Here is a 243793-nt window from a genome sequence, read left to right as displayed (position 1 = left end):
TGTCACTCCTGACCCCCGCGACTCGGAAGTGATTCAGAGGGGAACCGGGCTGGCGCGAGCGACAGGCAGGCAGAAGTTGCTTGCGCTAGCGAAGATCTACAGAGGCACGGGGTGAGGGAGTATGGATGGCGCAAGCTTGGCGTGGCAGAGAGGTGCCAGTGTCCCCGCCGACGTGGCATCCGGGGTGGTCCGCCCCCGCTTCCTCTTACTACGCCGCTGCCCAAACATGAAAGCTGACCCTGCAAATAGACCCATCGTCCACTCACCTGTGGTATTTGGAAACGGCCTGCAAGATCTGAAAATCCCAAATTTTGCACGTATCAGGTGTGATATGGCCATGGCACGAGCAAATGAACAGAAAGCAGTTCGTTGCCATGTAAAGGAATGTCTATGAGTGTTGGAGCATTTACCTCACAGGCCCACAGTAGAAACCTCTAGCACTCGATTTAATAAAAGCCAGTGTCAGTTTGATTGTAATTTATAATATGAGACGACTGAGGGTTTGTCTGCTTGTAGGACTTTTAAACTGAGTTGTCTGTTTTCCATGATTATTGATTTTGGTTGCGGTTATTTCTCCTGGTGTTTATTGTTCACTTATGTCTGTTTTATTTTGTGAGTGTTTGATTGTAAACTGCATTGATAGGCATTAATCAGTTCTGTAGAATATAAATGCATGAAAATAAATCACTAAAATATGTTGGGTTTTGTTTTTTTTTTCAAATAGTGTACCCTCTTAATGACATTGCTCCCGTAACAACAAAATGGCCAAGAAAACCAGAAGAAATTAAAATTCCCATACAGGACACAGGAAATGACACAAATTGAACATTTTCCAGCTGTCCATCTGCAGTGCACACAAGCCTGATACAAAATGTTAGCATCCCAATATAGCAACCAAATAGTTTGGCAAATGGACCCCGCCGAAAAAAGTATGCTCTGGCATGAGAGAGCACACCAGACCCGTGCAATAGTGGAAGCTACAGCTTGCATATGGGTTTGAACCCCATCAAATTGTATGGGCACCTGGAGTTGCAGGTTCCGCGTGCAAGTGCTTGAGGCCAGTCGATATTTCTTCTGAGTGTGCGGCCATGTACACGCCGCCAAGGAGAGGCGTCATCTCATTGACGCTGAGTCCACAGGAGCAAGGCGGCTACAACAGCATGAGCTGGCGGAGGCGCTCTTGTCGGAGGACTTGGAAGCCGCTGTCACGGTTACAGCGTCCGTAGTGTGGTTCTCCTTCTCTTTGCTTTCCTGGCTGTCCCAGCTATGCTTTTCCTTTTCAACCTGGGAGAACATTTGAAAGTTGTCCCCTGAAGAAGGCAACTAAGGTTTCCGAAACCCGGATCCTGGTTGGGACTTTCTTAGGATCCCATTCATTTGGGGCTGTGATTGGTCTTTTTCAAGACCTAGGACTTTTGTACATTTTATATGTACCGTTTATGTGCAGTGCTTTGAATAAATGAAACTACCGGTTGGTTTAGACCTCTCTCTTGTCTCTTTCTTTTCAGCCCCCTTCTTTTCCCTCGTTCCATGTTGACAATTTTGCATAATCTAGTACAGTGGTTCCCAACCCTGTCCTGGAGGACCACCAGGCCATTTGGGTTTTCAGGCTAGCCCTAATGAATATGCATGAGAGAGATTTGCATATAATGGAAGTGACAGGCATGCAAATCTGCTCCATGCATATTCATTAGGGCTAGCCTGAAAACCCGATTGGCCTGGTGGTCCTCCAGGACAGGGTTGGGAACCACTGATCTAGTACATGCACAGTGGTTCCCAAACCTGTCCTGGGGGACCCCCAGCCAGTCAGGTTTTCAAGATATCCCTAATGAATATGCATGAGAGAGATTTGCATATAATGGAAGTGACAGGTATGCAAATCTCTCTCATGCATATTCATTAGGGATATCTTGAAAACCTGACTGGCTGGGGGTCCCCCAGGATAGGTTTGGGAACCACTGACATATGCCAATACCGTTGTGCTCAGATCTGTGGGTGTATGCAGTCCAGTTCTTCCAGAATATCAGTTGTCTTTTTTTTTTTTTAACCCGGGCTCTTTGTGGAACCATGAAAAAAGTTGCCAGTCTTATACGCTGACAGTAAAGAGAAGACACAGGCATGAAATCTCCCCTAACTTGACCTCAGAACAATGGGCTAACCTTTTAAGTCTTCTCAGACTTGGCATTAAAACCGCAGCCTTGCTCTCTCAGTTCATTGGTCTTCTGCATACTTCTCTGGACCTGCACAAAATAGTTATAGACTTTTTTTTTTTTTACCATGGAATTAAATATTCTGTGTGCTGATGCCTTTGCGGCCGGGGCTTTGCATAGAGTTAGCTTGTGCACAAACTCCTCACCCCCTCTGCTTTTGGTCTTTGCACTGCAAAGGAGGAGAGGAAGCCCTGTCTGCCTGTAGACCTATAAGAGGGATCAGGCAAATAAATAGGTATGGTGGATTAGAAGGGCAGGAAAGGGTTACAAAAGAAATGATCTATACATCATTTATCCTTTATTGGGCAATAAACTTTTGTGGATAAGGAAAGAGATAGTTTTGGAATCTTATTATGATTTATGGGCTTGTTTTCTGCTTTCATGATGCTCACTGAAAATAACATATTTTAATCTCTCTGACCTAACAGAATAGAAACTGAAAGCAAAACCCAAAAGCTCAAAAGAAAATGTAGATGCAAGCTTGGGTGTGTGTGTGTGTGTGTGGGGGGGGGGGGGGGGGTTAAAGAAACTGGAAGTCATGCATTTAAAAAAAAAAATATACATATATATATATTTTTTTAATGCATATATGTATATATATATGTATATTTTTTTTGTCGTTTTCCAGTGTGGATTTCACTGCTCTGAGGAGCTGCCATCATTCAGTTTTCTTAATTTTCATCCTACAAAATTACAGCCTACGCAATGCCTGAATCCCACCTCCCTCTTTTCATCTCCTAATCCCTCACTTGAAAACTTTCCACTGGTATCATGCATAGGGCTTGTCTCTTTCCACTGCATGGTGGCCAGTGGAATTTGCCTATCACGCAAAAAAAAAAAAAAAAGAATTGTGGCCTGGGAAGCAACGTTTACGTTGCCTTTGAGGGGAAAAAGAAATCCGTCTCGGAGCGCGCCTGACTTTTCTTTTTCAGGCGCTGCTGATGTGGAGTTTCCGCAATGAAAGTGAAATGCGCGTCACCCCCCCCCCCCCCCGCGCGCAAATCCTTACCCCACGGGCCCTCAGTCCAGCTGCTGGTGCGCGCGAGCGAAGCCAAGGGGGGGAGGGAGTCGAAGTCTGGCCCCGCCCCCGGGCTTTCCCCTTTTTCGTCCGCGATCCGCTAGGACATGAAGGGGGATCGGGGCTTGGGCCAGAGCGAGACAGCGTCCCGCGAGCGTACGCCGCGCGCCTCCGACGAGCCGCAGGTCCGCCGAAAGGGAACATGAGGAGCTCGGGCGGTTCGCGCCGTCCCCTCGCGGGAGACTAGCGGCCGGAGAACGATTGCGAGGGAAAAAAATAAAAAAAAAATCCCCAAACCAACAGCAGCGGCCGCCGGGCTGAGACAACCCCCACCTCCGAGGCCGAACCAAATAGAGCTCGGCAAAGTGGGGGCTCAGCACGCGCCGCGCGTGATCCCGGGCGCGCACGGTCATGCTTTAGAGATATCTGGTTTTCGCGCCCGCCCCGTTGCTGCACAAAAGAGCCCAGACGGCAGCATGAAGGCGTTGTCGCCGGCACGGGGGTGACTGCTCCGGCCAGCATCTGCTTAGTTGCTGCCGTCTCACCTGTTTCGCTGCCTGGGCCCCTCCGCGATCCCCGGTGGGGTGGGGGGCTTTCTTGTGTGCTTTGCCGGGGCTGAGGGGGGGAGGGAAATGGTGACCGTGTGCTCCCTGTCCTGAAGGCGGCGGCGGCGGCTGCTGCTCCGCCTGCGAGTGCCCGCTTGGCAGCCTGCCATGGACGGCGGTGCTGCCGCCGGGGCGGGCTCCGGGACCTGCGCTGCTGCCGGCACTTCGCCGGGGTCGGACCCGGGCGAGAGGGAATCGGTGCCTATGCTGGAGCAGGAAGAGGGGTCTCCGTCCCCCGCCCCGTCTCCCCCGACCCCGCCGCTGTCCCCCTCTCCTGGGTCGAGGAAGCAGCACGGGGTGAAGAGGCATCACCACAAGCACAACCTGAAGCACAGATACGAGTTGCAGGAGACCTTGGGCAAAGGGACCTACGGCAAAGTGAAGCGAGCCATTGAAAGGTTTTCGGGCCGAGTGGTAAGCAAACATTGATCCGTTGGTTGCAAAGATCTTTGAACTAGGGACACGTAAGAATAGCCTTGCTGGGTCAGACCAATGGTCCATCAAGCCCAGAAGCCCGTTCTCACGGGGGCCAATCCAGGTCCCTATTACCGGCCAAAACCCAAAGAGTAGCAACATTCCATTCAGAATCCTAAAGAATAATAAGATTCTGGAATCCCAAAGAACAACATAAGATTCCGGAACACCAAAGAATAGCAACATTCCATTTAGAACCCTAAAGAATAGCAAGATTATGGAATCCCAGAGAGTAACAAAAGATTCCGGAACCCCAAAGAGTAGCAAGATTCCATTCAGAATCCTAAAGAATAGTAAGATTCTGGAATCCCAAAGAGCAACATAAGATTCCAAAACACCAAAGAATAGCAACATTCCATTTAGAACCCTAAAGAATAGCAAGATTATGGAATCCCAGAGAGTAACAAAAGATTCCGGAACCCCAAAGAGTAGCAAGATTCCATTCAGAATCCTAAAGAATAGTAAGATTCTGGAATCCCAAAGAGCAACATAAGATTCCAAAACACCAAAGAATAGCAACATTCCATTTAGAATCCTAAAGAATAGCAAGATTCTGGAATCCCAAAGAGCAACATAAGATTCCAGAACACCAAAGGGTAGAAAGATTCCATTCAGAATCCTAAAGAATAGCAAGATTCTGGAATCCCAAAGAGCAACATAAGATTCTGGAACCCCAAACGGTAGCAACATTCCCTGCTACCGATCCAGGGCAAGCAGTGGCTTCCTCCATGTCTTAATAACAGACTATGGACTTTTCCTCCAGGAATTTGTCCAAACCTTTCTTTAAAACCAGCTTTTCATAGTTACCACTCATTATAATACTGTTGCTGGACTTGGTTGGATTTGGAGTTACTTCTCGGAATAGAATGGTGTTGTATATACTGATTATATGTCAACATTTGCTTCTTTCTGATCTGAAGAAGGGTTATTACCTTCCAAAAGCTAATCAAAAAATGCATTTAGTGCAATAAAATAAGGTTTCACCTTATTTCCTTTAGTTTTTTGTTGTTTTAAATGCGTCTGAAATCGGCAAACTGCTCTCTCATCGGTTAAATAATTGATCTGCTCTACTTTGCAGCGTATGTATTTCGATCCGTTCCTAGGCCAAATGGGTTTTGATTGTAAATGCATTAAGTAATTAGCCCAAGATATCGGAATATTTGCTGCAGAGGGAGCAGACCTGCTGCTAGTTTACCCATAACGTTTATTGGCGCTTGGCCGACCTTAAAGGTTCACCGCTTTGGCTTTCAGAGTGAGCTTGGGTCTAAAAGCATCCTGAAAATGCCCTGAAATTCTCGAGGTCAGCGTTTCCTGGAGCCGCTGCTTAGCTATATAGCAATTATCTCAATTTTAAAACATGCAGGCGTGTGTGTGTGCGGTTTTGATAGCCTATTTTGTACGGTTTGCTGCTTCGTAAAGTTTTACAGATGCATCGACTGGATGGAGTTTTATTTAAAGCAATCGTATTGTGTGTGGTGGCAGCTAGTTTGGTGCTGGGTTTGGTTAATTGTACATGGTTCTAACAACTGGGTCTACAGTATGCGCGGATCAAAGTTCTTAATAATAATAATAACTTTATTTTTCTATACCGCCATAATCTTGCGACTTCTAGGCGGTTCACAGTGAAGATAAGCTGTACAGTCGGCGAATTACAGTGTACAAATAAAGAAGAGATCACTGGGCGGTCAGTGATTACATGGTGCAAATTGGCAAGAGGAAAGATATACAGAGGTTACTATATAATTTTTGACAAGTTACATTGAAATGGTTGAAGAAAAACCAGCGAAAAGCTGGATACAAATTGTGAAGAGGACATTGAACAGTCAGTGAGTACAGGATGCCATTCATGAGGAAAAAAGGATTCAGTAAAATACCCTGTAGCTTTGAAAAGGGGGGAGGAAGTCTGGCTAGGAAATTAATTGATTGAATAGTGTGGTCAGTAAAGCTCTTCCAAAGAGCAGGGGGCATTAAATCTTCTGGGTGAACGGAGGCGTGGGAGGGGGGAAAGCAGTTTATTCGGACCTGCTGGGTCTTTCCACTTGACTCTCGGTTGTTAAAGTGTCCAGCAGCGGTGAACAGGAGGGGAGGCGGGGGTCGTATCTTGGTTAATGCATTCTTATTAATTTCATTCATGTTTCAAGTGCATATCGGAATCCCCGACAATAAAATCAACACAATGTGATCAGTTGTAGCTCAAAATGAGTTACATTCAGACACACTAGGAAATTTCCCTGTCCTTGGAAGGCTTAAAATCTAAGGGGTCCTTTTACAAAGCTGTGGGAGGAGTGGCTTTAGCAATCTCTTATGTGGGTCTTTCCTGCACCCTAAGACCATTTTTATCATGGCTGTAACCTCCCCCCCCCCATTCCCTTATTTTCCATTAATTTAGTTTATGACTGTGCCATAATATTACTTAGAGCAGTATTCTGCAACCTTTTTACACGTATAGACCGGCAGAAATAAAATAATTATTTTGTGGACCGGCATCGGTCCGCGGACCGGCGGTTGAAGAACACTGGGCTAAGTCATGGGCCAGACCCTGCCCATCTCTACCCAATCTCCACCCCAGACCCTGCCCCCATAGTCCTAATTGTAATACTATTTTTTTCCATTCATTTTTCATATATACACACAATATAATCTTATTAACAATGCATTGATCGCACCGCGGGCCGGCAGTTGAAGAACACAGTTTTGGGCCTGATGCACATGCCGGCCCTGTGGACCAGCAGGAAGTTTCTGTGGACCGGCACTGGTCCGTGGACCGGTGGTTGAAGAACACTGCATTAGAGTGCAACCATTTTAAAAAGTTGCCCTGTGAACACTTACTGCTATCTATTTAGGGGGTGGGTAAGGGCTTTTGCATTAACCAGGTGCTATCCAGTTAGCAATGTAGCATAGTAACAGAGGGTGGAGGTGGGGGTCTGCCCCAGGCACCATCTTGGTTGGGACGTCTGCGCCCCCATGCCACGCTCACGCCCTCCCCCCTCATACCTTTTTAAAATCATCATCAGTGCGAGCAACTGTTCTGGCCAGCTGCTCGCGCCAGCCTGGCTCACTTCTGAAATCGCTTCCGGGTTGCGGGGCCAGGAAGTGACATCAGAGGAACAGCCAGGCTGGAGAAGCTGCTCACGCTGGTGAAGATTTAAAGAGGTCTGGGAGGGGATGGGAGTGCGTGAGTGTGATGGGGGAGGGGAAGGAGCAGGGACACGGAAGTAGTGGGGGGAGGTGGATGTGTGTGGGTGTGGGGGGGGGGCGCCTCCTACCCTCACTATGTCATTGCATAGATGTACTAACGCAGGAACGCCTACTCTCTGCCCCTGTCATGCCCCTCAGAAAATTAGTAAAAAATAATTTGCACGCAGCTAGCGTGTGCACATGCCTAAGCTAACACAGGGCATGTTAGTGTGTCCTGTTAAGCACATGGTAGTGCCTAAGGTTGCTTAGTGGAATGTTAAGTGACTTGTCCAAGGTCACAGGGAACCACAGTGGGATTTGGACAGGGCTTCTCTGGGTCTAAGCTTGCTGCTGTAACCATTACTCCTCCAGTAAAGGCTAGCTTGCACCTTAGCACACCCTCTGTTCAGAATCCACGATTGCTAGAAAATACTGCCTCCCCCCCCCCTTCCAAGGACTTAAGAAAAGACAAATTTTCTTATATTTAGGAAATAGCTTAAAGCCTGTTTATTTAGGAAGGCTTGTTGGAGATATGCAAGGAGAAGGAATGATGCTTGGGGTTGACTGGGGGGAGTGGCACCTGATAAAGTACGGGCAGGGATTTCATTCTGAAATCCCTCAAACAAGTGCACCTGCAAACAGGATTAGCTTTTTATGTGCAGTGCCTATGGGATTGCAGTATGCCATGCACAAGGTGGCACCACCTTGTGGGCATCATGGTCATGGCGATAATATAGTCCTGGTATAGGGTTAAGGAGTGCAGACAACGGGGGCCGCTGGAAGGACAGAGAAAGGAGGAAACTGTACTAGTCACCATCACTACTAAAAGAAAGTGCTGTGCTGAAGTTGCCACCATTGAAGTGGAGGGGGCATGAATTTCAGGGTTCATACAGGGTGCAAGTTAGCTTAGAGTTAGCCCTGCCTGCAAAGTACGCAGGGTTAAAAAAAAAAAAATCCCCTATTACCAGTCAGTTCCAGAATTCTCACAGGGAAACTCCGCAGGGAATTTCTCTTTGTAAGTTGGCTCCTAGGTCCAGTAGACTGAAAATTGCCCTCGTGTGATTTATGTACTCGCAATTGAGTCTTGCCGAGCAATTTTCTCTGTTTTTCTAGCATCTAAATGATCTTAAGACACCTGCTTATTTAACAGTTCAGTGTGGTCTAATTTTTAGCTTTGATTTGGCTTCTGAACTTTGGCTAGTTGTTAACTAAAGGGTTAGTCTTCAGCTAGCAGCGGTGACCGGTTACTTATCCACTGCCAGCATTTTTCCCCCAGGTATTCAATGTCGGGCCATGTCTGGGCACCAGCATTACATATATGGGTTTATGCGGCCAGCTATCTTTTATGCGATTACGGTAGGTGCGATATCCAGCACTTAACTGCTGAAGCAACACCATATAAAGCTAGTACCATGCTTTATGCGGTCCAGTATGGCTGCTTAACTGAGGTGGTTAAGTGCTGAATATTGTCACTTAACCACATAAGTGCCAACTCTGCCCCCAGACCAGTCACAAATAGCTGACTTTGCATTTAGGGGTCTGTGGTGAAATTCAGTAGCACTGACTGGTTAAATACTGCTGAGTATTGGCGAATGACCTCATACAAGTGATTTAACTGGCCAGGAGCCATTTCTGGTCAGGGAGTATGTGGTGCAGTGGTTAGAGCTAAGGTTTTGCCACCCTGAGGTTGTGGGTTCAAAAACCCTGTGCTGACCCTTGTGACCTTGGGCAAGTCACTTAATCCCCCATTGTCCCAGGTCAATTAGATAGAGAGTCCACCAGGACAGATAGGGAAAAATGATTTGCATACCTGAATTTAAACCACTTAGGCTATAAGTGGTATATGAATACTAAAATAAATGAATTGCTTTGAATATTGACCTCAAAGTTTTCATAAGCATCAGGATTTACAAAGACTAGGGGATACTAGATGAAATATTTTTTTCACTCGGAGAATAGTTAAGCTCCGGAACGTGTTGCCAGAGGATGTGGTAAAAGCAGTTAATGTAGATGGGTTTTTTTTTGTTTTTTTAATTTATTTATGCAATTTTCAAAATGCATTTCCAAGCATAAACATCTTGAACAGAAAGAAACAGAAATAAAATCGCCAATTTACGAAGAACAACAAATCATATTTCAAAAATTCAATTAATTCTGTCATTCTCAAGTCCTCAACATCTAGAGATACCAAGATTCATTAAGTGACTAAACATAATATAGGAAGCAAGGAAAGAAGAAAAAGACAGCCTATAATGGTAGGAGATTGATTCTTCATTTAGAGGTTGTCATATCTATTCTTTATCAAGGCGTTTTGGAGACAAAAACCCAGTCAGCTGGGATGGATCAAAGAAAACATATTTAAAGGATTTATATCTAATTATGCATTTACATGGATAGCGTAAGAAAAACACACCACCAATAGAAGTAACTGCTGGTCTCATCAACAGAAATTCTCTCCTTCTTCTCTCTGAGTCAGGATAAGCCTTTGGATGTTTCCGAATTATTGGAAACTTCTGAGGAAACTCTTGTGAAACCAGCAACGTTACTAGTAACAGTGGCGTTAGCGCCTGATAAGGACTGGATAATGAGATTATTTTTTTAAGAATAAGTCAAAAAAAATTTTGGGGACAAAAAATATTAATGTTTCCTGATGTTTCCAAGGACACTCAGAGAAGAAGGAGAGAATGTAGATGGTTTTAAAAAAGATTTGGACAAGTTCTTGGAGGAAACGTCCATAAGTCTGTCATTGAGACAGACATGGGACGGTAGCATGAAATGCTGCCACTATTTGGGTTTTTGCCAGGTACTTGTGACTTGGATTGGGATGCTGGGATAGATAGACCATTGTTCTGACCCAGTAAGGCTATTCTCATGTTCTTATGAATATACCGCAAGTCAGTTTTCCTTAACTGAGATTTCACCATTTTAACCAATTGTGGTGTTACTTATTTATTTACTAAAATTTTTAGCCTGTGCTCCCAAAGGAGCTCGGAACATCAGGTGCTCGGTCATTTTCCTTGTCTGTCCTGGTGGGCTCATAATGCAATGTAGCTGGGGCTGTGAAGGATTAAGTGACTTGCACAGGATTTGAACCCATAACCTTGGAGTATTGAGACTGCAGCTCTAACCACTATGCCATTCTCCTCAGCTCCAGTTGCCCACAAGGGAGAGGAATTGGTCACGATCGCAAAACACCTGGTCTTATGTCACTTAATTACAAAGGACTTCCTTTTCAAATAGATATAATTAAAAGAGATGTGTGTGTGTGGTAGGGGGGAGATTCATTTGATTAAGGCATCCATGTATATCCTACCATGAGTTTGATAGCAACCTACTCATCTGGTTAATGGTTGTCTTTTAGACAAAAGAAACGTATTAACATAACTTACTACAAAGTGGTTTTGTTGATTTGCAATAGAATCGGCAGCAAAGCAGTACAATGCCTTTAATGACATGCAGATTAGCTAAATTTGCCATTGTTTGTGATTGACGGCCTTCTCAGCGGGTATTTGGAAACCAAAGTGACAGTTTCACAAGATTTGTTACCAATGCTGCAGTGGTTTTTTTTTTTTCATGGGCTCCTAGATGAAACCCGCCCAGACATGTCAGCGCACTGGATTTGAACACTATTTGAAAGCGCTGTGAAGGGGGAGGGATGGAACCCCGCCACTTTAGTTATAAATGTTGGTGCTCCCTTTGGGGGTGGGCGTGGGGGGGGGGAACCCCCGTTACAGAGAAGACAGCCTTTTCCCCTGTTTTTTTAGGGCAAAAAATTACTGTTTGCTCTGTAGTGGGGGGTTCCCCCACCCCCCAATGGAAGTGCCAACATTTTTAAGTAAAGTGGGGGGTTCCCCCCCTGAACATTTTAAAATAGTGTTGAAATCTAGTACACTGACATCCTGCGCACGATTGTCTGAGCGGGTTTGTCTGGACACCGTTTTCGTGTGTGTTCAGTGGCATAGAAAGGGGGGGCTGCCCTGGGTGCAGTCTTGGTGGGGGGGGGGCACTGGCTCCCATCTTTCCTCTCCACCTCCCCACTACTGTGGGTGTGCATGCTCCTTCCCTCGTAGCTCTTTGATGTTCGCAGCGCAAGCAGCAAACCTAACATGCACGCGCCAGCGTCGGCTCTTCCTCCAACGTCACTTCCTGGATCCTTGCCTAGGAAGTTGTGTCAAAGGGCAAGCCGACAGCAACGTGGGCATGCTGCTCATGCCGGAGAATTTAAAAAGGTATGGGGAAAGGGGAGGGGCGGGTATGAAGATGGGGGAGGGGCACCTTTCACCCTTACTACGCCACTGAGTAGTTGGAAGGAAAGACTCCTGGTAGGTTAAACTTGGGGCGCCCTGGGACTAGGAAAGAAAAGTATTTTGGATTTATCTCGCATCTTTTTAGTAGTAGCTCAAGGCAAATTATATTCAGATACCCCAGATGTTTCCCTGTCTACTACTACTACTACTATTAATTATTTCTAAAATGCTACCAGATGCATGCAGCGCCGTACAGAGTCACAAAGAGTAAGAAAACAGTCCCTGCTCGAAAGAGCTTACAGTCTAAACAGGCAAAACAAACAAACAGGATGTCATGGATACAGTTAAGGGAAATGGTTAATCTGCTGGCTGGGTTGGAGGGCAGAGGGGAGTTCAGGACAATCAAGCCATTGTGACATCACTGATGAGGTTGTCTCTTATTGGTGGAATGAGGCATTATGACATCACAATCTCAGCTCTGCTTCCCAAAGACAAACAGGATGTCATGGATACAGTTAAGGGGAACGGTTAATCAGCGGGCTGGGTTGGAGGGCAGAGGAGTAGGGTTAAGGATTGAAGGCTATATCAAAAAGGTGGGTTTCAGTCTGCCTTTGTACCCGAGCATTAAGCAGCTGATTCTATAAGTAGTGCCCAGAAAATGGGCACCCGCAGCCCGCCAGTCATGGACAGATGCTGCTTACAGAATCGATGCTGCCAAGGATCCTAGGCACTGGCCATGTAGGCCAGAGTTTTACAGGCCTGCATGTCCAGTGCCTAGGGTCCTTGCAGAATTTCAGCCATCTAGTGACGCTGATGCCTGGCACCACCCCAAACACACCCAGTTCTGGGCTTCAGCACAGCTGGGCACCATGAACTCAGGCGCCGGTCCCAGAGACCACCTAGTGCCACCTAATTTATTTAAAAATGAGATTTTAATTGTTTTTTAATGATGTGACCAATTATCGCGACACTTAAAAAGCAATTAAAACACTTCAGGTAGGCACCAGTAGGTGCGATCTAGGCAAATGCTGGCACCTAACCTTCGGTGTAAGCGACTTCCCCACGGTCACAAGTGGTAGCAGAGGGATTTGAATTTTGATTTCTCTGAAATTTCAGTCTCGTGCAAACTTTTTCGAGCCGGGGTGCACTAAACCTAGTGACCCAGGCTCAAGACACCCGGAAGTGTGCTGGCGTTGACACGATGATGTCATGCGCATGCGTGATGTCTGCGCGCCGCCATTGGTGCATGCGCAAAGGCCCTTCAAACGGGCCTTGCGTCGAGAGAAAGACCGGCAGAGAGAAGAGGTGCCGGCAGCACGGGACAGTCAGCCGGTACCTCTCCTCTTCCCCAGTGTACCGCGGTTGCGTCAGAGGAGAAGCTTCCACCCACACATGCACGCAATGCACGTAGGCTCCGGCGCCTTTCAACAAGTACTCTGAAACCTTAAAACGTGCCGAGAAGGTAAGGGGGAGGGAGGGAGATGCACGGACCACGTGAGGAGTGCCGAAGGGCAGTGAGGTGGCGGGAGGGAAGGGTGGATGTTATGGAGACAGGGACAGGGGGACAGACGGTGACGGGGACAGATTTTTTCCCCGTGTCATTCTCTAGTACCACTGGTATTCAGTGTTGGTACCTAGATAGTTCTCTGGGCGCGGGTTCTACTTGCTCGGATGGTTATCCGGGCATTGGCATTGAATATTGGCCTTGCAGATTCTAGACTACCTCAGTGGAGGATTAGTCCGGTCCAGGGGTAGGCAATTCCGGTCCTCGAGAGCCACAGGCAGGTCAGGTTTTGAGGATATCTACAAGAGATAGATTTGCATCTCAAGGAGGCAGTGCATGCAAATCCATCTCATACATATATCTTGAAAACCTAACCTGTGACTCGCGAGGATCAGAATTGCCTACCCCTGGTCTAGTTGGTTAGTACAGTGGGCTAAGAACCAGGGGAACTGGGGTTGATTCCTGCTGTACCATCTTGTTGAATTGGGCAAGCTACTTAGGGGCCCTTTTGCTAAGAAGGGCTGAAAAAGGAGTTTAGTACTCTTCTGTGTGGGCTCTTCTGCTTGTTAAGCCTGTTTCTAGCACTTCACTAAAATAGGTCCTGCGCTAATTTTTCCATTAACATGCGAGACCTGCCAAAAATATTAATGCGGGAGAACTTACTGCCTCTTATTTAGGAGGCACTAAACGCCAGATTCTGTATAAGGTCACCTGAAATATTGGTGTTGACTAGTGCAGTTCTAAGTGAGATTCTATGACGGATGCGCTGTAGAGAATCGCGCTTGGCGTTTCCTGAGTGTCGTTAGATGTCACTTGGCATCCTAACTTTTAGGTTTTCCGCATTTATGCCGGGGTTTTCTTGGCCTAAATACCTAGGCCTAAATTAGGCGCACAGTGTTGCCTATGTCATAAACGGGCGCCTAACTGCAAAACACGCCCACGATCCGTCCCTAACCTTGCCCGCTTTTAGGTAAGTGCTATGGACAAGATGCCTAACGTTTAGAGCAGGGGTGTCCAACCTGTGGCCCGAGGGCCGCATGCGGCCCCATGAAGTATTTTGTGTGGCCCCGGTCGAGGGCGATGTAGTGTTTTCCTCTGCTGCCCCCTGGTGTTTACCGTCTTGCCGGCTCCCTCTTGCTGCAGCGTTTGCGCGGCCCCAGAAACATTTTTTTCGACCAATGTGGCTCAGGGAAGTCAAAAGGTTGGACACCCCCTGGTTTAGAGAATCATGCCTGCCGAGTCAGGCACCTGTCAATTAATTCAAATTAATATCAATTATGAGGTGTTGAGTGCCTGTTATTGGAACTGATTTAGGGCCAAGTTCTCTAAAGGATGCCTAACTAAATTGACAAAAAATCCTTAATAGGCTCAATAATTGCTTAAAAAAATTAATTTGATGATAGGCGCCTATCTGATTCTATAAAAGCTTATCGCAAACACCTAAGTGGGCGTTTCTATGGGCGGAGCGTGACTTAGGCGCTGCTAAGGGCGATTCTCCAAAAACTTAGACGTCTGAAATGTGTTATTCTAAAACCCTCGTCTACCTTTCAGGCGCCTAATTTTTTACATAGGTGCCACTAGCTGCGAATCTTTAAACGGCGCCTAAGTGCGATCGACACACAGTAGGCACCATTTTTGTAGGCACCATTTGTCTAAGGTCTGATGGAGCCTCAGGATTTGCACCCTGGCTTCCCTCTTTCTCAGCCTGCTGCATTAGCCATTCTGCTATTTCTGAACTGTGTTCTGGGATTTCTGATGTTAAACAGGGCCTCAGCGGTAGAAAGTCTTACACTTTAACTGTGGAATTTCAGGCAAACCACAACAGCTGGATTTAGCCCAGATATTCTGAGCTGGTTTCTACACTAGAAGACTTTCCCCCACCATTTTCTGTACAGTATTTGAAAACAACATGTGGCATTCCAATTCAAAACCTTGGGGAAGGGGGTTTCTATCATTCTTAGGTTGAAGAGAAAAGGGTAGTGGCTGAACATGAGAACATAAGAAAAGCCATACTGGGTCAGGCCAGTGGTCCATCTAGTTCTGTTTCCAACAGAGGCCAATCCAGGCCATAGTATCTGGCAGAAATCCAAGTACACTTCCCCCTCCCTATTCACGGTTTTAACATTTGTGGTATCGATATTCGTGATTTTTTCCCCCCAGCCCCCCCCCCTCGAGAATCGCTTAGGCAGCCCGCATCGAAAAAAAACGGCCCTGGGACTTGGATTGGGGTGAGGAGGGAGGCGATCGGAGGCAGAGGGGGGGCGATTGGAGGAGGAGGAGGCGGAGGAGGTGAGCAGCTGCCCCAGGAGCAAGAAGGACTTTACCTGGTGGTCTAGCAGTGACGTGGGGCAGGAGCGATCTTCTTACACTCCTGCCCCATGCAGAGCCATGCTGTGAGTTCCTGTGGTCTCGTGAGACTACAATGGGAGTTCTTGTTGTAGTTTTGTGAGACCACGGGAACTTGCCGCACGGTCCTGCACGGAGTAGGAGTGTAGGAAGATCGCTCCTTCCCTGCATCACCGCTAGACCACCAGGTAAGATCCGGGAGTGAGTCAGAGCCGGCCCAAAAGTTATTCGCAAATTTTCCCTATTCGCGGGCCAGCTCTGCACCTAACCCCCTGCGAATAGGGAGGGAGAAGTGTTGTAGCAATTTGACAATGTATAAGTGGGAACCTGCTGAATTTACAGAGAACCTGCTGATTTCCAAAGCAGAATTAACCCGATTTTACGAAGCCAAGTTAGGCTTTTTTTTTATTGCTGGCTGCGACAGTTTTAGCTCTGACGCTCATAGAATTTCTATGAACGTCGGAGCTAAGGCTGCCGTGGCTGGCAATTAAAAAAGCCTAACATGGCTTGTAAAAGGGGGTTAAATGGCACAGTTGAATTTTTTTTTAAAGAGGAATACAGTACATGTACTCCCCCGTGAACTCGTGGTTCAGTGTTCGCGGCCCCAGTCTTTCGTGGGGTTTTTTTCCCTCAAAAATATACTGGTTTTCATATTACCCCGCACACTTCTGTTCTGTGCTGCGAACACCCAGCACTCTGTGCAGCCGCTTTCTCCAGCACCCAAGGTTGTTCTGTTGCACTTTTCACTTCCTGGGGTTCTGCGGTAAAGAGGAGAGGGGTGAGCCCAAAACAAAGCGCATCACCGAAGTCGGGCAACCTACACGGCGCGAAGATACAGAGAAAGCCGGCCCTGTGGCCTTCTCCCGCCTCCCCTAAAACTGCATCCAATTATTGCGGTTTTTAAAAAAAAATTTGTCGGTGCTCATGGAACGGAACCCCTGCGAATTTCGGGGGGAGTACTGTATGCATAAGTTAAAGAATGTTCGTTTCACGCCACAGACTGGCGACTACTTCCTGATAATTGCTGAACATTCAACATTTGCTTACATCAGATTATGTCATCATCTAACGTAAAATCCTTAAAACAAGAAGCAGTAGTCTCAAATTTGTGGAACCTTGCATTCATGTACAGTAAGAGAGGGCATAGGATGACGTCAAGAGGTGATAGGCTCCGGAGTAATCTGAGGAAATACTTTTTTACGGAAAATGTGGTAGATGTGTGGAACAGACTCCCGGAAGACAGAGACTGTGTCTGAATTCAAGAGGGCCTGGGATAGGCACGTGGGATCTCTCGGAGAGAGAAAGAGGTAATGGTTACTGTGGATGGGCAGCTCTATGACCTCACAATGCAGGTGCACAGAGCCTTAGCCTATAGGAAGAGGAGATGCAAATGTTAAGAACATTAGCCAATAGGGAGAGGAGGAGATAATGGTTACTGCAGTTGGGCCATTTGACCTTTATCTGCCATCATGTTTCTATTTCTCTGTCCTCATAGGGCTACCCATCTAAATTGTATGATTGAAGAAGATGGGATTAATGGAATGAGGAGGAGGCAGTAGCCAGAGTTAGAATGAGTGCAGAGAGTTTTCCATGTTCACTGTGTAGTCTCAGATGTTTTCTGGCAGCTGTGGACCATGTGACAGCCACTGACAGCGTCCCATCCCGGGGATGCTTGGATGCATGTCAGCGCCACTGTTGCTCTGCCTTCCTCCTGTACTCCGCCTTTGCCAGGACCTTTGAGAAGCAGCGGTAGACTGAGCAGACTTTTCATGTCATTGTCTGTGGTACTGAGGACTTCCCAGTCACATAAACATTTATTAGGTATACTTGACAGGGCTGTCTTCCCCCCCTCCCCCCTCGCTCGATTTGGGTCAGGGGAGACTTTTTCTCTTTTTTTTTGCCTATGTTCAGTACTCCTCTATTGGGTTCTTTGTTGATAAAAGAACATTTTCAGGAGCATATCAGCCATGGACCTTAGCTAGAATTTCAACAAGCACTAATCCAATTTTATTTTAATATTGGCTTCAGATTCAGTCACGAGTTGTTCTGTGCTTTTTATATTCAGCACATGCTGAGGTCTCTTAATAGTTCTCCAGGTTTCTATGAATTAATGCTTTCTACGCCCGGTGCAAGAGAAGATTCTGCGACTATTGAAACAGCGCATTGGATATGACTAATTGCAGACACGCTGGCTATGTGGAGGCGTCTCTGAAATGAACAACTCTCTCTCAAAAGCTATTAATTGCATCTTTCGACACCTCTTAAGTACGGATGCCTTCTGATCTCTGAAGCGAAAGCTATTTTGCCTTCAGGTGAGCTGACAGATGAAAGGGTGATGCGGATTTCTGGGGGGAGGGAATCAATCAAGCAGCATAGACACTGCATCTACTGTTCTATCTTCCAGCTGTCCTGCTAGACATCTTTTGAAACGTGCCGGGAAGGGGGGGGGGGAATAAAACAACTAACCTGATTGTCTGCGAGAGCTGTGATCTTTTGCAGTAGCCGAGTGCGGTCGGTGATCTGATGCGAACCGAACATCAGAACAACTGGAAGCGAAGACTCTTGCTTGCATTCGTAAGGTGATGGAACTGCGATAATGCTTTATGACGAGGGGCAGGAATTTGGGCCCAGATTCTATAAACGGCGCTTCAAGTTAGGCACCTAGATTGGCGCACTTAGCCGATCTCGGTGCCTGACTTAGGGCTCCTTTTACGAAGCCGCGTTGGCGGTGTAGCGTGCACTAAACTGCCGGCTGCGCTGGACACTAGTGCCAGCATTGAGCTGGCGTTGGGTTTAGCGTGCGCTAAAAAAGCTGCGTGCGCTTAAACCCGCTAACGCGGCTTCGTAAAAGGAGCCCTTAACTTTTTAATTAGCTTAATTGGCGCTGTTAATGAGCAGTAATGAGATCATAATTGGCAAAAAAATAAAATTATTTGGGTGGTAGGTACCTAACTTGGTAGTTGCCTGCCAGAAAGTGGGTGTGGTTAAGGGCAGATATGGGCGTATCTTGGAAATGTTTTCCATTTAGGTGCCTAAATTGGACTTGTGTGCTGATATTTAGGCCATAAAAACCCTGGCATCGATAGGGGGCGCCCAAGGCCAATTTAGAGGCTGCTTAGGTGGGATTCTGTAAATGGTGCCTAACTGATGATTGACAGTTCTGTAAATGGTGCCTATCTTTAGGCACCATTTATAGGATCAGTGCGGCTGGAAAGAGGAGGGAGCCGGCCAGAAGAGGGAGGCACGGACTTGGGGTACAGAATGGAGGGAGGGAGAGAGAGGGACGGGTTGGGACATGGAGGGAGAGGGGTGCGTTGGGACACCAAAAGTAGAACGAGGACCCCCGTTCGTAAGTATAAGTCCGACGTAAGTCGTATGATCGTAAAACAGGGACTGCTTGTATATAATAAACGGCCCCTTTTATCCAACTGTGCTGGAGGTTTTTAGTGCAGATGGGTACAGTAAATGCTCTGACACTCATAGAATTCCTATGAGCGTCGGAGCACTTACCTTGCTGACTTGCGCTAAAAAATCCTAAAACAGCTTGATAAAAGGGGGGGTAATGTCTTTAATAAACACCTAAAATGAAGATGAGATGTAGAAGTTTTCATCAGGGAACACAATTCAGGCTCCCATTTACCATACTGTAATGCGTTATGCAAAGGTATTACACAAAAGGAAATCAGACGTTTGCAAATAATACAGACCACAGCAATCAAAATAATAGGAAAAGCAAGGCAGTTCGACCCCCATGACCCCGTTATTGATTAAGGCACAATGGCTTCCTATAACTCATCGAATTGCATATAAAATACCCTTCCTAAAACTTCCCCGAATTCAGGGACAGACTCCTTATCCCATATGTGCAAGAAAGATCTCAGCATTTGTGATCAATACCTTCTTTACGATACATAAACACAAGACGTTCGGCAATCTTTTCCGTTACTGCTCCCCAAACCTGGAATGCTACGTGGCAGAATGAGATCCCCGACGGAGAAGGCCAAGGACCCTGTTTAGAGTGCTGCCGTCCCGACGCTGCTTCGGTTGAAGATAGGGCTCGCTTGCGGTCGGCGGGGAGGGCAGGATGGAGAGTCAGCAGGGGTTCGGCTGCGTGGTGGGGGGGGGGGGGGCGGGTCGGGTTGAAGAGTTGCTGGCGAATTCCGAGACTAGGGCTTATTTTTGGGGAAACACGGTAGTATAGGTGTGATATCTAAGAAATGGCCATTTTCGAAAGAAATAGATAGATGTCTGCTACTGGATTTTTGAATATTTTCCACAAAATGTCCAAACTCGGATTTAGATGTCATATTGAAAATGCCCCTCCACATCATCCACACTTTTATATTTTAAATTTTATAGTACAACTCAAAAGGGATGTAGCTAAGGGAGGAGTATAGTTGGATTGGAGGGCATTCCCAGAAGTTAAGCATGATTACAGTACTCCCCTGATATTCGAGAGTTCCGAAAAACTGCAAATACGGTTTTTCGCCTGTTAAAGGAATGAAGGTCCCGCTGCTGCAACACGTGGCACGGAACCGGAGCAGCAAGACAGGCGCGAGACGCGACCTCCCGAGCCCCCAGGTAGGCTGAGGAGAAGCCTCCTAATAGGAAAAGTTACTCCCCCTCCCCCCCCATCTCCCTTGGCAGTCCAGTAGTGGCACCCGAGTCCACGCCAGCAGTTCTCAACCGCCGGTCCGCAAAACAATTCCTCCATTTCTGCCGGTCCATAGGTACATAAAGGTTGAAAAACACTGATCTAATGTACCTGGGGCAATGGGGGGATTAAGTGACTTGCCCAGGGTCACAAGGAGCAGCGTGGGTTTGAACCCACAACCTCAGGGTGCGGAGGCTGTAGCTTTAACCACTGCGCCGGAATCTAGAGTTGTTGTTCTTCCTTACACGAACAGGGAATTGAGAACTGTTGCCTAACCGACGTAGCTAAGACATTTTTTTAATGAATTAGTCGTGGGGGGAGGGGGAGGGGGGAACAGGGAATGGCTAGGAAGGGAGTGCAAAGCTGCGAGGTGGGCTCTGAGTTCATAGTGGAACATTTTTGATGGAAAAAAAAAATAATAAACATGTGGAGTTTGGTATAAGGAAAATTGGCAGCACCCTACTCAGTAGGGGAGGCCTGCTGCTCTGACAACCAGAGCCCCTGGGGCTGTGGAATAGTTTTGTTCTGCATGCCAGTCCAAAATATAAATGCCAAGCATCAAATGTTAGCACCTGGCCTGGAAAAAAAAAACCCCAGGAAAGTGTGGTGCAGTGGTTAGAGGTACGGCCTCAGCACCCTGAAGTTTTGGGCTCACCCTGGGCAAGTCACTTAGGGGCAAATTCTGTATGAAGCTGCCCAAAAGTTAGGCGCCGAACTAGGCACCGTTCATCACGATTCAAGTAAAATTGTGTGCTCTAGGCACAATGAAAATTTAGGCGGCCACGCGAGCGCTTAAGCACACTTAAGAGCAGCGATTCTGTAACAAGGCGCCTAACACGAAGCCATGCCTATTATTTGGAAGGTGCCTTGTTACAGATAGGCGCCTAAGTTTCAATTATGGCTGATTAAAAAAAGCTTAATTGAACCTGTCGTTCAGTTTAGATAGGCGCTTATCTAGTTGGGCGCCTCCGAAATAGGTGCCTGGCATTAGGCGCCAGTTACAGAATTTGGGCCTAAATCCTCCACTACCCCAGGTACGTTAGCTAGGCTGTGAGCCCACTGGGACAGAGAGGGAAAATGCTTGAGTATCTATATGTGAACTGCTTTGAATGTGGTTGTGTATCTGGAAAAAAAAAAGGTGGCATATGTCCCTATCCCTCCCCCCTTAATATACACTTGTGTAACATATTTGAGCATGGGGTTATTAATTTTCTGCTGTCCTAGATAAAAATGGTCCATCCAGTTTGCCCATCCGCAGCATACATTATCTCCTCCTCTCCCTAGATCCATATGTTTAAATATGCATCATTTCCTGTACCAGGAATAGCCAAAAAAAAAAAAAAGGTTTTGTTTATCATATGGGTATACAGTGGTTTAGCGAGGATAGGAGGTGCCCGGGGAGGTAATGCCCCTGCCACGCCCTCTTTGTCTCCCTGCTCCTTCCTGACCCCCCCCCCCCGACCCCTGCTGCATGCGCACCTCCTTCCCTTCCCCCGTACCTTTTACTATTGTAAAACGCTTAGGATTCATGATGGGCGTTTCAACAAATTTTAATAAAACTTGGAAACTCGGTAATAAAACTTTTTTTAAAAAAAAATTTTCCAAGCGAGAGCAACAGCGTAAACTTAACGTTCTGCATCATGCCGGCTAGCCCTCTGACGTCACTTTCTAGGCCAGCGGTGGGCAACGAAGGCCGGAATCCAGTCGGGTTTTCAGGATTTCCCCAATGAATGTGCACGAGATCTGTTTGCATGCACTTGCCTCCCTTTGTATGCAAATGGATCTCCTACATATTCATTGGGGAAATCCTATAAACCCGACTGGATTCCGGCCCTCGTTGCCCACCCCTGGTCTAGGCGCAAGGCCCGGAAGTAACGTCGGAGAGAGGCAACACCGACGAGGGCGGCAAGTTCATAATGCTGCTTGCGCAGGAAAAAACCAAACAAGTGTGAAGGAAGGGAAGGGGTACTCGCGCGTGGGAGGGGGATCGGAATGGGGGGGGGGGCAGAGAGGAAGACGGGTGCTTGCGCCCTTTTCAGAGGCCATGCCTGGGATGGACTGCACTTCCCTACCCGCCCCTTCCATACCTGCTTATCAAGCCAAAGAAGGATTGTTCAATTATTTACGCTCCAGATGTAGTCGAGTAAGAATTGGGTTGGAGTTAATTGTCTCCTCTTTTACAGGAATGCGCTTCTAGAAAGTTTTAGAGAGATCCTTTTCTTTTCAAGCAGTTTCCTTTTGGAATACTCTTCCATTAGATAAGACGGCAACCTTATCTTTCTTTTTGAAAACATTTAAAAATCTATTTGATAAATATCTGATTAATAAGTGATTTAATTGATATTTTCTTTATTTAATTATTGCATTTTTTTTTCTGTATCAATCTGTTGTTTACACCGCTTTTGAACCTTTTGAGGAATTAAGTGGGTTTTGAGAGTCAAGATTTGATTAGACGGGAAACCGTGCTGTTCTTTGAACAATACCCAGGAAGATGGTTTTAAGAGGCATCTTCAACTTGACTGATTTATTAACTGGCTGGTAGAAATATTCCTTGTAGCTATACAGTAGTGCTACATTCTTGCAAAATTACTTTCTCTGTAGTTAATGGATTATTTCTGGATGTGTTATGGAACCCAACAATTTTATCCAAGCTACTCAAGCGTGCTGTCATCTGTCGAATGAAAAGAAGTCGAGGTAGCGACAGACTCTTGATCCTCTATAGTCAGACTTTCGCTCCACAGAGACTACCCTCACTTGTTCCTGGCCAGATCTAAGGGCCTTTATTCAATCCTCATCCTTCTTGACCTGTCTGCTGCTCAAAAGGAGGACATGTTTGGGGAAATCCAGACATCCGGTCACCCTACCATGAAACGCAACACAAATCTTTCCTTAGCCCTTGCGAGCTACAAGCTGTAAATGGAATCTAAACATGGTTCTATCACAAAGTAACGAAGAACGGGCAATTTCTCCCTGACTTTGCTTACGAGGTCTCTTATCTAGTCTTCTTATTTTATTGTATCCTGAACAAATTTTTAAGAACATAAGAATTGCTGCTGCTGGGTCAGACCAGAGGTCCATCATGCCCAGCAGTCAACTCACGCGGTGACCCCCGGGTCAAAGACCAGTGCCCTAAAATGAATCAAGCTTTACCTGTGTACGTCCCAGTTTAGCAGGAACTTGTCCAGCTTAGTCTTGAAAACCCTGGAAGAGTGTTCCAGCTCTCCATCACTTTCTGGGTGAAGAACTTTCTTACGTTTGTTTGTAATCTATCCCCTTTTAACTTTAGAGAGTGCCCGTTCGTTCTCCCTACCTTGGAGAGTGTGAACAGTCTGTCTTTATCTACTAAGTCTATTCCCTTCAGTATTTTGAATGTTTCGATCATGTCTCCTCTTTTCAAGGGAGAAGAGGCACAGTTTTCTCTAATCTCTCACTGTACGGCAACTCCTCCAGACCCTTAACCATTTTAGTCATTCTTCTCTGGACCCTTTCGAATAATACCGTGTCTTTCTTCATGTACGGCGACCAGTGCTGGACGCAGTGCTCAAGGTGAGGACGCACCATGGCCCGGTCAAACGGCATGATAACCTTCTCCGATCTGTTCGTTTTGCTCTTTTAGTATTCTTCCCAGTTGCACGAGGTCTTCCTGACTTATTTTGATTCGTACTTCTTCAGAATTACGGCTCTGTATTCAAAGGAAGTTCATCAAAAGGACGCTGAAACTATAATGGAAATAATGGATCAGAAACTTTAGGGACTTCCAAAACACTTCAGACGAGCAGAAAATTGTAATAGTGGGAAGCAACATTGACGCCATCGATAGTGTAGGGTCGGTATTCATGCAGCAGAAAATGAGTAGGACGGAATTAAGGGTATTGGATGAGTTCAAGTTGTAATGCAGAGGTTGAGTCCTAGTTTTTATCCTGATGGATATTCAGCCTCTGAGAAACCTTTACCTCCTACACAAGCCTTTGTTTAGTGAGGGAAAGCTTGAAAGCAATTTGTGCCGTTCTCGCCACCGCTCCACCTCCATTTTATGAACTGTCTCGCAACACAAACGTATTCTCAGTTTGGTTTTTAAAATCTTACGACAGATGGGACATTTGCTGTAGACTCCTAGTCGGATATCCGCTCGAGGATGTTTTTTATGTTCTGGACCACACCGCTAAGTTGCAATGGATTTTTGGAACAAGAAAAGTGTTATGTATTTCAAACCAAATATATATAAAGAACATCTGGGCGAAACTGGTGCTTGTTTACACAATACCTCAAAAAGCTGCCTCCCTGAACTCATTGTGATGTTGCCTGGGATGTGGTTGTGAAGAGACAGTTTCTTTGGACATGTTTACTGCGAAGTACTGCACAGTCCTCCATCCAAATCTGTCCCATTTTCTGAGCAGTGCTTGTTTAACCCATAGCTTTTAGGAAATCTTGGGAAAAAAATCCCAAGCCTGGTTGTCTACAGTGCCATTAAACGATGGAGTCAGATCTTATAAATAAGTTTGCTTTACGGTGACCTATTATTCTGTGGTGTCATGGCATTTTTGCTTTAATTTTACCATGAATGGTTTCTTACAGTTTTATTTATTGTTTGAAGCATAATGTGGTTTGGGTTTCTTTCTGGATTCTTTTATGTGGATTCATTTATGTTTTCATATTGTACCATCCTTGTTCGACCCAGGGGAAGCAGCAGCTCTACTTGGAGCCCCAAGAGGGGGAAACCCTCCCTCCAAATGGATATCCATCTCCTGACCCCTGTCTTCATCTCTCAGGGGCAAAATAAGAATAATAATAATAATAACTTTATTTTTCTATACCGCCATAGTCAAACTGACTTCTAGGCGGTTCACATAGAAAGAAGGCTGGATAATCAGCGAATTACACAATGCAAGAAGAAGGAGGTTACATAATAAATTTGGGAAGCATGGGGAAGGAATACATGAGAGGAGAAAGAAGTTGCATAATACATTGGGGTTATAAGGGGAAAGAATATCTGAGAGAGGTCAACTGATTAGGCAAGGAATTTGTCAAATAGAGCGGTTTTAATTAATTTTCGGAATGGTTTTGTAGGTCTGTCTGGCTTTATTTATGTGGTTTCCCAGCCAGGATTGCTGTCTGTTTGCTTGGAACATGAAAGTTCTGTCTAGGAAGGATTTGTATTTGCAGCCTGTGATCTTTGAGTATACAAAGATGTTTTTGTTTCTGGTTGTACGTGTGGGGTTGTGTAGAGTGAAGTGTGTTTGCAGCTAGGAAGGTGCTAGGCCCCAGACTTGTTTGAAGCAGATACATGCAAATTTGAACAGTATTCGCGCCTCCATTGGTAGCCAGTGTAATTTTTTGTAATAGGGGCTGATGTGGTCTTTTTTCCTCAGTCCGAAGATCAAGCGAACTGCAGTGTTTTGCACTAATCTTAATTTTTGTACTATTTTTTGGGGATACCCAGGTAGGTGATGTTGCAGTAATCTAGGGTAGATAGGATCAGCAATTGCACCAGTAGTCTAAAGCAGTAATTCCCAACCCTGTCCTGGAGGAACACCAGGCCAATCGGGTTTTCAGGCTAGCCCTAATGAATATGCATGAGAGAGATTTGCATATGATGGAAGTGATAGGCATGCAAATTTGCTTCATGCATATTCATTAGGGCTAGCCTGAAAACCCAATTGGCCTGGTGTTCCTCCAGGACAGGGTTGGGAACCACTGGTCTAAAGGATGTTGTGTCAAAGTATTTTTTGATAGTTCTTAGCTTCCAGATCGTGTAAAAGCATTTCTTCACCAGTAGGTTTGTGTGGTCAGCCATGGTTAGGTGAGTATCTAGAGTGATACCCAGTATTTTTATGGTTTTGGAGATTGGGTATTCATGGTCGTTTATTTTTAACGATGTTTTCGTTATTTTGTTGTTGGGGCTTGCCAAGAAGATTTTTGTTTTCTCTGGGTTTAGTTTTAGTTTGAAGCTGGTGGTCCATTTTTCGATTTCTATCATAGTATGTGAGAGTTTATCTATAGTTTCATTTGTGATGTCAGTTATGGGGATTAGGATGGTTATATCGTCTGCGTATATGTAGTGCTTTAGGTTTAATTTTTTTAGTAGGTGACCTAAGGATGCGAGGTAGATGTTGAATAATGTGGGTGATAGAGGGGAGCCTTGAGGCACCCCTGATGGGTTTTTCCATGAGTTGGAGTAATTTCCGTTGCTGGTTACTCGGTAGGATCTGTTTGCTAGGAATTCTTGGAACCATTTCACTACCTTTCCCGAGATTCCTATTGCGTCAAGGCACAGTAGCATGATTTTGTGGTCTACTAGGTCGAACGCACTGCTAAGGTCTAGTTGCAGAATCAATGCGCTTTTGCCTTTGCTGAAAAGATCATAGAGGTGGTTTAGTATGGAAGCTATGACAGTTTCTGTACTGTATCCTTTCCTGAAGCCTGATTGGTGTTCACTGAGAGTGTTAAATTTGTCTAGGTCAGTGGTCTCAAACTCGCGGCCCGGGGGCCACATGCGGCTCGCCAGGTACTATTTTGAGGCCCTCGGTATGTTTATCATAATCACAAAAGTAAAATAAAACAGTTTCTTGATCATGTGACTCTTTAGCTATAAATTACAACATTATTATTAAGACTTAGAGAAAAGGAAAGATTTATAAACTATAAAGAGTTTAACCTCATGCAAAACTGTCATTTATTTAATAAGATGTTAACTATTTTTTCTGCGGCCCTTCAAGTACCTACAAATCCAACATGTGGCCCTGCAAAGGGTTTGAGTTTGAGACCACTGGCTTAACTATAACCATGACATCCTGTTTGTCTTTGGGAAGCAGAGCTGAGATTGTGATGTCATAATGCCTCATTCCACCAATAATAGCAAACCTCATCAGTGATGTCACAATGGCTTGATTGTCCTGTTCTCCCCTCTGCCCTCCAACAGATCCAGGAGATTAACTGTTCCCCTTAATTCAGTGGTCTCAATCTCACGGCCTGCCAGGTATTATTTTGAGGCCCTCGGTATCTTTATCATAATCACAAAGGTAAAATAAAACAGTTTCTTGATCATGTATCTCTTTAGCTATAAATTACAACATTATTATTAAGACTTAGAGAAAAGGAAAGATTTATAAACCATAAAGAGTTTAACCTCATGCAAAATTGTCATTTATTTAATAAGATGTTAACTATTTTTTCTGCGGCCCTTCAAGGATCTACAAATCCAACATGTGGCCCTGCAAAGGGTTTGAGCTTGAGACCACTGTTTTAGATGCAATTAATAAATGGACAGCCATTGAGGATCCCAGTTGTGTTCCATTAGGCTAGCTCTAGTTTTCCAAAACTCACTTGCTAATTTATGGAAGAACGTTGCGGGGAACAATTGCTTTGCGAGCCTTCATGTGAATTTAATCATCTTTGTTATTACCGCAGTCAAATATGGCTGAGGTGAGATGGGTTCGCTGAGAGGGGAGGCATTTTTAATCCACATCCAGTCTAGGCCCGGGATGGCGTTCGCCCGCTCAGACTTTAAAGTTAGTTTTGCAAAAAGAAACAACAGTTGCTGTGCTCTTTTTGTAATCATGAGCCGCAATAAAATGCGTAGCTACTTTGGCTTAATGTGGGACATTGTCCGCCTCTTTTACTAAGATGCGCTATACTTTTTAGCGCGCGGTAAGTATTAGCGTGCGCTAATCGCGTGCTAAACGCTAACACGTGCATGTTGTCCTATGGACGCATTAGCACATGCGTTGATTTAGCACGCGCCGAATATGCACTAAAACACTAAGCGCACCTTTTGTAAAAGAGGGCCTCTATGCGGTAGCTTCAGATCTATCAGAACCATTGGGGAGGTTACCCGATGTCCAGATTTACCCGGACATGACCTGTTTTTAGAGGACGTGTCCGGGCGTCCAGGCAGCTTTTCAAAACCCGGCACTTTGTCCGGGTTTTTAAAAGCTTCCATCTCGGGAACGCGTCGGGGCGGGGGGGGGGGGGCATCTGCACATGTGCAGATGCAACGCCGTGACATCGCGTGCATGTGCGCATGCATGCGACATCATCGCGTCACACCTGCGCATGCACAGATGCCCTCCCAACTCGGGGTCGGGGCTGGGGCGGAACGGGGCGTGCCTTGGCCAGAATTGGGTGGGGCCTGGGGGCAGGGCCATAGGTCCCTAATTATAGGTGCTGCGTTACATTTGTAGGTAGTGCTCAGTACTCTGCTTGGAGGTAGCATGAAAGCACTTCACCTCCATTTAGGAGGTGGTACGAGGTCCTGCCCTGTGCAAAAGTGCTATTTCCAGCAAGTTAATTGCAAGACGTCTTCCACACCCGTTCTCTGCCTGTGACATGGCCTCGCAGAAGGCGTCTGATTCTAATAATGGCGCGTAAGTTAGGCAACAGTAGGTGCCCTACCACTGCCTAACTTAATTGGTTCAATTAACGCAGTAATTGACTATGCCGATTAAAAACCAAATAAAATGCTGTTTAATGACCTGTTTAATCTGCTGTTAAAAAAAAATATAGGCACTCGATGAAGTTACAGGGAAATACTTTTAAAACCAATAAGAGGATTTTTTTTTTTTTCACTCGGAGAATAGTAAAGCTCTGGAACGTGTTGCCAGAGGATGTGGTAAGAGCGGATAGTGTAGCTGGTTTTTTAAGAAAGGTTTGGACAAGTTCCTGGAGGAAAAGTCCATAGTCTTGTTGTTGAGAAAGACATGGGGGAAGCCACTGCTTGCCCTGGATCGGTAGCATGGAATGTTGCTACTCTTTGGGGTTCCGGAATCTTATGTTTCTCTTGGGGATTCCAGAATCTTGCTATTCTTTAGGATTCTGAATGGAATGTTGCTATTCCTTGGGTTTTGGCCAGGTACTAGTGACCTAGATTGGCCACCGTGAGAATGGACTACTGGGCTTGATAGACCATTGGTCTGTCCCAGTATTCTTATGCCTTCACAAACAGCTCTGTTGTCTAGAATAAGGAGGCAAGGTTAACCCCAGAAGTGACCTTAGGCATGGCAGAAGGGGGTCCCAACACCCAGCTAGGGAAGTACCAATTTACAAGGCGTTCAAAACATATAAACTCCAGGTATGAAGAAAATATTTTTTCTGGCGGAAGGATCCTCGCCCCCGACTTCTCTCTAAATAGTGGATTTAAAACAAACCAGAGGAAATATTTTTTATCTCAATATGTAATTAAAATCCGGAATTCCTTATCAGAGAAATAAGGTTTGGATAATTTCCTAAAAGAAAAGTCAATGAGCCATTATTAATCTGGCTTTTGGGAAATCCACCTCTTATTCCTCGGATAAGCATTATGAGATCTGTTTTTCTCCTTGGGATTACCAGGTGCTTGTGACCTGGGTTGACCAGTGTTGGAAACAGGATTTCGGGCTTGATGGGCCTGCGGTCTGTCCCAGTGTGGCAGCTCTTACTTTCTTATGCACTTAAGAGCTCATAGTTAGCTGCGTAAGTGCTCACGCCCGTTAAGCGCAAAACTGTGAACTTGCGTTGGTATTTTATAATGGTAGTTCTGTGCAGAGCTAGAGTTCACACTTCATCCGGCATCTAAATTTCAGCACCATTTATTGAATTTACATTATTGCAGAAAATACCAAACAAAATGAGATTTTTTTTTTTTTTCCATTTTCTCCTAAATCAACCAGAATGGACTTTTTTTTTTTTTTTCTGCCGTTGCCTGGCAGAATATGCCACGTTTGCACAGAGCTCCATCTGTGGTTACCCTTGTTTCTTTTCTAAGGAGTTTTATAAAGAATTAACGAGGCAAAAGGTTTTATTTCTTATTCAAACGTCAGCATTCTAATGGATGCAAAAAGGAATTTTGCAATGAGTAGGAGATCTTGCAGCTTAAAAAAAGGTCTTAAGAGGAACCGGGTCTAGTTTTTTTTCCCTTTTTTAAAAAAAAATTTATTTATTTATAGAATTTTATAATATTACCAAGCATATACATCTTGTACAGCAAAGTGCGGTCAAAGACATAATAAACTAAGTTCTCAAAATATACAGTAATAGACAGTTAGATTTGAAAATAAAAGTACATAAATAAAATAAAGATAAACTGATTTGATCGCACACTAGTCCTCAATAATTGGATTCAAGATTTAAAGAGTAGAACAAAATAAGTCAAATAAGTTGACAGGAAAACCATGTTTACTACAGTACAGGGAGCATCGGAGCAGTTAGCGCTGCTGCTGGCACTAAAACCCGCGCTACGTGTTAGTTATGGACGGGGGTTAGTGAAGTTCAGCAAATGAGGATTTTAAAAAGCGGATTTTATTGAAAAGTCTCGGGGCTGGCAGGCTGACGAATTCTCAACGCGATGTCATGCAAATGGGGGCGATCGTTGGCATGCCCCCCCCCCCCTCGCTGGAGAGTGATCCTTGAACATGTGCAGACCATCTTCCTTGACTGATTTTTTTTTTTTTTTTTTTTACTTCGAGCCTCGGGTTAAAATCACGAGCTCGCACTGCGGAGAAGGGCAAACGAGTCGGGGCAGGAAGCATGGCAGCAGAGAGCAAGGCAGTCGGAAAGGACCTGGGCGACTGGTCCCCAGCAGACGCTTATTTTTTGATCGGGCAGCCCAGTTGGTGTTCCTTAAATTTTTTTTTGTGAATCGCGTCCTTCCCACTTTTGGATGCCCTTCCCCCTCATTTGCATGCACGGATTGGGATCGGATTGGTGGATGATCGGCACAAAGGTTAGTGTATCGGGCCGGAGGAAAAACGGGTCGCAAAGGGGTCGTAAACTGATCGGTACCTGATCGGTTTGCTTAGTGAATCTAGCCCTTAGTTCAACGTGTTAAGGAAACTCGACTCAGCCAACCAGAGTCACTCTTAATATAGCTAAGGCTCTGTTCCTCTACCAGGAGCTCCAATTGCTGATTCTATATTATTACCAGCCCCAGACAACATAGGGAGCAGAAGGTTTGATCTGGGACTTGAACCTGTGCTTTAGACATGAAACAGCACAACACCTGCACTGGGTGGCCAAAACATCAGTTTTATGATTCTACTTCTCTGCAAATTATGAGACTTTTTTTTTTTTTGCTTTTGGGTTTGTTCCAAAATGCTTGCTTGTAAGCTGGAAGGAAGGCAGCCATGCTTTGTATGGTCTGGTTTGGAGATTGTATTTGGCCGCAGTAGAAGAGGAAACCAAATGTAAACAGTTTTTTGGCAAAAGCATTGGAGACTAAAGTGATAGTGATATTTCTCCCTTCACTTGGCTGTCTGCTTGTGAGTTACTGCATGAGCAGTTTGCCAGTAAGCTTTTCTACCTCTCCTTAGTTTGGCTCTTTCCACCTGATAATAGATTTAAAGCAGGGAAAGCAGAGCACCCAACCCCAAATCGGACCACTTGATTTGTTCCTATCTGGCATTGCAGTGTGAGGACTCGTGGACGGATGTTTTCAAATACTCTGCTACATCTGCTAACCTACGGTGCCAAATCAAATCAGTAAATATTTTCTTTCCAAAAGTACATCCACCGTGAGACGGCTTTTGCAAAGATGCTAGTGGATGAGCCCCAGGGCATATTTATTTTTGGAACTGCTATATCTCTCGATAAGGGTTGTGGGATTACAAGGGAAGAAAACATCATTGATTGGTTAACCTGAAAAATGTTGAGTAGATGAAACCATAAGGATAAAGTTTTATCAGAATGTCTAACTGGAGGACTTCCGGCTTGCATAAACCCAGCTGATCGGACAGCCTGTTGTGTAGCTAGAAGTGTGCATTTGCACTTATCCCGGGATTCTGTGTAGGTCGCCAGAATCTGTGTGCCCAAATTTGAGTGTACAGCAGGGGTTTCAAAGTCCCTCCTCGAGGGCCACAATCCAGTCAGGTTTTCAAGATTTCTCCAATGAAAACAGTGCATGCAAATAGATCTCATGCATAGTCATTGGGGAAATCCTGAAAAACTCGACTGGATTGCAGCGCTCGAGGAGGGACTTTGACATCCCTGGTGTACAGGGAAGATGTATGTGCAAATTAATTAATGAACAAGGCTTTAACAATTATTGGAACTAATCGGCAAGGATTTGGATTTGCGCCTGCATCGGCCCTAGTTGCTATTATGTGACCTCGGCGCCTAAATTTTCTAGCGTGTGGCTCAAAATGGGTGTGGCTGTGAGAGGGGTCTGGGCGGATCGGGGGGGGGGGCGTTCTTAGAAGTTAGGCACAATGTTATAGCATACTGCAATAGTTTAGCGCGGATCTTTCTGCTGTCTATCCTTGGGCGTCATTTACTGTATTCCCTCCTATATGGAGGGTAATTTTATAACGGTGCTTCTGGTTTAATAAGATAAGTAGAGGTACCTATAAAGGCACTATTTTGTAAAGAGGGGGAAAAAAAGAGAAAACCCCCTCTATGATTAATTCAACTCAACAAAGGCTGAAGTAGGGGGAGATACACCGACCTTTCAAGAACAAAAGGAAAGCGCCAGAAGGTCAAGAGAGAGAAATTTATTGGAAAGTCACAAATGTTGGAGCCAAAAAGGCATGATAAAAACAGTATATCGCCAGGAGATGTATAAGCGATTCTATATAAAAGTTAGGCGCACTTTATAGAATCGTGCGTACTGGAGCCTAAAGTGGGCTTAGGCGTGGATAGGTGTCCTAACCTTAGGCACACTGTATTTATGCTAGGGTTTTCTTGGCCTAAATGAGTGTGCCTAAGTCCAAAACAGGCGCCTATCTGCCCACAATCCACCCCCTAACCATGCCAACTTTCTGGTCGGTGTTTACCATCCAATTAACTGCAATTAATGTCAGTTATGAGTTGTTAATTGCCAATTAAGCCTGACATCATTTATAGCAGGGGCCTCAAAGTCCCTCCTTGAGGGCTGCAATCCAGTCGGGTTTTCAGGATTTCCCCAATGACTATGCATTGAAAGCAGTGCATGCACATAGATCTCGTGCATACTCATTGGGGAAATCCTGAAAACCCGACTGGATTGCGGCCCTCAAGGAGGGACTTTGAGATCCCTGATTTATAGAATCTGGGCCTCAGTGTTTACACTTTCTCTGTAGAGGCTATGTTACACATACAAGCTACTCGGTGGCTTAAGGGGGAGGCGGACAGCCCCAAGCATTGGCACCTCTCCGCCACACTCCATGCAGTGCTCACGCTCTCCCTTCCACACCCCCGCATACCTTTTAAAAATCTTCACCAGCATGAGCAACTTCTCTGATCTGCTGCATGCGCCGGCCTGGCTCCCCTCTGAAATCACTTCCGGGTCGTGGGGCGAGGAAGTGACATCGGAGGGAACGCCAACGCTGGCACAAGAAGCAGGCCGGAGTAGCTGCTTGAGCTGGTGAGGATTTAAAGAGGTATGGGGGTGAAGGGAGGGCACGAGTGTGGGGAGGGGGCGGGGAAGGAGGAGGGCGCAACCTACCCTCTACGCCGCTGAAGCTAGGCACTCCAGTGTACTAGATTTTCTGATCATTCAGCTACTGAACTTTGGATGAGCTACATAGAATTCCCTGGATAGTTTTCAAATACACCTCTTTTCTGTGTTTAAACTACTACTAACCATTTCTATAGTGCTATGAGACATCTGCAGTGCTGTACACATTATATACAGATGCTTTCTCTGTCCCTAGTAGCTCATAATCTAGACTTTTTGTACCTGGGACAACGGCTTAATAAACCGATACCTACCTCTAGGACGCCTAATGAGATTCTATAAGCTGCGCCTAGCGGTTGATTGACAACTGCGCCTACCAATGCCTACAAGTTAGACACGGTTAGGCGCCATTTATAGAATAAGGCCCAGGGTGCCTCATCCTTAATGTTACTAGATGATTCCAAGTTGTAAGGACCAGACTGAGTAGTCCTGGGTCTTTCCTATTGCATCCATGGGCGTGCAGTTCTAGTTTCGTGAAGCAAAGTGGTACTACAAGTGCACAGATACAGTTATATAAATTAACAGTATTTGAATGAGTAGGGTTACCAGATTTTACATGAGTAAATTCCAGCTACATGGCCCCGCCCCTCAGCCCAGCCCAGTTCTACCTAGCCCCACCCAAGTCCCGCCCCAAACTTCTTGAGCTCGGAGCCACGTTTGGAGGACTTCTGAGCATGTGCGGATGTGACATGGTGATGTCACATGCATGTGTGTGACATCACCGCATCACATCTGCGCAGATGCTCTCCAGACGCGGCTCTGAGCTCAAAGCTTTTCAGAACCCGACAAAGTCCGGCTTTTGAAAAGCCATCAGGATACCTGGACAGTCTTCTAGAGGACATGTCTGGGTAAATCCAGACATCTGGTGACCCTATGGAACCAATTACCTACTCAGATCAGATCACTGGACTCACTGATGGCCTTCTGAAAAGCAGTGAAGACCTTCCTCTTCCTGGTGGTCCAGGGGTACTCAGTATTGGAGATATCTGCTAGGGGTCATGGTGGCCATTTTGAATGTTGGTTCAGCTGTTGCTTGGGCATCACTGGACCACTAGGGAGACCCCCCCAGTAGGTCCTGAGGGGGATCAGGGGCGGTGAGAAGTATGGGCTGTCAAGGGATAGAGCTGGCTTAGGGGGCTGAGAGTTTGGAGGGGGGATTGGAAGGCTTTGCGACTGTTGGGGATGGGGGGGAAATCAGGAATTTTCAACGTGTTGGGGAGGGAAGGGGATCAGTGATGTTCAGAGCTGTGGTGGGCGTCGGAAGAGGAATCAAATGTGGCACAGGAGGGAATGGAGCTGTGTGTGGGGGGAGGGGTTAAACACTACTGTGACAATGGCACATTTATAGCGCAAAACTTCATTGACATGCCAAAAAATTAGGTGAGCACATTTAATGACAGGTCAATGGCTGATATAAGTTGGTGCAGCTAAGTGCATTATGCATGCAACTGATAGGATTCTACAAGTTGCATGTATTACGTGGTCATGTGCCCTGGACACGCCTATTCTCTGCCTACATTACGTCCCTCTTACCGCCACATGCTAAGTTATTTAGGTGTATAGTTTATAGAATTATGCCTAGCAATTACACACATTAGCTGTCAGTTATGGGCCTCAATTATGCAAATAGGTGCTGTTCTTCTATAAACTAGGCACCAGCTTACAGAATTTATATGGCTTTCACCATTGGCCTACTGCATATTGAAATTAACACGCACACATTGATAACAAATTAAGTTACACGAATAGTCTTGTCTTCTGTATTCATTCCTGCTTGCCTGTGCTGCTTGTTGCAGTTGTCAGCTAATATGCATGTGTTAAAAATAAACAACCCCTCCCACACACACACATCCCCCAAGGTTTAGATTGGCACAGTTAACAAATGCACTGTTGGTTGCTTGAAAGAAAGCCTTTAAGTAGCTTCTCAGATGATTACAAGGAGTCTGACAGTTCTTCAGACAATGGTGCGGAGTCCTTAATGAATAATTGATGAAGGCTTCGTGGCATTGGTTGTCTCGGCATCCATAGGTTACCATGGTGACAATCCAACCTGCGATTCCTTGCCAGCGAGCAGACCCAAGAACAATTCCAGTGTTGGCGTCCGTCATCGTCCATTGAAAGAGAAAAAGGTCATGATCCCTATCAATCCCAATCCGAAGAAGGGCCTGCGTCGACACGTTGTCTGCTGACCTGCCCCTGACCTTCTTCTGGGCCTTGCACCGTTAGGCTCTCTCTCCATCCTAGGTGACCCGGTTGCAGGAGGGAGACTTTTTTTTGGCCAGTTCTTTTCCGGCACCTACATTCCAAAAGTGATTCTACCCAATGAAATCCGTGCTGCAGGCCCCACAATGCATCAGGATAGGGTTGCCTGAAATCCAGGACTGGCTCAAAATCTCCATTTTAGAACTGAGTAAGTTGGCAGATCTGATCCTTCTCTTCACCTTGTGAAATTTGTTTGCGGTTTGTGTTGAACGTGCGTTGGTGGGGGTGCGAGATCGTGCTTTAGTTTTGCTAGATAGTTCGTGGTGTTTGTGTCCCATGATGGAAGAGGTGTGGTTGAGTGGATAAGGCCACCAACTATGAGTTGGGAGAACTTTTTAATTTTTGACTCGTCATTTTTCTGCTGCCCAGTCAGAACCAGGCTGGAATATAGTGTCATGAACTAATTTGCACTACTCAGAAATGGTTTTCCACATTATATATTCCCTCCCCTCAAAAAAAATATATTACAGTGACTATCTTGTGCCAGGGGCCATGTAGCCTGGCTCCTTTTAGAAACTTACAAGCAGCCATGCACTGATTATTAACTTCCATCCATTCCCTAGCCACTGGTGATCTGGGGAATGAGAGTCCAGACTTGGGAATGGAACCAAGAACTTCCTATACAGTAGGCCCAAATTCGGTAACCAGCGCCTAATGGTAGGCACCTATTTCAGAGGCGCCCAACTAGATTGGCACCTATCTAAATTGAATAGCAAGCCCAATTAAGCTTCTTAATCGGCAATAATTGAAACTTTAGGCACCTATCAAGAAAGAGCGATTCTAGGCGGCCTTCAAAAAAATTGAGCACCTTGTTACAGAATCGCTGATCTTAAGTGTGCTTAAGTCCCCGCATGGGCGCCTAAGTTTTAGTTGTGCCTAGAGCTGGCCTGTTTATTGGGCGCCTCCGAAATAGGTGCCGCTCAGCGTGATTCACTAAACAGCACCCAGTGTTACTTGCATCGCGCTGAACGGTGCCTAATTCGATGCCTAACTTTTGGGCACTTTTTATAGAATTTGCCCTTTAACCCTCTTAACATGCTCTGCCCAGACCTTACCTGTACGTATGTCCATCTGCAAATTACGAGCTATCGAAGATACACATGTAGTTACAGCATAGCTTGTAGACACATGTTTGACATTTATTCAGTTTCCTTAACGTCCTCCTAGGTACGCTTTACATGAATTTATTCAGGTACTCAAGCATTTTTCCTTCTCTGTCCCGGCAGGTTCACAATCTATCTAATGTATCTGAGGCAAAGAGGGATTAAGTAACTTATCCAGGGTCACAAGGGGCAGCGTGGGTTTGAACCCACAACCTCAGGGTTTCTAAGGCTGCACCACACTCTCCTCACGCCGCACTGGTATTCTAATCATTTACATGCATAATTGGCATGTAAATGTCAGCACCTGTTTAATAAAATTACCCCTCTCATTGTACAGTGACTGAAATACATGTATAGTGGCATGATATGTTCACCAGTCACTGTTGAATATATTCCTTCTTTTGAACATAGGGACTAAAGAATTTGTATGAAATAAGCCTGGATATGCTGAAGTTCCAATATATGGAACCCAAAACAAATCTTCAGGGAAATGTACAGGAATTTATTATAATAGCAAAATTCTTAAAACAAACACATAAAATACATCCTAATATTCATGTGGACCGGACCCGACACGATCTGTGTTTCGAAGAAACACTTCTTCCTCAGGGGGTCCCGAACGTTGGTGACTAAAGTATCAGAAAGCCAGATTGGATGAAATAAAATCGAAAAGTAAACAGGCGTAAAAGAAACTCCTGTGTAGGATACTGCACAATGAACCGCAAAGTGTGGGGTCCCAATATATGTAATTTTTTTTGTAATCATTTTTATTAGAAAGGGTACAACCAGGTAACAGGAACAACCATAATATCAAAAGCGCAGATATATATCTCATGCATGCAGTATTCATTGTGGATATCCTCAGAATCTGATTGGCTGGGAAGGGGGGAGGTTTCCAAAGGCAAGTTTGAGGAATCCTTAGGTGCTGTTCTAAGAGCCTTCTTATTTTGGCCTCTAGACATTTGGGTGTTTTAAGCTACAGTGCTTTCAGTAGCTCAGTCTGATCACAATGTCCAAGGAGAATGATATTCCTAGAGAGTGAGGGCAAAGGCCAAAAAAAATACTTCTTGCAAATATTCTATTGGGATGTCTTAAATGAGAAGGAATATTGCACTACCCATTGTCTCTATATTTTTTTTATATAGTATAGGATGTGCTTCAGTAAACATTCTTTTTTATTTTAGATTTCAATATGCAACCTCATGTTTTTAAACATTTTAAGTGTTCAGTACCGTTCCAACTGCATGCGACCGCTGCTGGTTGTTACTGGGGATCATCATGACACTTCCAAGTCCCTTTAACCCCAAATAAACAGTGAGCATAACATAATGCACTTACTTGCTTAGTTGCAGGCACTACAGTATCCCAGCTAAACTTCTTGGATCTTATATAATTTTTCAGCTGCTCTGCAGGTAGGCAAATTCGTGTGAAGCACCCTGGGTAACTTATGTGATATTAAAAAAACAAAAACGTGGAAAATACAATTTACCAAAAATGACACTAGATCCACACAAGGTACATTAATGAAGATCTTCTTATATGAGGGTCATTTCATAAATAATGCACACTTTTTTTTTTTTTTAAATGTAATGTAATGTAATGTAATTTATTTCTTATATACCGTTACATCCGTTAGGTTCTAAGCGGTTTACAGAAAATATACATTAAGATTAGAAATAAGAAAGGTACTTGAAAAATTCCCTTACTGTCCCGAAGGCTCACAATCTAACTAAAGTACCTGGAGGGTAATAGAGAAGTGAAAAGTAGAGTTAGAGGAAAAATAAAATAAACATTTTAACAAGACAGCATTGATCTAAATACTTTGGAAGGTAGAAGAGAGGAGAGAAAGGAATAGAAGCGTGATGAAGTGGAGCAAGTAAGTGTAGGAAGAGCGATTGATGTTTCCAGAAAGGGCTTCTTCAGGGAAGAGACTTGGCCGACAGTCCCATGATGCCTATGTCTCCTCCCCTGAGATGTTCTCCCATCCATGCATTCCCTCCCAGACACACTGCCCGTGCCCCAGCCGCTCCAAGGAGGCTGCCCTAGATGAGGCCCACGGTGAATGCAGGATTCTCTCCTCTGCGGGAAAGCCGCCCGGAGCCGACAGTCGATCTTCTTAGCGGATTGCATGGGGGGAAGAGTTCACACTCTTGGTAGGATCGGGTCTGTGTGCTCTCGGTGGTTGTGGCTGGTCTCGTTGCTGCTTAGGTGTAAAAGCAGTTGATCTCCACTGCTGCTGATATTTAAAAGCAGGCAGATTGATCTCTCCAATGGACTGCAGGGGGAGGAGTTCACACTCTTGGTAGGATCGGGTCTGTGGACTCTCGGTGGTTGTGGCTAGTCTCGTTGCTGCTTAGGTGTAAAAGCAGTTGATCTCCTACTTCTGATGATATTTAAAAGCAAGCATATTGATTTTTCCAACGGAATGCTGGGGGAAGAGCTTACTTGTCTGGCTGGATCAGGGCAAAGGGCTCTCGGTAGTGGTGGCTGATCCTGTTGCTGCTTAGGTGTAAAAAACAGTTGATCTTCCTAGTGGACTGCAGGGGGAGGTGGAGCTCACACTCTTGGCTGGATCGGGTCTGTGGGCTCTTGGTAGTTGCGGATAGTTCCGCTGCTGCTGAGGTGTAAAAGCAGTTGATTTCCCACTGTTGCTGATATTTAAAAGCAGGCAGATTGATCTCTCCAACAAATTGTATGGTGAAGAGCATACACGTCTGGCTGGATTGGGACAAAAGCTCTCGATAGTGGCGGCTGGTCTTGGTGCTGCTTAGGTGTAAAAGCAGTCGATCTCCTACTTCTCATGATATTTAAAAGCAAGCATATTGATTTTTCCAACAGAATGCTAGGGGAAGAGCTTACTAGTCTGGCTGGATCAGGGCAAAGGGCTCTCGGTAGTGGTGGCTGATCCTGTTGCTGCTTAGGTGTAAAAAACAGTTGATCTTCCTAGTGGACTGCAGGGGGAGGTGGAGCTCACACTCTTGGCTGGATCGGGTCTGTGGGCTCTTGGTAGTTGCGGATAGTTCCGCTGCTGCTGAGGTGTAAAAGCAGTTGATTTCCCACTGTTGCTGATATACATATTTTATTTTTTTCCAGGTATTTCTTTACAATCCTTCAATATAGTCTCCCTGATTTGCAATGGCAGAGTCCCAACATCCAGGAAGCTTCATTATTCCATCCAAGACACTGTTTTAGTTCTGTTGCCGAATGGCTCGGGTACCGGCAGAAGAAAACTCTTTCAGAGATGCAAAATGATGTCCACGCATAGGTTGTTTCAACTTTGGAAAAAGGTCAAAGTCTGATGGTCTCATGTCTGGGCTGTAGGGAGCATGAGGTAACACCTCCCAGCCGTATTCATGTAGTTTTTCAATGATGACGTTCCCTATGTGCGGGTGAGCATTGTCGTGAAGAATGAGTGGCCCAGCCAAGAGCAACTGAAGTCAGGTTTTGTGCATTTTTTGCAAAAAATCGCGATAATACACTGCTGTGACACTTCTTCCACATGGAACTTTGTCTGTGATGATGATGCCTTCATGATCATAAGCAAAAATCATCATTTGTTTGGCTTTTGATTGAGCTTGTCAAAATTTTTTTGGTCAGGGGGAAGATTGCGCTCTCTACTCATCATTGAAAAACTATACAAATACGGCTGGGAGGTGTTACCTCATGCTCTCTACAGTCCAGACATGAGCCACCAGACTTTGACCTTTTTCCATAGTTGAAACAACCTATGAGTGAACATTGTTTTGCATCTCTGGAAGAGCTTTCTTCTGCCGGTACCTGAGCCATTTGGTAACTGAACAAAAACGGTGTCTTGGATGGAATAATGAAGCTTTCCGGACGTTGGGACTCTGTCATTGCAAAGCAGGGAGACTATATTGAAGGATTGTAAAGAAATACTTGAAAAAAACCATAAATTAAAAAAAATTAAAAATTAAAAAAATAAATTAAAAAATAAATTAAAAATAAATTAAAAAAAATAAAAAATAAAATAAATAGTGTGCATTATTTATGAAATGACCCTCATATATATGAAGGAAAGTGTCTCAGAGCACCACTTAAGGGATCATATAGGCTTTCACCCATACCTATTGTGATGATGGATTTCTTTCATTGACCAAACCTTCACCTATACTTTCCTACCTTGTTCTAACTTTTAATCTTATTTTATAATCTGATTGTAAAACTTATTTTTATTGAGTTTTTTCAGGATTATTTTTTTTCTTTTTTCACAATATACATGTCTCTTCGGCATTTCTGGTAGGTAGTGATCTCGCTCCCCAAAGTTTTCTTTTCAAAATCAGTTGAACTCTGAGGAGCGTTCCTCAGCACTTCCAGCGTGCGGCCATTTTGGATCGCTGAATTTTGAATTTAATTGTAATGAATATTTATTGTATTATTTTATATCTATTTAATTCCTTCAATAAAATGTTTTAAACTAAAAATAGGATAGAAAAGAATAAAAGCAAAAGTTAAAATTTTATTTTTTTTGCTAAAATACTAAACAGTTAATTAACATCTCCATAATAATAATTCTAATAGCAATTCTTATAAAAAAAAAAAACAACCAAACAATCAAATCTCAGGAAACTATAATTAGTACATACAATTACAAATTTTCCATATCAAAAATTAATCATATAAATACAGATTACAGTCTCAGACTTAATTATTCACTTTGAGAAAGCTAGTTGAAAAAAATGTGCTTTTAGGTGTCTTAAAATTTATATATGATTCTTCTTTTCTCAAATTTGTGGGCAAATTATTTTATAACTGCGGAACTAAATAAAAGAACGCACAATATAGAGACTTTGGGCTCCTTTTACTAAGCTGCGTTAGGGCATTAGCGCGCGGTATAGCACATGCTGAATTGCCACGCACGCTAGACCTTAACACCAGCATTGAGCTGGCATTAGTTCTTGCCGCATAACGCGCGGTAATATCCTGCGTGTTCTAAAAATGCTAGCGCACCTTAGTGAAAGAAGCCCTTTGAGTGAGAGTATAGGATTCATTAAAATGTGACTCCTATTGTTTGGAATAGTTACACTACCCCGTTGTACCTTGAGTTAAATGACACGGGGAAAAAATTTATCACTGTTCCTGCCCCATCCCCACTAGCTCAGTCCTCGTCCCTGCCCCGTCCCCGTGAGCTCAGACTCCGTCCCGCAAGCTCAGTCCCCGTCCTGCAAACTGTCAGATCCCTTCTGCACAAGCCTCAAATAGTTATGATTTTATATTGAACTTATTTTATTAAAGTATAAAAAGAGACAATATTCTGTACAATTGTCATTTTATAAACACAAATAATACCGAGCAAGGATCAACAAAACCCCTTGTCTCCCCTCCCTTTCACAAATATCCCCTCCACTATTGTGAAAACTGAACAAATCAAATTACTACAGAATGCTACATAGAAAAATCAAGCTAACAGAATACTTCAGTCACACATGGCAGGAATAGTGTTAGGGGAGTGCGACTAGGGCAACTGTTCCTTGGTCAGAGAAAGAGAGCCCTAAGCCAGCTGGAAGCTAAAGATGCACAGCCTGGGCTTTGCAGTCCCCAATTATGTCTAATACCAGCTCTAGTAGGATACATATTTCAAATCTGAAATATTCTAATCACAAAATATAAAAATTTTATTTTTTTCTACCTTTTGTCTGGTAATTTTATTCTTCAAATCACATTGGGCTCAGGCTTTGGTTTTGGTTCCTTCTGTCTTCATCGTGGCATGGCTGGCTCCTGAAGATAAAATAGGTGCAAGAGGAGTTGGGGAGGAGATGCCGAGTCTGACACGGGCGCAATTTTTTTACCACAGGAGCAAGACTTTTCACCGCTTCCACGGGGCAGTGAAAGGTCTTGTTCTCATTCCTACGGTAAACCAGTTGCAAATGTCCCCATTACTGCGGATTTACTGCAGTAACCATGGTTTACCGCGGTAAACGGTCCCCCGTGTCATTCTCTGCCTTGAGTCTTTTCCAGACTGAATCTCATGATGATAAAATGTGCTTTTATTGAAGGAAACCAACATCGAGGCTCAATTAATAGAAATGTTGCAAAAGTCCCAAATAAAGCATGACCACATGCTTATTTTTCCACATTTTTTGAAAGCCTTCCTGGACAAGCATTCATGAACACTTACTTTAAAGCTTTGTTCACTGCCACTGGAGAGCTCTGAATCGGGAAATGTTACATTCATTGTAGTGGAGCGCAGCTGAAATACTACCCCAGTGAATTTAAATCGCAGTGTGTCCACAGTCAAATTTGGTAGATTTCAGTCAGGGTTGAGTTTCACCCAAAATTATGCATTTTTTCAAATTTTCTGGGAATATTTTTTTTTTTTTTCCCTTACTGATCTGGGAAAAACCCAAAGGAGATTTGTAAGAGCCAAATTGAATTTTGCTGTCAATGTGGAATTTTCTTTCTTAAAAAATAGTGTGGTGAATCATCAGAATTTTTTTTTTTCCCAGGTTTGATAAATTTTGGCTGGGAGAGAAAGGAGCAAACTTTTATTTTAAACAGAATTGCATAGCTCTGGTTTCAACTTCACATTTGGAATCGCAGAAGATTCAATTACTGTAGAAGATAGCTGTTTCTCCTATTCAGAGAGCAGCTAAACAGCGTGAAGCCTTAACCAACCATAGAACAAAGGACTGAGTAGAGACTAATGAGAAAAACATCACCGACTTTCTCTCAGTATGTTTTATACATAAGTATGCAAAACTACAGAAATAAATAATAGGAAATCCCAGACACAAGCAGATAAGGTTAGGGCTCTTCAGCTTGGAAAAGAGACGGCTGAGATGAGATATGATTGAACTCTGCAAAATCATGAGTGGAGTAGAACGGGTACAAGTGGATCGATTTTTCACTCCGTCAAAAATTACAAAGACTGGGAGACGCTCGATGAAGGTACAGGGAAATACTTTTAAAACCAATAGGAGGAAATATTATTTTTTTTCACTCAGAGAATAGTTAAGCTCTGGAACGCATTGCCAGAGGTTGTGGTAAGAGCGGATAGCGTAGCTGGTTTTAAGAAAGGTCTGGACAAGTTCCTGGAGGAAAAGTCCATAGTCTGTTATTGAGAAGGACGTAGGGGAAGCCACTGCTTGGCCTGGATTGGTAGCATGCAATGTTGATACTCTTTGGTGTTCCGGAATCTTTTGTTGTTCTTTGGGATTCCAGAATCTTGCTATTCTTTAGGATTCTGAATGGAATGTTGCTACTCCTTGGGTTTTGGCCAGGTACTAGGGACCTGGATTGGCCACCGTAAGAACGGGCTATTGGGCTTGATGGACCTTTGGTCTGTCTCAGTAAAGGCTATTCTTATGTTCTTAAGCTTTAGGAACCAGGCAAGATGTTGGCTCTTTGTTTTTTAGTTCTGAAGTTTTAATTAACTCTTATTGAAATGTGATAGAAATGAGAAGTTATCCCCTAGATTTTACATTTGTGCTCAGATTTGGGTGCACCGCCAAGATGCGAGTGCATCTTAATTGGCTAATGAGTCGATGCTAACAACCAATTATTGACGTTAATTGGTGCAAACAGTGCCATTATTGGTGGCTGCCAACAAAAGTGGCGCCGTTTACGCGTCAGTCACGCTACAACGCCATTTGAAGAATTGCAGCCATGTCCAAAGTAGGTGCCGGAAATGTAGGCCAGGGATTTACAGACCTACATTTATGGCTCCTACCTGTGACGAGAATTGCATCTTATAGAAGCACCTATAGGCATATGCGTCCACTTCCAATGCGAACCATGCCTACTTTGGATGTAGGCGCCTCTATAGACGGGACGTGGACGGCGTTTTTTGTAAGCGCCTGCAGGTGCCTAAATTTTTTTTTTTTAAATTCCTTTTGATAGGTTTTAAACGATGTAGTCAATTACCATGCCGTTTATCGCCAATTAAAGCAATTGAGTTAAGTGGCGGTAGGGTGACTACCGTCGCCTAACTTTTGGTGCAGTTTTAAGAATCGGGCCCATAGTGTGCAACTCAGGAGGGGTCATGGCCATAGGACGGGCACTGGAACGTCGGGGATGTTCCAAAAATTTGCGCACATTGTTACTGACTAATGGGGTCCTCATGCCCAACTTGGGCACCAGCATTTACACCAAGCTTCAGCAGGCGTACGTCTGGCACCCAAAGTTAGGGCAACAGAAAAAGAATCCAGGTGTCAGCCTAGAGCAGGGGTGGGCAACTCCGTTCCTCGAGGGCCGGAATCCAGTCGGGCTTTCAGGATTTCCCCAATGAATATGCATGCGATCTATTTGCATGCACTGCTTTCAATGCATATTCATTGGGGAAATCCTGAAAGCCCGACTGGATTCTGGCCCTCGAGGACCCAAGTTGCCCAACCCTGGCCTAGACAGTACGCTGAAACGTTCCACCCAATGTGCGACGGCAGACATAAAAGGAAATGGGAAGCTAGGAATTATTAGAAAAGGGATGATAAATAAGACTATGAATATTATAATTTATTTATTTATTGAAGCATTTATATACCACTTATAGTCTAAGTGGTTTACATTCAGGTACTCCCTATCTGTCTCAGCAGGCTCACACTCTACCTAATGTACCTGGGGTAATGGGGGATTAAGTGACTTGCCCAGGGTTACAAGGAGCAGTGTGGGATTTGATCCCACAACCTCAGGGTGACGAGGCTGTGGTTCTAACCACTGCACCACGAACATGGATCTTCAATAGCACGTGTGGGTGTACAGCTACGAATGGCATTACAAACCTCTTTCACATCTACATCATCGAAGACCTTCCGTACTCCCCACTCTGTATCACTCCATGGTGCGATCTCACCTTGAGTATACCGCGTTCAGTTTTGATTGCCGTACCTCAAAAACGACATTAAGGGGTGTTAAAGTGCCGATTTAGCCTATTACTCAAGTTAGGCGCCAACCTCAGCTCGGTGTCCTGATATAGGAGCCGATCTTTAGGCGCGCTTTACAGAATAGCACTTGGAGCTGAATTTTTTGGGGGCGCCTACGTTTCATCATTGTTTATTGAATCCAACCCTTAACTTACAAAGTTGCATATACAGTGGTGCCTCGCATAACGAACGCCTCGCACAGCGAACGCTGCGCACAACGAACTTCATGTCTTGCTTCCTACAACGAACTTCGTTTCACACAACGAAGTCGCCCGAGCTGCATCCTTCCGCGCAGGCACTGCGCTTAACTGCCCTCTCTCCGCCTGGCTCCCTGTGCAGTGGCGGACCGTCGGCTCGCAGGGGCCCGGCGCCTACTGCTGATGCGTTGGGGGGGGCGGAGCTACTCTCGCCGCTTCCCCGATGCTAGAAAAAAAAAAAAAATGAACAGTTAAGTCCCAGTTTTTGCCGCTGAGACTCTGCCCTCTCTAAAATTAGACTCTACTTAGTCTGTCTTTAAATTTAAAAAATGTGTGTTGTTTTAAAAAACAATTATGTTTTTAGATGTATCTAAATAAAAATAATAACAACAAATTTATCTTTTTTTATGTCATCTTAGCATATTTTATGCTACAGAACGAATTATTTTTTTTAACATGTATTGTTATGGGAAAACGCGTTTCACATAACGAACTTTTCGCATAACAAACTTGCTCCTGGAACCAATTAAGTTCGTTGTGTGAGGCACCACTGGTATTACAAAATAATGTCACTCGCGTGAATAACCTAATAGCATAATTAGCTAAATGGCATTAACAACCAGTTATTGGCTATGACTAGTCTTAACTAGTATTGATTGTTGCTAATTAACAGTTATGCAAGTAACTGCCATTAGACAGTATTCTGTATATTCTGCACGCAAAATACAGAATGCACAACTGCAAGAGGTCTGTGGACTTGGGAGGGATATCGGTGGATCAAGGGTTATAGAATACTAGCATTTATGCTAGAGAATGACACGGGGACAAATTGGGAAGAGTGTGGCGCAGTGGTTAAAGGTACAGCCTCAGCACCCTGAGGTTGTTGGTTCAAACCCACGCTGCTCCTTGTGACCCTGGGTAAGTCACTTAATCCCCCCATTGCTCCAGGTACATTAGATAGATTGTGAGCCCACCAGGACAGACAGGGAAAGATGCTTGAGTACCGGAATAAATTCATGTAAACCAGGGAGAACAGTATATAAATTTGAATAAATAAATTTGTCTCCTTCCCCGCAGAAACTCAATTTCCCCATCCCGTCCCCATGAGCTTTGTCGCTGTCCCTGCCCCATTCCTGTAAGTTCTGCCTTAACTGCACAAGATTTTAAAGTGTTTGATTCTTGTGCAGATGAGGACAGAGTTTAGGCATTGGTGGAATGAGGCATTATGACATCACAATCTGAGCTCTAGAATGTTGCTACTTATGGTTTTAAAGAGTTTGAGGCTTGTGCAGATGAGGATGGAGCTGAGGCATTATGACATCACAATCTGAGCTCTAAAATGTTGCTACTTATGATTTTAAAGTGTTTGAGGCTTGTGCAGATGAGGACGGAGCTTAGGCATTGGTGGAATGAGGCATTATGACATCACAATCTGAGCTCTAGAATGTTGCTACTTAGGATTTTAAAGCGTTTGAGGCTTGCGCAGATGAGGATGGAGCTTGGAGGAATGGTGGGGACGGGATGGGAAAATGAGTTCTCACGGGACGGAGAAAAATTTGTCCCCTTGTCATTCTCTAATTTATGCGCCTGTCTACAGTTAGATGCAAGTGCTTTTGCCAGCCATTGATGTGGACTTATGCTAGCACTGAGGCCCTGATTTTATAACTCGTAGGTGCCATTCGGCACAGTTGTCAATTATCAGCTAGGCGTTGATTATAGAATCACACCTCGGGGTGCTGGTAGGCATTAAAACCTTAGGTGCCCTGCCATTTAGTGTTTTCTTGTCCTAAATGAGTGTGCCTAAGGTAGGTACAGACCAGTGCCTAAGTGAAACTCGCACAAAATTTGCTCTGAATCGGCCCCTAATTATGCCTACTTACTGGTAGGCGCTTCGATGTAGGTGCCTACCGAGTTAAGCGCTTCCTGGCTAATTAATTTTTTTAATGGTTTTTTAGTTTGTTTTTTAAAAGAGCTTTCAATTATCAGCGCCGATCAAGCCAATTAAAAAAATGAAGTTAGGCGCATAGATCAAGTAGGTGAGCCAATCTAGGTGCCTAACACTGTTTATAGAATCTGGACCGTAATGCGCATCAATCTTGACGCTTCTAGAGTAGAGGTCTGCACAGGAACGGGGATCGCAGGAATCCCCCCTAACCCAAGGGACTCCCACGGGGACCCCCTTCTGGCTCACGGGATTCCCACGGGGACCCCCCTCTAGCCAACGGGACTCCCACGGGGATGGAAGGCTTTGGAAGCAGGGTTCGTCCATATAATATAATGGACACGTCAGCCTTAGTAAAAGAGGGGGTTTATAAGTTAATTACCTGAACAGAAAACAAAAAAAGGGTTCCACCAAAGAGATTCCACAAGGAAAACAGCAGCGGAAACACAAAAGAAACTGTGGAATTGATGATCCTGTCAGAAGTAATTGCTTTTATGGGGACGGGCGGGGATGGAGGTAATTCCTTGCGGGGATGGGTGGGGACAGAGAGGATCCTGGTGGGGACGGAGAGGATCCTGGCGGGGACGGGCAGGGATGGGTGGGATTTCTGTCCCCACGCAACTCTCTACTCTAGAGCACTGTTCTTCAATGCAAAGCCCAGGGGCCAATGGCAGCCCCCAGAGACCTCTGGGGTGGCCCCCATCGTCTTTCGGTTTTCTTTCTGCTATTCTGCCTCTCTACCCAAGCTCAAGACAGAAAGGGGGAAGTAGTGATCGAAGGGAAGAGCTGCGTGCTTTGAAGGACAAGACATTGCTCAATAGACATCTGGAAATGCTTTCAACCTTGAAGACACCCCCTAATAATGTTTGAAAGTGGGCTGCTGGAGATGGATTTCATTGACACACACTGGTCAGCAATGTTGTGAGCCTCCTTCGGCTCATTAGAATCCCAAATTACCTCTGATTAAAAATTAACGAAGGCCACTGCTCGAGAATTACCTCCCCTTCCCTTCCTTTCCCTCCCCCCCCCACACACACACCCGTTCTCTCCAGTATGAAATAGTAGGACAACCATTGAGTTTGCTTATGACATCATCATCTAATTTTGCTTTTAAGCTATGTGGATGACTTTACATTTACTTATGCTATAGTTAGCTGAGTCATGCAGCGCTCACAGCTGTCACACTTAGTTCTATAAAATCCTGCATTTGTCTTTACTTGCAAGCACAAATATCACTTCCTTTGTTCCCACCACTTTTCTCTGGACAAATTTCCAGTAACATGAGTTACTTCTGAAAGGTACTGGGCACAGGAAGGATGCAGGAAGGATATGGTCTTAAAGCGACTCTTTCGGCGTAGGACAAAGTTGCGTGCGACACCGACTTTCAGCGAAGCAGCAACATTCTGGAACCTTCCTTTCGGGTTGTGATTTAGAATGCCGACCACCATGTAATATCAGACGAGTCATGTGCTTTCAGAAACTTGATTGTTTTACATAAATCGAAATAAAAACTTAAAAGCATCGCTAGCATTTCACGCAACTACAGATCGATGTTTTTGTTCAAGGAAGCGCTTTGCATATGTACACATGCAAGCCAAATCGAGTGTTAATTACGAGTAGTTGTGACGTGGGGATTGAGTAGAATCATGCAGTTTTATTTGACTGTTGTATAGTTGCGTCAATGTCTCGCCTAGATCTGTCTATCTATGTGTTTATCACAGGACAGTATCTCCAGAAAAGAAGCTAAACTATTACAGATAATCACTTTATTCATTCCTTTCCCTATTTCACAAAAAATAGGCTTTACATACTCCTATCACCAAGGGCTCCTTTTACTAAGGTGCGCTAGAGTTTTTAGCGCGTGCTTTAGCGCATGCTAGCCGAAAAATTACCGCCTGCTTAAAAGGAGGCGGTAGCGGCTAGCCCGCACGGCATTTTAGCACGCCCTAAAAACGCTAGCGTGCCTTTGTAAAAGGAGCTCTAATTCTCATAGAACATTCCATAATAAAACACCATGCTTTGATTGGGGTATACACCCCTGCTGTGTGGAAAACCTGAAACATCAGTCCCTTTTTAGTGTCCAATCTCCAAAATCCAAAATCGCTGACGATTTCAAGTTTCAAGTTTATTTAAAATTTGACGAATCGCCTAATCATAATACAAATCGATGAACAAGTCTAAAAATAGTACATCTACAAATACAAGGCTACATTACAGGTAACATAGACGCAACGCTTAACATGCACAGGGCCAAAAGGTAAGGTTATAAAATCATGTCGCTCTTTGATTTGCCTCTGATGACTACAGAAAAAATAGCACTCGGCCAGCCCAACACAGTCTTGCGTTTCGCCACAAAGGCGTCCTCAGGAGCTGAAGCTGCTTCAGGTTTTCAATCCATTTGCATCTACAATATAAATACCATTTCACCATCATAAATTTTCTTTTTTCATGTGGAGTGTGGTCTCGGACTGTAAAATGTTTGTTTATTAAAATCTTTCTATACCGCCTATAAAGCCAAAAAGGATCAAAGCAGTTTACATCATAACTTAATCATATTTAAGAAAGGAACTCCATTAGAAGATAGGAGAGGAAAGAAATTAACATTTCTAAAACATATCCACTAAAACTGTTATATGAAATAAATAAATCCAAAGCAACACCAATCAGTACAAATTAAGGCAGATTGCGGTCCCCATTCCATTATTCAATTCGGGAGAACCATTTGAAAAAAATGTGCTTTTAGATGACTCTTAAAATTTTGAAATGATTCTGCCTTCCTTAACTCTACTGGTAAATTGTTCCACAATATTGGAACTTAGTAGAAAAATGCACCATTTCCGGTTGAGGCAAAGTGAGCCTTTGAGATATGGGGAACAGCTACTCTATTGTCATTTAAAGATCTCAACGAGGGAGTAGGTGTGTAGAATAACACTAGATTAGAGAGATATAATGGTTGTAACTCAATTCATGCCCTTTGTGCCAGCATCAGGATTTAAAATTTAATTCTAAATTCCATTGGTAAGCAATGGAATTTCAAATATAATGGAGTTACACGATCATAGATGTTTGCGCGACCTAAACAACCAAATTGCTGCATTTTGTACTGTTTGTAAACGTTTCAGTTGCCCAATGGCTATTCCCGCATATACCAAGTTGCCATAGTCCAATTTAGATAGAACAAAAAGCATGTATGTAACAATTTCTCATCCAGGAAATCTCGAATAGCTCTAAGTTGTCTTAATGCCCCAAATCCTTTCGCAACTGTAGTTCTTGCATTGTGCCAAAGTTATAGTAGGTTCAGTGTCTGATAAGAATAGTTATACTGGGTCAGACCAAGGGTTCATCAAGACCAGTGGCCTGCTTCTAACAGTGGCTAGCCCAGGTCACAAGTAGCTGGTAGAATCCCAAAGAGTAGCAACTTTCCACACAACCAATCTTGGGGTTAAGTAGTGGCTTCCTTCTGTCTTCATTAATAGCAGATAATGAACTTTTTGTGTGGGAAATTGCTCAGCTATAGAGCTACAGTGTGTTTTGAATCTGTGATCTCTAGATCTTTGGCTTCCAACTGTCTGCTCTAGGAACATAAGACTAGCCTTACTGGGTCAGACCAATGGTCCAGCAAGCCCGGTATCCCATCTTCACGAAGGCCAATCCAAGTCGCAAGTACCTGGCAAAAAACCCAAATATAGTGGTACCTTGGAATCCTAACTTAATCCGTTCCAGAACCCTGTTCGAGCTCCAAAACGTTTTGAGTTCCGAGACAATTTTTTCCATTGAAAATAATATAAACTGGATTAATCCGTTCCTTGGTCACACAAACTCAGATTTTCCAATGAACACTGGCATAGACAGCAAGATCGGCAACTGCAAGCGGTGCTCAGCCCAAAGATTCCCTCCCAGGCGGAAACAGGAAGCTACGTCAGAGGGGAAGCTTTGGGCTGAGCACCGCTTGCAGTTGTCGTAAATTCGGATTCCAAAGCAGCGTTCAGATTCCAGGGCAAAATTTACCGTATTTTCACCCATATACCACGCACCCGTGTAAAACGCGCACACGGGTATAGCGCACGGGGAACAGAAATTTATGTAAAAAAATTTTACTATAGCGCGCACACGCGTATACCGCGCATGCCGCCCTGACTCTCCATTCGCCCGCCCCGACTCTCCTTTCCGAAGGACCGCTCGCACCCCCACAGCCTCCCCCCCTCTCCCTCCCGCATGGAGAAGCTGCCTACCGTTGTTTCCGGATGCAGTGAGCCCAGCTGCTTCCTCTGCCGGCGGTCCTGCTCTTTCTCTGACGTCAGAGAAAGGGTGGGACCACCGGAAGAGGAAGCAGCGCAGGGCTCAGAGAAGGGGCAGGACTGCCGGCAGAGGAAGCAGCTGGGCTCATTGGCATCTGGAAACAACGGTAGGCAGCTTCTCCATGCGGGAGGGAGAGGGAGGGAGGCTGTGGGGGTGCAAGCGGTCCTTCGGGTTGGGGGTGCGAGCAGTCCTTCGGGGAGATGAATCGGACGTCGGGAGGGGGGGAACTATGTAAAAAAAAAATTTGTACAACGCGCTCACACGTATAATGCGCATGGTTATGCACGATTTGTAAAATCGTGTATAACGCATGCGTTATATGCGTGAAAATACGGTAATTTTTTAAAAAAAGTTTGGATTCCAAGTTATTCGAGTTCTGGGGCGTTCGGATTCCGGATACCACTGTAGTAGCAGCGTTCCATGCCACCGATCCAGGACAAGCAGTGGCTTTCCCCCCCATGTCTGTCTCAACAGCAGACTATGGACTTTTCCTCCAGGAACTTGTCCAAACCAGTAGATGATTCTTCTCACGTAGAGCATGTATGTGTATTAGAAAACCAACCAGGCAGGTTGGATGAACCAGCTGTTTTTTTATGAAGTTATTTTTACTTTTAGCTACATCTTATGCTCATTTAGACTGCCTAGTCCACTTGATGTGGTTGACACGAGAGAATTATTGTGCAGCAGTAACATGTGTCATCATGCCATTGAAAGTTTAGTCTTTTTACGTTCAAGTTGGACGCTAACAGAATATAAACAGCTGTTATTTTTGTGGTTTTTTTTTACTACAGCAGGGCTTCATTGGTAAACAAAATAGCTGTTTCCATGTTAGCTGGATCTTATACCGAAAGCTAACCCGGAAACTACAAGAATGAAAAACATTTCTAGCTTGATTGCACGCAGTAAAGAGAGAAATTGTTTCTCCGAAAGGCTCTTCTGAATTAGGCTCAAAATTCAGACTCCATTGGCTGCTGGTTACTCTGCGCATGTTGTTATACCTTTGTGTCTGGTTTAAAAGGCTTTCTACGTGGGATTCCCCCCCCCCCCTCTGTTTGTTGTGTAAATGAGTTAAATATATTGCTCTATGAACATTATGTTCCTCTTTTCCGTTTTTGCTTCAGCTGTCATCATTATGTAGTGTTAAATCTGTCATCAAGAGCCAAAGCATTTTGTTACACTGGTCTGTCATTATGGAATACCTTACCAAGCTCTGCATGGCATCAGCGGCTGTCTATTCTTCTGGAAAGCCCTGAATATTCAGCAGAGCTTATAGTTGATGTGGTTGAGGTGTTGTGTTGGTTTTTTTTTTTTAACCTGTTGTGTTTTATTGTTAAACAGATGAACTTTTGTGTTGCTTGTAATATGATTTTATTGTAATTGTTTAAATTAAACTTGTGTCTATAACATGACTATTGTAAATCGCTTTAATTTATTGGTTGTGATGAGCAGAAATCAAATAATGTATTTTGTTTTAAGAACAGAGTAGAAGAGTTGCCTAGGAATTACTTCAATGGCATGAAAATAAGTTTGCATTTAAATTAACTTGTGCAGGCTGAGTTGGTTTGCTTTGTGATTACTGGATTTTGGTGAGGTCTCCATTTATTGCACTATCCCCCCCCCCCACCTTTTATTAAACCGCGAGAGCGTTTTTTAGCGAAGGAAGCTGTGCCTTGCTTCTGATGCTCATAGGAACTCTATGAGCGTTGGGAGCAGCACAGAGCATTCAGTGCGGCTCCCTGCACTAAAAAATGCTGAGCTTGTGATGTCATAATGCATCATTCCACCAATGCCTAAGAGCCAAACTTATCAGTGATGTCACAGTGACTTGATTGTCCTATAGTTAAGAACATAAGAGTTGCCATATTAGGACAGCCCAAAGGTTCATCAAGCCCAGTATCCTGTTTCCAACAGTAGCCAACCCAGGTCCCAAGTACTTGGCAGAAACCCAAATAGTAGCAACATTCCAGAGCTGAGATTGTGTTGTCATATAACCTCATTCCACCATTGCCTAAGAGCCAACTTATCAATGATGTCACAATGACTTGATTGTCCTACACTTGGCTCACACAAGAATATAAGAACATCTTATATTCTTATGTGAGCCAAGTATAGGACAATCAAGAACTTAACAGCACCAACTTCATTTATGCCCTGCATTTGTGTATTCTGCCGCTACCTCTCCACCCCCTCCGTTCAGCCTCGATGGTCACGTGTATATGACATCACGGCGTTGCATTGGCTGCTCTTTTACAGTAATCATGGATCAACCTGGAGATAAAGCACGTTTTTAAGGATGTGCGGTTGCTCCGCGAGATCCGTTGAGACTGCAAGGTAAAATATTACTAATTAAAAAAGCAAATGGTCCCCCACCCCCGCTAGCATACTTACCTAACAAATCAACAGAAAAAGAAAAAAACCAACAGAGTAAAACTGTAACACCGCTTGTTCGCTTTTCCTTTACAAAAACTGCTTCCAACAGCACCAAAAGAAGGAAATCTCTAACGGCCATGTTATAAAGCGCTTTGCGACAACAGTGCTTTGTCTGACGCCTTTGATGGGCGCCAGTGATGTATACAATAATCTATACCTGGTGCTTGCGTACATTGTCGCTGAATCAACTGGACCGTTCTGCGCATATATGAGAGTCACTGTCACAGCGCTACATCAGGCAGGAGAGACGGGGATTATGGCGACCATCTGCGCAAATCTTTTTCATGCAAGCATGTTAGTGCATCAATAGCCTTTTGGAATGGGCCAAAAATTGGATCGCTGCGGACCCATTCGGTATTACCGACCCTGTTTAGTTCATCTAGCTGTGAATCATTCGTGAGGTGGGGGTGGGCAGAGTTCTTCTGCCCACTCACCTTGGGCTCAGGCCCCACCTGAAGTTGGGCATCTAACTACACCCCTGGCTTATATATGTGCAGTGGCTGATTTTCAGCATAAATGCATATGTTTCTGTCATCCCCTTAACCTTCCTTAAATCGCAACTCTTTTTCTGGCACCTGACTTTGTCCTTTTTGCAAATAATGGCAAAGTTATACATAGATCCACGGATGCTACCACTGAATACATGAATGCTGTTGATTAGCAACCTCATAAATGTATTCTGTGAGGTACTGTGTTTCCCTGAAAATTGGACAATGTCTAATATTAATTTTGGGCCCAAAAAATGCACTAGGTCTTATTTGGGGGGTATATACATGATCATCTCTCCCTTCCTCTCCTTCAACCCAGTTCTTCCTCTTTCCTTTCTCTCCCCCACATGTGCAGCATATTTCCTCCCCCCTCCCATCCCCCTGTTCAGCAGAACCCTTGCCCAGCTTCAATCCTTCCCTCCCATCCCCCTGTTCAGCAGAACCCTTGCCCAGCTTCAATCCTTCCCTCCCATCCCTTGTGCAGCAGAACCCTTGCCCAGCTTCAATCCTTCCCTCCCATCCCTTGTGCAGCAGAACCCTTGTCCAGCTTCAACCCTTCTCTCCCTCCCTCCCATCCCTTGTGCAGCAGAACCTTGCCCAGATTCAATCCTTCTCTCCCTCCCTCCCATCCCATGTGCAACAGAACCCTTGCCCAGATTCAATCCTTCTCTCCCTCCCTCCCATCCCTTGTGCAGCAGAATCCTTGCCCAGATTCAATCCTTATCTCTCTCTCCCTCCCATCCCTTGTGCAGCAGAATCCTTGCTCAGATTCAATCCTTCTCTCCCTCCCTCCCATCCCTTGTGCAACAGAATCCTTGCCCAGATTCAATCCTTCTCTCCCTTCCTCCCATCCCTTGTGCAGCAGAACCCTTGCCCAGATTCAATCCTTCTCTCCCTCCCTCCCATCCCTTGTACAGCAGAACCCTTGCCCAGATTCAATCCTTCTCTCTCTCCCTCCCTCCCATCCCTTGTGCAGCAGAACCCTTGCCCAGATTCAATCCTTCCCTCCCATCCCTTGTGCAGCAGAACCCTTGCCCAGATTCAATCCTTCCCTCCCATCCCTTGTGCAGCAGAACCCTTGCCCAACTTCAATCCTTCCCTCCCATCCCTTGTGCAGCAGAACCCTTGCCCAGCTTCAATCCTTCTCTCTCTCCCTCCCATCCCTTGTGCAGCAGAACCTTTGCCCAACTTCAATCCTTCCCTCCCATCCCTTGTGCAGCAGAATCCTTGCCCAGATTCAATCCTTCTCTCCCTCCCTCCCATCCCTTGTGCAACAGAACCCTTGCCCAGATTCAATCCTTCTCTCCCTCCCTCCCATCCCTTGTACAGCAGAACCCTTGCCCAGATTCAATCCTTCTCTCTCTCCCTCCCTCCCATCCCTTGTGCAGCAGAACCTTTGCCCAGCTTCAATCCTTCCCTCCCATCCCTTGTGCAGCAGAACCCTTGCCCAGCTTCAATCCTTCCCTCCCATCCCTTGTGCAGCAGAACCCTTGCCCAGCTTCAATCCTTCCCTCCCATCCCTTGTGCAGCAGAACCCTTGCCCAGCTTCAATCCTTCCCTCCCATCCCTTGTGCAGCAGAACCCTTGCCCAGCTTCAATCCTTCCCTCCCATCCCTTGTGCAGCAGAACCCTTGCCCAGCTTCAATCCTTCCCTCCCATCCCTTGTGCAGCAGAACCCTTGCCCAGCTTCAATCCTTCCCTCCCATCCCTTGTGCAGCAGAACCCTTGCCCAGCTTCAATCCTTCCCTCCCATCCCTTGTGCAGCAGAACCCTTGCCCAGCTTCAATCCTTCCCTCCCATCCCTTGTGCAGCAGAACCTTTGCCCAGCTTCAATCCTTCCCTCCCATCCCTTGTGCAGCAGAACCTTTGCCCAACTTCAATCCTTCCCTCCCATCCCTTGTGCAGCAGAACCTTTGCCCAACTTCAATCCTTCCCTCCCATCCCTTGTGCAGCAGAACCTTTGCCCAGCTTCAATCCTTCCCTCCCATCCCTTGTGCAGCAGAACCCTTGCCCAGCTTCAATCCTTCCCTCCCATCCCTTGTGCAGCAGAACCCTTGCCCAGCTTCAATCCTTCCCTCCCATCCCTTGTGCAGCAGAACCCTTGCCCAGCTTCAATCCTTCCCTCCCATCCCTTGTGCAGCAGAACCTTTGCCCAGCTTCAATCCTTCCCTCCCATCCCTTGTGCAGCAGAACCTTTGCCCAACTTCAATCCTTCCCTCCCATCCCTTGTGCAGCAGAACCTTTGCCCAACTTCAATCCTTCCCTCCCATCCCTTGTGCAGCAGAACCTTTGCCCAGCTTCAATCCTTCCCTCCCATCCCTTGTGCAGCAGAACCCTTGCCCAGCTTCTATCCTTCCCTCCCTCCCTCCCTCCCTCCCTCCCATCCTCCTGTGTAGCAGAAACCTTGCCCAGCTTCTATCCTTCCCTCCCATCCTCCTGTGCAGCAGAACACTTGCCCAGCTTCTATCCTTCCATCCCTTGTGCAGCAGAACCCTTGAGCACCCCCCGTCCCCACCATGCAGCCAAATCCCCACGGACCCTCCCATCCGAACCCCGCCGATCATGAGCAAGCCCTATATACCTTCATCCAAAGCAGTGTCGGGCCGGCAGCACTCTAAACAGGCTGCTTTGATCTTGTCCACTGAGGAATTCCCTTATCATCATCATCAGTAATGCAGCAGAGTGAATTCCCCAGCGGAGAAGGCCGAAGCAGCCTGTTTAGAGTGCTGCCAGCCTGACGCTGCTTTGGATGAAGGTATGTAGGGCTCGTTCATGGTCAGCGGGGTTCAGATGGGAGGGAAGGATGGAGAGTCAGCAGGGGTTCGGTTGCACGGTAGGGACGGGGGGGGGGGGGGTGTTGAAGAGTTGCTGCCGGTGAATCCCGGGTCTAGGGCTTACTTTTGGGGAAAGGTTTATATTAAGACCTACCCCGAAAATTATGCTAGGGCTTATTTTTGGGGTAGGTCTTATTTTCAGGGAAACACAGTATTAGCAAAGGAAACGCAACTATACACAGTGCTTCAGGCTTGCTAAAGGGTTTTTTGTTTTTTTTTGGGAGGGGGGATTGGCTTAAATCAAAGGAAATGGATAGTACTGTGTATAGTACTGTTGTGAATTGTGAAATCTAATTAAATGTTACTTAATAATTGCTAAAACCAAAACAAAACTACCTTCTGCCTATTGTTGACAAAAGTAGACATGACAAGCCTAATGGAATGTTTGTTCCCTTTCATTCTGAGCAGTCTTATTCGTGGAAATGCCCCGCTTCCCTGAATTTTGTTATTGGGAAAGTTCATGTTAGTTTTCTTTTTGCAAAGAAGCTATCGTGGATATTCCAACTTAAAACCCCCCTGAATATACGAACTTTGTCTTTTAATGGCATCTAAACAGAGCAGTACCATAGTCAATTTTGGGTGGCCTCACTGGCACAGTGTGAGCCTGAAATTTCCTCCCCACTCCTGCTCTCCATTTTCTGCTCCCTCCCTGCCCCCCAGCACCTCCCTCAAAATACATTTACTATGCTACTATGTTAGTTGACAGGGGTCCCCCGAGCCCCGCAAGCTGAGGACCTCCACCTTTGGCGGGCAGGACTCCCTTTTACTAAGCTTAGCACTTGGCAGCAACATCCCAGAGCTGTTTTATTCTGGCACCCTACGTACAAAAACTAAGCATGCACGGGGCACTGGCATCAGCGGCTCAGGGATGCTGTCCCTGTTGTTGAGCTTAGAACTGAGTTCTGGCCACTGGAGGAGGTGGTCTCTAGCTAGCAGGGCTTGGGGATTTCTCTCAGCTAGAGTGAGGCTGCAGCAGTACTAGGTAGGCCTGAGCCTAAAGCGGGCAGGTCCCTGACCACCTGGGCCTATCTGTGGCTATACCATGGGCACAGAATTCTAGTGTAGTACCTTGTTTTCGCTCTCATTTTGTCTGGGCAGTTCAGTGGCTTCTAGGAGCTGAAGTGTTGCTAAAGTAATATCAGTTCATATTTAACTGTTAAAATGTTATTGTTGATTTTTTTTCCAGAGCCCCTGAGAATGTCGCAGATTTTAACCCCAGTCTCACTGGATCTGATTGGGGTCATACTGGTTATAAAGTCACAGATGAAGTCACACATTTTGACCCTGATTCTCGTATCCGCACTCTAAGTGAGGCGGCGGTAGGCGAAACCTGGCCTAATATACCAGTGCCTACCTCTAGGGTTAGGGTTACCAGACGTCCAGGAAAACCCGAACATGTGCTCTTTTTAGAGGACGGTCTGGGCTCCCAGATGGACTTTTCAAAACCCAGCATTCATCCGGGTTTTGGAAAGCCTCAACGAGCTCCAGCCGCATCTGGAGGGCCCCTGAGCTTGCGCGGATGACGTCGCACACATCCGACCTTGCTCCAGGCCCTCCAGACGTGGCTGGAGCTCGTCCGGAAAAAGAGAGGAGGCTTTGTGGGGGCGGGGCTGTAGGGAGCAGAATGGGGCGGGGTTCCCGGAGAAAAATATGGTAACCGTATCTGGGATGCTTAGGTACACCGAAGTCTGCTTAGGCGCCGCTAGGCGGGATTCTACAAGTGGCACCTAGCGGTTGATTGACAACCGCACAGAGCCTACATTGTAGGCGTGCTTAGGCACCGTTTATAGAATATGGCCCTAAGGGCTTAACGGCCTTTAGTAAAAGGCTTCTAAGGTAGAAGCATATCACTGGCCACTTTCTTATAAAGAAAAAGAAAGCTTTTAATATTCTGCTCACAGTGGTACTGGCTGTTTGCCTTTGGGTTCTGGTGGTTGAGTGGGTTTTTCTTATTTTTTTCTGGGTCTTAGAGCTGGGTCATCTTTGATTTGTAGTCAGTGTTTGGGAATTCTTTTTTGGGGGGGAAGGGGAGGGGATTGGTGGTTTCCAGGGCTCATAAGAGTCAAGGGCCCTGGTGTGCTTGGTATAGTTTTCAGATATTTCTTTATTCTTCCCAGGGGGGGGAGGGGAGGGGTATTACGGTTTGGGCGGTGGTTGATGTAAAAATGTTGATGATGCATTCATTGCCTGTACTGATGTTCTTTACTCTCTGAATTCTTGGTGTTTTGTGCGTTCATTCTTGTTCAGCTTGTATTTTGGAATCTCACCAATAAAAATTGTTTTAACAATAATATTCTGCTCACAAATGAGTCCAGAACTTTCTAAGGGTCTAGTTACTAAACCATTACGGCAACAAACAACGCACATTATTTCCCAATAATATGACTTATCGTGGGATTTTTTTAAAATCACAATGCATATTAAATGATCACAAAATGCAAAACAGTTCACGATTATGCCTAATGACTGACGCAGCTTGCATTAACTGTACTACAGCACTCTCCAAAAATATTCATACCAATTGTGGTTACTTTTTCTTTTTTAATTGGAAAAAAAAAAAAATGACATTTCATCCAGTTGTACCCAGTGCCAGAGGGAGTACCATCTGTGTTTGCCTGGAGAATTTGTTTAATTCTTTATTTGCGTCTGGTTGATTCCCAAGGTAATCCTCAATTTCCTGAATTTTTTACAGGTTGCCATAAAATCAATCCGTAAGGACAAAATTCGAGAAGAGCAAGATATGGTTCACATCAGGCGGGAGATTGAAATCATGTCATCCCTCAGCCATCCCCACATCATCCGTATCTATGAAGGTTGGTAGGATTGCTCTTCCTCTATCTTTTTTTTTCCCCCTTTGACATTTGTCTGTTCAAAGTTCGGTGTGGTCTCCTGGGGTGAATGGAACTGCTGGGCCCCTGCCAATAGTGTGCCTACGATGAAATAAATTGAGCTAACCATGTTGACTATACCCAAATCAAAGTAGATAACGCAGCACATCACTTGTGATGACATTTTCTGAGTTTCTTCTGCTAAACACCAATAAATCACTTGGGGGTTTAAATGAATTACTTTGAGTTCTGTTGTTTTTCACGTTTTCTTGGTTAACCCAGCTGCGTCCTGCATCTTTCAGCTTTTAGCGCGTTCAGAACCTACGCCTCTTATGGATACGGGCATCATAAGGTGGAAGCTAGGCACTGTTCTACAAGGTTATGCCATAGGAGCTGATATTCAGACCGTGGGAGGCAGCCTGGCTAAGTCCTCCAGTCGGTGGTGAGCCCGGATATCAATGCCAGGCTGTTTCTGGTGACCGGCATCGATTAGCCCTTTTTTCTTTTTTTTTTGGCTGCTATTAACTTTAGCACTGGCCAGTTAAGTTAGTAGCGGACAGAAGGGCCTGCTGTTTATGCAGCCCGCTTTGGCCGCTGAACTTAGCCAGCCAGCGCTTGAATGGCTCCAGAAAAAAGGAGGACAGATTGAGACGTCCGGGTTTTACTTCCATTGAAACAATGGAAGTAAAACCCGGATGTCTCAATCCGTCCTCCTTTTTCTGGAGCCATATGGTAAACCTACCTGGTGGGTGACATCATTTACTGGTTTCACCTTGACAGCTCAGAAACCCTGGGGCATAAGCAATCAATTGCCATAACTGGCCTCCTCCCATGGGTTCACCTCTACCTAGGGTTACCAGACGTCTGGGGGACCAGACGGCTTTTCAAAACCCGGCACCTTGTCCAGGTTTTGAAAAGCTTCTATCAGATTACCGTCGGGCAGGAGGGCATCCGTGCATGTGAGGATGCCCTCCTGCCCGACGAGAGCAGGCAGCGGGAGGTGTGGGGATGAGTGGAACTGGGCGGGCCTGGGGGGCGGGTCTAGGGGGGTCCGGATTTTCCAGACGAAAAATCTGGTCACCCTTCCTCTACCATACATGCATCTCCCATCATGCAGTTCTTCTTTCTGAATGGAATAATTCTTAAATGTAAGCAAAAAGCAAATTGGCTTAAGCTGCCGATTCTCCCGATATATGAAGTGGCTGATCGTGGTTTGACATCAGAGCAACAAGTGACGGACTGTCTCATTGTAATGTGACAACAGGACTGTGCAGTGGCGTAGCGAGGGTGAGAGGCCCCTCCTCTGCCCCACCCATCTGCTCCTTTCCCGCCCCCTCCTACTGTGCGCCCCTTCCTCATAGCTCTTTTAACGTTCGCAACACGAACAGCAGCGGCTCTTCCTCTGACGTACTTCCTAGGCGCGGGTCCGGGAAGTGACGTTGGAGGATGAGCCGACGCTGGCATGGGAGTTGCTGCTGGGGCCGCAAATGTTAAAGAGGTATGGGGGAAGGGAATGGTCATGCGTGCGTGTGTGGTAATGGGGGGGGGGCAGGGAAGGAGCGGGGGAGGGATGAATAGGAGGACGGGTGCTGTGCTTCCACCAAGACGATGCCCACCCCCCTTACTACGCTACAGGGACTTCAATACTCTCTACAGCACAACTGCTGTAAAACTTCAGTTCCCTTTGCTAATGTGTCTACAGCCAGGAGTAGGGTTGCCATATTTGCCAATAGAAAAACCTAGACACGCTGCCCTGCCCCCAGCTCTGCCTTCTTCCACCTCCAACCCTCCCCATTCCACCTCCAGTCACGCCCTGTTCTGCCTCCAGCCCTGCCCCCCCAAAAAGCGCATCTCTTTTTTTTTCCTGACCTCCAGGTCGCGTCTGGAAGGCCTCCAGCATGCGCGGATGTGTGGAATGTTACCTGCGCATGCTTGTTGAAGGCCCCTCGGACACGGCCGTAGCTCAGGGCTTTCTAAAACCGGGACAAACTGCCAGGTTTTGGAAAGTCTGTCCGGCAACCCGGACAGTCCTCTGAAAAGAGGACATGTCCGGGTGTTCCCGGACATCTGGTAACCCTTTCCAGAGGTCTGTCCGGGTTGCCGGACAGACTTTCCAAAACCTGGCAGTTTGTCCCAGGAGGGCAATGTCAGCGTTCTAGACCACAGACTTACCAGGTCCTAACTTGTAACCCCCATTGTGAAGCATTCTGGGGTTTGCAGTCCTGCTTTATCCTCAATTGCAAGAGCTGGGTCACAAAGTTCGTATTTCTTTGGCCTGGATGAGAAAGTGCCACAGGGCCGGGCCATCCTGGCCCTGGACAGCCAAGAGCTGCAGTATGTCTGTGGTCACCTTTGCTGCCAAGAGCGAGCAAAGTGCTGCGCTAGCAGTTTGGAAAGTGAAATAAGTCACAGGAACCGCAGCCGAGGTCTCCAAGAGGGTTTGCGTTTACCCAAAAGCTGTGCTGCCTGAGGTTAACCCCTTCTCCTCTGAGGATAGGAGCAGCAGGGCAGGGGAAATGGCGATAGCAGAGGACTGGGTGTGTCCTAAGGAAAGCAGTTCTCCCAGTAATGGGTCAAAGCCACAGAAAACAGTGTGGGGGGAAATGCAACAAAAATGCTGATTAAATGGTGATCACAGGAAACATGAGCAGGGTGGTGCACACCCTTTTCCTCCAGCAGCCTTGCCAGACAGCCAAAAAGAGTAGAAACCTCTTACTGAGATTTTTCACTGCAGAGCACAGATGAAAAAACACAGTATGAATATAGTCTGCTGTTTAATACAGTAGAGAGAGTGTGTGTCAGTACATAAATGAGAGATGCAAACAGTAACTGGCGCCATGTAGCAAGGAAAGGAGACTTTAAGGCCCAATTTTCCTGGGTCATTGAGAGAGGAAATGTGATGTGCAGGCCACAGCATGTTCAGTTTCCTCCTGTATTTTATAAAAGACTCTGCTGAATGTGGAATCTTTTGTAAAATGCCTGGAAGGATGCCGACAAATACACAAGTGTTTGCTGATTTGTCTGGCAGGAGTAGTGATTTGTAAAAGACAGCGGCATTGTAGGGGAGGGGTGGACCGCCCCGGGCACCGTTTCAGTGGGGGCGCTGACACCTCTCTGCCCTGCCACGCCATGCCACGCTCGCGCTATCCTTCCCCCTAACCCCGTATCTCCATAGATTTTTTTTTTCTTTATTTTTTTTAATTTTTTCTATATTTTTTATTATTTTTCTATACCGCCATAGTCAGGCGACTTCTAGGCGGTTTACATTGTAAGAAGGCTGGACATTCAGCGAATAACAAAAGGTCTTAATACAATACAATAAGTCTACTTACAATACAGAACAATGAGTCTCAATACAATACAATACAATGAGTCTAAATATTAAACAATAATCTAAAGGGAAACTTGCGTATTAATTGGAGTTCTATGGATAGTGAGTACCTGAATGCTTTGGTACTAACATATTAAGTGGAGTTCTATGGGTAGAGAATACCTGAATACATGAAAGGAGCTTCTTGAGAGAGAGAAAGGCGTTTACAGCGGGGAAGTCCTAGTGGGGGAGGGGACAGTTTTAGTCAATGAATTTGGCGAAGAGGGCGGTTTTGATCGCTTTTCTGGGAATAATACTGGACCAAGGCCTAACCATGAAAGACCAAGTGAGCTCCCTAGTCAGAAAGGTTTTTTTTAACTCTCTGGAAGCTTAGGTCTATTAGAGCATTCTTTAACGCTTCATCATTCAGAATTCTCGTACAATCCCTAATACTAAGCCATCTCGATTATCGTAACATCGCCCATCTGGCAATCTCCCAGAAGAACATGCAGAGACTGCAACCGGTGCAGAATGCGACGATCAGGTTGATCCTTGGGTTGAAGAAGTCCGATCACATAACCCCTTCCTACCGACTCCTGCACTGGCTGCCGATGGAGGCACGTGCGAAGTTCAAGCTGGGATGCTTTTGCTTTAAGATACTAACCAGTTTAGCCCCTCAATATATAAATGACCTCTTCCACTTCTCAACCAGTAGACACAAGAGAGGTACGCATCCGAAGTTCATCTCCCCACCGGTTAGAGGATGTAAATTTAAAAGACACCATAAATATCTTCTCTCTTACCAGGCGGCATTATGGGGCAAAGACTTGGAAAAACTAATTATAAACGCAAATAACTATGGTGAATTTAGGAAACACCTGAAGACATACCTGTTCTTGAAATACCTAGGTAGCGAATCTGCACAATCTCTTCCATCACAATCTCCCACCTCAATCCCCCCCATCACAACTGTTCCCTTAAACTGCTAGCCACTATTCTTCAACTATGTAAGTTCTACTCTATTTGTAGCACCTTTCTAATCATTGTAAACCGCATAGAACTTCATGGTCCTGCGGTATATAAACTGTTATTATTATTATCAATCCTAGCTAGTTTTATTAGTAGAAATTCATTCCACCAGACCTGAAATAAAATCTCGGCCATAGAAAGTTGGAGGGGCCCATTAGAGTGTATGGAAAGCGGAAGTGGCTGCCATCTTAAAATACAAAGACTAGAGCAGTGTCATAGTAAGGGGGTGGGGGTGGGCTGCCCCGGGCATCGTCTTGCTGGGAGTGCCAGCACCTCTCTGTGCCTCCCCATGTCATGCTCGTACCCTCCTTTCCTGCCTCTTCAAATCTTCGCCAGTGTGAGCAACTTTTCCGGCCTGTTGCTTATGTTGACCTGGCCCCCCTCTGAAATCACTTCCGGGTTGTGGGGCCAGGAAGTGAAATCAGAGGGAATGCCAATTCCGGCACAAGCAGCAGGGTTGCTCATGCTGGAGCAGATTTAAAAAGGTACGGGGGGTGAAGGGAGGGCGCGAGCGTATTGGTGGGGGGATGGGAAAGGAACAGAGGAAGGAGAGAAGGGGGCTGGGGGTGGGGTGCCACTGCCCAGGGTGGCTCGTATCCTCGCTACACCACTGGACTAGGGGTCACTCGAAGTTACAGGGAAATACTTTTAAAAACCAATAGGAGGCAATGTTTTTTTCACTAAGCTCTGAAACACATTGACAGGGGATATGGTAACAGTGGTTAACATAGATGGGTTGAAAAATGGTTTAGGACAAGTTCCTGGAGGAAAATTCCATAATCTGCTACTGAGTGGGGGAAGCCACTGCTTGTCCTGTGATCAATAGCATAGAATGTTGGTATTATTTGGGATTCCGGAATCTTGTTGCTCTTTGGGATTCCGGAATCTTGCTGTTCTTTGAGAGTCTGCATGGAATGTTGCTACTATTTGGGTTTCTGCCAGGTGCTTGTGACCTGGATTGGCCACTATGGAAACAGGATACTGGGCTAGATGGACTATTGGTGTGACCCAGTACGGCTATTCTTATTAAAAGAGCAATTAGAGGGGAAGAAGAGAACTGCAAGAAATTTAAAAGGATAAGACAACGAAGTCATGAGAAGGAATCTGTTACAGTCATTAGCTGAAGTGCGGCTGAGCACGGTTTCAGTTGCAATCATTAATTAGCGTGTAGCTGAGAACTAGGTCGCAGGGTGGTAAAGGGAAGGCGGGTTCGGTGTAGGCGGAAGTTGGATTTCGTTGCTAGTGGACCACGTGGAGTCAAAAAGAAGGGTCTTTAGTTTCTTACGAAATGTGGTGCAGTTAGGTTCTGTCCTGACACGTCTGGACTGGAGGACGAAATATAAAAGGAGGAAGGAGTGGTCAGAGCAACAGCCTCGGCACCCTGAGGTTGTGGGTTCAAATCCCACACTGCTCCTTGTGACCCAGGGCAAGTCACTTAATCCCCACATTGCCCCAGGTACGCTAGATAGATTGTGAGCCCACCGGGACAGGGAGGGAAAAACGTGAACCACTTAGATCACTTTGATAAATACCTAAAATAAAGAAATAAACACAGCAAAGCAGTTTATAATAACTTTACACACAAAATAAAATATGAGACAGTACACAGTCGTAGGTAAAAACCTCTTCAAATTTCATATCACAGTTGCTGCAGGAAGTCTACAACTTCCAAACGGATACAAATTCTCTCACCTATGCATAAAAACTTGCTAAAAATGGTGAGTTTTTAAAAAATTTCTTAAACTGCAGAAGGGGATACACAACATTGCAATGGACCCGGGAGAGTAATCCTTATGGAACTGGTCATATCACCAGCCAGGAGTAATTATGCTTAAGCGGTATAGCAAATGTTAACAAAACATAAACATTGTTTGACTTGCCAGAAGCCTAAGAAACAAAATGGAGAGTTAGAATACTGTATACAGTGGTACCTTGGTTTATGAGCATAATTCGTTCCAGAAGCATGCTCTTAAACCAAAACACTCGTATATCAAAGCAACTTTTCCCATAAGAGTTAGTGTAAACTTGAAAAATTTGTTCCACATCCCCAAAAACTTAATTACCATTAGGGACGCCTCCACCGCTGCCTCTGCCACAGACCCATCCACGCGGCTCCTCCAATTCTCCTCCTCTGCTGCTGTTCGCTGCCTCTCACTGCAGGTGGTGCTGGCTAAGCAAACGCCGCCGCCACCACAGAGCCCGACTGGACACTGTTGGTCTGCCGCTCCCGGACACTGCCCCCCCCCCCCTGGATGCCACTACCCCCTCTGCTGGGACTCTCAAGTGCTGGCTCACTCCTGCCAGATGCACCCCGATTCCCATGCTCCACCCGAGGCCACCGGTGCTGCTATCGCTTCTTCCCCCCCTTCCCCGACTGGCCCTGTCCTTACCCCTGCACCGCCGGGGATAGAAAGTGCCTGAGATTCTCATGAGATCTCGAGTCTCATGAGAATCTCGGTGAGAACGAGATCCAGAAGGCCTTGAGCATGTGCAGATGCTCAAGGCTCAGCAGCAGACCGGCGGCAGGCACTTTCTAACTCCGGTGGCACACGGGTAAGGACAGGGCCGGTCGGTAGATACAGAGGAGACGATTGTGAAGGGAGGGAGCAGCGCCGGTGGCCTCGGGGGAAGCAATACCGTTGGTTCCCCCGGTCAGGTCGGGTGGGGGCTCACAAATCGAGTCAATGCTCGGTTTATGAGTCAAAAGTTTACTGAGTGTTTTGCTCGTCTTGCACCGTTTCCTTGGGTTTTTGTAGTCCAAATGCATGACCCTGCATTTTTTTAGCATTAAATCATAGGTGTGAAATTTCATATACAGTACTTTCCCGATATTCGCGGGGGTTCCGTTCCAGGAACCCCCGCGAATCTTGAAAAACCGCAAATATGGTTTTTAGCAGAGGAGATAGGAGAGGGAAGCCGGAGAGGCAAGAGAGGGCAGCTGGAGCACTAATCAGGAGTTGCTTTGACACGCAGCTCCTGATTGGTGAGGCCCGACTTTAGTGCAGGAAGAAGCGGTCGGAGTATACCACGAGTGATTTCCTTCACTCACCGGTGCTCCGACTGCTCTCTCCTGCTGCCCTCTCCTGACCGGTCATTCGCGGTCGGAAAATACCGCAAATGACTGGGACTGCGAATCGCCAACCGTGAATGACCGGGAGAGTACTGTGTATCTTTTTTTTTTAACCTGATTTTAAAAAGTAGTTATTTTTACCAATTATTGGATTGGAAAGTAGAGGCTTTAATTCTCATAAGAAATTCCATCTTCTCAGAGTGATGGTAATTGGCAAAGGGAGCCAAGCCCTTTTGAAGTGACAGCCGACTCTGAAGAGAGCTGATTTGTTTCAGTGGACGAGGCCAGAATTTCCAGGGCATAAATTTTACTCCCAGAGCAGCATGCACCTTTCATGAAAACCCCAGGTCCCCATATATTACATTTTTGAGAACAGAAAAAGAACCTTTTTATGCGTCAACCTACTGCAAAACCATCCCATCTGGAATTATTTAATTGTTGAAAAAGCTAAACTATTGGAAGAGGTTCTGTTCTTTGTGTCCATGTTTTGGTACTGGTTTTTCTCTGAGAAGCATTTACCTTTTTTTGTTTTACCCAAATAGAAAAAAAGTTATTTCCTCAGTGAAATGGAAAATTTGCCTTAACAAGCAAACAGATTTTGAGTAATTAAATCACAATTCTTCAATGCAAAGCCCAGGGGCCAATGGCGGCTCTCAAGGACCTTTGGAGTCACCCCCATTGCCTTTCTATTTTTTCCCTTAATATTCTTCCCCTCTACCCAAGCTCAGAACAGAAAGGGGGAAGTGAATGGAGGGGGGAGGGGAGAAGAGCTGCATGAAGAACAAGGCATTTTTCAGTAGACAAAAGAGAATGCATTTGGAAATGCTCAGAACCTTGAAGATACCTCCTAATGAAGTTTGAAGGTAGGCCGGTGGAGATGCATGTCATTGACATACACTGCAAATATGTTATAACTCAACATAGGTCAACTACTTCATTATCATCATTTTCTATTTTTATTTTAATAGGGAATAAAAGCCTCAGAATCGGAGCCAAATAACCCATACGGGTCACACGAGTGATGTTTCACTCAGCTCACAATGCAGTCATCGGCAAAAACCCTTTTGTACTCTTTTCCTTCTTTTTTCTCTTTTATTGCTTAAATATTTACTGTGACCCATACATATATTTAAAAAATCCCTATATTATTACCCTTTATGTTGAAGAAATAACATTTGGCCAAGGAGACAGCGTTTAAACTTCCCCAATTATGGAATGATCTCCCCCCTAATTTTGAGGTGTCCCTGTTTCTTCCAACTCTTCTGTAAACTTCTAAAATCTTTTTTATTCACTAAACATTTTGAAAACTTAACTCTCTTGTAGTTCAGTTTACTTTATTTTTTAAATTTATTGTTAACCGCGTCGAGCTTCCTTTGGTTGAAGACCCGGTATATAAGATTAAGGTTTAGTTTAGACAGCAGTTCAAGCCGATAAGTGGCTTGAAAAATAGATTCAAAGATGAATTAAGGAATTATGAGAAGTAAAGACTAAAGGAATCGTGGAAAACAAAGACTAAAGCTAAGTTACATTTTTCCTCTGATGTTAGAGACTGTTAGAGATTGAACTGCTGTCTCGTTTAAATGTTATTTCTTCAACATAAGGGGAAATCCGGATGTCTGATAACCCTATGCATGCACAACTTTTATAAAATTACCCTCTAAGGTAGGGGTGTCAAAAGTCCCTCCTCGAGGGCCGCAATCCAGTCGGGTTTTCAGGATTTCCCCAATGAATAATGCATGAGATCTATTAGCATACAATGAAAGTAGTGCATGCAAATAGATCTCATGCCATTGAGGAAATCCTGAAAACCTGACTGGATTGCGGCCCTCGAGGAGGGACTTTGACACCCCTGCTCTAAGGGGGAAAAAAACTGAAGGATAAGGAGCCATGATATGATGTTGAAGGGAGAGAGGGAGTCGGAGAGAAAAGGCAAAAAACCCCACTTTTTTGGTGGAGAAGATGGTGAGTGCTTTGCCATAAATTAATCTTCCAGTTTCATAGGAATTCTCATTTGGGTTTTCACATGCCATCGGAAGGCAGCAGGACAAGCCCCTCTAAAGGATTAAGAACAGCACTCTTGTCAGTTTTCCTTGGCAGTCCTTCACCAGTGGTTAATTCGTTTGAAACGGCACACTTTGCGGAAAAACTTGCTCAGTAGTACTGCGTGGTCAGTCATCACTAGATCATTTTCTTAAGACCAGGGCTGCAATGTCCCCTTTTCTTTTTTTTCTTTTTTTTTTTTTAGTACAATCTACCCAGTTGAGAGACCATAGAGACTTATATAGCAGCTAGCATGACCTATCACAAGGATGAGCCATAGAGGGTAATACTAAACAAATGGCATGGGAAATGAATTTCCAGTTTTCACACTGATTTGGTAGCAAACGTGAGGTTTCTATAATGAGAAGAGAAATTAACCCCCCCTCCCCTTTTACTAAACCGCACTAGCGGTTATTAGCGCAGGGAGCTGCGCTGAATGCTCTGCACTGCTTCCGACGCTTATAGGTATTCTAGCCCCCTCCTTTACTAACGCATAGCGTGGGTTTTAACGCTGGCAGTGGCGGTAACTGCACCGGGCTCATAGGAATTCTATGAGCGTCGGAGCAGTTACCGCCGCTGTCGGCGCTAAAACCCACGCTAGGCGTTAGTAAAGGAGGGGGTATGAGTGTCGGGAGCAGCGCGGCTCCCTGCGCTAATAACCGCTGTCGCGGTTTAGTAAAAAAAAGGGTGGGTGGGGAGTAAGTGATTGAATAAACTCTCAGTCGGCCCTCACAAACTTTGGTGTCCCTCGTAATCATCTGAAGAAAATCAGAGCTGCGAAATCTTGCCTGCCAGGGCCCCCTTAGACCTTAACAAATAAAACAAATATATTTCTGTGGTAACACAGCCCAGCTACGTTCCCGAGTAGTTTCCTGTTTGGCTTAACTATTTGACTTTTGAGTGAAATACATTTTTCATTGTTTTCTTATGATAACACCCAGCGTTCAACACTGTTATTCTAGAGGCTAGTTATTAGTGATAAAACAAGTCCAAACTAACTACTGCTTCCAGTTTGACACACCCCACCCATCTCGGATTTCCTTGAGTTGATTATGATTTAACACCTAAATAATCAAGCCTGTTAAATAAATCTGCGGCCTTGCAAAATTTTGTAAATCATAAATGTACTGTAGCCCCTCCCCTTTTCCCCTGGCTGTTCAGGCCATGTAAACAGTCACTTTTCAGGCAAGTATTCTTCCCTGAGGGCCGCTCAGTGTCTTTGCTGTTTCCCAGATTTAATAACCAGTTGGCACAAACATTTTGTGGTTCTCAGAGAACCTGACACTTTACTTGAGGTTTAAAAGCGGGTAATTACATCTTCCAATTATTTTAGTGTGTGTCCAGAATCTACAGTAACTTGTTATACAGTTTTAAACATTAGCATGAACTCGCCTTGAGTTTGGCCTAGGAAAAGTGTACAGCTATGCCTGAAATTTGGAACATGGTCCCACCCTTTCCCTCCTGAAGTTTATGCCTTCCTTGGCTACTCATGACCTCAGGAGGAGGCAGGCTTCTTGATCTCTCCAGCCTTTATCAGCTTCCTGCATCTTCTCTTACTCTTAGGGTTACTAGATTTTCCTTTAGGGAGAATTTGGACCCATGACTTAGCCCCCAGGTCCGCCTCTTTCACGCCCTGTTCCATATCCTAGCCCCACCCCCAGGCGGCATCTGCGCATGCAACCCACTGACGTCGCGCGCATGTGCGTGTGACATTACCGCGTTGTGTCCGCGTATGCGCAGATGCCACATCCCGACGCAATTTAGTCGGGAAGCTTTTCAAAACCCGGACAAAGTGCTGGGTTTTGAAAAGCCGTCCGGATCCCCGGACAGGCCCTCGAAAGGAGGACCTGTCCGGGGAAATCCGGACGTAACCCTACTTACTCTCTCACTCCTCAGTCATGTCAAGGAAGAAACTTTTCTTTGACTGTGGGGATTGCCATATCACCTCTTGATATGCAACTCGCATTGTAACTTCATACACTGGTCTCTCTTCCTTTCCAGGAGACACTCTGTAATGTAATTACCTGCTTTAAACCTCAAGTAAAGTGTCCGAAGATCTAAAGGCAAAGAAACTGTGTGACAAGACTGGGGCTGTTGCTAGAAGGATGCTAGGCCAAATAGAAAGAGGTCTAACCGGTAGAAGAAAGAAGGTGTTGATGCCCCTGTATAGGTCATTGGTGAGGCCCCACTTGGAGTATTGTGTTCAATTTTGGAGTTTCAAATTTATTATACCGCCCACTCGAACCTTCTAGGCCAGGGGTGTCCAATGTCGGTCCTCGAGGGCCGCAGTCCAGTCGGATTTTCAGGATTTCCCCAATGAATATACATGAGGTCTATTTGCATGCACTGCTTTCATTGTATGCTAATAGATCTCATGCATATTCATTGGGGAAATCCTGAAAACCCGACTGGATTGCGGCCCTCGAGGACCGACATTGGACACCCCTGTTCTAGGCGGTATAATCAAAAACAAACCGAAGGAAAAGACAATTTTTTAAGGACAAAGACGAACGGGAACAATAGGGAAGAAGGGATTGGAACTACAATTGATAGAAAGAAAGAGAACACTTAAGGGGAAGAACAAAAGGATGGGGAACTGACGACTTAGATTTAAGTTACATAGGTATCAAGGAAAAGGAATGTCTTTAGCTTTACCTTAAAATTGATAAGTGTTGTATTTTCACGAAAGTAGTTAGGGATACTGTTCCAGAGAAAAGGAGCGTTAACGGAAAAAATTGTAGATTTCATTGTATGTTTCAGTGAGGGAACAGTAAGGAGATTATGGTTTAGTAAAAGGGTGACATAGTGCAAATTATAGACAGCAGATATAAATTCAGACACATTTTGATCACTAAAATTTAAAATAAAATCATTTTTCCTACCTTTGCTGTCTAGTGATTTCATGAGTCTCTGGTTGCACTTCCTTCTTCTGACTGTAAAACCAATATTTCTTTCTTTCTGCCTTTCTTTTTTTTCTACCTCCTGCATGCTTCCTCTCCTCCAGACCTCATTCCATTCCCCAACTAACATCTCTCTCTGTCCCTCCATGAGTCTTAAGTTTTTTTTTAATCTCTCTCCCTGCCCCCCCCTTTCTTTTTGTCTTTTTTTCTTTCTGTTTCTCTCCCTGCCCTCCCCCCAAGCCACCGCCACTGATTTCTTACTGCTTCCCTGACGCCAGGCAAGGCGTGTACAAGCGCCGGGCCCACAAGCCTTCCCTCCCCCCCCCCCCCCCCATGTCAATTCTGATGTCAGAGAGAAAGTTGCGGGCCAGCCAGTTTCCACGATCGACTCGAGTTGCCTTTTGGGCACCCTGCTCTAAATCAGTGTTCTTCAACCTTTTGATACCTATGGACTAGCGGAAATAAAATAATTATTTTGAGGACCGGCACTGGTCTGCGGGCCGGCAGTTGAAGAACACTGGGCTAAGTCGTGCTCATCTCTACCCAATCTCTGCCCCAGATCCTGCCCCATAATAGTACTAATTGTAACACCATTTTTTCCATACATTTTTCATATTTACACACACACAATATAATTGTATTAACAACACATAATGGTTTACCACAAAATTAAGATACACAAAGCACACTGTATACTTTTTGACATTCATTCCTACCAGAAAACAGATAACCCCATGCAAATGCAGGACCAAAAACTAAAAGTACTAATATTTACAAACAAACCCTAAGATGCAAGACTCTGCAAGCAGTACAACCCCAGAGGGAAAGAAACAAATGCATTTCTTCCTGAACAGACAAATCAATCACTAAATAAAAAAAATAAAAGCATTTCCCCTACCGTTGTTGTCTCTCTCACTTCATGCTGTGCCTTGCCTTCTGGCCTGTCCCCGGTGTTATCTTCGAGCTGGTCCACGGTGCGATCAACGCAGCGTTTTCGGGCCAGCTCCCTGAGTGCTGCATTGCACAAAGTTGTGGGCAGCGGCTCCTCGTGCACATCCCATGCCTCATCTGGAAGCCTTCCCTCTGACGTTGTGGCTTCAGAGAGAAGGCTTCCGGTTCAGGCGCAGGACGCGCTTAGGAGCCTTTTCCCACGGTTTTGTGCACTGCAGCACTCAGGGAGCTGGCTCGAAGACGCTGCATTGATCGCACTGTGGCTGAAGAGCACTGTCTTGGGTCTGATGGGACGTGCTGGCCCTGTGGACTGGCAGAAAATTTCTGCGGACTGGCGGTTGAAGAACACTGCTCTAGATGAAAGAAGAGCCCCTTAATGCTGTATAGGTTCAATCCCTTTTTGTGTGCTTGTGACATGGCTAGCTACTGGCATGGGGCTCCACTTGGAAAACAGGAAGTCCCAGTCGGACATTCTCACATCCAGAGTATTTTAAGTACGGCTCTGTCAAATGCAGAGCCGTAAGTAAAATACATTTAAGGATGCTTTCAAATACATGGCACATCCTGTGGAGATGGCAACTTTACAGTGAAGTGTATAGAAAAAAGGGTGGTTATCACTCAGCAGCTTCCACCTATAAGTCTCAGCACTCAAGGGCATAGCCATGAGTCAGCCTGGGCTCGTCTGGGCCCATCAACCTTTGCTTTAGGCTCATCCAGCAGCCAGATGCACCATTATGTAGCCTGCCAGCTGAAAAAAAATCCAGAGTCCGATCTGATCTCCTAAAGCATAGCTTTTAGCAGCTCAAAGTGCTGCTGCTGACACTGGCTGGCATGGTGAGCATGCTCAGTTCTCATGCATGTTGAGTTTGCGGAGCCAGCATTGAGAAGTAGCACTTTGAGCCACTGACAGCTGTGCTTTAGGTCAGTGTTCTTCAACCACCGGTCCATGGACCAGTGCCGGTCCACAGAAATTTCCTGCCGGTCCACAGGGCCAGCAAGTGCATCAGGCCCAACACAGTGTTCTTCAACCGCCAGTCCACGGTGCGATCGATGCGGCGTTCTCTTCAAGCCAGCTCCCTCTTCCTAACTGATTCAATGCATAAAGCCAGGGGCAGTGGCTTCTACGGATATCCTGCGCCTGAACCGGAAGCCTTCTCTCTGACGTTGCAACGTCAGAGGGAAGGCTTCCAGATGAGGCACAGGACATGCAAGGTGCTGGGGACGGGGTCTGGGGTGGAGATTGGGTAGAGATGGGCGGGGTCTGGCCCATGACTTAGCCCAGTGTTCTTCAACCGCCGGTCCACAGAATAATTATTTTATTTCTGCCGGTCCATAGGGTGTAAAAAGGTTGAAAAACACTGCTTTAGATAATTGGAACTGGCTCAGGATTTTTACAGCTGATGGGCTTGGAGACCCTGCAAGTTAAGGTGGTATTAATTTAGTGGGGGAGGGAAAATAGGGAAGAAGAGCTGGGTGCTTTGGGGGGGGGGGGGGCAATATTTATTTGGCGGTGCTTTGCTGACCACCACCAGAAATTCAGTGTCAGGCCATGTCCAGGCTTCAGCATTGAATTTCTGGGTTTTCAGAGCCAGCTAAAGCATAGATGGTTAAATGCGATTTTCAGCACTTAACCAGCTACGAGGCCCCTCATACAGGTCGGACTGACTTTATGTAGTTACCTTGGCCGGTTAAGTGCTGAAAATCGGCATTTAACTAGCCAAGTGCTGATTCCGCCCCTGGAGCCGGTTTTGAGATATTGAGCATCCGCAGAGGCCTTTCTTTTACAATTGTATTTCATGCCCAGTCAAATGTTGGCTTGAATCTAACCTGAGAGGTAGAGCAAGTTTGTCATTTCCATTATGTACAGTGCATTCCTCTTAAAAGAGTCAAATCATCAATCTAATAAAACTTTAGGAGTTACTTAATGTATCTTTTTTTTTTTCTCAATTTATTACCTTTTATTTGTTTTAAATTGATGTATTTTAATTGATGTATTTATCTGTATTGTATGTATTGCCTTGACTGTTGTGAACCGCCTAGAACTTTCGGTATGGTGGTATATAAAAATAAAATTATAATTACTATATTACATAAAGTCTCAACATAAGGCGTTTACGAACAACTGTGTTTTCAACATTTTCTTAAAACTCAATCCAGCAGTGCAAAATCGCAGAGCTCCTGGCAAAGCATTCCAAAGCTTTGCGACCCCCCCCCCCCCCCCATACACACACTGATGACATAGCCTCGCCAATTCTGGAATGAGAAATTGTCATCCTACCACCCAAACCTAATTTCAAATTGTTTTCCGATCTCAAACTCCATCTGGGCTGATAGATATAAAAAACAAACAAACCTGCAGAACAGTAGGAGATGCATGGTACAATATCTTAATTATATTTCCCATAGATACTTGTTCCGATCTCACACTAAATGAGTATCAAACCATGGGAAGGTAACAGAAGGTGGGCATTGTTATTTGCAGAAGTTGGAAGCTGTACGGAAGACACGCCAGAGTGTTTCTGGATAGCATGCTATGTCTGATTATCTTCGATTCTTTTAAAAATAATAATCTTATGCTTTATTGCTTGAGCAACCTAATTGGGCTTCGAATGATTTTATTGAAAGGAAAGGTTATTTGATCCATGTGCACCTAAAATTAAACACAAACAAGGCTTGTTCTTTTGATATTTGGCTGACCTTTAATAAAGGGGCACTTTGTTAACAGTGCAAAGAGGTACTTCTGTCTGCGGCTGTTAGGAGAGCAATGAAAATAGAATTGCTTGGAAGGACAGCCGATGGAAGGAATGTCAACATACTGGAACTAATTTAGGAGACTGTGCCAGAATCAGACCTAAAGAACACGTGGATAATTTTCACTGTTCCAAAGCAGCGAACTCGGCCGTACACCTCTTAAATTAGCAGACTAAGGGGTCCTTTTACTAAACTGATGCGTACTTTCCGCAGCTCAGAAATGCCTTACTGCGGGGTGTGTTGAGACGTGCTGAGGTAATTTTTTGGGATGTATGCGTTATACTAGCGTGCTAAAAAAAATATACTCCCCACTCCCCCTTTTTATAAAACTGTAGCATGATTTTTAGTGCTGGCGGTGGCGGCAACAGCTCAGACGCTCATAGGAATTCTATGAGCATCAGAGCCAGGGCAGGATTAATTCGTCGAGAGCCCCTAGGCCAGGGGTGTCCAATGTCAGTCCTCGAGGGCCGCAGTCCAGTCGGATTTTCAGGATTTCCCCAATGAATATACATGAGGTCTATTTGCATGCACTGCTTTCATTGTATGCTAATAGATCTCATGCATATTCTTTGGGGAAATCCTGAAAACCCGACTGGATTGCGGCCCTCGAGGACCGACATTGGACACCCCTGCCCTAGGCACACAAGTACACTGGGTCCCCTGCCCCGCCCCACCCCACCATGCGCCCAGGTGGAAACAGGAAGCTGCGTCAGAGGGAAGCTTTGAGCCAGCAGCACCGCTTGCACAATTACAGTTCCCGTTGCCTTTCTTACCCGCGTTGCTTGCTTGTCTTACTATGTCGATGGGGGGGGGAGGGGGCCGCATTGCCAATCGATGCTGGAGGGGCCCATCGCCGTTTGGAAAAAAACCAATGTTGATGCTCTCCTTCATCGGGCCCCCCTGACCATTTCGGGCCCTAGGCACGTGCCTCCTTGGCCTATTGGTTAATCATGCCCTGGTCAGAGCTGTTACCGCCTTGACTAGCGCTAAAAACTGCGCTATGGTTTTGTAAAGGGGGGGGATAATTTGCTTTTTAGTGATGGGAGGGGGAGGTGGGAGCTTGGGCGCACTAATCAATTACAGGCATATTTCATATAGTCAACTTAAAGTTAAGCGCCTAGCTGCAGGCACCTAACGTATCTCCCCCCCCCCCCTTTTATGAAGTCATGTTAAGCTTTTATCGCTGACCGCGGTGGTATTAGCCCCAATGCTTAAAGGAATTCTGTGAGCGTAGCCGGTGATAAAAAAGCCTAACATGGCTTCATAAAGGGGGGGGGGGGGTTAATTGTTTAAAAGACTTAATTGGCAGCAATAATCGATAATCAGCACCTTGTAATTGAAGTAAATTGCACATAATTGGATGTTAGGCGCCTATCATAAAGTAAGCATGTTTTGCCCTGACCAGGCTGTTTCAAAGCAGGTCCCCCTGGAAAGATGAGAAAAAATCACTATTTGGAGTGCACTTACACTATACGTTCAACACATGCATTGCTCATAAAGGGCCACGCCTACATTTAGATGGCCCAAAGCCAAATTACACTAATATTCTCTAATGGAATTTAGACACCCAGATGTCATTATAGCATAGGCACTCCTCGCCTAAAGGGAGGCACCGAGTGGTGGAATTGCCCCTTGGGCGTACTGGCGGGGATAGATATTAGGGGCTGTGAGTGAAATTTTTATGGGACCAGATCCCTGCGCCAGTTTTGATTTGAACTGCTAACATAAAGGAATGGGAGAGGGGGGTGCTCTAAAAAAAAAAGAGTATAACATTGGTTCAGGCTAACTGTGGTATGTAAAGAAGAGAGAAGGTTTCAGTCCAGTGAAAATGCACCACCAGTGGTTTTACCGTATGAGTTTCAGGTCTTCATGTCTGAATAATGTACACTTCTTCCTCCGTATTCGCTGTGGTAGGGGATTAACAGACCCGCGAATACAGAAAAACCACGAATAACTTTTTCATATGTTGCTCACTGTTTTCTATTAAAAACCATCGTGAATATGGTGAAACCGCGAATAACATGGAGGGAGACCTGGCCTGTTCCTGAAGGAGAGGCAAAACACGGTGAAGAAAGTGCTGGCAATCGGCAATTTTTCTCTATGCAAGCTGATGTAATTTGGGGGGAGGAGCCAGCAAGCTATAAACTGCGAATAATCAAAAACGCAATTGCTGAAACCGCGAATATGGAGGGAACAAAACCAATAACTTTTGTTTTTAAGCTGAATTTTCGGTCCAGACTCCCCGTGTTCTCCGACAGATTCTAATATTAAAGTGCAATGATTCCATGACCTTTTCCAAGCAGGTTTTTTAAAAAAAAAGATAAGCTCATATATATCATGAGAAGTTAAATCTAGGGTTGAGCATTTAGGGGGAAATTCTAATAACAGCGCGTAGGTTAGGCGCTGGTAGGGGCCCTAATCAGGGATACCTACCCTGTGGCATCTCTTTTCTGCCCCGTCTCAGCCTTGATCTCCTGCCCTTCCCCGCACTGCGAGCCCGTGTTTTTAACCCACGGGTTTAAAGCGGGTTAAAACCAAGGCCTCGCTGGGCTGTTTAAAAGTAAAAGTTAAAAAAAAGAAAAAAGTCGCAGTTCTTAGACGCATGCGCAGACCATCTACAGATGTCTGCACATGCGTCGGGATCGCTCTCTAGCGATCCGTGCGGGGGCGGTTGGGGGGGCGTGTCTATGATCGTCCCCATTTGCATGCAGTCCTTTTGTGAATTCGTTGGCCTGCATGCAGTCAGGCACGGATCAGACACGGAATCGGGGTTTAGTGAACCTAGCTCTTTGAAAAACCAATTTAAAATATTAAAATAACAAAGTTAAGTTTCACGTGGAGTACCTAGCGGTGCCTAAATTGAGGCACCTAGCAACGCCTACCTGAAAAGTAGTTATGGTTAGGGCCAGAGAGTAAGCGTGGTTGACTTAGGTGTCACTAGGCATCTGTGTTAGGCGCCAGGAAAACCCTGGCCTAATATGCAATACTGTCACTGACCACTAGGACACCTAGTGACATCTAAGCCCGTCTAAGCTAAACTAAACCTTAAGTTTATATACCGTATCCTCTCCACGGAAGTGGAGCTCGGCACGGTTTACAAGAACTTAAAATATAAAAAGAGAAAGGAAAAGGTTTACATGAGCTTATATATGGAATAGAAGAGTAAGGGGGAAAATAGAATTACATGTTAGAGAAGAGCCAAGTTTTCAGTTGTCTAGGCACCGTTAAGCATGATTCTGTAAATGGCGCCTAGCAGTTGATTGATAACCATGCCCACCGCCACCTACAAGTTAGGCGCAGTTTATACAATTGGAACCTTAATGCGCTATTAATTTGATTAATATTTGTTAAGATTTTAACTACAATTACATTTTTTCAAACTCTTGACTAAAACTTTTAACTCTCCTCTGTTGTCTGGCATCTCTTCCCCCCTCTTCCCTGCATTTCATTCAGCTGCCCCACCCCACCCTGTTCCACCCCATGCTCAACCTACAGTACCCTACTCAGCCCCTCCCCTGCCTCCTGCTAGTCTTGCCCCTAATCTGTCCCACCTCCCAGCGCAGCCTCTCTGTCTCCAGCCCCCAATCCCCCCACCCCCACTCGAGCCACCCTGGACTCGGGTAATGCTTTTGTGACTTTCCCCATCCCCAGTACCTTCTCCAGTGCTGCTGCAATTTAAAAACTTTAGGCAGCCGGCAGCGTTAGTGACATGATCCTTCTGCTGTCGGCCTGCCCCAGAAGCGTTCCCACTGTGGCACTTCCTGTTCCCACGTAGACAGGACGCTGTAGAGTGAAGGTTGCTGGGGCAGGCCGATGGCAGAATCGCTTTGCTAACACTGCCGGCTTTCCAAAGTTTTAAATTGCAGCAGTGCCAGAGAAGGTACTGAGGACAGGGAGACTCACAAAAAAGCATTGCCTGACTCCGGGGTGGGGGGCTGGGCCTAGAGAGAGTGAGTCCAAAACCCAGACAAAACTCCCTCTGGTCCAGGAAACTGTACAGACACCCAGACAATCCTCTAAATAGAGGACATGTCCTGGTAAAATCCGGATGTTTGGTAACCCTACCCTGGCTGGCTGGTCTGGCCACGTGCCCTCTCACTGTTGAGCCAGAGAAGGTAGAAATTTTAAACTCTTGACTGATGACACAGAATGCTATTGTTCTTCCAGAAACAAAAAGCTTAATTTGTGTCTTGAGATTACAGAGAATTCACCCGTAGCTTGAAATAATAGTCTAATAGAAGTGTCAAATAGTATGATATAAGAGGGGTCTTATATTATAACCTCCCCTTCACCAACTTCTATAAACAAGATATTTGCAATTCTTTCTGGCCCTCAGAAGTGCCACCAAACGTTCAACAATTCTCATAACATTTGGCTTTATGCACCCACTCGTCACCGGGTCGTTTTTATAAAGATATGTGCATATTATATAAATAATTTATTAAATAGTTTAATTATAAGAGCACTACTTAGCTTGGGCAGTGGGTCTGGAGGGATAGAAATGCCGACATGTTTCACCCATCGGGGTTTCCTCAAGGCAGTAATCCCTACAATGCAAAACTAAGATTATTCTCTTATAGGAGATATATATAATCTCTCCTACATTACATAAAATGCTTTACACCATACATTTGCTCACCTCATATGACCTATTTCCACGACGCAGCCACCCAAAAGTAAGATCTAAAGATGGCCGCGGCGTGTTCCTAAAGCCTTTAAATATTAACCAGCTGAGAGCGGCCGCCCCCGAACGATCACGTGATCGTCGCGAAAGCCGCATCCCTGCTGGAGAGGTAAAACTATTAGAAGGCACTCTTCTATCTGCTACATAGATGGAAATAACAAAAGTGTAATACATGTCCCTAGACATGGAATTCTCCCAGTGGGTCTCATATTAAAGATTGCCATTCAAGCTCGATATTCAAGCCCCAGGGAATAACCGTATTGAGATAATAAATCCACCTTTGTTCTAAAAAATTCAGTCTAGCTTCCGTATTACCCTCTGCCACCCGTACTGTATCAATAATCCTCCATCTAATTTGATCAATTGTATGTTTTTTCGAGACCCAGTGTTGAACAAGTGGAACTGTTAGGGTCTCCGTAGTAATACGGGATTTGTGTTCATTTAGTCTCACTTGAATTGTACGTTTAGTACGACCCACATACACCAACGGGCAGGGGCATACAATGATATAAATAACCCAGCTCGATCTGCATGTGGTGTACTCTCTTGATGTGATTATACGACCAGTCTGGGGATCCTGCCAAGTGTTGCCTTCAATCGTTTTATTGCACCATTGACAGTGGGTGCATCTGGTATGGTCTCCTTTTATGGCTTCAGGGGTACCCCCTCCACTAAGGATCTGGCCAATAGTTCTGCCCTTCGTGTAGGCTATCATGGGGTACAGAGATTACAGAGAGCATTGTGGGGTGTTTTTTGGTAGCTTTGCACACGTACGGCGATAACCACGTTACTTCTCCTATTTTGTCCTCGCACAGTGTTTGAGAATAAAGACAAGATTGTGATCATCATGGAATATGCTAGCAAAGGTGAACTGTACGATTACATTAGTGAGAGGCGAAGACTCAGCGAGAGGGAAACGCGACACTTCTTCCGACAGATTGTCTCGGCGGTTCACTACTGCCATAAGGTAGGTGGGACGATAGCATTCAGCTGCTTGTTGGTAGACTGACTAAACATCTCAAAATGTTTTCGAAATTTTCTAACTGGAAGGGAAAGGCCTGCGCTCAATTCTGGGAATTATCTTAAACCTGTGGGCTTTCAAAGTTTGCACTACTTGATTAATATTGGTTAGATACACCAGGAATCTCTAGAGATTTAATAAATGGTGTCGGGTCAAAAGCGCGCCGGGACAAAGGCGCGAGCAGACAATTGAGCACAGCGCGGAGGCGCGCGCCGAAGAAAATTACTGTTTTTAGGGCTCCGATGGGGGGGGGCATGGGGGGAACCCCCCCACTTTACTTAATACAGATCGTGCCGCGTTGTGGGGGGGTTTGGGGGGTTGTAACATAAGAACATAAGCAGTGCCTCTGCTGGGTCAGACCACAGGTCCATCACGCCCAGCAGTCCGCTCCCGCGGCGGCCCAACAGGTCATGACCTGTCTGAATCACCCCTTGGTTTCTCCTCGAAGTCCTATCTTCCCATCCAATTCTTGGCCCTTTGTCCCCGCACCCCTTTCAGTACCCTACGATCCCTTTGTCCCTCAGGAATCCATCCAATTCCTGTTTGAATCCCTGTACTGTATTCTGCCTGATCACTTCCTCCGGGAGCGCATTCCATGTGTCCACGACCCTTTGGGTTAAGAAAAACTTCCTTGCATTTGTCTTGAACCTATCCCCCTTCAGTTTCTCCGAGTGCCCCCTCGTACCCGTTGTCCCTCTCAGTCTGAAGAACCTGTCCCTATCCACCCTCTCTATGCCTCTCAAGATTTTGAAGGTCTCTATCATATCTCCCCTGAGCCTCCTCTTTTCCAGAGAGAAGAGACCCAGCTTATCCAGCCTCTCGGCGTATGGGCAGTTTTCAAGCCCTCTTACCAGCTTCGTTGCTCTCCTTTGGACTTTCTCAAGTACCGCCATGTCCTTCTTGAGGTGCGGCGACCAACACTGAACGCAGTATTCCAGATGCGGGCGCACCATCGCCCGATACAGTGGCATGATGACTTCCCTGTTTTTAGGGAAAAAGCTAAGTTTACAGTAAAATGTGGGGGGTTACAACCCCCCAAGCTCCCCCCAACACCGGCGCGATTTGTATTAAGTAAACTGGGGGTGCTCCCCAACAAAAACCCCCGTCGGAGCCCCTAAAAACAGTAATTTTCTTCGGCGCGCGCCTCCATCTTGCGCTCAGTTGTCGGCGCGCGCCTTTGTCTTCCGCGTTGTTGTCTATGAACCTTAATAAATAGCTGGGGATGGCTATAAGTTCATGAGAACTTATTGGCAGAAAGTCAGAAGTTCACCAGGGCAAATCAGGCACAAAGCACCCAAGAGTGCATGCAAGGTTACCCATAAACATCATTTAAAGCCATCCACGAGCTTAAAAAATCAATTAATGTGTTAAAATTTATAATAAATATGAATTCAAATGTGCAAAGATCGAAGATAATAATAATAAAGTGCCAGGTGCAAAGTCACATCGTTCATGCAAGGACTTATCTGAGAAGCCACCAACATCCATCTAGTAAGAGGGTCTGTTGCCCGGGAGTGCCAACTGATCACCCTTCTTTCCTTCTTCAGGGGCAAACTCAGGGACGTCTCCCATGGAAAACTAAATCAAGCACTGCTCCTCGCCAGCGCAGCTCATTCTAGGGTGAAATTGCCTAACCATTTTTACTACTGTTTTTCTATAGAAAATGGGTTGTTGGCAGTGGCGTGGTAAGGGAGAGGGGGGGCTGTCTACCCCAGGTGCTGGCAGCCCTCCACCTCTTTCCACTTCTCCCCTTGCCATGCCCTACTTCCCTTCCCCCGTACCTCCAGCTGTCCACCGCCTTGAGCAACAACTTCAACGTGTTCCTCGCGACCGCGTCGGCCCTCCCGCTGACATCGCGTCCGGGTGCCGCGCATAGGAAGTGACGTCGGAGGGAGAGCCGCCCTTCGCGAGGAGCACGTTGAAGTGGTTATTCGTGGCGGTGAACAACTAGAGATACGGGGGAAGGGAAGGGGTGGGGGAGGGGCACCTCTTACCCTCGCCACGCCACTGGTTGTCGGTTGTTTAAATTTAAATACCGATAAAGGGAAAAGGCAGCACATCCGTGAAGTGGCTGCCTGGTGCAGGAGGTACATTTGGAAGCGGTAACAGACGGCTTTGCTTATTAAGCGTTTTTCTCAGCCTTCTGTATACGGAGCCTAGGTTGGGAGCTGCTAAGCGGATCGGGGATGCCTAGCCGGGTTCCGCGTGGAACTGAAAACTGTTTTAATGAGCTCAATTGGCGTGGTAATTGACCATGCCATTAAAAACTCATTAACCCCCTCTTTTACTAAGGCGCGCTAGCCGATTTAGCGCGCGCTAAATGCTAACATGTCCATAGCATTGAGCGCGCGCTAAATCGTCTCGCGTGCCATAATAAAAGGACCCCTAAAAACATTTTAAATTATTAAGAAAAAATCTGCGCAGAACTCGGCAAGGCACCTACCTGCAAAGTAGGCATGTTTAGGGGTGGAGACTAGGAGTAGTATGACTTAGGCATCTGTGTTAGGCACCGGCAGTGGCATAGCGAGTGTGAGAGGCGCCTGGGGCAGTGGAGCCCCTCCCTCTTCTCCGCCCCTCTCGTTCCTTCCCAACTCCTCCTGTTGCACGCGCACACGTCCCCTTCCCTTCCCCCTTACCACTTTAATTTTCCCGGCGTGAGCAGCATCACAAACTTACTGCCCGCGTTGTGTCAGCCCTCTCTCTCTCTGTGATGTCACTTCCTAGGTGCGGGACCCGGAAGCGACGTCGGAGAGAACTGACGTGGGCAGCAAGTTTGTGATACTGCTCGTACTGGGAGCAGGGGGCGGGAAGGAGGACGGATGCTAGTGCCCCCACCAAGATGGCGCCTGGGGGTGGACTGCTCCCCGCCTCCCTCTTACTAAGCCACTAGGCACTGGTAAATTAGGCCAGGAAAACCCTGGACTAATATACCGGCGGAGATAGGCGCCACTAGGCACGATTCTATAAATGACGCCTAGCGATCGATTGACAACCGCACTGAAGGATGCCTAGGACTTAGGTACTGTTGCATGCTGTCTATAGAATCTGGCTCATGGTGAATGAAAAGTCTTTAATAAATCACTCAGAATTCAAGAAAACTTAGAGTGAGTCAGGAGCTTAGTCATGGGGGGTGCTGGGTGGGCACCCACTTTGCAGTCAGATCCCCCCCAGTAGCATGTCTCATGAGTGGTCATCCAACAAGATGAGGCACCAGAGATGTCAAATCCAACCGAATGGTCAGAAATCCTTTATTTGCAGTTTGTATCAGAGTTTTAAAGCAAGACTTTGTCTTTTGGAACTTTGCTTGTTTTAAAACTTTGATACAAACTGCAAATAAAGGATTTCTGACCATTTGGTTGGATTTGACATCTCCAGTGCCTCTTCTTGTTGGATTTACTTTGCTTCGAGGCTTAGTACCTTCTTTCCCTTTCCTTATATGCATTTGTCATGAGTCGTAATGCCATGAGTGAACAAGGAAGCATCCTAAGCACTAGAGATTGACACGGGGACAAGTTTTTACATGTCACAGTGGGAACTTATTTTCCCATTTGTCCCTCAAGTTCTTTTCCTGTCCCTACCCCATTTCTGCAAGCTCCGTCCTCATCTGCACAAGCCTCAAATGCTTTAAAACCATAAGTAGTAACATTCTAGAGATCAGATTGTGATGTCATAACGCCTCATTCCACCAATGCCTAAGCTCTGTCCTCTGCACAAGCCTCTGCACAAGCTTTAAAATCATAAGTGTTCGAGGCTTGTGCGGTTAAAGCAGAGCTTGCAAGAATGGGGCAGGGACGGGATGGGGAAATTGAGCTCTTGAGGGGACGGAGACAAATTTGTGCCTGTGTCATTCTCTGCTCAGCACTAGAGCTCTAGTGGTATGGGCTAGTGGGAGGAGGCAGTGCAAACGCAAATCCTCAGCTAACATGAAACATGGGATCACAGATCAGTTACATGTTCAGTGACTTCTTTCTGTGCCCATGTTCAGCATCTGCTCTCTGTGTCCCTATCCTCCCCCTGTGTTCAGCATCTCTCCTATCCCACCTTTTCCAGCATTACTCCTGTGTCTCTGTCTCCCCCTTTTCCAACATTACTCCTCTGTATCCATGTCCTTATTCTGCCTTCATGCTCAGAATCTCTTTTCTATGTCTCTGTCCACCACCTCCCCTCTCTATTCCCTTCCTTCTGCACATCGCACCCTGGAACCAGAATCTATCCCTCTCTCTCCCATGCCCCCTCCCATTGTCTGCCATCTCTCTCTCTCCATGGATCCAGTGTCTCACTCCCCTCTCTAAACCCATGCCCGCTCAGACTGGATTCTCTCCTTCTCTGAACACCTCCCTCAGGTCCACAATAGTTCCTCTTTTCCCCTCCTCCAGTTTGGTTTTTCTTTTCCCCCCCACCAAGCAGATCCAGCATATCTCCCTCTCTTTTAGCAGATCCAGTAAGTACCTCCTCCCTGGACAAATCCACCATCTCTCCCTCCCCCCTCACTATCCCTGGAAAGTCCAGCATCTCCCGCAGCAGATCCAGCATCTCTCCCTCTCTTCTTCGCCTTCCACCAGCAGATCCAGCAGATCTCCTTCTTGGTCTTCCCTCTTCCCCCTTCCCACAATGAGTTCAGCATCTATTTAGCCTGTCTGTCTCCTTTCCCTGGTGTACTGGGGCCTTCCTTGGCCCTTTTCTATCTGTGCAGAAACAGGAGACAGAATGTGGCCCTACAGTTGCTGAATGTCAAGGTTCGTTTTCAGGGGTGAGGGGTGACACTGGATTGACCTGGGGGTGGAAGAGAAAAAGAGGCAACAGGGGGACATGGACCTGGAGGAAGGAGAGATGCCGGCACTTCTAGGTTGCAGTATGAGACGCGCGCACACACACACAAAAAATGGCTTTCTGTTGACTTAAGCCATTGAAATACTGGCCAGTTGGCAATCCTTTTCCTCCCTGATATTACCGTAGGCTCCGTGGTACACTAATCAAACCAACCTTTCATTAGAGCTATTCAAAATAGGCCAATAGATAAACAGGAAGAACTGAAGCTTTTTAAGGACAGCTATTGTTTTCTGCTGCCTGCAAAGAATATATTGCTTCTACACAGCGGGGGTAGGAGAAAACTTGGAATTAGGTTCCAAAAAGAATTCCCTTGCTGGTTTATAGGCTTGAGAGGAAGAAGGATTCCAGCCAGATTGCAGCTATTCTTCTCCGAGCCCCACAGCAAGCAACTGCTACATTCCCCGTTGCTAGTGTCCTAGGAACCAGTATCCAAAAATATAAGCTCCAGACAATGTTTCAGATACTTTCTTAAGCATTCAATAAAATATCTCCAGAAGTGCTCAGAGAAATTGTTGTCATTTGTGAGACCGTAAGACCAAATGCAGGCCAAAGCCCACTTAGTCAGTGGCTCAAATTATCAGTCATTGCACTTCTCTCTCTTAATTTTCTCATAAATGCAAGTAAAATAATCCCAACTCCACACTTATCTGTCAATAACCTTCTTAAATTGGATATTTCACGATCCTCTCAAAAATCTGGGTTCTGGGTAGGGTTACCAGACTTGTGGATTTCCCCGGACATGCTCTCCTTTTGAGGACATGTCCGGGGGGTCCGGACGGCTTTTCAAAGCTCGGCACTTTGTCCGGGTTTTAAAAAGCTTCTATCAAATCGCCATTGGACAGGAGGGCATGCGCGGCTGCCACGCGGTGATGGCACATGCATGCCTGTGATGTCATCGCATCTGCGCATGCGTGGATGCCCTCCTGCCCAACAAGAGCAGGCAGTGGGGCGGGGCTAGGGCGGGATTTGGGGCATGACAGGACAGGGATGGGTGGAACTGGGCGGGCCTGGGGGGCGGGTTTATTCCTAACAGAAAATCTGGTAACCCTAGTTCTGGGTTCTGATGCATTTCGCAATAAATTGCTGCTTCAGCGAACCTGTCATAAGAACATCTTTACTTCAATTTAAAGATTGGAACAATCCCTGCAAACATACAGAATACCAGACCTGAAACAGATACAGAGGCCACCATGCTGGTGTGATTCATTGAGGCTTTGTAAACAGGTGTTCTTTTTTTTTTCTTTTTCTTTTTAGAATGGCGTTGTGCATCGGGATTTGAAGTTGGAAAACATCCTTCTTGATGAGAATTGTAATATTAAGGTAGGAGGAGTGGGTTTTGGTACCCTCTGCTCTAAATGCATCTATTTTAACCACAGTAGCAGCTGTGAAATAGGAATCTGTACTACCAAAAGAGTTTAAAATAAATGTGCTTGTTTTAAAATGAATTTTCCCTTTTTTCATGCATATTTTTGTGTTCATTTGACCTGTTTGTTTCTTGATGTAAGGTTTAAACCCGCCCTGTAAACAACAACCCTACTGCACTGCCATATAGGTGCCACCTGCAGCCATAAGGGCTATTGGGATTGTAGACAGGTAGGTATAGTAGGTTTTCAGGGGCTCACCATGATCTATAAGGGAGTTCTGGTGAGATGTTTGTGTCACCTTTTTTGTGAAGTTCACAGCAGTGCCCTATAAGGTGCCCCACTGCTCTCTTGCTATGTCTGGGTGGCCAATCCATCACATTGCTGGCCCCTCCCACATCCAAAAGGTCTTGTTCTGGGCGTTTGGGCAAATATTTGGACGAGACTATAGTATAAAGATAGACGTACTGGTGGTCTGGACGGTCAAAAGCCAGGATGTACCGATCGGGCAATATATTTTTATTTTTTTTTAAATTTAGACGCAGTTTTCAAGAATGGCCATTTTGGCGCTGCCGACTGTGGGTGACTAGCGCCCTATGTCCAAATCGGGCTTAGACTTTTCTTTTGATTATGCCCCTGCACGTGTGCAGTATAGCCTGTGTACACAATAAAGAGAGCCACACACATTTTGTGCGCAGTTGCTAGGTGTGTGTACTCACTTTCTGCTCCATTTGCACCCACACCCACATGCAACTTAGAGGAAATGTTGTACACAGATTTTAAAAATCCCTCAAATTCTTAGAATAAATAGTCTTAGTAGAAAAAAATGTGCAAATGTTAAAAATATTGTATATTTTACCACTTGGAGAAAGTGGTTCTCAGCTGGGGTGTTCTCACTGGTGTGTTGCGAGGACCCAGGAGCTATGTTGTGGTCCCGTTTAAACAGAGCAGCCACTCTTGAGGGGATGGCAGCAACATGAAGCAAGGCCTGGCGGCGGGTGACGCAGTCACTGAAGCCCTGATATGCTTTATCAGTTTTTGCTGTGAATTTCACTCCTCCTTGAAGTCGCAATGGCATGGGGCACTTATTTTGATTTCTGTTCCAGTGTGCACCTGAAATGGAAAAGATTAAGCACGGCTTGCATCTGCGACCAGAGGAGGGAGCGTGGCTAACATGTATAACTGTGTCATCTGCCAGTGGGCTGTGTTTCCTGAAACTACCATCCCTCAGAGCCACTGCCCTGTTGCCACATTGGAGGGGGAAGGCATTGCACTGTTGGAAGAAGGCGGAGACACTGTTGAAGAGGAGAGAGGAGATGTTGAACTCTTAGGGGGGAAAAGAGAGGCACTATTGGGAGAAGGGGGATGCTGCGCTATTAGGGGAAAGAAGAGAGGCACTGACAGGAGAAGGGGAGAGGGGAGATGCTGCACTATTGGAGCACAGAGATACTTTTGAGGAGAGGAGACATTACACTGTTAGAAGGAAAGAGAAAATGGAGTGGAAAGAGGCACTTTTGGGGGAAAGAAGAGGCACTTTGAGGAGAAAGGGAAGATGCTGCACTGTTAGAGGGGAAGAGGATAGGAACTGATGAGGGAAGAGCAGTAGGGAGATGCTGCACTGGTAGGGAAAGGGGAGAGGGGCGGGGGTGGTGCATTATTGGGAGGTGGGGGGAAAATAGGGGACAGGGATATGCTGGCCTGCTGAGAGGGAGAGGACGTGAGAGGGACATGATTTTGCTGGACTGTGACACGGAAGGGAAGAGAGATGGGGCAGGGATATTTTGGATCATAGTGTTGGAGGGGGAGGAAGACGAAACGGAGATATTGTACCATAGGGGTGGGGGGAGAGAGATGAAGGATAAATGCCGAGTATGGTGGAACCATGGGGGAGAAGCCATGGGGGCTTTTTCAAGGAGGCAAATGAGAGGATGGTGAGTACAGAGTGTAGAAGTATGGTAATAGGGAGTGGGTGAAAGATAGAATGAGAGGTTGGGGAGATATAAGACAAGAAAAATGGGAAAGTTAGGGTTTGAAAGGAGAAGATGAAAATTTGATAGCTGAGAAAAGGAGACAGAGGGGAAACTTTGAGTGGACAAAGAGGCAGAAAAGGAAGAAAGAGGAAAAATCAAGTTGTTAGAGACAGATGTAGTGAGGGAATGGAAGAAGACAGGAGGAGAGAAGAGAAAGGCCAAATGGACAGCAGCTACTAGAAAGAGAGAAGTAGAAAAGAAACTGGGACCAACATGATTTGAAAAATACCTCGACAAAAACAGAGACAACAAAGGTAGAAAAAAGTGTTGTATTTATTAATGGGGATATGTTAGCTTTGGGAGTGTGTATTCTGGATGTCTGTGTTATGTTCAGTACAAAAGGAAATGCATTTTTGGTTTTATTTCTCCAGTGTTACACTACACGCTAAGTTTACTTCTTGAGGTTCACGGTTCAGTTTTTGTCTTCATATTTCTAATTTGTGATCCCTTATTCTGTAATTGATGAGGTTCTGTATGTGTGACTTAGGTGCAGTATTCTGTTTATATGGTTACTTTGTAGAAATCTCAGTTGCTGGAACGTACGCAGGTGAGGCTGGACTCATTTAGAGCACTGGTCTTTGACCTGGGGGCCACCGCGTGAGCGGTCTGCTGGGCACAATGGACCACTGATCTGACCCAGCAGCAGCAATTCTTATGTTATGTTATGCTCAGTTGCTCTAGTAGGTATATTGGTATTCTAGGGTCTTGCCCATAGGTAGGGTTCTTGTTGTTTGAATCATAAAAATTAGTGCTCCGGTTATATAGTATATTTGCTACATTTATATTGAGAGGACTTTTTCAAGTTTTACATTATTTCAGAATGCGCTTGGTAATGGAAAGATTTACGCTGGGTTTAACTAAGCCATCGTAGAAGTTTCTACCATTGCCTGAAGTGCTATGACGCTCATAGAATTCCTATGAATTACTAAAGTAAAATCTGGTAACCCTATCCCTAATCTCAATACAATGAGCCCCGACCCGGCTCTTGCCCCCTTACCCTTGTAGGCCCCCCCTAGGCCTACCTTTTCTAGCCCTGGTGTTTTATACATATCATTCTTGCCTGTCATGAGTCTTTCATCAAAATGGCCACCCCAACCTCTATCAGCTGTCTGTTTTGCACAGAAATTTCAAAATTTGTGTGCCAGATTCCCCCCGGAGTAATATCTTATGTTAATTATTCTGGATGTCCTGCAAGCCTAACTTGCCAAGTGGATCTCACAGGCTGAGTTGAAAATTACTGGGTTACCCTACAGGGTCTTGCCTAAGCATCACCAGGTCAATAGATTCAGAGTTGGGCAGAACATTTGACACCATCCTGCCACTTCTGAAAGAATTGTCTGCCTGGAGGGATTAAAAGAATGCTCACCATGTGACTTGATCTGAGGCACTTGGCGGACCTTACGTTTGGACCATGGGCATCGAAATGGGGGTGGCCACAGGGGCCACAGCCTCCCCAAAGATTGGCGGTTACCAGTCAGTTATGGTTCTATTCCCCCATCCACCTCCTTCCAGCGCTATACTTTTTAAATCTTTGGGGAGCTGCCGCACAGCGTCAACAAGCAGGCCTGCCCCAGAACCCTTCATTTCTACTTCCGGGGGCAGGCCTGCTCATTGACACTGCATGGCGGCTGTCTGAAGATTTAAAGTACAGTGACAGGAAGAGTCAGGAGCTGGTGAGAGGTCGTGCCGCAGGACTTCACTGGGGCCTAGGGCAGAGCCCTCCCACCCCTGCCTAAAGGCAAGCCAGTTGATGTAGTGTATCTAGATTTCCAGAAGGCTTTTGACAAAGTTCCTTATGAGAGGCTTCTGAGAAAATTAGAGTCATGGGATAGGAGGCAATGTTCAATTGTAGATTAAGAACTGGTTATCAGACAGAAAACAGAGGGTAGGGTTGAATGGCCATTTTTCTCAGTGGAGGAGGGTAAATGTGTGCCGCAGGGATCTGTGCTGGGACCGGTGCTATTTAACTTATTTATAAATGATCTAGAAATTGAAACTACGAGTGAGGTGATTAAATTTGCAGATGACACTAAACTGTTCAAAGTTGTTAAAACGCATACGGATTGTGAAAAATTGCAGGAAGACCTCAGGAAAATGGAAGACTGGGCATTCAAATGGCAGATGAAATTTAATGTGGACAAATGCAAAGAAAAATAATCCCAATCATAGTTATTGGATGCTAGGGACCACCTTGGGGGTCACCGCCCAATGTGTGGGTGCAGCCAAGAAGGCAAACAGGATGCTAGGAATTATTAGAAAAGGGATGGTCAACAAGACTAAGAATGTTATAATGCCTTTGTATCACTCAGTGGTGCAACCTCACCTTGAGTATTGTGTTCAGTTCTAGACTCCTTATCTCAAGAAAGATATAGCGGCACTAGAAAAGGTTCAAAGAAGAGCGACCAAGATGGTAAAAGGGATGGAGCTCCTCTCGTATGAGGAAAGACTAGAGAGGTTAAGGCTCTTCAGCTTGGAAAAGAGACAGCTAAGGGGAGATATGATTGAAGTCTACAAAATCCTGAGTGGTGTAGAATGGGCGCCACAAATGGATCAATTTTTTACTGCATTAAGATTTACAAAGACTAGGGGACACTCGAAGTTACAGAGTAATACTTTAAAAACCAATAGGAGGAATTAATTTTTCACTCAGAGAATAGTTAAACTCTGGAGTGTGTTGCCAGAGGATGTGGTAAGAGCGGTTAATGTAGCTAGTTTTAAAAAAGGTTTGGACAAGTTCCTGGAGGAAAAATCCATAGTCTGCTGTTGAGACAGACAAGGGACGGTAGCATGGAATACTGCTACTATTTGGATTTTTGCCAGGTACTTGTGACTTGGATTGACCTCTGCGAAGATGGAATATTGGGCTAGATGGAATATTGGGCTAGATCAGTGGTTCCCAAACCTGTCCCGGGGGACCCCCAGCCAGTCAGGTTTTCAAAATATCCCTAATGAATATGCATTATATGCAAATCTCTCTCATGCATATTCATTAGGGATATCTTGGAAACCTGACTGGCTGGGGGTCTCCCAGGACAGGTTTGGGAACCACTGGGCTAGATGAACCATTGGTCTGACCCATTAAGGCTATTCTTATGCTTATGATTTGGATAGAGCAGTGTTTTTCAACCTTTTTTGGGCAAAGGCACACTTGTTTCATGAAAAAAATCACGAGGCACACCACCATTAGAAAATGTTAAAAAATTTAACTCTGTGCCTATATTGACTATATATAAAGTAATTCTCTTGAATAGGAATCAAATAAACACAAAGAAAGTATTTTATAATTACTTTATTATGAAATATTAAGTAAACAGAATAGTGAAAAATTATAAAATATTTTATTCAGTGCGAAACCTGGGCCTGTTTGGCTGAACACAAAGCTGATATTCTGGCTGGAATCGAAGAAAGACACACACGTAGCTCTTCGTCAACAGCTCTCAGTCTCTCTCTGTATTTGGTTTTTATAGCATACAAAAATAGACAAATATACCCTCCATCCTTTTTATTAAACCACAATAGCAGTTTTTAGCGCAGGGAGCTGCGCTGAATGCCCAGCGCTGCTCTTGACGCTCATAGGCTCCCTGTGCTAAAAACCACTATTGCGGTTTAGTAAAAGGTGACCATATTGTAAAATATAGACAGCAGATATAAATTCAGAACTGTGTATAGTAAGTGAAGGGAAGTTTTCATCTCTGGGAATTTACCCAGTTAACTATTAAGTTATTTGGGCAAATTCCTTTGAAAACTGTGGTAATACTGCCTCCACTTTGCTAAATTTAAAATAAAATCATTTTTCCTACCTTGTCTGCTGATTTCTGGTTGCACTTTCTTCTTCTGACTGTGCATCCAATCTTTCTTCCCTTCTATCAGCCTGTATGCTTTCTCTCCTTCACACCTCATTCCCTCCCCCAACTTTTTCTTCCTCTCTCCCTGACCTTTCTTTCTTTTTTTCTGTTTCTCTTCTTTCCTTCTGTTTCCCTGCCTGCCCCCTTTCTTTCTTTCTCCCTGCCGTTCCCCAAGCCACTGCCACTGCCGCTGCCATCGGGGAACAGGACCCACCAATGGATAACAGGCTCCAAAGCCGACGCCGACACATGCTCTCCCTGACGTCAATTCTGCAATCGGAGAGGAAGTTCCGCCCAGCCAGGCAGCGATTGGCTGGCCCGAACTTCCTCTCCGACTGCAGAATTGACGTCGGGGAGAAGAAGACTTATTGGCTCGATAGATTAGATCGCCAAGACAAAGTGAGTCCTGGGTGATCGACTCACTTTGCCTTGGCGAGCTACGGCGCCCCTGCCTCGGGCCCCCTGTCAGCTCCGGGCCCCTGAATGCAGGACTGGTTGTACTGCCCTGATGGCGGCCCTGCGGCACACCAGGCAACATCGCGGAACAGCGGTTGAAAAACACTGGGATAGAGAATGGATTGCAATTTGAAGGAGTCGGAAGGGGAAAAAGTGAAAGTGAGAAAATGGTAAAATTCTGCAATAAAATCCAGAAGAATCCTCTGGTTACCCTGTTTTCATTCGACAGCTGTGTACAGTAGCAGCCCTTTGCTGAGACTACAAAGTACTTTCTTGGCTATGAGGCTTGGAGTGCCTACTGCAGAGCTCAATACAAATTCTTTTGATCCTGTGGGGAAAACAAAAACTTCTAAATAAACTTGTCACGCTGCATGGACCCATTAACACAGCATGGAGGTGACCAGCTATCCAAACAAGCTGAGAGCAGCCACAGGTTTTTATTCTTTTGCCCTTTGTGCTCATAAGATGGTCAAGGGGATTTCTTTGCTGGTTATGTTGAGTTTCCATTTAAATTCTTTACGAAACAGAATAAAGTGGTGTCACTTAGATTACTTCATGTTAAGTAGTTTATTGTCGGCACATGAAATGTTTTGATCTCTGAGATTGCATTATACAGAGGTGGTTGGGACAGATGTGATGATCCTGCCTCACTGTTAAGACTTGTAGACCACTTTTGGAAACAGGATACTGTGCTTGATGGACCTTTGGTCTATCCCAGTATGGCAGCTCTTATGTTCTTAGGTGAGCCAAGTATAGGACAATCAAGCCATTGTTGAGTTTGGCTCTTAGGCATTGGTGGAATGAGGCATTATGACATCACAATCTCAGCTCTGGAATGTTGCTATGAAGTGTGCTGAAAAGTTCTCAGCCCAGAAGAATTTCGTTTCTGCAAATTGGCCCTTAACAAAATATGATAAACATTTTTTTTAGCAAAACCTGAATGGCCACTGCATAAAAAAAGCAGATTATTTATATTTATGCCTTACATTCCTGACCACCCCCCACTGTGGGCCTCCCCTGCAAGTGTTGTCTGTTACCTCTCCCCCTCCCCTCGAACCTACCTGTGTACCTTGTGGTCCAACGGGATCTTCAAGGCCAGGGGCATGGCTCCCTTACGACCACAATCCAAAATTGCCATTGGTGGCAAGGGGAAGAAGGTGGGGCCTGGCTGATTTTGTTTTTGGTTTCAGTTTCTGCCAAACCGGAGCGGCTAATCTCAGTCATGGATTGAGTTTCAGTTGAAACCCAAGATCCTGATTTTGATTGCGCTAGGCATCCGTGATTAGATCAAGTTTACCTAACAGGTGGTGAGCTAAGTTTTTCGAATTAAAACCGCAAACTCCAAGAAAAATGGCAGCTGTAGCCCTTCCAAGAAAAATGGCAGTTGTAGCCCTATACAGAATAAATTATAAGTAAACCCTGTTTTACACACATTAAAGCCTCTGATAAAATTATCCCACAAATTACCCTCATAGGGGCTGAAGCAAAAGTTACCACAGCAGAAGCACCTGGCCATCGAGGGTTCTGTATGCACACCACTGGACACATGGGGTCGAAGGAGACATACATAGATGGATCAAAAATTGGTTGGCGGGTAGAAAGCAAAGGGTAGGAGTGAAGGGCCTGGACTACTCGGACAGGAGGAGGGTCACGAGTGCTGTTCCACAGGGGTTCTGCTGTTGAATGTATTTATAAATGATCTAGAAACAGGGACGAAGTGCGAAGTAATAAAATTCTCAGACGACACCAAATTATTTAGTGGAGTTAGGACTAAAGAGGACTGCGAAGATTTACAAAGGCACCTGAACAAACTAGGAGAGTGGGCGATGAGATGGCAGATGAAGTTTAATGTAGAAAAATGTAAAGTCTTGCATGTGGGAAACAGAAACCCGAAGTACAGCTATACAATGGGAGGGCTGGTAATGGGAGAAAGTAGCCTAGAGAAGGACTTAGGGGTACTGGTGGACAAAACAATGAAGCCGTCGGTACAGTGCGCAGCGGCCTCTAAGAAGGCGACCAGAATGCTACGCATTATTAAGAAGGGTATTACAACCAGGACAAAAGAAGTTATCCTGCCGTTGTATCGGTTGATGGTGCGCCCGCATCTGGAGTACTGCGTCCAATATTGGTCGCCGTACCTTAAGAAGGATATGGCGATACTCGAGAGGGTACAGGAAAGAGCGACGAGATTGATAAAAGGTATGGAAAACCTTTCATTCGCTGAAAGATTGGAGAAACTGGAGCACTATTCCCTGGAAAAGCAGAGACTTAGAGGGGACATGATAGAGACTTACAAGATCATGAAGGGCATAGAGAAAGTGGAGAGGGACAGATTCTTCAAACTTTCAAGAACTACAAGAATGAGAGGGCATTCGGAAAAATTAAGAGGGGACAGATTCAGAACCAATGCTAGAAAGTTCTTCTTCACACAAAGGGTGGTGGACATCTGGAATGCGCTTCCGGAGGGTATAATAGGACAGAGTACGGTATTGGGGTTCAAGAAGGGATTAGATAACTTCCTGAAGGAAAAGGGGATAGAAGGGTATAGATAGAGGATCACTATACAGGTCCTGGACCTGATGGGCCACCGCGTGAGCGGACTGCTGGGCATGATGGACCTCTGGTCTGACCTAGCAGATGCACTGCTTATGTTCTTGTATTAGAATCAATGTGCCAGTACTTGTAAAGCATAAAAAGAGATGAGCCAGTAACATTTTCAAAAAAATCCCCATCACATCTGAGTATTTGGTTTTCCAAATGTGTAAGGTTGACCTTTCTTGATCTTTTGACACGTACGCTATAAATCCCAAAGTCATTTAGTTTCTAATCAAAATTCCTTTCCAGAAAAAAAAGGCATATTTGAAATTTTTCTGTAGTAAAAGGGGAGGGATGAGGAAGGGGCAGCAGTGGGTTGCAGGATAATCACATGCATACCAAGGATTCTTACATGCTGTAGCAGAACGCTTGAAGGTCAGACCATTCACTGAGTCAAGCTGCTGCAGTCACTGCATGCATCCCCTTTATCCAGAGCAATTAGTAGACTGAAGTCATTGTCTTGGTATGTCAGAGCTGGACAAATCCTGCAGTGTCGTGAGTTTTCCCTTCACAGAATTCTTTAGCTTTTGGGGATGTTGTTTTCTGAAGGGAGTCATTGTCTTACAAGGTCTGAATGTGCATTTTTTTTGAAGACCCTTGCTAAAAAAAATAAAATCTAGCCACAGAAGCTTAAAGACCCTTAATCTCTGTTCTCTTTGCATTGTAACAAGTGGCAAAAAACCCCAAAATGGCCACTCTGGTTTGACCAACACGAGACTTATTTTTCTCACTGGTTTTTAACCATCTGGGGAGATGAACACACAAATTCCCATTGTCTATAACATTACTGGGGCCTGACCCCATGTCTTCTTTCTGTCCTTTCAACCTTTCCCCCACAACTTTTCCCCTTTCAACCTTTCCACCACAACTCTTGAATATATGTCACTGTAGACAACATTTATATCTGCATTTGTCTTCCTCAGTGATTCCCAATCGTGCTACTGTGGCAGAACCTCTAAAATAATTTTTTCAGACATAAAGGACCTCCCACTCCCTGAGATCAATCCAGCTTCTACTCCCCCCCCCCCAAGTTCCATCTCTTTTCCCTCTTGCCATCCCGCTTAGTCCATCATCTTGGGCATCCCTCTTCCTCCCCTCCACTCCTGTGTCTACTGTCTCTCCCTCTCTCTTTCTCTTTCCCGCTCCCATCCTCCTACTCTTGATTCAGCATCTGCTCTTCTCTCTCAGCCACTTCCCCCCCCTCCCCACTGCACCCTTAATACAGCTTCTTACCCCTTCCCCAACTACCTCGTGCTGGAGGTCTCTTTCATTTGCTATATTTTAGTCAAAGAGGTGCATGCTGGCAAATGACACGGGGACAAATTTTTCCCCGTTCCCACGGGAACTCATTTTCCCGTCCCCGCAAGTTCTTTTCCTGTCCCTGCCTCGATCCAGCAAGCTCTGTCCTCATCTGCAAAAGACTCAAATAATTTAAAACCAAAAGTGTTCAAGGCTTGTGCGGTTAAGGCACAGCTTATAGGAATGGCACAGCAACAAAACTCACAGGGACTGGGCCAAATTTGTCCCCATGTCATTCTCTAGTGCATGCTTGTGTTGCCCAAGCAATGAGGAAGTCGGTGGCATGTTTCAGCTACAAGCTCATGCTCCTGCACATGCTCAGTTCAGGCTGCTACATTGAGCATGTGCAGGAAGTGCCAGTGTCTGAGGCTGAAGCACCTTACCAATGTCCTCGCTTGGGGAACCCCTGAAAAGAGCTTGCAGAACTCTAAGTTTCCACAGAAACCTAGTTTGGGAATCACTGGTCTATCTAGTATATGTCATTTGGGGGTCTGCCTTGTCTGCCTGCTACTCTTAGGGGATTTTTGCACAAGTTTGTCAGTTTATTTGCCAAATGCAATATAATCGAGGTCTTTTGGTAATAACTCCAGTTGTAATAGAGAAAGAAATGATTTCTCATCATAATCAAGGCTGCTGGTCTTTGAGATTTTTACCGTAGCAATTTTCAAACCCCAAGCTAAGTTATAGGCATCGCTAATTGCCTGCAGCTGTCAGTACTTTAGGAAAAACAGCAGTGTCCATGGTTGTTTTTTCAAATGCCAACAGCTGAAAGATGTTGGTGCTGCTTGTAACTCCTATGGGATGTTGAGGATTAGCAAATTAAAATCCCTCCAAAACAGAAGTCCAAACTAACCCTCCCCCCTCGCCACTGCTCGGCGAAATCCCCAAAGCCCTTTAAATCCCTAAGGGCTTCAGGGCAGTTACCGCAGCAGCCCATGTTGTCAGGCTTTGTAAAAGAGGGGTAAGACAGTAAAGCAGGCTTCTTTAAAGCCAGTCGGGGTCTACAACTTATCCTGACTTTCAGGGGGTGGGTAAGCAGAGTGGGCAGACTTGATGGGCTGTAGCCCTTTTCTGCCGTCCTCTTCTATGTTTCTATGATTTCCCCAATGAATATGTAAGAACATAAGAAATGCCGCTGCTGGGTCAGACCAATGGTCCATCATGCCCAGCAGTCCGCTCACGCGATGGTCCTTTGGTCAAAGACCAGCGCCCTAACTGAGACTAGCCCTACCAGCGAATGTCATTGTTCAGCAGGAACTTGTCTAACTTTGTCTTGAATCCCTGGAGGGTGTTTTCCCCTATGACAGACTCCAGGAGAGCGTTCCAGTTTTCCACCACTCTCTGGGTGAAGAAGAACTTCCTTATGTTTGTACAGAATCTATCCCCTTTCAACTTTAGAGAGTGCCCTCTCGTTCTCCCTACCTTGGAGAGAGGGTGAACTACCTGTCCTTATCTACTAAGTCTGTCCCCTTCAGTACCTTGAATGTTTCAATCATGTCCCCTCTCAATCTTCTCTGTTCAGTGCTTCCATTGCATTCAAACATATCTCATACATATTCATTGTGGAAATCCTGAAAGCAGGGCTGGATTGAGTCCTTGAAGGACTGGATTTGAGGACCTCTGGATTAGAACATTTCCCCCTCCGAAAACAGGAGTGTCTTTATGTCAAGGCCTCCCCAGCAAGTATTCTGCATTTGATTTTCTCCTGTCATGTCATGTTATGCAAACTTCCCACATTCTGTGTGGGAGGTCAGTTCTGCCCAATTTCTGGATGACTCGGTTCCTTTGGAGAGGAAGGTGCTAGTGGTTAGAGAAATGGATTGAAAACAAGGGAAGCAAGAGGTCAGTTCATAATGTCCGCCACTGCCTTTTATTAAAGGGCATTAAGCCCTTATCACACAATTATTATTAATTAACCACCTTTTCATGAAGAGTTTCACCCAAAGTAAATTGTATAGTAATCGGGTATTCTTCTTAAGTACTATAAGACAGGGTCTTATATTAATTATAGGAAAAAAAATGCATTAGGGCTTATTTTGTGGGGATGTCATTTTTTTTCATGTACAACAATCAGGTCTCCCTTCCTCTCCTCCACCCCAGGTCTTCCTCTTTCCTTTCTCCTCCCCCCCTCCCCCCATGTGCAGCATCTTTCTATCCCTCCCTCCCTCCCTCCCATCCCCCTGTGCAGCAGAACCACACCGATCCTCCCACCGTGATACTGACATACCTCCGAGGCATCCAAAAACAGCGACAGCAGCAGCGCTCTGAATGGGCAGAGGGAAGGCTGCGGAGCGGCTCGTTCAGAGCGTTGCCGCTGCTGTTTTTGGATGCCTCGGAGGTATGTCAGTCTCATGATGGGAGGGTCGGTGGGGTTCTGCTGCACAGGGAGATGGGAGCCCAGAAATAGTGGAAGCCAGGATTTTTTATTTTTAAACTAGGGATGGGGTCGGGGAGCATCAGGGACATTCAGGGAGCACTACGAAGTCAATCTTTTTTCGGGGTAGGTCTTATTTGGGGGGAAACACATTATTTTCCCTATATATTCTAACTGTAGTACCTAGGGCAATAGAGGGTTAAGTGACTTGCCCAGAGTCACAGGGAGCACGCTGGGATCTAATTCACAACTAGTAGTTCTAACAATTAGCCCGCTCTTCGCTCCAGCGCAGTGTCATAAGAACATAAGCAGTGCCTCCGCTGGGTCAGACCACAGGTCCATCCCGCCCAGCAGTCCGCTCCCGCGGCGGCCCAAAACAGGTCAAGACCTGTCTGAATCATCAGAAGGGGCTCCCTTGCCACCTTGGTTTCCCATTTAAGTCCTGCCTTCCTATCGAAGTCCTAGCCCTCCGGTCTTGCACATGCACGACCAGGTTAGTTTATACTCATTACCTGATTTACTTCCTATACTTGTGTTACCTCCCAGCTCCTCCCTCAGTATCCCACGATCCCTTTATCCCTCAGGAATCCATCCAATCCCTGTTTGAATCCTTGTACCGTATTCTGTCTGATCACTTCCTCCGGTAGCGCATTCCAAGTGTCCACTACCCTTTGGGTGAAAAAAAACTTCCTTGCATTTGTTTTGAACCTATCTCCCTTCAGTTTCTCAGAATGTCCCCTCGTATTTGCTGTCCCCTTCAGTCTAAAGAATCTGTCCCTATCCACCTTCTCTATGCCCCTCATGATCTTGAAAGTCTCTATCATATCTCCCCTGAGCCTCCTTTTCTCCAGAGAGAAGAGCCCCAGCCTATCCAGCCTCTCGGCATATGAGCAGTGTTCCAGCCCTCTTACCAATTTCGTTGCTCTCCTTTGGACTCTCTCAAGTACCGCCATGTGCTTCCTGAGGTGCGGCGACCAATACTGAACGCAGTACTCCAGATGTGGACGTACCATCGCTCGATACAAAGGCATGATGACTTCCCGTGTTCTGGTTGCTATGCCCTTCTTTATGATGCCCAGCATCCTGTTGGCTTTTTTCGAGGCTGCCGCGCACTGTGCAGATGGCTTCAGTGATGCATCCACCAGCACACCCAAGTCTCTCTCGAGTCTGCTGTCTCCCAACAATACCCCCCCTAATTTGTAGCTGAACAACGGGTTCTTTTTCCCTATATGCATGACCTTGCATTTGTCCACGTTGAAGCGCATTTGCCATTTGTTTGCCCAGTCTTCCAGCTTGTCCAGGTCCCTTTGTAGGTCCTCACACTCCTCCCTGGTCGTAACTCTGCCGCACAGTTTGGTATCGTCTGCAAATTTTATAACCTCGCACTTTGCCTCCTTTTCCAGGTCATTGATGAATATGTTGAAGAGTAAAGGCCCCAGCACCGATCCCTGTGGCACACCGCTCGTGACTCCCCGCCAGTCAGAATATTGACCCTTTACTCCAACCCTCTGCAGTCTTCCCGACAACCAGTGCTTGATCCATCTGTGCACATCCCCTCCCACCCCGTGGTTCCACAGCTTCTTAAGTAGCCTTTCATGTGGCACCTTGTCGAAAGCCTTTTGAAAGTCGAGGTAAATGATGTCTATGGGCTCCCCATTGTCCACCCGACTGCTTATTCCCTCAAAGAAGTACAGAAGGTTCGTTAGGCACGACCTTCCCTTACAGAATCCGTGCTGGCTTGTTCTCAGTAGGCCATTTCTCTCGATGTGCTCGCAAATGCCGTCCTTGATCATAGCTTCAACAATCTTCCCTATAATTGAAGTCAGGCTCACCGGCCTGTAGTTCCCGGGGTCACCCCTCGATCCTTTCTTGAAGATGGGTGTGACATTTGCCAATTTCCAGTCCTCCGGCACCTCACCAGTTTTCAAGGATAGGTGGTGTCTCACTAGCTTTTCCTGCCGCGGCACACTAAACCCAGGGCCGCGTCTACAAGGGCCTCTGAGCATGCATGGATGTCGACCGGTGATAGCGCATGCATGTGCGTGATGTCATCACATCAATGTCCGCACATGCTTGGAGGCCCTGTAGACACGACTACATATATATATATATATATCACACTTCTGAAGAACTGCTCCATGTGGGATTTACTAAACGGTGGTAGAGGTTTCTACCGTAGGTCGGCAAGTTAAATGCTCTGACACTCTTAAAATTCTTAGGAGCGTCGGAAGATTTATCTTGCCTGCCTGTGGTAAAAACCTCTACCGCCGTTTAGTAAAAGGAGCCATAGACGCAATTTTCCTTCTGTTAAAAACATGGCGTCTTAAGAACTACCCTTCTCCCTCCGTATTCGCGGGGGATGCGGGCAGAACATAGCCGTGAATACCGAAAAGCCGCAGATAACTTTTTGCATATTATTCACAGTTTTTCAGTAAAATAGACCTGAAAAAGATAATAAACCTGAATAACCCGACCTGCGATTTGCTCCGTACAACACCGGGAGCAGTGATTTCCAATGTGAAACGCCGGGTTCAGTGACAAAAATTAGGGGGCGGAGTCAGCAGCCGAAAAATCGCGAGTCCGCAGATACGGAGGGAGAAGTTGTATTATTAAATAAATGATTGCCAATAAAAGATCCATGCTTTTCATTGGCATAGCACTCTGTGAAGGAAGTAAATGATTAACTAGTGATGTACATTTGTCATCGTTGCTATTTAATATCTCACTAGAAACGTTCTCCCTGTTTGTCTGTATCTTTACGATAAAGTTTATAATGTAAGGATAAGATTGTTATCCACCTTGAGCCACTGTGGTGGTTAAGCAGATTATAAATAAATGCTTAAATTAAATTAAATTAAAATGTAATTGAGTGGGTCTCAGCTCCACAGCCATCTTAAGTACTGCGTGCCACTCATGTGAACGGCTCTTTTCTGGTTCTAAAAAGCAAAATAAGAAATCTTATTTATAAAATAATAAATGTTAATCCAGCATGTTGTCTTCCAAATTAATCATTTATGTAGCGGCACAGTTTTTATGACATAAATTTAAACAAGCGGCAATATTATCAAACCTCATAGTCCAAATACTAACCTAACCAGCAATGAACAGAGAACACACCATTAGGAAGGATTTTGGCTCTGAATTTTATGACTTCTCTCCAGGTCCTCCAAATTTGGAACTTTTTAGAAAAAGAACTGCAGCTTCCAGCTCTCATTTAAAAGGCCAGAATGTGAAATAATCTCGACTCCTATTAATCTTGTTGCAGAGGGAATGACAGCTTTAATGAGTGAAGCCGATAACCATCAGTCTGTCAGGATGGGAGGGGACCCTAATGTAAATACTCTTTTCCTGAATGGTTTAAACGAAAACATGGCTGCCCAGTCTATGAATTTCTTTGTGTGAAAACAAATGGATTTCCCCCCCCAATACATTCTCTTACATTCCACAGCATTATTTTATTAAGGAAAATGCGCCGGGCGTGCAGCGTGAGCCTTGACCCTTAGAGAGCCCTATACTATCAGGAAAGGCGATGGAGCAGTCTCAACTTTTAACACCAGAGCCCTGCCATTCCTTTCCTTGATTGACAAGGCACACTTCTGAGGGCTTAAGTCCAACTTCCTGTGAATGGGTTTGGGTGCCTTGATAAGACTAGTGGAATTCAGGTCACTTAAACATGATCCCAGCTCTGGGAGTTAGGTTTCAGATTGTACAATCGTGTGGGTTTCAGTGTCTGCTGCATTCCGCTACTATAAAGCCAGTTCTTACAGGAGTGCTTTAGGACGGTCCTCGCCCAGACGAAGGAGCAGCCTCGGCTCTTGGCAGCTGCTAATCAAGTAGAACAAGTAGTAACCACGCTAATTAGGGTCTAGAGACTACGGAAAACCATCTACAATTACGTAACTTGCACACATGTACCTGAAATTGGTCCAGTGTTCACAGGATGTTTTACGGGCGTCTGCTCTCTCCTCTGCTATTACTAGCAATAAATCTGAATTGTAAATTGCCAAGGAGAGTCATTTTTTATAGCAGTTTACTAGAACTGGTGTCTGACACCCTAGGTCAGTGGTTCCCAAATCTGTCCCGGGGGAATCCCCAGGATAGGTTTGGGTACCACTGCCCTAGGATGGCTCAAAGCCCTATTCCCTGTAGTCCAGCATTCCCCCCTGTCCCTCAAGTTTCTAGCATTCCTCTTTCTGCTCCTTATCCTCCTCCCCCCTCAATGTGACTAGCATCACCTTGACCTACACTGCCCCCCATTCAGCATCTTTTCTCACCTTCCCAACCTCCCATCCCTGTGTGTACAGCATCTCCTCTTCCCTCCATGATCCTTTCATAGTCCAACTTCTTCCCTTCCCCTCTCAACCCTCCCCCCAATTTCCAGTATCCCTCTTTCTGCTCCCTACCCTCCTCCCCCTCAAGGTGGCTAGCATCCCCTTTTCCATGACCTACACTGCCCCCATTCAGCATCTTTTCTCACCTTCCCAACCTCCCATCCCTGTGTACAGCATTTCCTTTTTCCTCCCTGATCTTTTTATAGTCCAGCATTCTCCCTTCCCCTCTCAATCTCTCCCCCCAAGTGGCCAGCATTCCTTCTGCTCCCTACCTTCCTCTCTCCCCTCCCACAAGTGACTAACATCCTCTTTTATAATGACCTCTCCTCTCATTTTCCTTTCCTCCTCTCCCATAGCTCTGCCACCACAGTTCTTGCCCTACCTCTTCTGAGACTCAGGCCAAAGTTGAAAGGAGACTCTGCCAGTAAGGTACCTTTTAAACCAGTGTATTTAAAACTGTGTGCCTCCTGAGATTTCAGGTGTGCCGTGGTACACTGGGGAGGAGGAGAGGTGCTGGCGCCAGCTGACTGCCTACAGGACATGCCTCTTGTGGTGAGAGGCACGTCCTGTAGGCAATTGGTGGGTGCTAGCACCTATCCTTCTCTCTGGCCCTCTTCCCTTCTGGCACCCCCCACTGGCGTCCACCTGAAGGGCCTTCACACACATGCGGACATCGACATGATGATGTTATGCATGATGTCATGCGCACTTCCAGGTGCCTCGAGCCACGACCACTGCCTTTAGTGTGCTGCGGCTCAAGAAAGTTTGCTGGACACTGCTTTAAACAAAGGCCCCCATACTCATGCATTTTCATGATCCCCCCCCTCTCCAAAAAATCAAACAAACAAACCCACACACCCAGGAACTCCTTGAGGGCCGCAATCCAGTCAGGCTTTCAGGATTTCCCCAATGAATCTGCATGAGATCTATGTGCATGCACTGCTTTCAATGCATATTCATTGGGGAAATCCTGAAAATCCGACTGGATTGCGGCCCTCAAGGAGGTACTTTGCGATCCCTGTGTTAGGGGGACGGAAGGAAGAGGGCCACAAGCATAGTGAGATACTGAAATAAATGATGACAGATAAAAAGACCTTCGTGGTACATCCAGAGCCGCTAAAAGCAGTTTTACAATTATGGCTGCAGCAATAGTCATTCACTGTTAATATTTGATGTGCAAGGGCATTTTCAACATGACATCTAAATCTGATTTTAGGCGTTTTGGGGGAAATTGCCCAAAAAATCCAGTAGAGAAGATTTATCTATTTAGTGTCATATCCCATCCTCCCAGAAAGATCAGAATGGGTTACAAGTAAACATGCAAAGCATTAAACATACTGGAGGGGGTACGGTTACATGCTGGGGAAGTAATGTGACGCGTGCTGAGGGAACAATTTGGGGGATGTAGTTCAAAATTTCAGGTGGCTTCGACTTAGCTGTAGGCCGAGGCTTATGGGCTGCAGAGTCATCCGTGGGCTCATGTGGGACGAGAGTGTGGCTATTTCCTTAGTCCACAAGAATGAGCGGCGCAAGGGGCAGTGGTGCCCCTCCCCCCTTCCCTTTCCCCGTACCTTTTTAACTTCTCCGGTGTGAGCAGCAGTAACATACGTAGTAACATAGTAGATGACGGCAGATAAAGACCCGAATGGTCCATCCAGTCTGCCCAACCTGATTCAATTTAAATTTTTTAATTTTTTCTTCTTAGCTATTTCTGGGCAAGAATCCAAAGCTCTACCTGGTACTGTGCTTGGGTTCCAACTGCCGAAATCTCCGTCAAAACCTACTGCAGCCCATCTACACCCTCCCAGCCATTGAAGCCCTCCCCAGCCCATCCTCCACCAAACGGCCATATACAGACACAGACCGTGCAAGTCTGCCCAGTACTGGCCTTAGTTCACAATTAATATTATTTTCTGATTCTAGATCCTCTGTGTTCATCCCACGCTTCTTTGAACTCATGTTAGCAGGCCCATGTTAGTGTTGGCTCGCCTTTTCACATCGCTTCTGAGGCGCGGGTCCCGGAAGTAACGTCAGCGGGCAGCGACCTCGTACCGTGGAAGTAAAAAAAAGATAGGGGCACACGCGGCTATGAGAGGAGTTGCAGGGGGCAGAGAGGAGGAGGGGTGCCGCGCCCTTAGGAAGACCTGCCTGGGGCGGACCACCTCCATCCGCACTCCCCTGACTACGCCACTGTCCACGTCAGTGGGTAGGAGGGCTGTAGTTGGTACATTGGAAGAGAGAGGTTTTAACGGCTTTCCTAAAGTCCGTCGTGCTTTCCAGCGCTCTGATGTGCCGGGGTAAAAAGTTCCATAGTTTTGGTAGGACGTGGTCCACTTCAGTGGACTGGCTCTATCTAAAAGTTCCAAGGTAGACATCTTACCATTACCCCCTTACTTTGTATGGGAAGCCCTCCAAAATTCACACACAACCTAATAGAACCTCCTCTACAGCACAATAGGCCTTATGCCTGCAGGTGCCAGTAGGTTTTGGTGAGTTTTGGAGGGCTCACACATTCCACCACAAGTGTATTAGTTAGGGTTACCAGACGACCGAAAAAACCTGGACTTGTCCTCTTTTTGGAGGACTGTCCGGAGGGTCTTTTTTAAAACCCAGCAGTTTGGAAAGTCCCGATGAGCTCCGGCCACATCTGCAGGGCCTCTGAGCATGCGCGGATGACGTCGCCCCCCCTCCGTGCGCATGCTCCAGGCCTTACAGACGCGACCGGACCTTGTTCGGGAAGAGAGGAGGGTTCGTGGGGGTGGGGCTGGAGGCAGAACAGGGTGGGGTCGGGGCACAATGGGGCGGGGCCGGAGGCAGAACAGGGAGGAGCCATGTGTCTGGCGTTTTGATGCACAAAATATGGTAACCCTAGTTAAAGCAGAATATAAGTCCATTGCCCCGACTGCTAGGCTACTCCAGGGATCTGTTTGTTGCTCTAATATAGTGGTCTCAAACTCGCGGCCCGGGGCCCACATACAGCCCGCCAGGTACTATTTTGAGGCCCTCGATATGTTTATCATATAATCACAAAAGTAAAATAAAACAGTTTCTTGATCATGTGTCTCTTTAGCTATAAATTACAATATTATTATCAAGACAGCCAAAAGGAAAGATTTATAAACTATAAAGAGTTTTACCTCATGCAAAATTGTCATTTCTTTAATAAGACAATAGCTATTTTTTCTGAGGCCCTCCATAGAAACATAGAGTATGACGTCAGAAAAGGGCCGACGGCCCAACAAGTCTGCCCACTCAAGAACCCTCCCTCCCAACAAGTCTACCTACTCAGAACCCTTCCTCCCTGTAGTATCTACCGTTTAAACATAACTCTGTAGCACTTCTACCTGTTTGTCCCATCGACTCTTGAAGTCGAGCACGCTACTGTCCTCGACCACCTGTGGCCCTGCAAAGGGTTTGAGTTTGAGACCACTGCTCTAATAGGACTGGTCATAACATTTTAAGCTGCCATACATGCTGGTATGTACTGTTTATTTCACATCTTTGGGGGGTGAGAGGGAGTCAGTGACCACTGAGGAGTAAGGAGAATCATGCCTTAATCCCTCCAGTGGTCATCTGGTCAGCCCTTATTCGTTAATGAAACAGGTCTAGCCTCAGTCGTCCGATGTTGGCCCTGGACATTTTCTACAATGTTCCGTTATTTCAGAAAAATGTCCAAATCATAAACATGCCCTAGTCCCATCCAAAACCCACCCCCCAACATGCCCCCTTGAGATTTAGACATACTGCATAGAAAACCATCTAAAAATGAGTTTTGAATATAACAATTTGGACATTTTGCTAACAAAAACATCCATCGCTTTGTGTCACTTTTTGGACGTTTGTCTCTTTCGAAAAGAGCCCCTAAACTAGAGTTACCAGATTTTAGTTTAGGAGAGATGCTGCTTTCCTGCTGCCGCCCTAGGGAAACAACTAGTCTGTCTAATGGCAGGACCAACCAAGTTTTATTTAAAATTTGATATGCCGCTTAAAAAGTTGTCTGACCTGCAGGTTGCCTAAATTGTATGTTAAATGGAAAGTTTGCCACATACTGTCTCTTAGAGGTTTATCCCATGAAAGTATCACATTTACATCTGCTATTTTCTCTGCACAAATATTCCCATTTATTGCACTGTCTTTGTGTACATTTTATCATACGTGTAAATTTATTTTAAAAAAATTGTATCCTGCTCTATTCAACAGTTGCTACCTATCTGGTTTCTTAACTAAAGTTTGGCTACAGGAATTATGTACTTTACAAGTATGTGTTTTCTCAGGGTTACCAGATTTTGCTATTGTAAAATCTGGGCCCATGGCCCCCGCCCCCAGGCCCACCCTGTTCTGTCCAGATCTCGCCCCATTTTGTCCCCGCTTCGCCCCGCCCCCCTCAACCTATTCCTGTTCTCGTTCTCAGAGCCGCGTCAGGAGGGCAACTGCACAGGTGTGACTCAACATCACAAGCATGCACACATGCGGGTGATGTCACCGCATTGCATGCTGCAGATACCCTCCCGACACGGTCCTGAGCTGGAAGCTTTTCAAAACCCGGACAAATGCCAGGTTTTAAAAAGCTCTCTGGACGCCTGGACATGTACTCTAAAAACCCTAAATTTTCTTGATGTGTATTAAACAATAGATTGACTGTATCGAGCCTTTTCAGCCCTTGTCGGGTTTTGGAATAAATTTTATCAATTTATTTTGGTTGACCTTCGCTGTTAGTCTTTCCTTGTTTCTCCTGTGGAGAGCTGAATCTTACTGTTTCGATTCATAAAACTGAAAGTATTCCTTTTTTTGGCAGATTGCAGACTTTGGCCTTTCCAACCTCTATCAGAAAGACAAGTTTCTGCAGACATTCTGTGGCAGCCCACTTTACGCATCCCCTGAAATTGTCAATGGAAGGCCCTATCGTGGTCCAGAGGTAAGTGAGAAGTCAAGGACAGCACAAGGAGAAGTTTATAAACTCACTGCTCTTTCTTTCTGAGTTACGCACCGAATAGGATTGAAGGGCCCTATCTAAAGAAGCACATCCGGATTTCCCCAAATAATGGCCTCCTTTTCGAGGACATGTCCGAGCGTCTGGACGGCTTTTCAAAACCTGGCACTTTGTCTGGATTTTGAAAAGCTTCCTTGAAATTGCATCGGGCAGGAGGTCATCCATGGATGTGTGGATGCCATGCGATGACGTCGCACACCTGCGTGACATCATTGCATCACATAAGCAGGTGTTCTCCTGCCCAACGAGAGCAGGCAGCAGGGGGCAGAGCTAGGGTGGGATTGGGGGAGGGACTGGGGTATAACAGCGGGGATGGGGGGAATTGGGGGGCGGGCCTAGAGGGTCTAGATTTTACTATAGTAAAATATGGCAATCCTAACATTGGGTCCCTAATCAAAATATAAATACATGGTTCTGACTTGAGGGAAAAACTGTAAGAAGAGAGAACAACAGCTATGAAGCACTACTCACTGACTTCTGCCAGTTGGAGGCAGAAGCATTTCCAGGCCTCAGTTTTTGGGTGGCCTGGGTGGGCCTGGCCCACATATTTCAGCTGTGCTCCTCACCCCTCAGAAAATTAAAAATAAATGCCTTGGCCGTAGGGGATCCCTGGGCCTCGCCAATTGAAGACTCCTTTCTGGAGTCCCAAGCAGACACATCTTCCAGGCAGTCAACCCCTCACACACACACACGCACACGCTCAGGTCAACTAGCATTCCCTGTGCATGAATGCACAGGGTTTTCAAGTGAATTGAGCATGCATAGGAGGGAAGGGGCAGTGTCAGTTTTGGCAGCTGTAAACCCTAGGGCAGGGTGTCGAAGTTCCTCCTCGAGGGCTGCAATCCAGTTGGGTTTTCAGGATTTCCCCAATGAATATGCATATAATCTGTTAGCATACAATAAAAGCAGTGCATGCAAATAGATCTCATGCATGTTCATTGGGGAAATCCTGAAAACCCAATTGGATTTCGGCCCTCGAGGACCGGAGTTGCCCATGTCTGATCTAGGCCTTACCTAGGTAAAAGTCTGCTTTGGGAACCATTGAATTAACACATTTTAGAGGGCCCCAACTCTCTAGATCAGTGTTCTTCAACCACCGGTCCATGGACCAGTGCCGGTCCACAGAAATTTCCTGCCGGTCCACATGACCCAACATGTGCATCAGGCCCAAAACAGTGTTCTTCAACCGCCGGTCCATGGTGCGATCGATGCAGCGTTATCTTCGAGCCAGCTCCCTCTTCCTAACTGATTCAGTGCACAAAGCCACAGGCAGTGGCTTCTATGGGCATCCTGCGCCTGAACCAGAAGCCTTCTCTCTGACGTTGCAACGTCAGAGGGAAGGCTTCCAGATGAGGCACGGGACGTGCAAGGTGCAATTAGTACTATTATGGGGGCAGGGTCTGAGGTGGACATTGGGTAGAGATGGGCGGGGTCTGGCCCACGACTTAGCACAGTGTTCTTCAACTGCCGGTCCATGGTGTAAAAAGGTTGAAAAACACTGCTCTAGATGCCTGCTTAGGCCTGCCTTAGTTGCACGCCATGAGTATACATCTACATACTCCTGATCAGATTTAAGTTTTGCACAAAAGCAGGGCAGAAAACAAATTCAAAATTATCCCATGCAGTGGCATGTGGTCAAGGCTTCAGGGGATTCACCCACCCCCCTAAAGGCCCTAAGGGCACTGCTCTGAATATGATTGGTTGAGCAAGCAACAGGCTGATGCTGCTCAGCCAATCAAATTCAGATCAGTACTGTTAGGGCAAGGGTGCCCAAAAGGTCGATCGCGATCGACCAGTAGATCGCAAAGGCAATGCGAGTCGATCGCGTTGCCTTCACGTTCTACCTGCTTCCCGATACAGAAGCGCCGAGCCGACCAGCCTTCCCCATCCGACGTTAATTTCTGACGTCGGAGAGGAAGTTCCATGCCAGCCAATCACTGCCTGGCTGGCCCGAAACTTCCTCTCGGGGGTAAAGGTTGGTCGGCCTAGTGCTTCTGCGTCAGGAAGCAGGGAGAGCTTGGGGCGGCGGTGGTTTGGGGGCCTGTTCCCCGATGGCAGTGGCAGTGGCTTGGGGGAGGGCAGGGAGAAAGAAAGAAAGGGGGCAGGCATGGAGACAGAAAGAAGAGGAAGCAGGGAGACAAGAAAGAAGGGAAACAGAAAGAAAGAAAGGGGGCATGGAGAGAGAAAGACAGAAAGAAGGGGGCAGGGAGAAAGGGAGAGAGGAAGAAAAAGTTGGCGGAGGGAATAAGGTCTGGAAGCATACGGTGGGCTTAAAGAAGGGAAGAAATATTGGATGCACAGTAAGAAACTCATGAAATCACCAGACAACAAAGTAGGAAAAATTATTTTATTTTTAATTTAGTGATCAAAATGTGTCCGTTTTGAGAATTTATATCTGCTGTCTATATTTTGCACTTTGGCCCCCTTTTACTAAACCGCAATAGCTGTTTTTAGCACAGGGAGCCTATGAGCGTTGAGAGCAGCATAGGGCATTCAGCGCAGCTCCCTGCGCTAAAAACCGCTATCGCAGTTTAGTAAAAAGGGAGGCGGCATATTTGTCTATTTTTGTATAGTTGTTACTGAGGTGACATTGCATAGAATCATCTGCCTTGATCTCTTTGAAAAAAACCCCAGAATATAAATGATGATTCACATTTTCTCTGCGTATAGTGTGCTTTGTGTTTTGGTTTTGTGGTTTTTTTAAAATTTTATTGTTGGTAGATCATTTTGACTTGGTCATTTTAAAAGCAGCCCGCAAGCCAAAAAGTGTGGCCTGTGTTAGGGCCTGCAGGGGGTTTGGAGAATCCCCAGCCCAAGAGCCCTGCCTTTTTAAAAAACTTTTTGTTTGACTGGTTGAGCACGCTGCCTACTCAATAAATCAAACTGCATCAACCATAAAGCAAACGGAAAAATAAAAAAACAGGGCTGTAGAGCTAGGGATTCACTGAATCCCCTGAAAACCTTCACCACATGCCACTGATCCCATGAGACAATTTGCTGGCACAGTGCTGAAATGGCACATGTTTTGCCTTAAGGTTTCATTTCCTGTAGTTTTTAGAAGATGAAAAAAAAAAAAAAATAATCCATAGGAAGAAAAAAAACTCATAGAAACATAAAAAAAAGTACACTGTGGAACTCTGCTTCATTCTTAAACTTATTTTAATTATCATTTCTTATGTTTCATTGTAATTTGCCTGAGGCTACTTTTGGAAAGGCTTCTAAGAAATTAGATCAAACAAATACGGTTACGCTGTTAAGAAACGTGTAAGATTCTTGCCAAGCTGTGTACCCGCAGTGCACACTGTCTTGGCTGAATTTTTTTTCATAAAGGTTGTTAATAGATCCCAATAAATAAAATGAATTTTCCAATCCACACTAAGGGCCTGTTTTACAAAGCCACGCTAGTGGTTGCAGCGCGGTAACGCCCCCGAAGCCCATAGAGATTTAAAGGGCTTCGGGGCTGTTGCCGCGCAGGCTTTGTAAAACAGGCCCTTAGTGTTGGGAAGGGAGAAATCGGCACAGATAAAGCAGGTTCAGATCTCTGTGAGTACTTTTTCCCGAGGCAGTTCTCAAACAGAGCCACGTGTGTATTTTCCCTTTTGTGAACTGACGCAAAAGTCTAGAAATTAGTACATAAACTGCCACTGTTCTGAAAATTGCCTCTTAGGTATTTGGGCAGAAGATGAACTATTGAAAAACATTTAAAATGTGGTCCGGCAAATACGCGCAGGACAATCATGCCCCGTTAAATGCACGGGGCATTAGATGCGCGCACTGACAAGTGCGCGCAGGACAATGGCGCTTTTTGTCTTTTTGATGGTTACAAAGTAGCCCTCAGTTGGTATCTAGTGTTAGGGTAAGGTTTAGATGAGGAATCCTTATCTAAACCTTACCCTAACACTAGCGCAATTGACGGGGCGCCATTGTCCTGAACGCACTTGACAGGGTGAATTGTCCTGCGCGCATTTGTCGGGCCAAGTTTTAAATGTTTTTCAATAGTTCATCTTCTGCCCATTTAAAAAGCAGTTATTTCTAACTGATCTAGTTCAAAGAATACATATTTAGTATTTGACAATATTAGATAGAGAAGCTGTTGGGAAGATGTGGTTTAGTTTGCCAAATTAAATGATAGGTTGTGACTGGTTTCTGTGATGATTTTTTTCCTTAGTTTTATATAATAATGGATTTACTTTTCTCTTCATTTACGTGGACTCTCTACCCCCCATGCTCTATCGCCACACCCGTGCCCTACCTTCCCCCCTGTACCTCATTAAATCTTTGCCAGTACAAGCAGCTTCTATGGCCTGCTACTCGCACCGGCTGCTCCCTCTGACATCACTTCCTGGCCCCGCGACCCGGAAGTGATTTCAGAGGGGAGCCAGGCCGGTGCGAGCAGCAGGCCTGAAACGTTGCTGGAGTTGGCAAAGATTTAAAGAGGTACAAGGGTCCAGGAGCTTCTTTTAGAGAAAAAAAATAAATGAAAAAGCAGGCCTGATATTCAACTGGGCCCCACATAGACTGAGTGGGTGAATTTAGGACACCTTTTGAGTTTCACCAGCACCTACATAAGCCCTGGCTCCTCCACAGCACCACTGCCTGACCTGGCCCACTTTTGAGGAACTGGTCAGAGATGATATTCAGCAGCACTGCTTAGCTTGCTACTGCTGAATGTCAGCGGTTGGGTGATTATAGGTGATTTAATAATAATAATAGTAATCAATTTATATACCACAGGGCCGTAAAGTTCTATGTGGTTTACAAAAAAATTAAAAAATTACAATTAAGAGAAAAAGTTAGATAGCCAAATAATTAGAAATAATACTATAATGATCAAGAAATATCCTTGCCAGTTAGCTGCTTACGTGTTTCATGAACAAATAGGTCTTTAAATGTCTCCTAAATTCCACATAGGAATCAGAAAGCTTAATCAGATGATCCAGATCCTTACCCCATAATGCTGCTTGATATGACAGAAGATATTGATGATGTTTTTAAAATTTAAGCAGGCCCACAGCTTCTCTAGTCTGCTTAAGTCACTCTGAATATCGGCCCTTATGTAAGTTAAATGTGTAGCTACACAATAGCACTTCCATGGGTAGGGGGTGGGGTGGCGGACCGCCCCTGGTGCAGTCTTGGTGGAAGCACCGGCATCTCTCTGCCCCCCCCCCCACGTCACACTCACACCCTCCCTTCCTCCTACCCCCATACCTTTTTAAATCTTTGCCAGTACAAACAATTTTTCAAGCCTGCTGCTCGTGCCTGCCTGGTTCCCCTCTGAAATCACTTCCGGGTTGCAAGGCCAGGAAGTGACATCAGAGGGAAAGCCAATGCTGGCACGAGCCGCAGGCCGGAGAAGTTGCTTGCCCTGGCAAAGATTTAATGAGGTATGGGGGGAAGGGAGGGTGAGGAAGGAGCAGGGGGGTGGAGAGGAGAGCACGGGGGGGGAGGGGGGCGCCTCCTACTCTCACTGCACCACTAGGTATAAGCGCATTCATGACTGATATTCATAAATGCAGGTGCCTTGTTAAGATTGAAGCTTCTTCTGCTTGATGTATTTAATTTAGAAAGTGTAGACACAAAGAGATTCATGGTTTTGGATTTATAACATCACAAAAGCTAGATTACACCCTCTCCAAATAAATCTGATTAACTGTCTAGTAAACCTGACAGCTTCTTTTCTACTCTTTAATCTTCCATCATTAAGCAGCATGGAAATCTAAAAAGAGGGTGAACTGTAACACTAGAAGACCAAAATCACTTAAGTTCTGTCAAGACTAGTGGGAACAGTTTAAACCGTCTCTTTGATACTCAGCAGCATGAAATAGCTTTGTAAAATAGAGTGGGCTGGAGGATAAGGCAAGCGGCCTTTACTTTCTTGGCTGCCAGCTTTGTTTTCATGGGCTTGCTATGCTCTTTCATGTTGACCAGAGGTGTCGGCTTTATCCCAGGTTAGAAGCAGAATGCTGTGAACAGTGAAAGCGGTATTGTCCTCTGGAATGCAACCATAACTCGTATGGCATTTTGAAACGGTCCCTGCCATTGAAAGAGGCGACTACGTTGCTGTGTTCCAATCTAGGAAGTGCCTCTGTTACAGCAGTAGTTGGCGGTTCTTATCTCTAGTGACACTATCAAGGGAGGGCGACCCCTTCACACTCATAAATGTGTTGCTTTCATGGTTTGTTTTCATTTGACCATCAAGCTGCTGATTTCTGCACTTGTTCTGTTGACAGCCCTTCTAGCACTCATCGCCTCTGACTTGTATCCTGTTGAACGTGCTTTTGTTAAGTTACCAAATTCCAGAAGCAGACTTACCATTGCCACTTACACTCCCTCTCTCTTTCTCGTAGGTCGACAGCTGGGCCCTTGGTGTACTGCTCTACACTCTGGTTTACGGAACGATGCCTTTTGATGGCTTTGATCATAAAAACCTAATCAGGCAGATAAGCAGCGGAGAATACCGTGAACCAACACAGCCGTCAGGTATAAACAGGAGCTGGCATAATGCATAACGATGACAAAGAGTTGAAAGTGCCTGACTTATCCCAGTTGCTTTCGGCATGCGTTACCCGCCACTTTGAAACGACAAGGTCAAAGAGTCTTTCCCCCTCCCTCTGCTCCCCTTCAAAACCTCAGCTGAGATGAATTCTGGCTCGGGTGCAATGCTTGCCAAGATCCTCTTTGAAATCCAACTTTTATAGTGAGACTGTATTGCCTTGGGGAGACTTCAGTCGGTCTTTTCAACAAGATCTGGGACAGCACTAACCTGCCTGATTGTGACCGATACCGTGGCAGGCCGACCAATTGACGACGGGACAATATTCAAATGGGGGCGATTGGAGGAATGCCCCCCCCCCTCAAACCGACCACACGGATCACTACTGAGTGATCCCGATGCATGTGCAGACCATCTTCTTTGCCTGTAAATGGTCTGCGCATGCGTTTGCTGTCTGTGCTTTTTAATTTTTTTACTTTACTTTTACTCGCGAGCCCATAGTTTTATCCCGTGGGTTTAAAGCGGGTTAAAACCATGGGCTTGCGCTGCAGGGAAGAGAGGCAGAACAGGAGAGTATAGGGGCTGCAAAGGCAGGAGAGTCGGGGCTGAGCAGGGCGGTATGAGCAGGAGAATTGGGGCTGAGAGCAGGGTTTTTGCACAAGTGACTGGTCCTCAACAGTCGCTTGTTTTTGAATGGGCCAGCCCAGTCGGTGTGCCTGAATTTTGTTAGTGAATCGCGTCCTTCCCTCTTTGCATGCTGTTTCCCCTCATTTGCATGCACAGGTCGGAATCGGATCGGCACAGAGGTTAGTGAATTGGGTTGGAGGAAAATCAGGTCGCAAACCGATCGGCACACACGATCGGTTTGCTTAGTGAATCTAGCCCAGAGTCTGTTAGCGATCGCAAGTGGAATTGCTCAGACTGCCTGAAAACTGACACAGGGCAGTGAGACAGATATGTTTTCTAGGGTGAAAGTAGCTTGTATCTGACTCAAAGAATTTCTGTGGTCCAGCCTGGTGGCGTAAGCGAAATAATTGCTCACAGTCAGCGTAACAGAGGATTACTTGGTAGTTTTGACCAGGGAAGAAAGGTTTCCAAGAAATGGCAGGGTTTCACCAGAGGGAAATTCCTTTTGGCTATGTCCAGCCGCTGTATATACTTCTCAGTTAATCCTCACATTGTATTTATCCTTCAGTTAAGCATACCCTTCTCTAGACGTGATAGGTGTGTAGCGTGCTGTGCGTATGAAACAGACACCCTCTACGGCATGAAGAAAACCAAATGAGGCATTGTACGTCAGGATTTTCTCACTGGTTTTATTTTCAGATTCATTCTCACTATCCTAAAGCCTTCTGTTGATATGTCATAACCATTCAAGAACCTGCCAACCCGATGGATGTTTGAGAGTATTAGGATACGTCCTCTCACGCGTTGAAAATTTATTGTGCATGCCAAAACATTGCTTATGAGGTAATGCAGTGAGATTTTGCAATGTCTAAACTAAAAAAAATAAAATAAAATCGACCTAGATTTAGGGTGAACATATAGGAGGTAACTAACTATGCACAGAGGTCCCAGTTCTATAAACCATAGGCGCCGAGGGATAAGGTACATAGTGCTTGTCAGTCTTGACTTAAGCGCCTTTTATACCGCTATGCCAACATGCTTGGGTGAGGAGGAAAACTTAACCCGTTTTAAAAGTTCCCTGAAAAGCTTTCTGTTTAAAGATGCCTTCAGCCTATAACTCCTCCGAAAAAAAGTTATTACTATTTCCTTCTTTACATTTTCCCTCCCCCATCCTTATTCTGCTTCCCATATGTTACCTCTCTCTTTTCTAAAACAAATTATAGTTCTACCCCCGCTGTCCTTATGTACCAGTTAGTATACGTACTCATACTGTCTAAAATATTTTTATTGTGAATAATTTTTAAATTGTATGACTTTTTATGTTCTTAAAAAAAAATTTTTTCTTGTATTTCGCTTAGAAACATTTGATAAGCGATCAAATCAAATTTTATTTATTTATTTCAGCATTTATATACCGCTTATAGTCTAAGTGGTTTGCATTCAGGTACTCAAGCATTTTTCCCTATCTGTCCTGGCAGGCTCACACTCTTATCTAATGTACTAAAACTTGAAACTTAAATCACGCCTGGCGGCTCCTAACTTGGACATAGGTGCCAGTAGGCGTCAAAAACCTTAGGTGCCCACTATTTATGCCAAGGGTTTCTTTGCCCAAACACTGGCGCCACAGAATATATTAGCTTGATATGTACAAGTTTGAAAAAAAAATATAACTATTTTACATGACTCTTTTTAATGAAACTCCTTGCCTTTCAGATGCTCGTGGGTTGATCAGGTGGATGCTGATGGTGAATCCTGAACGTCGTGCAACCATTGAAGATATAGCCAATCACTGGTGGGTAAACTGGAGCTACAAGTGTAGTGTTTGTGACTGTGACAGCTTAAAAGACTCGGAGTCGCCGCTTCTGGCCCGATTCATTGATTGGCACCACCGTTCGAGCAGTCGGCAGATGGATTCTGACAAGAGTAAGTGCCCCTCTAAGCCCACTGGATCTGATGTCATGCTAGAGCGGCAGAGGTCTCTGAAAAAATCCAAAAAGGGAAATGACATTGCACAATGCCTCCAGGAAGGGGCAGAAGAAAATACTTCTAAGTCAATCTGTAAGAGACCCAAAAGCATCTTGAAAAAAAGGAGCAATAGCGAACATCGATCTCACAGTGCAGGGTTCATTGAAGGTGTGATAAATCCTGGCTTACCCCCTACCTTTAAGACAGAGCAAGAACTGTGTAGAACTAGTGCATCTGTAAAAAGTGCTGGAGAGAGAGAGGTACCGGGAAGAATTGGTGCAAAACAGTCCAGCCCAATGCCTAAAAAAGGCATTTTAAAGAAAACCCAACAGCGAGAGTCTGGATATTACTCATCTCCAGAACGAAGTGAATCTTCAGAACTGTTGGACAATGATGGAACGGGAAGCAACACTATCTCCCAAGCCATCATAGAGACATCCAGAACTGTTTCTCATAGCCTTTCTTACAGGCGAAAGGGCATATTAAAACATAATAGCAAGTATTCCTCAAGCAGCATTGACTCATCTTTGGTCAACCCTGCTGAACAAGTCCTGGATTCCATGGAAGGAACAGTCATGCCTGGTGAAGGATTGTCTCGTAGTTACAGCCGCCCTTCCAGTGTAATCAGCGATGACAGCGTCCTCTCCAACGACTCATTTGAGCTGCTTGAACTGGCAGAGAGCCGGCCAGCCAGGCACAGGATACGGAGCTGTGTCTCTGCAGAAAACATCCTGCAACTTCAAGATTTCGAAGGGCTTAAGAAATGTCCCCGCCCTCAAAACCTGAAGCGCTATCGAAACCGACTGGCAGATAGTAGCTTTTCTCTTCTCACAGACATGGATGACGTGACTCAGGTCTACAAGAAAGCTCTGGAAATCTGTAGCAACCTCAACTAGGTAGAGGGATATCGGGACATTTGGAGGAGGATGGTCCTCGATACTTTTTATGATGGATTGACGAGTTGTTTGTCGATTGCCGACAGTGGTAACTGTGTAAAGATGAGCGTCAGAGTTCCTGCTCAGGACCCACTTTCCCTTTCCTCTCAGTGCATATATTTGTACAAAGCATCTCACTTGAATATCAAATTTTGGGGTTTTTAAAATGTGTCCTAATCGTGACTAAACATTAGTTGACTATGTAAAAATGAACAGTTGAAAGATCTAGTAGATATGAACTTTTGTTTGTGTTTTCTGTGTTATGCAAGGTTTCCCTTTATTTTCACTACCTGTTGCCCTCTTCTTCAGCCTTCACGCTTTAAAAATATGATCTAAAATAGATCGAATAATGTTATGAACAAGAGGTAGACCCCTTAACTTTGAGAGACAGTGGGTAGGCACTTTATTGAAGTATTTCCATGCCTGCCCTTGATATATTGCATTTTTTTGATCTGTAGGCAACTGTCCTGATACCTAGAGAAGTGTCTATGCGTATGCAAATGGTATCTTGGATTCATAATTTTACATTTCAAAATATCTTTCAAAATCCAGACTCGTTAAAACTTTTGATTTCAAGTGTACATTAATCACAAGATGGAGCTTTTTGTTACTTTTCCCTGTCAGCAAATGGTATGGTCTCTAGAATGTAGTAAGGTTGTATTATAGGAAAGGTAAGAATTAGTTTGGTTTCTGAATGTTGATAGAGGCAGAGAGTTGTAGCATGTAGAGAAGGGACAGAGTCAAGGAAGTTAGAATATGTATTTGTAGAGGTAGACTAGCTCTAACAGAACCAATTTTAGGTGTTGGTAGAAAGGGATAATGGTGGGATAGCTGAGAATAACATATGCATAACAAATGCAAAAGATGAGTTTATCCATGGATGAGCCTGGGTTCAAAGGAGGAATAGACAGAGAGAAATTGACAGAGAGAGAAATCGAAAAAAGAGAGATGTTTTCATTATTATAAACCTACTTATGTAAGGGACTTGATTGGGTATTTTGGACTGCTTAAATGGAAGCCTCTGATAAGAGTGGCACTGCGTATTGGACAGGCCTGGGCAAACCGAGTGGTGTCACATTGACTGCAACTCTTGAAATCCAAAATTGTAAATGGGGAAATCGTAGCATCTGTATGCATTGGGTCAATATTCATAAACACTCAGGGGACAAGTCTGCAAAGGTCGCTCAGATTTGAGTGCCAAAATGCAGGGCGCTGATTGCAAACTCTACCATTGCGTCTAGGTGCCCAGTTTCCATTGTAGAATAGAGCGTAAGTTTGCATTTGCGCGCCAACATTACTAATGTCTTGCGAAAGGCACCTGAAAATGTGAGTGCGTCAATGACGCTCTTTAGTGCATAGTTATAGTATGCTATAAGATGCGCCCTAAGTGTGGGACCTACCCATGCTCCGCTCAGGTGTATGCCCCATTGCGGTTGCGCACTCGGCACGTCAGTTTGTAGAACACGTCTTAGGCCCCGATTCTAGAAACGTGCCTAATCAAAGGCATTGAGGAACCCATCGCATAGTGCCTCTCAATCTTCAGCTAGGTGCCCTTTATTGAATTGTATCTAGCACCATCTAAATTGGACTTAGGTGTCGGTAGGTGTCAAAATCTTAGGCACCTCCTCTTTATGCCAGGGTTTTTTTGGCCTAAATACCAGTGTCTAAGTCCAATTGAGGCATCTAGATGCAAAGCATGCCCAAGATCCACTCACGATCCACTCCTAACCTCACCCACTCTCTGGTAGGCGCCTACCTGAAAGTCATAGGTACCTATTGATTGTCTACCACCCAATTATTTTTAATTATTGCCAGTTATGAGCTCATTATTACTCATTATAGGCACTAACTAAGCTTTTTAAATAATTATTAAGTTAGGCATCTAGATCACCTAGGCGTGCCAGTCTAGGCGAATAACTTTAGGTGTCTTTTATAGAATCTGGACTTTAGTGTCTAACCACCATGTAGCATTCACTAGTAGAAGTGTAAGGATTCTATCATCTTAACACACAAACAACACTTATATTTGGGTGCTGTGGTTATAGAATGATGGAGTTAATGCAATTGGCATCATAGTAACACTTAGATAACTTACGCATCTAAGTGGTGATATGCAACTGGTTAATTGAAGCACGTAGTTGATTGAAGCGAAGGCATGCAAGATTTTTACGATTTTTACAAAGCTGTGGCCAGCCCTTAATGCATGCTTAAAATGTGGTAATTTTTGGAAGTGCGTGCACAAACCACATGCTAAAATATTTTTTTCAGGTTTTTTTTTAGGCGGGGGTATGTCTGGGGGAGAGTGGATGCATTTATGCAAATAAATTAGCGTCGTCGGTTTTGCTGAACACTGATTAGCGCGACTTCAGCTTGTGAATCCCTACTGCCTACAAAATAGGTGCAATTAGGGGCTCACATTCTAATGGGGAAAATTAGCACTTGGCCATTAATAGGAAAATAGGAAGTTTGGCCATTTTACTGCTGTGGTAAAAAAAAAAAAAAAAATGGCCATAGCATGCTGGAAAGACCCCTGTAAAGGTACGCTAAGACCACACTTTACCATTTCTATTTTCACCATTTTATCTGGAAAGCAAATTTTAAAATGAAGGAAATTTGGAACAAAAGCAGTTGTTCCCAAGAAGTGAGAGGGTGACATTTTGTATTTCATTATCTCTTAGATTTTGCCCAGGCCTGGTGTTTTATGTAAAAATAAATGTGAATGAATGATTGACTGTTTATTGCCAAACTGGAAATATTATATAGGGACTGACTGGCATGTTATCATTCCTAGAAGAAAAAAAAAAAAAACTTGACTGCACATTGTTGTTAGAATTGTGATTTTTTTATTTAATTTTTTTTTTCTTTCTGTTTTTGTCATGCCAAGGTGATTTTTAAAAGTTGACTTCAGCTTTTTATTTATTGCTCTGAAAGCCATTTTCAAAGGTATAATATATTTACTGTAATTTAATTGGCGAAGCTTGTTTTGCAGCTCCTGCCAAATTTTGTTAATTTGTTGGGTTTTTTCTTTGTTTTAAATGACGGGATGGTTTGAGCTCCAAGAGGCACACCAGGGACAAAGCTGGATAACCATTCAAAGTGTTCGTATTTGTACCTGATATTGATTTGTTTTGTTATTTTTTAATTAAAATAGAATAAAATTCAATGAACATTTGAACCGCTGATGTTATCTGATTAGTTTTCTTTATTGGGTGTTCACTTGGAGCTCTTTTGCAACACTGTGGTAAGCACTAAAACAATGACTTACCACAGCGCACAGAGGCATCCCACTGTAATTTTGAGACATGCTCACATTACCTACATGTTTATTTCTAGGCATTTCTATACCGCTGCTAATGACTGAGGAGTCAATTCTGAGTGGTTTGCATGAGCTTCAGTGAAGAACATAAGATTTACCGCTGCTGGGTCAGACCAGTGGTCCATCGTGCCCAGCAGTCTGCTCACGCGGCGGCCATTAGGTCAAAGACTAGTGCCCTATTGGAGTCTAGCTTTGCTTGCATATGTTCTGTTCCAGGAGGAACTTATCCAACCTTTTCTTGAATCCCTGAAGGGTGCTTTCCCCGATAACAGCCTCCGGAAGAGCGTTCCAGATTTCTACCACTCTCTGGGTGAAGAAGAACTTCCTTACGTTTGTACGGAATCTTTTTCCTTCTAACTTTAGTGAGTGCCTTCTCGTTCTCTTCACCTCGGAGAGGATGAACAATCTCTCTTTCTCTACTAACTCAGTTCCCTACAATTCATTAGCTCCAGTAATAGTGTTACAATACATGAACTAAATTTGTTCCAGAAGCATGCTCGTAATCCAAAGCCCTCGTATATCAAAGCAAATTTTCCCATAGGAGATAATGGAAACTCAGATGATTCATTCCACAACCCAAAAACTCCGTGACCAGTGTATTTATATAAAAACATTGTACCTCGTATACTAAAATGAGAGTCTTTCCTTTACTTCTGGAAGCAGATGAAAGCGCAGCTCTTCTCCCAAGCCTCTGCCGTCCGCCAGCCTCCCTTTCCACACCACCCCGAGCTCACATAGCCGATCCGGACATTTGAAGGGCGGGCTGCTGTACAGTATTTGAGAAAAACGCCTCAGTAAACCAGGCCTGCACAACTCCGGTCCTCGAGGGCCGAATCCAGTCAGGTTTTCGGGATTTCCCCAGTGAATTTGCATGAGATCTATTTGCCTGCACTGCTTCCATTGTATGCCTATTGATCTCATGCATATTCATTTGGGAAATCCTGAAAACCTGGCCTGACGAGGGCCGAAGTTGTGCAGGCCTGCAGTGAACGATCATGTACGCATGTGTTAACGTATAAACACGCACAACGTTGATGAGCGTGTCATCGACGTGCATGCTTATACGTGACATGCCCGTACGCACTCGTTTATTGGGACGGCGCCCGTTTTGCGAGTTAAAATTTGCTGGAGTGTTTTTCTCGTCTTGCAAAACACTCGCAAACCGCATTATTCGCAAACCGAGGTTTGACTGTATATCTTACCTATTTATACCATCTATATACATATACTAAAATTATTCTTTCTGCATTGTCATATGCTCGTCTTTCTTTGTATTATTTGTCAATTCACCCTTTCGTGTTCCCGGTAGCCTGCTGTTTACACCATGTTGCTATTCCCCCTAAATATTTATTTATTTGCTAAAGTGTTCTGTGAAGAGTATCGTCTTTATTCCTTTATTGAACTTTTTGGTGTTTTTTGTTTTTTTTTTCTAGTTTTAATTCCTTCAGAAGGGGGTTCAACCACATTGTGGCCACCACTGAGAACATTCTTTTCCTGACGCTTTTGTATTTGATGTTAAGAAATCTTTTTTTTTTTTTTTTTTTAAGCACTGGGGGTGGAAATTAGGCATGTACTGTGCTAATCAGCGTGTGGGCATTGTCACACATTAACCAATTAGCGCAGGTTTAGCACGCGAGTCCCTACCATCTACAAGATAGATGAAAGTAGGAATTCATGCGCTAATTGCCATGCGCTAATGGGAAAACTGTGTAGTATGTGGCTATTAATGAGAAAAATTTAAAAAATCCACCATTTTATCCTAGCAATAAAAATGGCTTTATTTCATGAAAACAACCCATGTAACTGTACGCTATGGCCACTTTTTACTGGTGTTTGGTAATAGAGCCACACTGTGTTAAATGATTTAATACAAGTTAAATAACACAAGCTCCATTATTCTATTTAGAATCTGTTTGCCAACTATGGAGCCCCTTTACTAAATCACATTAGGAAATAAGGGCATAAGAATTGCCATACTGGGACAGACCGAAGGTCCATCAAGCCCAGTATCTGGTTTCCAACAGTGGCCAACCCAGGTCCTAAGTACCTAATCTAATCTAAACCTTAGGTTTGTATACCGCATCATTTCTACATTCGTAAAGCTCGACACGAGTTAGGGTAGAAAGGAACTCCAGTATAGGGAAGAGGAAAAATGAAGAGAAAATTTAGGACTAGATTAACCAGAGAGGGAGGAGGAGTTACATTTTTGAGAATAACCAGGTTTTCAGATGTTTACGGAAGAGTTGGAGGGAGCTCAGATTCCTAAAAGGGGAGGTAAGGTTGTTCCAGAGCTGAGTGATTCTGAAAGGGAGGGAAGAACCTAGTTTTCCTACAAGGGAAACGCCTTTTAGAGAGGGAAAGCAACGTTTCAGTTTTTGGGTGGATCTGGCGGAATTGGGGTTAGAGGAGTTATAAGAAAGAGGAATGAAGGGAGGGAGGATACTGTGTAGGATCTTGAAAGTGAGGCAGGCTGAGATGGTGATGCCATAACGCCTCATTCCACCAATGCCTAAGAGCCAACTTCATCAGTGATGTCACAAAGGCTTGATTATCCTATACTTGGCTCACTTAAGAACATAAGAATTGCCATACTGGGACAATCTGCTCTATTTTCAGAGCTATTTACCAAGTGGCTCCTTGCTGGCTAAGTAGCTCTAAGCTGGGTAACCTAATATACAGTGGGAGATAGCTGGCTATGTCATGCGTCATAGCCCATCAGTGTCAATATTCACTGGCTGATTGGCTAATTTTAGCAGACCAGATAGACTTGCCTAAATAACAGGCTTATATTTGGCTAACTGGTCAGCTGATGAATTTCAGCTTGGCTGGCTATGTCAAACGCAGTTAAAAAATAGACCGGAAATTCAATGCTGGTCACCAGATAAGGCCCTGGCATTGAGTTTCTGGGTTCTCTGCTGACTGAGGAAAGTAGATGAGCCTCCACCTGTGGTCAGGGCCAGCTCAAGGGACTGTGGCACCCTGAGCAAACTTTTGCATTGGCACCCCTCCTCTCCCACCCTGCAATGTGGTATCTCTCTCTTCCAACCCTCCCCTCCCCCCCCATGTTATGGCATTTCCCTCTCTCAAATGTCCCCCTCCTTCAGGACCAGGTGAAGCACTGGCTCAAGGCACTGATGATAAAGGATGCTAAAATCCCAGTCTGGCATTTATCCGTCTAGAGCAGGGGCTCATAACTCTGTCCTGGAGAACCACCAGGGGATAGCCCTGTTGAAAATGCATGAGAGAGATTTCCACGTAACGGAGGTGACAGGCGTGCAAATCTGCTCCAGGCACATTCCATTAGGGCTATCCTGAAAACCTGACTGGTGGGCGGTCCTCCAAGACAGGCTTGGGAGCCACTGCTCTAGAAGTTTGAAGGAAGGCCGAACTGGGATTTTGGTGCCCTTTATCACCAGCGTCCTGGCCCAGGGCCTCACCTGGCTCAAGCTGAGCCAGCCCCGTTTATGTCTAGAAAACTTGATAAGACTGCACACAGTCCAGGCCATAGCAATGCAGTTCAAATTAAGTTCAATTGATTTGATATTCTGCCTGTATATCCAAGGTAGTCTAATTGGTTTACTAGAGGAGTTCATAACAAGTGATAACATCCCATGATATCAAACACAAAAAAATGCCAGAGAAGAAAGAACTCCATTTTTCAATAGCAAAGAACAAACAACTCACAATAGAACTCAAGCGACCAAGGCAGGCACTCAACCATACCCAACTGTGGACATAAACAGAGAACTTTTGCAGATATTATCTTGCTGTCAGATGGATAGATTGAACCAACCCATAAGCACATTTGTATTAGAGATGAAAAATGCTAATAAAAATTGCTAACAATCATACTGGCTTGGATTGTACAGCAAACATTTCCCCCTCATTCTATAACAAGATATCTAAAGCGGGGGGGGGGGGGAGGGAGTGGTCCTCCCTGGACGCCTTGGTGGAGGGAGTGTCAGAACCCCTCTTCCTCTCTGCCCCCTGCCTTTTCCCACTCTTCCCCTTCCCACATGCACGCCCCCTTGCCTTTCCCCATATCTCTAGTTGCGGTTGTTGTTCACGGCAGTCAACAACATGCTCCTCTTGACTCCATCGGCTCTCCTGTCAACATCACTTCCAGGTGCCGCGCATAGGAAGTGACATCAGAGGGAGCGCCGATGGGTTCGTGAGGAGCACGTGGTTGACTGCCGCGAGCAACAACTTCAACTAGAGGTACAGGAGAAGAGACGGGAAGTCGTGCATAGCAGGGGGGATCGAGGAAGGAGCAGGGGAGGGGGTGGAGATGGGGGAATGGCGCCTCTCCCCCTCGCTATGCCACTGATTTAAAGATAGGCACCAAGGCCCCGGTTCTATAAACAGCGCCTGAAAACTAGGTGAGGAATGTGGCACATAGTGGCTGTCAAGCTTCGATTAGGTACCGTTTATAGAATTGTGCCTAGCAGTGCCTAAATTGGACTTGGGCGCCGGTAGGCGTCAAAATCTGAGGCACCCCCCTATTTATGCCAGGGTTTTCTTGGCCTAAATATTGGCACTGTAGTCCAACACCCAAACATGCCAAGATCTGACCTTAACCACACCCACTGTCTATTAGTAGGTGCCTACTGAATTAGGTGCTTAAACTGAATTAAGCGCTTAACTAGTAATTCTAATTTAAACCAATTATTAAGCCAATTAAGCTTATCAGCACTGATTAAACTAAATAATTAAGTTAGGTACCTAAATCGGCTAGGCGTTCTGAGTTAGACACCTAACTTTAGGTGTCTTATAGAATCTAGGCCCTATTAACACACAAGTTATATAATACTACACAATGCACATGACTTACAATTATATACGGTAAGTGCTAATCGCACACTCAGCAGTATTCTATTAGCATGTAAATGTAAGGAAATATTCACAGGGGAGGTTTGGATAAATTCCTTAAAAGAGAAGTCCATAGGCCGTTATTGAGATGGCTTGGGAAAATCCACAGTTTATTCCTAGGATAAGCAGCGTAAAATCTGTTTTACTCCTTGGGATCTTGCCAGGTACTTGGGACCTGGGTTGGCCACTGTTGGGAACAGGATACTGGGCTTGATGGACCTTCGGTCTGTCCCAGTATGACAATTCTTATGCTCTTATGTGAGCCAAGTATAGGACAATCAAGCCATTGTGACATCACTGATGAGGTTGTTCTCTTATTGGTGGAATGAGGCATTATGACATCACAACCTCAGCTCTGGAATGTTGCTACTATTTGGGTTTCTGCCTGGTACTTGGGACCTGGGTTGGCCACTGTTGGAAACAGGATACAGGCTTTATAGACATTTGGTCTATCCCAGTATGGTAATTCTTATGTTTTTATAGGCCGGACATAGGCATGTCTTCCACTTAACACAAATAATGTACAGAATACTGTAAGTTACAAGCTAAAGTGCAACATCTAATTTTCTTTGCAGAATTCCAATTCCATTAGTTCATACTACAAAAATTCTTAGGGTGCTCACATCTAGACCTCAACCCCCTAATTCAACATATGGCACTGAAAATTGGCCACAAACGTGGGTGCTAACAATAAATTATTGATTTTAATTGGCAGTAATTGGAATTTATGCATGTTTCTTTATAGTGGATATTCTATGAAGATGTATGCATAAATTTTTACGTGCGGCTCTGAAAGGGATTTGTGTTCATGGGAGGGGCATGGACGGGTTGAGGTGTCCCTAGAATTTGTGCACAATTTTATAAAATAAGGCAGATCTCTGTCTAATTTAGGTGCAAATAATGGTTACTGCAGATGGGCAGACTGGATGGGCCATTTGGTCTTTATCTGCCATCGTGTTACAATGTTTCTATAACCATAAAGTTCTATGACATCACAATGCAGGTGTAAAGAGCCTTAGCCAATAGGGAGAGGAGGACACTGGATGCTGCGGATAGGCCATTTGGCCTTTATCTGCCATCATGTTTCTATGTTTGGCATTACTGCATGCAAGTTTTGGCCACACAGCTTTCACCTATATGTGTTCTATACCCCCCTCCAGTTATTTTATTAAAAGTTTTGTAGTCCCACCCCATCTCTCTTTCTTTCCAGCCTTCTCTGCCCTATCACGCTACCTTCCCTTTTAGTCTGTAAACTGCCCAGATGACTTGTTTGATGAGCAGGATAGACAGTCCTGAATAGACATGGAATTTGCATTTTAAGTGCATGCATTTACTCCTGCCATAGATATGGCATAAGCGAGTTCACCTAAATATATGCACATTTCTGCAAACATTTGCTTGTATTCTAGAATGGAATCAAGGTGCCTAGGTGCTGTTTTTTAAATTAGTGCTCGGCATACTGCAGTGGTTTCCAATGAGCGGCCCCCCGGACCGTATGCGGCCCCTGTACTCCTCCATTGCAGCCCTCAAGCCTTCGGCTGAAATGCTCTTCAAATCCTGTAAATGTGTTAATTTCAATCTTTGCGCACTTGATATAATAACTGGAAATAATGTCTTACGGGTGTTAACTCAGGTGTCTTATTTATGGAATTTGTTACTGTTGACAATCCAAAATAAAGTGAGTTTTTAAAATATATCCTTGAAGTGCGGTAGAATGAATATTAGTGTTCATTTTTAATATTAAGGGCTCCTTTTACTAAGGTGCGCTAGCGGTTTTAGTACGCACTAGATGCTAACGCCTCCATAGCGCTTGCATTAGTATTTTTCATTTAGCGCATGGTTTGCGTGCGCTAATCTTCAGCGCGCCATAAAAACGCTAGCGCACCTTAGTAAAAGGAGCCCTAAATATCTGGTCTGAACAAGCAGGTGAAGGCGGTTTACAAAATTAGTAGTATGTGGCCCTCGGATCTTTCTCGTATTCGCACTGCGGCCCTTTACATGCAAAAAGTCAGAGACCACTGGTGTACTGCATTTATTTATTTATTTTAAAAAATTCTATACCGTTAAAACATAGTAAAATAAACATACAAAGAAGTCTTAAAAATTCATAGCTAAAAAATACTAACATAGCTGTTCATAGAAACAGAGCTTAAAAACAAATAAAAGTTAATAGCATGTCATGGATACAGATTAATATTGTAACTGTGGATCATAAACAGTTCATCAGGTTTACCAAAAAAAGTATGACTATAAGAAAGCATCAACAAATAACTGGGTTTTAAGTAATTTTCTAAACATACCCCTCACACAACAATTCCGTATCTGTCCTACTAAAGAGTTCCAAATCTTAACTCCTGGACAGCAGAGAGTCTTTTTACCAGTATCAACCAACCTTTGATTCACAGTCGTCTTCAGCAGAGCCAAATTCTCAGAACACAAAGATCGTTTTGGAGTATAACTAGATATGTTATTTTTAATCAATTCTGGAATATTTCCGTACAAAAATTGGTAACCATTAAAACTTTGTACTGTATTCTGAAGGCGACTGGTAACCAATAGAGTTTTTGGAGATGAGGCGAAATATGATCATAGACAAATCCATTATCAATTGTGCTTCCGCGTTCTGTGCGCTTTACATCTAACCTTTGTTATTCCAAGATAAAGGGCATTACAGTAGTCAAGTCTCAACAAGCCCATAGCCTGAACTACAATTTGAAAATCGTATGGTGCTAGCATTGGTTTTAATCGATGCAACAAATGCATCTGTGCAAAACAAGCTTGAACAGTCTTGGTTGCCTACAACTTCATTGTTAGCCCAGAATCTAATCTTACACCTAAAATAGTCATGAACTCATGCACCGGGAGAACGTCATCAAAAATTTTCACTTCCTTAGGCCATTGAGGATCTAATTTTCCTAGCAACACTAAAATTGTAGCAACCAGTTATAGTCTTGTCCCCATGAGTGCAGTTCTATTTGGAGCCTATTCTCAAGTGCACGCCTGCTTTCCTTATAGAGTTCTAGTATATAGTAACAGAAATACATTCACTTAACTTACCTGTGACCACTTACACCACCACAGAGTTCATGCCTAGATTGCTGTGTGGCCTGTCCAGACTCCACCCATGTGTACACCCACCATCACATTTAGAGGCTGGGATCCCTTAGAGGGTTAAGCCAAGGGAACCTGTCACCAGGAGTGGGATCCCTAGGATAGTAGACTTGGGGGTGGGTCAGTAGAGTGGGCAGACCTGATGGGCTATGGCCCTTATCTGCCGTCATCTTCTATGTTTCTATGGAATGGCAGCTAGCTGGAATATTGGCATATATGTGTATATAGTGTATGGGCCTGCGTTCTGGTCATTTACGTGCATTCTTGGCATCTAAATGACGGCAGCTTCTCTTAGAGAATTACCCAGTGTGCTTCATAGGTCCCTATTCCCTTTCAGCACTTTTGCAAAAAGTTTAACTTGAAAATTTTCTTCTACGCATTTTTGTCACGCTTTTCCTTGCTTCTGGGGGTGGAAGGATTTGCTTGTGCAAGACGACTTTCTCGCAAGAATAATAAACCATGTTCTTGTTTTCCCTTTTTTTTTCTTTTTTTTTTAAACATCTGCAAAATCCTTACATCTTTCTCTAAGTCAGATCTGGAGCCATTTCAATGAAATACGCTTTCAGTGTACCTGTGAGACATGTTGAACGGGTGCATCCAATGATTTCATCGGGCCTTGTCTTGTGTTGGAGTATGTCGTGGGTGGCCAATGAGACTGTGCATGCCGTGAGAAATGTGGCAGGGAGGGCAAGCCAAGTTTCTCATCAGCCTCATCAAATACCTCACAGAAGACTAAAGAAAGGCATGTATATTTATTTATTTAAGAGATTAATTGGATCCTTGGGCCAGGTGCAGTGCAGGTGAGAACAGGACAGGCTTTCTCATAGCGAGCACGTACGGTGAGCAAGGCCTAACAAGGAGGCCCTCCGTAAGGCTGAAAGCAAAGAGAAATATGTCACCCTATCTGCTAGTTCAACCCAGAGCCGGTTTAGTTTTTCTTTTGAATGGTTTCAGCAGCAATATTTTCTCGTGAATGTAGGGAAGCCATGGGCTGTAACTCATGCTCTGTTTCCAGGAGAGAAGACAGCTTCACTGAAAAACATGGTGACTGAATAGATTCCACTCATCTAAAATTCCCACTTTAACTCAAATTCTCTTGTATATCAAAACACACTTAGGTGCCCCTGTATTTTATAGTAGACCCCAAATTCTTAGATATTTTGAAGTACAATTTTTAATGCAAGTAAAAAGTTCACCTACCATATTATTTACTGAAATAGATCAATGGGCTATAGATCAATAGCGTGGTAAGGGGGGAGAGGTCCACCCCGGGCGCCGTCTTTTGAGGGCTCAGGCACCTGTCTTCCTCTCCATCTTCCACTACCGCGCATGCGTGCCGCTTCCCTTCCCCGTACCTCTGTAACGTTCCTGGCGCGAGGAGCAACCCCTAAGCTGTTGTGCCAGCATTGGCTCTGCCTCTGACTTCACTTCCTGGACCCACGCCGAGGAAGTGACGTTGGAGGAAGAGCTGATGCTGGCGTGACAGCAGCTTGACGGTTGCTTCTCACGCCAGGAACCTTACAGAGGTTTAGGGGAAGGGAAGCAGCGGGCGGGCGGCAGGAGGGGCCAGGGAAGGAGCATGTGGAGGTGAAGGGGTGGAGGAGAGGGCGGGAAAGGGCGCCTCTCGCTACGCCACTGATGTAGATATATTCTTTACACAGTCTTTCATATCGTATTCATACAGGTATAGAACAAGGGGCATTCCATCAGTATTTTGGCACCTCTCAACCCTGCATCAGGGGATGTACAACGGCTTAGCCATAAAGCTTTTCAGTCTCTAGTCAAATATATGTTTCCCAACTACTGATCAGCCAAAGGAGAGCTCTGGATACACCAAGCTGAGAACGGAGGAGTAATCTGTCTCATCACTAGACTAGGGGGACACTCGATGAAGTTACAGGGAAATATTTTTTAAAACCAATAGGAGGAAAAAATTTTTCACTCGGAAAATAGTTAAGCTCTGGAACACATTGCCAGAGGATATGGTAAGAGCGGATAGCGTAGGTGGTTTTAAGAAAGGTTTGGACAAGTTCCTGGAGGAAAAGTCTGTAATTGAGAAAGATATGGGGGAAGCCACTGCTTGCCCTGTATTTGTAGCATGGAATATTGCTACATCTTGGGTTTTGGCCAGGTACTAGTGACCTGGATTGGCCACTGTGAGAACGGGCTACTGGGCTTGATGGACCATTGGTCTGACCCAGTAAGGTTTATTCTTTTTATTTATAACCTTTTTCATTTTAAATCAAGCATACTCAACTTGAAACAGATCAGAAACATTAATAAAGAAAATCACATAATTATACAAACAAATGTATTTAGAAACGTTATTAATATTTAGTCCACAAAATGAAAATCAAAAAAGGAAATTTTCAAAAATTGAGAAAATTTTTATTTTATTTTTTTTCTATGTTAGAGTGACGGCAATAGGTGACCCAACCTACAGCCGGATGGCAGGTCATTTATCATTAGACTTAGATACCAACCCTTCTTTTGATCCTATAAAGTCTAAAAGCTGTTTGGGCTCAAAAAAAAAGGAAATTCTTACTTTGATAGGTAATATAACATTTTGCTGGAAATTTAACCAAAAAAGTAGCCCAAGAGCGAGGACTCTTGGCCTCGGGGCCAAGAGCTCCTTCCTTCGCTTCTGGGTTTTCTGAGCCAGATCTGGAAAAATTCAAACATTAGAGCCCAAAAACTTATCATTAATGTGTCGGAAATACAAACGAAGAATATATTCCCTATCGCTTTCCAAAGCCAATGTCAGCAACATAGTGGTTCTATCAGTTATCACCTCAAGTGAACTTTCCAGAAATAGACAAATTCATGTCCACATTTTCTATTGGATTTTCAGTAGGAGTAGATTCTCCTTGAGGTTTCTTAATACCCAAATAATAAGGTAAATTTTCCAATGGAACGGCAAGAACCTCTTGAAAATATTTTCTCGCCATCTCTACTGGTGAGATGACAGGACATTTAGGAAAATTCAATAGTCTTAAGTTATTCTTTCTCAGAGAGTTTTCAAAGTTCTCCAACTTGCGGGAAATAAATGATTTTTCTTTAACCATTTCCATTTGGACAGTCTTTATTTCCTTTAAATTTTCCTCTTGTTTCTTCAGTTTTTCAGTTAAATTAGACAGTCGCAATCCTTGCTGGGCTCTACTTTGGAGTAGATAGTCCCATAATCAGTTTTAATGGTCGAAAGGCTCTACTTAAGGTTGGCGTCCATGATAGATATGGCCTGCCAGAGCGCTTCCATATCTATTTTCTCCGGTCTTTTCAACTCTCCAAAACTGATGGAATTCCCTCCCAAAGCACCTCTCACCTCTCCTTCCATGGTGCTGGGAGATATCTGGCAAAAATCACCTGTACCTTCCTCCTGAAGCTCCAGTGCTGGCATCCCTCCTCTGCTGGAATACAGCCTTCCCTCAGCAGGCAGCTGAACTCCTACATCTCCCTGCACCTGACCACTTCCGTGTTGGGGAGGGACCGACCTCTGCTCCGGGCTCAGAATCGCCCGTGCAGCTCCCACGCCGAGTTCCCCCGATGAATCTGGGCTCACCTCCGAGGTAGGAAGAGTTTCTTCAGCTGGACGGGCAAAAGCACTCGTAATTGTAGTTTGGAACAAGTGCTGAGGGGCCCCAGGTGCCGAAGGGTTAGGGCAAGAGATCCCTTTCCTCTTCCCCATTCCGTCGGGAGTCACCGCTCAGCACTGGAAACTAACAATACAAGACGCTGCACCCGCTCAAGCGTCCATCTCTGACGCCATCTTGATTGTCATTCCAGTAAGGCTATTCTTATGTTCTTATGTTATTTATTTAAAAAATTACATACCGCTTACAACTATGCAGTTTCCATATCAAATACATAAAATCTTGTTTCCCTACGATTATCACATATAACATAGACATGTCTAAACAACATCATTAATCGTCCCTGTTATAAATAGGGATAGAGCGCACATTCAATCAATTCAGAAATACAAGCAAGCTTTAAATCACACATTGCTGTCAAAAAAATTCTAAAAAGCGACTATCAACTGAAATATACCTTAGCCTAATAAGGCATTGGCAAGTAATTGAGTTTTCAGCATTTTCTTAAAATTCATCCTCCCCATACAAAACTGCAGGATACCAGGCAAGGCATTCCAATCCTAGCAAGCATGGTCAACATTCTACCCTCCAAACTTAATTTCATCCCATTTACCTCTCTAAGCTCGGTTCATAGACAACCCCGCGAAAGACAAAGGCGCGCGCCGACAACTGAGCGCAAGACGGAGGTGCGCGCCGAAGAAAATTACAGTTTTTAGGGGCTCTGACGGGGGGTTTTGTTGGGGAGCCCCCCCCAGTTTACTTAATAGAGATCGCGCCGGCGTTGTGGGGGGGTTTGGGGGGTTGTAACCCTCCACATTTTACTGTAAACTTAACTGTTTCCCTAAAAACAGGGAAAAAGTGAAGTTTTCAGTAAAATGAGATTTTGATTGAATTTTATTCGGCACAGTTAGTGCGCTGATTAAACCAATGAAACCAATTAAGTTACTGTGCCATTTGCAGAATCTGGGCCAAAATTTCTAGTTTCCCACTTCTTCGACTTATCTAAACTGGCACTGAAAATGATTCCTTTCTATTCTCAGTTCTTTAGGTAATTGTGTTCAAATCTATTTTATTAAGCAACAGTAAATACAACAGCAACAACAACCATGATATACATTTTCATCAAACACCCGCGGAGGACTGGACTCTTATGTCCTCCCCGGACCCACCATACCCCCACCCCCCGATAAAGAAACCCCGACCCCCCACCCACCCCTCCCCAACCCCCCACAGATACAGAAAAACTCGGAAGCAGGGAACAGCATAGACAACTAGAAGCTCAGTTTCAGAGGTGGAGTCTATTCAAGACCCGGCTACGACTCTCAGGAGTCAAAATGTTCAAATATGGAGTCCAAGTGTGAACAAAGTCTCTGCTCCGGCGCCGAGAAGAACGAGCCAAACGGGCCTCCCAACCCATAAGTTCATGGAGGCGATTCCTCCAGTACCAGAATGAAGGTGGTTCAGAAGACAGCCAGCAACACAAGATACATTTCTTCCCCAAAATAAAGCATTTACTAAGAAATAACTTTTCATAAGAATTGTACATATACAAGAATGAAAAATGGGCAAACAGCATAGACTGCACGGAGACTGGCACAGGGGTCCGCAACAAGCCCTGTAAAAAGGAGGCCATCTCCGTCCAGAAGGTCTGAATCCCCTCACAACTCCAAAGACCATGAAAGTAAGAATTTACCTCCCCCGAACAGCGGATACATAACTGAGTATCAATACAACCCATATGGTAAGCCTGACTCTGGGAAACGTAGGCCCGCAATTGGTTCCATTCCTTTTTTTAAAATTAATTTATTTATACTGCTTCAAATTATTTCTATTTATTTATTTTCTATACCGTTCTCCCAAGGGAGATCAGAACAGTTTACATGAATTTATTCAGGTACTCAAGCATTTTCCCTGTCTGTCCTGTTGGGCTCACAATCTATCTAATGTACCAGGGGCAGTGGGGGGGATTAAGTGACTTGCCAAGGGTCACAAGGAGCAGCGTGGGTTTGAACCCACAACCCTAGGGTGCTGAGGCTGTAGCTATAACCAGTGTGCCACACACTTCCCTTGTACAGAAAGATTTACCAAAAGCAACCAAAGTTAATAAATTATCATACAAGAAGAACAAATAATAATAATACGCTTAAATTCAGCTCAAGTCTTCAATTAGGATCCAAGGTATACTAAAGCGAGTTACAAAGAAACAAAGCAATAAGATAAAGAAACTGATTAGCTGAGTTATGAGTATCTAATCATTCTAAGAGCACTCAAGTTTTTCCTGATTCCAGACGCAATACTGACAGGAAAGTTGTCAGTTGGGAAGGATCAAAAAAGACAAACTTTTGCATACAATAATGTATTACACATTTGCATGGATGGCCAAGATCGAACGTTGCCCCTAGAGCTATAACTCCAGGTTTTTGAAGCAAAAATTCACATTTACGCCTCTGAGTATCCCATGCTAGATCTGGGAACATTTGTATCTTGAGGCCAAAAAATTATTTTTGTTTACTTTTAAAGAAAAGCCTGAGCAACCCGTTTTTATCTGGCGCCAATGCTACAGTTAGAAGCAACTTTGCCGCTGTTGCAACTTCCCTGTCAGAAAGTTCCAACAAAGCTGAGATATTTAATGACTGTTAATTAGTCTCTTGTGATTCTTGCTTCTCAGTGGTTCCATTCCTTATAATATTCAATCTATTTCTGATCAGTTTCCAATTGATATAATGAATTTATAATACTGTAGAAGGAGGAAAAGATTTCAAGTGCTCTAAAAATAAAGCTTACAACATTTCTTGCGCTATTTCATTCTATTGAGCCATCATTAGTCATAAAAACCTCCTCTATAGCTATTTCTTCAATTTCAATTCAGTTCGATGATGTAAATTCAAAATTTTTTTTTTTTTGCTTATTTAAATAATATAAGGTATGAAATCCAAAAACATAAGAACATAAGCAGTGCCTCCGCCGGGTCAGACCATAGGTCCATCCCGCCCAGCAGGATGGGCGGGATTAACCCTTTACTTAACTCAGGGGTCCTTTTACTAAGGCACGCTAGCCGATTTAGTACACGCTAAATATTAGCGTGCAGTAAACACTAAACGCATCCATTATATTCTATGAACACATTAGCGTTTAGCGCACGCTAAATCGGCTAGCACATTAGTAAAACAGGGGGGTCAGTCTTTACTGGATCCGGGCAAATGTTTCTTGCTGTACGGAATTTCTCCGTTTCACTAGCGTGGTTCTTCAGGAGCTGGCCACTCGAATGGTTCCGAAATTATGTATATTTACTAGAAACAGAAACCTAAGACTGAAGAGGCCAAGGTTGTTCTTCGTCATCCCAAATTAAATTACTTTACTTATAATTAATGTACTGAACTGCTTGTAGAGGAGTTTAGATTTCAAACTCCTATTGGTAATTATTTTTAAAAATGGCGCCTCGTCGTTTTTAATGCTATAGAATGGCCGTGTCCAGATCCAGTAAAGACTGAGTTAAATAAAAGTTTTTGGATTTCAGACCTTATATTATTTAAATAAGCAAAATATATATATAGCTATTTCTTCATTTTAAATTCAGTTCAATGATGTAAATTTATTTATAAATATATATATATATATATATATATATATATATATATATATATATATAATATATATATATAATATATATATATATATATATATATATATATATTTATAAATAAATTTACATCATTGAACTGAATTTAAAATGAAGAAATAGCTATAGAGGAGGTTTTTATGACTAATGATGGCTCTGTAGAATGAAATAGGGCAAGAAATGTTCTAAGCTTTATTTTTAGAGCACGTGAAGTCTTTACCTCCTATTATAAATTCGTTATATCAATTGGAAGCATAAGAAATAGATTGGAAGTGAGCCTTGAAGATGTGCGCAGGCAGATAGATAAACTAAAAATTGACAAATCTCCAGGTCCGGACAGAATCCATCCAAGGGTTCTGAAGGAACTAAAGGAGGAGATAGCAGAACTACTGCAGCAAATATGCAATCTATCCCTGAAAACAGGCGTGATCCCGGAGGATTGGAAGACGGCCAACATCACGCCCATCTTTAAAAAGGGATCAAGAGGTGACCCGGGAAACTACAGACCGGTGAGTCTGACCTCGGTTCCCGGAAAAATGGCGGAAGCACTGATAAAAGAAAACATCGATGATCACTTGGAAAGAAACAAACTTCTGATAACCAGCCAACATGGTTTCTGCAGGGGGAGATCGTGCCTAACCAACTTACTACACTTCTTCGAAGGAATTAACAAACAGATGGACAGAGGTGACCCCATAGACATCATATACCTTGATTTCCAAAAAGCCTTTGACAAGGTGCCTCATGAACGATTACTTCGGAAACTGAAGAACCATGGGGTGGACGGAGACGTACATAGATGGATCAGAAACTGGTTGGCAGGTAGGCAACAAAGGGTAGGGTTGAAGGGCCACTACTCTGACTGGAGGAGGGTCACGAGTGGTGTTCCGCAGGGCTCGGTGCTCGGGCCGCTGTTATTTAATATATTCATAAATGATCTAGAAACAGGGACGAAGTGTGAGATAATAAAATTTGCAGATGACACCAAACTATTTAGGGGAGCTCGGACTAAAGAGGACTGTGAGGAATTGCAAAGGGACTTGAACAAATTAGGGGAATTTGCGACAAAATGGCAAATGAAGTTCAACGTTGAGAAATGTAAAGTATCGCATGTGGGAAGCAGAAACCCGAGGTGCAACTATACGATGGGAGGGATGTTATTGAATGAGAGTACCCAAGAGAGGGACTTGGGGGTAATGGTGGACAGGTCAATGAAGCCGACGGCACAGTGCGCAGCGGCCGCTAAGAGAGCGAATAGAATGCTAGGTATAATCAAGAAGGGTATTACAACCAGGACAAAAGAAGTTTGTCTCGGGCGATGGTGCGCCCACACCTGGAATACTGTGTCCAGATTTGGTCGCCATACCTTAAGAAGGATATGGCGTTACTCGAAAGAGTTCAGAGAAGAGCGACACGTCTGATAAAAGGGATGGAAAACCTTTCATACGCTGAGAGATTGGAGAAACTGGGTCTCTTTTCCCTGGAGAAGAGGAGACTTAGAGGGGATATGATAGAGACTTATAAGATCATGAGGGGCATAGAGAGAGTAGAGAGGGACAGATTCTTCAAACTTTCAAAAAATAAAAGAACAAGAGGCCATTCGGAAAAGTTGAAAGGGGACAGATTCAATACAAATGCCAGGAAGTTCTTCTTTACCCAACGTGTGGTGGACACTTGGAATGCGCTTCCAGAGGACGTTATAGGGCAGAATACAGTACTGGGATTTAAGAGAGGATTGGACATTTTCCTGCTGGAAAAGGGAATAGAAGGGTATAAATAGAGGATTACTGCTCAGGTCCTGGACCTGTTGGGCCGCCGTGTGAGCGGACTGCTGGGCAAGATGGACCTCAGGTCTGACCCAGCAGAGGCATTGCTTATGTTCTTATGACTAATGTCATCAAAAGTGATTGTCCGGGTTTTGAAAAGCCTCCTCAAATCGCGTCGGGCAGGGAGGAAATCCACACGTGCGGATTTCCTCCCCAACAAGAGCAGGCAGCAGGAGGCGGAGCTAGGGTAGGCCTGGGGCGGGATTAGGGCATTACAGGGTGGAACTGGGTGGGCCTGGGGGCAGGGCTGGGGGATCTGGATTTTCCGATTGGAAAATCTGGCAACCCTAAGAATGAGTGCATAATCAATCACCCTACATATTAAAGGTTTGGGTGAATATCCACTGCGATCACCATGGTACATTTCAGTTAGTGCTGGGATGATCCGGGGGGGGGGGGGGGGGGGGGAGGGGGTGAGTGGAATCTTGGCAGAGCTACGTAGAAGTTATGTGAGCACCAAAGATATTCAGTGCCAGTGCGCCCACAGCTAACTGCCACTGTTCCCTCTAAGCTGAGCTTGAGTTCTCCAACTGCACTGCTACCAGTAGGAAGTGGTGCTTCAATATTGTGCTTTCAATTGCTAGGAAAAGGCAGGTTCCCTGGAATCCCGAAGAACTTGCCTATCCCTGTCCATTGAAAATGTGATGGTGCAACAGCTCCCCCCCTCCCCCCCAACTGGCAAGACTGTAGGTGGAGGACTCCCGCTCTGTTTACAGGGAACAGTGCTAACTAGACAAGTTAGACTGCAGAAAAGGCTGGCCTAACTTTGGCCTGCTAGCTACGTAGGTACAGTACCGGATATCATCAGGCACCTGCATAATTTCCAGGTGGCACCACTGACTTGGATAGTCAGTGCCAGTATATGGGTGACTGACATGCGGTGGCTGCCATCAATGCCGTTGTTTATGGAATCTGGGCCTAAGCAAATAGACAGAAGGAGATCATTACGTAGCTTGGGTGCCATGAAGAAAAAAAGTGGAGCTTCTGGTAGAGTAGTCGTGAGCATTATTTTGGGGCCCTGGGAAGCACCAAGTGATTTGCTTCAAGGGGGAATGTAGGGGTGTAAGAAATAACCAAGGATAAAGAGGCTAGCCAGTGTATGCCATTGCCTTGTTCTCTGAAGATACACATGCACCAAGCCATGAATGGCTTTTGGGGGCCACCACAAGTGTGACAGCTTCCAAAGCAAGACCCTAAGTGGGGTGAAGATGTCGGCACCATGCCACCTCCCCTGGCCATCCCAAGGTAATGGAGGGTTAGGTGGCTTGTCCAAGACTATAAGATGCTGCTGTGGGATTTAAACCCAGGCCATTCGGTTCCCAGCCCCCACTGCTCTAACCTTAAGGCTATTCCCCGAACTGGAAATAAAAAAATACACATACAGTCAAATGAACATCAAATCCCTCCTCAAACAAAAATGACTTCAAGTTCTTTTGAAATGAATGACAAACCTAGTTCCTAAGTGGACTCGTGGTAAAAGTCAACTGTGAATGCAATGTAACCCAAAGCTGACTGGAAAAGGGCATGTCACATTTACAGTAATGTGTTTAGAGAACAGGCCACATCTCAACGACTTCCCAGTGGACACGCCTTCCTTTCAGAAACACACAACATTGCAGCTCAGGCCTTTGGTTGGGAATGGGGAGGGTGTCCTCTTCCCCTGGATGCATATAGGGAAGAAGTATTTGATAACACAGACCAAAGAGCATGCTAGGCCCTCCAAAGCCTCCAGTCTAGTTGCAACAGTAAAGACAGGTAATAAAAGCAGGAAGAGCCTGTTTTTACAGCGCCGATTCTTAAGGGATAGAATGAAATTGTTAAGATGCAATTAGGTCCTGTTTTCAGAGGTTTTACTACTCTGGGCACATAAAGAAAGCTCATTTTGAAAAAAAAAAAAAAGGGCCCCATTGAATGAGTGGTAAGCACACTGTGATTTTTGTATTTATTGTACAATTCTATTACTGGCTACTGACTAAACAAATGTTTGACTCATCTGCCTGACAGTTTATGGCTGTGGCTTCTGTTTTAATCGACACATTTGTGGGAAGCAAAATCCAGTGCCTTGGCATCCGACCGCAGAAGCTTCTCAGAACACAATTACTAACACGGCGGGAAGGAGTCTGCATTTTTGTCGCTCATTAGACTGAACAAAAGACACTCCCACAGGTGGTCGGGAAAGGAGTAAATGCTGTGACACAGGCCGGAGGCAGAAAGAATGTGGATTGGGAAATGGAGAGATGCCGAGAAGCTAAGGCAGGGACCCAGACTAACTTGGGGAAGGACCTTTCACAGAGAAACACACCGCACTCAACCATCTTTTTGTCACTGTTCGCTTAAGGCAGGGGTGACCAGTGTCAGTCCTCAAATAGATCTTGTGCATATTTATTGCTCAGGAAGCTATTAACTACAATATTTCATTTTCAAAATACTATACATATTTTTATTATAATTTATCAAATCCAATAAATAAATAAATCCACTGTGATAAATGGTCCTAGACCCAAAAATGGTGCCTGGATATTTAGCCCTTGATATACCACCTTTCTGGTGATATAACCAATGTTGTTTATATATTATACTAGTCTTTAAGCCCGTTACATTAACGGGTGCTAGAATATATGTCTGTCTGTCTTCAGCACACACCTCCCCCCCCAAATGTCTCTCCATGGCCCTCTTCTGTCTTCCCCCCCCCCCCCAGAGCAAAGCTGTCTGTCCCCAGCACACTTCCCCCCAAAGCAGCCCCCTTTCCCTATCTCTCCATGGCCCCTTCTGTCTCCCCCCCAGCACACCCCTCCCCCCCAAAGCAGCCCCCTTTCCCTCTCCCGCTGACTCTCTCTCTCTGTCCCCCTTTCTCTGTCTGTCTTTCTGTCCCTCTCCCTGCCCCTGTGTCTTTCTTTCTTTCTGTCATTTTTCCCCAGTTCCCTGTGCAGCAGCATTTCCATCCCACTTCCCTATGCAGCAGCAACAGCATTTCCCTCCTATCCCCCCCCCTTTCCTGTGCAGAAGCAGTAGCAGCATTTTCCCCCACCCCTTTCCCTTCTCTTACCTTATCTTTAGTGCTCCGTTCGGCCCCTCCCCCTTTTTTTACTGCCGTTGTCGATCCGGCCTGCTCCTGACCCTCCCACCGCCGACAAACCTCGGGGCTCCAGCCGCGTAGGCAGCACTTTAAACACGCTGCTTCGCGGCCTTCTACTGCCGATTTCCTTTGCCACGTCTGTCTCTGATGATGTCATCAGATCGACAACGGCAGTAAAAAAAAAACCCGTAAGCCGCGCATGCGCACTTCCTATGGGTCGCTACAGCTCACGGAAAACCGGCGCACGCATAGGAAGTGCGCATGCGCGGCTTACCGTTTTATTATGTTAGATATTTCTCTGTCCATAATGGACTCGCAATCTAAGTTTTTGTACCTGAGCCAGTGGAGGGTTTGAATGACTTGCCCAAGGTCACAAGAAGCCACAATGGGCCTTCATCCAAGCTCCCCAGGTTCTCAGCCCTCTGTCCTAGCTGTCCCTCCATGGGCTACTGTCCTTTATTTCTTAATCTGATGCAACCTTTCAGTGGACCTCAGACCTTATTTTCATCTAACCGACAAGCTAACGTTATTATAGCCCAGAATCAACCTTTGCTCACATTTTGTTTGGAAACAGATGTGATCACACCTGCACGCTCTGCCCCTCCTCAACCCAGCTCAAGCACACACTGTTGGTTTTGTTTAAATGAGAGAAAATATTAACTTGGCCTTTGCCCTTGTTTAATTTCAAAGATGCTGAAGTTTAAGGACTTTTCAGACCTCCTGCCCCCAGTGACAGCCCTACAGATGACACCATCTGTGCACAGCGGCAGCCTGAGGGGTAACAATATTTATACGCCATCTGTAACAAGAGCTCACGGGCAGTTTTCTTTTTATTTATTTATTGTAGCATTTATATATGACTTATAGCCTAAGTGGTTTACATTCAGATACTCAAGCATTTTTCCTTCTCTGTCCTGGTGGGCTCACAAGCTACCTGGGTCAATGGGGGATTAAGTGACGTGGAAACACTCCCACAACCACACAACTCCAAGGGAACCAATTAGTATACAAATACAGTAAGTGAATATATACCAGGGGTGTTTTGGAGTGTTGGATTAAGTGTCTTGCCCAGGGTCACAAAGAGCAACATAGGATTTGAACCCACAACCTTAGGGTGGCGAGGCTGTAGCTCTAACCACAATGAATAATGATTCGATTATACCGTGCAACAAATGTTGCGCTCTCATTTTCAGGTATTTCTCAAAGAGCCATGATTTTAACGTTTTCCAGAATTTCAAGTAATTTGCCTCATATCTAATTGAAATGGGGAGAGGATTCCACAAAGAGGGGGGGGGGAGGGGCGGTTACTAAGGGCCTTGTATACTGAGCCGCAATAGAGGTTTCTAACGCGGCCTGGGGTGCTAAATGCTCTGACACTCATGCTAGAATGAAGAAGTTCGATCATGTAACACCTTCCTACTGACTTCTGCATTGGCTGCCGATGGAGGCACGGGCGAAGTTGTCCTGAAGCTAAGGGGGGACAAGCTCAGGACAAATATCAGGAAGTTCTGCTTCACGCAACGAGTGGTGGACACCTGGAATGCTCTCCCAGAGGAGGTTATTGCGGAATCGACCGTCCTAGGATTCAAAAGCAAACTAGATGCACATCTCCTTACGAGAGGGATATGGGTGACTAAAAATTACGCCAGGTGTACACCTGGCAGGGCCTCCGCGTGTGCGGATCGCCGGACTTGATGGACCGAAGGTCTGATCCGGAGATGGCGCTTCTTATGTTCTTAAGTTCAGATGTTTTTGCTTTAAAGTACTATTTGCTTTTGCCCCTAAATATATAACGGAACTTTTTTTCTCTCTCAACCAATAGACATAAGAGAAGCTCACACTTGAATTTTGTTTCTCCACCGGTTAAAGGATGTAAATTTAAAAGACATCATCAACATCTTTTCTCGCATCATGCAGCTCTATGGGGTAAAGATCTGGAACAATTGCTTATGCCTACTACTTACGGGGAATTTAGGAAGCACCTAAAGCCGTATCTGTTCATGAAGTATTTAGGTAACTGACCTGGGCAATCTTACTCCACAATAACTGATCTCATGAGCTGTTAATCACTAGCTTTTAACTTTGTTAATTCTACTCAATTTGTAGTATCTTTTAATCTTTGTAAACCGCAAAGAACTTAATAGTCCTGCGGTATATAACCTGTTATTATTATTATTATTAAAAGGGGAGGAAGGGTAAATTAAAAAGCTGATTTTTTTTTTTTTTTTAAAGATGTTCTAATTAATTCAGAAGGGGGTAATTCAAATTTATTCAAGTGAGATACGAAATGGTCATAATGCAATAAAATCTGAAATATGGGAAGGACATTCTCTACATAAAATTTGAAATGTTAAACATACGATCTTAAATTCAATTCTAGCAGCTAGCAGCTGTAGGCTCTCTCTTACTAAGACGCGTTAGAGGTTTCTACCGCGGCCTGCAGCGGTAAATGCCCTGACGCTGCTCCGACGCTCATAGGAATTCTATGAGCATTGGAGCATTTAGCACTCTGGGGCTGCGATAGAAACCTCTACCGTGGCTTAGCAAAAGGGGGTGGGGTGGGGGGGAGTAGATTTACTCAAAATTGTCCTCACAGCTATATTTAGCAATAGCTGAAGACGGGATAGAGATAATTTTGCAATAGCATAATAAGAGAAATTACAATAATTTAGTCTAGAATGAACAAATGCTACTACCAATTCCTGTAAATTATCTAGCGATAACGTGCAGAATTTGTAGTCCTCTAATTCCACACAGCCTTGTCTGTGGGGCACAGATACTGTAGCTACATACTCATAATGGTTGCGATAACTTGTCTGCTCTAGCAAGATCCATGCCGATGGACCACAATGCATTCTAAACCAGTTTTGTCTTGATGGAAAAAGAACGGTATATGCGTAACCAAAAGATAATTTATAGTTCTATCAGTACAAACACCCCAGATAACATGTTTAAACATATTCTGCGTTCCTTTTTGTAATAGTTTATAAAACTTTATTTACATTAGTGCTTAATCACGGCCAATTGTGAATAAAGCGTTAGATTTCCTTCAGTGACTCTGACGAGATCAAGCACCAGAACAAGGATTCATCAGCAAGGATAGGCGGCCGGAGTGTTTGTTATATTAATTTCCTTTTTTATTACATTTTGAAACAACTGTTGTTAATAGTTTGCCCTATTTATTCCAGTGTCTTTCAAACTGTGTGCCACGCACAGGGATGCACCCCTAAGAGATTCCGGGTGTGCCACGAGAGATTCCAGAATTTGACTTTATTTTAATAAATTCTCTTCATAGATATACACTAGAATAGATGACATGTATATCACGTACACAACAGTCTTTCAATGTTATGAGCGTCTGTGTGCATAAGGATACAACCACTCAGACAGGCATCATTCTTTGACTTGATTGGTCCTTGAAAACTAACTACCGTAATTTTATTTTTTTATGCAGTAGTTCTCCTAACTTGAGCAACAAAGCAATCAAGGCTTTGTTACCATTTGGATCTTATCTTTGCGAACTTGGATTTTCAGCTCTGACACAAATTAAATCGATAAAAAGAGAACGACTGCAGATGGTGGGTGATGAAATGCATGTTTGCTTGTCAACTATCGAGCTGCGTTTTGCATTAATTTGCACTCAAAAACAAGCACATCTATCTCATTGATTAGTAATTCTATCTAGTTTAGTTTCACTGTTCTTACAATTACCCATATGTAGCTTAAAGAACTTTAAATAAATAACTAAAATTTAGGGGTCTTTTTATTAAGGTGTGCTAACTGATTTAGCATTTAGCGAGCGCTAATCTTTAGCGTACCTTAATAAAAGGACCCCTTAATTTTTTATTGGTTTTGCAATTTTATAATTTTAGTTGTAATGTGCTATGAAAAACATTTGCTCCGTTTAGTGAGCCAGAGCTAAAAAAAAGAAAGTTTGAGAGACCGATATACCCCCTTTTTTACAAAGGTGCACTAAGCTTCTTAGTGCACGCTAAATATTATCATGCGCTAAACGCTAAATGCATGCATGTTATTCTATGGACGCGTTAGCAGTTAGCGCAAGCGTTGATTTAGTGTGCACCAAATCAATGCTAAAACGCTTAGTGCGCCTTTGTAAAAGACCTTAGTCTGTACTATATGCAGATATGGGGGAACTCCATTGTATGTATGGTGCCTACTTCTACCCCCAGGACTTTGGCACCTTGCATCCGTTAGGATGCCTTTCCACTCCAAAGTGGTGCAGAAACAACAAATCTGGTGCCAAAGCGCACTTACGCGCCCATTTATAAAATAGCGCGTAACCTCCTAAGATTCAGACCGTGGGAGATTGCCGGTGATCTCCCATGGTCCGCAGCGATACTGGAAATTCAACGCATGCACCATATCCGGCAACTGGCACTGATCCTCCCCCCCCCCCTCTTTTACGAAACTGCGATAGCAGTTTCTAGCGAGGGGAACTCAGTGAGTGTCGGGAGCTGCAGGGGCCATTCAGCGCGGCTCCCCCTGCTAGAAACTGCTAGTGCAGTTTCGTTATAGGAGGCCTGAATTTCTGATCTTTTTGGGCCAGTTGAGACATAGCCAGCTTAGCTAATATTCAGTGGCTAGCTGGCTACATCTTAACGGCCTTAGAGGCGGCTCTATCTGGGCACTGAACTTGGCTGGTGAGCTGCTGAATTTTGGTGGTGATTGACTATGTCATGCATCATAGCCAGTCACTGGCCAATCCAGCAAGCCAGATATTCAGCAGGAGATAGCTGCCTATTTCCTGCTGAATATCGCCGGATAGCTGGCTATGTGCTTTTTAGCCAACTGGCCACCAAAATAGCACTAAACATTTGGCCCTAAGGCCATTGTTGGAAAAATACTGAACGAAAGAAGTGGAAAATTGCTGGACTATCCCACCCCCTTCCTTTTACAAAATTGCAAAAGTGTTTTTTAGCGCCGGCCGGCACACTGAATGTTGTGCGCTGCTCCGACACTCATAGAGTTCCCATGAACGTCAGAGCAGCGCACATCATTCAGCGTGCCGGCCGTCACTAAAAAACGCTTTCATGGTTTTGTAAAAGGGGGGGGGGGAGGATAAGTGTGTAGCCCTCGATGGAGGCTGCCCCAACTTTTTTGTTTGGGTTGAGAACTTTTCAGCAGCCCTTCTTACACATTAAAACATCGTAATTTTGAATTGTTTATGTGCAATGTCGCCAACGTTGCTGAATTTGTTCTAGCTTCACAACCAATGATCATGTGTTGAGAAGGAATAAAACTCTCAGCTTTCTTTCCCTCTTGTATCATAGATGCTGACGTTGTACACCTCATCCTCCAAGACCAAATACGTGGCCATCGAGATGCAGAAATATACTGCTTAATATCCCTAAGAGTGTTTTTGGGTTTCTTATTCATAAGTTCAGATATTAATTTATACCACTTGGCGGCTTGATGCCCTAGCACAGGGGTGCCCACACTTTTTTGACTCGCGAGCTACTTTTAAAATGACCAAGTCAAAATGATCTACCAACAATAAAATTTTTTAAAAAACACAACGCACACTGTACGCATAGAATTGTTAATTATCATTCCTATTCCGGGGTTTTTTCAAAGAGGTCAAAGCAGATGACTCTATGCACTGTCACCTCAGTAACAACCATACAAAAATAGACAAATACCCACCCCCCTCCATTTTTACTAAACCACAATAGCAGTTTTTAGCGCAGGGAGCTGCGCTGAATGCCCAGCGCTGCTCTCGATGCTCATAAGCTCCCTGCGCTAAAAACCACTATTGCGGTTTAGTAAAAGGGGACAATATTGTAAAATATAGACAGCAGATATAAATTCAGACGCATTTTGATCACTAAATTTAAAATAAAATCATTTTTCCTACCTTGTCTGGTGATTTCATGAGTCTCTGGTTGCACTTTCTTCTTCTGACTGTGCATCCAATCTTTCTTTCAGCCTGTATGCTTCCTCTCCTCCACACCTCATTCCCTCCCCCAACTTTTTCTTCCTCTCTCCCTGACCTTTTTTTCTTTCTCTCTTCATGCCCCCTTTCTTTTTTTCTGTTTCTCTTCTTTTCTTCTGTCTCCCTGCCTGCCCCCTTTCTTTCTTTCTCCCTGCCCTTCCCCAAGCCACTGCCACTGCCGCTGCCATCGGGGAACAGGACCCAAACTGCCACCAATGGATAATAGGCCCCAAAGCCGACGCCGACGCCACCCCATGCTCTCCTTGCTTCGGGCCGACCAGCATTCCTCTCCCTGACGACAATTCTGCCATCGGAGAGGAAGTTCCGCCCAGCCAGGCAGCGATTGGCTGGTCCGAACTTCCTCTCCGACGGCAGAATTGACGTCGGGGAGAGGAAGACTGATCGGCCCGATAGATCGCCAAGGCAAAGTGAGTCCTGGGTGATCGACTCACTTTGCCTTGGCGAGCTACCTGTCGATTGCGATCGACCTATTGGGCACCCCTGCCCTAGCATCTCTGCCTGAAAACAGAGGAATTGCAGGCTATAAAAATTTTTCAAATTATGCCATTCAGGGAACCCTTTCTGAATAGCCTGCTTCAGTTGCAATCATTTATAAAATTGAAATTTTGAGATACCAAAAGATTGTTGCAACTGTGAAAAATCAAGCAGTTTTTCCATTTGAAATAACATCCTCTAATGTTCTTATGCCTACTTACATCCAATCTTTCCATGCAATTTTTGAACCGCCTATTTGTATCTTGGAGTTGAGCCATAGTGATCGACTCAAAGAGTGTTCTATAGAAATTTCAGTTAATTTATTTATGCATCTCAGGGTCTTCCAAGTATCCAAAACAATGTTATTATCCTTAGCATAACTGGGTAGTTTAATGTCTAATATATGAGATAAACGCATTGGGGACATAATTTTCCATTCCAAAATTAACCACTCTGGATAATATAGAAACATAGAAATAGACGGCAGATAAGGGCCACGGCCCATCAAGTCTGCCCACTCCAATGACCCTCCCTATCTATCTTTGCAGATAGATCCCACATGTTTGTCCCATTTGGCCTTAAAATCTGGCACGCTTCTGGCCTCAATAACCTGAAGTGGAAGACTATTCCAGCGATCAACCACCCTTCCGGTGAAGAAGAACTTCCTAGTGTCACCGTGTAGTTTCCCGCCCCTGATTTTCCACTGATGTCCCCTTGTTGCCGCGGGACCCTTGAAAAAGAAGATATCCTCTTCCACTTCGATGCGACCCGTGAGGTACTTGAATGTCTCGATCATATCTCCCCTCTCTCTACGTTCCATGAGATCAGGTAGGATCCAGTACATACCCTGACGCAGAATATAGGCCTGATGATACCTATAGAAATTTGGAAAATTTACCCCTCCCTCCTGGAAGCACGAGTTTTGTTCAAATTTTTTTGCCTTTGTTATAAATCAATTTTTGGCTTGGCCCCTATGTACCTGGTTTCTCAATTTAATTTGGACAGTCCTATTAGGCCTACACGCAGAATTCACATGTTCACCTTCCCATCCTTAAAGGAATGCCGCTAAAAAAGATTCCTGGACAGAACTCTTGCCTCCCAGGCAGGTAAATGGAACGACTGGCTGGGTAACATTATCATGCATTCCTCATCCTAGTTCAATTTTAGAAAAGCAATAAAAGCAAATTTGTTCAATCGATTGTAACCTAATAATCTTATAATGTATCACTACTCCCAACCTGTACCTTATATACAATGACTTTGTATTGCACCACTTCACTGTATTGTACCACTTCGCTGATTGTCCAGCACCTCTTCCTGTAAACCGCCTCGAACTATCATGGCTTTGGCGGTATATAAAAAAATAAATTATTATTATTACAGATTCCTATATCTGCTAAGGTTGGTAAGGCAAAATACATTTGACGGCTTTAATAGAAGTAACTGAGCAAATGAACATATCACTTTTCCACATAGTTCCAATGCAAGATGATGCATTTGTTGTATTGTTCAACTAGCTTCTGCGTTCCTGCAGAGAAGTGTTTTGGTTACTCCCGAAGCTAGGTGAGCACCGCTTCCTTTACTTCATATGCTTTGTCTTTTGCTCTCCGGGTCACGGTGATGCACCCATGTCTCGTCACCAGTGACAATTCTCTCCAGAATACTCAGATCTTCTTTATACTGTCTCAGGAACTGGGTCACAACCTCCACACGCTGTTGCTCGTGCAGATCAGTAAGCTGTGTAGGAACCTATTGTGTGCGGACTTTCCTGCATCCCAAGTCATCGTGCATTATGGCAAATGCAGATCCATAGCTGTTGTCCAAATTTGCAGTCAACTGAGACACCGATATCCATCCGTTTTCTCTAATCAAGGCATCTGCCTTGTCAATGTGCTCTTGTGTGTACGATGTTGGGTGACAAGAACGACCTTCGTCGATTACAAATGCTCTCCCCACTTTAAACCTTTTTACCCAACATAAACCTTTCGTTGATTCATGGTGCTATGTCTGCCGGCGAATTTCCACAGGTTTCACTCCCTCTTCCCAAAGAAAGCACACTGCCGCACATTGTTCTTTGATGGTGCAATCTTGCAAGGGAGTGTCCATGTTTCTGGCCTTGTGGTTGCCACATTACTAAAGACTGAGCACTGCGCGGATGAACTACCCAACGGGCAACCGATGCAAAGGTTGCATTTTGCTAGCGCTGTTCCGGTAAGCATGTAATTTAACAATTGCCTTTAATTTTGATTCACCCTCATAAAACAATTCACTTCACCTGCTCATTCATGCACCTGTTGGCTTTCGTTAAGAACATAAAATTTGCCGTTGTTGGGTCAGACCAGTGGTCCATCGTTCCCAGCAGTCCGCTCACACTTCGGCCCTTAGATCAAAGACCAGTGCCCTATTTGAGTCTAGCTTTACTTGCGTATGTTCTGTTCCAGTAGGAACTTATCCAACCTTGTCTTGAATCCCTGAAGGGTGCTTTCCCCTATAACAGCCTCCGGAAGAGCATTCTAGATTTCAACCACTCTCTGAGTGAAGAAGAACTTCCTTACGTTTGTACGGAATCTTTTCCCTTCTAACTTAAGCAAGTGCCTTCTCATTCTCTTCACTTTGGAAAGGGTGAACAATATCTCTTTCTCTACTAAGTCAATTCCTTTCAATATCTTGAATGTTTCGATCATGTCCCCACTCAGTCTTCTCTTTTCAAGGGAGAAGAGGGCCAGTTTTTCCAGCCTCTCATTGTACAGCAACTCCCCCAGTCCCTTAACCATTATTACTTTAATGTTTTCTACATAGGTATCTCAAAAACTAGACTGGAGAGATTATAAACCATCAAAATTCAGTTGCATGTCGAGGAAAAAGACAAGACCACGTCAGCCCTTTACTTTGGCAATTACAGTGATTGCCCAGTAAAAACAGGATTAAATTTAATATACTGGCACTAACCCTCAGAGCCCATTATGATAGTAGTTCTGGCTATTTGGCCTCCCTTACAATCCCCTATGTCTCTTCATGTTGGTGTCAGTATTCAGCTGTCGGGCAATTTGCTCACTGCTGATGGTGTTATTCCTGAATATTCCAAGCAGGGTCCTATGTGGGCTCTGGCTTTGAATATCTGGTTATTATGAAGCCATGATAATGCACAGCCACTTAAATCGATATTCGGCATTTAAGCAGCTACAGGTCACCGCATAAAAATAGGACAGATTTTTGTGCAGTCCCATTTATGCGGTAAACCTGGCCACTTAAGAGTTGAATTTCAGCACTTAGGGCCTTATTCTGGAAACAGCGCCTGCCATGGTAGGTGCCTGCAAAGCAGACGCCTACCATATGTCGATCACCGGTAGGCGCTGCGTCTAGAATCACTTCTATTTTTTAAATAAATGCCGATAGGTTAAACAGGTTCTTCTCATCAGTCTTCACGAGAGAGGACACAACCAACATACCGGAACCTGAGAAAATCTTCAATGGAGACCAAGAAGAAAAACTATCGACAATAGAAGTAAGCCTCGAGGATGTCCTACTGCAGGTAGATAGATTGAAAACAGACAAATCCCCAGGCCCAGATGGAATCCACCCAAGGGTATTAAAAGAACTGAAAAACGAAATAGCAGAATTACTCCAATTAGTTTTCAACCTATCCTTGAAAACAGGGGAGATCCCGGAGGACTGGAGAGTAGCAAATGTTACACCTATCTTCAAAAAAGGATCAAGAGGGGACCCGGGAAACTACAGACCGGTAAGTCTGACTTCGGTCCCGGGCAAGATGGTGGAAGCACTGATAAAAAACAGCATCAATGAGCACATAGACAGAAATAGGCTACTGAAAACGACCCAACACGACTTCTGCAAAGGAAGGTCGTGTCAAATGAACTTACTACACTTCTTTGAAGGGATAAACAGACAGATGGACAGAGGAGATTCCATAGACATCATTTATCTGGACTTCCAAAAAGCCTTTGACAAGGTACCCCACGAGCGGCTGCTTAGGAAGCTGTGGAACCACGGGGTGGAAGGCGACGTGTACAGATGGGTTAAGCACTGGTTGGCAGGCAGGAAGCAGAGGGTGGGAGTGAAGGGACACTACTCAGCCTGGAGAGAGGTCAGTACTCGGACCGCTGCTGTTCAATGTATTTATTAATGACCTAGGAAAAGGGACGGAGTGTGAAGTTATAAAATTTGCGGATGACACCAAACTCTGTAACAGGGTAGGAACAGTAGAGGACTGCGAAGAATTACAAAGGGATCTGATTCTGAACAAGCTGGAGGAGTGGGCCAACAAATGGCAGATGAGAACATAAGAACATAAGAAGTTGCCTCCACTGAGGCAGACCAGAGGTCCATCTTGCCCAGTGGTCCGCTCCCGTGGCGGCCCATCAGGCCTAATTGCCTGAACAGTGTCCCTGACTGATTTTGTAACTGCCTCTAATTCTCTAATCCTATCCCTATAACCTACCTCTACTCCTATCTGTACCCCTCAATCCCTTTGTCTTCCAGGTACCTATCCAAACCTTCTTTGAAGTCCTGTAGCGTGCTCCTGCTTATCACATCCTCCGGTAGTGCGTTCCATGTATCCACAACCCTCTGGGTGAAAAAGAACTTCCTGAGCTTCAATGTGGAGAAATGCAAGGTCATGCATGTGGGGAAAAAGAACCCGAGGTTCTGCTACAAAATGGGGGGGGGGGGGTTGGTACTAGGGGAGAGTAACCTTGAAAGGGACTTGGGAGTGCTGGTGGACACCACAATGAAACCATCAGCACAATGCGCAGCAGAGTCAAGGACAGCAAACAGAATGTTGGGTATCATCAAGAAGGGTATTATCCTGCCGCTGTATCGAGCGATGGTGCGACCGCATCTGGAGTACTGTGTTCAGTACTGGTCGCCGTACCTGAAGCAGGATATGGCGATACTTGAGAGGGTCCAGAGAAGAGCTACACGTATGATAAAGGGTATGGAAAACCTTTCATACGCAGACAGGCTAGAGAAACTGGGGCTCTTCTCCCTGGAAAAGCGGAGACTCAGAGGAGACATGATAGAGACATATAAGATCATGAAGGGCATTGAGAATGTGGAGAGGGACAGATGCTTCAGCCTAAGGGGAACTACAATAACAAGGAGACACTCAGAGAAACTAAAAGGGGACAGGTTTAGAACCAATGCCAGGAAGTACTTCTTCACTCAGAGGGTGGTGGATACCTGGAATGCACTTCCGGAGGGAGTGATAGGACAGAGTACTTTACAGGGTTTCAAAGAGGAATTGGATATATTCTTGAAAGAAGAAGTTATTGAGGGATATAGATAGGGAAGATATAGGATGAAGAAGGGTACAATTAGAAGGATATAGATAAGGTAGAAAAAAAAAAAGAAGGATTGAAGGGATAGAGGGGTACATACAGAAGACTACTACGCAGGTCCTAGACCTGATGGGCTGCCGCGCGAGCGGACGGCTGGGCACGATGGACCTCTGGTCTGACCCAGCAGAGGCACTTCTTATGTTCTTAATGATCACAAGCTTGTATTCTATGCTGGTACACAACACATCAATTTGATCAGGAATCTTCAGACTGCCGCAAGTGTATCATAACCCCCCAGCATTTGCAATCCTCATTAGTATCCTATATCACGGTGTTACTAAGTAATAATTTTTTTCTTTTTTTTGTGTTTTTAATTTTTATACTGGGTTTTTTTTGTGCTCTTTCTTCTAAGTTTCCATAATGAAATAAATTAATAAAGTAGCTTAATACTGCTGGTCCAACATTGACTCGTTTCCCTCCCCTCTCCCCCCCCCCCCCAATGTTTCTCCGGCACGTATCGATCACTTTCTCAAGGTTGGGAAAGACACTGCAAGATTGAAAACAAAATAAAATGAAGCTTCCAAAAGGTATGATTCACCACGGAAGGGCAGAAAGTATCCTACACTTACGTCTAATAAAGGAGCTGTTAGCGTCAATGCTGTCCAGTAGAAGAAAGAAGGTGTTGATGCCCCTATACAGGTCAAAGGTGAGGCCCCCACTTGTTCAATTTTGGAGACCGTATCTGGCAAAGGACATAAAAAGACTTGAAGCGGTCCAGAGGAAGGCGATGAAAATGGTAGGAGGTTTGCGCCAGAAGACGTATGGGGAGAGACTGGAAGCCCTCAATATGTGTTCCCTAGAGCAGGGGTAGGCAATTCCGGTCCTCGAGAGCTGGAGCCAGGTCAGGTTTTCAGGATATCCACAATGAATATGTACGAGATGGATTTGCAAGCACTGCCTCCTTGAGATGCAAATCTATCTCATGCATATTTATTGTGGATATCCTAAAAACCTGACCGGGCTCCGGCTTTCGAGGACTGGAATTGCCTACCCCTACCCTAGAGGAAAGGAGGGAGAGGGGAGATTATGATTCAGCCGTTCAAATACTTGAAAGGTATTAACATAGAACAAAATCTATTCCAGAGAAAGGAAAATGGTAAAACCAGAGGACATAATTTGAGGTTGAGAGGTGGTAGATTCAAGAGTAATGGCTTATTTGAAAAGTGTTCTTTCACAAATTCCTTCTTCTTTAGATCATGGTGACCTTTGGGTTCTCTGTTAGTCTGGTATTTACACCACAAGAAGGCACACACTCATAGCTGAAATAAAAGAGGCATCGCACCATACAGATCTTCACACACGACAGAAGGCTGCGCTATTTTTGTCTTTTGATTTAGCGCTGACACAATCAGAGGAAGGTATGTTGAGTCGCCTTTCCAGAATAGTTCTGCTAATAGAAAATAAAAAGGTCTTTGATGGTTCCATAAATGAATATATAACTTTAGAATACTAAACTATCTTTTAAAAAAAGTGTTTTTACTCACCATTCTCGATTGAAAGTTTTGCAAACCAAAATATATGAAGCCTTTCCAAGTGTCTGAAAAGCCAGGCATTTGGAAAGGCTTCATATATTTGAGTTTGCAAAATTTTCGATCAAGTATGGTGAGTAAAAACACTTTTTTTTAAAGATAATTTAGTATTCTAAAGCACAGCAGTTAAGAAAAATGAACAGCTGGGGCCCAAAACTCAAAGGACTTATGAGCCTAATATTTAGGGCTCCTTTTACGAAGCAAAATAGTGCACGCTAAACTGCCGGCTGCGCTAGATGCTAATGCCAGCATTGAGCTGGCGTTAGTTCTAGCCGCATAGCTAAAAAGCTTGCGTGTGCTAAAACCGCTAACGCGGCTTTGTAAAAGGAGCCCTTAGACTTATGAGATCGATATCCAGCTGGCGACAATCAGTATTTTGCTAACCGCTGTCTGTGTTATTTTCAGAAATGTAATGCCAGGACATGTCCAGTCTTTGATGTTGAATTTCCAGGTTTCCAGAGCTAGTTACGTCATTGCTGGTTAACCCTTTCAGGACCATAAGGATCGTAGGCCAATTTTTGTGGTTTTGACGACATTTTTATGGTAAAAAGGGCTTGCAGATGCCAAAAAATTGATTTTTTTTGTGAAATATCATTATTATTTTTTTTTTTAAATCAAACTTCTGGCTTACGGACAGTGTGGCAAGTGAATCTTCTCGTCAATCTGGCAACGACGCTAATGAATGAATGTCGGAACCAGTTTGTTTACATAAAGGCAGTATCATATGGAATCCGTACATATCAAATTTAGAACTGTAGACTATCCCAATCAAAATTTATAGGATTTTAAAGTTATGGGACAAATATGTCCCTTGGTCCTGAAAGGGCTACGGGCCCTTTTACTAAAGGCTTAGACCACACTAATTCTAAGTGAGATAGTCGGCACTTAACCAGCTATGGATAACCATAGGACTGGCTTTTATGTAGTGACCTTGGCTGGTTAAGGACAGCCCTGGCTTCAATTCACAGTCTTAGGGCTGGGGAACTCACCACCATTGCAAAATTCAACTTTTTTTTTAACATTCTTTTCAAACCACCCTTGTATGTTTTGCAAACTAAAGGGGGACATGCATCACAGGTTAATTTTCTCTAGTGTTGCACTATATGCAGAGTCTGGCTTCTTGGGGGGGGGTTCAGTTTAATTTTAATTTTTATTTCTATTTTTAGTTTTTGATTACTTATTCTACTCATATACTGGGTGAGGGTCTGTGTTCTGTATGTGTGAAAGAGATGTGGCTTTCTGGATTAATCTGTACTAATCTGGCTTGTCTAATTTTCCAATCAGTGTACACTTCTCCCCCCCATATCCGCAGTTTCCGTATCTGCGGATTTGCTTATTCGCGATTTTTTGGCCGCTGACTCCGCCCCCCTAATTTTAATCACTGAACCTGGCGTTTCATATTGGAAATCGTTGCTCCCGGTTGGTTCCCGGAGGAAATCGCTGCTCCCGGCGTTGTACGGAGCAAATCGCAGGTTGGATTATTCACGGTTTATTATCTTTTTCAGGTCTATTTTACCGAAAAACCGTGAATAACATGCAAAATGTTATTTGCGTTTTTTTGGTATTCACGGCTATGTTCTGCCCGCATCCCCCGTGAATATGGAAGGAGAAGTGCATTGATGTTCTAGTGCCCACTGTAGTGCTGTCTTTTCCTAAGTAGGTTCTTGTTATTTGACTTGTGTAAGTTACTGCTATTATGGTATGTTGCAATTGCTCTGTAGGTCCTGAGTGACATATGTAGTGTTTTGTAGTGCTTCACATTATACCTCATATTGGATTGGATTTACACTAAACCTTTCTCAGTAATAGCTGAAGGCATGTTACTGTCAGGTACAGTAGGTATTTTTCTGTTCTTGAAAGGCTTACAATTTAGGTTTTGCATCTGAGGTAATGGAGGGGTTAAGTGACTTATCCAAAATGTCAAGGAGCATCAGTGAAAATTGAACCCTGGCTTCTCTGATTCTCTATAAGGTACAGCTAATATTGATAATACCTAATGTTTGGTAACTTGACAGAAAATTAAAGACTAGCAGAGCTGAAGCTTGGTAGCCATTTGGCAACCTACCTAAAACATTTTAAATTATTTTATGGCTGCCAGTCAGTGGCATACCTAATACATTTGACACTTCCTTTCACTATTAAAAAAAAAATATTTTTAGTAATAATCCACAAGTCACACAACAAGGGTGCAACTAGGAAAAGGCAGCATCTAATGCTCACTGCAGTGTTTAAGGACATCATCACACCCATTGTAAAACGAAACATGGCAGATTAATACAGATCAATCCTGCATAGTCAATGCTAACAGAAAACCATGGGCTCCTTTTATCAAACCGCGCTAGCGGAGTTAACGCGTGAGACTTTTCATCACGCGCTAACCCCTGTGATGGCTAAAAACCTACCGCCTGCTCAAGAGGAGGCGGTAGCGGCTAGCTCGGCCGGGGGGGTTTAACGCGCGCTATTGCGCACGTTAAACCACTAGCGCAGCTTGATAAAAGGAGCCCCATGTCTTTTTCACACATTCAGAACCCAGATACACCCTCGTCCAGTATGGAATAAGTAATCACAAACTAAAAATAGAAATATGTAGACAGAAGGTAAACTGAAATGCCAAGAAGCCAGACTCTGCTTACAATGCAACACCATAGAAACAGTGATACATGTCCCTTAATACTGTGCAAAATATAAAGATAGCAGATGTCAATTTGAAAAAGCTGACAAATAACAATCACCACTTCACAAATTAACAAATAGAAATAAAACAAAATATGGAAAATAAGAAAATACCATTTTATTGGTCTAATCTGTTTTTCAATTAGCTTTCAGAAGCCAAAACCTCCTTCTTCAGGCCAGTACAAAATACTGCTGCTACAGTATAGAAACATGATGGCAGATAAAGGCCAAATGGCCCATCCAGTTTGCCCATCCGCAGTAACCATTATCTCTTCCTTTCTCTAAGAGATCCCATGTGCCTATCCCAGGCTTTCTTGAAATTAGACATAATCTCTGTCTCCACCACCTCTGCCAGGAGACTGTTCCATGCATCTACCATCCTTTCTGTAAAAAAGTATTTCTTTAGATTACTCCTGAGCCTATCACCTCTTAACTTCATCCTATGCCCTCTCATTCCAGAGCTTCATTTCAAATGAAAGACTCGACTCGTGTGCATTTATGCCATGTAGGTATTTAAAAGTCTCTATCATATCTCCCCTATCCCGCCTGTCCTCCAAAATATATAGATTGAGATCTTTAAGTCTGTCCCCATACACCTTATGACGAAGATCGCGCACCATTTTAGTAGCCTTCCCCTGGACCGACTCCATCCTTTTTATATCTTTTTGAAGGTGTAGCCTCCAGAATTATACACAATATTCTGACCTGAGGAAGGGGGTTAAGATCTCTGAAATTTAATTTTAAAAAGTATTAAAATTAGTCCTATAAAACGATTACCTTATATCCATTTATAAATGTTTATCAACACAGCTACAATACTACTTTATTCTAAAGCAGGGGTGTCCAACCTGCGTCCCGAGGGCCGCTTGCGGCCTCGTGAAGTATTTTGTATGGCCCTGGTCGAGGACAATGCAGTGTTTTCTTCTGCTGCCCCCAGGTGTTTACCATCTTGTCGGCTCCCTCCTCTGTCTTGTTGCAGCGTTTGCATGTTTGTGCATCCCCAGAAACATTTTTTTCGGCCTATGCGGCCCAGGGAAACCAAAAGGTTGGACACCCCTGTTCTAAAGCAACAAAACAACATTTTTCTACCTTTTGTAATCTCTGGTTTCTGCTTTCCTTATCTTCTCTTCACTCTCATTTCCATCTAGCATCCTCCTCCTTTCTATGCCTCTTCCATAAACTGTCTATCCTGTGCCCCTTCTCTCCTTTATGCATGATTCATTTCAATTTCACCCCTCTCCATTTTTTCACTGTCTCCACTCCCTGTCCCATGATCTGGCAACTCTCCCTTTTCCTTTTCTTCCCTCCTTCCCACCCCACCACACCCCATGGTTTGGCATCTCTGTCCTCTCCTTCCCTTTTGTCTCTCTTCCCTTTTGTCTCCTTCCCTTTTGTCTATCCCTACCCCTCCATGCTCTGGAATCTTCTTCCTTCTTTTCTATCCCTCTCTCCTTTCCTGATTGTTTGGCATCTCCGTCTCCTTCCCTTCCTTCTTCTCTCCATGCCCTGGAATCTCACACCTCTGCTTCCCTTCCATCTCTCCCTCCCCACTTTGGCATCTTTTCTTCCTTTTACTTCCTCCCTCCCTTCCAGATGGTATGACATCTCTGTTTCCTTGCCTTCCCAATCCTCCTTGCCCTGGCATCTCTTTCTTCTCCTTCCCTTCCATCTCCCCCTTCCCCTCCATGCTTTGTCATCTCCTTTCTTTCATTTCCCTCCTTCTCTTCCCCATGGTCTGGCATCTTTCTCTCCTCTCCTCTCCTTTTCCTTCTTTCTTCCTCCCCCCCCCAATTGGATGGATTTCTTCCTTACCTCTTTCTCCCTCCAATCAGGTGCAGCATTTCTCTAACAGCCCCCCCCCCATGGGTCTCTCTCTCTTTCATCGTCGTCAGCCTTCAAAACTCATTGCTGTGCTGGCATTGGGTCTTCCTCTCTGCCAGGTCTCGCCTACTTCCCGCTTCCATGATGGCAAGACTTGGCAGAGAGGAAGGCCTGACACCAGCAGAGCAGCAAGTTGTGAATGCTGCCGGAAGGGGAAGGAAAATTTCCTGGACCATGATGCCGATCCCGGGAGCACGCATTTATGGTCTACACCTGGGGTGGAACTCCCCCTCTCTCTTGGTATGCCACTTTTGCCAGTAACCTCAGGATTTCTGCAATAGTACTGCTGAACATTACTGTTCACATGGCCAACAGGAAGATGCTGAACTGGGGAGCTAGGGCTAACTGAGAGCCAAATGTTAAAAGAACCTGCTTATATTTCCAGATTACTGGAATTACTATTTTGTTTGATATGTTGTATCATATTGCTAAAAGTCCAATTTAGATATGCGCTTTCATCTTCTATTAAACTTGAGTTCAACGTATATAAGTCCAATACACCTCCAGTCCCAAGAAGTATTTTATGTTAGCTTTAAGATCTTAAAGTTTCTCAAACCCGGACCTCAGTAACACCAACCAAAAATCTTTCATAGCGGTTAGCTTAACGTGTTCGTTCTTCACTGGTCCGCTTATACATCCCTTAATGCTCTATAAATCTTCAATATATCAAAGTGCTATCCTCCAAACTTAGTTTTATTTCATTTTATGTTTGTATATTAGAACTCTAGTACTGTACTTATCTTAATGATCGGGGAATCTCAGATCCGACATGTTTCGCGTGTCACGCTTTATCAAGGATCCTTCCCTCAATCATTCCGTCGTCATACAACCATTTCCTTGTAATGTGTCTTGGGCACATTAAATCGGGCATTATATCAGAAAGAAGAGAACGACTCCAGATTGTGGATGATGAAGTGTGTGTTTGCTTGTTGACTGTCGAGCCACATTTTGAGTTAATTTGCACTCAAAAACAAGCGCGTCCATCGCATTGATTAGCAATTCTATTTTATCTACTTTAGTTTCACCGTTGTGACAATTACCCATACTTAGCTTAAAGAACCTTAAATAAATAACTCTCATATTTAATTTTTGTTGTTGTTGGTTTTGCAGTTTTATCATTTCAATTATAATTATAATTATGTTCTTGTATACCGTCATACCCAAGGAGTTCTAGGCGGTTCACATCAATTAATTAAGATCCGATCTGAACACGGATTTACAACATTTTGTCGGAGTTACAAGCAACGAGGAAGGATATGTTGGAACATTTTATCAGAATTTTATCAGAGTTACAAGCAACGACGAAGGTTGGATTGGAAGGTAAGCGGGAGAGAGAGAGGGGGAAGGAGAGGAGGGGGGGGAAGGGGAAGAGTGCCACAAAAAAACATTTGCTCCATTTAATGTGCCGGAACTAAAAAAGAGTTTGCGAAACACTGTCTTAGAGAGACACTAATTTTGCACCTGGAGCAATGAAGTGTTAAGTGACTTGCCCAGAGTCGCAAGGAGCTACGGTGGGATCTGAACTCACAACCTCAGGCTGCTGAGATAGCTGTTCTAACCACGAGCCCCCCCCTCCCCCACTCCTCAAGCTTTATCAAAACACAAAGGAATCACCTGTTCTGCCAGCCGATGTGACCAGCCTGTGCAGGTCTTTCATGGCCCGAGTCCCAACACCTAGCCCTATCACATAGTAATCATTGTTCAATCCCTGGTACTAGGACTTGTGGACTACTGCAATATCCTATATCTACCATGTCCTACAAAAATGATCAAAAAACTACAGACCATTCAGAACACGGCTCTCAGACTAATCTATTCCCTCGGAAAATATGACCACATAACTAACGCCTACCTAGACTCACATTGGCTACCGATTAGAGCCAGAATCCAATTCAAACTATACTGTTTAATCTTCAAAGTACTCAACGGTACAGCACCTGCCTATCTAATCGATCGCCTACACCGTAACCTTCCACCCAGAATAAGAAGAACACTGACACCATTCTCATACCCACCACTCAACGGCACTCATCGTAAAAAGCTTTACGATAACCTCATAGCAACGCATGCAGCAAAACTCGAACCCTCCATAACCAGATTGTTAACCTCAACATCTGACTTCAAAGCATTCCGCAAAGAACTCAAAACGCTACTTTTCAAAAAGCATATTCAAAACACCTAATCTCCTCTTCCACATACACCGACCAGGTTACCCACTCCCTGACACCATATCCTCAACCGACCAAAAAACAAAAAACAAAAAAAAAATAAAAAAATAAAAACCTAATTCATCCTACCGATCCATATTACCTACCAACGCCTGGAAAAAGATTTGATATGTAATGTAATATAACTGCTTTCATCCAATGTTACCAAGTCTATACTCATTCTGTAACTATGTCTTACCCTAAATGTCACGTACCCTCCTGGAAATGTCCAGCTTCTTCTTATGTAATCCGCTTTGAACCGCAAGGTTCAAGCGGAATAGAAATCACTAATGTAATGTAATGTAATGTAATCTTCATTAGCTGCCCAACTTAAACAAGCTCATTCTGCTGAAAGCTTCCATTAAAAGGTTTCTGCCTGCTCCGCGCACGGTACAACCCAGACCACAATGTTGCAGCGTGCCATCTAAAAAAAAAAATCTGAATTGTTCCAAAAGATTCTTAGTTTTCAGAAGTGTCTGAAAGCTTCCCCTATGTTCAAGCCCCATCACCATGGCAGCACCATGATCTTCAAGGGTTTTTAAACAGAGCAACTGAAATTCAGCACGTTGTGTTTGCTTCATGTTGTCAAAGAAACCGATAGAAATGTGGCTCCTTGAAGAAAGCTTACGATATCATTGCAAATGTCGCAGGGAATGTTAGCGGCTTGTGTATTTTTCCAAAGGAAAACATGGTTTCATTTGTTTATACACTACTGGTTGAGAGCCTGGCTCTGAGTGAAAAATGAAAAAAGCATTTCTATTTCCAGGTTGGCCTAGGCCGAAACAGCTGTGATACTGTTCAGAAGAGAAGAGCTAGAATTCCTGTCTTTAGACAGTAGCTTCCATGAAGAACTCTAGCTCTGATTTTCTTTCTTGGGCTTTAAGAGCCTGTTTTCCAAGTTCAGCTCTGTGCAATTAGCAGTGAGCAAATGGAGTTGGCATTCCCGGGGAGATGCTCGTTTATTTGTATTTATACACTGTCACAGGCAATCAATAAAAGACTTTTCTTCTGTAAATATTTAAAGGCACAGGTCAGTACTGGACAAAAAAAAAAAAAAAAAAAAGGAAGCCCTGTTTTACAGTCACGAAAAGTGTTTTGAGGTCTTTCTGCCTAAAGCTTTGCACAGGGAGTTTGTGAGTCCTCGTGACTGCTTCAGAGTTTGGGCTTGTGTCGGTTTGCAGTAAAAATCTGCACGGGAACGGGGATCGCGGGAATCCCCCCCTAACCCACGGGACTCCCACGGGGACCCTCCTCTGGCCCACGGGACTCCCACGGGGACCCTCCTCTAGCCAACAGGACTCCCACGGGGATGGAAGGCTTTGGAAGCAGGGTTCGTCCATATAATATAATGGACAAGTCAGCCTTAGTAAATGAGGGGGTTTATAAGTTAATTACCTGAACGAAAACAAAAGAGGGTTCCACCAAAGAGATTCCACAAGGAAAACAGCAGCGCAAACACTAAAGAAACTGTGGAATTGATGATCCTGTCAGAAGTAATTGCTGCTTTTTATGGGGACGGGCGGGGATGGAGGTAATTCCTTGCGGGGACGGGTGGGGACGGAGAGGATTCTGACGGGGATGGGTGTGATTTCTGTCCCCGCGCAACTCTCTAGTTTGCACCTGTGGGGTTCTAGTTTTTAGAGCATGTTTTAGCTGATCTGGCGAGTGAACTTAACATCCCATGGAGAAACTGTCAATCGAAATTGATGGTTGAATATGATAAAAACCTGTTATTTCAGGTTTCAGGTTTTCAGGTTTATTTAAAATTTGATATACTGTCTTATCAAAATTCAAAGCGGCTTTGCATAGTATATATAAAAAAACAAGCAATTATAAAAATATATACTAAAAACAAATTTAATTAAAATAATATTAACAGACTGATACATTGACGAACAATGACATACTGGTACAAAAGGTGACCGGGCAGAAATACAAAATTTAAATAGGAAAGGCTGGGAAGAGGGTAAAAACAAGAGGAAAGGGAAAAGCAGGCAAGTAATCTAAAATATAAGGCAAATGGAAGAGAACACATTTCCTTAAAAGGACTATCAAATATCATATGCATCTTTAAAAAGAAAGGTCTTTAAGCTACTTTTAAAATTTATCGAGGGCTGTAATATCTCTTATATGGCTTGGTATGGAATTCCAGATAGTAGGAGCTGTAACTGAAAAAAATGCTAGTATGCAGAGAGGGGCATAATCAAAAAAAACATCTAAGCCCTTAAACGTTGAAAGTAGAAGTAGGGAAAATGTCCATTATCAAAAAAAAGTCCAAAAGGAGGTTTTTTTTTATAATGGCCTGCCTCTGCGTTAAGCTGTTTAAACGCCCAGACCACCACACTACGTCTAAACTTATACCCCATAATGAACCTAAAAAACGCCTAAGCCCCAAACATCCAACACAAGGGCTTTTAGACGAAGGAGGAGCCAGTCCTTCGCCTAAAAGCTGGATTCTGTAACCGGTGTCTGTCAAAAACAACACCGGTTACAGAATCCCCCCCCCCCCACGACATCGGGGCAAGAGGGAGTCCAAGCCCTCTTGCCCCGCGGCACCCCCGACCTCCCTGAAAACATCGGGGCAAGAGGGAGTCCAAGCCCTCTTGCCCCGCAGCATCCCCGACCTCCCCGACGACATCGGGGCAAGAGGGAGTCCAAGCCCTCTTGCCCCGCGGCACCCCGAACCCCCAATGAAGATCGGGGCAGGAGGGAGCCCAAGCCCTCCTGCCCCACGATCTCCAATCCCCCCCCAAATCCGATGGGGCCAGGAGGGAGCCCAATCCCTCCTGGCAACTGGACCCCCACCCCCTACAAGATCGGGCAGGAGGGAGCCCAACCCATTCTGCCCAGGCGGACCCCCTACCCCCCACTACAATATGGGCACAACCCCCCCATTGACGCCCCCCGGATCACCCCCCCCATCGACCCGTGACCCCCCACCAACCCCACAATCCCCCTACCTCCAATCCCACCCTCCATACCTTGTCAACGTTGGCTGGATGAACGGGTGCCAAGCCCACCTCTCCGGCAGGCCAGCTGCCTCCGGAATGGAGCCGGATTGGCCCAGGCAGCTTAAACCCCACCCACAGGTGGGACCTGAGGCGCCTGGGCCAACCAGAATAGGCCCGGGAGCCTTAGGCTCCTCCTGTGGGCAGGGCCTTAGGCACATGGGCCAGTATCTCTCCTGCATATAATTAGAAAGAAATAATAAATAGTCACACTTTGCATCACACAATATATATATATAAACCTCCCTTCTGCACCCAATCAAAGTCCAAGAACATAAGAATTGCCACTGCTGGGTCAGACCAGTGGTCCATCGTGCCCAGCACTCCGCTCACGTGGCGGCCCTTAGGTCAAAGACCAGTGCCCTAACTGAAACTAGCCTTACCTGCATACATTCTGGTTCAGCAGGAACTTGTCTAACTTTGTCTTGAATCCTTGGAGGGTGTTTTCCCCTATAATAGCCTCCAGAAGAGCGTTCCAGTTTTCTACCACTCTCTGGGTGAAGAAGAACCTCCTTATGTTTGTACAGAATCTATCCCCTATTATGTTATATCCGGTTTTATATTCCACATATACCTCAACAGTTCAAGGATGAATTCCACACAAATAAGAACCAAATCAATTAATCTGGGAATTACAAGAATATTTTAGTCTAGAAAAAACAATCACATTATCAATTTAAAAGTCAGATTTCTGAAAAAGAAAAGTTTTCAAATGCTTTCTAAAGAGATAGTAGTGACCATAAGATCTTAAAAAGAAAGGGAGATGATTCCATAATTCAACCAGCTGATACTAAATTGAAGAGAGTTTTATATCTTGTGAATAGCCTTTGTAATAAATTCTCTAAATCTGAGAAATAAAGAGGGGTTTCTCCTTACAAGATCCCCAAACTGGGTTGCTTAGAGAATGACATGGTGACAAAATTCATCATTGTTCCCATCCCCCCGGATAACCACGGGAAACCATCTTCATGTCATTCTTCAAGGAGAGAGGGATGGATCTGAGTATGAATGAGCTCAGCCACCAACCCTCAAGCCTTGCATTGAAGAATGCTGGTGTAGAAGGACTGATGTCGAGATAGATGCTAAAGAATGACAGTCTCTGGTATCCAGAGCAGATACTGTGATATCATAATAACTTTAGAGAATGCCATCTCGTTCTCTCCACCTTGGAGAGGGTGAACAACCTGTCTTTCTCTACTAAGTCTAGTCCCATAATATTCAACAAAAGGCAATTAGAATGCCTGCTTCTTTTTTAGTACTAGTTAAGAAGAAAGGGGGAGAAAATCAGTAGTCTCCAGTGTTCACTTCTGAGCTTGGGCAATTGCCACCTGTCAAATAATTGCAAACTAGATTATTTGGCCATTGCTTGGATGTTAGTCAAACGTCAGCAACACATACTAATCAGTGATTTATAATCAGGGCTTTGATTTGAACAGCTTTTCTTTGACCTGAATCTCTATTTATAGCATAATTTCTAATATCATTATAGTAGGGTAGCAGTGGTCGAATTTATTAGGGCCCATCCATACTACCACACTTATATTGTTGTATCTTCGATATGGCATACTGTTTACATTAAACACATAGCAATCTATTGACATCTGAAACATATTGGTTAATAGTTAATTAAGTGGGTAGATTTAGTAGAAGGCAGCTTATTTTTAATTTTCTTAAAAGTAAAGAGAAGGGACATGTGTTTCCTATTTGAACAACTGAAAGCAAATGTTGAATTAATATACTAGCACATTTTAAAGATATAAAGGTCTTGATCGACTCGATATTGAAACCACAGGAGGCAGCCTGCCTACCTCCCACGGTCCACGGCAATCCCGGCTATTCAATGCTGGGAGTGTATTCAGCCACTGTCATTGAATATCCGGGCCAAAGTTCACATCACACACTTAGTAGACCAAGTCAATAATCAGCAACTTGGCGGCTAAGACTTAGCAGCTGAAGAAAGACCTGCTTTTGTATGTGGGCCTACCTAACCACTAGTTGTAGCTAGCCAATTGCTGAAGATTAGTGGTGATTGGCTGTATCGCGTGACATAGCCAGTCTTCTGCCAATCAGAGAATGGGATATTTAGCGGGAGATAGCCGGCTATCCCCCTTCCATATGGCATCTTCCCTCTATGTCCCTTCCATAAACTGTGCCCCTTTTCTTCTTTGTACATGATATATTTCAGCTTTACCCCCTCTCTATTTTTGTCTCTGTCTCCACCTCCTCCCCTATGCTTTAGAATCTCTCTCTTCTCTTCTCCTTTCCTTTCTTCCTATCTCACCCCACAGTCTTGCATCTTTGTCTCCTTCCCTTCCCTCCCCCTTGCCCTGGTGTCTCCCTCCTCTCCTTCCCTTCTATCTCACCCTCTCTGGTATCGCTTCTCTTTCCTTTCCCTCCCTTCTTCCTGTATCCCTGGTCTGGCATCCCTTCCCTCCATGCCCTGACATCTCTTCCTTCCCCCCTCCAAGATCTGGCATCTCCTTTCCTTCCTTCCTTCCTTTCCCTCCCTCCGTTCCTTCCCATGGTCTGGCATCTCTATTTCCTCTCTTCTCCCTTCCTTGGTCTTCTTTCTTCCTCCCCCAATCAGGAGCAGCATTTCTCTCCCCATCCTTCCCTCTCTATGTCACCCCTCAGTCAGCAGAACAGCGTTCAGAACTCACTGCTCTTGCCGGCATCAGAACTTCCTCTCTGCTGGGTCCCATCTACTTCCTGTTTCTTCAAAGGCAGGACCCAGTAGAGAGGAAGGTCCGATGCCAGCAGAGCAGTGAATTCTGAATGCTGCCACTGCTGGAAGAAGTTCCCGGAATCAGCCTTTGCTCAGAGCATCCTCATGGGCTGCACCATTGCCCCCCCCCCCCCTTGGTACGCCACTGTTTCATTATGAAATGGGTGGTGAATACATGGAACAGTCTCCCAGTGGTGGTGGTAGAGACACAGACAAGGACTGTATCTGAATTCAAGATAGCATGAGACAAGCATTCAGGAGCTCTAAGGATCAGAAGAGATATTAGTTTGAATGAGCAGACTGGATAGGCCATATGGTCTTTATCTGCCATCTTTTTCTCTGATTATATATTTTCTCACCAAGGTTAAATGAAACACATTTTTGAACTCAAAGTCAAATCTTTTCTGAACATCCCATTAAGGTAATAACAGTGGCGTAGTAAGAGGGGGTGTGGGGAGTTCCGCCCTAGGCACGGTCTTCCTCGTGGCGCTGGCACCCCTCCTGCTCTCCACCCCACCCCCCACCACGTGCACCCCCCATACTTTTTATCTTCAGCACAAGCAGCCACGAAGTTGCTACTTGCGTCAGCTTTGGCGCTCCCTGACATCACTTGCGGGACTCACGCCATCAGAGCGCCAAAGCTGACGCAAGTAGCCACTTTGCTCGTTTTGAAGATAAAAAGGTACGGGGAAGGGGCCTAAGCACATGTATGCATGTGGCGGGGAAGAGGGCGGGCGCCGCGCACCCATTTTACGCCGCTGGGTAATAATACCACCTCATCCCAGAGCTCACACTCCGTGATCCATATTTGCAGATCAAACGAGGACATCATGTCTGTTCAGCCAGAGCATTTGATTTATTTCCTTGCATGAAGACAAGGCAGCCATTCCCTCCATGATCAAATTATCAAGCTTGGCAGCCCTGAAGAGAGACTCACCACTGAAAGAAACCGCTCCAAGAAGATTTTAAGCAGAATCTGCGATATCAGCAATCCCTCGAGTTTTCAGGAAGGTTCTTCATTTCTGAAAACATTTGGGTTGATATTCAAAAGCAATTATGCAGTTGGTGTGTGTGTGTGTGGGGGGGGGGGGATAACTGCATATGTGCTTTTCTAAAATACACTGTGGACATATGATCCGATAATTTTGGATATAGACATCATTATAGGGGCAAAATTATTCATCCAGAAAGAGGGCAGGACTCTGGTGTTCTGGAGCAGTGCCACCAGTGGCGTAGTGAGGGTAGGAAGCACCCAGGGTGGTGGCGTTCCCTGCCCCCTCCTCTTTTGCCCCCCCCCACCACTCCTTCCTTGCCTCCCATGCCACACTCACGCTGGTGTTGGCTTTCCCTCCGATATCACTTCCTGGTCCTGTGACCAGGAAGTGATTTCAAAAGGGAGCCAGGCTGGAGCAGTTGCTCGTGCTGGTGAAAATTTAAAGAGGTAGGGGGGGAGGGTGCCAGCATGGCATGGAGGAGCAGAGAGGCGCCAGTGTCCCCACCAAAACAATGCCTGGGGTAAGGGCCGGATTTAGATGAAAAGAGGCCCTAGGCTATTCCACTTATGAGACCCTTTCACCTCCCTTTTTTAAGTTTGTAAATTACATGAGAGATAATAAAATACATCATTACTGTGATATATATCAATATGTTAAATGAAACATGTTGTTATTGGTTCTAACCTTTATAAAAAATGTGACACGGATAATAAATAAAAAAAAAGTCAAGAACACTTATTTGGACATTTATTCTCAGCACCATATATAGTACTTGTAACAATAACTAATCAAACATAACACACAGCATTGCCCCTTCCTATGTCCATAGTGCCCCCAGTGTGTCCTTCCTCACCTCACCCCCCTCTCTGATGCCCGCCTGCCTCCCATCCCCCTTCCATTGAACATCCCCCATGCCATCCTGCCTGCCTGCCTTCCATTAACCCCCCTACCCCCCCTCCAATGCCAGCCTGCCTACCTCCCATTCCACTGAACCCCCCACCCCCCCGATGCCAGTCTGGGCCGCCCTGTCCTGACGGATCCAAGTTTTGCCTCTCTCCCCGCGGGACTGGGCTTTGCCTAGCTGTTTCCGGACTGACGTCTTTCCCTCCCCGATCCTCCTCCCAGGGCGAGAAAAAGAAAGGGAGAAGCCGAGTCAGCGCCCCGTTGCGGCCGGAGCTGGTTCCGATCCCGAAGCCTAGAATTTCTCCTTATTTTTGGTTCAGTGTTTTAGTGTTCAATGTTTTTAGAATAGTGTAATTTTAATTTTGCTAACAATTTGAATGTAGGCCCCTCTTGATCTTGAAGCCCTAGGCTGAAGCCTAGTTAGCCTATAGGAAAATCCGGCCCTGCCTGGGGTGGTCCACCCCCCCAACCCCCTTTACTATGCCATCGAGTGCCACTTTGATGTCTAATTTGTACATCTAAGTGGTGATATTCATCCGCTAGCCTTATAAATTACATGACCATACAAATAGGAGATATAACTTGAAATGTTTAACTTCGAGGGACTCAGGGGGCTTGCGATGAAACTGCTAAGTAGCAATTTAAAACAAACAGGAGAAAATATTTCTTCACTCAACGTGTAATCAAAGTCTGGAATTTTGTTGCCAGAGAATGTGGTGAAAGCAATTAGCTCGTAGTAAGATTGGATCGTTTCCTAAAAGTCCATAAGCCATGATTAAGATGAACTTGAGAAAATTCACTACTCATTTCTAGGATCAGCAGCATAAAAATCTGTTTTGCTCGTTTTGGGATCTTGCCAGATACTTGTGACCTGGATTGGCCGCTAGACAGGAAACAGCATACTGGGCTTGATGGGCCTTCAGTCTGACCCAGTAGGGCACCTGTCCTTGCTAGAGGCTCCAATGACTTGCTCTTGACCAAATCCAAAGACCTTCCCTTTGGAATTCCATTTCCAGTTCCATAAGGGAAGAAACTTCCGTAGGCCCTTTTAAGATAAAGTTGAAGACTTTCCTAGTCTTAGACGCTTTTGATTTACAACTGTCCTCGTAAGGGCAATAATCTCACTGTTGTTCTTCAGGTCAACCCTTTCCTTATTGTTTTTTTCCTTATTTGTCCTTTTCTTTGCTTATTGTAATTCCTCCCTTTTTCCTCTCTGTTTTACTTCTGTTTGTCTGGTGAATGGGTTTTTGGTTTTACTACTCAAAGGTTTTTCAAAATATTGTTTAAATTTATATCATGCCTTATGAAGTAGCTTATAATACTTTTAAAAGACACAAGGGGAATCTCAGAATGCCACTTGTCCGCTGTTGATTCCTGCAGTACAGTGTGGCAGCAGTCGTCACTGGCTCACCCAAAAGTGTCCTCTATTCTATTCTAATCTCTTTTTTCTTTTTTTGTATTCTTCACACTGCTTCTACTTCTAATTTTTCATACTGTTTCTGTGCTCTCAAATAAATATACTAATAACATCTTCAAAGTCATGTCCAAAATCTCAATTCATTGGATTTTTTTATCTCTTCCATATGTTTTCTTAGTCATTTCATTCATTTCAGTAACTTATCATTCTTTCTAATTCATGTAGAGGTAGGTTACAGAAATGGTCAGGAACCACTTCGCAGATCACAGACCTGATGGGCCGCCGCGGGAGCGGACCGCTGGGCGCGATGGACCTCTGGTCTGACCCAGTGGTGGCAACTTCTTATGTTCTTATGTTCAAGTAGTATACTGAAAATTCCTTATCCCCTAGATAACTTAGCTTGTTAGTGCAATGCCGCTGTTACACTACGCCCCACCAACGCGCTTCGTATCTTCCTCAGGATGGGGGAAGTGCCTTAACAACTACATTTCATTAATTCGCTTTCTTGTGCTACTTACAATATTGGATGACCTATTGTAGCAGCGCGAGAAAGCGAATTAAAAACTGGTTTAAAAGATATTTGGAGCATTGAGATTAAGCACGAAATTACTGCATCTCAATGGCCACGAATTTGGTCTTGGAGGATGAAATGTACAATGTCGGCATCTATGAGACAAACTTGGTTTTTTTCTGTTGCATAGAGCATTATGGACCCCTGTTAGGTTACAAAAATTAGATAGTTCTTTGTCTAATAGATGTTGGCATTATCATCTGGAAGCAGGAACTTTAGATCATTTATTGTTTCATTGTCCATGTATTATGAATTTTTGGAAATCAATTTGGGACCAAATTAATCATTTATTAGATAACCCAGTGGCATTATCCTATGATACTGTGATATTTGGTATGGAAATGAGAGCAAAAAGTCAGATTTCTGCGAATAACAATAAATTACTACTTATAATGACTGGTGTTGCCATTCAGCAAATTACATATAATTGGAAGGATTGGAGGAGATTAAATTACAACTTCTGGTGGAATTCTTTATGCCATATCTATAAAATGGAAAGGTTTATTGCATTACAACGGGGATATTTTAAGAAGTTTCAGGATGTGTGGAAACCATTGACAAAGTATTGTAAAGATTAATTTGAATTTGTTTCCCTTTATATTTATCAACTTAAGGTATAGGGAGGGGGGAAGTTTATTATTATATGTTTTATATGATAATGGAATATATGGGAGGGAGGGATGGGAAAGGGGAAGGGATAAGAATTTATGAAATATATCAATGATTGTTTGTAAGTGATGTATTTATTGTTAATATGAATGAATATATTTAACACTTAATGTATTTTTAAAAATGAATAAAGAATTAATTTTAAAAAAGAGTGCCTAATAGGATTTTGTTTTTACTAACCAATCACCAGTTATGATATGTTTTGTTTTTAATCTTCTGTTTTGTGCCATTGTATACTGATAATGGATTTTATTGCACACTGCTTTGAATTTTGGATTAAGCGGTATAAGAAATTTTTAATAAACCTTGAAACCTCTACTCTGTCCTCATCCTCCTTCAGTACCACCTACTTATCGATGCGCCGCCCTCACTTGAGTTTCAGGGCTCTGATATCTCATGATTTTCTTCCTGTCTTTCCTGTTGCACTTTTAGCGTAAACTTTGGAGGACGCTTCTCCAGAACTGTACCACTATTGGTCGGCATGCCTCAGGGTTCTGTCCTGGGACGTCTTCTTTTCTCCATCAACACTTCTTCCCTTGGTGCTCCAATCTCCTTCCACGGCTTCCCATGCCACCTCTATGCTGATGACTCGCAAATCTACCTCTCTATGCCTGAAATTTCTATGGGGACCCAGGCCCGAGTCTCAGCCTGCCTGTCTGACATGGCTACCTGGATGTCTCACCACCATCTAAAATTAAACATGGCCAATATTAAACTCCGTATCTTTCCTCGTAAACCCTCCTCTCCCTTTCTCTATTTCAGTGGAAATGCAATTTGTATTTTTATTATGTATTTGATTCATTTGTTTTGTCCTGATAGTATCTATGTTTTTATGAGCACTGCAATTTTTAAAAGTATAATAGTAAGGGCATTAAGGGCTCCTTTTACTAAGGTGTGCTAGCATTTTTAGCACACGCAGGAAATTACCGCGCGTTACGCTTCTAGAACTAATGCCAGCTCAATGCTGGCGTTAAGGTCTAGCACGCGCTATTACATAGAAACATAGAAATAGACAGCAGATAAGGGCCACGGCCCATCTAGTCTGCCCACCCCAATGACCCTCCCCTACCTTTCTCTGTGAATAGATCCCACTTGGGTTAAAGCCCTAATGCGGCTTAGTAAAAGGAGCCCTAAATGTGTGATAGAAATAATTACTGTAATTGAAATGTAAACATTCTGACAATTGGAAGATATACTTTTTATGTGTTCCAAGCTGTTCCTTTGTTAACCGAGGAAGGAAATGCTCTGCTGTGTTAATTAATTGCTTCAGGGTTTAGCAGTTAAACACCTTTTCCCTCTCATTTCTTTCCCTGCAGTTTTTGCTTTTTAAGCCAGTTGGGGGATTTTGTGATGAATGTCTCTCTTTTACAGGAGAAAGTGCTGAAACGGCACTGCCACTAGAAGCAGGATACTGACTCATCTCGTCCTGCCAGGGTTACGCATTAAAGCAGAATACAGGATGCAAAGAGACACTGTCCCCCATCTCTTTTATTCCACCCTGCTGCATTTAAAATAAATTATTGTGTCATTCTGTAAATGCAGGATACCTAATGCTTTTCTGAACATTCGCGGATTTTCAAAATTCGAGGGGGTTCCTGGTACGGAATCCCCATGAATTTTGGGGAGCACTGTATATACATAAATAAAATATTCTGTAGATGTTTGCCAAAGTAAGAGGCAGTGTTGGTTCTCTTGGATTTTACCCTCAAATTAATTTCAGTTCAATTCCGTATAGTTTATTTTAAATTGCAAATATAACTCTGAGGTATCTAATCTCCATAGCATGCTGTGTAGATTGGAGTGGGGGGGGGGCAGGTATTCCACTTCCTATACCCCTAAAGACATGTGGGAGCAGAGGATATGGTCGGGTGGGGAAAGAACTATTCCAGGGCCCTCCGCTTGTGGAACACACAAAACCAACTTCCAGAGAGAACACAATCGCTCCAAAAGAAATCTCGGTTCCAGATGTTTTGGCTGTTCAAACAAAACAAAACAAAAAATAATAATTTACTGATGAATTTCTTGCAAGTCAGTTTCAGCGGCAGAGAGTTTTCACTAGTCAGTCTGGATTTCCCAAACTACAATTTGGATTCAATTATATAAGAAAGGAAAAGCAAGTAGATTCTGTAGAATTTCTGGTATAGGGAGATAATGAAGTGACTTGAGGAGAGGGATAATGTGGGCATAGCGACATTGATGGAATATGAGGCGTGCAGCAGAGTTCTGAACAGACTGAAGAGGAGACAACTGAAAGGAGACTCCAGAGTGAGAGGGCAAAGAATGAGGTTAAGGGGTGATAGGCTCAGGAATAATCTAAGGAAATACTTTTTTCTCCTAGGACAAGCAGGATGAGTCAGCCACATATGGGTGTTGTCCCAACAGCTCCCAATTTGCGGATAAGCTCTCCAATAGCTCAGAGAGATTTTTTTTTTCTCTGAGCACGTGCAGTTCCTGGGCCCCACTGGGCATGCCCGAGCCCTACCCTTTTCCCCCTGCTTCCCCCTAATCCCCAGTCTTTAGTTTCCGCCCGTTCCCATCGGTCGGATTTTCTACAGCTCTCCATTACAACTTTTTTACTCATCACCTTGAAGATGCCTGAATCATCTAAAGAAACGACTGGGATGCAGAAGGATGAATACACTGGATCCTCATGAATTGTGCGCCCACTGATTGGATCAGGCGCTCGAGGTTTCCGTGTTGCTTGCATTGTGCGCACATGTCACCACGTGCACACAAGCTAAGGAAGAGAGCACTGAGAGACTTCATGAAGAGAAGTGAGGCCCGAGAATCTTCCTCCAGCAGCCATCCTCATCGGAATGCAGCAGCGGGGGATCCACAAGCAACAGCGGCAAGGAGCCTCCAGGATGCCCTGGCTCAGCTAATCCCCCCGCCTGCACTCGGCCCGGCAGAGAAATCTCTCCCGGAGTCCCTGCATGCTGCCGCGTACAGCCAGCCCCTGCAGGGCAGCCGATAGGAGTCTCACCAGACCGAGATGTGTGGAACAGTCTCCTGGAAGAGGCGGTGGAGACAGAGACTGTGTCTGAAATGAATTCAACAAAGCGTGGGGTAGGCAAGTGGAATCTTAGGGAGAGGAGGAGACAGTGGATGTTGCGGATGGACAGACTGTATAGGCCATTTGGCCTTTACCTGCCAACATGTTACAATGTTTCTATATATATGCGAGCATTAAATAATCAAAGGGATTTAGACACTAACCACACCTTTTCAGAAATGCGCTGCTGGATTATAGATCATTTGCATCCACCAAATAAGGGATGGGACTTTAAAGTATACCTCAGACAAAGAGAACAAAAATGGATATTTAAATTGAAAACCTATACCCCGTATGGACTGAATGCTAGAATAGAATGGCACGCATTTTTTTGAAGTTCTAACCGGAAGTGACTGTGATGGGCAGTTCTCCCGTTTTTAGACAACTGTGATTGGTTTGTGTGTACTTCCTCTTTTGCCTTAAAAACTTGGACAGACACCGAGCCGCCATTTCCTAACAGGAGAATCATTGAAGCGGTAGCTCTTACTTTAGAATGAGTAATTTTGCAGTAATTTTACAGAAAACAGTTATTCTTAAAAGTTACAAGATCCATTATGTTTTTCAGATAATCCCCTGATGCAGCGGATGCGCGAAACAGGGCATGTCAGGATATCTAAAAGAAATTTATGGGATATCTAGAAGAAACCTATAAGTGAAATTTAAATTAGCCTGAGTGTGATAGATTTGCACTTGGCTTCAGCTGCAGACTGTAGTGATTTTGTAATATCAGAAGACTATGAGATAAGTGCTCGTTTTCTTATTTGTTTCAAATATATTGAATACCTATGATAAATGGTTTAACAGTGATCACTTCAAAGTAATACAATAGTGATTGATATAAGATATAACGATGTATTTCTCTATGGCAACGAAATATTTGCTATAGAAAGTTTCCCAGGCTCGGTCCTGAGAAACACTGAGGTCTTTTTCTCCGGTTAAAAAACTCTTTAAGAAACGTGACTTATAACCTCTGATATTAAGAAAGTGGATGAATATCATTTGTGTGTAGATATATTTATTGAAGATATTCAGCTTGTATTGAATTAATTTTGACAATGTTTCTATAACCATAAAGTTCTATGACATCACAATGCAGGTGTAAAGAGCCTTAGCCTATAGGGAGAGGAGGAGATTGTGGATGCTGCGGATGAACAAACTGGATAGGCCATTTGACCTTTACCTGTCATCATGTTCCTATGTTCTCTGTTTCTATGGAGGGTTACATCATAGTTTATCAACTGCTAAAGTAAACCGCTTTGAACTTATGGTATAGCGGTATATAAGAAATAAAATTATTATTAAAAAATTATTAAAGTGGGGTCACAGCGGAGAACAGTTTAGGACAGTGTTTTCAACCTTTTTACACCTATAGACCGGCAGAAATAAAAGAATTATTCTGTGGACCGGCATCGGTCCGTGGACCGGCAGTTGAAGAACACGGGGCTAAGTCATGGGCCAGATCCCGCCCATCTCTACCCAATCTCCACCCCAGACCCCGCCCCCATAATAGTACTAATTGCACCTTGCACGTCCCGTGCATCATCTGGAAGCCTTCCCTCTGATGTTGCAACGTCAGAGAGAAGGATTCTGGTTCAGGCGCAGGACGCCTGTAAGAGCCACTGCCCATGGCTTTGTGCACTGAATCAGTTAGGAAGAGGGAGCTGGCTCGAAGATAACGCCGCATCGATTGCACCGTGAACTGGCGGTTGAAGAACACTGTTTTGGGCCTGATGCACATGCTGGCCCTGTGGACTGGCAGGAAATTTCTGTGGACCGGCATATGAGGCTTCCACATGAGGCACGTGCAAGGTGCAATTAGTACTATTATGGGGGCGGGGTCTGGGGGTGCAGACTGGGTAGAAATGGGCGGGGTCTGGCCCACGACTTAGCCCAGTGTTCTTCAACCGCCGATCCACGGACCGATGCCGATCCACAGAATAATTATTTTATTTCTGCCGGTCCATAGGTGTAAAAAGGTTGAAAAACACTGGTCTAGTTGATTAACTTGCCATACTAAATCACTTAAAACATGGTACACTCTATGAAAAACATATTTCATTTACATAAAGGTATAGCCACCTTTAAAAATCCTCACTAACCCCTTCTTTTACTAAAGTGCGCTAACCGACTAGCACGCGCTCAACGCTAACGTGTGATTGTTAGTCTATGGACGCGTTAGCGTTGAGCGCGTGCTAATCGATTAGCGCACCTTAGTAAAAGAGGGGGTAAATCACTGCAACAACCTCATTAAAAACAACCTTAATATAATTATCGCCTATCTATACATTTTATTTTATTTATTGATTTTTATTTCTTCCATTTGTGTGTCGCACATACCTATACAAGCTCTTAGCGACATTACAGAGGAAGGGGTTAGAAGAGGGTAGGGATGACAATGGAGGGCAGGAAGATACTGGAGGAGAAGAGGATACAAGTGATTAGGTGTCAAATAGATGAGTTTTCAGTTTCTTCCAGAATTTGATGTGGTTAGGTTCCATCCTGGTAATTTCAATAAGGTCATTCCAAGTTTTTACGCTTAGAAAGGTGAGCATGGAGTAGAAAACATGCTTTTATTGCAGATTTTTTTGTGGAGGGGAGATTTAGAAGTATTCTGTTGAGGGTTCTGCGGGAAGTAGACCACGCCTTGGAGAAGAGCTGGATGAGAGGAGCCACGGAGTTTCCGTAAAGTATACGGTGAATGATGCATGAAGTTTTGAAGGTTATTCGTTACTCACCCCGAAGCTCAAAGTACAAAATTAGCATTATCTTCATTACTCAATAAATCAATACTCTGTCAATACTTCCAAAATCTCACTTAGGGGTCCTTTTATCAAACCGTGGTAGCAGGGTTAGCGCGTCGGACATTTCATCACGCGCTAACCCCCGTGGCAAGCAAAAAAACGAATGCCTGGTCAATGGAGGCATTAGCGACTAGCGTGTCAGGCGGTTTAACACGCGGTACTCCACATGTTAAACCTCTACTGTGCCTTGATAAAAGGACCCCATAATCTGTCTCTGTCCGAATAAATAATAGGAGTGAATTATATAACACAGGTCCAAATAAAAGCAAATTTTCTCCATTTTCTAGTGTATTTATGTGGGCAGGAACAACTAGAAACTGAACAAAAAGATCAGTGGGGAACATATGAATCCATCATCCCTGCCAAGTACTTAGGCTTTGGATAACAGCCCAAAAGATCAAGTATAATATATAATGTTCTAGAATGGATTCTGTCGGTGTTTTATTTTATGAGATTCTGGATTATGTGCTAGAAAGAAAGCATATTGAGAGCAGTCTAGGGATGTAGCAAATATAGAGAAACAAAAATAGAACAGCCCAACATTTGTAGGGGTATAAAAATGTAACCCGGGTCTCACTCACAAAGTCTTATGGCACCGGGTACCTCATCGGGCCAGGCAACCGTGACCAGGGTCTACAAAAAGAAAAAAGTCTGGTTTTGAGCTGGACATAGGCCAGGGCCAAGCTAAATCCCAGTAGGCTGAAGGATAATTTTCCCTGGGGGATCAATCACTCCACGCAGTCCTTCACTTAGTTGAACAAAATCAAGCTGAGACTGATGGAAAATTTTACTTGAAAAGTTTAGCTGCCGTTTCAACTTTCCAACTATTTACAAAGGTCTCTTGATTCCAATTCTTGGTCACAGCCCGGGTACAAAGTTTGTTTTAATGTTCTCCCATCATGTCCATGATCTCCACACATACAATTCCTTTCATACTCTCGGTGAGCCTCTCTGGGTCCTATTCTTGCTCCTCAGCCCGGGACCATAGCGTCTTCCCACCAAACTGAAACAACCCACTGAGGCCCCACTGTAAGCAGAGTCACTCACTCTTCCATTAATCCAGAGAGATGGGTAGGGTTACCAGATGTTCAGCAACATCCCTCTCGACATGAATCCATGTTTCACCCACTTGCATCAGGGTCGAGGTGCCATACAAAACTGCAACAACAAAAAACCCCAGCTCTGTGAATCTTCACATCAGTTGACACCAAGTTTAAGTTTCAAGTTTATTTCAGTCTTGATATACCGCTTTTATAATCAAAGCGGTTTCCAATTAATACAAAGTATTAAAAAGTTTAAAATATAAAATAAAGGGAACAAACTATAACTTAATTCTTGAAATGCTTCACTGTGAACATATACAAGGTACAAAGAAGAGACTTGTGTTCTTACCGGCATTGCTTCTAACATGGCTATGGAATTTTGAGACGCCGAAATTTAAACTTCCCTACTGACGTCAATGCCTCATATTGGTTACTCGATTACTACATCAGGACTACATTCATTCAACCTTTTAAACAATGATTCCTGTTCTCAGTTTTATTGATGTATAATGCCCTTAATCTTCATACAATGGATGCTAACAATTATTTAGTGGTTAAACCATCACATTTATATAGATACTAGTTGTTTAGCCCGTTACATTAACGGGTGCTAGCAGCCATTTTCCCTTATTTTTACCTCCTCCCTGTCCAGCAACACCACCACCCTTTCCCTGCTCCCCCCATATATCAGTAGCCCTTCTCCTTTTATCTCTCCCTGTTTAGCAGCACCCTTCCCATTCCCTCCTCCCCCTGTCCAGCAATAGCTCTTCTCCTTTATATCCTGCTCCCCCCCCCCCTGTCCAGCAGTAGCCCCAGGAAAAGAGTGAGGATCAAAGGACCAAAGCTTTTACTCCAATCCTCTTGATGCCTGACATCCAAGTACGGGAAATCCACTCTCCCCACCTCCTTGCTCCTGCTGCACTTCCTCCTCGGCTATACACACACACACACACACACACTTACATACAGCTCTCCGGCTCCTCACGCCCCTCCTCCACCTTCCGCTTCTTCGGCGGGGGCCAACGTTTTCTTTATTTTCTTTTCACATGTTGGACCTAACAGCTCGAGCCTCCAGCAGTCTAACTCTGAAGTTGAAAAAACTTCGGCCCGTCTCCGTGCTCGGCCGCGGCGGGCTACAGCTGCCGCGGCCTGCAGCCGCCAACAGCCGCAGCGGCCGACATCCGTCTTGACTTTTTTTTTTTTTTTTTTTTAGTTGAAAGACGCGGCGGTGGCTCCTCTCATGATCCCCACCTGCGTCGGAAGTCCGACGCAGGCGGGGATCGTGAGAGTAGCCACCGCCGCGTCTTTCAAAGAACCGTAAGCCGCGCATGCGCACTTCCTATGTGCCGCTACAGCTCACGGAAAACCGGCGCACACATAGGAAGTGCGCATGCGCGGCTTACCATTTTATTATATTAGATTGTTATCAGGGTTGTAGCTCGCAAAACAGTATTGGGTTACTGCTTGCATGCTGGTATAAAATATCTCCATAGACTGCAGCCACTGGCTCCAAAGTGCAACGCATTTTTACAATCACTAGTATTATTACTAGAGGACTTTTCGTTGTAGAATCATGCAATTTTCCCATCCAGATTCGCTTTGTTTTATACCGCATCACACCGTCATCCATTCTATATCTTCATTCAAGCCCTCCGGGGCTAAGGTATTCAAAAGAAATATCCATCTGTGTTCTTTGTAGTTTAGTAGTCTTTCAATCTTACCACCCTCCCATCCAGCTTTTACAACATTACATTACATTAGTGATTTCTATTCTGCCATTACCTTGCGGTTCAAGGCGGATTACATTCAAACTAAAAATATCTTGTAATGTGGCACCCTAACTGCTCCCTCCGCTCCAAAGCAGAACGACGACTCAGCATTCCTGCAGGGAGATCCCTCCGAATGAGTACAGCGTACAAAAGATCCTACAGCCATTTCCTACCTCAGCTATGGAACCGACTACCCACATAGATCAGGTCGCTGGACTCACTAATGACCTTCTGTAGAGCAGTAAAGACCTTCCTCTTCCGCCAATCGGGCCATTAAAAACTACCTCCTCAATATACTTCTCCTAGTAATAATAATAATAATAACAGTTTATATACCGCAATACCGTGAAGTTCTATGCGGTTTACAAAAGATTAGAGAAGGTACAGAATAATTGGACTTAAGAGCGGAAAGAGTGAGAGAGTACGATAGAGAAAAACAGATCAGTTGTCTAGGTCAGTGTTTTTCAACCGCTGTTCCGCGGCACACTAGTGTGCCGCGAGATGTTGCCTGGTGTGCCGCAGGGCCGCCATCAGGGCAGTACTACCAGTCCTGCATTCAGGGGCCCGGAGCTGACAGGGGGCCCGGGCTCCCCCAGGGTCCTAGGCAGTGTTCTAAGGCAGGGGCGCCAGTAGCTCGCCAAGGCAAAGTGAGTCGATCACCCAGGACTCACTTTGTCTTGGCGATCTAATCTATCGAGCCGATAAGTCTTCTTCTCCCCGACGTCAATTCTGCAGTCGGAGAGGAAGTTCGGGCCAGCCAATCGCTGCCTGGCTGGGCGGAACTTCCTCTCCGATTGCAGAATTGACGTCAGGGAGAGCATGCGTCGGAGTCGGCTTTGGGGCCTGTTATCCATTGGTGGGTCCTGTTCCCCGATGGCAGCGGCAGTGGCTTGGGGAACGGCAGGGAGAAAGAAAGAAAGGGGGCAGGCAGGGAAACAGAAGGAAAGAAGAGAAACAGAAAAAAGAAAGAAAGGTCAGGGAGAGAGGAAGAAAAAGTTGGGGGAGGGAATGAGGTGTGGAGGAGAGAAAGCATACAGGCTGATAGAAGGGAAGAAAGATTGGATGCACAGTCAGAAGAAGAAAGTGCAACCAGAAATCACCAGACAAGGTAGGAAAAATGATTTTATTTTAAATTTAGCAAAGTGGAGGCAGTATTACCACAGTTTTCAAAGGAATTTGCCCAAATAACTTAATAGTTAACTGGGTAAATTCCCAGAGATGAAAACTTCCCTTCACTTACTATGCACAGTTCTGAATTTATATCTGCTGTCTATATTTTACAATATGGTCACCTTTTACTAAACCGCAATAGTGGTTTTTAGCGCAGGGAGCCTATGAGCGTCAAGAGCAGCGCTGGACATTCAGCGCAGCTCCCTGCGCTAAAAACTGCTATTGTGGTTTAATAAAAAGGATGGAGGGTATATTTGTCTATTTTTGTATGGTTGTTACTGAGGTGACAATGCATAAAGTCATCTGCCTTGACCTCTTTGAAAAAAACCCAGAATAGGAATGATAATTAACATTTTCTCAGCGTATAGTGTGCTTTGTGTTTTTTAATTTTATTATTGGTAGATCATTTTGACTTGGTCATTTTAAAGTAGCTCACAAGCTCAAAAAGTTTGGGCACCTCTGAGCTACAGCGTTGAAACTGTGTATTTCTATTTTATCCCCCCTTTTACAAAACTGTGGAGCATTTTTTAGCGCCAGCCGTGGTGGTAGCAGCTCTGATGCTCAGAATTCTATGAGTGTCAGGGCTGTTACCACTGTGGCTAAAATCCACACTACAGTTTTGTAAAAGGGTGAGGGGTTAGTCTGTGATGACATATTCCATACTAGGCGAAGGTGTTTTCTGTGTTCTGTGTGTTTGAAAGACATGGTTTTCTGTTAGGATTGACGGTGTAGGATTGATCTGTGCTGGTCTGGCTTGTTTAGTTTTACAGAGCTGTCATCTGGAGCTGTCATCCGCCGGCTCATCGGGGATCGATCAGAAGAGTGCTGAGTGTGACGGACAGTGGCTATCTGGAGGAGACAAGCGCAGTAAGTCCTGAGTGACAGTGAGATACTGCAGTGATGGACAAGTTTTTGAAAAGGAAAGAACTAGACTCTGAACAAAATTTGGAGCCAGATGAGAGCCCAAGTATGAGTGGGGGTCAAAGGAAAGCAAAGATGGTTAGCGCAAGCAAATTCTCTGGCGCAAGGCAATATAGCGAAAGCTATATTTCAGTTGGATTTACTTTCACTGGAGATGCAAACAAACCAACTCCACTGTGCGTGGTGTGTGGTGAAAAGCTAGCTAACAGTGCTATGGTCCCAAGCAAATTTAAACGCCATCTCCAAACGAAACACCCTTCGCTTCAAAACAAGAATGCGGACTATTTTGTTCGCCTGCGTGACAACACGGAGAAACAGGCAACTTTCATGAGAAAAACCACAAAGGTAAATGAAAGAGTTCTTAAAGCTAGCTATCAAGTTGCTGAACTTATAGCCAAGTCAAAAAAGTCGCACACTGTGGCAGAGACATTAATACTTCCTGCCTGCAAAGCTATTGTAGAGGAGATGCTCGGACCTGAAGCAGCTAAGGAAATAGCCAAAGTCCCTCTCTCAGACAACACAATTTCCAGACGTATTAATGACATGTCTGCAGACATCGAAAGTGTGGTTTTGGAAAAGATCCGTATCAGTGAGAAATTTGCATTGCAACTTGACGAGTCTACTGATATCAGTGGACATGCTCAACTCTTGGCCAATGTGCGTTTTGTTGATGGTGATGCAATTAGAGAAAACTTCTTTTTTTGCAAGGCATTGCCAGAAAAAACAACAGGAGAAGAAATTTTTCGGGTTGCATCAGAATACCTTGAAAAAGGAGGACTTAAGTGGGAAAACTGCACAAGTGTCTGCACCGATGGAGCTGCAGCCATGGTCGGGCGTACCAAAGGCTTTGTAAGCAGAGTGAAGGAAAGAAATCCAGATGTGATTGTTACGCATTGTTTTTTACACCGCGAGGCCCTCGTAGCCAAGACTTTACCAGCAGTCCTAGTTCATGTGTTGGATGATGTTGTGTGCATGGTAAACTTTGTAAAGTCACGACCCGTGAAAAGTCGCATATTTGCAGCTTTGTGTGAGGAGATGGGAGCGAAGCATAAAACCAAATACAGAGAGAGACTGAGAGCTGTTGACGAAGAGCTACGTGTGTGTCTTTCTTCGATTCCAGCCAGAATATCAGCTTTGTGTTCAGCCAAACAGGCCCAGGTTTCGCCCTGAATAAAGTATTTTATAATTTTTCACTATTCTGTTTACTTAATATTTCATAATAAAGTAATTATAAAATACTTTCTTTGTGTTTATTTGATTCCTATTCAAGAGAATTACTTTATATATAGTCAATATAGGCACAGAGTTAAATTTTTTAACATTTTCTAATGGTGGTGTGCCTCGTGATTTTTTTCATGAAACAAGTGTGCCTTTGCCCAAAAAAGGTTGAAAAACACTGGTCTAGGTATTTCAGGAACAGGTATGTTTTTAGACGCTTCCTAAATTCCTCGTAAGTAGTGGGCGAGAGCAATTGCTCTAGGTCCTTACCCCATAATGCCGCCCGATATGAGAGAAGAAGTTCATGGTGTTTTTTTAGTTTGCAGCCTCTAACTGGAGGGGAAACAAAGTTTGAATGTGTGCTTCTCTTGCGTTTGTTGGTACTCTTCGCTATGACCAGTCTGGTCTGTTATTGTCTACTGTAGCCTATTTGTTGTCATGACTAGTCTGTTTTCAAACGATTGTGAATGTCTACCTGGGAGAACGGGATAGAAATCGAAATAAATAAATAAATAATCTGTAGGTATATTCAGTGTCACTACTTCAATTTTAGAAAACTGTTAAAAACAAGGCTGTTCAATCGATTTGTTAACTAAGAATCTACTCAGCACTGCTTATTCAATCCTGTAACCCTTTGAACCTTTTAGCTTTCGTATTCTTTATTATGTAAGATTGTATTGCTGACTTTGATTGTAACCTCTTCGCTGATTGTCCAGCGCCTCTTGCTGTAAACCGCCTCGAACTTATATAGCTTTGGCGGTATATAAGAATAAAATTATTATTATTAAATTATTATTATTACTTCTATGGATAGTGCCACTGAATTTATGTAAAATATTTAAACACTGTGGCCAGCATTTTAAAACCACGTTGACTATGGGGTTTGAACATTGACCTGGAAAAAGAAATTTGGCCATTCTATACTTTAACAGCAACACTAACCTTTAAAAAAAAAAAATGATATAAAATGAAGAAAAACGTTAAAAGAAAAGATATACATTTTCTACTGAAATTACATGTATTGGTTTTGCAGTATACATTTGACAGGAGACACTAATTGGACTGTCTTATAATCAGCTTTCTTCTATAGAATATCGTCGATGATTGGTACAATTAGATGGTTTCTTGCTTTAATTAACTTCTGTATATTTGGATATTTCTTGTGATTATTGTACATTTCTAATGATTATTGTCAATTTTGTATATCTACTTTGAAAATCAATAAAATATTTGGGAAAAAAAAAAGATAACCAGATGTAACATTTTTTCCTAATGAGAGAAAGGTAGATTTTTAGCAATTTATTTTGTATATGTTTCTAAGAAGTATCCTAATTTAAACTGAACGTTGATTGAAATAGAAGGGACAACAGCCTCCAAGAAACATCTGTTACTACTGAATTCTACCTCTTTGGCTGCGACGGCAGCTGATTCTGACTAGACAAGTTTATTGATCTTTTTATTCCAAAAATATACGGACAAGACCGAAGTTGAAAATACAGTGAACATTTGAGCAATCCATAGTATAAACATTTACATATTATTATAATTTCTCCAAAATGTTGAAGATGGCTGGAGGACCACCTTGTTCTCTTGAAGAAGAGCAGATGTTTAACTAAATTTATTTCTACACTTCAAAGGAATGTCTGATCATACCGCAGGTATGCATCAGCCCAGATCTTTACAGTAAATGGAAGGCCTGACCACGACGGTTATATGTGTTTGGGGTGTGTCAGCATAATTTCTTTGATCATGCATCCAGCTATTGCAGCTCTGTAAGCCAATAATCTGCCTTTTATCTCATTACATTTATCTCATCAGAAATTGATGACCACTATAACACCAGGTGCATTAGATACAACAGCTTACTTAAAGGTTGTTTCGCTCTCTAGAAGCTTCGGTCCATTAGAGCATATTTTGATGCTTCATCATTTAAAATTCTGGTACAATTCCTTATATTGAGTCAACTTGATTACTGTAATATCGCCTATTTGGCAATTTCTCAGAAGAATGTGCGACGATTACAACTGGTGCAAAATGCGGCAGTCAAGCTAATTTTTGGATTGAAGAAGTTCAATTATATAACACCTTCCTACCGACTTCTGCATTGGCTGCCGCATTATGGGGTAAAGATCTGGAACAATTGCTTACGCCTACTACTTATGGGGAATTTAGGAAGCACCTAAAGACATATCTGTTCCTGAAGTATTTAGGTAACTGATCTGTACAATCTTATTTCACAATAACTGTTCTCTAGAGCTGTTAATCACTAGCTTTTAACTTTGTTAACTCTACTCAATTTGTAGCATCTTTAAATCATTGTAAACCACATAGAACTTCAGTCTTGCGGTATATAAATTGTTATTATTATTATTATTATAACATAAGAGTTGCCATACTGGGACAGACCGAGGCACTTACCAGCAAGTAGGCATGGTTAGGGGTGGATTTGGGGTGAATTTTGGGTGTGCTTTGACTTAGACGCTGGTAAGTCAACCCAACAGTGGTCAACCCAGGTCACCAGTTTGTTTGTTTTTTTTGGTATGGTGACTTCCATGGAGAAATGGTCTAGTTCTGATCTGCACGTTGTAGGGAGGCAGACTATCAGCTCCCATATAACTAATTTTACTGTGGTATTTTAAACTGAGCTTTTCATTTGCTTTCTTTCTCATTTTGCTCCTTGAGCGTTATATATCTCCTTTGTGTTTTTGCTGAAAAGCAGATTAAAGGATGTTTGGGGAGAAACATGATTCTTTGAATTTGTCTGGCAAGATCGATTGTTGTGCTTTAAACATGGGTGACCTGGGCCTAAAAGGAGTAGTGTGCGAGGCTCTGCCGGGTGTGTGTGGTGCAGGGCTTAAAGCTACAGCCTCGGCACCCTGCGGTCGGGGGTTCAAACCCAAGCTTCTCCTTGTGACCCTGGACAAGTCACTTAATCCCCCATTGCTCCAGACACATTAGATAGATTGTGAGCCCACTGGGACAGACAAGGAAAAATGCTTGAGTACCGGAATAAATTCTGAGCTCCCCTGAATAGATAGTCTGAAAAGATTCCGGTAACCAGAGCTGATACTGTGATGTCACAATGCCTCATTCCACCAATAAGAGCCAACCGCATCAGTGATGTCACAATGGCTCGACTGTCCATTACTTGGCTCACTTCTAATACATTTTGATTTCTAGAGTGGTGCAGTGGTTAAAGCTACAGCCTCAGCACCCTGAGGTTGTGGGTTCAAACCCATGCTGCTCCCTGTGACCCTGGGCAAGTCACTTAATCCCCCCATTGCCCCAGGTACATTAGATAGATTGTGAGTCCACAGGGACAGACAGGGAAAAATGCTCGAGTACCTGAATAAATTCATGTAAACTGTTCTGAGTTCCCCTGGGAGAACAGTATAGAAAACTGAATAAATAAATAAATACTGTGTTACTGAAGCTACTATCCTCTAAGAAGCTGCTGCTATAGGCAGCTGGACAGTCTTGTCTAATAGTTGGAGCAGCCCTTGCCCCACCCCCATTTTGGATGCTCGGGGTGGGGTGGGGGGGGGAGTGCACCAACTCATCCTTCACCTCAGTTGAGCCACCCCTGATAATGGTAACTTCTGTTAATATAGAAGAATTGTGCGTGGGTTTATCGCTGCTGGAGGAGTTCTGCAAAACACAAGATTACCAAATTGTTCCCCCCCTCCCCCACACACTTTTACACAACTGTAACATGGTTTTTAGCGCTGGCTGTGGCGTTAGCAGCTCCGGCGCTACGGTTTTGTAAAAAGTGAGGCGTATTTACCTCCTTTTTTTTTTTTCCTTTATTACAAAAATTGTAGTTCAACCTTTTGTCCTTAAATTCACGCACATGTGATTTGTTTGAAATTTGTTTGTTAACTGTATTCCCGAATTTTAGGTTGTAAGCTGTCCAAAAGGATTGTCAATGGTGCGAGATAGTAAGATTTTAATAAACTTGGAATAATATGTTTAAAAGCCTGACTAGCTGGCCCATAGAGCAGTTAGAGACCAATGCCAAAGACCAAAGAGTTAGTCAAACAAGTGACCCACATGGTGACGGGACTAAATTGCGCGAGTTGGCGCGCCGACAACTGCGCAGACAACTGAGTGCAAGGTTGATGGCGCGCCGAAGAAAAGCACTATTTTAAAGAGCTCTGACGGGGGGTGTGGGGGGGAACCCCCCCCCCCACTTTAATTAACAGACATTGCGCTGGTGTTGTGGGGGGTTTTGGGGGTTGTAACCCCCCACATTATACTTAAAACTGAACTTTTTCCCTAAAAAACAGGCAAAAAGTTCGGTTTCAAGTATAATGAGGGGGGTTACAACCCCCCAAAACCCCCACAACGCCAGCGCGATGTCTGTTAAGTAAAATAGGGGGGTTCCCCACCAACACCCCCCCATCGGAACCCTTTAAAATAGTGCTTTTCTTTGGCGCGCCGTCAACCTTGCGCTCAGTTGTCTGCGCTCAGTTGTGGGCGCGCCGTTGTCTCGCATGATTTTGTCTATGAACCGACCCACACGGCATGCACGGACACGTCTGCTGTTTCACACCAAGCTGGGTAGCACGCAGCGGATTTAGTTATCTGAAAATGCAATCAGCCTTAGTCAGGTTTTGTCATCAAAGAAAGGCTGTTGTTCTTCTTATGGTCAACTGGATGGTTTTCGTTCTGCAAAGGAGAGAAAAAAAAAAAAATACCCACAGAATTATTTTTATTTTTTTCTGGTATGTGAATTTATTGCTGACACACTCTGATAAAATGCTCAGCAAGACTGCAAACTTAAAAAATAATTATCTTAGTACAAGTTCTAGCAGCTTGGAAGAACAGATGTACTATCGCTAGGTATAAAAAAAAATGGGTGATTAATGTAGCAAGGAGGAGCGTTAGCTGATGCTCCCCCCTCCTCCCTTTACAGAACCTGTCAGCAGTGCAGTAGACCCTGCTAACAGAGGCATTTTCAGTTAAACTGAAGTCACGCGATTGCATGAAGATTCATAAGCACTCCAAACATCACATTATAGAAATACAAAGAGTGGAAACAATGCAGTGTGGTTTCTTTTTATTCCACCCCACCCCTCCCAATTCCCATCTGCTTTGTAACATGCAAAAGGGTTATTTGATGAGCAGTTCTGAGCCCCAGGTTGCTGTCATATTATACTCTATTATCCAGAAATCGCTATGTCATAGCACATAACCGATTTCATAGCAAACTGGAGGAGTGGCCTAATGATTAGAGCGGAAAACTGAGAACCAGGGAAGCTAGGTTCAGATCCCACTGCCTGTCCATATGATCATGGGTAAGTGGATCGGTTTTTCACTCCATCAAAAATTACAAAGACTAGGGGACACTCGATAAAGTTACAGGGAAATACTTTTAAAACCAATAGGAAATATTTTTCACTCAGAAAACAGTTAAGCTCTGGGACGCATTTGCCAGAGGTTGTGATAAGAGCAGATAGTGTAGCTGGTTTTAAGAAAGGTTTGGACAATTTCCTGGAGGAAAAGTCCATAGTCTGTTATTGAGACATGGGGGAAGCCACTGCTTGCCCTGGATTGGTAGCATGGAATGTTACAACTCTTTGAGATTCTAGAATCTTGCTTTCTCTGAGATAATGGAATGTTGCTATTCCTTGGGTTTTGGCCAGCTATTAGTGACCTGAATTGGCCACCATGAGGACGGGTTACAGAGCTAGATGAACCACTGGTCTGACCCAGTGTCTATTCTTATGTCCATAAATCACTTAGGAGACCTTTTACTAAGCTGTGGTAAGTGCTAATGTGTGATTAAAATGGGTAATCATGGGCCTTGTTCAAGCATATTAGATGTTGTCAATCAGCGTCAATGAAACAATTGTTATATTTCATGACAAGAAGAGTTAACTGGACCCCTGTTAAGATGAATAAGATTAATGAAGAAAACTTTCCTTTGTGTTGGTCATGCAAGAATGAAAAAGGAACATTAGATCATATGCTCTTCCTTTGTTCAAAAGTACACTTCTTTTTTTTTTTTTTTTATAATTCTTTATTCATTTTCAAAATTACAATAAGTGTTATATATGTTCCATCATATTAACAATAAATACATCACTTAAAAACTATCATTGGTACATTACATAAACTCTTATCCTTCCCCCCTTCCCACCCTTTCCTACCATATATTCCATTATCTTATAGAATAACAAAATATTGTACGGATTAGTTGACATTGTTTCCCTTAATTTATTAGTTTAATAGTGAAGGGGGGGATATTTTATTATTACAAAAGTACACTTCTATTGGTAACAGATTTGGAATCATATTCAAATTTTGTATCTGTGAATATACCCTTAATATATGCAGGAGCAATATTTAATATATTTGATATTTCTATAGATATAATTACATTACATTACATTAATGATTTCTATTCCGCCAATACCTTGCGGTTCATGGCGGATTACAAAAGAAGTTATCTGACCATTTCCAGAGGAATTGAAGAGTAGAGCGAGTTGCTTCAGAGAATTGGGATGAGTCTTGCGGTGTTAGTTTGTCTTCAAGGATTTCTTCAATAGCATGGTTTTTATTTCTTTTCTGAGCGATTTGTAGTCTGGGTCATTATCAGTAAACTGGAGAGTTGGTAGTCTTAGTTTTGCTGCTTGTGTGGCTAGAAGGCCATCGCATAGTTTTTTTGTTTGACGCCTCTGATTGAGGGATGCGTGAACGGTTTGTGGGTTCTCCTATGTCTGGTTGAGGTAGTTTGGATTAAGCAGTTGTTTAGGTAGGATGGGCTGTCTCCGTTTATGGTTTTAGATAGTAGGCAGTAGAATTTGAATTGTACTCTTGCTTGTTTTGGGAGCCAGTGTGAATCGAGGTATGCCGCCGTGATGTGGTCATGTTATCGATATTAACAGCTGTGGCCATTCAATCTATTTTGAGAGCATGGAACAGTGTTTCTGCATTGTCATTTTAATTCTGGTGGAATTCAATTTGTTTAATTGGAAAATATGAAGCAACTGTATGGGAAAAAAGAGGGAAAAAGGTAAAATTTGATCAAATATGGTTACCTATCAAAAAATATATGGAAAGTAATAAGAATTGAATGGTATGGATGAATGTGTATGATTGTTGTGGCACTCTCTGTATGGGTGGGATGGGTTATAGTTATAACTGGATTGTAATATATACCATGCATTGGATAAGAATATTATAATGTAAAACTGTTTGAGACACATGTTCTTCTGTTATAAATAATTTGTTTTAAAAATTTTCAATGAAAATATTTTAACTTTAAAAAAACGTGTTAACTGCAAATTTTAGCACATTTTAGTAGAAGGGCCCGTAAGCTAGACCTTTCAAATCATACATTCTCCAAGCAAGATTTATGTTTATTAAGAATTTTATATAGAAACATAGAAACATAGAAATAGACGGCAGATAAGGGCCCACGGCCCATCTAGTCTGCCCACCTTAATGTCCCTCCCCTACCTTTGCCCTGTGAATAGATCCCATGTGCCGATCCCATTTGGCCTTAAAATCAGGCACGCTGCTGGCCTCAATCACCTGTAGTGGAAGACTATTCCAGCGATCAACCACTCTTTCAGTGAAAAAGAATTTCCTGGTGTCACCTCGTAGTTTCCCGCCCCTGATTTTCAACGGATGCCCTCTTGTTGTCGTGGGACCCTTGAAAAAGAAGATATCTTCCTCAGCCTCGATGCGGCCCGTAAGATACTTGAACGTCTCGCATAACAGCCCTAAAGGATCTAAGCGGTTTACAATACACAATTCATATTCATCAAGAAAAGAACTCCATTAAAATTAGAAAAGGAAAGATTATGAACAAAAGTTTTTAAAAAAAATTTTTTTTCATAAAATATCATAGCAAATATCTCAACAATAATTGTTCTAATAATAAAACAATAAAACCATCAAATCTCAATGAACCATAGTTAATATATACAGCTAAAAATATTCCATTACAAATTTAATCATTACTTAAATACAGATCACAGTCCCAAACTCTGTTCTAAGTTGAGAAAGCCAGTTGGAAAAAATGTGCTTTTAAATGTCTTAAACTTGATATAGGATTCTTCTTTTCTTAAGTCTATGGGCAAATTATTCCATAACCATGGAACTAAATAAAAGAATGCATAATCTCTAGTTGATGCCTTCGAAATATGAGGAACGACTGCCCTATTCAGAGGTCGTAATAAACGTCTGGGGTGTAGAATAGCCTCAAATTAGAAAGATATGAAGGCTGTAACTGGAATAATGCTCTATGGGGCTCATAATCGAAAGAGAAAAACGTCCAAAAACCGGCCTAAGTCGACACTTGGACGAACATTTCTCAAAAACTTCCAAGCGCCGAAAATAAAAACGGGTTTTGGACGTATTTCTAAACGACCTAGGCCTCCAGAATGCCGCTCAACGTCCAAAGCTAAACGGGGCGTTTCGGGAGGCGTGTCGAGGGTGGGAGTTGGGCGGGACGTGGGCTGGCTTAGACTTAGTCGTACAGCATGTATAACCGAAAGTTTAACAACAGAGCCTAGACGGAACTTGGTCGTTGTGACTTAAACCATGTAAAACATGGTCTAAGTCACAAAAACCCACCTAAAGTCACCAGATAAGCACTGCAAACACATAACACAGACCCCCAAACACTCCCCCAGTGATCACCAACCCCCACCCCCACCTCATAAAAATTTTATTCACATCTTTAAATTTCAGCCTCCAGACCATCATCACCTGGCCGCTTGGCATAGGAAAGCCTAGCAGTCCAGCCCAGAGGCAGCTTAAGTCATCTTGGGGGTGGGTTAGGGACCCATAGAGAGGAGGACCCATGCCCATAAGCCTCTGTAATCACTGCATTGATACTTAAACATGTGCACTCCTTATACATCCCCAAAACCCTTTTGTACTGGCATATAAGTGGCTCCTGCAGCCAGAAGGGCTATTGGGGTGGTAGATAAGTGGGTTTAGGGGATTCTGGAGGTGGTTTGTGGTTCACCATAACCTATAAGGGAGCTGTAGTGAGGAGAAGCCATGGCACTCTTTTGGTGAAGTTCACAGCAGTGCCCTGTAAGGTACCCCACTATTTAGGTGGCATGTCTGGGTGTGCAGTCCATCACTTTGCAGACCCCTCCCACGTCCAACAGGGCTTGTTCTAGGCGTTTTGGACTTGGACGGAAAGTTGGACGGAAATATGGTATAAAGATGGACGACTTAGTGGCTTGGACGATCAGATCGGCAGGACGTATAATTAGACAATTTTCGAAAGTAAAAAAAAGTTGGACGTATCTTTCGAAAATGTGTCTTAGGCTCTTTTTAACTTTGGGCGACTTGCGAGATGGATGTAAACGGACTTAGACGTCCCTATTGATTATGCCCCTCCACGTGTTTGTATTTTGTAAACCGCTTAGGTTTAAGCAGGTTAGAAATCTTTTTAAAAAGTACATAAATAAGATTTTTACATGGGAACTGGGGTTGATTCCCACTGTAGCTCCTTGTGACCCTGGACAAGTCACATAACCCCTTCATTGCCCTAGGTACAAAAAGCTTACATTTTTTGTGAGCACACTACGGAGAGAAAAAAAAAAATACCTGAGCTTGTACATAATATACGTAAACCGTTTAATACAGGGCAAGCACACCCCTATTGAAAATTCACTGGCAAAATCACCCCCCACTGACACTGCCCTGCTTGTACAAATCCTGCTCCAGAGTCTTTAGCGTGCAGGGTTGAGGTTCAGAAGTAGAAATCTAAAAAAAAAAACCCAAAACCCAAGCTAACCATTTGTTTAACAGCATTATGGGTGGTTTGGAAGTAAAAGAAGCACAGATGGGAGGCAATCTTCAAAACGCAATTTAATACTAATCAGAAAGAGGCCCTAATCATTAGAAGCATGTGTGTAATTCAGCGTTACGGCAAAGCTCTGTAATCCGATAGCTTCAACGTGTAACGTGTCACTTTGCAGATTAAGTATGGGCACAATTAAGCCCTTCAAACAAACTACTACAATGACTGGAAAATGTACAGGAGATCGAGCACAATAAAATAATCTCAACCCCTAATAGTTCACTCTCTGTTCCATATGTATGTATTAAAAAAAAAAAAAAATCAATTATATTAGGAATAATGTTATAGGGCTCAAATAAATGCATGCTTATGGAATAATGGTGCACACATGAACATTAGTAAAACACATAAGGACCAGATTCCAAACAGCCTACACAGTTGCAAAGTTGGCAGGTGCTGTTACTGTTTGAACTTTATGTAAATTTTCAGAGACAACATCTGGGTAGTTTCTGGTTTTCAAATTAATATAAAAAATGTGTACTATTTTGTGCCAGGGGCCAGAGCGGTATGAAAGCATGTGTCCTTCTGAACATATATATATGCCTTTTTTTTTTTTTTCTTCCCTCAGTCTAAACATGCCCACAGGACACCTTCTCACTTGCAGCTAAAAATGTGTGCGATATGAAGGCCTGCGAGCAGTTATAGGCAAGCTGTGGAGGGAAATATCCAGACAGGATACTCTAGAAACATATTAATCCATTTGACTGCAACAAAAGCACTTTGAACATTTTTCTCTTAATGTGCGGGTCAAAGTGCCACTTAATGAATGATGACCTACATTTTGGCACATACCCTCAGGGGTCAATATTCAGCTCGTGACGGTAAAGCAGCTTGTGAGCCTCTCACAGACACAGACTGAATTAACCAAAGTTTATTTTAAAAAATTAAAGTTTCCAAGTTTGTTAAAATTTGATGTACCGCTTATAATAGTTGTCTATGCGTTGTACAAAATTACAATATAAAAGTTTTATAAATAGAATTTTGGGAAATAAAACCAGGACTCAAGACATAGCACGATGTACAGGAACAAATGGAAGGGAAGGCTGAACTACAATTGAGAATAGGATAGAAGAACAGCAATGGATAGAAAGGTTTGGACAAGTTCCTGGAGGAAAAGTCCATAGTCTGTTATTGGGGGACATGGGGGAAGCCACTGCTTGCCCTGGATCGGTAGCATGGAATATTGCTATTCTTTGGGGTTCCAGAATCTTGGATTCTACCTGGAATCTTGATACTCTTTGGGGTTCTAGACAGGGCTGGATTAATCAATAGGCCCAGTAGGCACGTGCCTAGGGCGCTGAAAGAGGACGACTCACCTTGCCATTTTTTAAAACAGTAACGACCCTCCTCCCAGCATCTACGGCAGTGCCCCCCCCCCCCCCCCGCAGCAATGGCAACGCGGCCGGATCTGTTACAGGAAGGTCCCGCAATGACTGCTTCTGCTGGTCCATCCCCCTCCGACTTCACTTACTTGCTCCGGAAGAAGCGACGTTGGGGTGAGATGGACCAGAAGAAGCAGTCATCGCGGGACCTTCCTGTAACAGATTTGGCCGCATTGCCATTGCTGCAGGGGGGGGGGATTTCCATTGCTGCGGGGGGGGGGGGGCATTGACATTGCTGTGGGAGAGGCATTGCCATGGGGGGGTAACCCATTGCTGTCAGCTGTTCTAATGTTCTTTAGGGCAAAGGAGCTCAGCGGGTAGAGCTGGCAGCTGCAATGTTTGGAGGGGGAGAGAGAAAGGAGCATGGAAGGATGGTGAAGGGAGAGAAAGGGGGCATGGTGGTATGGAAGGGTTGTGAGAAGGATGGTATGGAAGGGTGGTGGAGGAAGAGAAAGGGGGCAAGGTGGTATGGAAGGGTGGTGGAAGGAGAGAAAGGGGCTGATGGACTTGGTGTGCAGGGGAAGGGGAGAGATATAAGGGGAAGGATACTGGATGGAATTGGTTTAAAGGGAAAGAAAGGGGGCAGATGCTGATGGAATTGGGGTACAAGGAAAGGGGAGAGAGATATAAGGCGGAAGGATCCTGGATGGAATTGGGTTGGAGGGAGAGAAAGGGGGCAGATGCTGATGGAAGTGGGAGGAAGGGAGAGGAAAGAATGAAATGCCCGACCATGGGGATGTGGGAGAGGGAAGGGGAGGAGAGGAGAGGAGAGAGATGCCAGACCATTGGATGAGGAAAGGGAAGATGATGGATGCTACACCAATGGGGGGGGGAAGAAGAGATGGAAGGGAAAGGCAGACAATATCTGGAAGAGGCACAGAAAGACAGAAGATGAAAGGAAGAGAGTGACAAGAAGATGAGGAGAGCAGAAACCAGAGAAGACAAAGGTAGAAAATAAATTTCTATTTATTTATTTTTTTTGCTTTAGGGGACATGCATCGCTGTTTCTGTGGTGTTGCATTGTATGCAGAGTCCAGCTTCTTGGTGGTTTTATTTAACCTTTGTCTATGTATTTCTATTTTATCCCCCCTTTTACAAAACTGTAGAGCATTTTTTATCGCTGGCCCTGGCTAAAAACCATACTACAGTTTTGTAAAAGGGGGAGAGGTTAGTTTGTGATTACATATTCCATACTAGGCGAAGGTGTTTTCTGTGTTCTGTTTGTATGAAAGACATGGTTTTTTGTTAGTGTTGACTAGCCTTGCTTGGCGAAATGCATCAGGCATGGTTCTTGGGAGCACCTTGAATTAATCTGATTTGAATCTCCTTATTTTCTGCCAATCTTCTTTTGTTTCATGTTGGATTCTTTGGTGGACTGTTTGCCTTGTTGTTTCGTTGCAAGTTAACATACATGGAGTAGAACGTACTAGAGGAGTTACAGATTTGGTTGTTTATACATATGGGTTATAGTTGGTTGATGTAGAGTGAGGCAGTTGAGAAACATTGTAAACTTGGTTATTAATATAGATTTATATTTTGGATAGTATTACTGCTTTACAAATATTTTAACACTTTTATATATGCATGGAAAGGGTTCAGAGTTAAAGTCCTGGGTAAGTAGGTGGGAAGGGAAGGAAGGGGGATTTGTTTAGAGATGTTTGGGGGTTGCATAGAAGAAAAACTGCACTGGTATGCTAATCTTTGTTTGTTTGAATTTAAAAAAAAAAAAAAAGAAATATAAACTAAACTAAACTAAACCTTAGGTTTGTATACCGCGCCATCTCCACAAGCGTAGAGCTCGGCACGGTTTACAGGGTTAGGTTGAAAAGGAGCTACAATGAAGGATTATAGGAAAGGAGCTAGGAAGATAAAGAGGGACAGGGAACCAAACAGCGGAAGTGTTAGATTTTTGAAAAGAGCCAAGTTTTCAGGTGTTTGCGGAAGGATTGGAGGGAACTTGAAACTCTGAGCGGGGATGTGAGGTTATTCCAGAGTTCTGTGGTTCAAAAGGGGAGGGATGTTCCTAATTTTCCTACGCGGGATATACCTTTTGTAGAGGGGAATGATAGTTTCAGTTTTTGGGAGGATCTAGTGGAATTAGGGTTAGAGGAATTCCAGAAGAGTGGGATAACGGGAGGGAGGATGCCATGTAGGATCTTGATATAAGTGGAAATAAAGAAGTAAATAAGAAAACAGATAAATGGGGGCAGGACATGGTCAGGGTAGGAGTGGGGCATGGGCGGGGTAGGGCGGGGCCAATGTACTTGGGTGCCTAGGGGCCCTCAAAGAATTAATCCTGCCCTGGTTCTAGAATGTTGCTACTCCTTGGGGTTCGGAATCTTATGTTACTCTTTGGGACTCCATAATATTGCTATTGTTTAGGATTCTGAATGGAATATTGCTACTCCTTGGGTTTTGGCCAGGTACTAGGGACCTGGATTGGCCATCATGAGAACGGGCTACTGGGCTTGATGGACCATTGATCTGACCCAGTAAGCCTATTCTTATGTTCTTATGAACATTAGAGAGGGGTAGCTATGCTCTTCCTTTGATAGTATGGGTGGGAATAAGGATGTCAGAGGTCATACGCATCCTTAAATAGAAAGGTTTTTAAGTTTCCCTTAAATTTTTTCAAGGTTAGTCTCTTCCCGTAAGTATAGTGGAAGTGTGTTCCAAAACATAGGGGCGGTAACTGAAAATATTCGCTTCCGGGTGATATCGTAGAAGATATGTCTTACTGAGGGGATGTGGAGAAGAAATTGACTACTAGATACAGGATACTCAATGCAAGGGCATGTCTGGCCTTCAGCATGAATATCTTGATTAGTTCAGCAACCCGGAAGTTGACCAAGTTCTGGTTGATATTGAGATCGGTGCCTGATTCATTCAATGAATAAAGTTTGGAGAACCTTTCAGCTGTCCTAACGCTATCTGCTCACAGAGCCAGTTAACAAGCCGAATATGCCTATGTTTGTGAAAATCTGATATATTACATTAGATTGCAGTAGTGTCTTTTATTCCGTCAATATCTTGCATTCTAGGCAGATTACGAAAGAGGTGATCTGGGCATACCCAGTAGAATTACAAGACGGTTTAATTAGATGAAGCGTTAGGATCCGGGGACAGGTTGAGAGACCAGTTAGATCATTTACTAGATTTTTGACAAATTTCCTGAATAACATGGTTTTTAATTCCTTCTCGAAGGTTTTGTAGTTGGGTCTTGTGATCAGCAGGTTGGAGAGGTGGTGGTCTAGTTTCGCTACTTGGGTGGCAAGTAGGCCATCATACTTTTTCTAGCAATTTACAATAATATTAAGCAAAACACATTACAAGGAAAGGAAAATGAACTCCAGTATACTGTTTGTTAGTAAAGGACACAACCATCCCAACACAAGCTACGAGGAAATTATTCAGCAGTGACAATTGCTAGCTACAATCACACCAGTACAAAATGAAAAGGTAATGTTTAGTTACATAGTAATATAGGGGTCCTTTTATTAAGGTGCGCTAACTGATTTATAAATAAAGTTTTTTTCATTGCAAGGCCCGGGAGTCAATGGTAGCCCCTGGAGACCTCTGTGGTGGCCTCCATCACCATTTTGTACCCCCGACCCATGTTTCCTCTCTATCCAAGCTCATGACTAAAAGAGGAAAGTGGATGAGAGAAAGGGAAAGGGAAGGGGGACTTGTATACTGCCTTTTTTGTGTCTTTGGCATTCCAAAGCTGTGGGCACTGGAGGATTAAGTGACTTGCCCAAGGTCACAAGGAGCAGCACTGGGATTTGATCTAACAACCTCTGAGTCCCGAGGCAGCAGCTCTACCAGCAAGCCACACCTTCACTCAGTGGCGTACCTAGCATATGTGACACCCGGGGCCCATCATTTTTTGACACCCCCCCCCCCCATCTATATGAAAAATATGATTTTTAGTAACAATCTACATATCGCACAACAAGAGTGTACCTAGGAAAAGGCAGCATCTTAAACACTGCAGTGAGCACTAGAACACCAACACATATGTTGTAAACAAAGCCAGACAGACCTACAACATATTCCGAAAATCAATTAAAACCGTTCTATTTGACAAATTCCTTGCCTAATCAGATGACCTCGCTCAGAAATTCTTCCCTTTATTACCCCAACGTATTAGGTAATTTCTTTCTCTCATGTATTCCTTCCCGATGCTCCCCTAATCATTATGTAACTTCCTTCTTCTTGCATTGTGTAATTCGCTGATTGTCCAGCCTTCTTTCTATGTGAACCGCCTAGAAGTCAGTTTGACTATGGCGGTATAGAAAAATAAAGTTATTATTATTATAAAACTAAACAAACCAGATCCTGCACAGTCAATTGATCCAGTACAGTCGATGCTATCAGAAAGCCATGTCCCTTTCATACACACAGACAGATACACCTTTGCCCAATATGGAATAATCACAAACTAAAAATAGAAATATGTAGACAAAAGTTAAACTGAACTGCCAAGAAACCAGACTCTGCATACAATGCAACACCACAAAAACAGTAATACATGTCCTCTAATACTGTGCAAAATATAAAGACAGTAGATGTAAATTTGAAAAACTGATACATAACAATCACCACTTTACAAATTCGGCGCCGGCTTCTTTCTTTCCCCAGCAGCAGCCTATTCCCCGGTAAGTGGCCAGCTGAACACCCCCTCAGGCCTTGCACCTGGGGCGGACCTCCCCCCCCCCTTGGTACGCCACTGCCTTCACTCTGTCCCAAGTCTGCCAAGTATAGGACAGTCAAGCCATTGTGACATCACTGATGAGGTTGGCTCTTAGGCATTAGTGGAATGAGGCATTATGACATCACAACCTCAGCTCTGGAACGTTGCTACTCTTTGGGTATCAGCCAGGTACTTGGGACCTGGGTTGGCCACAGGATACTGGACTTGTATACTGCCCTTTTGTGGTTTGGCATTTCAAAGCTGACATTCAAAGCGGTGGGCACTGGAGGATTACGTTACTTGCCCAGGGTCACAAGGAGCAGCACTGGGATTTGGTTTCACGACCTCTGGGCGCAGAGGCAGCAGCTCTATCAGTGAGAAAGAACTGCATGCTTAAAGGACAAGGAATTGGTAAATAGGTAAAAAGAATCTACCTCTGTATGATGAACAAGAGCCCTACATAGAGGCTTTATGTTCTTTGCAGCAGTATTGGCTGTGTTTCTAGACAGCAGCCCAGACCTCCTAAACCACACACACATACACAAAAAAAAAGGTTTCCAAGAACATATGGTACTGTAAATCTATGCCAGAAGAATCTGTGGTAACACAGATATACATCTAATTTTGGAGGACAGCTTTTTTTTTTCCTACCACCTGGAGGTCTGATCAAAATTCAGTAGGTTTTCTTTGAACATTTAACTTGGCTCCTGATGGTGTAAATAAGGGGCCATGCTCAAAATGAATCCGACTTCGGTTAGATCTGCATTGAATGATCAACAGTAACTTTGAAAGATGTTTCATAAATTCCTTTTTCTTTTATTCTCTACCATTTTGACTTGGAATGCCTTGCCACCCAACCTGGGCACAAACAAAGCTTCGTGCACTCAGGCCCTTGAGCGTCCATCGTGCAGTCTGACATACCAAGCAGGTCTGCTATCGCGCGATTGCTGTGCCCAATTCAGTCTCGCACTGCAATACGTTAGATCAGGGGGGTCTCCAACATTTTTTTCACTTTAAGGGCCGCAGTGTGGTCACAAGAAAGCTCTGAGGGCCTCAAAAATATTTCAGGTTTACATATTGGACTTTTAAAATAAAATCATTAATTTTGCCTTTTTTTGTAAGGTGATTTCACTTTTCTAATCATCTCATTCCTCCTTTGCTTCCTATCCTATATCTTCATATTCAACTTTCTTCAATTTGTTTTTCTCCTTCTCCAATCTATTTAGTTTTCATCTTTCCTTCCCTTCCCTTCTCCTCTATCTATAGATAGGATCACCTCCCTTCCCTTCCCTTCTTTTTCTTTCCCCTTCCCTGCCCTCCATTGGCACTATTTTCTGCTTTATTTTTTCTCCCTTTCCCCTCCTTTCTCTCATAAGAACATAAGAATTGTCGCTGCTGGGTCAGACCAGTGGTCCATCGCGCCCAGCATGGTGGCCCCCAGGTCAAAGACCAGTGCCCTAACCAAACCCAGCCCTACATGCATTTGTTCTGGTTCAGCAGGAACTTGTACAACCTTGTCTTGAATCCCTGGAGGGTGTTTTCCCTTATAATAGCCTCCAGAAGAGCATTCCAGTTCTCTACCACTTTGTGGGTGAAGAAGAACTTCCTTAAGTTTGTACGAAATCTATCCTCTTTTAACTTTAGAGAGTGCCCTCTAGTTCTCTCTTCCTTGGAGAGGGTAAACAAACTGTCTTTATCTACTAAGTCTATTCCCTTCAGTATCTTGAATGTTTTGATCATGTCCCCTCTCAGTCTCCTCTTTTCAAGGGAGAATAGGCCCAGCTTCTCTAATCTCTCCTCCCCAACAGCATTTCTGTACCCCCCCCCCCCCGCAGCCCACATCCTTCATTGTAGCCCTCAAGAACCTCCTCCCACTCGACATCCTCCTACTTTCAACTTCCACCAACCAACCATCTTGGCTCTCTGAACCTGAATAAAGTGCTGCCATGCCGAATACACCGCATGAGGCCTTTCTGCAATGTCCCGCCCGGAAACAGGAAGTTCTGTCAGAGTAGGTGGGGCAGGACACTATAGAGAGGTCTCGGGTTGCACAGGAAAACAGCAAGTACTCAGCCTAGCAGCACTTTATTCAGATTGGGAGGGCCAAGGGGGTTGGTCAGTGGAAGCTGAGAGTAGGAGGACACCAACAGGGGAGTGAGGAGGAGAGGTGATAAGGACCACAGTGGAGGACTGCTGGGGCCACATATCGAAATCCCTGCTTTAGATCATAAGAACATAAGAATTACCATAGGTCCATCTAACCCAGTGGTTTCAAACTCGCGGCCCGGGGGCCACATGCGGCCCACCAGGTACTATTTTGAGGCCCTCGGTATGTTTATCATAATCACAAAAGTAAAATAAAACAATTTGATCATATGTCTCTTTAGCTATAAATGACAATATTATTATTAAGACTTATAAACTTAAAGGAAAGATTTATAAACTATAAAGAGTTTTACCTCATGCAAAATTGTCATTTCTTTAATAACACATGAACTATTTTTCTGAGGCCCTCCAAGTACCTCCAAATCCAAAATGTGGCCCTGCAAAGCGTTTGAGTTTGAGACCACTGATCTAACCCGTTTCCAGCAGCGGCTAATCAAGGTCACAAGTACCTGACAAGATCCCCCAAAGTAGTACGATTTCATGCTACTTATGCCGCAGGACACTTTTCTTCCAGGAATTTATCCAAACCTATTTTTAAACACAGCTATATTAACTGCTTTTACCACATCCTCTGGCAACAAATTCTTTTATTAAGGCATACTAATCGATTTAGCGTGCGTTTAAATACTAAGGCATCCATTATATTTTTTGGGCGCCTGAGCATTTAGCATGCGCTAATCTTTAGCACACATGCTCATTTCATTACCTTCTGGTCCCACACTGCAGATTGAATTCTCAAGCAAAGTTTTGGGCATCATGATTGACTCTGCACTTTCATTTCAAGACCATCTCAACTGTCTGGCAAAAAAAATGTTTGTGTAGTCTTCACCTGTTGAGAAAAGTGAGATCCTGCTTCCACCAACAACACTTTGCCGACCTTGTACAATCAATCATCCTTTCCAGGCTGGACTACTGCAACTCCATCTATCTAAGTCTAACCAAGAAAAGTCTTCAGCGGATCCAGCACACCGCGGCTAAGTTCATCTTCGCAAAAAGTAAATTTGATCATGTTTCCCCGCTTTCGGTCAAAAACTTCACTGGCTTTCAGTAATTTCTAGGGTTCACTTTAAATGTGCCTGCAAGATCCTACATGGCATTCTTCCTCCCCTAATTCCACTATCTTGGAATTCTTCGAGATCTGACACTACCAGATCCATCCAAAAACTTAAACTTAAAGGTGTCATCTATGCGGGGAAAATTAGGGAAATCTCTTTCCTTCGAAATCACTGAGCTTTGCAATAACCTTCCTGCCCTGCTGCGGAATCTGGGCTCCTTCCAATTATTCCTAAAGCATCTGAGAACTTGGCTATTCTCAAAAAATGTAAATCTCGCTACCCTCTTTATAATCACTAACTCTTATTATGTTTTTCCTTCCTTATATTAAAGTTCCTGTAAACCGTGCCCAGCTCTATCTTTATGGAGAGGATGCGGTATATAAACTTAAGGCTTAGTTTGGTTGAGTGTTGAGTGATAATTAGTAACTTCTTGTCATATCCTTTTTACTTTTTGAAAGAGGAATCAATTGATATGCATTTAGCCTTCCATTTCACTCAAGATTTTATAGACCTCTATAATATCTCCCCTCAACCATCTATTCGACATGACAAAAAAACCCTCATCTTTTCTAGCTTTACCTCACATGAAAATCATTCATCCCCTTATTCATTATATTTGACCTTCTCTGTACCATTTGTGATTGCACCATGGAGCAATACTGAGGCATTAAGTATTCTCTTTTTTTTATCCTCTGTTCCTTTCCTGATAATTCCTAGCATTCTGTTTGCTTTTTTGGCCACTATTGCGCTGAGCAGAAAATTTCAATGTATTGCACTCAAGTTAGAACTAAAGCCAAGACTTTTATAACCATGTGTAGGGTTGCCAGATTTTACATTAGTAAAATCTGGATCCCCCCCTAGACCCACCCCTCCAAACCCGCCCAGTTCCACCCATCACTGCCCTAGCTCCGCCCCAGTCCCGCCCACTGCTGCCCGACGCGATTTGGAGGAAGCTATTCAAAACAGGGACAAAGTGCCAGGTTTTGAAAAACCGTCTGGACCCCCGGGCATATCCTCGCAAAGTAGGACATGTTTGCGGAAATCCGGAAATCTGATAACCATGTGTTTATGCACATTTCCACTTTGAATGGCGGAGGGAACTAAAACCAGTGAACCAGTGTCAAGGCTACAGATGCTTGAGCACTCGCAATAATCTCTCTTGCACTTCCCTGGTTCAGGAGCTGAGAACTCCATGTTGCAGGGCCAGAAATGAACGCAGAAAGGAAACAGTAATGTTTCCTCCACTCCCTCCCTCTGCTCAATTCAAAATCTTTTAGTTCCCTACAAGCAGCCACTGATCGCGTGTCCATCACGCGATGGCACCAGGTGCAGAATCGCACCTCCAGCAAAGGTAGGTGCTGGAAATATAGGTCAGGCTTTCCCAGGCCTAACTTTCTGGTGCCTACCTGTGGTGTGAGTCACCCTTCAGCAGGCTCTTCAGGCCGCCTAATGCCACGTCTGGCATTAGCAATAAATTCACTCTGTCAATTCCACCATACATGAAAAGTTGCAACTACAAGCAAGACATTCAGCTGAATCTTCAGAATACCAGCAAAGTAATGTAACTTCAGCTGGCTGAGCTTGTCATTGATCCATATGCTGCAGTGAATAATTATTTTTGCTCTTTTTCAAGCAAACTGTTTTTTAGTTTTATAATGATTCAGTAATGACTCTTAATTTCTACTGTATTATAACAAACTAGTCTTTAAGCCCGTTACATTAACGGGTGCTAGAATAAATGTGTGTGTCTGTCTTTCTTTCTTTCTCTCTCTCTCCATGGCCGCTTTATGTCTGTCTGTCTTTCTTTCTTTCTTTCTGTCTCTCTCTTTCTTCGGCTGTCCACCATCACCCCTTGCCTGCTCCCCCTGTCCAGCAGTAGGCCTTCTCCCTTCCTTTTACCCCCCCCTCCGTCCAGCAGCACCTCTTCCCTGCTCCCCCTGTCCAGCAGTAGGTCTTCTCCCTTCCTTTTACACCCCCCCTCCGTCCAGCAGCACCTCTTCCCTGCTCCCCCTATCCAGCAGTAGGTCTTCTCCTTTCCTTTTACCCCCCTCCCCCATCCAGCAGCACCTCTTCCCTGATCCCCCTGTCCAGCAGTAGGCCTTCTCCTTTCCCGCTCCCGTTGTCCAGCATCCCCCCAAAGTAGCCCCCTTTCCCTCCCCCCCTCCACTTCTTATCAGCATGGGACACATGATTGCTCTCTGCCCCCCAGCACACCCCTTCCCCCAAAACAGCCCCCTTTCCCTCTCCCCTTCCAATTCTTACCAGCATGACACAAACCGCTGTTGCTTACCACCTCGCAGTCGTTGCTGACACAAACTGCCGCTGAATTCTAAGCCCCACATGCCGTAAGCTGCCTGAAGCCGCCCCACGCCCCACGCGCCTCCAATCGAATTCGGCACAGAGGCACACATCACGCTGTCAGGGAATACGGCATTGTAAGTGCGCATGCGCACTTAGGGGTTTTATTATAGAGGATTAGTATTTTTAATTTAGCTTTGCAACGGCACCTCATCCGACGAGCATCCGTTTCACTCACTTTTCATCAGGGTTGAGGTGAGTCATTAAAATGACACGCTGCAAACCAAGAAGTAAAATAAATTTTAAAAAAAAGCATATACGCATTTCTAAAAAAAATATCACTTACAACCTGCTGAGCAGAACCTACCATCTAGCGCTGCGCCATTCGTCCATTAGTTGCAAAATCAATTTTTTAAAAATGGCCGCGGCGTCCATTGGCACTTAAAAGGGAAATCAACTGAAGATGACGTCATCAAGCCATCACGCATAGACATGCGTTTCAAAAAATGCACTTGTAGAAAAACCTAGCCTTTATTTACAGAAAAAGTAATTAAAAAAGGAGAGACACCTCTCAGTGATCATACGTAAAGCATAGTGTTTCTTAAATCAACAGTTTCCTCCAGCCAGCCAATCATTGTCTTCACGCATGTTGAAGGGGACTGAAGACATCAGTCTTCACAGTTAATCACTAGTCTGCTACAGCCAACCAGTCATTATCAAGTTTCAAGTTTATTATAAACTTGATTTATCGCTTATTCAAAATTCTAAGCGATGAACATATCAGTAAAATTACAAAATTGAGGGGGCAGCAAAACAAACAAAGAACTAAACCTTACAAAACATATTAAAGGCTAACTTTACAATCATAATAAAACACGAGGAAAGGATGGGAAAAGAAATACAATTTGATTGATAGAAGAGAAGACAATTATGGTAAAAAAACGAAAGGAGGGGAAAAACAATAAATCTCAGGCCAAAGGGAACCATGGTATTAGCTTCAAATAGCCATCTTAGTTCTTTTATTGCCAGCATTCTGCCAATATCGCCTCCATCCCAATCCCAATCCTGCCTTAGGCACTTCCCAGTCCCACCCCAATATGTATATACTTTGGAGGAAAGGCGGGAGAGGGGAGATATGATAGAGACATTTAAATACCTTTGTGGCGTAAATGTGTATGAGTAATGTGACCATTTATGTTTTTTCCTCAAAATGGGACAGTCCCACCCCTGGATCCATTCTCCCCGGATCCAGGATCCTTCCCGGATCCTCCGGATCCCATTAAATATAGTGCAAAATATAGACAGCAGATATAAATTCTCAAAAGTGACACATTTTGACCACTAAATTTAAAATAAAATCATTTTTCCTACCTTTTTGTTCTCTGGTGAGTCTCTGGTTGCACTTCCTTCTGACTGTGCATCTGTTCTTTCTCTCTTCTTGTCCCCCCTCTTTCTTTCTCTCTCCCTGTCCCCCTCTTTCTTTCTTTCTTTCTCTCTCCCTGTCCCCCTCTTTCTTTCTTTCTCTCTCCCTGTCCCTCTCTTTCTTTCTTTCTCACTGCCTCCCCTTTCTTTCTTTCTCTCTCCCTGCACTCCTTTCTTTCAAACCACAAATCTCTCCCCTGTTGCATCTTTGAAGAACGTTAAGCCTAGAGCAGGGCTGCCGCTGGCATTCAGGGCCATCTTTCCTATTTGCAGGGGGTTTGGGCACCTCCTGCAACTTGTTGGCGTTGAGCAGCAGCTCCTCAAGGCTGCAGCTATAGCAGTAGATCTCGTCGGGCACAGCCTGCAGGGACCAGTGCCGCTTGTCCACCGACTCCACATACTGGTTGCAGCGCCAGAGGGGGATGCGCTTGAGCATGGCGAGGGCCTCCACAGCTGAAGCCCGGGCTGCTCACATCCAACGTGCAGACGGGGGGTGGGGGGGGGGGCCTCCTCACACCACGGCTGAATGGAAAGTCAGCGAGTGAATCCGTCAACTCCAACGTGCGATGAAGCGGTGAAAGGTTAAGTCAAAAGGGCCGGAAATATCAGACGCTGCGCACAGCCGCCAGTGCAACAGCAAAAGCATTCCATGCTGTAAACAGTCCCCAGGGCGCTCAGCGCTCCCCGCATATTCTCTCTTGGCCCTCACAGCCAGCCGCTCGCACCAGCAGGGAGAAATCCTGGGCTCTTTTTGGGCATCCCTGCACGTTGTCCCCAAGCAGAGCTTCGGGATGCCGATATGTCCCGTTTTTCAGAAAGAGAGCAACTAGACTCTAGTTGCTCTCTTTCTGAAAATGGGACATTTCAGTGTCCCGAAGCTCTGCTTGGGGACAACGGGACAGGGTACCTAAAAACAGGACGGTCCTGTTCAAAACGGGACGTATGGTCACATTATGCATGAGTCAAATCTCTTACATTTGAAAGGAAACTGAAATGGGAGGGCAGAGGATGAAGTTAAGGGGCGATAGGCTCAGGAGTAATCTAAAGAAATACTTTTTTACAGATAGGGTGGTAGATGCGTGGAACAGTCTCCCGGAAGAGGTGTGTCTGAATTCAAGAAAGCATGGGTAGGCATGTGGGAGAGGAAGAGAGAATGGTTACTGGTGATGGGAAGACTGGATGGGCCATTTGACCTTTATCTGCCATCAGGTTTCTATGTTTGTATATTAAATAAATATAACCTTAAACTTCTATTGTCTATTCACTTGTAATGGAATGTCTTACCAATGGTTGCAGTGTTTCCAAATGAATTATCTCAAAAAAGATACAGCAAAACTAGAAAAGGTTAAAAGAAGTGACCAATATGATAAAGGGGATGGAACTCCTTTCAAATGAGGAAAGAGTAAGCAGGTTAGAGCTCTTTAGCTTGCAAAAAAAACCAGCTGAGGGAAGATATATCATTGAAGTCTATCAAATCCTGAGTGGTTTAGAACGGGTACAAATGGATTGATTTTTTTTACTCCATCATAAATTTCAAAGATTAGAGACACTCGATGAAGTTATGGGGAAATACTTTTAAAACCAATAGGAGGACATATATTTTCACTCAGAAAATAGTTAAGTTCTGGAACGCGTTGCCAGAGGATGTGGTAAGAGCAGCTAACGTAGTTGGTTTTAAAGAAGGTTTGGACAAGTTCTTGGAGGAAAGTCCACAGTCTGCTACTGAGACACAGATGGGGGAAGCTATCACTTGCACTGAATCAGTGGCATGGAATGTTTCTGCTATTTGAGGGATTTTTTCTCCAGGTACGTGTGACCTGGATGGGCCACTGTGAAGACAGGATACTGGGCTGGATGGACCATCGGTCTGACCTAGTAAGGTTATTCATATGTTCTTACCCTAGAACAGCAAAAGCCCCTTGCTATATACTTCTTCCAGAATACTTCTGACTACCAAACATCCAATTATGTAAAGAAAAAAAAAATTCAGATGCGGTTGCCTGCAGAAAGTAAACATTTCTTTGACAATCTTTTACCAATCATTAGTTTAAAAAAATAAAAAATAAAAAAAAGCCTACTCTATTAAGAAAACTTGTGGAAGAATCAAAATAACATCCATTTATCTGCTGTCAAAAAGATTTTTAAATACGTCCCTTGCCTAATCCTTTTTTGTGGGTTTGTTCCTTTCATCCCTCTCCTAATCCTTTTTTGTGGTTTTAGTTTTGCACATACCATGACAGTAATGAACCTCACTCCTAAATCAGGGTATGCAAAGTATGATCTCAGTCTCTCAGATTTATTGCAAATGTTCACCATAGTACTTACATCATGCCAAAGAGAGATTCATTCTGGAGTTCATAATATAGAACATGTACAGGAAACCTATCCAGGTATCCTTGAACATTTATTTTAATCAAGCACGTGGCAGCCTGTATAATCTATCTTCTATCTATCTATCTATATAATAAAACCCTAAGCGGCGCATGCGCACTCCTATCTGCGTGTTCCTTATGTCCGTGGCAGGCAGGAGTGCGCATGCGCGCTTAGCTGTGGCGGTGGCCCATTGATGGAGGCAGGAAACACGCCGCTACTCCTCCATCGCCAGAGAAACGTCGCTATGGCTGGCTGCATTGCACCACGAGGAGGTCGTTGGGAAGCGAGCAGGTGCTGACTGCGGCCGTCGCGTGCAATGGATTGGCGCTCGGGGGCAAGGAAAATGGGAGACGGGCCTTAATGGCCTTTCGCGAGCTAAGGTGGCCGAATTCTAATTTATAAACCGGCGGCAGGCAACACGCCGGCAACTCCCCCCTTACTCACTCTAAGCCAGTTCGTTCCCCCCCCCAGCGCACCCAAACCCCCGTTGAGCCTACCATCCAACCCTCCCACCGCGAGACAAACACAACAGCAGCTCCACAGCACTCTAAACATTCTGCTTCTCAGCCTTCTACTGTCTTGATTTTCTCTGCCGCGTCCCTAATGACATAATCAGAGACGCGGCAGAGGAAATCAGGACAGTAGAAGGCCACAAAGCAGAATGTTTAGAGTGCTGTGGAGCTGCTGCAGCCCGGAGGTTTGTGTTTGAATAATGACCCTCCCAATGCCGTTTAAGTCCAAGTTCAGCCCCATACAGAGGACCATTCTTGCTGCTAAAAATGAAGATGTCCACAAAATAAACAATCAAATACTTCCCGTTTTACCAGGCAATAATCACTAAATGCAAGTCTATCGATACTGGCAGATTGGGATAAATAAATATCGGGGTCATCAGCTAGAAGGAAATATTTCTGTTCCTTTTTACTGCATTTTCTTGATCTCCGATTGCATTTCTTGGTACCTGGGGCGCACAGCCTTTACCGGACCCCCTCCAGCCACCAGCAGGAGTTCAGAATTCCCATGCTAGTATCCTCCAGACCCCATCATTTCAAAAAACACCGAGGTGCTAACCACTCAAGTTTTCAAGTTTCAAGTTTTATTAGGATTTTATATACCGCCTATCAAGGTTATCTAAGCGGTTTTACAATCAGGTACTCAAGCATTTTCCCTATCTGTCCCGGTGGGCTCACAATCTATCTAACGTACCTGGGGCTATGGAGGATTAAATGACTTGCCCAGGATCACAAGGAGCAGCGCGGGGTTTGAACCCACAACCCCAGGGTGCTGAGGCTGTAGATCCAACCACTGCGCCACACACTCCTCCCTAAAACCTGTTCCCCCAGCAAACCTGCCCATCCTTACCTCTGACTCTCTCACCCCAGTCCCTACTCTCTATTGTAATGCCAGGTCCGTCAGAAATAAGACCCAAATAGTAAAAGATTTACTTGAGGATTTTGATCCGGGTTTTTTGTGCATCACTGAATCATGGATCGAAAAAGATGACTTACTCACACAAAATGAACTCTGTCCCCCAGGCTACCACGGTTTTTTCTCTCCTAGATTAAATCGAAAAGGAGGAGGTCTAGCCCTTCTCTACAAATCATTCTTTAATGTTGAGCTCTTAGAAAAGGGTAGTCACCCCTCCCTGGAATTCATGCTAGCCTCAATAAACGACGAACTTCGCCCCCACCCATTAGGCATCCTGCTACTTTACCGCCCACCTTACCCCTGGAATAAATCCTCTGACTTTGTTCTTGAGACCATAACAAAGGCCTATCTAAAATTCCAAAGACTACTGATCATAGGTGACATAAACCTTCACCTAGACGACAACACCAACAATGACTCAACTGAGTTCAAAGACTTCCTCACCTCCTTAGGCTTCACTGCTTCCCCGCCCACCTCTACCCATGAAAAGGGGCACTCCATTGACATCATTAGCTTTCTTGACCTGACTGAGCATAAAACTTCCACAGATACGACCCGTTGGGAACATGTCCCCTGGTCGGATCACCTCCTAGGCTCTTTCTGCCTCCCTGTCTTCATGTCAGCCCTTGATACCCCAACCCGTGCCACAAACTCCATCACCTACCGCAAAAAGATCTCAAATGAACTATTCTGGTCCCAGTTTCTCAACAAACTCCCTCCCCTTCCCACCCACACGAACCCTGACTCAATCTGGCACAACTGGGTGACTCTTTCCGAATCCACGTACCGTGCCCTTGCCCCTCTAACCACTAAAACCATCTCCTATTCTCACAAGGCTCCCTGGTACCTCCCTTACCACAGAGAATTAAAACAGAAATGTCGGGCCCTGGAACGGAGATGGAAAAAATCAAAATCCCCCCTAGATAAGAAATCCTGGAGAGAAAACATCAAATCCTACAACTCCGTACTAAAAAAAGCTAGGAAGAATTACTATGGAGACAAAATCTCCAGGTCAAAAAACCAAAACAGTACACTGTTCCACATCTGGCGGAACCTAACTTCTAAAAATGACTCCGCCCCCTCCCCCCCTCCCATCTCCAAATGACCTAGCCAAATTTTTCAATGAGAAGATCACTACCATAAAGAGCTCATTTCCCTCAGCTATCTCCTACAACTCTCTCCCCCCGAAAGACTCCGACGCTATCCCTGCCGACAGATCATGGACTACATTCGAACTTGTATCCGAGACCCAGATCTCTAAACTTTGCCTTAAACTTAAATCCTGCAAGTGCATCCTAGATCCCTTCCCATCCTACCTTTACGAAAAAATCCCTACACAGGCCATCTCTTCCCTTACTATCCTCATAAACAAAGTCTTACTATCTGGCCTGTTCTCCACCGAAATGGGACACATTGCCTTATCCCCTCTTCTGAAAAAACCCGATCTTGACCCTTCCTCACCATCGAACTATCGACCCATAGCAAACATCTCTCTTTTAACAAAACTTCTAGAGATCATAGTCGCCACTCAGCTCTCCTCTTACCTAGAGAGATTCTCCATTCTCCAACACTACCAATACGGATTTAGGCCCAATTTCAGTACCGAGTCCCTCCTAGTTTCCCTAATCTCAAAGGTGCAACAACTACACGCCCGAAACAAATTAGCTGTTCTCCTACAGTTTGATCTCTCCGCGGCTTTCGACGTCGTGCATCACGACATACTAATCTACCAACTTTCCGAGATTGGGATAGACTCTTCTGTCCTAAAGTGGTTCTCAAACTTCCTTTGCGATCGTTCCTACATTGTCAACACAAATGGCTCCAAATCCACTTCATGGACACCATCCTGTGGTGTTCCACAGGGCTCTCCCCTATCCCCTATTCTCTTCAACATATATATGACCTCCCTGAAGCTCCTTAAACTATCCCCCCTTGAAACAATTTACACATATGCAGACGATATCCTCATCCTCCTGGAAACAGATCCAAACCTTACAAACCTCCAAGAGAACATCACATCATGCATAATGAGACTTCATGCCTGGTCCCTCTCAGTACAGATGAAATTAAATGAATCAAAAACAAAATTACTCTGGCTTGGCCCAAAATTAGCCCACCTGCCCGCCCTTTTCACCCTACCCACAGGCCCTGCTCTACACCTTGAGTTCTCAAGCAAGGTCCTTGGCATCACTATTGACTCCTCCCTTTCCCTCAACGATCACCTGAATTCCCTGGCAAAATCTTGTTTTTTCAGCCTCCACATGCTGAGGAAAGTTAGATCCTATTTTCACCAAAAGCATTTCACCGTCCTTGTACAATCCATCATCCTATCCAAACTCGATTATTGTAACGCCATCTACTTAGGCCTAACGAAAAAAAGTCTTTGCAGACTCCAGCTTATCCAGAACACTGCGGCTAAGCTGATTTTTGCCAAACGCAAATATGACCACGTCTCCCCTCTACTTACCAATCTTCACTGGCTCCCAGTACTTTCCAGAATTCATTTCAAATGCTCCTGCCTGGCTTTCAAGATCATTCACGGCATCCTTCAGCCCCTAATCCCTCTATCCTTCCTCGCCCTGACACCAACTACCACCAGATCTGCCCACAGACATAAACTATCCTTCCCCTCTCTACATGGTATCCTCTACGCAGGTAAACTGGGTAGATCCCTCCTCTCCAAAATCACCGGCCTCTGGAACGACCTCACTGCCCCGCTGCAGAACCTGGACTCTCTCCAACTATTCCGAAAACAATTGAAAACCTGGCTTTTCTCTAGCATATAATAATCTCTTCTCCTGATTACATCCCCTCTTTTTATGCTTTGTAAACTCTTTCTCTTCTCTCTTCCCATATTTTTAAACTCTGTAAACCGTGTCGAACTCCACTTCAGTGGAGAAGATGCGGTATATAAACCTAAGGCTTAGTTTAGTTTAGTATAGTATACTATATATAGTAGTATAGTATATACTATATATAGTATAGTACCTATAGTAATATAGTTTACTGTAATGCACTTTACCAGGGCATTCGATGTACAGATTTTTAGCGCTTTCAACACTTCCATAAAGCTTATCACAGGCAGTGGCACCCCCTCCCCAAACACCCTCCTCTTTGCCCCATGCTCTTTCCACGCCTCCCTGCCACACTCGCATCCTCCCTTTTCCCGTACCTCTTTAAATCTTCACCAGCGGAAGTGATTTCAGAGGGGAGTTAGTCTGGCACGAGGAGCAGGCAGGAGAAGTTGCTCATGCTGGCAAAGATTTAAAGAGGTACGAGGGAATGGGAGGGCATGGCATGGGGGGGAGGGGGGGGGCGGATAGGTGCCAGCGCTCTCACCAAGACAGCACCCAGGGCAGTTTGCCTCTGATGATGCAACTTCCTCTTTTGTTGGAGGCGGGCCAGCCTAGCAAAGGCCCTGAGGCTGCCTGATGGAACCACGGCTAAACTAACGCTAGCGGCAGCTGCATGGGGAAGTTAAAAGCATGTAGTGAGCTGCTGCTAAGGAGAGGATAGGTACCGTTGAGCCGGTGATACCATCAGACAGCCTCGAGGCCTTCGCTAGTCCAGCTCGCCTCCAATGATGCAACTTCCTCTTTCGTTGGAGGCGGGCTGGCCTAGCAAAGGTCGTACAGTGAGCTGCTGCTGCTGCTGTTCGGAGGGGGGGAGGCTGGGGAGAGAAAATAAGGAAGGCGGGAGATACACAATGGCAGGAGGAAAGGAGACCATACAGCGCTGGCGCCACGTATACGTGACAGCAGAAGAAAGTTGGGAGACATACAGTATGGGCGCCGCATACCCCCTACAAGCGGCTCGCGTACCTTGAGAAACACTGCTCTAAACCCTTTTATTAGCAGAGTTCAGGAAAGGGGCCTCAACATCTTGAATTTAGCATAGTAGTAAACGGGTCACCAGTGAAGGGCCTTAAAAATAGGAGAAATATGACAGAACCACAGAGCACTGACTAGTAGATGTGCAGCTGCATTCTGCACAAGTTGGGAGTCCAGGACAGAGAACGTTGCAGTAGTCAAGTTTAAACCAAGCCAAACTGTGTATAAACTGCTCATAAGAACATAAGAATTGCCATACTGGGACAGACCGAAGATCCATCAAGCCCAGTATCCTGTTTCCAACAGTGGCCAACCTAGGTACCAAGTACCTGGCAGAAAATCAAAGAGTAGCAACATTCCAGCGTTGAGATTGTGATGTCATAATGCCTTTCCACCAATGGCCTAAGAGCCAACCTGAACAGTGATGTCACAATGGCATGACTGACATATACTTGGCAAACTTAAGAATTGCCATCCTGGGACAGACGGAAGGTCCACAGCAGTCACAACCCTCACTTGTTTGGGTCAATTACAGGATGGCAAGAGAGCTTGCAAAGCCATTACTCCAGCTTGGGCTCATCTGATTGCCTCCTCTTTAAATGCAGTTTGCTTGTCTATTGCTGTATTCCTTGCTATTACTTTTCAAAAATAAATACTAAACAACAGCAATACTTTTTTTTACTTATCCTTTTAGTGCAGTATCTCTTGCCCCGACAGGACCCGTTTCGCCCACAAGGGCTTTTTCAAGGGTTCATAAAGGAGCTCTCCTTCAGCACCCTTCCTCATATGGGGCTAGAGTTAGTGGTTGTTTCCAGTTTGCCTCACTTTCTCATCTTCTGCATCCTTCTAGTACAGACTGAAGGTCCATCAAGCCAACAGTGGCCAATCCAGATCCCAAGTACCTGGCAGAAACCCAAAGAGTAGCAACATTCCAGAGCCGAGATTGTGATGTCATAATGCCTTTCCACCAATGCCTAAGAGTCAACCTGATCAGTGATGTCACAATGGCATGATAGACCTATACTTGGCAAACTTAAGAATTGCCATCCTGGGGCAGACCGAAGGTCCATCAAGCCCAGTATCCTGTTTCCAACAGTGGCCAACCCAAGTCCCAAGTACTGAGCTAGATCCCACGTGGTAAGCCAGATTTTATGCTGAATCTCAGGCGAAATAAAGTTATTTGCACAACTGATTTCAGCTGAAACTGCATAGATTTGAACAAACCAAAATTACACCCAGGGAATGCACTCGTTGAAAAATTGTAATTAACTGATTAGCTTGAATTAGAATAACAGGAACTTCTCCAAAAAAGAACAGAAGTTGCTATAAAAAATTCAGCTAGCAAGAGCTGTGCATACTAAGACATTCATTTGGATCACTGAGAAGGTAAAAGTTTCCATGCCACCATAAAAACCAGTGCCATGGTCTTTGAATTTATTTCCAAATGCAAGCTCAGCGCCAACACTGAGATATAAAAGAGTGGGTAAATCGACAGCTTGAAATCTTGCCCAACATCTTTAACATATTTGAAAGCAATGAATTCCTTGACACAGCAAACTAAAGTTATATTTAACTACAATTCCAGGAGCAAATGATCTCGAAACATTTCCAGTAGAATCATCCAGGAAAGTGATAACAGGAAAATAAAAGAGGCAAGACCAGGGTCACTGCAGTCCATGGCATATAAGACAATAAGAAAAACACCTCAAAAGATATTCAAGTTGATATTAGCAGGTCGGCAATTGCTTGATGTCATTCAGAAAGATCATGGGACCTAAGCAATCATGAATTCACTACGAGATGTTGCAATGTTTTGTAGAGAACTTAAGATATTTATTTCAGCAGGGGGTTGAGAATATATGTAGGGGGGAATTCTCTAAATAACGCTCAAATATGGCCACCCAAAAAAATTAGCACTAACAGGGAACTTCTATAACCGGCGTCTAAACGTAGGCTTCAGTAGGCGCCCTGCCGATGCCTAATTGAGAAACGCCATGAGAAATGGCAAAACATGGCAGTGTTGAAGCGCCTACCGACACGTAAATAAAAGGCAGCTAGGTAGTCACTTTAGGCCAGATGAGACATTAGGCGAGCTAAAGTGGCTTACCTAGCTACGATTCATGGAATGATAGGCAGCTGAAATGTAGGCCCAGAAAACCCTGGCCATCATTTTAGCCACCTATCTTTGCTGCCACGGGATTCTAAAGCCAGCCCACAGCAGCTATAAGCTGGACAGAGGGATACCTACTGGGAGGGACCTAGGACTTCCATTGGCCTCTCCCAGTGTATCCCAGGATGCACTGGGAAGGGGGTCTAAGGCCCTGATTGGCCTGGATGCCCAAGTCCCCTCCTATGGGAGGGGCCTTAGGTGCCTGGGCCATTCGGCCTTAGACTCCTCCCTAGTGCATCCCAGGATGCACCAGGAAGGAGAAGGCCCACCATTTTGAAGAGGCGGACCTGCTGGCTGGAGGAAGAAGGCATCTACAAAAGGTGTGGGAGGGGGGGGTCAGGGTGGGTTTAGGAGTGCCAGGGTGGGGGGTCCGGGGGTATCAGCAGTTAGTGGGAGGTCATGGGTTCTGGGGGTCTGCCGGCAGGAAGCAGTGACTATCCCTCCTGCCAATGTTGGGGGTGGTCCCCTGCCACAGCCGCACAGCTGATCATGTCAGGCACATTTTCCCCCTGATCAGTTGAGCCAGCAGGACTCCCTGAAGCCGCAGCTATGGGTTGCCCTGCTGGCTCAGCTAATTGGGGATAACTTCCCCTTCAGCGATCAGCTTATGGCTGCTGCAGACTGGCTTTAGGAACCTGTGGCATCATAGATACGTGGCTGAAAAGTAGGCCAGGGTTTTCCAGGCCTACATTTCAGCCACCTATCATGGCTACATCAGGTGTAATTCTGTAACCAGTGCTGTTGAGTGATTGACACACGATTGGCAGTCGCTTTTAAGGTGGCTGCCACCATAGGCACCAGTTACAGAATCAGGGCCTAAGTACTGTTCTATAAAATTATCAGTATGGGCCCTACATAAAGGAGATTAAAGAAAGACATACTGATTGCACTGGAATTTAAATCAGATTAAGCAAAGGTTCAAGTAATCTCGGACATGAGATTCCTGGACATACAATCATAACATAAACATAATAACTCATTTCTATACCGCAATTGCCGCTAAGTTCTATGCGGTTCACAAAAGATCATAAGTACAAAAGATGAAAAAGAGAGACAAAGCACACCTAATTTCCAAAAGATTCTATGAAAAGGTACGTTTTTAAAGCATGCCGAAATTGTTGAAGAGTCAATCGACATAATTTTTTAAATTCCGATCCTTGTCCCATAACGCCGCTTGGAAGGACAGCAGGCGTTGCTGAAATCTCTTAAATTTACAACCCTTGGCAGATGGCAAAGAAAATAGTGCGTGTGATTTCCTGGAGTGCTCAGAGCTATTGATTGTGGAGGATTCCAAGAGATATTCTGGGATTAAGCCTGCCAATGCCTTTTCCACCAAAAACACTTTGCCGTCCTTGTCCAATCCACCATCCTTTCCAGACTGGACTACTGCAACTCTATCTACCTAGGCCTAACAAAGAAAAACCTTCAAAGACTCCAGCGGATTCAAAATGCCGCTGCTAAGCTTATCTTCGCAAAAAGCAAATTCGACCACGTCTCACCACTTTTGTCCAAGCTCCACTGGCTCCCGATAATCTCCAGAGTCCACTTCAAATGTGCCTGCCTTATTTTCAAGATCCTACATGGCATTCTCCCCCCTTTTATTCCTCTTTCTTGGAATTCCTCTAACCCCAATTCCACCAGATCTACCCCAAAACTGAAACTTTCCTTTCCCTCTCTAAAAGGCGTTTCCCTTGTAGGAAAACTAGGTTCCTCCCTCCCTTTCAGAATCACTGAGCTCTGGAACAATCTTACCTCCCCTCTTAGGAATCTGAGCTCCCTCCAAATCTTCCGTAAACATCTGAAAACCTGGTTATTTTAAAAAATGTAACTCTTCCTCTCTCTGGTTACTCTGTCCTAAATTTTCTCTTCATTTTGTCTTTTCCTTTCTACCCTAACCCTTGTTAACCGTGTCGAGCTTTGCGAATGTAGAGATGATGCGGTATACAAACCCAAGGTTTAGTTTAGTTTAGTTTGAAACAGAAACATCCAAACTTGGGTTTTGGCCAGAGACTAGTGACCTGGATTGGCCACCGTGAGAACAGGCTACTGGGCTTGATGGACTATTGGTCTGACCCAGTAAGGCTATTCTTTAATCCGCATCTCAATTGGTAGCCAATGTAGTTGACGGTATAATGTGTAATATTTCTTCAGATTATAGATTAATCTCGTGGCACATTTTTCAGATCTGTCATTAATTCTCAGCAATTTTTTTTTTTTTTTTTTAAAGATATTTATTTATTTATTTAAAAACTTACCCCCCCCCTCTTATACGAAACCGTGCTAGCGTTTTTTAGCACGGGGAGCCGCGCCAAATGGCCCGCGCTGCTCCCGACGCTCATAGGAACTCAATGAGCATCGGGAGCAGCGCGGGCCATTCAGCGCGGCTCTCTGCGCTAAAAAAACACTAGCGCGGTTTCGTAGAAGAGGGGGTTAATATACTGCCTGGAGTCACAGCGGTTTCCAAATAAACATACATTAATCAAGAACAAAAACAATACAAATCATTCTTCAAAATAATATCAACACATGTGAAAACAAAACCTACAAATTCTTCAATAATGTATTAAACCCCCCCCTCTTCTACATAGCCGTGCGGCAACAGCCCCGAAGCCCTTTAAATCTCTTTGGGCTTCTGGGCCATTACCACGCGGCTTTGTAGAAGAGGCCCAAAATGTTACAAAAATGCCCAAATAATGTTAGGAAAGACAGACCATAAGTATGCGTCTACAGACAGCTTGGTTTTCAACAATTTCTTAAAGCTGTAATGGTCTGCACATAATCTTAATTGCCCGGTAAGCTTGTTCCAATATGATATTCCAGCAATAAAAAACATTTGAAATTGAGTTGCCACATGCATATCTTACATTATCAGCTGTCAGTGCTACCAATTTCATTTTCCCCTCAGAGTGCAATGCCCTCGGAGGTTTATAAATCTCCCAAAGAGATTGAAACCAAAGTGGTACAGTACGTATGATATACTATTTGATGTACCAGCGACAACAATGAATGTCTCACGCTCAGAGACTGCACTCATGAAAGATGAATAAGAATATGCCACAAAGGCCTCCACAAATGTACAATTATATGTAGAATGAGAGAGGGACCTTCACAATTAGTTTGGATTGTTTGAATTCTATGACTTCATATGTGGGAAGAACGTTAAAACGAAGACAATCCACAAGTCACTGGTGACTATTTTCAGCAAACCACTGAGCTATATGTGTCCCATCACACTCCCATGGGCTGCTTCTGTAGCAAAAACCCAACACCCTGTGAATCACCCAGAAGTGATTCAACATTTATTACCTGGAGCAATATTCCCAACCCTTTTGTATTCCTTTTTCTATCACAGTTATTGAAATATACGAATACCTACATCTACAACAGATGCACTTAGGCAGAAAAAATAAGGAACACAAGTATAGCATGTCAGGTGCGACTCTGGGAAGAACCGAACAGGAAAAGGACCTGGGCGTATTAATTGATAGGACCCTGAAGCTGTCGGCGCAATGCGTGGCGGCAGCAAAGAACGCGAATAGAATGCTAGGCATATAAAGAAGGGAATCGCGAGTAGATCGGAAAAAGTAATACTACCGCTTTATAGAGCGATGGTCAGACCACATTTGGAATATTGCGTCCAACATTGGTCTCCATACCTAAAGAAGGATTTAAAAATACTCGAGAGGGTGCAGAGACGAGCAACGAAGCTAATAAAGGGCATGGAGAACTTGGCATACGAGGAACGACTTAAGAGACTGGGATTGTTCTCCTTTGAGAAGAGGAGACTGCGAGGGGATATGATCGAGACTTTCAAAATTCTGAAAGGAATCGACAAAATAGAGCAGGGAAAAAAATTATTTACAATGTCCAATGTGACACGGACAAAAGGACATGGACTGAAGCTAAGTGGGGACAAGTTCAGGACAAATATCAGGAAGTTCTGCTTCACGCAACGAGTAGTGGACACCTGGAATGCTCTCCCAGAAGAGGTAATTGCGGAATCCACCATTCTAGGATTTAAGGGTAAGTTAGGTGTACATCTCCTTATGAGTGGCATAAGGTGACATAGGTAAGGGTAAGCTAGATGCACATCTCCTTAGGAGAAGCTTGGAGTGATATGGGGACTAAAACTATACCAGGGTACACCTGGCGGGGCCTCCGCATGTGCGAATCGTCGGACTTGATGGACCTAGGGTCTGTTCCGGAGATAGCACTTCTTAAGTTCTTATGTTCTTATACAGTCAGTCCAGTGTTGGGATGAATGAATAACTATGATTAGGGGTAACCAGATTTTACACCCCCCAGCCCCGCCCTGTTCCACCCGTCACACCCCTGCCCCACCCCCCAACCTCTTCTCGTGCTCGGAACTGCAACAGGAAGACATCTGCGCATGAGCAGATGTGACACAATGATATCACATGCAAGTGCGCATGCTTATGATGTCATCATGTTGCATCCGCAGATGCCCTCCCGATGTGGTCCCGAGCTGGAAGCTTTTCAAAACCTGGACAAAGTGCAGGGTTTTGAAAAGCCACCCAGATACCTGGACAGTCCTCTAAGAAGAGGACATGTCCGAGTAAATCCTAATGTCTGGTAATCCTAACTATGATCATACTTTTTCTAGTTTCTTTTCACCTACTCATATTTTAAATAGAGCGTAAAAAAATTAAGGGCTCCTTTTACTAAACAGAGCATTTACCTCGTCAGCCCGTGCAAAAAACCTTTAGTGCCGTTTAGTAAAACCCAGTGTAAATGAAGACTAAAGTGCAATTGTGTGTAAGTTTTCCTGCTTTTTCCTTCTCAGCTTGGGATTCATCTATTTTATGGGCTTTGGAAGGCTTTAGGATTTGGTAGTGTAAGCTCTTCGTTTCATAACGTTTCATGAGGTTCTCCTTTTACGGTACATTACTTGGTGGAATTTTGGAAAAATGTACAAAAATGCAAAATTTTAAAGATGAAATTCAGTGAATGTTAATCGAAGACTGTAGCATGTAAATGATAGAATGTTGCCGTGGCAGGACCAGTTGCAAGCCCCGAAAAGCACGGAAGACAAGACATTGGCCCCTCGCAAGTTTCCTGTTAATCATGCTAAATCAGTGGTCTCAAACTTGCGGCCTGGGGGCCACATGCGGCCTGCCAGGTCCTATTTTGAGGCCCTCGGTATGTTTATCATAATCGCAAAAGTAAAATAAAACAGTTTATTGATCATATGTCTTTTTAGCTATAAATTACAATATTATTATTAAGACTTAGCCAAAAGGAAAGATTTATATACTATAAAGGGCTCCTTTTACTAAGATGCACTAGTGTTTTTAGCGCGCGCAAACCCCGCGCTAAATGGAAAATATTAACGCAAGCTCTATGGAGGCGTTAGCGTCTAGCACACCTTAGTAAAAGGAGCCCAAAGAGTTTTACCTCATGCAAAATTGTCATTTCTCTAATAAAACATTACCTATTTTTTTCTGAGGCCCTTCAAGTGCCGACAAATCAAAAATGTGGCCCTGCAAAGGGTTTGAGTTGGAGACCACTGTGCTAAATGGAATAGAATCACATAGGATACTGCATACAATACTTTTTTATGTATTAAGGGACTGAGATTCAAGAAGAGCTTCCACTGGACTATAGGAAGTAAATAGGATTAATGAGAAGAATTCTTCCCATTGAGTCTCTTCCTGCTTGCTGTAAATAATGACCAAAATAGTGACCATTCTTTGTGTTATCACCGGGTCTGATATTCAAAAGCACTTACCCAGATAGGTGACATTTATCAAAAATTTGGTTCTAACAACTCATAAGGATAGCTAGCTAAAACCTTTGAAAACATGCTTCTTTGTGTACTGCTTCAAACTGACGTCTGTGAAATCTGGAAATCTCAGCTCTGAGTCTTCAGGATTAGGGTTAACAGATTTTCCCGAAGGGAAATCCGGACCCTTGGCCACGCCCACAGGCCCGCCCAGTTCTGCTCCAGCCCTGCCCACAGACGGCATCCATGAGCATGCGCGGATGCTCCCTCACAACACGATTTTGACAGGAAGCTTTTCCAAAACTCGTCCATCCGGATGTCTGGTAACCCTACTCAGGATGTTTATTGAATGGCACTGCAGTTGGAACCTGTAACAGGTGCTGCTCAGTGATGGATGGAACCCAGCCAGACTAATGCATCATGAATGAATTTTTTTTTTGTCCCTTGAGTCCTTTCCAACTTCCTGCAGCTATCACAATAGGAATCTCTTAGACAGGAGATGAGGAACACCTGTCTCTGGGGACCTAATGCTTTCACTCTGCTTCTCTGGCTGCTTAGCAATATTCAATTTTTTTTTCTCATGTAGAGGCAACAAGTGCAGCTTGCTTCCACAAAATGATCAGTCTTTACTAGTCAAAGGATCAAATCCAGAGATGAAAATTGAATACAAGGAACCATCAGGTTGGCCGTTGTATCTCGATGTATTTTTCACCCCCTTATGTCCTTACTCTCTAATCCAGTAAGTCCTGTCAGTCTATTTAACCCTCCTATCATTTAATTTTAATTGTTATTAGTTTTATTTCTTTTTACAGTACAAATTTTTTTTACTCGATACTTAATGTAAACCGTTTAGCTATTTCTTTTTTCTTTTTTATAAATCTTTATTAATTTTCAAATGTTAACAGTGCCATACAATGAATTTAAACATAAACACTACACAGAACGCACTTTAAATACACAAATAATTCAAAAAAACCAATCATTTTCTCCCCCTCCGCCCATAATTAATAGAAGTACATTTTTAAAAAAAATCTTTATTGATTTTTAATCTAAAACAGTGTCATACAAATGAACACACATTTAATTTCAATAATATAGATAATTAAGTATAACAAACAATAATATATTCCCCTCCCCTCACCCACCCACCCTGGATGTATAAGGAAGTCAAATAAAAGGAAAGGTACGTGACAGTTATAATGCAGTGAATGGGCTCCACACCATTTTGAATGCGTTACTATATCCCAAACATTCCACGTTCATTCTTTCATACTTGTAACTGGAATATAGGTTTGCCCACCAGAAAGTGTAATTCAGCTGATCATAACTCTTCCAGTTACGTGTAACCATCTGGATAGCTATTCCCGTCATTATCAAGAAGAGCTATTTCTTGATAAACGATATATCGAATACGAAATGGAATGACCCACCATTTGTAGCACATTAATTTGTGTCATAAATCTATCTATAAGAATACTTTATAAATATACAGTTGAGTTGAAACATCTGATCAATAATTCAAGTTTCTACTTGGACATTCTCATCAGTGATTTAGTTTTAGTGTAGTACGAGGGACCTCACAGGATCTGATGTGTAGAAGACAGCAAAAAGTGCAAGAATGGAAATGGAACATGAAAGTTTTATGGAGGTGGTTCTCGAGGTGAATTATGACTATAATGTGCACTATTTATTTCTCAGCACTTGTTAAAGGGCACCAAGACATCATGATGCATGTTAGGTTAATTTACCAAAGATTACACTTCTCCCTTCATATTCACGGGGGTTAGGGGCAGAGCCAGACCATGAATATTGAAAAATCGCAAATAACTTTAGGGCTGACTCTGACCCACTCCTGGACCTGTCCACTGTACTTACATTTTAAAGCCTGGTGGTCTAGTGGTGAAGCGAGGCAGAAGCGATCTTCCTACGCTCCTGCCCCGTTGAGAGCTGAGAACAAAAATGGCTGCCGCGAGTTCCCGCGAGACCAGGTTTTAAAAAATCAAGTAAGGGGAGAGGGCCAGGAAGTGGGGTGGGTCACCCAGACGAAAATCGCGAATAACTGAAGTCATGAGTTCTGAACCCGCGAATATGGAGGGGGATGTATACATAGTAATGAGATGCAAAGTTCACAGATGCATGCAAATCAGCTATTATATAAATTCAATAATGAGGCTTATGGTGAACATTTATCAAGAAAGCACTGATCATCCAAAAACATGCTAGGAGCATTTGGAAAAGTTGAAAGGGGACAGGTTCAGAACAAATGCTAGGAAGTTCTTTTTTACCCAACGTGTGGTGGACACCTGGAATGCGCTTCCAGAGGCCGTAATAGGGCAGAGTACGGTACTGGGGTTTAAGAAAGGATTGGACAATTTCCTCCTGGAAAAGGGGATAGAAGGGTATAAATAGAGGATTACTGTACAAGTCCTGGACCTATTGGGCCGCCGCGTGAGCGGACTGCTGGGCACAATGGACCTAAGGTCTGACCCAGCAGAGGCATTGCTTATGTTCTTATGTTAATCAGATTTCATTCAGAACCATAGCTTATGCTCCCTCTTAGCTGAGCACGTGAGCAATCGCTCATACATTCTAGGAGTGACTCTCACAGATTTTACAAGGTCACTCACAAAAATATTTGCAAATCTGGAAAATTGTTGGTTTTTAGAACTTGTTGCTCACAATAATAATAATAATAAAAATTGCATGCACCTGGCCAATCCTTAGAGGGAGTTTTGGTCTTAGCTACTTTAAATACTTGTATAGAAGCTTCTGGAATGTTGGGGTTTTGTTTTTTTTAGCCAACTGCACACGTTCTGATTCCTATTAACCAAGCTAAATACCAAAGAGATCGTTTTACACGGGACGCCTTCCCATGATTTGTGTGTAGTTTGCATATTGGTTTTGTTATATTGTTTGCAGCATTGCACTTTAAAGTGGTGGTAAAAATGTCACACAAAAATGTGATGAGTAGTTTTGAGAAAAAAAAAGTGATGTTTTTCTCTATTTCACAGAGATACGAACAAACTGAATTCATGTCTCTGGGAACAAACTATCATTAGTAATTATGGTGAGGGAGAAGAGGGAGGTTTGCTTTGTTTCACCTAATTTCTCCCTAAAACTGTAATTCAGCAAAAATATTTATTCTGGTAAAAGAACTGCTTACACAATTTAAAGAAAAAGCATATTTTTATACCTGCAGCTTTTGTTGCCTCAACCAGCCTGAGGTCATGAGGCTGCCTCCAGAAATCAAACTCAGGACACCCATGATAGCTGAACTATTGGATATTTTCAGAACAATGGGAGGAATATGTGGACGCTGATAAAGATAAAGTGGAATTCCTTAATAAATGCTTATGTTTTGTGTTCACACAGCTGAAGGGTTGGGAGCAGAACCGCAGAAGATAAACAAATTGGAATGGAGGTGTGCTAGACTCTGAACGATTTTCAGAGGACCGTGTTTGTGAGGAGCTAGCTAAACTGAGGCATCTGAGGGAACATAGAGAAGTTCTGGCGGCTACACTGGCTGACCTTTTCAAAGCTTCTCTAGGGTCGGGAATGCTCCCGAAAGACTGGAGAAGGGCAGATGTGGTCCCCCCCCTCCACAAAAGTGGAAGTAAGGAAGAAGTAGGGAACCACAGACCAGTAAGTCTGACTTCTGTGGTAAGTAAATGAATGAAAATACTTTTAAACAGAGAATAGTAAAGTTTCTGGAATCCTGGATTAGAGGACCCAAGGCAACATGGTTTCACTAGAGGTAGGTCTTGTCAGACAAATCTGATCAATTTCTTTGACTAGTTGACCAGAGAGATGAATAGAGGGAGAGCGGTAGATGTGGTGCATTTAAATTTTAGCAAGACACTATACTGCACAGATGTCTAATAAATAAGCTGAGTGCCCTCAGTATGGGCCCCAAAGTGATGGACTGGCTTAGGAACTGGTTGAGTGGAAAGTGACAGAGGGTACTGGTAAATGGAGCTCATCCTGAGGAAAGGGATATTAACAGTGGTGTGTCACTAGGTTTGGTTCTTGGTCTTGTTCTTTTTAATATTTTTGTAGGTGGTATTGCTGAAGGGCTGTCTGGAAAAGATTGTCTCTTTGCTGATGATACAAAAATCTACAATAGTTTAGATACCCCTGATGGTGTGGATAACATGAGGCAGGACCTAGGGAAGCTTGAAGAATGGTTTGAAATTTGGCAGCTAAGAAATGTAAGATCATGGCATTTGGGTTGCAAAAACCCAAGGGAATGGTACAGTTTACCGGGTGAAGAGGAGCATGACGGGTGTCATAGGATGTGATGATGTTAAGTTGACTAAACAGGTTGAAAAGATGGCAACAAAAGCTAGAAGGATGCTTGGATGCATAGGGATAGGAATGACCAGAAGGAAAAAGGAGGTATCGATGCCCCTATATAAGACTCTGGTGACCTCATTTAGAATATTGTGTACAATTCTGGAGATTGCATCTTCAAGAAAATACAAATACGAGTAGGATGGAGTCTGTCCAGAGGACAGCTTCGACAATGGTCGGTGGTTTTCATCATAAAGTGTATGGAGGCAGAGTTAAAGGTCTCAATATATATACTTTTGAGGAAAGGTGGGAGAAGGGAGATATGGTAGAAACATTGAAATACCTACATGGAATAATGCACACAAGGAGTGTCTATCAATTGAAAGGAAACTCTAGAATGAGGGGGCATAAGATGAAGATGAAAAGGGATAGACTAAAAAGAAACCTCTAGAAAATACTATTTCACGGAAAGGGAAATGAACGTATGGAACGGAATCCTGATGGAGGTGGTGGAGACAAAAAAGTGTATCTGAATTCAAGAAAATTTGGGACTAGTTCAATAGATCTCTAATGGACAGGAAGGGAGAGTGGATGGCATGGATAGGCAGATCAGACAGGCCACAAGGTCCTTTATCTGCCTTCATTCTTCTATGATTCTACGTTAGACCATTGGATCAAAAAGCAAGAGGTCTACAGGCAACTTAAAGAGATGCTCAGTCCTCAAGGAATTGTTTAGGGGTTCTTTTACTAAGCTGTGTTCAGCAAATAAAAAAAATAAAAAAAAGCCTAGTGCAGGACGTGCTAATACAATCCACATTCGTTTTCAGATGCGCATGTGTTATCATTTTGGAAGGTGGTATCTCAGGAGCAGAGGGTGGGCATGCTGTGCTAACTAGCTAGCATTCAGTTAACATTGAAGCCTGTACCGCAGTTGCGTACCAAGGGGAGAGGAGGGGGTGGTCCGCCCCGGGTGCACGCCCCAAGGGGGTGCACAGCCGGCCACCCTCCCTATTCTGCCGCTGCTGCTTTCCTTAACCAGCAGCAGCGGCAGTAAACTGTAAACAGGGGTGTCCGGCAGTTGTTCAGCTTCTGGCCGGCTCCCCTGGCCCCCTAAAGCAGGAGCGGCAGCGCTGCTTTTGCTGGCTGGCCGCTGCCGCACCTGCTTTAGAGTGCGAGGGGGGGAAGGTCAGTTGAGAAGTGCTGCTATCGGCTTCCCCCCTTGGCGTCTGGTTTCCCCCCCCCGGCATCCGGCTTCTCCCCCCCCCGGCCTCCCCACACTGTTTACCTTTGAGGAGCAGCCTGCAGACAAGATTGTGGTGCTAGCGATCTTTGTACTGCTTCTGAGCTGTTTCCTCCGCCGCGATCATGCCTCTGATGTCAGAGGAGGGGTGGGACCGCAACAGAGGAAATGGCTCCGAAGCAGTGCAAAGATCGCAGTGCAAAGATCTTGTCTGCAGGCTGCTCCTTGAAGGTAAACAGTGCGGGGAGGCCAGGGGGGAAGCCGGCCACCAGTGGGAGGCCAGGGGGAACACACAGGTCTTCTGGGGTGGGGGGAGTGAACAGTTCTTCAGGGTGTGGGGTGGGATAGGCCTTCAGGGGGACAGGCAGGCAGGCCTTCAGAGTGGGATGCAGGCTTTTAAGGGGGGACAGGCCTTCAAAGGGGGGGAAATGCCTTCAAAGGTGGGATGCAGGCCTTTAAGGGGGGGACAGGCCTTTAAGGGGGGGGACAAGCCTTCAAAGGGGGGGACAGGCCTTCAATGGGGGGACAGGCAGGCAGGCCTTCGGGGGGATGCAGACCTTCAAGGGGACAGGCAGGCCTTCAGGGGGGACAGGCAGGTCTTCATGGGTTGGATGCAGACCTTTAAGGGGGAACAGGCCTTTAAGGGGGGGACAAGCCTTCAAGGGGGAAACAGGCATTCAGGGATGGTGGCACAGGCCTTTAGGGGTGGGGTGCAGGCCTTCAGGGGTGGGGTGCAAGCCTTCAGGAGAGGGCGTGCCCTGGTGTAGAAGTACATAGAAGGAGGGAGAGAAGGGGGGGGGGTTCAAAGAGACGTGCATATGCCGGACTTTGGGGGGAGGAAGAAATGGGTATGAAAATAGAGGAGAGGGAGAGAGATGATGGACAACGGGATTTAGGAAGGGAAAGAACAGAAAGGGAGAGAAGTTGGACACAAGGGATGGTGTGGAGGGGGGATAGAGATACTGGATAGGAGGATAGTTGGGAAAAGAAAGGGAGAGATGGTGGACCCTGGGGTGGTGGGGAAGGAGGGAGAGATGCTGGATGATAGGGTAGTTAAGAAAAGGTGGATCTGTGGAGGGAGACGAAATAAAGGACAGATGCCAGACCTCCTGGGGAGGGAAGGGAAACAGAAGGGGAGGACAGAGATGGCAGATGGATGGTTAGCACGGAGAAAGAAGAAAGGAGACCCTGGCAAGCAAGTTATCAGAAGACAACCAGAGCCTGGGACCAACAAGATTTGAATAATGACCAGACAGCAAAAGGTAGAAAAAATAATTTTATTTTCTGTTTTGTGATTACAATATGTCAGATTTGAAACGTTTATCCTGGTGTTAGACCGCAAACATGAGCTAGGATTTAACAGAGAGAGGAAAAGTCTTTTTTGCTTGTTTATTTTGTTTACACCACAGCGCCAGTGTAGTTAGGAGAAGGCAAAGGGGGTGAAGACGCTATAAAATAAACCCCTCCAGGATGTTTGAAAAAAACACCCAATTGGGCAGGAAAATTGAACCGAATCGAAAAACCAATTCAATAGGCTGAATCGAATCGAATCGAATCGAATCAAATGTTTTTTTCCTGAATCGGGCAGCACTACTGTGTCCCATATATGTAGGGTTACCAGATGTCCGGATTTCTTCGGACATGTCCTCCTTTATGATAGCTTCAGATGTTATGGCCAGCCCTAGTAAAGCAGCAAGCAGGTTCCTGGAGTAGCCTAGTGGGTGATATAGTCAACCATAGCAATGGAGACTCAGGCCCATATCCTACCCTAACTACTACACTTATGGTGGATTATGTGAGCCTTCCAAAACCCACCCAAATCCCACCATACCTACATATAGGTGACATAAGGGCATTGGTGTGGTGTACAGTTGGGTCCAGTAGCTTTTGGGTGGGTTTGGAGTGCCCACCATACACTATAAGGGGGTAATGGTAATATGTGTACCCAGTGGCATAGTAAGGGGGGTGGGGGGATGGTCTGCCCTGGGTACCGTTTTGGCATCCATCCTCCTCTCTGCCTCCCCGCTCCTTCCCCACCCCCAATACCGCCCACGTAAGTCCCTTCCCTTCCCCCATCTTTGACATTCTCGGTGCGAGCAGCAACCCCAACCTGCTGCTAGCATCATCTCTTCCTCTGATGTTACTTCCTGGACCCGCGGCTAGGAAGTGATGTCAGAGGAAGAGCTGACGCTGGCGCCAGCAGTAGGTTATGGGTTGCTGCTCGCGCCGGGAACGATAAAGAAGTACGGGGAAGGAGCGCACACCTGTGGCAGGAACAGATGGGGATGGGAGGCAAAGAAGAGGGTGGGGGAGGGGCACCACTGCCCCCGGGCGCCTCTCACCCTCGCTATGCCATCTTCTGAGATGTCTGTGCAGCCAGTCTATTAAAAATGCTGACCCCCCTCCTACATCCCAATGGCTTGTTTTCTGTGTTTTTTCTTTTGGCCATGGGTTGTTTTTTTTTTTTGGGGGGGGGGTTTCTAAAAATGGTTCAAAAAGACACACCAAGGACAAGCACATCTGAGAAATGACCTTTTTTGAAACAAAAAAGATAAGGCATTTTTCTATTTCCAAAATGATCTTGTTTGCTATTGGATTTTTGTACACGTTTCACAAAATGTTCAAACTCTGATCTGGACATCATCTTTTAAATGCCTCCCCGAGTATCCCCTAGTCTTTGTGATTGTAGACGGAGTGAAAAACTGATCCGCTTGAATCCGTTCTGCTCTACTCGGGATTTTGTAGACTTCAGTTGTATCTCGCCTCAACCTTCTCTTCTCCAAGCTGAAGAGCCCTAACCGTTATAGGGCCAAATTCACTAACCTGCCCGATCGGGTCCAATCTGGGCAGGTCCGATGAATTCCCAACAAGTAAATATGCAGATGAGGGCGATCGGAGGAACACCCCCCATCTGCAAGCACAGATCGCTGTTAAGCGATCCCTGTGCATGCGCAGATCATCTGTAGACGGTCTGCGCATGCACTAGACCAGTGGTTCCCAACCCTGTCCTGGAGGAACACCAGGCCAATTGGGTTTTCAGGCTAGCCCTAATGAATATGCATGAAGCAAATTTGCATGCCTATCACTTCCATCATATGCAAATCTCTCTCATGCATATTCATTAGGGCTAGCCTGAAAACCCGATTGGCCTGGTGTTCCTCCAGGACAGGGTTGGGAATCACTGCACTAGACCTCTGGACCCGGCTTAGATTTTTTTGTTTTTCTTTTGTTAACGTTAGAAGCTCGTGGTTTTAACCCGCTTAAAAGTCCGTGGGTTAAAACCATGGGTTTGCACTGTGGGGAAGGGTGGGAGATGGGGCAGGCAGGCGATCGAAGCAGGCAGTTTTCAGGGCAGGCAGGCATTCGGGGTAGTGGGAGAGTCTGGGGCCGTGACTTTTTTTATTTTTTGCTTTTTTTCATCGGGACGGCAGGCAGGAGACGAGCATGGGGCAGAGCGGGCAGGAGAAGAGAGCAGGGCGTGCAGAGAGCGGGGCTGGAGAGTCGGAAAGACGTTTTTGGCTGGTCCCCAGCAGTCGCTTCTTCAGTTGATCGGCCAGCCCAGTCGCATCAGATTGATTGTGTTATGAATCGCGTCCCTGCCTACTTTGCATGCGTTTCACCTCATTTGCATGCACGGATTCGAAGCGGATCGCAGGAGAGGTAAGTGAATCAGGCTTGAGGGAAATTTGATAATAAAGGGGTCGTAAACCGATCGGTGCATGATCGGTTTGCTTTGTGAATTTAGCCCTTAGTCTTTCCTCATACGAGAGACTGTATGCATGGCTTTAAGGGACACAGTTTTGGTACCAGAGTCACAGAAACAAATCCTAAAGATAATCCAACCTGTTGTTGAGTGTACGGGAATGTGAAGGGTGGGGTAATGTTTGAAAACATAAAGGCTATTATGTGGTTTGTTACAAAGTCCTTTGGTATATGCATTCCTTTGAGATGATCTAGAAGAAGGCACTCGTTAAATAAAGAATGTCAGTTTAGCATCATATAATCAGTTTAAGCCTCTGATTTTGCCTTAAGCTGAAACAGATAGATTCAACCCCACTCTTGCAAACAGCTATAGAATAAATAATAAGCCTGCATTCTCCTTCAAACCAACTAAGGTCACAACTTAAAAAAATTATTATCAACATATTTTGTGCATTGTGACTGGCATCTTTGGGAAATGTTTCATTTGCTTTGATCACAGGTATCTTTTAAAAAATCCCATTTAATCCCTGGAATGTTATGCTGGAGTATTCTTTTTCACCAGACAAAACCTTGAAGGAGAAAAGCATATTTTTTACGGCAACAGTCTATGATAGTCAGGGTCTCATTCTAAGATGTGAAAAGAACAGCAAAATAGCTAAAGGAATCTGCCAAGAAAACAGCTGGAGTAGTTTTATGTTGGCTCCTTAGGAAGCAAAATGAAAAAAATAAGTAGGAAAAGCATGTACAGCATGGTTTATGGAATTCTGTCCAATCCCTTTGCATGAATGAGGGGCTGCTGAAAAGTTCTCAGCCCAAACAAGATGAGAATGATGTGGAGTCATGAAACTTATTCCACACTTCTCTTGACACGTTTTGTTGCAATGAGGCGAATGCAACTAGTAAATGGGCACAAGTATAGGGAAACCAAGCCATTGTGACATCATCGATGAGGTTGGCTCTTTGGCATTGGTGGGAAGAGGCATTATGACATCACAATAGGAGGGACGACTGAAAAGTTCTCAGCCCAAACAAGACGAGAATGATGTGGAGTCATGAAACTTATTCCACACTTCTCTTGACACGTTTTGTTGCAATGAGGCGAATGCAATTAGTAAATGGGCACAAGTATAGGGAAACCAAGCCATTGTGACATCATCGATGAGGTTGGCTCTTTGGCATTGGTGGGAAGAGGCATTATGACATCACAATAGGAGGGACGACTGAAAAGTTCTCAGCCCAAACAAGACGAGAATGATGTGGAGTCATGAAACTTATTCCACACTTCTCTTGACACGTTTTGTTGCAATGAGGCGAATGCAACTAGTAAATGGGCACAAGTATAGGGAAACCAAGCCATTGTGACATCATCGATGAGGTTGGCTCTTTGGCATTGGTGGGAAGAGGCATTATGACATCACAATAGGAGGGACGACTGAAAAGTTCTCAGCCCAAACAAGACGAGAATGATGTGGAGTCATGAAACTTATTCCACACTTCTCTTGACACGTTTTGTTGCAATGAGGCGAATGCAACTAGTAAATGGGCACAAGTATAGGGAAACCAAGCCATTGTGACATCATCAATGAGGTTGGCTCTTTGGCATTGGTGGGATGAGGTATTATGACATCACAATAGGAGGGGCCACTGAAAAGTTCGCAGCCCAACCAAGACGAGAATGATGTGGAGCCATGAAACTTGCAAGTTATTCCACGCTTTTCATTTCAATGGAATGAAATGAAACGAAAGCGTCATGAAAAGTGTGGAATATGTTAACTTGTAAGTTTCGTGGCGCCACATCATTCTCTTCATGGTTGGGCTGAGAACTTTTAAGCAGCCCCTCTTAAATCAACGGGGAAAGTAGTTTGAAAAGTGCAGTTCCTTAATCATTATGATACAGTGAATCAGCATATGTATATGGAGGGCCATTTTCAAACCGAGTGTATAAGTCTGATTTGGATATTTCTAGCAAAATGTCCAAAGTCGAGATGGCCATTTTAGAACAGGAAGTCCAAATTTATTTATTTATTTTTTTGGGGGGGGGGAATCGTCTACTTGGACGTCTTGACCACCAGAGCGTTTAACTTTATACCTCATTTTCGACCACAAAACCATCCAAATTGGCACCATTTAGACATGGGAGGGGCCAGCATGGTAGAGGACTGGCCACATAGACATGCCAATAGAGCAGTGGATGCCATTTCTTAACCATATAACATGTGTTTATAAGATCAAGGCTAGTTGGTCTCTGGGTGCTCAAATTCATCAAGAAACAAAATATAACCCAGTATATATCACTATAATCAATTTTTATTTGATCCTCAGGAGGTTTGTATCACCTCTTGGGTGCTTGTGATCATGCCATGAGCCATTTCTTCATCGGATCTGAATTTATTTTTAAATCATTTTTTTTTTTGTGGTTTTAAAAATATTTTTCTTTTTCTTTTTTTTAAATAATTTTATTATTTTAATAAAATACAATAGTGTAATACATTAGAATAATAACATGAACTATGACAAAGAAAACACTATCACAAGCAGAAAATATAGAACCATAACTATAACCCCTCCCATCCATCAATTATTAATATTAACAATATTAAATGTCTTAATATGAAGATTCAATATCTACATTAAACAAAATCTATCCCTACCCAACCCTCCCTCCCTTCCCATCCCAGATGTGTAATGAAAATGAAATCATTTTTTTTTGTGGTTTTAAAAATATTTTTCTTATATGAACTTTCTTGTGAGAATTTCCTTATAAATATATTTAAACAGTAGACTTATCTTTTATCAATAATGCTGAAGGAGCACCCCCAGGGGCGTCACTAACTCTTAATGATTATCATCACGATATGTGCAGATGCCATTTTGCTTTAAAATAAACAGTTAACCACGGATTTCAGTCAGGAGTATTTGATCCTTATTGCAAATTTGTATCTGGAGAAAGATTATGGTTTTCATAGACTGGTGCAAGAGTTTCCAGAAAAGAGGTGGAAGAGAATAAGCGTAGAATATGTTTTGAAGAAATTGTGAGAAACGGGCTCAACCGATTGGCAGTCAGGAAATGGCAGGGCCCAATTAGTTCGCACTGAAGTAAACGTCACAAAAGTTGCAGAACCAGACAGTGAAGTGACACTAGATCCAAATAACCCCTCTCTTCATGCAACTTCATTAAATTCCTATCCATTTCCAAACACCATTTACCTCTTCCAAGAGCTTGTGGAACTACACAAGCTGCCATGAGAGGTCATGACAGCCATTTTATTTTTGCAACCGCAGGGGCAGGAGCAAATGGCTTCTTCACTCCTGCCCCTGTTGACCCCACTGGACCACTGGGCATATCAGGTAGGCCCAGGGGGGGCTCTCTGGACTAGAGGATTGAAAGCCATTCTAGAGGGGAGGGGGGTTATGACTCACAGACTGGGGGAAGGGGGAGGGAAGGAGAGGGGCTGCATCAGAGGGTGAAAGGGGAATCAAAGGGGCTTAAAAAAATTAAATAAAATAAATTTATATGGGCCTGGGCTGAATATCAACCAGGATCTGCATAAGATCTGGTGGCTAGGGCCAGTGGCGTACCTAGCATATATGGCACCCGGAGCCCATCATTTTTTGACACTCCCCCCCCCCATCTGTATGAAAATCATGATTTTTAGTAACAATCCACACGTCACACAAGAGTGTACCTAGGAAAAGGCAGCATCTTACATACTGCAGTGAGCAGTACAACATCAATACAGCCATTGTAAAACTAAACAAGCCAGATTAGTACAGATCAATCCTGCACAGTCAATCCTAACAGAAAACCATGTCTTTTCGAATACACAGAACACAGAAGACACCTTCGCCTAGTATGTAATCACAAACAAACCCCTCCCCCTTTTACAAAACTGCAGTGTGGTTTTTAGCCATGGTGGTAACAACTCAGATGCCAACGCTAAAAAAATGCTCTACAGTTTTGTAAATGGGGAGATAGAATAAAAATACATAGACAAAGATTAAACTGAAGCACCAAGAAGCTGGACTCTGCATACAATGCAACACCACAGAAACAGCAATGCATCTCCCCTAAAGCAAAAAAAAAAAATAAATATAATTTTTTTCTATCTTGTCTTCTCTGGTTTCTGCTTTCTTCATCTTTTTGTCACTCTCTTACTTTCATCCACGGTCTACCCTCTTTCTGCCCCTTCTATATTTATTTCCTAGTCAAAATACTCCCTCCTTTAAAAAACTATTACTCTTCATGCTGATTCTACGCTCTCTCTCCTATTGTATTCTGTACTCTCTGTCTGTTCAGTGTCTTCCTCTCCATTTGTATTCTGTAATTCGTTGGCTATCCAGCCCCTTCACTGTAACATGTTAATACTATATTGTAGTTCGCTGATTGTTAAGATTGTAATTCATTGGTCTTTAAGATTGTAATTCGCTGATTGTACAGCTCTCTTTATTGTGAACCGCCTAGAAATCGTAAGATTATGGCGGTATAGAAAAATAAAGTTATTATTATTATTATTATCTTCTCTCCTATTCACTTTCCAGAAACTTTATGCCTCCCCCTTCCATCTCTCCTACACCCCCATGGTCTGGCATTTCACTCTCCTCTCCCTTCACCCCACTTCCATCAGCATCTGCCCCCTTTCTTACCCTTCACCATGCTTCCATACCACCCTGCTCCCCTTTCTCACTCTTCTCCACACTTCAATACCACCCTGACCCCCTTTCTCACCCTTCACCAAGCTTCCATACCACCCTGACCCCCTTTCTCACCCTTCACCACACTTCCATACCACCCTGATCCCCTTTCTCACCCTTCACCATGCTTCCATACCACCCTGACCCCCTTTCTCACCCTTCACCACACTTCCATACCACCCTGACTTCCTTTCTCACCCTTCACCACGCTTCCATACCACCCTGATCCCCCTTTCTCACCCTTCAACACACTTCCATACCACCCTAACACCCTTTCTCACCCTTCACACTTCCATACCACCCTGACCCCCCTTTCTCACCCTTCAACACACTTCCATACCACCCTGACACCCTTTCTCACCCTTCACCAAGCTTCCATACCACTCTGACCCCCTTTCTCACCCTTCATCACACCTCCATACCACCCTGACCCCCTTTCTCACCCTACACCATGCTTCTATACCACCCTGACCCCCTTTTTCTCCTTCCATCACCCTGCTATGCTTCTTTCGCTCTCTATCGAAATCAGCAAGGTCCCACGATGATTACTTTTGCTGCCGCTGCTTCGGAAGAGGTAAGTGACGTTGGAGGGGGGCTGGGCCAGCAGAGGCAAGGTCCCGCGATGACTGCAGATGCCAGTCCACCCCCTCTGACATCACTTACCTCTTCTGAAGCAGCAGCAGCAAAAGTAATCATCGCGGGACTTTCGTGCACTTCAGCGCGGCTACCGACTCTGCTCTGGAATAAATACGGCAGCCGTGCTGAGGTGCCATTTTCAGCAGTGCGGGAGCTTCCGGACCCGGCCGGATGTGCACCCCCTTGGAGCGTGCACCTGGGGCAGACCTCCCCCACCCCCGCCTCTCCCTTGGTACGCCACTGGCTAGGGCCCTTTCAATTAGCCCTGGACATTCAGTGCAGGTGGCCGGATATAGCCTGGCACTGAATATCAGGACTAATCTAGCCAGCAATGATCAGTGGACTGAAAGCAAATTGGAGAAAATTGTTTTGTTTTGTTTTTTTAATGCAGGAGATCATTACTGTTACTAGAAGAAGTTATCTAGACAACTAACAGAGCAAGATTAAGAAGAGGTTTGGTCAAGTTCCTGGAGGAAAAAATCCATAAAACGTTATTACCCAAGGTAGACATCAGAGCAGTGGCATAGTAAGAGGGGACGAGGTGGGGGGTGGGGTGGACCACTCTGGGCACCATCTTGGTGGGGGCTCATTCCCTCCCTCCCTCCCCCATCCGTTTGGAAAATCTGGACCCCTTAGGCCCGCCCCCCAGGCCCATCCCATTCCACCCATCACTGCCCCATCATGCCCCAGTCTAATTAAATCTAATTAAAGCTGATTGTGAGGTGTTCAGTGCTAATATTGGCACTGATTACCGTATTTCCCGCATATAGGCCGCCTCAGTGTATAGGCCGCCAAAAATGCCTATACATGTTTTAAAACTGGTAGATAAGCCACCCCATTGTATTAGCCGCGACTTATCTACCAGTAACTGGGGCGGCCTAAAACTGGGGCAGCCTATACAATTTAAAAAAGTCATTCCCCCTCCCTTACCTCCCTCGCTGGACTCGCAGCGGTGCAGGGCAGGAGAGATCTTTTTGATCACCAGCCCCACCCCGCGCCGCTTCCTGCATGCCTTTGCCATCAGTTCTCGCAGGGCTTGTGAGTCCCGTGAGAACTGACAGCAAAGGCACGCAGGAAGCAGTGCGGGGCTGGGCTGGAGATCAAAAAGATCTCTCCTGCCTTGCACCATCGCGATATGAGGAGCAGCGAGTCCAGCGAAGGAGGTAAGGGGGTTGGGGATGATTTTTTAAAATTGTATAGGCCGCTCCAGTTTTGCAAGTCGCACCCACTGTGTCAGCTTGGAAAAACCCATATATAGGCCGCGGCCTATATATGGGGAAATACGGTAAGCTTATTGGCAGACTTTATAGTATCAGGGCCAAAGTGTCTACCCCTACCTTTAACACAGGCCTACAGTCATTTTGGGAGGTTCTTAACAGCCTTGTCAATTGGTCTCTATTGCAGGTTGTTCCCGATAATCTACAGGGTTTCCATGAGTTCATGGCTTCAGACCACCAACTTTGCTCCCCAGACAAAAGTCTACTGTGACATCATTAACAGTAAGCTGGTACCTCATTTATTTTTTTCAAATAATGGTGAATTTGACAGTGCAGACCTTTTTGAGTGCATGAAAATTGCTGGGTGGTCTCGATTAAAAGTCTGTCACTTTGCCATTGAACACAGAAATGCACATTAGTAACAACACATAAAGCTGTAAAATTTCACACTTAAGTTCCAAGAAGTTAAGAACATAAGAATAGCCTTTTACTGGGTCAGACCAGTGGTCCATCTAGCCCAGTATCCCACGGGGGACAATCCACGTCACAAGTACCTGGTAAAAAACCAAATAATAGCAGTATTTCATGCCACCGATCCATGGCAAGCAGCGACTTCCCCCATGTCTGTCTGAACAGCCAGCAGAATATGAACTTTTCCTCCAGGAACTTGCCCAAACCTTTTTTAAAACCAGCTATATGAACTGCCCTTACCAGCAATAACCTCTAGGTGGGTTTTTTTTTTTTGCTTTTTTTATGCCCTATTCTGTACATGTAGTGGTGCTGAATGTATATTTATTTCTTTATTATAATTTATTCATTCCTTTTATTTATTGTTTAAATGCCAAAGCTTGCATTGAAATAATACATTAATTGCCGGGTCTGAAAATAGACTCGAGTATATGAAACCCTTTAGCCTAGGGGTGTCCAACCTTTTGGCTTCCCTGGGCCACACTGGCCAAAAAAAATGTTTCTGGGGCCGTACAAATGCGCAAAAACTGCAGTAAGACAGAGGAGAGAGCCAGCAAGATGGTAAACACCCAGGGGCAGCAGAGGAAAACACTGCATTGCCCTTGACTGGGGCCATACAAAATACTTCACGGGGCCACATGTGGCCCTCGGGACACCCCTGCTTTAGTCCAATACTCAAAGCACTTATTTGGATGGCAGCAATCTAGACAGTGGCATAGCGAGGGTGAGAGGCCTTCTCCTCCGGCCCCCGCTCCTTCCCCCCTCCTCCCTGCCGCGCACACCCCTTCCCTGCCCCGAACCTCTTTTATCTTCCTCGGTGTGAGCGGCATCGCCAGCTCGCTGCCCGTCTCAGCACCGGCTCTCCCTCTGATGTCACTTCCTAGGTGCGGGATCTGGAAGTGGCGTCAGAGGGAGAGCCCATGCCGGCACGAGCAGGAGGTTCGAGTTGCTGCTCATGCCGGCGATGAGTTAGAGGAACGGTGGGAGGAAGTGAAGGCACGTGCGGAGGGAAGGAGGGACGCTGGCACCCTCACCATGACAGCGCCCGGGGCGGACCGCCCCTCCCCCTTTCTACGACCTCTGAACCTAGATAAATGTCCTATCCATGAAATTTCTGTGGCATCACATGAACAAGGGTCACCACTGTGTGATAATATGGGACTGCTTGCTCTTGAGGCTACAGATTTTTTTTTTTTTTAGTTCGATATGTTTATTAGAAAAATTTTCAGGTATACTATACAACAAAAGATAATAACAGCAACAAATGTGATACTATACAACAAAAGATAATAACAGCAACAAATGTGAGAATACATAGAACATTCATATTAGACTATATCATCATTTAGTAATAATGTCTTACACATCATAATGGAAACCAAAAGGTTATCTTTCAATACACAATACAATACAACTTGTGTAGCCAATATATATTGGGGTAATCAAAGAAGCATGTAAGTTAACCAAAACTTAGGATTCACAATTCAGATCGCATTAACCTCTACTGACAGTTTTTTTTATTACCGTTAACATTAATGTCAAGGAATCAAGAGATATACAGTAAAACCTTGGATTGCAAATAACATTTGATGAAATTTTAACTCGATATACAAGCAAGGTCTTGCAATACAAGTACATGTAGTATACACGCGTCATATCATCACAGCTGAGCCGATGGTTCTCCTCTCTCTGACGCTGCAGGAGTGTAGCGACTGTTCTAAACGAGCAAAGTCTTGCAATACGAGTACATGCAGTATACACGCGTCATATCATCACAGCTGAGCCGATGGTTCTCCTCTCTCTGATGCTGCAGGAGTGTAGCGACTGTTCTAAACGAGCAAAGTCTTGCAATACGAGTACATGCAGTATACACGCGTCACATCATCACAGCTGAGTCAATGGTTCTCCTCTCTCTGACGCTGCAGGAGTGGAGCGACTGTTCTAAATGAGCGAGGTCTTGCAATACAAGTACGTATACTATTTTGTATTAAAGTTTTTGGGTTGTGGAACGAATCGTCCGAGTTCCCATTATTTCCTATGGGGAAATTTGCTTTAATATACAAGTGCTCCAAGGTTTTACTGTATCTTCGTTTGCAAAAATCGTATAAAGGAGCCCAAATTTTGTTAAACCCCCTTTTACTTCAATAGTGTTCCTAGTCCTGGCCAACCAGGGGTGCGAGCCAGCAATGGAATCCAGGTTCGTCTGCATGGCAGTGAGACCAGATGTTATAACGATGGAAACCAAATGCAAAGTTATTTAGATTCAGTCATAACAGTCAATATTTGCCCAGTATTTCTTGTGCCAAAGAGTCCACAGTTATGAAATTCTTCTTTTTCTTCTTTCCAAAGCCAGACAAATGTTTATCAACACAACTTGTCTGACTACATAAAGCTGTAGCTGTCACCTTCAGGTAACCTTTAGGAAGGAAGTTCACTCTTTATGATGTCTGGCACCCTGTCCCTCACAGCTGGCAGCATGCTTAATTTCTTGACACCTGAAGAAATATTTTAGCCAAGATGTCTGGCGAGACGCACCAGCGTAGTACTGTGCCTGCATCCTGAAAAACACAATGAACATGTACCATTCTTTGCACTGTACTGGCAAATCA

The 243793-nt window shown here is 44.4% G+C and overlaps 1 protein-coding gene across 1 annotated transcript; it reads left to right on the top strand.

The window, feature by feature from the left end:
- The first annotated feature begins 3266 nt into the window (after positions 1–3266).
- Positions 3267–123963, top strand: NUAK1 (NUAK family kinase 1). Its single transcript, XM_033952671.1, has 7 exons — positions 3267–4247; positions 60761–60881; positions 82447–82598; positions 88737–88802; positions 110569–110688; positions 117111–117243; positions 119597–123963. The coding sequence occupies exons 1-7, from the start codon at positions 3942–3944 to the stop codon at positions 120742–120744; spliced, it is 2046 nt and encodes a 681-aa protein (XP_033808562.1). The 5' UTR covers positions 3267–3941; the 3' UTR covers positions 120745–123963.
- Positions 123964–243793: the final 119830 nt, after the last annotated feature.

This window comes from Geotrypetes seraphini, chromosome 7 (genome assembly GCF_902459505.1).
Source record: "Geotrypetes seraphini chromosome 7, aGeoSer1.1, whole genome shotgun sequence".
NCBI lineage: Eukaryota > Metazoa > Chordata > Amphibia > Gymnophiona > Dermophiidae > Geotrypetes > Geotrypetes seraphini.
The sequence above is the reverse complement of the archived record's forward strand: the minus strand, read 5'-3'. Positions and strand labels throughout refer to the sequence as shown.

Bases quoted from the DNA above. Each gene is read 5' to 3' on its own strand.
- NUAK1 (XM_033952671.1), top strand. From the start codon at position 3,942: ATGGACGGCGGTGCTGCCGCCGGGGCGGGCTCCGGGACCTGCGCTGCT. The intron at 60,882-82,446 runs GTTGGTAGGATT...GTCCTCGCACAG, and splicing joins CATCATCCGTATCTATGAAG to TGTTTGAGAATAAAGACAAG. The intron at 88,803-110,568 runs GTAGGAGGAGTG...TTTTTTTGGCAG, and splicing joins ATGAGAATTGTAATATTAAG to ATTGCAGACTTTGGCCTTTC.